Here is a 288358-nt window from a genome sequence, read left to right on the forward strand (position 1 = left end):
GAGATCATCGCTTATAATCTAGATATTTTTACTATTATATCGGGTTGATTTTTGAATGAAATAACTACTTTAAACCTAACATATGCTTAAAAGATAGTTAAAATATTTTGTAAAGTCAAGTAAGATCCAACTTTGTCATCCATAACCCTTTTTTTTTAATAATGCAAATGCAAAAAAAAAAAGTTATGCATAACCATAAACTTTGACTAGCTTTTAACGCTAGATCACCATCTGTCGAGGATAGAAGTATGTCAAAATCATACGAGACTTTGTCATGAGTGGATTGTATCCATCGTGCCAAGACATGCTCAATAAGAATCTATTTTTCTGGAGCTCTAAAGGCTAGCATGACATCATTATTTACATAAAGACCTAGAGTGTGGAAACCTAGAAATAAGCTAGCCCAACTTAAATGGGATATTATTACTTCTTTATACTCCAATATTCTTGACAATACATTATCTTTGTTTTATTCTAGATCATAATTCCTAATGAAGAATATGGTGCCTACCATGATAAACCCATCAATATATTGGTGATGGGTATAAAGTGGGTGGTAAAATCTTGTGCCATTATAAAAGGATAAGTAGGTAAGGTGAATCCAAACAGCAAAGAAAGCACAACTATGATTCATTTATAAGATTTGAATTCAATTGGAAGGCGTGGTTTTGAATGGTAGCAATGGTTCCCAGGAAAATAAGTGTTTTAATAAAAGACAAAGGGTTTGAACCTCCCACAAATATGTTTGTAGATAGTTCAAAATAACCTTGCAACACAAACCACCATATTGTGTCTTTACCTAAAGGACAAAATGAGCAACCATGTTGATGATGATGATGCCTCTAAGGATTGATAGATCTTCTTTGATGTTGACAGGTAGACTAATCACCTTGCTTTGATATTGATGTTGAAGACCTTCACCATGCAACAACCCATTATTAACCAAAATTGAAAGAGAACAAACTAAAAAAGAAAGAAAATAGTGACAAGAGAGAAGAGAAATTGAGAAAGCATGCATGGTACAAGATTGGGTACAATCTCCTGCTATGCATGGTTGAGCACCTCCCTCATGCATATATTTATAATATTCAATTAACCTTTTGTGCTCAAAGTACATTGCAAGCATTCTTTTTTAGTTCTTACTTTTTCTTTCCTAATGACTTGCTTTTGTACAAATAAATCAAACACACCCTATTCTAAATAACTTTGCAATAAAAAGTAATATTTAAAGCATTCTAATAAATGCATCCAAAATAAATCTATTGCACATGTGCGAATACATAGTCCTTGCACTTATAAGTGCATATAAAATTTAATGTTATCGATAATATTTTTCCATACTATGAAATTTATAAATTTTACACATTAAAATATACACTCCAAAACAATAATTCCACCTAACTCCATCTAATTATCTACTCACCACAATACAAAACACATTAGTATCCTTCCATCTATCTACCAAGCATAATGGGGCTAGTACCGCATGCGCATGTTCACATGATAAGTCATAGATTATACAGTAAATAGACAAAATCCACAATTATAAAAATAATCTAAATATAATTCGATATCATAAGGTGTTACCTTACAATATCATGAGTAGGTATACTCCATGTGATGGCACTCTCTATTCACCTGATAACTACAATCAAGTGTGAAAAAATACATGGGCAACATGCGCAACTAAGCTAGTGCACACTCAACTAGCTGACCACCTCCTGTGTTTTTGTAGTTTTTTAAAAAGAAAAAGCTATGATTTTATTTCTAGAATTTCTAGCATTGGAAAAAAGAGCTAATATTTATTGGCCTTGCAAGCATCACCCATGAAGACCAAAGAGACTCACACCATTGCCACACAAATGATAGGGTATCCCCTCTAAACCATAGAGAGCTTCACTTCATAAACTTGCAACCACATCAAGAACCTTTGAGAATTGAAGAGGCTAGCATTGGAAGATCTTCAAGGCCTCGTATTCCTTGGTGGCCTAGCACCCTAGTTGGGAGGAAAGAGACCATTGAAACTAGAGTGGACACCTTGAGACCAATCCTAACCATTGTGAAAACCATTCAATCTCACATAAACTAATTAATGACATTGACAAGCACTGCCTAAACTAGGGCTACATTAGCTAAGAGATTTGAAGAAATTGCCCATTCATATTGCTCGTCATAGAGGCCCTTACATTTTCCCTCAAGGTATTGATAGCTTGAATTTCTCAAGGATGTTCACACTCACAAATGCAATCCCATCCTAATACCACCCAAAGTGATAAGGCAACCTTGACTAGAGGAGAAGCAACCATATCTTGGACAAAAAAATTGTCAATCCACCTCCTAACACATCAAGGACACACCTCAAGGTGTTTCTTACATCAATACCATGATGAGCTACATTATAGCTTTAACATAGCCACATTCGAAGCCCTAACTGTTACCGTGTTTCCGACCACGTTACCGCAGCACAGAGGAGCGGAAACTGGGAAGAAGGAAAAAGAGTAAAAAGGGCGCAAGAGCAAAAAAGGCGCCTTGACTGACAACCAATCCCTGAAAATTTCAAATATTCGGACACGACCCTCAAAAGGCTTCGGTGTGGGGCCACGGCAATAAAAGAGGAAAGGTGCACCATCAAAATATGGGAGTGCCCCCAAATCTGTGTAAAAGAGTGTCAGGCTCGCTCCTATGCAAAGTGTATGCATTAGTGGGAATAGGGTAAATTAGAATGGTGGGAAATGGGAAAGAGGGCCTAGGCTACGGCCGGCCATGTAAAAGAGGAAAAGGGGATGACCGCCCGGAAGGGATTAAGGGTTTTGTATATAAAGTTGAAAAATGAATGAGAAGCTCATTCTTTTGGTGTGTGGCAAAAGGAGTCCTCTTCTTCTTCTCTTCTTCTCTCCTTCTTGCTTGTGTGTGCTCTTGAGAGAGGGAGTGTGAGAGTGTGAGGGAGTGAGTGTGTGTGAGGGTGAGGGATCAAGAGGGTGAAGCTCTTCACCATCTCCTCTCCTCTTCTTCTCTTCTCTTCCCTTCTCTTCTCTTGTGTGCGCGGCTATGGAGGATGGAGCTTGGAGATGGAGGAGGCTTGAGGGTGCTTGCGCTAGCATCTAGGATCGTGGAGCTACCAGAGTGCAAGAGAGAGGAGGGTACTCGATCGAGTATCAAGGTAAGCTCACTACACTCGTAGGATTGACGGCGCGTCAGCTAGGTGAGAGATAGCCATTAGAGCTCGCTTGAAACGCTTGAAAGAATAAGCGGTCCGAGGGTCTTGGCAGTTGAGTGAAAGCTCCCACATTTTGGTTCCATTGCTGGGACTAACGGATTCAAGCTTGAGCACTTGCGCGCCTCACATCGAGCATCGAAGTAGGGTATTCATCCCCGAAACGGAGCTTGAGATAGGTAGGAAGTTGGGTGCTTTTAATCTTCGGAACAAGTAAGTATTTTGGATATTTTGGTTGTTTGATGATTGGAAAGCATGGAGAATCTATTCCAGTTTTTTGTCTTCAATTTTTGTTGCATTTAGCGTAGGTTAGCGCTAGGAGATCGAATCGGAAATGGGTAGGGTTCACTGTTTCAAAACAAAGTAAAAACAGGGAAAAAAGTCATGCAAATGCGCAAAATGCTCGCTAGTGAGGACTAAGATTGATAAGAGAGGGATCAGGGGTATCAGCGCCACAGCTGGGATGGCATATAGGAACCGGAAGGCCAAAAGAGAACTCATTTGTGCCATTTCAGTGTGAGAGAAAGAGAGAGAGAGAGCTAGGAAGCCCCAGGCCGGGTGATTCAATCGCAGCACCGACGCACTCATCGACCCATTCAGGTATATGAATCCCTCCCTCAAACTCCCTAGATGGTATCTGGAGGTTTGTGCTTGTAATGGTTGAGTAAATCATAAGAATTGGCAAGATCGGCATCGCGCGGTTTCCATCGTGCCGTTTTCGGCCCGTCCGAGCTATTGCTTTTGGGCCGAGGTCCAGAATCGGCCTTCGGCCCCTTGCCATTCGGCCACTCGGCCAGAACCCTAGTCGGCACTCGGACTATCCGAGTCAACCCGTCCGAGAGACCCTCCTTGGATTGTCCGAGCCAGAACTTTTTGACCACATGGCACATTCGGCCTTGTGCCATTCGGCCCGACCGAGTGACCCGTCCGAATTCCACAATCGGAACTCGGCCACACCCGGGATTCGACCCTTGGCCAACTGCGGTTCGACCTGTCCGAATCTGTTAAACCCGCCATTCGGCCCGTCCGAGTAAAAATCATCTGAGCCAGATTTGGAGATTCGACCCTTGATCCCATGCCATTCGGCCCGTCCGAGTGACCCACTTGGACCCTGCAATTCGGACCACTTGGTCCGAATGCAGCTTATTGTCAAAATTGTCAGAAATTTGACCCGGCCGGCAAACACGCATTAGCACAACTTGTCAAAACCCTTTGGGCGTTTAGAACTTGATTCTGGCACCCGGGATAAGAGAAATTGTAGTACACAGCCGCTTAGCGGTGGGCGGTAGACAGTGAGGGATCCACGGACTAGAATGCAAGCCACTGAACCACGAAGACCCGATTGATCAGAAGTGAACAAGGAAACAAACAAGGAACCCTAAACCCTGACTAAACGGCCGAAAAATGGACCTACAAGCCTATCAGGCCAGAAACGAGCGAGAGTGAGTGGGGCGCCGAGGAATTGCTTGCTGCACTAACATTGAATTTTGCACTTGAAGTACACTTAAGGAAACTGAAAGCCTGATTGGGCACAAGTGCACAAGGAACAACACACTCACCGAGTGGCGGTAAATTGAGACTTGTATTCAGTAATTAAGGGAACTCACTCAGATAACTCGCTCAAGGAACCCACCAATAGGAGAGGACCCAAGAGGTAGACAGACATGCAAGGCGTAGAAGAGAACTAAGCGAGGAGCGCCAACAACAAGGACCTATCATGTCTAGTCAACCGGATCGACAGCGCAGCAAGGCGCAGGAATCCGACCATGACAGAGGAAGGCTCAGACCATCGGTTTACCGAGGAGCTCGACGTGAGCGCATTCCCAGATGCTATACAACAGATGGTGAGCAGTTACGATGCGCATGCCCGATACGAGCACCGTGGCAAAACGACAGATGCAATCATTGCAGACCTAGAGGAGGAGAGAAGGCTAGCTCGCAAAGCATTGCAAGGCATAGCCGAGTATAATAGGGATCAACAAGCCAGGAGCCTGAGGCAAAGCATGGAGCTGCATGAGGTGCAGCGAGTGCTAAACTTGGCTGGCCAGAACTGTACGGACCAGGAAAGAGCACTAGAGGGAGACCTGACACTGAGCGAGCTCCTCATGAAACGGCTGCTCGATAACACCGCAGTAGAGCAGAGTGTCACTGCACTAGCGACTCGCTGCTTGCAGGGTTAGGGGCAAACCAGGGCTCAAAGAGCCAGGCCAAAATACCAATTGTCGCCAAGCAACTCGACAAGTACCAGCCACATGATGATCCGTACAGCTTTGTCGAGCAGTTTGAGCAAGTCTGCGAAGCCAATGGCCTCAACGACCAGACTCAACGTTTGCAAGCATTCGGACTTTGCTTAAGCGATAAGGGTAGGACGTGGTATACAAGCCTGGATGCCATAGAACGAGCCAACTTCAATAACCTCAAGGATCTCTTCGTCAAGAGGTTTGCCGAGCCTGGATACTCCGACAACCTGCTAGTACGCTTGATGAACGTCAAACAGAAGGAGAAGGAGGGCATCCGCGACTATGTGACCCACGTGAGAAGCCTCTTTAAAAGAATCCCTTTAGGCGAGCGACCGACTGACAGGGCAGTATCGACTGTATTCATCAGCGGAATTCGAGATGGGGAGTTATATAGGGCACTGACAGGCAACTCAAGCTTGCAACGAGACATGGTGGCTAGGGTTTTTGAGGAAGCCATCAGAGTCGATGACCAGCTGAAAGAGCGGAGCTCCAGGAGCTCAAACCTAGAAGAAACCAACCCGCGGAGTTTAGAGAGAATGCCAGCCTCTAGTGAGCGGTCGAACCCATCACCCCAAGATAAGGGGAAAGCCACCGAGACAGACCAAGGCCTGGCGGAGGTCAGGATGGAATTAACCAAGATACAGGACATGCTGAGACGACCAACGCGCCCGCACATCCAGTGCGTGTATTGTGGAGGGAACCACTTGCCGGCTGAGTATCAAGACCCTAGGTCAAGAACTTGCGCCAACTGCGAGAGGTTCGGCCACGATGCCGCACAATGCAGGCTACCAAGAAGGTTTCCATACTCGCAACCCTATGCCTAGCCTTATCTAGCTAACAGGCCATAGCCATTCTTCGGAAGGGGAGCCCCATTGGCTCTACCCGCGCCTAACGATATGAAACCCACCGTCCCTAGAATGGACATAAATCCCACTGACATTCCTAGACCGCCTGGTCCTTATGTGACCCACCCACCAAGCGACGCTCCAGTTCATTACGTGGAGGAGCCAAATGATGAAGAGACCTACATTTACCCTTACGTCTCGCATGACGACGAGGGTAATGCGGTCCTCATGGATTATCGACCCGTGCCAGTGATGGCGTTGGGAAGAGGACGAGGTAGAGGCCTAGGAGGGCAGCCACAGGATCCAGTCACTTGTTGGACTTGCGGAAACCCCGATCATGTCTCATCGCGTTGCCCTAAAAGAGAGCAGCAAAACAAGGACAAGGCTGATCAAAAGTGCGCAGAGTGCGGAATCACCCATCTTTTCGTTGATTGCCCAAAGCGGAAGCCGTCCTCTAGCGCAGCTAATTTGCCATCCGTCCCATTAGGGTTGTTTGGTGTCGAAAACCCCGATGGGGAGGCCACACCTATTCCCTTACGAGTTATGACCCGAGCCCAAACCAAGCAGGCCGGCATCTCTCTGCCAGGACCTAGCAACCTGGACGCAGCCTCAATAGGGAAGAAAAGCCGCAGGCAAAAAAAGAAGAGGTCGGACGCTAAGGTCGCATTGAAGACCGAGAGTGCTACGACTTTAACTACGGGGAAGAAAGTCTCAGACATGGAGGTAGAGACTTCAACCCCTAAGACAGCCGAAAAGGGAAGCACTAAGATAGGGGAATACCCGCATCCCAAGCGACAATTGGAGGCCATAGAAAAGGTGAAGGAATGGGTGAGGGAGGCTCAACAGCACCTCAAAGATGCGGAACCCATCACGGAGAACGAGATCGATGATCTCTCCAGCATAAGCACGCCAAGGTCACCGCCTCCACCTAAGTCAGCCGAGGCTACTATGCCACAAACAGTGCCACTAAGACCAAGCCTGGACGCAACAGAGCCGCAGATCAGCCGCGACCGTTGGCCCGGACAGTCTAGGTTAAAGGAGGGACGAGTATTTAGCAATCTCCTGACCACACTAGTGACCACCCCTGTAACATTTGGCCTGGGAGATCTGCTTAAGCAGCACCCTGCCCTATGGCAAGACCTTAAGCAGCGGGTTGAGGGCTCACAAGAGCAGGTCACGGTAGACCCTCAAGACCAGGATGTAGAAACACAATTGCCCAGCCTCACGCTGCACTCTGTACCTAAATCTTTGCACGTAAATGCCTTTTGGGAAGGCTCTGAGATGCACGCAGTCCTGCCAGTCCTAGCCCTGGGTGATGCAACAAGGAAGGGAATCGTAGACACGGGAGCCGGGGTTAGTGTGCTTAGCCACGTGGTGCTGCAAACTTGGGGAAACCCACCTGTTGAAGCTGCTAGGTTTAACGTCACGCTAGCAAACGGTATGAGAGTGAAACTATTCGGGGTCCTGAAATATTGGCCAGTGAAGATCGCAGGAGTCCAGTTCTCCGTTGACTTTATAGTCATGAAGGGAGTGGACTACGATGTCCTATTAGGCCGACCCTGGATGCGCAATGCTAGAGTCATCGAAGATTGGGGTAACGGCTTGATCTTCCTTGGCAATAGAACTAACGCCATACGAATAGAAATGGACACCTGGAAGACCTCACCAGTCGACCTGGATGCCATCTCTGCTATGCTCAAAGGGAACACTCAGGTCAGGAAGCCCTATGAGTCCTTGACCAAGTATATCCCATACCCAGAGGATGAGCGGGATTGGATGCACATCCTCGCTACAATTGACCTGCCATTCTCTGACCAGGAGGCATATGAGCAGGCCATCAAAACGGTCGGCAAGGCAAATGGAACACTTCCTACGCCACTCTACATGATGGTAGCAAGCCCCCATGGAGGGCTTGAGCCTGTTACCTTCCAAGTGCCTTCCAACAAAAGGGAACTCCAGGGAATACTGGAGTACTTAACGGACCAGCTAGCAGGCAACACAGCCGCCAACTTCAAGCCGCTCCAGGACCTCTTGGAGGAGTCCGAGTGGAAGTGGACAAGGGTGCACGAGCTGAACCTCATGTATAACTGGGCCTTGGTCCCCGACCAGCGAGATGAGGCAGAGCAAGCCTTGGGAGACGATGAGCAGTCGAGCAATAAAGAATCCTGTGATGAATACGAAGACTGCCAATCCTTCGGTGATGAAAGCGAGGGTGAAGTGGATACCATAGAGTACGACACTAAAGGACGAGAAATTGAGCAGATACGGGCAGACGCCAAGCCGCAGAAGAGACAGGCCCTTAGAATGGACCAAGGAGTCATGTGTACAAAATGTGATTGTGCTTGGTTGGAATGCATAGGAGCTGTAGACCTTGAGCAAGCCGGCCTAGCCCAACCAGGAACGACATCACTGCTTAGAACCGAATCGCCATCTGAACTGCGGCCACCAGGGGAGACCACCTCTTCTAGTGAAAGTGGGGAGTTTAACTCTGAATCGGAAGTTACTTCTGATAGCGACCCCAGAAATCCCTAGGCCACCCATGACCAGACGTACCAAGGTGGACTTACCTGTCCACCTGAGGCGCAGACGGTTGCGGCAGGATGAGGCAAAGCGCCCCAAGGATACACGATCAGAGGAATAGAGAAAGCCACAAGACCTCCCTAAACGCTTCACTAAATTCAAAAAAGGGGATAGGGTAGTGGTTCTGCTAGGTGCCAAGCGCCAAGGGCAAACAAGCGAACCAATCAAAGGGCAAGCCAAGGTCAAGGAGGTAAACCTAGCCCTGGAAGGGGAAGTACCTCGACCGGTGTTCATTGCCGAGGACTTGACTACTGAAGAGGAGTTCAGTCTTGTCGCTCTTTTGCGGGAGTACATAGATGTATTTGCTTGGTCCTTAGATGAGCTACGAGGGGTAGATCTGAGTGTTGTGACTCACAACATACCCATGACGTCGGATGCAACGCCGGTCAAGCAGCGACCGTACCCCATGAATCCAAAGCACGCCCATGCTGTCAAGGAGGAAATCGACAAGCTGATGAGAGCTGGATTCATTTACGAAATTGAGCACACAGACTGGGTGTCACCCATAGTCATTGTGATGAAGAAAAATGGCAAGATTCGAGTGTGCGTCAATTACAAGAAGGTGAACGCTGCTACAAGGAGAGACAACTACCCCTTGCCGTACACCGAGCACATGCTTGAGAGGGTGGCAGGTAAGGAAGCCTACAGTTTCCTGGATGGCTTCTCGGGGTACAACCAGGTGCAAGTGCATCCTGCAGACAAGCACAAGACCGCCTTTGCCACTGAGTGGGGTGTCTTTGCGTACGTAGTCATGCCCTTTGGGTTAACCAATGCCCCCGCCACCTTTCAACGCCTTATGTGCACCATATTCAAGGACATGCTTCGCAAGGAGTTGGAGGTCTTTGTTGATGACCTGTGTGTCCATTCGGCGTGGATTGAACATCTAGACAAACTCCGCACGATCTTTGAACGGTGTCGCTTATATTGCCTCTCCCTGAACCCCTTGAAATGTCAGTTTTGGGTGAAGCACGGATGCATCTTAGGACATGTGGTGTCAAAGAACGGCATTGCCACGGACTTCTCGAAGGTCAGGGTTATCATTGACCTTCCACCCCCAAGTAATTACAAGGGAGTTCAATGCTTCTTAGGTCACACAGGATACTATCGGTGGTTTGTACTGAACTATGCGCTGATCGCTAGGCCATTGTATAAGCTACTAATCGTCTTCGAGTGGACCGAAGCATGTCAACGGGCATACGAACAATTGAAAAAGGCTCTAACGACGGCACCGATTCTACGAGCCCCGGACTAGACCACTACCTTCCACGTACACATTGACGCCTCTAAGTTTGCCGTAGGAGCAGTGTTGTGCCAACCGGGTGAGCATAACTTGGACTACCCAGTGAGCTTCGCTAGCAGGCAACTCACTGAGACGGAGATGAATTATTCAACAACAGAAAGGGAGGAACTAGCCATGGTGTTTGCTGTGAAGAAATTCCGGCACTATCTACTAGCCACACTTTTCATTTTCTTCGTGGACCATCAAGCCCTACTCTACTTGGTAAACAAACCTTGTGCTACAGGACGCATAGCTCGATGGCTCCTCTTGCTCCTAGAGTTTGATTTCTCCGTGGTGGTACGAAAGGGAAAACAGCATTACATGGCTGATCACATGTCCCGTATACCCACAGGAGAAGCAGCTGGACAAGGCATCATTGACAAGTTACCTGATGCCCACCTATTCCACCTGTCCAGAGAGAGAGACCTATTTAAGGCTGATCTGACGCCATACTAGGCAGATGACATAGTCCAAGTGCTCGAGCACAGACTACCTGAGCGACCTATAGAAAAGGCACGACTGAGGCACTTGATATTGAAGCTCCAGCCCTACCAGCTAATTGCAGGCCAACTCTATAGGTTGGGGCAAGACGGATTGCTGCGAAGGTGTGTGTGTGAACATGAGATGCATGATGTGCTCTCAGAAGCGCACAGTGGCATTACAGGTGGACACTTTAGCAGAGACACGACAGCACGGAAGGTGCTGCAGTCCCAACTATGGTGGCCCACACTTTTTCGCGACGCCAAGCGATTTGTCAAGCATTATGACGAGTGCCAACGGGCAAAAGTTTTGATTCGTAAGGATCAAATGGAGTTAACCCCAATTATTGCTCGCCAACCCTTCGAAAAATGGGGAATTGACTTCATAGGACCAATAAGCCCCGCAGCGCAGTACTCGCAAGCCAAGTACATCGTAGTGGCCACGGATTACCTCATGAAATGGGCAGAGGCAAGAGCAACGTGAAAAAACGATGCTAGAACAACTGTCAAGTTCTTATGGGAGCAAGTGATCTCGCGCTTCAGTTGCCCCATCGAACTGGTTAGCGACCAAGGCACACACTTCATCAACAAAGTGATAGCACATCTCCTATCCACCTTTCTTATCATCGCAAATCCTCGCCATACTACCCTCAGGCTAATGGCCAGGCTGAATCGACTAACAAGATTCTTATTAACATCCTGACTAAGGTGGTCTCAGTCTCGAGAAGCGACTAGGACAACAAGTTGATGGCAGCCTTGTGGGCCTATCGCACAGCTTATAAAACAGCCGTCGGTCAAACCCCCTTTAGGCTGACCTATGGGACTGAAGCAATTCTATCGGTAGAATTCTTTGTCCCTAGCCTGAGAATAGCACTCCAAGAACGATGGGAAGGGAAGGAAGCATGGACGCAATGCCTGATCGAGCTGGAACGCCTGTCAGAGACTCGTCTTCTAGCCATCCACGCGCTCATCTGTGAGAAGGCTCGACGAAAGATATGGTTTGACAAGGATGTCAAGCAGCGAGACTTCGAACAAGGAGATCTTGTTCTGCTATACTCAGTGAAAGGACACAAACAGAAGATGAAGTTCCGAGGACTAGGCCCTTTTAGAGTACGCATGATTGGTAGAATCGGGAATGTTGAGTTGGAGACACTTGACGGTGAAGGAGTAGGTTTTTTTAACGGCAGCCGCGTAAAGAAGTACTATCCTCCTTCCCATCCATTACATGAGCCACCCATGCTAGAAGCCCCGTTGAACGTCCGAATGGCAACTATAACCGATCTTACGGATCAGGACGAGGAAGCAGTAGCACCGACGTATCTACGAATCACAGTCACAGCAGGCGTGGTGTATTCTTTCGATGCCTTGATTGATGAAGGGGCTGACTACAACATCTTGATGCATGACCATTGGATACGCATCGGTCAACCGACGCTACAGCCCACTAATGCCAACCTTCTTCCATGTGTTGCCTAACACTAAAGAAGCCGGTAATGTGTCACTATTGGGTCGCACCTTCAAGAAGCTAACGCAATGTAATGTGGATTACAACCTAAACCGCATTCATCTTGCCATCGGCAGCACCTGTATAGTAACGACCTTCAGCAAGGGCTCTCATGATTCCTCCACCATCACGACGCCACCGGTAGAAACCCCTAGCACCACGCCCCAGACCCAATTTAAACGGGAGAAACCTGTGGCTTCGTGCCACGCACTCGACCCAAGGCCCAAACCCACCAAGAATGCTCACAAGGCCAAGGAGCCCAGACTTATGTGGGTGCCAAAACAGCAGGAACCGTATTTGGGTACACCACCCAAACGGGACACTAACCGCCAGAAACGTAAGCCATTCCGGCCTAGGAGGCAGTATAGACGCTATTGCCATAGACAAACAACCATGCTGTGATGGATTCCTAAGGATCTCTTGCGGACACAGGGATACTACGAGGGCAACCCCTGGATTTGGGTGCCTAAAAATGGCCGGCTAAAAAGCTCATCTAGAAGTGATATCGCCCTAGAAAGGAAGGCTTGCACATGGGGTAACCAGCACATAATCAGCACGCCATTACCAGCAACAGCTAGTAAGCCTCAACTCATCTATCGACCAAAGCAAACGAGACAAGCCTTAAACCTGCTTAATCCAGAGGGCTTAAAAATCCATATGACTGCTCACTCAGAACCCAGCCCAACCCCCAGGCCCCTAGAGCTTCCTGCAACACCTCAATGTGCTTCTGTATACAAAGCCCAACCTGTGGCACCGCGGAAGGAGTCACCACTGTCCAGTCTAGTTGCACCATCCCCACCAGCAGGTCTTAGACCCTCGTACACGGTTTGACCTTTCCTCTCCTTGGCTAACGACCTTGCCGCGACCTCTAGGGATGACTTAATAACCTGCATCAGGATGTCGGACGACACTTTCACCACATTCGCTAGAAGCTATGAGAGGCTAGACCTCGCCTCCTTGACAGAACCCTTGCTTTGCAGGTTCGTGCATTACCATGCACATGGGAGGAATACGAACTTATAACTACTAAATTCCCCAAGATCGCTGCAGAACTCATAGCTAACGATGAAATCTCAAAGGAGCAAGTGGAGCTCAGACGCCTAGTCACTTCATATCGAAAGCCTCCCCGCTCTGTTCCTGAACACGAGATGCACGAGCTCATGCAGATGGTAAGCTCGCCCTCCATGTTCTTACAGCAGTGGTTTGCTCTGCGAATCCAATGGGAGAAAAAAGGTTGCCGAATAATGACCAATGTTGAGCAACGCAGGGCAATTAAAACCATTGAATACGACCCCACTTATGTGGCACCCATCTCGTTTAGGGTTTTTGCCATCACCCGCAATCAGCAATTGGACGACCATGTGCTTGCCCACCCCTATATTGACCAACTCCTCACCAAAGAGGAATTACATGTTGCCAGCCGCCTTAATACTGGGGATCTCTTTCATGATGTCTTGACCTACATCTCCCAGGTCTCTATCCAACCGGCTGCCCTCGATTGTCATGCGCAAATGGAATACAACCCACGATTCTACACGTGGCTTCTTCACACGTAAATTCCTACCCCAACAGCACCAACGGCACCCTTTAACTCCCAATCCTAGGAAGGATTCTTCTCTCAGCTGGAAGAAAGGTGGTATGTACGTGCAAAAACTCGGTGAAAAGAAAAGTGGAAAATACGGTGGAGGGAATCAGATAGGAAATGAATAAAAAGGGGGGTATGGTGAAGTAAAAGTAGTGAAAGACATAAGCATTAGTATGGAAAAAAATGGCTTCCAAAAATTCAGTTAAGAGTTTAAAAACAGCAAAGTGCTATATGGAAAACACTAACGGAAGTTATGAATTGTGGTAGGAGCAGAAAATGTCGCAGTAAGACCGCGCCCATCGGCTCCCATTCACTGACGAGGAAAGGGAGCTATATTGCATCCAATTGGAAAACCGCGCCTTCGGCCAGCTGAAGTTCCGAACCATCCACAACATCGGAGTCGTGGTGGCGAAGGAGGAGGCAGCCAGAAGGGTGGTGGAACAGTGCAACCTAACAAAGTATATCGAAAAATTCTCACAGGAGCCTGATCACTTCAAATGCGTGGAATTCCTCAGGACATACAATTCGGACTAGGAAGCGGGCACTGTAACAATAGGCCGAGGAGAGGGCGCAAAGAAGGTACCGGTCCGATTGGACCCGGTCCTGGTGGAAAAAGCTTTGGGATTGGCACCTAGGACAGAAAGGCGGCAAAAAAGGGATGTTTACGCCTTGTTAAAAATGAAGAAGGAAGAGGTACTTACAAACGACAGCATAAGCATCCAAGACATCCCCGACACTGACGCCAGGCTGCAGGCCAAGTTGGTGCACATGCTCTTCTCTAACCAACGATACAACTCCTTAATGCATCGGATTAGTGTGCCCATGCTGGAGAATGTAGCAGTCCACACTCTAGATGAGGTGGATTGGAATGGCTACGTGCGGAAGACTATCGATCAAGCGGCCAAAGCACTAGCCCTGGGAAGTGCACCAACAGGAGCAGATTCTCCTGCTTCTAAGGTAACGGAAAGGAATAAAGCCTCCTCCAAGGCCTCTTTCATCGGCTACGGGGGAGTCTTAACTGCACTAATTCAGGAGGCAGTAAAGGCAGCACCACCGTCACCCCCAGCATCCCCACTAGCGCTGATGTGTTGAATTTCGTGGCGTGGATGCAATATTTTATCAACAAAGAAATGGGCCAGGGGCAGAGCACGGAAACCACAGCCATAGGACAGAAAAGGCCAGTCGCAGATGCAGAATCCAGGCAGGAACCCAAAAAGTAAAAAGTCGAAGCCTCCACCTCGCCTATTCATGCAACGATGATGCCACCGGCTGATTACGACGAATACGTTGCCGAGCTGCTCTCCCAGTTGGAGAGAGCGAAGGAGAAACGCAAAACAACTGTAGCTGAGTTGGCAGCCGAGAAGGAAACCATGGCCGCCTTCCAGTTGGACAAGATAAGAATGGTAGCCTTGCAGCAGCGCGAAATTGCAGAGCTGAAACAGGAACTGAAGGCTAGGGATGAGAGGGAGGAACATTGGAGGCAGTTACTTGAGAATGAGACGCAAGAGTTAGTAAACGTGCAAAGAGGACACAAGCTTCTCATAGGGCAGTACGAGGAGCTTGCTGCAAAAGCTGCTAAGGTGGATGCACTCAGGGAGGAGCTAAATGCTAGGGACGAAGAAAGGCAACAAGGCATGGAGGAGCAGGAGGAGGAGCTCAAGCGCCTAACAGATCAGCTGACCTATGAACGACAAGAACAAGAGAGGCTGGTCAGGGAACTAGAGGATTATGGACAAAAAATCATGATATTGACCTTGAGACAAGGGGAAGGCCTGGAAGTGATGAACAAGAGGGCAGAGGAGTGGGCCGTGCATAACGAGAGGAAGGTGAAGACATTGGCACGCCGCCTTGCTTTAACAGAAAAGGAGAAAATCATTGCGGAAAGTAAGGCAGAGGCAGCCCAAGTGGCCTTCAGCGCTCAACAGAAGATCTTCCTCGACACCATCTTAGACGCCACCCACACAACACAAGGAGAGTCACTGGAAGCAGTACAGAGGAAGCTTGGCATGGCGAGAAGAGCTCTACACGCTGGACTGCAGATGCCACCACTGCCGGCGGAGGTGAGGCTGAGTCTGGAGGAACAGCGAAAATACCTGATGAGAGCCGGCCTGACCCCCCAGGAAATAGATGCCCTTGGGTTCCAAGAAGAAGCAGTACTCGCAAAACGGCAGGGGGAAGAAGCTGAGCTGGAAATCGATGTGAATCGCTTCAAGGAAGATGTGGTCTCGCAACCCCCCTCGCCACAGGCCCAAGATCCACCACAAGCAGACCCAGGCAGAAAGAAAAGCCATCTCTAAAGAAAGGCGAAAAAAGCTGGTGGAGGAGGCCAGACAGAAGTTGAGAGCCAAACCGGCCGTGCTACCATCTGCGCCTCTCCCTCCGTGCCCAGATGATCTCCCGGCGGGATTCCATGCAGAACTGGTGGTGTGGGAGGTGCAGGAACTAGCAAAGGAGCCATTCTCCTTCAGTTTCCTCCTACCCAACAGTTTGCGGAGGGTCTTGCCCCTCAAAGTGATGGACGAGGTGATCGCGGTCAGTGGCCGGCTAGGGAAAAGATGGCTGGAAGAGCGGGAAAAGACCCCAACCTCTTGGGGCACCGAAGCGGACGACTACTAGCACGATAAAGTTTTTGAAATCCCCTACACTGTACAAAACTATAGGGACCAATCCCTGTGGAGGAGATGAGTATGCGACATAAGCATGCTCGCCTGGATGGCTTTTTGTAATACCCTGCCGTTTGAGTGGAACGACCCTACTTATATGGCGTACCCTCGAAGGGTAGGCGTAGATTTTGATGCCACCCTCCACGGGCGCTATGACTTCCCCGTCATTTATAACTCCACTGTAGCATCTTTCGACAACGCCCTTCTTTTTACCGCAGAAAGTCTAGATGAATCTATGATGTGCTTCCTTGCGGATTTTTCCTCATGTCCTGACCCCGCCTTCATAACCACCTGTAACTATCTTAGGCTACTTAGGCTACTCCTTAAGCAGGACTCGACTCCATAAGAGCGTGGCCTGCCTTCCCTATTCTTCGACCCTAATGCTATAGATAATTGTGCCATGGCTCGTCTCATGATGAGGGCTACCCTCCTCCCTTCTTTTTGCCTAGCCCTCCTAGAGGACATGAATGACAGCCAGTTCACTAGATGCAACCACCCCTTCCTCTCCACTACCTCCCTACATGTCCGCATGAATCTAAAGAATTACATGCAGAGTCGCCAATTTTTTAGCAAGTCTCTCCGCCCACCTTCTCCTCCTCATTCCGACTAAGATACTTGGGCCTATGTCTCATCTTCAAAAAAAAAAAAAAAGCACCTAGGGATCTCCCTAGCCCCCTCCCCCACTTCACGCCTAGGGCACATCAAGGGCAGGACTTTCAGACCTATCACCCTAAGGCTCGCACCGCACCACCAACGAAGCACAAGCTGGGTCCTCAAGTGTGGGACGTTACCAAGGGCTTGCCCAAGGTTAGACCCATCTCCCAGTTTCACTGCCACGAGCAAAACACACTGCACGACAAGCAGCACACCCCTTAGGGAGGGCATAATTGTTTTGCAGGTTATATCGACTCTCAGGGGCTGGCAACTCGCGGAAGACCATCACCCCTGGCACCCCTTAAGGACCCAAAGCGTGCCGGCCTCCAGCCACCCGCCTGATGCTGATGGCCACTATGATCGAACCAGCTCAAGGTGAGTCTGCCATTGGCATAGATCTTGGACATGTATCATCCAACGATCCATGCCCTACGCCTCAAGATCCACAGATAACTTATTGATTCCACCAGCCCGAAGACCTTCAGATCCAAGGCACAAATCTTCCATCAAAGCCACGAGGTTCAAGCCAAACCGAGTTTAAGGGATTTTTACCAAAATAAATTTCCCCACACCATCATTGCATTGCTTCAAACGCTTCTCCTACTCATAAGACGACCGGCTACAACCATGTGACAGATGCCGAGTGTCTCCATGGAGCTTACCATACGTCGGCCTCGCTCCGGGTCATCATCCCTAACCACCCACCTACCTGTTCTGCTTACCAACCGACCTAACGTGCCCCTTGTCCCACCGCAGTGCCATGGGACTGGCACTTGGCTAGGAGGGGGGTAATGTTACCATGTTTTCAACCACGTTACCGTAGCACAAAGGAGCGGAAACTGGGAAGAAGGAAAAAGAGTAAAAAAGGCACAAGAGCAAAAAAGGTGCCTTGACTGGCAACCAATCCCTAAAAATTTCAAATATTCGAACACGACCCTCAAAAGGCTTCGGTGTGGGGCCACGGCAATAAAAGAGGAAAAGTCGCACCATCAAAATATGGGAGTGCCCCCAAATCTGTGTAAAAGAGTGCCAGGCTTGCTCCTATGCAAAGTGTATGCATTAGTGGGAATAGGGTAAATTAGAATGGTGGGAAATGGGAAAGAGGGCCTAGGCTATGGCCGGCCATGTAAAAGAGGAAAAGGGGATGACCGCCCGAAAGGGATTTAGGGTTTTGTATATAAAGTTGAAAAATGAATGAGAAGCTCATTCTTTTGGTGTGTGGCAAAAGGAGTTCTCTTCTTCTTCTCTTCTTCTCTCCTTCTTACTTGTGTGTGCTCTTGAGAGAGGGAGTGTGAGAGTGTGAGGGAGTGAGTGTGTGTGAGGGTGAGGGATCAAGAGGGTAAAGCTCTTCACCATCTCCTCTTCTCTTCTTCTCTTCTCTTCCCTTTTCTTCTCTTGCGCGCGCGGCTATGGAGGATGGAGCTTGGAGATGGAGGAGGCTTGAGGATGCTTGCGCTAGCATCTAGGATCGTGGAGCTACCGGAGTGCAAGAGAGAGGAGGGTACTCGATCGAGCATCAAGGTAAGCTCATTACACTCGTAGGATCGACGGCGCGTCGGCTAGGTGAGAGATAGCCATTAGAGCTCACTTAAAACGCTTGAAAGAATAAGCGGTCCGAGGGTCTTGGCGGTTGAGTGAAAGCTCCCACACTAACTCAAGAAGAAGGATAGCGTGCTGATCTCACACATGTCTAACATATTAGGAATATATACTTAGTGCTCAAATACAACCCATAAATTTGAACTTGACCTATGAATTTGCTAAGCCCCCTTGAGAGGAGCTAGATGGAAGTTGCAACATACTTGATCCTAAACTGACTAGCTAGGTCGAGTTGCATGCTCAGTATTACTCACCTGAACATGACAAGGACAACTTGTAAAGCGATGGTACTTACCAATGACTATCAATTTTCTTGATAATTAAATGTATCAATCACATGTACAAAAGCCTATTTGAGCACCACAACATATTGTTTGACAATTGAAAGGACTAATAAATTGATTGTGCACAAGGAAACTCACACTATCCCTTGGATAAGTACATGAAAACAAAGGATTGTTTATGCATGGTTGTCAAAATAGTAATTGTAGTCAACTAAGTTAAACAAGTAAGCAACAAAAAAGAACCAAGAATGGAAGATCTTTACATCACCCCATCAACCCTAAACAATAATTGGATGACCCAGAACAAACAAATGATTTGCAAGATTCTTAGAAATTTTCTTTCCTTACCTTAAGCTAGAAGCCGGACAAGATCTAAACACAGGAGAGCTTATGTACAAACTATCTTGCATGATATTTGACTAAATGGATATACACTTAAAGAGAGTTGTTATGCTTTCACATCAATTACATGACTAACCTCTAGCCAATGGGCTTTAGATTGGGTTTTATGAAAATGATAAAGGCTCTCTTTTCTAATGCCTTAGTAGTATCTATGTCAAGGTTTAGGTTTCACACCATTTGAGTTGAAAGAGATCGATCAGGAAAGGATGCCCCATTGCCCCACTACTCTTTGTTATAATCATCAACCCTCTACTTAAAAACTTGGATATAGAAGTGCAACCCCATGCAACGAGTAATTAAAGGACTAGCCATACCCTTGGGATAGCACTTCATCACGCTATTCTTTAGGGATGACAACTCTAATACAATTCTTTAGTCGTATGTTAAATCCAACTAGGTTTTAAAAATCCCAAATGATGACTTACTCCCTCATACAAGTTGTTTTGAATGTTGTTTCCATAAAGATAAAGAAAGCCAATGCTAAGCACAAAGTAAAGTTTGTACAAACATACCTAGACTCTTATCTCAAGAGAACACAATGAGTGAAATGATAAGGACGGCAACCATGATGGGTCTCTAATACTCGCAACCATGTATATTTTTTAGCTCTTACTAATGAATGGCTTAGATGATTTGTAAGTATCAAGCCTATTCTCTCCCGATCTATTGGCTACGGAATGTTTTTTAAGATAATGATTCTACTTCATCTTACATGACGTATGTTGTTTATTTTTGTAATTCCAAATCTCCACTGTTCTAATTCATGCATGTTTGTCTTGATCCATGAAGCATTGGCCTTTGACAACACTTAGAGACGTTTATTTTGCTATATTAAACCTTTAGCTTAGACATATGCTTTAAGATGTATTCTTTTTGCTTCAATTTGACCTTTGTTTGTGAAACCATTTCTTCATTATCCGATAAGTGTGCAATAAAAGAAAGACAGAGTCTTTTCCAAAAACATCATCATCACACATGGAAAATATGATGCATGGAGGCTAGCATTATCATGAGGTGAAGCACAACGATAAAGTAAAGAAGCACTGAATAAAGAACGGCTCAAAAAACTGACGACTGTGTGGGTGCATGAGCGCATGTGTGCGTGTGAGAGTTTTATAAAAAGTGTGTCCAGCCTCCGACTCCAGAGCTTTATAAATAAAACACGAGGTATTAGCGTGGCAATACAGCGGACAGACTGACAGTGGTATTGGCAGCTGAACTGCTTGTCGTATCTTTTGCGAGCCATTCCTGACCGGCTTCACTGATAGAGTCATCCTCTTCTGCTTCAAGAGCGGCGCTTTCTCTATCAGATGCTGCCAATTGAAGAAGATGGGGAGAAACCGACCAACGGCAGGCATCAAGTATAGTTACCACTGCCTAAAGAATGCAATGCATGATGAAGTGATTAGTTCTTTACAAATACCAATCACAATATTGATAAGTTATTAGGTTCAAAATTTGGGATTCACCTTCATGGATGGTCTGTCCTCTGTCTCGAAGGATGCACAGTCTACAGCAAGTCTGACAATGTCATGATAAACTTGTTCTGGGTATTGGTCACCGAGCTGTGGGTCAACTATGTGCTTTAGACCTTCACTCATTAGTTTCCGTCTTACCTGTGGAGCAGAATGCAGTGATTGGAAATCCTTGCCTGAATAATCAACTAACAGAAGCTCGATGTATAAATCACAGAAACCCCTTTCCATACTGCATTATTGATAGGAAGTATGTCGCAGCTTCCTCATTAGTCCCATTGGGGTCTAACATCTCGTGAGTGTTGCGAGTGAGGTTGTTGAGAAGTTTCACCCGAAGGTCCTTGAAGGTGTTATGGTGGAGCATGACGTGGCTAATGGAGGACCGTACCTCAAGCATGTTGCAGTAGGGGCATTGTTGTGGTCTCCTTGGGTGGATCTTATCGTGAAGGGTCAACCCACCAGTGCACGCCAATAGTAGGTAGTGCTCGCTCTAAGGTTGGTGTGGTATAGATATCCCATAGCGCGTTCATATTTGTGCTCTAGGTACGACTTTGAGGGATTGATAGTTGTGTTGTTTGTCCCATTTGGTCCATACGTGGGATTGCACCGCTTTTAGTGGAGTGTCCGGTATGTATCGCTTTAGCCAATTGGGGGTTCTCATCACCTTCTCATCTCCCATGTTCACTTGCCTCATACTCCCTTTGGGGATGAGTTAAGAATCATCAATTCTTGATCAAGTCACTCGTCGCAATCTTGAGAATGAAAGTTTCATAGTTCTTGAGCCTAGCTCAAGTTTAGATGAGCATGATCCTGATTCTCATCAAGCGAATGATGTAATTGTGACAACTAGCAATCAAGATTTTGAGTCAAAATGCTAGCTTTTCACCTTTGGAGCAACTAAGGAATGCTTTTGGCCATATTGCTTGAAGACAAGTAGAACCAATGAGTTACTCTATGTGGCTAGTCACTTGTCCAAATCTTAAGAATGAACACGTCATAGTTTTTAAGCCTAGCTCAAAGTTAGAAGCCTTGCTTAAGTTTAGATGAGGATGATCCTAATTGTCGCCAAGAGAATGATGTAATTGCTATGAATGATGCCATTGAGTATACTACATCCATGGTAGATGTATGATCCTTTAACCTCTATGTTAGTTCTTTAACTTTTATGCCATGATCATAGAACTTAAGTTTCGCCAATATACATTAAATGATAAATCAATGTCTCAGTCATTTGTAGCTTTTGATGTTATATTTTTATACTGTAATATCTTAAGCTCAAATAACAAACATATCCATGTATATATGAGGTGATCTTCCCATTCCCACTCCACTTTTTTTAGAGTTCTCGTTCCATGAGTTGCACTCATTCTTGTTTCATTATAACTATGACATCCTCCCTTAGTTGCAAGGCAAAAATCACATTTAATTTGGTTTCTAAAGAACACTTCCATCAAAACCACCCGGGACTAGTAGTTCTAGGCTCATGAGAACATCTCAGCTCCTAAACAATCTTACATGGAAGCGTTTTGTCTTCTTTACCTCTCTTTTTACGACATTGAAGGGAAGATCTCAAGCCCACTTGCTATTGCTATTTCTTCTTCTTCAAACATCCCTCTTCTTGATGAAGCTTCATCATCCACTATGAGTTTGGTGATGCATCCCAAGGTGGGTAAAACCCCAACGTGGCTGAGCGTGATTGATGAACCCTCCTCTTCTATCTTCATCTTTCACAAAGGTGGAGAAGAAGTTTGCTGCCCCTGTCTTGTTATGCACATGATCACACATGCTTCAAGAAGCTCTTGAATTCAGCAGAGTCGCAACTAGGATCCATTGGCTCTCTCTCTCTCTCTCTCTCTCCCCCCTATGAAGAAGTTTGAATTAATGAATTGAAATATTGATGCATCCCAAGTGGGTAAAACCCCAATGCAGCTAAGCGTGATCGATGAACCCTCCTCTTCTATCTTTATCTTTCACTAAGGTGGAGAAGAAATTTGCTGCCTCTGTCTTGTTATGCACATGATCACACATGCTTCAAGAAGAGCTTCTTGAATTCGGCAAAGTCGTGACTAGAATCCATGGCTCTAACTAATTGGCCATAATAACAATCCTCAAACATGGCCCATAACTAGAAAGTGATTGGTGTGAAGTGGGTACATAAGACTAAGTACTTGGCTGATGGCACCTTGGAAAAGCACAATGCAGGACATTTTATGCTAGAAGTTTGATATGCCAGATTTGGGTATCCGCTAGTTCTTCCTCAGATTGGAGATCTAGCAGCTTTTACAAGGCATTTTTATCTCTTAGCACAGGTATATCTTCGAGCTTCTCTCGGAGTTTGGTATGGCTTCTTCCAAGCCAATTTCATGGGCCATGGACCCTGAAGGCTGAGTCCAAGCTTTGTATCACAGATGATGCCCCACTAGCTGCCACCTACTATCAGTGCCTTGTGAACTCCCTTATTTGGCTCATTCATACGACGCATCTTATGCTAGGAGCTTGATATGACAAATTTTGGTATCCTCCCCTCCTCAAAATGGAGACATATCAGCTTTCAAAGGGCATTTTTATCTCTCAATTTGATATGGCTTTTTGCAAACTGATTTCATGCCCCATGGGCCTTGAGTCCAAGCTTTCTATTGTAGGTGATCCCGTACCAGCTGCCACCCACTATTAGTAACTTGGTGACTCCCTTATCTGGCTCATTCATACGAGGCCCGATATTTCTTTTGTGGTGGCTCTATTGTTGTCTTTCATGAAGAGTCCGTTGCAAGCTCAGTTGAAAGCCACACTCAACATTTTGCAGTATTTGTAGGGATTGTGATTTTATGAGATCATTTATGGAGAGAGAGCCACTCTTGTAGGCTGAAGTGATTGTAATTGATTTGGAGATGTCGATACTCGACTTTTAACAATAGGTTTTGCTTTCTCCCTTGGATTTGGAGCTATCTCTTGGAGCAGCAAGAAGCGGCCTACCGTGGCTCTTTCATTGATGGAGGCTGAGTATTGCGCATTATGTTTGACCACACAGAAGTGTTGAGATTCAGCAATCACACTCACTGACAGCCTCTTTGTATGGAGCTTCAGGGCCAAGGACATGCAGGCTTACCTATCCCATATCACAGTGGTGCCTACTGCAGTTTCCTACTTTCCTATAAAGCATTGTACTTGCTTCCTTTTCTTAATGCAATGATAGTACTCTTTTCCTTTTAGTAAAGTGTCAGTGTCATTGTCCACACACAAGATTGTGTTTATGAGTTCAAGTCTCAATCTTGAAACCTAATTCACTTGTGTGACAATCAGTGTCTGAGTCTATGTCTACATGAGTCTTCTTCCCGTCTTTGAACCACCATAGCGATGCTCTAGATCCGTGTTTCTCAACATGGTATCAGAGCCCAGTCGGGCATGGCTCAGCTCGGATTAGCTCTCCTCTGCTCTCTCTCAGCAGCACCCTGTCAGATTGAGTCGCTTATATCTCACTCCACAGGTCAAATCTCTTGGAGCTTCCTTCTGGAAAAGTGTTCCCCAGCTCAAAAAGCTTCCTTGTATCACATCAATCCATGACATTTGGGTATCTAAAGCTCAGCATTGTGAAAATTCTCAGTCACTGCCATAGTCTTCAACTGTGAATTGTAGGACATACCCTCCATGGAGCCTTCATATCTCTCTCTGTAGAGCATATCTTCATGAACTCTCTTCTAGACATATCTTTCTCTACTTAGGGCACTCCCTCTTGGCACAAAAATCGTCCACATTGTTGATCAACCAGCACGGCATTGTCGAAATTCGTGTTTGTTGACAAAATCTGCGCCTGGTCTGTTCGTTTGCTCTGCGCGCATTGTAGATGCTGCGATCTTGACAAGGAGGATAGGGCTTTGAAAGAGCTTTAAGTAAGCTTCATTTCTATAAAAAAAAGTTTTCAAAATGATCAACTACAGCTCCTACAATCTGCAAAAAACCAAGCCCCTGTTTGAAACCCTAAATTGTCAGCCATAGCCAGTTTCATCAAAGCTCAAAAATCTCATCATTTTCTCTCTCCTGCTACTTGGAGCAACCCATTGCCACTCTGATCTACTGTCCCAGCACCAAATCAAGGAGGGGAAGGACCTGAGAAGATTGAAGAAGGATCGACGACCTCGAGCAAGGAAGATTCAAGCTCAACATCAAGTCTCTACATAGTGTGGTTTCACACTACCATTACTTGTGTCTTTTTACTCCCATGTCAAGTACGCATGCTATTTCTCAATCTTTTGATTTTACTTCCTCTTTTCCGCAAGATATCGGAGATACTCATGATGAAGGAACTATTTATACCAAGTACTAGTACATTATCCTTGAAGAGAATAGGTATTTCAAATTGCACTTAAGAAAAGGTAAACAAAAATTGCAAGACTCTATGGTGAGTGCTCCTTCTTCACCCCCATCCCACCCATTAGTTCTGTTGCACCTTCCTTTCAACCTACATTAAGTACACCACACATGTCTTCTCACATTACACTAGGGGGTCCTACACCCATAGGCACGCCTCTTAGGACCTCCTCATTTTCTCCGTTGAATGGTATCTCCACAATGGAGGTTCATCCTTCCGTCCCCATACTTTTGGGTTTTTGTGGGCTTGGGAATGCCACCTAGCCACCACAAAGTATGGATTAGTTGGTACGTCTTTTGGTCATTTTGTTGTGTCCCAATCATCTCTTGGATAGGGCTTACATGTCCTAGTAGTTCTATCTCCACTGACACTTTATGGAAACATTCATGTTCTAGTACCTCTACATCAATCGGCACCCATTGGACACTATCAGTCTATTTTTGCCTACACACCTTCCCCTCCTACTTATCCCCCTCCACCACCTCCTTCCTATTCCACTTATCAGATAGCTCATGGTTCTTGATCCTCATCAATCAAACATGAGTTGACTCCTAGAACCTAGGGGATCTCGTGTAGGGGTTGGAACTCGAACCTGATCCTGCACTTGTTCCATACAAGGTTATCCGCTCATGGAAGGCTAGAAATGCCTCCGCTATTGTTGAGCTAATGCAAGGTCTCTTACTTGAATTTCATTCTTAGCTTTAGCATTTTAACTTAGCATTCGAGTATTGGGCACACTTGATTGATTGCTATGTGGCTTGGGATAGGACATGTTGTATCAATTTGGATCATGGGCTCCAAAATTTTAAAATCATTGATTGGGATGACTTGAAAGTCAAGTTGGTTGAGTATTGGTATCTTCTTGTCGAGTTCCCTACCATGGGGGCTCTTAAGTCTTTGGATGATTAGGTCACATTGTTTCTCAACAAGCTGTTGAGGAAATGCTTCTATTTTGTGCAGCAGGTGATCTAACGTCCCACCATGCCCAAATTCTATGAAGTTGATTGTCAACTATTGCGATACGCTCGACTGTTCGATCGGTTTCATAGTTTGATCTCTATAGAGGAGACTTGTTACGTCTTCTCAAAAGGGGCAGTAAGGGAAGGGTAAACAAAATCAAAATGCTAATAAAATAAAAAACAAATTCAAAATTCAAATCAAAACCAAACTAGTAAGACCCAAAGAAACTCCCAGTCATCGCTAAAACTTGGGTGGTTGAATGTACCAAATATAAATCGGTATTGTCAACATTGTCAGAAGGTTGGCCATTTTGATAATAAGTGTTGATCAAAGGTAAGAGAGACATCACCAAAAGCTAAGAATTAGACCCTTGCTCCTTAGTCGACGGGCAATTCCAATAGGGGAGGTAGGGTGGTAGCAATTGTCAGTAGGGGTAGTGGTGAGGCCAGACCCACATTGCCATCGGTTAGCCATCACGGTTGACAATGTTCTCAATGTTAGAGGGCTTGTTTGATTGGTCTACAAAGGCCCACATTGTCTCCATAGAGACATTTGAGGATGCGAGTCTTGTCCATGTCTACGAGTTGCCTCCTAACGAGGTGACAACAAAGGCCCACTCATCATAGCCGAGTACTTTAACTACTCCTTGGATTGTAGACATTGGAGCTACTCATCATATGATCTCCATGACAGACATTTTCCTTTTTTGAGCCCTTGTAGTTGAGCGTGTCCGAGTTGGGAATAACTCCTCGGTCATGATTCAAGCTCATGGTTGTGTCAGTTTTTCCATAGACTAGGGTCTGGATCGCACTACACTGGATGATGTATAGTATGCCTCTTCGCTTGGGGGAACTTGTTATCTGTCTAGCAGCTTTTCTAGTTGGATCGAGTAGTCTTCTTCATAGTGACCACAGTTGAGGTCCTTGAATCTCTTATTGATAAGGCTTTGAGTTCCATTGCTTCCAAGCTTTAGCCGCTATATGAGAGTCTACGAGCATTAAGCATCTTTGGTGTTTTTGCTTAGGATATCTTGGATACAACTCTATTTATGAGTTGTCATGTCAATAGATGGTTGATGGCCTTTCCCACCTGAAGCTATTGCGAGATGTCTCTCAAGCTTATCAACCCGGGAAACAACACTGTATCCTATTCCCTTAGCAATCTTCACATAGAGTGAGGGTCCACTGTGCCTCTTAGATTGATTCATGTTGATCTTTGTGGGCTGACATCCACTACCACCTTGAACGGTGCATTATACTTTTTTTTGATTATGGATGATCATTCTTGTTACATGTAGGTGTGCTTTCTCAAGCATAAGTTCGATGCTTTCAAATACTTTTTTGCTTGGGTGTTGCTCGTGCATAACCAGACTTGTCATCGTGTAGGATGCATGAGGAGTAATAGCGGGGGTGAGTTCACCTCCCACGAGTTTTTTGAGTTTCTATAGGAGTATGGTATTTCTTGCTAGCTCACCTCTATCAACTTTCCCTCACAGAATGGAGCCGTAGCACATAGGAACCGGACCATCATCGTGAACATGGCACGCTCTATGCTGTTCGTAGCAGAGCTCCTTGAGCGCCTTTGGATCAAGGCTGTTAACACTTCGGTGTATATCCTCAACCGGTGGGTTGAGGCTGTAAACACTTTAGTGTACATCCTTAATCGGTGCCTGATTGCGGCTATTCCTCAAAGGACTTTGTATGAGGCATTCTTGGCTCTTGGCCCGTAGTTTCTCACTTCAAAATCTTTGGGAGTTATGCTTATATGCACATTCTTGATGACAAAATAGGCAACGTCACTCTTCGAGTTGATGTCTTGACTTTTGTAGGTTACTTCTCTGAAGCGAAAGCCTATTGTTTGTTCAATCCTCAAACAAATAAGGTGATTGTTAGGAGAGATCTAGTGTTTGATGAGAGGGACATTATGCAGTCTTCTATACTAGATTTTGTGTCCTTTCGTCACATTGTTCCTACTGAGATAGTGTCTTTTGAGTTGGGTCTACTACCCATTCCTGACCCATCCGGATATTCTTCATCTCCCAAGCCCCCTCGTGAGATCCGTTACCTTGCTGGTACTAGCAAACCGTGTGGGATTCGGGGATCCTTCCACCGGATTCCACTCTGGAGGGCCCTAGAAGATCTAACTTGCACCTCATGCTTCATTTGTGTTGCTATTTACAACTGATTATATAGCGCATTTTGAGCTAGAGAGTTGGTAAGTAGAAGGCTCTTTAGCACTCCCAATGGCGAGAGGCCATGGAAAAGGAGCTTGAGAGTATTGACCAAAATGAGACTTGGACCTTGGTGGATTCGTTTGAGCCACAAGAAAGTCATCGGGACAAAGTGGATTTTTAGGACTAAGCTAAAAGTTGATGGGACTTTGGACAAATTCAAGGCTTGCCTTGTGATGCAAGGGTTTTGCCAAAAGCAAGCTATTGACTATGAAGAGACCTTTGATCCTACAGCGTGGTTGACTTCATTTTGTGTGTTGATTGTGCTAGCCGCTCACTACGGTTGGCCGATCTATTAGACGGACATGAAAAGTACATTTTTGAACGTTATTTGGAGAAGGAAGTCTATGTGGAGCAGCCTCTTGGATTTCCTTTAGTTGACCGAAATGATGATGTCTTTCGCTTGTAGAAAGCTCTTTATAGGCTGTGAAGCAAGCCCCGTGGTCTTATTTTCAGAGGATGGATGAGTTTCTTTGGACTCATGGATACCATTCTACCCCCTATGACCTGAACTTATATATCCGTACTACTTTAGAGGGGGTCAGCTATATCTTATTATATGTAGATGATTTACTTATCATCGGCTCTGATTCTACTGCCATAGTAGAGATAAAGGTCCAATTTTGCTCTACTTTTAAGATTACACCTTGGTTTGTTGTCTTATTTTTTAGGGATGGAAGTAGTTCGATTTAAGGATAGTATTTTCGTATCCTAGCAAAAGTACGCTTTTCAGTTAGTGGAATAGTATTGCATGGATCAGACACGGCCTATGGCCATGCCTCTTGATCCCACTGTTCATCTTTATAAGAATACTCTCAGTTAAACCTTCGACGAGTACACCTATAGGTCTGTTGTAGAGATATTTTAGTACATCTAGAATGTCACATTGGATTACCTGTCTACATGTTTTGAGATATTTGTGGTATACCTATTTTTATGGCCTCACTTATGGATTTAGTTTATGTTTGTAGGGGTACACTGACTCTGACTAGGGGTAGTTGGTCGTGACGCCCGGCATTCCCATGGTGGCTACCTCTTTATCCTGGGTACGGCACCCATCTCTTGGGCCAACCGTCAGTAGGAGATGGTGGTGGCTTCTATGGTGGAGGCTTAGTATCGTCTTCTTTTTGATGGTATCATGAAGGCCATCTACTTGAGGAGCTTATGCATAGCACTATACTTTCCATGCGACTCTCCCACCGTTGTCTACTGCGACAACTAGAGTGCCATTACCCTTGCGGGCAATCCGATTATTATGCTACGAACGCGACATGTGGGGGTTCACTTCTACTTCATAAGAGAGTAGATTGAGCTAGGCACCATACACCTAGAGTATGTGCCTTTCTTCGACGACTATGTAGACATTGACCAAGGTTGTCAATGGACTGATATTGCAGTACATTCTACCCATGATCGGCTTGGGTACACCCTTCTCTCCTTCTTCAAATTGACGTGAAGAGGGTGCTTCTCTCTAGCTTTCTCTTCTAGTTTATTAAGAGAGAGCGGCTTTATTCTCTTGATAGTGACAATGTTGATGCTTACATAGTTTGTTTCAGAAATTATATTTATTATTTTGAACATTAGAACTTCATCCGCACTGTCAGGATAACATGATTGTAAAAGGACAACTTGGGCAAGTGAACCATGTCCTTACGAGGGCACTATCTAAGTGGCACAGTTGCATAGCATTTTGCATGAGCACGATTACATTTGCATTGCCTCTTGGATAACTCCAGTGCATTGGTATTATGTTTTATGAACATGTATCTGTGCCCATTTATTGCTTTTCGGTCTTTTTGAGTGGTTGACTCTAGATCCACTATATTCATGGCATTGCACATGGCAGTCTCCCTTCCTTGCTTTTCACACATTTCTTTCACCTCTTCACATACCCTCCATATTTTTTACACTCCACTAGCCTCTTCCTTCGTCCTAGATATCCAGTAGTGGTAGAGATAGTTTGTTTATTTTATGAAAGCCTTTGGGACTAGCTACTTGTCTCTTGTCCATTACTTAATGTGAGAAGAAGACTGTTGGGAATAAAGGCCTCATGCCTTTTAAATGTGCTCGGGTGTGAACACACCCTTAGCACTTGTACTTACACATGTATATCTATCTAAAAACCTAAAGGTACACACTCGTCATTGTACTTGAAAACGTGTTCACTCTCTACTCTGCTCTCTCTCACTCTCTTTGTCTCTCACTGCACGTAGCGACAGTCTGTCTCGAGCTTCGTGCCTAACTGTTCCCTACAAATTGGTATCAGAGCTACGGTTGAGGCGTTCCTGCCTCTTGGAGTTCAAGTAGGACAGACGAGCAAGTCGTGAGTTGTAGGCATCGTGGGTAGTCGCAAGCGAGCAGGACGTGACGTGCAGGTAGTGGGCAGTGGCAGACGGCAGTCAGTCGCAGCAAGACCAGACGATTGCTAGAGACCAGGCGACAGGCTGGAGACAGGCGACAGGGCCAGGCTCGAGCGAGGAGAGTGTGGCGGATTGGCGACCAGCTGATGGGTAACTGCTGCACGACTACTGCGTTGACTGGATGCGTCCAGTCGCAACGGACTGCTGTGCGATGGGACTGGAGGCGAGCATCAAAGCGACGGGGTTGGAGGCGTCACTCACGCACGACGGATATAGCGTGTCGGCTGCACGGACGACGGACGTCATGCAGCTGCACAGGTTACAGGCAGTCAATGCCCGTTTTTTTTTTTTTAAAGAAATAAAATTCTCTCTTTCAGTTTGATTTATTTTCCCCCTTTCTTGTGGGTGTTCATGTGAGCAAGCACAGAGCCCGAATCTATGCAAATTTTCCTCTTGAAATTTGGGGGTTTTCCCAAATTTGTGCTCGACACACATTGCAATGTTCTCTGGACTAGAAATTGTAGACATTGAATGCGCAAACCTCAGAAATTTTTTTTTGGGGATTCTCAAATGCAAGTGAGATTTTTCTTGGATGAGTCAATTTCATTTAAATCTGTGCAATCTTGGCCAGAAAATTTGGGGCTTTTCCCAGATTTGAGGGATGTGATGCAGGACAAACAAATTTGTCTCAGAAATTGCAGGAATTTGTGACATTTTGTCCTTGAGATTTGGGGCTTTTAATGTACGTGCGCAAATCGGGCTGAAATTTACCAAATTTCTCGACATTGATGCACATTGGACCCTGTGCAATTTGGGCTTTTGCAGTTTGGGCAAAATTTGTGCAACATTTGGTCATTTTATGTACATGCAGATTGTGAATTCCGCGCAATTTGGACATCAACACTTGGTAAAATTTGGGGGTTTTGCTGAAATTGCTCTATTTTGGCAAAACTGGCCTGTCCTATGCATGACAGAGGAAATTCATATGTGTGTTTGATGCTTTGAGCACAGAATTTTGGGGCTTTTGACCATTCATGTCAAATTTTATGCCTGTGGGTACATGTACAACAGAAATTGCAGCTGAAATTTTGGGATTCCTCATGTAATGTGATGTATATGCCCTTGCAACAGCTGTAATCAGTTGGATAATGCTGTAGCACATGATTTGGTGCTTCTGAAAATTTAATTACAGATCTGAAATCTGTGCTTTTGTGTGGTCATTTATTGTTGATTGGTACTTGTTTGTACCTTGGTCACTTGGGTGACAATTTGGGCCTGCATTTGCTGGTTTTTTGTTCACATTTGGGCTAAAAATCATGGCTGGCAGCAATGACAGCAGTAATCTGATGCACATAAAGAAGCTTGAAGGAGCACACAATTTTGTAGTTTGGCAAAAGCAGTGCTACAATATCCTGTTACAAAAGAAGCAGGCAAGGCTGATCAAAACCAAAGGGGCAAAGCCCGCGGACATGGATCAGGACGATTGGGATGAGTTAAATGAGCTTGCACGCTCAACCATAGAGCTATTGATTTCTGATGCCTTGCTCTTCAACATTAAAGGTTTGCATTCTGCATATGCTATATGGGCTAGACTGGAAGAACTGTATGCACAAAAGAGTGCTGCAAGCAAAGTGTATTGGCTGAAAAAGCTTATGGATTTGCATATGAAAGAGGGTACACCAATGTCTACTCACTTGAGTGAGTTTAACTCCATTTTCAGCTAGCTGGTTGCCTTGAAGTTCATGATTGATGAGGAACTTAAGGCTACTTTCTTGCTTTGCACTCTACCAGAGAGTTGGGATACATTTAGGATTGCTATGAGCAATTCTAATGTAATCCTTTTGTATGCTGATGTAGAGAGTGCTCTACTTATGGAAAAGATGAATCGGCAGAACAATACATCCAGTAAATCTTCCAATGCTTTGCATACTAGGGGTAGATCACAACAAAAGGACAAATATGATGGCAAGGGACGCAGTAAATCACGTGGCAAAGATTTTGAATGCCATCATTGTGGCAAGAAGGGTCACTTTAAACATGACTGCTACAAATGGAAGAAAGAGAAAGGAAAAGGCAAGAAGACAGATGATAGCAAGGAAGAGAAGGATAGTCAGCCTAAGAAGAGCAGTGTAAAAATTGAAGAGGTGAATGTAGTCACTCATGACAGTGACAGTGCGAGTGATGTACTCTGTCTCTTCACACTTTGGTGCACATGCTTTACTTGCAGATACAGATGATGACATGCATACCTAGATTCTTGATTCAGGTGCTTCCTTGCATGTCACTCCTCATCGTGAGTGGTTTTCCGCCTGTACAGGGGGTTGACATGGTGTTGTCCATCTTGGGGACAACTATACATGTGAGATTGCAGGTATTGGCAGTGTGCAATTACAGTTTCAGCATGGCTTTGTCTTTACACTACAGCATGTATGGCATGTACCTTAGCTCAAGAAGAGCTTGATTAGCACAAGGCAGCTAGATGATGATGGTTTTCATACCACCTCTGGTGATGGAAAATGGAAGATTTGTAAGGGATCTAGGGTTATTGCCAGATGTTGCAAGAGTGATACTTTGTATCCACTTCATGTATCTAGTGTGCGTGACCATGTTGTTGCCATGACCGAGCAGCCAAGCGTTTCTTTGTGGCATGGCCGGTTGGGACACATGAGTCAAACATGAATGAAAGTGCTTTCTCATTTGGGTTACTTGCCTTCTCTTTTCTTTCAGCTTGCAAACCAAGTGTTTTGATCCCTCAAGTGCAAAACCAATGGGCTGCTGTACATATACTTCCTCATGAAGTTCCCCATGTAAAAATGCAGTTTTAATATCCAAGTGATGCACAGTCCATCCATAACGAGCAGCCAAAGCAACCATAGACTTGATGGTCGTCATGCAGGAAGTAGGAGCAAATGTCTCCTCATAGTCAATGCCTTTCTTTTGTGCATAGCCTTTATCTACAAGCCTTGCCTTGTATTTGTCAATGGATCCATCTGCATTCCATTTTAGCTTGTAGACCCATTTTGTTCCAATGGCTTTCTTCCCAAATGACAAAGACACCAAATCCCATGTTTGATTCTTAGTGATAGAATCCAATTCAGCTTGCATTGCTGCCATCCAATGCACACTCTGTTGTGCATCCTCAAAACATTCAGGCTCCTCATCATCAAGGGTGTTTGCTGCCATAACGAACTCCATGTTATGTGCAGTATCATGCATACGAGCTTGCCTTCTAGTGCGACCAGCCATGGGTGCATCCAGATGACTATCTTTCATAGTCTGTAAATACCATCTAGGCATTTGTCTTGCCTCATGACTATGCATAAGCTCTTACTGAATTTCGGTTTCAGCACTTTACTGAATATTCAGATCAGCCAATGGCTGATTTTCTGCATTTTCCAAAGGAGCAGCTGGCTGAACATTGAGTTCACTTGCTGAAACTCCAGCTGAATCACCAAATGTAATGGGCAGCAGCCCTTCAAATACATCACGGGCAGCCTGATATGTGTCTAAACCAGCCAGGGACAATTATGATTTTTCATCAAATAGTACATCCCTAATGACAAACACCTTTTTAGAAACAGGATCATAGAGTCTGTAGCCTTTGCTCTCACTACTATATCCCACAAAAATGCATTTGATAGCCTTGTTATCCAACTTTTTTCTGAGTACCTATGGTATGCGTGCATATGCAAGGCACCCAAAGGTACGAAAGTGTCCAACAGAAGGTTTCTGGCTATTCCAAGCCTCAAAAGGTGTATTTTTCTTCAAAGCTTTGGTGGGACATTTGTTCAAAACATGGCAAGCACACATGATAGCTTCCATCCAAAAACAGTGTGGCAAGCTCTTTGCCTTTAGCATACATCTGGCCATCTCCATGAGTGACCAATTCTTCCTCTCTGCAATCCCATTTTGTTGTGGAGTATAAGTAGTAGTGTACTGATGGATAATGCTCTTCTGCTTCAAAAAAGAATTCAGTATAGAGGACATGTATTTCCCCCCTTGGTCCGAACGAAGAGTCTTAATTTTACAACCAGAATGGTTTTCAACATGTGTGATAAAAGCCAAGAATGCATCATATACTTTTAACTTTTTGACCAAAGAGTAGACTTAGCAAAATTGAGTAAAGTCATTAATAAAAGTCACAAAATAGTAACATTCTCCCAATGACTTTGTCTGCATAGGTCCATATATATTTGAATGTACTAAATGCAACTTGGCTGTTGCTCTAAAAGCAACATCATGGGGAAACGAAAAACAATGCATTCTTCCCAAAATACATCCTTCGCACAAGTGCTCAGGAGGTCTCTCCAATAGAGGTAATCCATCTAGCATCTGCGTACGTTGTAAGAGCATTAAGCTGCCAAAGTTTACATGCCCCATCCTAGCATGCCATAACTCTGCCTGTATCATAGCAGGAGTAAGAGTGGATGCCAAGTACGCTGTCTGAACAATTGAGAGAGCATCCAACTCGTATAACCCATGACATAAAGTGTTGTCAAGACCAAAGTCATGTGTTCTTTGTCTCTCACCATGTATCTGCCATCATCAAATGTGACCTGCAATCCACAACGTGCCAAAGAAAAAATAGAGAGCAAATTCTTCTTTATGCCTGGCACGAACAAAGCATCCTGTAGGCGGAGAATGGAGCCATCAATGGTTGTGAGCACAATCTCCTCGATACCTCTAACAAGGTATGATGCATTGTTGGCCCACTGTACAGACTTGCCAACTGGAGCTGCACCAACAGAAGCAAATAAATCTCTGTGAGATGTAATATGTCTAGAAGCATCACTATAAAAAAACCAAGTGCCTGCATCCTCAGTAGAGCTAAATACTCGATCAGCCCAAGAAGTGTCATAACTGCATGTGTAAAAGCAATAGTCCTTGTCTGCAACAAAGGACGCGGACTTAGTAGCAATGGAAGGAGCATAAATAGCAGACATTCCTGACTCCTTTTTCTTCTCCTTGGCAATGCGCTTTCTGCACTCAGTGATGTAGTTGCAAAGCTTCGCGGCGGTCTACTTTACCATTGGAGCTTGTATCTACGGATCTTTGTGGCCCTATGAGGAACGAGTCCTTGCGAGGGAGCTCTACTTCATGTTGATCGTAGATAACTACAGCAGGATGACATGGGCCTATTTTTTGGCATTGAAGTCAGAAGCTTTCTCCCACTTCAAGGATTGGCTTCTCTTTGAGGAGAACCGATCAGGCCGGAGATTGAAGACCTTACAATCCGATAAGGGTGGTGAATTTATTTCTAATGAGTTTGCTTGGTTTTGTGCAGATAAAGGTATTCACCAGGAGTTTGCTAATACCAACACTCCTCAAGAAAATGGCATTCTTGAACGGAAAAACCGCAGTGTGATTGAGATGGCGCGCACCATGATGGAGCATCGACAGACACCTTAGTTTCTGTGGGCCGAGGCTGTGGCTACTGCAGTCCACATCCTTAACCGATCCCCTACTTCGGCCGTTGATGGGATGACACCTTTTGAGGCTTACTTCGGGACTAAGCCCGATGTTTCTTATTTTAGGGTCTTTGGGTGTGATGCCTATGTTCACATTCCCAAGGCTCATCGTGATAAATTTAAAGCAGCTTCCCGAAGACAGGTATTTGTTGGCTACAGCTCCCAATCCCAAGGCTATCGTTTGTATGATCCTATTAAGCGGGATGTGTACACTAGTCGAGATGTGCGGTTTGTGGAGGTTCCGGCGATATCAGCGGGTGAGGAGCATCCCGTTCTTGGAGATCCAGGGGAGAGTTGGGCTCCCGCAACAGTTCCTTTGGAGCCCGTGTCTTTTGATTGCGATTCTGTTTTTGATACAGAGTCTACTGTTCCACCGGTCATCCCTAAGGAGTTACCACCGGTGGATATCCCAGAGTCTTCCGCTGATGGCGAGAGACGAGGAGAGGTCCGGCCTCCTCGTTGGGCCCGTGACACACTCCGTGATTCAGGGATCGAGGGGGTCCCTGAGGAGTGGGGACCGCAGGATGGTCCGCGGCGGTCACGGAGGCACTATGCACATTCTACGGAGCTTGTTTGCTCTAACTATTGTTTGATGACCCGTGTTATGCAGGATCGAGAGCCCACCTCCATGAAGGAGGCTTTACAGTCCGCACCATGGAAGAAAGCTATGGAAGCCGAGTTGGAGGCTATTGAGAGGAATGGGACTTGGTCACTCGTGCCACGCCCCCCGAATAAGAAGGTGATTGGCGTCAAATGGGTCTACAAGACCAAGTACCTTAGCGATGGTTCTTTGGACAAGCACAAGGCTCGCCTTATTGCTAAAGGTTTTGCACAGCGCCCAGGGATTGATTGTCATGATACTTTTGCCCCCACTGCTCGTATGGCGACTATTCGAGCTGTTCTTGCCTTGGCTGGCCATAGGAGATGGCTTGTCTATCAGTTGGATGTGAAGTCGGCCTTCCTCAATGGTGATTTGAAGGAGGAGATCTATGTCGAGCAACCTCCTGGCTTTGGATCTTCAGATGGGAAAGTCTACAGGTTGAAGAAGGCCTTGTATGGCCTCAAGCAGGCTCCGCGTGCATGGAACGAGAAGATTGATTCGTTCCTTCAGTCATAGTTGGGATATCGGCGTTCTAAGGCCGATCTGCAGCTTTATGTACACACTTCTGAGGATGGTTGTATGCTTTTTATGTTGTATGTTGATGATTTGATTGTCACTGGTGATCATGTACAGAAGGTCTAAGAGACAAAGGCAGCTTTACATCGGACGTTCGAGATGACGGACTTGGGTCTACTCCATTTCTTTTTGGGCCATGAGATTTATCAGTCTCAGAGGGGGATCTTTATCTCTCAGCAGAGATATGTACAGGAGCTCTTGGTTTCTTTTGCGATGGAGGATTGTCGGACTCTTTCTACTCCTATGGATCCGAACTGGAAGGCCACTTCCCATTCAGCTTCTCCCATGGCGGATGCTTTCCGCTATCGTCAGTTGATTGGATCATTGATTTGGCTCCTCAATACTCGTGTTGATCTTTGTTTTGCTGTTGGGCTCTTGGCAGGGTTTATGAGTGAACCTCAGCCGGTGCATTGGCAGGCTGCTTAGAGGATACTTCGGTATTTGAGGGGGACGTTTGATTTAGGGATTCATTATCCCGCAAGCACAGGTGGTTCAGATCTTGTTCTTCAGGTTGGAGAGACTCGGATTGGGCCGGTGATGTGGACCACAGGCGGTCTACTACAAGTTACTGTTTTACCTTGGGTGCAGGTGTTATCTCATGGAGTAGCAAGAAGCAGCCCACGGTAGCCCTTTCGTCTACTGAGGCGGAGTATCGGGCTGCGTCTTCCACCACATGTGAGGCTGTGTGGGTTCGGAGATTGTTGGAGGAGCTTGGCTGCCCCCAGACTCGTCCTACTTTGCTGCAATGCGACAATGAGGGTTGCGTTGCTTTGGCACGGAATCCTGTTTTTCATGCCCGGACGAAGCACATAGAGATCCAGTACCACTTCATCCGAGAGAAGCTTCTAGATGAGACCATCACCGTGGAGTACTGCAAGACGGAAGACAATCTTGCAGATTTGTTTACGAAGGCACTTCCCCAAGCTCTACTTTGGAGACATTCCAGATCCCTCAGGCTTCTGCCCCGCCCAGGCTCTGAGAGGGGGTGTTAGCAGTCAGATCCAGTCGGATAGGTGCAGTTGGACAGGTGCAGTCGGACTGCTACGTGGCACACGTGGCAGTCCGACCTGGCACAGCACAGTCAGCTGCATTTAATGCAGCCGACAGGCCTATTTTTGGCGCCTGTTTTCTGGCTATTTATAGCTGAGATTTCTGTAATCTGGATACACTTTTCTGCTCGTAGATTACAGACTGGTGGCTCGCGCAGATTCCGTCTCTGTTTGCAGATTTCTGATAGGAGACAGTGCAGACTGCAGCGGACTTCGAGGTGAACAGCAGGTTGCATCGTCGAGGTGGAGACACGAAGTCCAGCACATTGCGCCCGTGTATATATCTGCATATCTTTGTATACAGCACACTTTATACAACAGATTTTCATCTTCCACTGTCTCTTTCTCTCTCTTCTCTCTCTGCATTCTCTCTCTCTCAGTCCTACGCTTCCGCACCGCTGCACTCTGACAGTAGTGGCCTAGCTTCTTGCAATAATGGCATTTGCCCTTTTTGGCTTGTGTGCCCCCTTGTGTTTTACTTGCCTGTGATGTGCCAGAAGTCCCAAAACTCTGCGAAGCATTCTTTACTTGGCTGTCTTTGCCTTTTTGTCTAGCCATAAAAGCCTGCTCAGAGGCTATGGTATCCACACCACTATTTCTTCTTGTTTGCTCCTCCTTTAGAAGCAAACTGACTAACTGAAGAAAAGTGATTGACTGTTCGGAAATCCTCATGGTGAGGTTTAAGGCTGTATGAAAAGCCAAGTACGAAGGAGGTAATGAGTTCAAAGTGGTAGGTATCATTTGTGCATGCAAATAGTACTCATCAACATTCATGAGTTACTCATGCAAGTCTTGAATTTTGTTCAAGTGATCCCGAACAGAATCACCTTCATCCATTTTCAACGTCTCTAGCTCTTTCTTTAAGAAAGAGATGCGAGTCTCATCCTTGCCTGCAAACATCTGCTCCAAAGTTAGCCACGCTTCTCGTGAAGAAGCTGCTGAACGAATGTGGGGGATGATTGATTGCTGAACTGCCAATGCAATTAGTGACAAAGTCTGTGCATCCCGTATATCCCATGCTTTTTGAGCTGCGGATCTTTGTGGAAGTGGCTGAAGTGGAGCAGGCTGAGGTGCCCTTTGTGCATGTCCTCCTGGAGGAGGTGTAGCTGAAGCCACAACTCCAGGTCTAGCTTCTTCTTCACTGACATAATCCCAGAGATTTTTTGCCACAAGTACATTCTTTATCATGAAAGACCAAAGTGAATAGTTATTTCCATCCAATCTGTCCTCCTTGGATACATAGGTGAAGACATCTCCTCCCTGATTTGCCATGATAATCAATTACCAAAAGAAGCAAAAGAGCAATGTCGAAGCATGACTAAACTGGAAATCTGAAAATTTTCAAAAATTGCAGGAAATAACTTTTTGCAATTAGTATATAGAGGTGCACTCTATCAATACTGTCTTTAATGCACGCAGTCCAAGGTGCAATCAGTATTCAACAACACTGTATTAGCAAAATCCCTAAAATTTCTTGCCGCAGATTTGTTCAAAACAGTCTATCAATGACTGTAATTGCAGTACATGTGCCAATGTCCTAAAAATAAATAAAAGCCCCAAAATTTTTGATGAATGTGCCCATAAAATTGCATCCAATGTGTCCCAGACATGTATTCAGAATTCTGCACATGCTGTGTAGGAACCCCCTCTTCCAAAAATTTATTATGGAATAAAAGGATAAATTTTTTAAAAAAAAATTTTAACCTCAGAAATGGCGGGTTGACATGGGCACTTGGACAGGCGAGCTGGCGAGCGTTAGAGCTGTGACAAGCTGGCGTAGTGGTGAATGGGTCGCCCGAGCAAGCTTCTAGCTATAGAGTGTGGCGTAGCGGACTGATGATGTGATAACGGGCGGCTCAGAGGACGAGTTTGCAGAGGTGTTGCAGCTAGCAAGGCTGTTGACGGGCGGCACAGGAGACGTGACAGACGGGCGACGCAGGGGCTACGTTTGCCACAGACGAGCTGGAGAGGCGGGTAGCATTGGGGACATGAGAGACGGGCGGCGCTGGTGACTGACGGGTGTGACGTCTGACGGGTGGCACAACAGACGGGATTGGTGGACCGTTCTGCTGGTGCTTCAAATTGGATTGGCGAAGCAGCTGACATTACGTGCAGCATAGGGGTGGACAGGAGGTAGTTTGGCGTGTGGCGCAAGAAGCAAGTCGAGTTGCTGCAGGTTGTGGCGTATCTGATGGGGTAGAGTTGAACAGAGCAAGAAGTTCCCAAAGACTGAGTGGAGCTGAGGAGAACTTGAGCTTTCAGCTGAACAGAGCCAATGCTGCTCTGATACCAAATGTGAGAAGAAGGCAGGATCGAAGCTCAGCACAACAATAAGTAGACAGTATGAGAGTAAAGCACGACACCCAATGCAATAGATTGAAAGAGTGTAGTCTAAAAGTACAAGGTACAACCCTTAAACCTTAGGGTTGTAGGGGGTGTTCACACCCGAACACAGTAAGTGCTCGTAAGTGTGTGTCATAAGCATGTATGAAATGATACCATAAGTTTGGGGGAAAGAACCTCTCTTACCGGGAGTAAAAGGTGCCCTAGTGTCCTACTGATCACTGACACTCCTATGTGAGCATAGGTGTAAGTGAGGCGTGAGTGAAATACCCAACACTTAATTGATCGCCACCTCCCTTTTTGAAATAATCATTATTAATCCAAAAAGAAAAAAAGCTCATTGTGGTTCTAGTTGCCTTTGCAAGACTTGGTAGGCCACTGGGCAGTTGATGTGCACCTTTTGTTTGATGCCTTGGCCTCTTTGGGGTGACTACTTGGACTCCCTTGGTAAGATAATCATCCCCTTTGTAGTCTTGGTAGGCCACTTGTCTGATGCCTTGGCTGCTTTAGGGTGGGACAACTTGGGGTAAAACATATCAAAACCAAAAACACTCACCAATTTGGGTTGGGCTTTCTTTCTAGCTTAGTTTTTGGGCATGAGAGGGGGTGTTGAGCTAACATAAGCGTTACATACCGAATCAGCTACTTAAATAGCCCCAAAAATGCTTAATTAATTAAATTTCTAAATTGATGTGGGGTTTGAGAGGTTTAAAATGGTGCGTAGTATGAGGTCTTGAAACTTTCTATAAATAGGCTAGTTGCCCTCCATTCAACCTTAATCTCGTTTTTGTAGGTTTTAGGCCCTCTGGCTTTGCTGCCCACATCTCGTTGGCAAAGGACATCTCAGCCGAAGCTGCCCTTTGCTGTCTACATCAGATTGGCACCTATTTTCAGTCTTCACTTTGCAGTTTACACCCCTACCAGTTGTCACCTGCTGTTCCCTACCCTCATGGGGGACTATGATTCAGCTTGATGGCCGGTTTTTTTGGCATATACTGCAGCGAACTGCCTGGCGATTGCTCCTACACCTGTGTTTGGATCTTCCATTTTACGTCTAGCACTTTTCTCACTCCAGTTTGTTGCATTTTATTCTTGCTACTGCTGCCTAGGCTGCCTACACTCCACAGGTATTTGCGCTTGCTGTTTTCTCTTTCTCCTACTGCTTGTTTGCATTAGATCTGGCCTTCTTGGCTGCGTTTGCTGGTATTTGACTCTCGAAGGCTGCCTTTACTACATTTTGGGATCTGTCACAAGTACGATACACTCTCCTACTTAGGACCTTTGCCTTGGTCCTCCAGACACGAGAGTTTGGGGTACAATTTGTATTCTTATATGGTTTGTTTGCTGCGTGAGCATTGTATACTTAGTATTCAGTCATTCATTCAAATTCTCTATGCTCATTGTCTTTGAGTTATTCTAACCCTAACTATGTTGTTATGAGTTTATGCTTTTATACACTTTTAGTTTATGTTTCTACGTTAGGGTATTTCTTCATAATGAGGAAAAATGCAGCTATTACTACATGTAATGTATGGGAAAATGTATCTTGATATGGTTGGTAGTATGCAAATTCCCATGCATAATCACATTGCAATGGTTCAAGTATGCAAACAAGAATGTTTCCTAATGCATTTGGTGCTCCTAGCATGTCAGGTGCACATGGGGGGCTAGTCAACTAGATCCAATGTTACATATTAGTTATGTTGGAATTGCAGCAATGTGAAAGTATAAAGCATTGCAATGCTTAAGAAGGAAAAAGTTCTAGAATCTAGTGGAGATTTGAGGCAACTAAAGATAGAGTTAAAGTTTCCATGTGCTTCTTGGTGAAGCTTCAGTATTGTTGCACCTATGAAAGAATGCAATTGGATGGAGGAGGGTGACCTGACAAATCATCCTCAGTGATGCAAATTACCTTGATGTGTTTTAGTTAGAGTCGAGAAGGAAGGCCAGTTTCAAACAGAGAGCGGGATTGACTCCTAGTTCGAGCTCACATGAGAGGACACTGTGGCAGTCTTGGCAAAAGGTGAGGAATCCATATTCACGTATGTTTAGAGGCATTTTTGACAGGATGGTCTTGTGTGCTAATGTGAGACATTGTTGACAGTCACAAAGATCTATTATTCTTATCGATTTTGAAGGTTTCATACGATCGGCATCGACATTAGGTTCTCTCTAAGGCACCTTTGTGGTGGCTTGATCACCCATTGCTTGGATATCCATGGTCCTATTTTGGTGGTCTTTGTTGTATGGAATATGATGAGTCCTTATCATTGTATCATTATCTTATATTAGATCACCCATGATTTGAGAGAGGGTGTTAGTGGTCTAGTCAACTCATGTATGAGTCTTGGCTATGCCTGACATTATTAGGTAATTTAGGCATTTTATTGTGGCAATTATGAGGATTATTTAAGCATTTATTGTTGCTGATGGACCAACATCAAATGTTGGCCAACCTGTTGCCATTTATGGCACTATTTTGGCCTATATATTGTGGGGTTCCGTCCCCAGTGACTCATTCATCACCTGAGGTTCTATTGGAGAGAGGAAGCCGGTGCCAATGCCCACATAGCTAGTGACTCATTGTTGTAGGCGGCTGTCTCGTGTTTGGTATATGGATTCCATTTCTTGAGCATTCTTCTGAGTTCTCTTCTTTGCAGTGTTCTTTTGTGTTTTGTCTTTTCTCTCTTTTCGGTCTTGTGTTCAGCAGATTATTTCAGCATCTATTTATGCTTCCATTTCTGCATTCACTTCTAATAGGAGCAGGCTGAGGGAGTAGTCGGAGAGTGATGTCCATTGGAGACAGATTTTGAGAGCTGTACCCACCAGTCAGAACTAAGATGATACTGAAAATGGAAGGGCAGCAAGATGGAAACCAAAACATAGGTGCCTTGAGGGATGGAATTGGTAAATGCAGCAATGTACTGCCTAAAGAGGAGTGCAACCAGTCAGACGCAGCAGTAGAGAGCTAGGTGACAACTGATTGGAGGTAAATCTGATGCAAGGCAGCCTGCACTACTGTAAACGTAGGAGCAGTTGGAGGACAGCATGGTGGCTTGCAGCAGTCTGGGCACTAGGGAACAGGTCGCTAGCTGATGTGGCAGCAGATGGCAGATGTAAACCAGTCGCTTCGCTGATCTGAAAGTGCGGCAGGATTTGATGAAGATATGGTTGACTATCTAGGGAGAAGAACTGATGGTTGATATTTCTAAAATAGGGATGGAACTTCCGGCCTGTTTTAATGAGCTAATAAAGATGTAATATGTAATGCTTAATACCCCCTCTTAGGCCCAAAATTGGAACCAGAAAGGAGCTACAAGTGTAGCTCACCCTGTGTTCACCCCAAGACGTCCCACCCCAAAGCAACCAGGGCATTGGTCAAGAGGTGTACGTCGACTACCCAAGAACCTACCAAGACCATCGAGAAAGTGGTTATCTTATCTCGGGGGTCCAAAGGGCCACCCTAGAGAGGCCAGACATCAGACAAAGGTGTTGGGAGTAACTGTGTCCATGGGGGGAAATAAAGGGATGATTAGATCCAACATCACAAAATAGAAGACCATCCCAACCACTCATCTAGGGTGTTGATGACAAGTAAAGGGATCAAGAGGTATAGAGAAATGGTGGTAGGAGAACCACTAGTGGGGACAGCTCAAGATCTGCTTAGGAGTGCTCTATATAAAGATGAATGCTACACGATGAGAATGCACATATAGCAAGGTGCCACTTGGACAGTGTCCCTCAAGGAGAATTGTTCACTTGCCCAAGTGCTCTTTTACAAAGATAATGATCATGCAATGCAAAGGGTGAGTACATAGAAAGGGAGATCGATGTCGAAGACAAATGTTGAAACTTGTAGGTACCATGTGAAGGGTAGGAACCCCCTCTCAACCATGGATATCGATGCTCAAGGAGGAAGAGGAACGCAATGTTGGTCTTTGTATGGTGTAGGGAACCATGAAGAATGATGTGTGGAGATATGCTATGGTTTGCAAAAGAAAACATTGAGTACACGACCATGATTGAAACATAGAGAACTCAAACACAAATGCAAAACACAAATAGAGAAGAAGAAGAACTTTGAAGTGAAATTCGGATGCTGTAAACAAAGGAAAGTGTATATAAGATGCTGGAGAAGAGAGTTGTCCACCAACAGTCAGCTCTTGTGGAAGCGGGTTGTGTCAAGCTAAAAATTCATTAGCCTTAATTAGACAGCCCCAAAACTCGAGTCAATTGATGAATTTAAACCTTTTATTGAAAAGAAATGCAGTCCTAGAGAGTTTCAATGTCCCACATGTAAACCCTAATTTGGGAGGCCCCAAACTTTCTAAAAATAGACAGGCTGCCCTTCTACTTAGTCAATCTAGTTTTTGCAGACACCTTGGCTGCGGAGGATATCTTAGCTAGAGCTGTTCAAGACTGCTGTCCATCCATTGGTGCTTGTTCCTCAGCCTTCCCATGCAAATTCGGACTGTTTCAGCCATTGTCTACTGCTGTCCAGCCTAGGTGACCGGTATTGCATCTCTCCTTGCTGTCACTAGCTGCTAAGTGGCATCAACTGCTGGGTTTAGACCTGTTGGTTGCCGCCCTGCCCTTTGCGATTGCAGAAAATGCTGCGTTTTGGTCTGCGTTTTGGTCTACTGGCTGCCGCCCTGACTACGACGTCATCACAGAACTTGCATTTTGCTGATCAGGCTGTCACCAGCCTGCCATGTCATCACCAACTGCTGTATTTGCAGATTCTCTCTTTCCTTTACCTGTTTGACAGTGGTCTAGCTGCCTATTGTTGCATTTGCTGCTGCTAGACATTGATGGAGGTTGCCTTGCTAAAATTTGGGATCCATCGGAGTATGACACACTCTCAGCTCATACTCTTTGCCTTGGTCCTCGAGACACAGAAGTTATGGTATTTTTCAGATTCTTTCAGTTTCTTATTCACTGTATTCATTGTCTTTGAGTTACCCTAATCCTAATTGAGTTCTTTTATCAATTTGTGCAATTGTCGTACAATTGTGTTTTGAGTTTCCATGTTAGATGATTTCTCCATATGGTATCAAAGCTAGTTTCTCTTTAAAGAAACCCAGGCCTTGATCTAAAAGCTCTTCTCAGAAGCCAAGAGCCATAGTAGGTCAGATGACTTTGAAAACATCTACACTGACTCAGTTTCCAAAAGAGCGTGTTTCGAGAATTGAGTAGAAGTGGCATCCAATACCAACTCTGCAAGGTTCCAACACGGGGGGTGATCCTTTTGATTTCATTGGTGATATCACCGAGGAGGAGCTATAGTTGATCTTGGCTCACAGATCCAGGAAATCCGAAGAGTTACATTGATAAGCCTTCAAACAAAAGTTGCAAGAAGATATATTTGGTGCTTTTTTATTAGGTGTAGTACACAAATTTGATGATGTTGCAAGGTCGTCGAGACCTCCACTGGGGATGGGTTCCCCTGAGAGAGATCCAGAGTACATTCCATACTTTCAACCTACTTCTCCTACTTTGATGCAAGGTACATAAGTTGCTACTTTTGTCCCTTCGTTTATTTCTCTTTCTTTACTGCGTTTGTAGTGTGTCGGTAAAGACCAAATTGAAGCAAGAGTGCCTCGTGTGGAACATGGTAAATCTCCCATAGATGACCCACTTATGTATGTGAATACAAGAAAGGGGTGATTATAAAAAAGTTTGGTAGCTCTACTTTTTCCCTTCCTTCTTTTCATTATGCTTCTAATAGTCCGAATGAGTTTGATCCATCATCTTCTTTGCATACAACATCCTCATCTTCTTTTCAATTTCATTCACCTAATCAAAATCAATTCAATGTAACATCACAATTTACAAACCCACTCGTCCCACCCACTTCTTCCACTGCATCACCATTAGCTTTTATACCTTTCACTTTTGTATATTAGTCTCCTGATGGTTTTGCACACACTACATTGGGGGGTCCATCACATAGGCACAAATTTAGGACCTCTTCATCTCCAGTTTCGAGTAGTGTACATGTATCTTTGGGGAGGTTCAACCTCCATCTTTCACACCTTTGGGTTACGTCGAGCATGGGGTTCCTACCCCTCCTTACGTAGGTATCAATCATCTAGTACCACGGTTTTCCTTCGTGGCATTATCTAGTGGACCTACTAGTCATTTTGTTATACCCTACTTAACATTAGGACAAGATTTATGTACTCTTGTGCCTCCACCTCCATTGGCACCTTATGAAAACATTCATATTCTAGTGTCTCCACCATTGGCACCATATGGACACACAATTTATTTCTACGTATCCACCACCTCTTCCTACTTGTCCTCCTTCCTCTTGCCCTTATTCTTTTGACTTACTTCTCATTGATTTAGATTTTGCTGGCCATAGCAAAAATTAAGACCTAGCTTAGTTCTACATTTGTGCTGAAGGAGTTAGTGGAACAATATTGCATTGATCAAACATGGCATATGGCTATGCCTATTGATTCTATTGTCCACTTATCTAAGGATACTCTTGGTTAGCCCTTCGATGAGCACACCTATAGGTCTGTAGTAGGGAAGATTCTTTGGTTGATTCATACTAGGCTAGATTTCGCGCACTTAGCTAGTTTGCTTAGTCAGTATTTCACTACACCTAGGATGTCACATTGAATTGCATGTTTGTATGTTTTGAGATATCTTAGACGTGCTTATTTTTATGGCTTAACTTTTTGGTCATGGTTTGTGCTTGCAAGGCTGTACAAATTCTATTGGGCAGGAGATTTCGATACCTACCTTTCCCATGGCAGCTACCTGTTTTGTACCGGTGTGGCAAACTGGAGAAGGGAGGGGCCAGCCACAAACCACAAGCCACAATGTCCGCCTCAAGGGGTGAGAGTGTAGGGAAGGCCTGGAAGTGGGCTGAGCCACTAGTGGTTGGAAAGAACCACCAACAGTTAAGGTGCAGCCACCGGCTGTGGAAAAAAACTGCCAGCTGAGAAAAACAGTGCTGGTTGTGTCGCCAACTGACTGGCTGAGCCACCAGCAGTAGCCTGTGCAAACGCAAGGAGATAGGGAGGAACCGCCTATTGTAAACACAGATTAGCAGAAGGAAGAACCGCCAGCTGATTGGGCGGAATCGCCAGTCTGCAGCCAGCGCCGCCAAGAGCAACCACTTAAAAAATGTAGGCAGATTGTGTGTAGCTGCCGGCAGTAGAAGCTGAGCCACTGGCTGACAGGAAACAACCACCAGGATGCAGGGCGGAGCAGGCTAGGGGCAGAAGATAGCCGCCAGGAGTTGGGCGGAGTAGGCCAGTAGCAGAATAACAGCTGCCAGGAGCTGGGCGGAGGTTAGCTAGTTGCAAATGCAAGCTAGGCCGAGCCTCGGGCTGGTTTGGCTAAGCTGCAGGCTGCAAACGCAGCTTAGAAGAGTTTCCAAAAAAACAAAGAAAAGTTGATACAGCGAAAGAAGAAGAGTGGATGCTGAACCCGCCACCTGTCTTTGCCTTCACTGGAGTGGAGGATCTTCACTGCTAGGTGAGTAGATCCAGCTTTGATACCATGTTAGAAGATGATGTACTAGTGAAACAGTAGGGTTTGCAGGGAGGAACATGAAGTGAACTTGACAAACATGGAGAAGAGAAGAGAAGAGAGAAGAAACTTTGATAAATGGAATGATGAGTTCTGAATCATGAAGTGAATGTGATACAAGGGAACAAGGGTTCCGTAGCACAAGGAAGATGACGAAGACGGCCACGAAGCACGAACCGCAATGTCCTTCTGAAGGGGTGTGAGGGTAGTGGAGAGATTGGAGAGAAGAGGTGACAGACTAAATGACTTAGCCGTAAGGAATGAATGAGAGAGTGGTCTATAAATAGGCATAGTTAGTCTAGGATGGCGCCCCTTTTTGGGGCTGCAAACCCTAAACGCAAAACACAAAAACACAAAAACGCAAACTGTGGGTGAAGGGTTTCTCAACAAGTCTCCCTTGCTTGCTTCGCCTGCTTAGCTTGCCTAGCTAGCCTCGACCTATTCTTTTTTGCCTCTACCACATATCCCCCCATACTTCCAGTGTTCTTTGTCATCGATATTCTGTAGTGGTAGAGATAGTATTGTTTGGTGAGTGAAGGTCTTGGGGCTGAGCATCCCTATTCTCCCTTTGGGGCATTGTTACTCAATAGGCCGAAAATTCATTGGAAAACCCTCATTTAATACGAAATCTTTAAAAAAAACAAAACAAAAGCTCTCCACAAATTTTTTTTTCCATGTTTCCATTTGCCTTTGCAAGTCTTAGTAGGCCATTGGACAACCGATGTGCACCCTTTGTTCGATGCTTTGGCCTCTTTGAGGTGAACACTTACACTCCCTTGGTAAGATTACCGTTGTCTTTGTAGTCTTGGTAGGTCACTAGACAGCCGACTTGCACCATTTTCCCGATGCCATGGTTCCTTAGGGGTGGGATGCCTTGGGAAAGAAAAGAAAGAGGGCATGGGCTTGTTTGTAGTTCCTTTCTTGTTCCAGTTTTGGGCTTGAGAGAGGGTGTTGAGCTAAAAATTCATTACCCTTAATTAAACAGCCTCAAAACTCAAGTTGATTTTATTGAAAAGAAAGGCGATCCTAGAGACTTCAGAGTTTTTGTGTCTCACATGCAAACCCTAATTTGGGAGGCCCCAAACTTTCCATGAATAGACAGGCTTCCCTCCCACTCAAATTGATCTCATTTTTGTAGATTATAGGTGGTGAGGCTTCATTGTCCACACCCCATTTGTGGAGGATATATGAGCTAGAACTGTCCAAGAATGATGTCCATCCACTGGTGCTTGTTCCTCAGCCTTCCCATGCAGATTTGAACTTTTTCAGCCATCATCTACAGCTGTCTGGCTTGCACGACTCCTGCTGCAGTTGTCACCAGCTGCCACGTGGCAGCAACTGCTGTGTTTGGACCTGCTGGCTGCTGCCCTGCCCTCTATGACCACAACAATTACTGTGTCCACATCATCACAGACCTTGCATTTTACTGATCAGGCTGCAGTGTTATCACCAGCTGTTGGGTTTGCAGTTTTACTCTCTCCTTTGCCTATCGGACACTGATCTAGCAGCCTACTGCTGTGTTTGCTGTTGGAAGACATTGATAGAGACTGCCTTGCTACGATTTGGGATCCGTTGGAGTACGATACACTCTCTAGCTCATACACTCTGCCCCAATCCTCGATTCCTTCACTGCATAGTGTGTTTATGGATGAGTATTATTCAAATTCATTCAATTTCTTATTCGTTGTGTTCATTGTCTTTGAGTTACCCTAGCCCTAACTATGTTCTTTTATCAATTTGTGCTATTGTCGTACAATTGTGTTTTGAGTTTTTGTATTAGGGTATTCCTCCAGAGGCTGAGGGAGGTGTCGATGTATGTTGTCCACTTGAGATGGATCCCCAGAGTAGTAACCACCATTTGGAGCAAAGGTTGATGAAGAAAAGTGCTGAAACGGCAAATATGACCTGCTTTGCAGGTGCAAACACAAACTAGGCCAATGTTGAAAAGTTCTCCGGATGATGAACAACAGCAAGGCAGCCTGTAGGGATGAAAATGCAGCAGTCCATTGGGTCCTAATGATTTGGGAAACAATTGGGAACACTCGAATAGGTACTGTAGCAATCAAATAGAGGGCTAGAGTGATGGTGACATCAAGCTCAAATCAAACGAAGGTGTGGGAAGCCTTTGAATGATCACGGCAATAGTTGGAGATGATGAGGAATGAGTGGGCAGCAAGAGGAGGAACTAGCAGCCATGTGATGATGAGCTATAAATAAACTCTACAAAATAAGGGATAAGGTTGAGTGGTCGGTAGTTTGTCTATTTGTAGATGAGTGGGTTCTCCCACATTAGAGTTTGGCTTATGGAACATAGACATTCTCTAGGAAAGCATTCATTTAATGACACTTTTGGTAATAATCATGTTTTGGGGCTGTTTTAATGAGCTAATTAGTTTATAATGCAGCTTTAAGCTCAATACCCCTTCTCAGGCCCAAAATTGGAACCAGAAAGGGATTGCAAGCATAGCTCAAGGCCAGATTTATCCCAAGGCATCCCACCCCAAAGTAGCCAGGGGATCGCCAAAAGGGTGTGTGTTGGCTGCCGAATGGTCTACAAAGACTACATAGGCGATGGTTATCTTACCAAGGGAGCCTGAAGGGTCACCCTAGAGAGGTCAATGCATTGAACAAATGTTGCTCCTTGGCTGCCCAGTGGCCTACCAGGATCTGCAAAGATCGATGGAATCACTTGAACCTTTTTTTAAAGAAATTGTTTGTTTTGACCCTATTAAGCATTTGTGCTCTAGGGAGAGAAAAGGGATGGTCACATCCAACACATCACAAAACAAACAAGCTATGCCAACCACCCATGGGTGCTGGTGATAAAGTGTACAAAGTGGTAATGGAGGTATGGTGGTAAAGGAACCACTAATGAAAACAACTCAGGATTTGCGCAAGGGTGCTTTGCACAATTAGATGCAAAGAGTAATGCTACATGATGAGAATGCACATACAACAAAGTGCCACTTGGATAGTATCTCTCATGGGAAAAATTGTTCACTTGCCCAAGTGGCCTTTTACAAAGATAATGATGATCATGCAATGCAAAGGGAAGATACAATAGGGAGGGGAGGCGGATGTCAAAGACAAATGCCAAAACCTGTAGAGTACCATTGAAGGGTAGGAACCCCCTCTCAACCATGAATGTCAATGCCAAAGGAGGAAGAGGAACATGATGGTAGTCTTCATGTGGTGCTGAGAACCATGATGAAGAATGTAGTTTGATGATGAAGGTAGACTTGACACTCCTTAGTCAGAAGAGCCAAAGGAGAATCAACCATTTGGGGGCCTGGAACATGCCCGTATTCCATCTTGGGAGAGGGATCCAATGCTGACCAAGTGGTATAGGCAAGCTTGACTCTCAACCTCAGTGGAGAGGGCTCTATGCGAGTCGAGAATCACCAAGATAGTAGTCCACTATGCAAATGGATCTAATGGATGCAGAAGAAAGACCTGACACTCCCCAATTGAAAGAGCAGGAAAAGAATCAGCTAACTATTGAGGTAGTCGAGATGTACTTGTACTTGATATCAAGAGATGAGTTGATAAGTATCAAAGGTATGCTAGAAACTTAACCTTGGAAGATCGCTCCTATACCAGTCAAGAATGCAAAGGCACAACCACCAAGGTAGTAATCCACTTGAATGAAAAACAAATAAAGTAGGAGTGTAGTAAATGATGGCTAAATGATAAAAACACCTCAATTGAAAGGAAATAAATATAGATGCCAAGAGAAAAAAGGATGCCTAAGAGCCGATCTCAAGAGAGAAGATACTATCCTCGTCTCCATGTTGATGGAACCAAGGCAGAAATTAAAAAATCAAACCTTCAACCTAGGTTGTGTTAAGAATAATAGGTACGCTTTGATTGTTGAGTGCGCGGCTAGCGGAAGGGTGAAGATTTGTAGCAGAAGTGTGCAGGTGAGTGAGAGCGACAACGAGAGAGTACGATCTGATTTTGGGTGTATCAACAATGTGTTGGTACACAAAGAATAAAATGTATTTATACTTAGGGCTCATAAGGGTGCATTCACATGTACAACATAATAATATACGTGTACAATACACAGAGGTGAATAAAGGACCTTTACTAACCAACAACCTCCCACTTAAAGGTCTGAAGTGAACCTTTAACTAACTTCCACTAGTCGTATGCAATGCTCATGTTGAGCCTTGCTTAGACTTTTCCAGAAACTACAAAGCCCTCGGGCTGTTTCATGTAGATTTCCTCATCAATGTCACCATGCAGAAAAGCTGTTTTCACATCCATTTGGTATAGCTCTAAATCCAATATAGTAGTGAAAGCAAAAAGCACATGTAGAGTGGTCATCTTCACAACAGGTGGGAAGACCTCTTGGAAGTCAATCCCTTCCTTCTGTGCATACCTTTTGGCAGCTAGTATTGCCTTGTACTTGGGTTTCCCATCAACTGTCTCTACTTTGTAAACCCATTTGTTTGGAAGAGGCTTTTTTCCTTTGGGCAATGACACAAGATCCCAAGTATCATTAGCATACAAAGATTTAATCTCTTCTTGCATAGTTAGCTCCCGCTTATGTTAGAGATCATCGCCTGACCAGGACTGCAGAGTCCAGTTGGACTGCCACGTAGCAGTCCGACTGACTACAATCCAGTCGGCTGCATTCGGACCTGCCTGATTTTTCGCCCTGTTTCCTGGCTATTTAAAGCCGACCTGCCTGATTTTTCGCCCTGTTTCCTGGCTATTTAAAGCCGAGGTTTTAAGCAGTCTCCCGCACTTTTCTGCTCGCAGATTACAGATTGGTGGCACGCGCAGATTCCGTCTCTGTTCGCAGATTTCAGACAGGAGACAGTGCAGACTGCAGCAGACTTCGAGGTGAACAGCAGGTTGCATCGTCGAGGTGGAGACACGCAGTCCAGCGCACTGCGCCCGTGTATATATCTGCATATCTTTGTATACAGCACACTTTATATAGCAGATTTTCATCTTCCACTGTCTCTTTCTCTCTCTTCTCTCTCTGCGTTCTCTCTCTCTCAGTCCTACGCTTCCGCACCGCTGCACTCTGACAGGGTATTAGAGCAGTGTTGAAGGGCTGACTGAGTGCAGAACCAACCTGAAGAGGAGTTTCTATCGCGACACAAGGTTGCGTTTTCAGCGTTTGAGGGCAGGCAGGAGGGCTGCGCCTCGAAACAAGGCTGAAGCGAGCGTGGGCGCGCAGGAAAGGAGTCCAGGTGGTGGATTTGCTGCTGTTTGACGAGGAGGAAGTTTGAGTTTTCAGCTTTCAAGTGCAGGTTTTGCTTTTTCATCGTCTCCAGCGGATGAAGAAGTTTCAGGACGTGGAAGAGCCCTAGCAGGCTGAGTTATCACAGTCAGAGGGGGCTGCTTTTGCGTTTGTGAAGGCATTACAGGTGAAGATGTCTACCGAGATTGACTTGGAGTTCCAGACGATTATGGACCGGAAGGTGCCTGTCTTACCGGCTCTTCCCGTAGATCAGAAGCTTGATGGCTACAACTACCGCATCTGGCGCGTCATGATGTTGGCCATCCTTGAGTCCTATGATTTGGCAGAGATTGTACAGGAGGAGATCGACCGGCCCTCGGTGAGAGATGAGTCCAAACTCTCTTCCGATGCTCGTGCGGAGTTGGCCAAGGCTCAGTCTCACTGGGACAAACTGAATGCCAGGATTCGTTCCTTTCTTTTTCTATCTTGTACTACAACCGTGATAGCTCACATCGAGCACTTGACGGTGGCTCGGGAGATATGGCTGGAGCTTGATCAGATGTATAACCGGATGACCCTAATGAAGCGGGTTTCTTTGGAGGTTCAGATGCAGGTCTTGTCCGTGAATAAGTCTTCTTCGTTGCGGGAGCACATCAACAAGCTAAGACAGCTTCAGATGCAGGTTCAGAATGTGGGGAAGCCGATTTCCTCCGAAGACATGGCGATCACACTATTGTCCCAGTTGCCGCCACGATTCGGTACTTTCTACTCCGCCCTTATTGCTTCGGGGCGAGAGTCTACTCTTCGTTGGGAAGAGTTGGTTCCTATGGTCTTGGATTAAGAGGAACAGCTAAAGGGACAGAATGCTTCCAAGTCGGAGGCACTGACAGGTCAAGCCTCTCAGAAGAAGGGGAAGGACCAAAAGAAGAAGAAGGGGGATAACAAGTCAAAGAAGGACAAGGACAATGACAAAGAATCCACATGTCATATTTGTGGAAAGACTGGCCATTGGAAGAAGGATTGCCTTGACAAAGACAAGAAGGACACGAAGGATTTTGGAGCGGTGGCTACTGCATCTCTTTATCTAGCTGTCATTGAGGACTCTTCACCGAATGCTTCTGATGCTGCGATGACGGCTCCTCAGGCTCGAGAGTGGATCGTTGACAGTGGTGCCTCCCGGCACATGACTCCATCATCAGATGGTGTTGCCTAGTTGCGACCTTCGCGGGGGCAAGTTCTCATTGGAGATAGCTCTTCAGTGTCTATTGCAGGACAGGGTAAGATGCAGCTTATTCCAGATGGACGTGGTGGTATCCATACCTCCGAGGTCTTGCATGTACCAGGTTTAGGGTATCATCTTCTGTCAATTCATAAGATTTGCTCCCTTGGACTTTTGGTGGAGTTTGACAGTAATTCGGTACGAGTCCTTGATCGTGGGTCAAGGAAGGTTCTATCATCCGGATATGAGGAGAACGGCATCTATAAATTGAAGTCTTCCACCGCCCTCTCTACTCTTCTTCTTACCTCTCAGACACAGTCAGAGTTATGGCATGCTCGGTTTGGTCACCTCGACTATGATTATCTTCGGAGGGCGTCACGTGGACAGGTTGTTCGAGGGTTGCCGGATATAGTGGTGAGCTAGCAGCCATGTGTCTCTTGCATTCGTGGGAAGCAGCATAGGGATGCCATTCCCCACACAGCTTCGCGGCGGTCTACTTCACCGATGGAGCTTGTATCTACGGATCTATGTGGCCCTATGAGGAACGAGTCCTTGTGTGGGAGCTCGTACTTCATGCTGATCGTAGATGACTACAGTAGGATGACGTGGGCCTATTTCTTGGCATTGAAGTCAGAAGCTTTCTCCCACTTCAAGGATTGGCTTCTCTTTGAGGAGAACCGATCAGGCCGGAGATTGAAGACCTTGCGATCCGACAAGGGTGGTGAATTTGTTTCTAATGAGTTTGCTCGTTTTTGTGCAGATAAAGGTATTCACCAGGAGTTTGCTAATACCAACACTCCTCAAGAAAATGGCATTCTTGAACGGAAAAACCGCAGTGTGATTGAGATGGCGCGCACCATGATGGAGCACCGATAGACCCCTCAGGTTCTGTGGGCCGAGGCTGTGGCTACTGCAGTCCATATCCTTAATCGATCCCCCACTTCGGCCGTTGATGGGATGACACCTTTTGAGGCTTACTTTGGGACTAAGCCCGATGTTTCTTACTTTAGGGTCTTTGGGTGTGATGCCTATGTTCACATTCCCAAGGCTCACCGTGATAAATTTGAAGCAGCTTCCCGAAGACAGGTATTTGTTGGCTACAGCTCCTAGTCCCAAGGCTATCGATTGTATGATCCCGTCAAGCGGGATGTGTACACTAGTCGAGATGTGCGGTTTGTGGAGGTTTCGGCCATATCAACGGGTGAGGAGCATCCCGTTCTTGGAGATCCAGGGGAGAGTTGGGCTCCCGCTACAGTTCCTTTGGAGCCCGTGCCTTTTGATTCTGATTCGGTTTCTGACACAGAGTCTACTGTTCCACCGGTCACCCCCGAGGAGTTACCACGTGTGGATATCCCAGAGTCTTCAGTTGATGGAGAGCAACGAGGGGAGGTCCGGCCTCCTCCTCGTTGGGCCCGTGACACACTCCGTGATTCAGGGATCGAGGGGGTCCCTAAGGAGTGGGGACCGCAGGATGGTCCGCGGCCGTCACGGAGGCACCAGGCACATACTACGGAGCTTGTTTGCTCTAACTATTGTTTGATGACCCGTGTTATGCAGGATCGAGAGCCCACCTCCGTGAAGAAGGCTTTACAGTCCGCACCATGGAAGAAAGCTATGGAAGCTGAGTTGGAGGCTATTGACAGGAATGGCACTTGGTTACTCGTGCCACGCCCCCCGAATAAGAAGGTGCTTGGCGTCAAATGGGTCTTCAAGACCAAATACCTTAGCGATGGTTCTTTGGACAAGCACAAGGCTCACCTTGTTGCTAAAGGTTTTGCACAGCGCCCAGGGATTGATTGTCATGATACTTTTGCCCCAACTGCTCGTATGGCGACTATTCGAGCTGTTCTTGCCTTGGCTGGCCATAGGAGATGGCCTGTTTACCAGTTGGATGTGAAATCGGCCTTCCTCAATGGTGATTTGAAGGAGGAGATCTATGTTGAGCAGCCTCCTGGCTTTGGATCTTCAGATGGGAAAGTCTACAGGTTGAAGAAGGTCTTGTATGGTCTTAAGCAGGCTCCGCGTGCATGGAACGAGAAGATTGATTCGTTCCTTCAATCACAGTTGGGATATCGGTATTCTAAGGCCGATCGGCAGCTTTATGTTCACACTTCCGAGGATGGTTGTGTGCTTTTTGTGTTATATGTTGATGATTTGATTGTCACAGGTGATCATGCACAGAAGGTCCAAGAGACGAAGGCAGCTTTACATTGGACGTTCGAGATGACGGACTTGGGTCTACTCCATTTCTTTTTGGGCCATGAGATTTATCAGTCTCAGAGGGGGATCTTTATCTCTCAGCAAAGATATGTACAGGAGCTCTTGGTTTCTTTTGCGATGGAGGATTGTCGGACTCTTTCTACTCCTATGGATCCGAACTGGAAGGCTACTTCCCATTCAGCTTCTTCCATGGCGGATGCTTCCCGCTATCGTCAGTTGATTGGATCCTTGATTTGGCTTCTCAACACTCGTGTTGATCTTTGTTTTGCTGTTGGGCTCCTGGCAGGGTTCATGAGTGAATCTCAGACGATGCATTGGCAGGCTGCTCAGAGGATACTTCGGTATTTGCGGGGGACGTCTGATTTAGGGATTCATTATCCTGCAGGGACAGATGGTTCAGATCTTGTACTTGCAGGTTGGAGCGACTCGGATTGGGCCGGTGATGTGGACCACAGGCGGTCTCCTACAGGTTACTGTTTTACCTTAGGTGCAGGTGTTATCTCATGGAGTAGCACGAAGCAGCCCACGGTAGCCCTTTCGTCTACTGAGGCGGAGTATCGGGCTGCGTCTTCCACCACATGTGAGGCTGTGTGGCTTCGGAGATTGTTGGAGGAGGTTGGCTGCCCCCAGACTTGTTCTACTTTGCTTCAATGTGACAATGAGAGTTGCATTGCCTTGGCACGGAATCCTGTTTTTCATACCCGGACGAAGCACATAGAGATCCAGTACCACTTGATCAGAGAGAAGCTTCTGGATGAGACCATCACTGTGGAGTACTGCAAGACGGAGGACAATCTTGCAGATTTGTTTACGAAGGCCCTTCCCCAGGCTCTACTTCGGAGACATTCCAGATCCCTCAGGCTTCTGCCCCGCCCAGGCTCTGAGAGGGAGGGGGTGTTAGAGATCATCGCCTGAGCAGGACTGCATAGTCCAGTCGGACTGTATAGTCGGATTGACTGCAATCGAGTCGGCTGCATTTAATGCAGCCGACCTGCCTGATTTTTTGCCCTGTTTCCTGGCTATTTAAAGCCGAGGTTTTCAGCAGTCTCCCGCATTTTTCTGCTTGCAGATTACAGACTGGTGGCACGCGCAGATTTTGTCTCTGTTCGCAGATTTCAGACAAGAGACAGTGCAGATTGCAGCAGACTTCGAGGTGAACAGCAGGTTGCATCGTCGAGGTGGAGACACGCAGTCCAGCGCACTGCGCTCGTGTATATATCTGCATATCTTTGTATACAGCACACTTTATACAGCAGATCTTCATCTTCCACTGTCTCTTTCTCTCTCTTCTCTCTCTGCGTTCTCTCTCTCTCAGTCCTACACTTCCGCACCGCTGCACTCTGACAGCTTATTGCTGAATTTGCATGACTTGGCCTCTTTATATGTAAGAGGCTCACCCTCATCTATAAGCATCACATAGTGCAGAGGAGTCATACCTATGTGGCTACCTTCTTAAGCGTGTAGACCTACATACCCAATGATCTATATTTTCAGGAATCGGGTCTACATCTTTGGAGGCATGTTATTTTCAGCATTTATTGGTTGCTGTAAGCCATTTTCAGCATGCTGTTCATGCTGTACAGCACCTTCATTTTCATTTCGAGCACTTGCATTTTCATAATCAGCAACTCTATCTTGCTGTCCATGACCTCGTGTTTCTATTTGCTGTCCATCATCATCTGGATAAAAAATAACCGGTTGATCATCAGTTTCAGCCAATGGTATAGCATCATGAGGCTCATCATTTGAAGTAATAGGTGGCTGCAAATTCTGAAATTTGACATTTTTCATGTCTTCATTAGAGGCTAAAGTACTTTTCAGCAACTTTGCCTCATTAAACACAACATTATGACTGTGAACAATTTTCTTGGACTATGGTAACCACCCTCTATAGCCAAATTCACCCTCAACACCATAGGCCATGAAAATCCCTTTGATGGATTTCGGGTCAAGTTTACTCAGCTCATCTCTAACATGCACAAAAGCATCACAACCAAATATTCGTAAATGGTCATATAGGGCCGATTTGCTAGACCAAACCTCCTCAGGGATGCCATTATTTAAGGACCTGTTTGGAGAGCGGTTGCAAATGTGAACTGTGGTTTTAAGTGCCTCTCCCCAAAATTCATGAGGGAGATTAGCAGTGGATAGCATGCACCGCACTCTCTCACATAAAGTCCTATTGTATCTTTCAGCCACACCATTTGAAGAAGGGCTATAAGGAGCTGTAAGCTCCCTCTTGATTCCATGAAAGTCACAAAAAGACTTAAACTCAGTAGATGTGAACTCACCCCTATTATCAATTCTCAAGCATTTCAGCTTTCTACCTGTCTAAGTGGTCACAAATGCATGAAAAGTTTTAAATCTCCCCTAGCAACCAATGCAAGTAGCGTATGAAGGATGATTATCTTGACTATTTGAGAATATCTCATTAAAGTCTACTTCTTTCTTTTCTTGAATCCCTTGGCTACCAATCTTGCCTTGCACTTAGACAATGCTTTAGATAGAAGATAGTTTCAACTTATAGACCCATTTGCATGGAAATGCATGCTTGCACTTAGACAAAGGAACCAACTCCTAAGTAGCATACTTTACAAAAGAGTCTATCTTTGACTTCATAGCTTTCATCCACTTATGACCGTCATCCCTAGTTATATCGTCAATGTTGCAAGAAGGCTTCACACAATTTGTAACCATGACATAGTCAAGAGATGGTGTTATGAGAGACAATTGGAGCACAAAACAAGGGTGAAGCAGGCTAGAATGATGAAAGAAATATGCTCAGCTGGTTCAAAAAACTTAGAAAATAGGTCATGCAACATCTCTCTCTCTCTTCCCCTCCCCCGCCCGCGTAATGGCCAATTTATATTAGTTATGAAAAAATATAGGATAATAAGATTACAAAATGTAGGGTGGATCTAGGCCATCATATATGAACTAGATACAATGGATTTAACAAACACAAGAGGATGAGTGTGAAAGAGGTACCCTGGGACTAGATAGACACAGGCTTAAGATTGTTGATGAGATTTTGCCGCATGGGCTTGGGCCTTTGCTGCCAATGTCTCTAGTACACCATCTTCAAAGAGGTCTCCTAGCACCACAAAAGGATTGGGCCTCTAACGTTCAACTTATGAGGAGAAAGGTCCATTTGCAAGGTGGGAGGTAGAACTTGTATCCTTGTGATCCCATGGAGTGATGACTCGACTAATAGTATCAAAAGCCAGCTAGGCTGGAGGGTCATGGGCATGTTGTTATTGTGGTTGCTCTTTGAAGGGCTGCACATCCTTGGGAGAAGTAGAAACTCGAGTAGTTGGTGCATTCGAGGATTTGTCTTGGCGACATGAATAAGCATAGAGGTCCGGAGATGAAGGGTCAGCAGGTACTATAGGCACGGAAGTCTCCTTGGCTTTTCCTTTATTGTGTCACAGGCTTCCGTCCATCCTTGTGTCTCTAGATCTAAAGGAGGAGCTAATTGTTTGGGCTTAGATTGGGTGGGCTGAATAATTTGTTGCTTTGTAGACGGTGGGTGTGTTTTGGTCCTTATCCATGGGCTGGTCCACCAGATACTCTTTCAATCTCGATATTCTCCCAAGAAGTGACAGGGTTGACTATAGGAGAAATAGTGTCCAGCGAAAGCACCCCACTTGAGCCGAAACCAAAGAGGCCACATACCATTGCAATTGAGGCGCAACTAGTTGGGTGTCTTTTTGGCTGTATTCCAGAGCATGCACAACCGATTGCTGTTGGTTGCCTTCAGACTGGGGGGCACCAACACATGACCCATTGCAGCCATATCATCCTTGAGGAAGTAGCCAGACAATGCTCCACTTTCACCCATACTAGACATGCCTGCTTGAGTAGACATTGGAAATATGCCATTGATGCCACGAAACAATATGCACCAACTATTTATAAAAAAAGAGGGGCTGCTGATAGAGAAGAAAATCTCCCGATGAGGGAGAGGGAAGCACAACCTCATAGAAGCCATGTAGACCAAGCGAAAATCTCCTCCACACCATCAGTCTAAAGAAGAGATGTCAACAATTGATGGATCCTGGTTAGGACGAGAATCAGGTCGGTGAAGAAGAGAATGACATCTCACTCATGAAAGACAGAAAAGGAGTGAAGAACCTCCCAAGTATGCACCTATGTGTCGAAGATCTCTTCCTTTGTGTAGGTAGGAATAGCTCGATGATTATGCTCAACATACTCCTCCAAAGAGAATTAGTAAACTCTGACAATTGTTCCCAATTTGGCTCTTGCGAATCCTGCGAGGTAGAAGCCACATGAGCATACAAGCACAGCGGAGAATCACCCGTCTTAGGGGCCTTAGGGGCAACTGAAAATTCTTCATGCTTGCTGCGTCTGTTGACAGAAGGCTGAACATCATGACTCATGGGGCGATGAAGTCATCTCATTAGTGTTGGGCACCTTATCTTCTTCCACTGCCTCATCTTTGACATCCATGGTTGGATCTCAGGCCATGGGAGGTAAATCAGTGCAGCCCATGAGCAGGCATCAGCAGGCCTGTCGTAAAGGTGGGCCCTGAACAGAAGCAAGACAGCAAGGCCCTCCAAAGAGCAGGGCCGTGGGGTACAGCACAAGATCATAGGGCATCCAGGTAGGTGTCCAGCAGGTTGGGGGCGCAGGGCAGGCAGCACATGCCTGGTACAGGGCAGGGCAGTAGAACTAGTACAGGGCGGCCGCAGCTCTCTCTCTCTCTCCATCTCTCTCTCTTTTTTTTTTTCGTAAAAGGTAATTGTATTAATTACGAAAAAAATACAAGATTACTTGATTACAAGATACATGATGACACTAAGCCATCATGTGAAGAGGTTCTCTCACTCTTTCTCTCTCTAAGAGGAAGACCACCAATCATCACCCGCCAAAGAAAGACCTTGCATTTGAAAGGTGTCTTATTCAGCCAGCCCTCCATCAGCATTGTCTGCCACCATGACAGCGATTTCCGCAGTCCCCAAACAGTATTAGCTTTCTCACCCAGCCATTGGTGATCTTGAATGAGAAGATGATACACCTGATTAGTAGAGGCCTTTTCCAGACTCAACCGGCCTGCAAGGTCCCAGTCCTGCCAAGGGCGATCCACAGCCAGGGCAGGAAAGGGTTGCCTACCCTGAAGCTCCGACGAAAGCTTTTCCCATAAATCACGGTATCCGCGCGGGATCTTGAAGAGTCGCCTAGCAGTCCGAAACGATACGAGGACATTGCGAGTGGCAAGGGTAGCATCCGCAACCGACGTCACACCTAAACGGGCCATGCGGTTAAATCTTGGTTTGAGCTGATGTTTATCTTCCCATGAAAGGAGTCTCGATACTGTCAACAATTCCAGCCGAAAGGAGTTAGTCTGCAAGTGGTCCCCTACTGGGTGCCAACGGGCCTTTTGGAGCACCACTTTCCAAGAGCCGACCAAGTGCAGTAACAAAGAGGAAGAGGGACTGGAAAAACGAGAGTCAGCATTAAGGACATGCCACCAGGAGGCCCGAAGCCGTGTGTTACCATGGCGGAGCCCGCTGACCTCAAGAAAATAACGAGCTATGATGGTCCACGGGTGATGATTCACACACAGGCACGAAAAAGGGACCAACGGAGAGCTAGCATATGAGTTTCTGCATCCAAAATAGCTCCACCACCCATGCGCTTAGGGGTACATGTATGTGACCATGAAATCCACGAAATGCCTGCCTGCAGTGAATCCTTCTTCCATAGCATGAAACGGATGGGATGAGTGAGAGCCTTCAAAGTAGTAGGCGTCCATGGCAACAAAGGCAGGAAAAACGTTAGCATTGGTAGCATGATTGTCTGGGCCACTTTGAGGCGGACATGGAATGGCCACGCTTGCGACTTCCAATACATAAACTTCGCCGCCAGTTTTTGTGAAATCCACTCCAGCAGGTCTTTTGGCCATACATCCACCCCCAATGGGTATCCAAGATGCCTGACAATGGAGCCACGGGAAACCACCTGGCCTTGCCAGCCTAATGACTGTAAATCAGGCTCCGTACAACTGAGAATGGCTGACTTAAAGGCATTGATGCGAAGCCCAGAGGCCTGACCAAAGAGTGTCCAAACATCTAATGCCCTTCGAATGTTGTCCCTGTCCGCCTGCAAAATCATAAAGGTGCCATCAGCCAAAGATTTGCTAACGAAGTGCTGACCCAAAGGGAGAGACAGGCCTGCCAGCTGAGCAGAGGCTGCCATGGAGGATAACATTGAAAGGACCGGGTGAGTCGCCATGGCAAAGAAGAGAGGGCTCAAAGGACAACCCTGTCTGACTGAGCATGCAAGGACAAATGGCTCTGTAACCCCACCATTGAGCATAACTCTGGAGGAAGCCGCAGCACTAATGGTGTAGATCAATCGGGACATCCGGGTACCAAAGCCCATAGCAGACATGAGATCTGCAATGAAAGACCAGTCCACATAATCAAACCCCTTTTCCAAGTCCAATTGAATCAATACCACTTCCTGACCGGAGTGCCGCGCATAGTCAATAGCCATTTGCACATTTAAGATATTATGCAGAATGTTGCGGCCCTTAATGAAGCCATATTGGAGAGGATGCACAATAGCTGGAAGGTGCTTGTGTAGCCGATTCGCCAGCACTTTGGAGTAGATTTTATACATGGAGCCCATCAAAGAGATTGGTCTCCAGTGTTGCAGCTTTGACGGCAAAGGGACCTTTGGAATTAGTTTGATAAGGCCTTCTTTCCATGAGGAGGGCATGACCCCTGTTTCCCAAACCTGCTGAAACATGACCACCAATGGCTTCACCAACTGCGTGGCCGAGGTCTGAAAGAATTCATTAGTGAGACCATCCCAGCCAGGACTTTTATCCTTCGGCAGGTGCAACAAAACATCCATAACCTCCTCCTTGCAAATATCGGCCTCCAAAGTGGCTTGCATATCAACTGGAACCTGCTGGCGGACCAGATGATAGAAGACCGAGCGGGCATGCGTAACCTGGCTAGAAGGCGAGGGAGAAGAACCAAGAAGTTCCATAAAATAATTTCTGCACATAGTGACAATGGTCTGCGGATCAGTGACCATGCGACCTTCCGAATCCTGGAGTCTGGTCATATTTTCGCGAGCCGGAGACGCATGCAAGGCGCGAAAGAACTTATGAGACTGGCAGGCACTATCTTGCAATGTGTCAGTCAAGTTATGCAGCTTGGCCTGCTGATAAGATTTCAACTGAAACACTTGAATAAGATGGGCCAAACGCCTCTCCAGTGACAGCAGAAAATCATCATCTGGGGAATCCAGGAGCAAGGAACGGACCAAAGCCAGTAAGTCCTCTGCTGCATGTCGACGTCGGCGACAAAGCGAGGCATGATGGATCCCTTACTGCCGAGCAACCCGTTGCACATTAGAGAGCAGCCGTGCAAATGAAGGCAAGCCCTCAGAGGCGAAGTCCAATAAGAACCTCTCAATCAACTGCTGCATATAGCCCTGGAAAATTGAATGCTTCAAATAAGAGGAGTTGAAACGTAAAGGGAGCCTATCTAGCAATTGCACAAAAGGTGCAATAGATTGTGCCCGCATCTCAGGCTGGAGGGGGAAATGGTCCGACAACGCATATTGCTGCAAGACCTTCATTTCCAGCATCTCGGGAAGAAAATCATCCCCCTGCATGATATACATTCTGTCCAGCCGCGACCAGGTAGTTGCATATTGTGCGGAATGAAAAGTAAACCCCGAAAAAGAAGGGTGAAGCCACGACCAAAGATCTTGCTTGAGTACGTGCAAAGCAAAGGAACTCCACACCCGGCTTTCCGGCGTATCCATTACCGAATGCCCTGAAGTGGACTGAGAAGAGTCAACACACATATTGAAATCACCCATCAAAAACCCCCTTCGGCCAAGTGACATGGAGCCCTGCAAAGTGGACCAAAGATCCCGTCGGGATGCGGGATCATTCGGAGCATAGAGGCCCAACAACCATAAAATCTCTCCTTCAAATAAGACTTCGATTACCAGAAAGCGGCCCTGCACATCATTTTTAACAAGGACAGGCTGATATTTCTCATGGACAATCCTCAGCACGCCCGAATAGTGCGTAGCATGGGTCCCTGCATAAAACAGACGGAATCCATGACAATCCACAACTTTTCCTGCTTCACCGTGACTTTTGTGCTCAACTGCACACAATACATCCCACTGGTTCTCATGCAAGACGGTCCACATGGCATGTTTCTTATGGCGAGAGCAAATGCCTCGCACATTCCACGTGGCTATCTTCATGTATCCTCAAAGAAGGAAGTCAGGAACGAGGCGCCTGCTGCCTCGATTTCACCTTTTCCGCGAGAGCATCCAGGACACCCTCATCCAGAAAATCAGCCAATACTGTAAACGAATTCTGGCGACCTGCTTTAGAGGTAGAAGGGAAATCCACTGCCTTGGGAGAGGGGCGGGGATAACGCCGATCCCAGGGTGTAATAACATTACCTTTGGCATCAAACGCCAGCTTAGCAGGTGGGCCTTTGGGGCCGTCGGTATAGACTCTCCTTGGAGACTGATTACGAGGGGCAGACGGGGCCGTAGGACGCGCAGCCTGCTGTGAAGTGACCATTTCTTTCCTGCGCGTATACGTGCGCACTGAATCCTGGGAAGCAGTAGGCCCAGGATCCGCCAGGCCTGCATCCAACTTTTTACCTTTTTTGGGACGTGCCTCAATCCAGTCAGTGCGACGGGCATCCACACTCAGGACCTGTGGTTTGCCTTTATCCATGACATGAGGAGACTGAAGGGCTTCTTGGGGCGTGGCATCAAGCACCATGTCATCCTTGGGCAGCACAACCTGCGCATCCTCTGAAGACGGTTGCCTTTCAGGGCATTTGGCCATGAAATGCCCCAATTTACCACATGAAAAGCAGTGTCCCGCAAAGTTGCCCCATTTTAAGCGGAAATGCAAAGGATGCATGCCTGAACAATTAAGGCGAAGCCACGCGGGCCTTTTCCTAGCCGTGTCCCATAGCATGCATAAACGGTTTTGGTTCATCGCCCTGAGGCTTGGGGGAACCAGCACTGTTTCCACAACCGCCATCGCATCCTTCAACATGGGCCAATAGACCGCCGGACAATTTTCCACCTCCACCCACACCGGGCATTCTCGTTGAAGCAGACGCTGGAAGTCGGCCATGGGGCGCCATGGCACAACATGGACCAAGCGACGATCAAAGAACAGTGGCAACTTGGACAGGAGCTCAACTCGATGCGTTTCCGATTTCAACAGCACCTCATAAAAGCCGCGAGGTCCAAGGAAGATCTCCTCAACACACTCCCCTTGCAATAAATGGTGCATCCACTGGCGAATATGCGAAAGCACTGGGATCCTGCCAGTGAAGAAAAGTATAACTGCACGGTCATAAAACACCGAGAAGGATCGCAAGACTGATTTGGGGTCCACTGTGGCTTCCAGCACATCATCCTTTGCCGCATCAGAAAAAGATTCATTATTATGCTAGACATAGTCGCCAAGCAGAGTATTGGCAAAGTCCAGCAAATGCTCCCAGTCAATTTCCTGCGAATCCACAGGATCAGAGGCCACTTTCGCATAGGAACGTTCCGGAGGACCCATTGGCTCATCAGAAGTATACTTGGAGCGTTTGCCGGCAGGCGGCAGTTCAGAACCCGGAGGCAACTCCTCCGTGCATGGCACCATATCCTCCGGCTCCTCTGCATCTGAATCAGGGCCAAGGGCTGCCACCGTCCGGTCGAGAAAATCCATATCCAGGCCAGCCATATTGCTGTCTTCGCGTTCGCGCCCCCTCTCTCTCTCTCTTTCTCTCTCTGTGCAAGTCCCGCAGATTTGGCGGCCTCAGCCGTGGCCTATCCCAAGGGAGCTCTCTCGCAGTATACAGAGCAACGAGCACACTGGACGGGACACTGCCTCTCTGATGTCTGTGGGGCTTAGGGTTGACCGCAATTGGGCGCCTCTGCAGAAGGGAGCAAAACGACCAGGCGCACCCGCGAACAGAAGAGAGGTTGAAGGCAGAGGGGCGTTTGCAGTCGTGGCAACGCAAGTGGGCAGGAAGTCAGCGCAAGGAAACTCGTGATGTACCAGAAGGGCGCCGAGGAGTAGGACGAGCGAAACGACTACGAGACGGAAGGACGACAGCGCGCGAAACGATGACGAGGCGGAAGGACGACAGTTGGAACCCCAGCCACTAGGACGGACGACAGACGGGCGACGGCCTACGCCGTCTGCACACAGGGGAAACCGGGCAGCGGATGACGCTGAAGCTGCACAGGCCGCAGGACACGAGCGGGCGCCATCGACGAGCTCTCCTCTTGTAAAACTCTCCTCTTTCTCTCTCTCTCTCTCAATATTCTCTCTCTCTCTCTCTCTCTCTCTCTCTCTCTCTCTCTCTCTCTGTTTCTGTCTGTGCGCAAGACATAACAGCACGCCAGGTAGCATGCAGGTTAAGGGCGGCATGGTACAAGACTAGGTGAGAAAAGCCGCGGAAGATAGACTAACCCGAGGCTATGCAGCCCTCGGGTCAATGGAGAACCAATGTGCCCGCATACAGTTCCAGGAACCCCGGACAAAGCTCTGGCTTTTTGACACCTTGGTCACACCAGCCCTCCTGTACGGGGCTCCCATATGGGGGTCCAATCTCTACCACACGTGGAGGGCCCCACAGGATCAGCCACTGCCTAAGGAGGAGGCCACCTATGAGGGATGGGAGCAGATGGAGAGACCCTTAATACTTATGATCTCACGGATGATCCGAAGCAAGCCCTCCCTACCACACGAGATCATCCGCGCAGAGCTGGGGGCACCGCCCCTCGTGGCTGAGGCCCTCTTCCAGACCGTGACCTTCTTGCGCCGAATATGGGACCTGCCCCGGCACCGGTACCCCAGACTCGCCCTGAAGTCATCCAAACAGCTAGCAACACAAGGGGACACTGAGTGCTGGTATGCCCGAACAGAGACCTGGCTACGGCTCCATGGCCTGCACATGGACCACCTCCCCCCACTACAATACAGCCTAGACTGCCCACACCTGGAGCTCAGCCGAGAGGAGGTAAATCGCATCACCAGAATGGATATCATCCAGACAGACACCACCAGGACATGGGTGACCCCCACGTCGGAACTAGGAACCAAGAAGGCCTTCTACCGAGAACACTTCCTGCATATCTCACCGGACGGCTTCATCACCCGCCCAAGCTACATGGACACACACCTGTCTCACGGGGTCAAAAGTGCCATCGGACAGATCCGCACGTCCTCACACCAACTACGGGTCGAAACGGGCAGATACGGGGCCAACCCCCTCCCCCCCAGAAGACCGAATCTGTCAGCTCTGCCATCTCGAGCCAGAGACAGAGGAACACTACATTTGTAGATGCCCAGTGTACTACGAAATCCGGGGACGCTTCCACTGCCTATTCAGCGAAGGATTCGGACCACTCTCCAAGGTGATGGAATTCAAAGACCAGAGATGCCTGGGGCTCTTTCTACTGGAAATACGACGCCACAGAGACCACCTCCTACGAACCACGGAGCGAAGACAAGGAGCCACCAACCAACGCACACTCAACGACTTCTACCAAATACTAGCTACCCTCCCCACCACCGAGCCCCCACCAGCCCAACCGGCCTCCCGGCCCCAAGGGACCACCTTAGAAATAGCCACAGCGAGAGGTAAAGCCCGGCGCCCACGCCCCGCCGGCCCCCGTCCCCGCAGAAGACACTGGTTGAAGATACAAGGGATACTACGCCGCCATCGGAGGGCCCTGCCCCGCCGCTTAAGCCTCTCCATGCTAGACCGACCCATGCGGGACATCTTAGAATGAACACCCCAGGAGCAGTTCCACACCGCACTGGGAGTATCTCTAGATTGTATCTAGTCCAGATATCATTTTGTACCTACTCAATTTAGTTCAACATAGCATAAATGTTAGCTTCACTGGGACTTTTGAAATCTCCCAGACATTTGTATGCAACATTTTGGTCTCATAGGCCAACTTGGCCTGTTGTAGACGTTAATATAACTTTCTTTCTTTCTTTCTTTCTTTCTCTCTCTCTCTTTCTTTCATTAAGACAATTGAAATAAGTAGCAATATTTGCATCAGACCATCAGGTCAGCTAAGAAAATAGAACAGACACAAATCAAGCTGAAAGGCTAACACACAAATATCACACAGAAAGGATAGCTGGAGTGGAGCCAACAATATCCAGCCAAGGAGTAACAATGCCAGGAAGAACCAGATCAGCTGAAACCAAAGAGGAGATCTGCCATAACACTAAATCACGAATACGGGCCACATGACCATGGATGTGCGAGACAAAATAAAAAATAAAGGCATTCCGAGTATGCCAAATATGCCACAGAGCTATCCATTGAAGGAAATGGAAAAGGTAGGAATAATTCGATTGCAAGCCGGACATAGAAGGCATCCTTCCCATAATCCACGAACAGGTTGAAATCCGTTGTTGAGTAGCTAAGGACTACACACGGGAAACAAAACTCCAAATCTATTGATCAACGGGGCAAGAGACGAAGAGATGAAGCAATGTCTCATCTCATGTAGTGCAAAATACATAGCAAGCACGGGAGATCTTGCAAGCACGCAACACATCCCCAGTTGGAAGACCCCCTCTGCGTGAACACTTCACATTGATAAGGAACCTTAGACTTCCAAAGTTGGAGGAATCTTTCTTGCCACTTCTTTTTGTTGTCCCAAATATGCCATAATTTATTGGCCTTTCCAGTGACCCATCTCTTGGCCTCGACTCGACCATCTGATGATAGATTTGATTAGTTGACATTTTCTCAAAATCATCAGGAAGCACAAACTTCCAATCCTGCTAAGGAGACAATGGCTGTAGAGCAGGCAATGTATAGAACCTCAGAAGCTTCTTTTGTAAGGACGACCAAATGTCATACTAGCCACGAGGCACCCAAAAGTGCTGACAAATGCGCTGGAAAGAATAAAGACGGGACTGCCCAGGAATGACACCATCATGGATTGTTTGCAACCCCAAGCGAGCCATTCGATTAAACTTATCTCGCTGCAGTGTTTATCAGGCCAATCCAACAACTTGGAGGTAGCCAACACTTCTCCTTGTAGTGAATTATCCTCCTTACGAAGATTAGAAGGCCGCCACAAACTGCAAAATCTGCTGCTAGGATGCAATCAAATGAGAAAGGAGAAAAGATTGGGAGACCTTAATAGACCTCCTGGAGTTCAGCACATGCCACCAAGAAACTTGAATAATCGTGCGACCATGTGAGATACTAGTATTTTCGATGAAAAATTTTGCAATATCTGACCACGGATGACTCTGCACACAGTGTGCCTGCAAAAGTGCCAATCTCAAAGCAACCATGTGGAAATTAACATCCAATAAAGTTGCTCCCCCCATCCTTTTAGAAGTAGTCATATGCTGCCAAGAAATTCACACTTGTCCCAAACGTTTCCCTTTCTTTTTCCACAACATGAAGCGGATAGGTTGAACCAGTTTCAAAAGAGAGTTCTTAGTCCAAGGAAGTAAGGGCACAAAAAACGAGACCATACTGATCATAATCCATTGAGTAACTTTAAGTCTAACATGAAGAGGCCAGTCTTGAGATTTCTAGTACATGAACCGATTATGTATATGGAACGATATCCAATTAAGCAAGGCATGGGGAGCTACATCCACACCAATAGGATAACCTAAGTGTCGGGTAATATCTCCTTTAGAAATTACTACTCCTTGCCAACCCAAAGCTTGCAAATCACTTTCCGTACAAGAAATCAGGGTAGTTTTTTTTTAGCATTAATATGAAGCCCGAATGCTAAAGCAAAAAGATTCCGCGTAACCATTGCCCGATTAACATTAGCGCGATCAGCCTTAAGAAACATAAAGGAATCATCAGCCAAAGATTGACCCAAAAGTTGGGCACCATTGGAAAGAGACAAACCAATAATCTCGCCTTGATCAACTTATACATTGGGGACGTGCACTAACTGTCCCCACTCTTAGGTGATATAGGCTCTTCTCACTTCCATTGGGATTTCTTGAATATGTGGGGGCTGTGGCTCCTCTCCTCCATAAGTGCTTGTGGCTGTTACTTTGGATCCACTTGTTGAAGCTGTATCTTCCATAGGACATCTATTCTTGTAGTGTAGTCCCCGTATTTGAAACATCTACTCCTGTTGTTGAGGCTTGGGGTCTTCACCATGATGTAGTTGACCATGCTGACTTGTAAGATGTGCTTGGATTTGGTGTGTAGTGATTGTTTCCCCACCTTCCAAATGCTCCTCTTGGTACCAAGGCAGGCTGTGAAGTGGTTGGGGTTACTCTTGAGATCTGATTTCTAATCTCGGAGATGGGGCCTCTTGAGGGGTTTAGTCTTGCGGTCCAAGAGTTGGTGGTGAGATTGATATTGAATCTAGCTCGACTCCCTTGGGTGGTCCTTCTTCCTTTTAAATCTACTAATCTTTTAGCCATCCTCACGGCCTTTGCTCGATTTGCAGGTTCTTCTCTCTCTACATCTCTTCTGGCGCAATCTTGCATGCTTCATATGAATCTGTGCAATTTTGTATCTATGTCTATGTTTGGGAGTCGTAGCATGAATTATCTATACTTGATTTGCCTATACTTGTTAACATATTCCTTCGTCTTCCCTTGTGCTTGCTTGAGGTTTGTAGTTCCTCCTATGAGAAGATAGTGCAACCTTGCTCTTGCTCTAGTAGATACCAACTAGCGACATCCTCTTTAAGATTAATGGCTGCTACTTCTCCCTTTCTCTCCTTAGTGATCCTAGCATACTTTTAAGTATCCATCTACCTTTGCAATCCACTTCTTCAAAATCAGCCCATCTCTCTTCCCCTTGTACTTGGAGGGTTGGGGCATCTTGAACTTGACATAGTCATCTTTTAAACTTTAAGTATCTATCTGCCTTTGCAATCCACTTCTTCAAAATCAGCCCGTCTCTTTTCCCCTTGTACTTGGATTTCCACATTAAGTGCAATAGAGCCACATCACCTGACTAATGGTATCAACAAGAGAGGTCATGCGAGGACCAAATCCCATGGCAGACATTAGCTGCCGCAAGAAAGACCAGCTGACATGATCAAATGCCTTTTCAAGATCAAGCTGAAGCATAACAACTTGTTGGCGTGAGGCTTTGGCATAATCAATCCCTAGTTGATTATTCAAAATGTTATGCATTATATTCCATCCCTTAATGAAACCATATTGATGTGGATGAACCAAGTGTGGGAATATTTTTTGCAATCTATCGGCAATGATTTTTGAAAAGATTTTATACAAAGAACCCATAACAAAAATGGGTCTCCATTGTTTCAAGGAAGTCGGAGAAGGAACCTTAGGCAACAACCGAATCATAGCAATCTTCCAGTCTGAAGGCATCCTACTAGAATTCCAGACTTGCTGACACAGGTGAGTTAATGGGTCCTTAAGCTGCTCAACATGGGCAGAAAATAGTTCATTAGGAAACCCATCCTAGCCAGGGCTTTTCCTACGTGGTAAATGGGACAACACATCCTTCACTTTAGCCTCTAAGATAGCTTAACTTGATTATTAACCAAGTCACAAATGTATCAACGAGTAGAGTGAACAACATTAGAAAGAATCTCATGTGGACCCAACAAAGATTTATAATAGTCAACGCACAAGGCAAGTTCACTAACCATAACACCTTGCTCATCCAACAAATGCACAATATTTTCCTGAGTGTATTTTTAGTGTACGCAAGCAAAGAACTGATGAGAGTGGCATTTATTATAATGCAAAGCTTCTGCTCAGGCCAGTAATTTGTATTTACCATATTTCTCCTCCTGAAGAGATTGAACTCTACATTTCAACCATTCAAATGCATGTAACCATGTCATCAGTAGTATCCCTAGATTGATACAAAGACAATGAGTGAGCCAACAAATTTTGGGAATGCTACAATTCAGCTTGAAAAGAAGAAGCATGCTGAATACCATACTGTCGGGACAACGCACGTGCATTATCCCTAAAAACAGCCCATGCTTCCATACCTCGAGATAGGACCCTAGAGCTAAAAGAAGCAATCAATTGCTGGATACATTCCAAAAATTGATTTTGTAGCAGAAAAGATTGATTGAAATGTAGAGGCAAACGAGCAAGCAGAGCCTTAAAGGCATAAACCGGTCTACGAATCAAATCGAAAACCAAGAGATAGTAATCTAACAAGACATGTTGTCGCTCCACCCACATATCAATCACTGCAGGAAGAAAAGAATCGCTCAGACAAATGTAGATCCTATCAAGTGGCCCAAGTGTTTGGATGCTGAAGAGAACGATAAATATATCTAGACTATGAATGATGTATCCAAGACCACACGTCTTGTTTCAAAGACAGCTGCCAATACATCCCAAGCCTGCCGCTCAGGGCCATCCATGACCGAGTGTGGTGAAGTCGCCTAATCCGCAGATACACATGCATTAAAATCACCCATAACAAAACCTTGACGAGCCATGGGAAGGCAATGCAAGTCTTTCCAAAGCTGACGACGTTCCTGAGAAGTAGGAGCATACACGCCCACGAACCACAAGACCTCACCCTCATATGATTTCTAGCATCATAAATCTACTGCGAGCATCTTGAGAAACCAAGGATGGTTGCAAGGAAGGTCTAACAACCAACATAACTCCAGATTTATGTGAAACCTGACCACTAAAAATAATCCTTGTATACATAAGAAGAACTTGCCAAAGCATGTTGTTTGTGCTCCACAACACAAAAAACATCCCAATTACCAACTAACACAATTTTTCGCAACAGATATTGCTTATTGCTCGAAGAGATGCCTTTAATATTCCATAAAGCAAGTCTCATGATAAACCACGAGAGAAAACTACTGAATCACCACTTTCCCTTTCCCTTTAGTATGCGTAGCTTTAGCAGCCTGAAATCTCTCCATCTCACTACTACGAATCACATCTACAAGATCCACCCTCTGCAAAAACTAGCAATCGAAGCATGAGAAGGGAACAACTGTTGATGAGAATGGAAAACATCCCGAGGAGGCAAAAGCCTCCCATGTGCGTCAAAGCGCAAAGCGGAATCAAAAGCACTTTTATCATCCACACCACCTGCAGGTACATGCAAAGATTGAGGTTTCGTGTAAAAAACCCTACCTTTGCGTTGAAAATTCTGAGTAATAGGGTGAGAAGATGGGTGAGCAGGAGTCAAACGAGATTCTTGTCTAGCATTACGTCTAACCTCAGTGACTCAGGAATCATCTTGAGGAGGCAGATTTCGACCAACTGAATACGATACACGCTCAATACCAACTTGGGAAACATCCTTATATCCATCATCATGTCCATGTAGGGCAAGAGGCATAGGAGCAACATCTTGCTGCCGAGTGATCAACTGGGGATCATGCTCTTGCATATCCATATCAGGGTCCAAAGAATGTTGCAATACTTGAGGGTTTCCTTCGCATTTGGAAATAAAATGGCCCAATTGGCCACATTGAAAGTAGTGTCCAGCAAATGTGCCCCACTTAAGCTCAAAAACCAATGTCTGCAACCTAGGGACCTCAAAACGAATTTTGGTTGTCCGAGGTTTCCTTGTGTCCCTAAGCATACAAGCCCTGTTCCTATTACAGGAGGCTAAACGGGGCTCCACCAGCACCTCGCCAAGGGATCTCAAAACCAAAAGAAGAAGTCGCCAAAGATGTGCAGGAAAATTAACCACCTCCACCCATATGGGTATGCCTACCTAAGCACCTCTTAAAACTCAGCCATAGGTCTTCGTGGGATCGTATGTACTAGCTGATTGTCCATGAACAAAGGAATATGTTGCATACTGCGAGCACACACATCCGGAGTACGAAAAAGGACCTCAAAAAACCCCATGGGTCCATCATAAATCTCTTCCACGAGAGGGGCCTGCACTTGCCCTGAAACATCATCATGACACACATCACCACTCACAAGCATGGATTGCAGCCAAGCATGAATCCGAGAAATCAAAGGAATCCTTCTTGTAAAATAAAGGATGATTGCCCTCTCATGAAAGGCAGCGATTTGCTATAAAACCAGGTCAGTTCCCATGGCAGCAACCACATGATCCCCTTCCAGTAAAGAGCTCACTTTACCCTCATTGGCACGAATATAATCTGACATAAGATTATTGGCAGTGGCAAGCATAAACTGGAAAGACACATCAGTCTGTGAGCAAGAAACACGAACATCTTGCTGAGGGAAATTCGGAGCACACAAAACCGGTATATCAACCATCATCTTATGGCATTTTCCCATTTCATCCCCTTCCATCAACTGCCCAGAATCCTCAGCCAAAGAGTCACCATCCGACTCCACCAATTCTTTCTCATCCCCATGCCCAATATGCTGGTCAAGAAAAGCCACATCAATACCATTTGACGCCTGCATATTCGCCATATCAAAGCTCAACCTTGGAGTATTGTGCAAAATCTGTGTGTGTGTGTGTGTGTAGAGGCGGGTCTGCTCTCTTTGTCTGTGTGTAGGGGCAGGTTGCACGCGAGGATGTGCAGTCTGCAGTCTTTGCACGTCAATAATCTGTTGTCCTCCCAGGCATAGATCTGTCCTTGTTGATGTTTGTCTATTTGTCTGTTTCTCTTGCTGCCTTTTCCTAGCCTGTGCAGGGTCGCAGTCTGCAAATGCACCTTTAGATCCTGACAATTCAGGTGTACTCTCTCTCTCTCTCTCTCTCTCTTTCTCTCTCTGTGCAATTCCATGGCACGATGGTCAGGGGTTCTGTCTGCTGGGCGATTGCAGGTCTGATACAGTGTGCTGCTAGGGCAAGTCCTGCTGGTCACTGTTTCACCTACAGAAGTGCGCAGGCTGGATGCAGGGTAGGGCAGCAATGTTGGAGGTTGTGTGTGAGCCTGTTAGGAAGGTGCAGCGATGGCGCGATCACGATCAGGAGGGGCAGCTGCCACTCTCTCTCTCTCTCTCTCTCTCTCTCTCTCTCTCTCTCTGTGCAGGTTGCAGGTTGTTTGTGCAAGTCTAATTACAGGTCGTCAGTTCTGCCATGATTATAGGTCATTACTTCTACCATGATTGCAGGTCATCACTATAGTCTTGTGTGTGTGTGTGTATCACTCCCTCTATGGCAATATCTACTATGTTTGACGAATGGCTGTCACTTCTTGCAGCTCTCTCATGATGGTTTCATAGTGAGGCCGAGATACATGGATGCTTAACTTTCTCATGGACTCCGAGTTGCTATTGGTCAGATTTGCACCTCATCGCATCAGCTGATGATTGAGATAGGTCGATGGAGCCATGTTGCAGCCAATGAGAGGATGTGCCAGCTTTGTGGATGGGAGCTAGAAAAGGAGGAGCACTACATTTGTAGATGCATTGTATACTATAATATCTGAGGCCGCTATCATTGCCTCTTTAAGGAGGGATTTGGACCACTAAGATGGGTGATGGACTATGAGGACCAAAGATGTTTGGGCCATTTCTTATTGGAGCTCCAGTGGCGCAGAGCAGTATTGTTACGGGATAGGAGACGACCCTAGTCTCATCCACCCCTCTAGAGAGCAATTACAAACTTTTTCAGTGTGGCTGAACCTCTAGCCATTGCCACCCCAAACACTACATCTCCTATTGTTAGGCATCATCGAGGGACATCATCAGGCGGCATCACAGTTGATAGAGCTACAGTGTTATGTAGAGCACGATGCCCTAGAGTACCTACTCGGCAACATAGGCATGCCCATATGCATCATCTGCATCATGATTCCTCGTTACAGATGCAAATTGGCGCGTTGACTCAATCGGAGGTAGTTTTTAGAGTCTTGGTGGATTCCATAGACTGAGGGGGAGATACTCTACACTCTTTTTAATATTTTTAGACTTAGTTTTTCTAGCTTTTTCAGTTTTTCATACTTCTCATTCCAATCTACCATGTAGACCTACACATAAATTTTATCTCTTTTTCTTTGATGAGAGATGATGATACCAGTTGTATTGGTAAGGGTCTCATAGGCCATTCTAGCCTTTTAGAGGCGTTAATAGATCTTATCTTATCTATCTCGTGGAGATGGTTGAATTAATGAGGTGAAATATGTACAACAAGCCTTCTGTCCAGCCAAGGAGAATGAAAAATAGGTAGCAAATATTGATGAAGCCAAGAGGTGAGAAAATACAAAGCTCAAAGGACAAGAGAAGGGGATCATGAAGTGGGAACAATAGGGGTGGTGCAAACAACATCCAAACATGGAGCAACTACTTCTCTAAGTATCAAACCATCCTAAACCATAGAAGTAATCTGCCATAATAGCAATTCGTGCACACAACCTACATGACCAAGTGAAACCAACCTTCTTGAAATGGGTGGTGATAACCTGATTTAAGAGTTAATTACAACAATAAATAAATGCACATAAAATGAAATACACACTTTACCATAACATTCTTGGACAGTAGACTTCCTATTGGCCCCAAAATTGGCGCCCCTTGTGGTATTTCTTTAGCTTCATTCAATTGGAAGGAGTACAACTTGAGATTCTTCAATCTTCTCTTGCTAACCAATTGTTCTTGCTGTCATAAATGACCACCAAGCCTTTGGGTCATTTGCCCCTTGATTCACCCAGGACTTCTTCTCCAATTTGACCCTTGGCTAGCCAAATGCTGCCCCAAATCAATTTGGGATGGGCTGGCTCCTGAAATTCCTTGATAATCTTCAACTATCAGCTGCTGATTTCAGTCCCTTGAGCCTTCAATATCTGGCACGGATCCCAAGGTGTTTGCTAAACCCTAAATTTTGCTGTAAATTGCAGAAATTACAGATTAGCCCACCAAAAATGGCTGAGATCTCCTCCGAATGGCTAAGAATTGCTAAGAATGGCTGAGCATAGGCTTTAGGAGATGAGGGAATGCTGTAGAGAGAGAAAATTCTGAGATTTGTCACGAAGAACTGATCAAAATCAGCTGCTGCCCTGCTGTACCAGCCCCAAACGGATGCACCAACAACAATAGGAGCATTAGAGACTGTGATCTTCAGGAGAAAGTGTATCAGCAGCAATTGCTAGCTTCCCAAGGTCAAGAATATGCAATCTCCATCACCAAAATGGTCTCCAATGGTTGGGAAATGGCCCCAAAAGCTAGCAGCAACAGTTCAACACCTCTTTCCAATAGCTCCAAAATGAAAAAACGAGATTTGCCTCTCCTTTCAGCCCTATTTAGCCTTTCTCCCACTTGCATGGGAAAGTTTTGCCAAGTGGCAGCTTTCTTAATCCATTTTCAGCAAGTTACAGCCATTTAATTAATTTTTAGAATTAATTAATTCTGAAAATTAATTTAGCCCTTAATCCATGCCCAAAAAATTGACTTTGCGTATCCAAAAATTAATTGGCTAGGCCATTTGCAACCCAAAGTGGTCCCATGCATTAATTGACCCTTGGACAAGCATTAATCCATTAATTAATGCCTAGTCCCTAGTGTCACCACTGACACTTAATAGCCAATTAATGGTCCTAGGGGCAAACTGACATCAAAATTCACCTAGAATCTAACAAGTGTAACTTGTTACAACTTTTGCCTTTGACACCCATATTTTTCACAGGGTCTTTCGGCCTTCAACTATGGAAAAGTAGCTTGCACCTCACACGTGCATCTTTTAATTGCACATTTGATTAATCCTTTAATCAAATGTCAATTAAACATAATCAAAGCATCAAATTTTCATGTCCTTGTGACACCAAGGATGCTTGAGGTGCATTAAAATTGAAAGCATTATGAGTTCGCCAGATGCGCCAAAGACCAGTCCATCAAAATAAAAGAGACATGGATGGTGTGGCTATAACATGGCTATGGACGGCAATTTGCGCAAAACCCAAGAATGGGTAACCATCCCATTGACGAGTTGTAGAAGTTCATACAAGGGAAATGAAGTCCCAAACTTGTCTTGCAACCATGAAAGAGATGAAAAAATGAGTAGGGGTTTCATCACATGTAGTACATAGGATACATGTACCATAGGAGATCTTGGGACTATGTAGCATAGCACCCTTTGGGAAGACCACCAATAAGAAGCCTCCATATGAACACTTTCCCTAATAAGAAAAGCTTGGATTTCCATAGCTGAAGCAACCAATCACGCAACTTAGCTCTACTGTCCTAAATAGACCAAAATTTGTTTGCTTTCTTAGTGACCCATCTCTTAAACTCAACCATTTTATGGTAAATCTAATCAGCTGACCCTCTCTCTCTCTCTCACACACACACACATGCAGTGGGGGCAATTTTACTAATTATGAAGAATGTGCAAGAGTCACATGACTACTAAATGTCACCCAAAGTGGCTATAGTAATGGAACACACCAAGGAGCTAGATCATACGTGGTAAGAAGACCCGCATACTTAATGGTGCCCAACTGCCATTGAAGAAGGCCTTGCATGTGGCCGTGCAAAACTTGTAAATTTGGGGTTTTCAAAAACCTAGTCCTGAGTATAAAGCTTCAAGCAACTAAACGCCAAACTCAAAACAGGAGAGACCATATGCGTTAAGCAATCAAGCAAGCTAGAAACCTATGACAAGGGGTCTCTTTTGCTGCAGTAGAAAAAGAGGAGCCATTTGAAATGTTGTCTTGAGAGCTTCCCCACATGTGAGACCACCCACGAACATTCGCCAAATGAAGACTTTGCATTTAAAAGGGGTTGTATTGAGCCATCCCACCAACATTCGCCAAATGAAGACTTTGGATTTAAAAGGGGTTGTATTGAGCCATCCCAGATGTGTTGTCTTGAGAGTTCCACAACATGTGAGACCACCCACCAACATTTGCCAAATGAAGACTTTGCATTTAAAAGGGGCTGTATTGAGCCATCCCACCATCATTGTAGATTTCCACTCGATTAGTTGATTATTAATCTTCCAATCCTACTAGGGGCATTCCAAGTATAGGGAAAAAAAGGGTTGCCAAACAAGCAAAGAATCTGAAAATTTTACCCATAGATCACGATACCCCCTAGGCCTATGAAAGTTCCTTCATAGGGAATGGAATGACTGTAAAGTAGTGCTTCAGAGATCCAGAGCATCTGCAATAGAGATCAAGGCAAGTTTGGCCATCTTGTTCTAGGGGAGCTACTCGTTTTGCATCCCAAGACACAATTCTAGTAGTAGCCAAAATTTCAGGTAGCAAGGAATTGGTTGACAATCGATTTTCTAGAGGATGAGAAGAGGACTTCTTCAAGATGACTTGCCAAGAGTGGACAAAGTGAGTGAGCAATGGGGATGATTTCAATCATATGGGCTGATCAACATTAAGCACATGCCACTATGAGGCCTGAATTCGAGTGTTGCCATGTAAAATATCCACATCTTCTAGAAGAAATCTAGCAATGCCAATTGAAGGCTGCTTTCCACATTGAACAAAGTCCATTGGAGGGCTGTCATGTGTGTGTCTCCACATCTATAATTGCATGCCCCCCATTCATTTAGGTGTACATATATGATCCCATGAAATTCAAGTGTTGCTAAAATGTGATGGACCACATGACTTCCCGCAAGGCAAGGCAGCAATGGTAAGCAATATGAGATCATGGACAACATAATCATTTGGGCAACTTTGAGGCACATATTGAAAGGCCATGCTTGTGATTTCTAATAAACAAAGTTGTCCACAATATGAGTTGAAATCCAATGAAGAAGTTACTTGGTTAGGACATGTATATCCACATGATATCCCAAGTGTCTCGTAATGTTGAAGTCCCTTCGTCTCCGTGTAAATAGACTTATGGTGTGAACACACCCTTAATGTACCCTGACATATAAATACATTCTTTTTATTCTTTGTGTACCATCACAAATGGTACACCTATCTTTGCGTTCGCTCTCTCGAACTCTCAACTTTGCTCCTCACGCCTCTGTCTGTTACTTCACTGCGCACTCTCTCCCCTTCACTCAGGATTAGCTTTTGGCTGCTGAACCATCTGCTAGGAGAGATGTTCTTGCATATCCATGTTAGGATCCATAGAACATTGCAATACCTCAGGGATTCTATCACATTTTGAAATGAAATGTCCCAATTGGCCACATTTGAAACAGTGTCCAGCAAATGTGCCCCATTTCAGCTCATAAACCAAAGTTTGCAACCCCGGAATCTCCAAACGAACTTTGGTCAAGGTTTCGCTATCCCCAAAGCATGCAGGCCCTATTCCTATTGTGGGAGGCCAACCGAGGCTTCACCAACACCTCACCAAGAGATCTCAAAACCAAAGGAAGAAGTCGCCAAAGATGTGCAGGAAAATCAACCACCTTGACCCAAATTGGGCATGCCTGTCTAAGTACCTCTTGAAACTCCGCCATAGACCTCCATGGGACCATATGTACTAACTGACCATCCATGAACAAAGGGATACGTTGCATAATGTGAGCACACACTTTTGGGAAATGAAAAAGGACCTCAAAAAAACCCCTTGGTCTATCGTAAATCTCTTCCACGAGAGGGGCTTGCACTTGCCCTGAAGCATCATCATGACACACATCAACAGTGACAAGCATGGGCTACAACCAAACATGAATTCTAGTGATCAAAGAAGTCCTTCCCGTAAAGTAAAAGATGGCTGCCCTCTCATGAAAAGCAACAATTTGCTATAGGGCCAGATCAGTTCCCATAATAGCGACCACATGTTTCCCTTCCAGTAAAGAACTCACTTTACCCTCATTGGCATGAGCATAATCCGACATAAGATTATTGGCAGTGGCCAGCATAAACTGAAGAGACTCATCAGTCTGTGAACATGAAGCATGAACATTTTGCTAAGGCAAATTCAGGGCACACAAATACGATGTTTACCCACCTCATCCCCTTCCATTAACTGCCAAAATCTTCAGTTGAGGAGTCACCATCTGATTCTGCCAAATCTTTATCATCCCCATTCCCTATATGTTGGTCAAGAAAGACCATATCAATACCATTAGACACTTGCAAAAGCGCCATAACTGAACTTTATGCTTATTAAACGCTCTTTTTCCAACCCTGACTGTCTGTCACAGATCAGAATTGAATCTGTCACCTTCTACAGCCTGTTGTGCTTCAGGGTCTCTGTGCAGATCGAGAATCTATTGTATTGTCTATACAAGTCTTCTCACTCTCTCTCTCTCTCTCTCTCTCTCTCTCTCTCTCTCTGTCTTACCCAAAAGCAGAACAGGACGCCATGAACAGACCCATGCGCAGGGCAGATGGGGAGCCATGAACCGCAAGTCAGCCAGCCTTCAAGCCTGGGAACAGCCGCAGGGTCACAGGCGAGTTCCTTGTGCAGAAGACGTAGGTACCCAACACCAGGCATAGGACAGTTTGGCGATAGGGTGGGTAGTTGAAAGGGCACAAGGCCGGATGCATTTGATCCCTGTTCGTCCTCTATCTAACACGCAGAGCAGGGCGCAAGTCGCAGAGCAGGACTGATCGCAGAGCAGGTCGTGTTCGTAGGAGTGTTGGGGCAGGGCTCGAGCAGGAACGGGCCATTCTCCTCTCTTTTTTTTTTTCGTAAAAGGTAATTGTATTAATTACGAAAAAAGGGTACAAGTTTTCATGATTACAAGATACACGAGGGCTCTAAGCCAACGTGTGTAAGATCCCAGTACTAAGCCACACAAAAGTTACACAAGTCATGGCAAAGACCCAGAGGAAATTGCCATATGCCAGGTAAGCAAGTCCTCCCGAGGGAGTAAGTCCGAGTGCCGAATGAGATCTATCTGCCAATGCAAGAGACCTTTAAGCCGGGCAATGTGTTTCGGTACATTAGAGGCGGAATCAAAAAGAAAGGCATTCCGAGTGGTCCAATTGTGCCAGCATCCCCAGAATCTGAAAAAGTGAAACAAGATCTTCATATGGCCATTCTCCTCTCTCTCTCTCTCTCTCTCTCTCTCTCTCCCCCCAAGCTGTAAACTTTTCTTCTCCCTCCCTCCCCCCTTGGTGCCAAACATCAAGTCATCTTTTGCAACAATCCACTGCCACCAAAGCTTGGTGGAGCTTTAGGCCCTATATCCCATTAGTCTATTGGATCCAAGTTGCTTCCATATCAAAAATATATCGAAGGCAAAGTAGGGTGAGACAACAGTATGAGAAAGACAATTAGTGTTGTTCCCGCAAAAAGCTAAGCAGTGACAGTTTTGTAAAGATCTATCCAGATAGAAACTAATTCATAACTAGTGTCCATTTGTGCAATACCCCTTACTAATTGTTCTATTCCATGTAGTCATCCAACTCTTTTATGGAAACCTCACTCATTGTCCAATCAGCCTCAAACCAGTGCAGTCGCTCAAAGTTTTTCATCCCTTTTCCAAAGAAAGAAATCTATTAACACACCTTAGAACAAAGTGTCGCAAGGAAAAAAGGAGCTGCTGGCCCATATACAAAGATAGAGACTTTGATGTATTAGGGGGGACTAGAGTCATAATGAAGAGCATCAGGGAGGTGGTACCCCTTGAATGGAGGAATGATGCAGTGACGAATCAGACATGGCTAGGGTTCTTTACCAATGGAGAGATTCTTCTTGCATTGGTAGCCACTAGTGGAGAGAGAGTGTGTACTTTTCCAGTAGAGATGGATGGCGGACTTAGGCGAGAGGATCTAGATCTGTTAGAGTTCATAGGATGTTCTTGACAAAGGATTAGAGTTGTGGCTCATTGTGATAGGACTTGGTACTTAGATCCAAACCCTCAGACTTGTATGGAAGATGGATGGAGACATTGGGCATATAGGAGGAGGCCGCTACAGAGGCTTTAGTGGGATCCTAGGAGTGGGTATGGAGAGATCCATTTGCAGAGACGCCTCAAGATGTCCCCTTTGGCTATACCGCTAGGTTGGAGATGAGAATACAAATGAGCAGTGGGTATGGAGAGATCCATTTGCAGAGACGCCTCAAGATGTCCCCTTCTTTGGCTATACCACTAGGTTGGGGATGAGAATACAAATGAGCAGGACCAGAGTGGTGCCAACTGAGCACTGGACTATTAGGGTATATCACAACATTTCCTGGTAGACTGGTGGGATCCTAGGGAGTGGGTATGGAGAGATCCATTTGCAGAGACGCCTCAAGATGTCCCCTTCTTTGGCTATACCACTAGGTTGGGGATGAGAATACAAATGAGCAGTGGGTATGGAGAGATCCATTTGCAGAGATGCCTCAAGATGTCCCCTTCTTTGCCTATACCACTAGGTTGGGGATGAGAATACAAATGAGCAGGACCAGAGTGGTGCCAGCTGAGCACTGGACTATTCAGGGTATATCACAATTCCTAGTAGACTTCTGGAGGAGATTGGAGGACAGCTTTAGACCAAGAAAGATTTCACTCTTTCTTTGGTTACTAGCACATAGGATTTTAGTAGTTGGTACATGGATTGGCTATGGTAGAGACCCTATTCCTTGCACTAGATGTGGGGAGCATAGGGAGACTTAGAGGCATTGCTTATGGGATTGCCCACGGGCTTAGGAGGTTTGGAGGAGAGGCCTTAGGATGGTGTTTCATGGCACTATAGATTCTATGATTGCTACGTGGGGGACAGTTGCATGGGTCATTGACAGAGGCCCAGCTTGTGGGTATGAGGATGTATAGGGGTGTCAAGCTTATCTCATCTTGGGGCAGCTTGTGAGCAGGACGTTCATGTCAGATTTCTCACAGATAGTATGGGCTCAGGGGCATTGTCACAGATGGGAGCTCATAGGTAGCATTATTGCTTGGTACATATGGACAGCCAAATGTAGCCAGGCTATTGATTTTTTTGACATATCTACTGTAAAGACTCTCTAGGATCTGGACAAAGAATGTGCATACTCTTCATGGGAGATGGGAGAGAATACAGGGCAGCTTAGAGACGATGAGGAAGAGGAGAGATGCTTTTCTCAGGACATGGGATTCTGGCACCTTTTCTTCTTCTAGACCCACATGGTTTGGCATTATGGACCTCCTGACTCGCTATTTGCTCAAGCTTTGTAATAGACTTCCCCTTGTTACACATCAGCAAAAGTCTTGTTCTCAGTGCTTGGGTCAAAATACATCAGCACAAGTATTTTTCTCCAGGGTATGATGGAAAGGACTAAACACACCTTCCATTGACTGAAAAGAGCTTCCAAGAACTTTTTTTTCTGAGATGAAATGAATTGTGTAGTCAATGGCTCATGAAAAGCTTCTGTGTAACTGAGTTGTGTATGTAATCAGGTGGGAAAAATGTATCAAAAGGAAACTACACAAAATGATGCAGGAGTAATCTATCAACTTGAATGATGAGCATGCTGTTAATTGCCGTAAGTATAGTTCAAACAAAAGAAGGATACCTTCACTCTCATGACAACACATGTTCTACATTCTGGTCACAACCAAAATACACTAATACAACAACAGAAAATTTATAGTGAATACCCATTCCACAAGATTCTGTGCCTCCAGTCGTTTGCTATCAACAGCTTTCCGACCAGTAATAAGCTCTAATAGCACCATCCCGAAGCTATAAACATCACTTGCAGTAGTCAGATGCTCAGTGAGCAAGTATTGAGGATCAATATATCTGCAAGTGACCAATATAAATTTTAAATTGTAAGCACAGAAAAAACATCCTGATTGGAGAACATACATGTCTGTTGCATTTCACAAAGTGACTTTCACTTGCTAATTCGGGGAAATGGCATCCTGATTTGAGTTCATGTAAGTCTTTATCATTTCACAGTCTAACTTCACTTGGTAATTCTGTGTATGGCAATATCTTGAAAACTTGTGTATTAATATCCATATTTGAAACAAAGGTTGGAATTATAAAAGTATTACCCAACTGTTCCAGCAGGCCTGGTTGCAATGCCTGGTTCAAATTCTGGGGCAACTTTTGAGATTCCAAAGTCTGACAGTTTGGCAACCCAGTTATCGTCGAGGAGAATGTTGCTTGGCTTTACATCTCTGTGAATGACAGGAGGATCCTGCATACAATTTTAATACCAGTTCTTAGGCACTTTTCCCCACCAGAAAAAAAACAAAACCAAAAACCCCACCAAGATCAGACAAGCACACTACTGTACCGCAAAAGAATGTAGGTACTCTAATCCTTGGGCAACTCCAATTGCGATGTCAAGCCGTTTCAACCAATCCAGTCGGAGTCCACTTTGATTTTCTACACATTTGATAAAGATGTTCCTTGTTTCAAGGCATGTATTTGTGACGTACAGTGAATTTTGTGTTGAAACCTGTTTATCATGGAACTTACTGAACAGAACGGAGTGCAAATTCCCATTTGGCATGTATTCATAAAGAAGGATCTGCCCAGATGCACAACAATGTCTCTCTTTTTTTTTTTTGTAATTCAACAATCTCTCTCTCTCTCTCTCTCTCACACACACACACACACACAGTGAAGAAGCTTAAATTAAATAAGAATATTTGCATCAGGCCTTATAGCCAGCCAAGGAATTTCACAGCAATCGTAAGTGAAACCAAAAGGCTACCAGAACACAGCACACAAATATTATGTGGGGGGCACAACAGGAGTGAAGCGAACAATATGCAACCATGGAGCAGCCACTTCAGCGAGGACCAGGTCAACTGAAACCATGGAAGAAATCTGCCATAACAGTAATCCTCGAACACTGCCCACATGACCACGGATACCCAAGGCTGAATCAAAGATAAAGGCATTACGGTTGCGCCAAATGTGCTAGAGAGCAGCCCATCTCAGAAAATGGAAAAGGCAAGGATGATTTGGTGCGAAGTGGTCAAAGAAGGCATCTTGCCCATCACCCAAGAACGGATGACCATTTGCTGCTGTGTTACTTAGATCCAGGCCTGGTAAATAAAGCTCCAAATCTGTCTCACAATAGGGCAGGAGATGAAAAGATGAATTGGCGTCTCAACACATGTAGCGTAAAAGATACACTTGTGACAAAAGATCTTGTGAGCACGTAGCACATCCCAAGTGGGAAGAACCCCAATAAGAAGCCTCCATATGAAAAATTTTCATTGATTTCTTTTTTCTAGTAGAAAAAAATGTGGCTAATTATATTACTTAGAAGTCTTTACAATGAGGTACATGTGCTCAATAGTTTGGTTGGAGCTAAGACAAAGTCACAATAAAAGCATATACACAGGGCTCAAGCCTCATGTGCTCAACAATCTGGCTGGAGTTGAGACAAAGTCGCAAAAAAAGCATATATACAAGCTTCTCAAGGCAAATGAGGTAGAAATGAGTGCGTAAGAAATGATGTTGAGCTCCTTACAAGCTCGAGAGTTTCCCTACATTAATCCTAGTGGTTGTGGAGGGAGTGGATGATTGAGATCCAGAGCTCTACCAAAGTCACGTACGTGGAAAGACACTCATTGCCAAAAGCCATCAGACAACGTGCCTTCCAAATGTGCCACCTTGTGAGGCTCCCAATAATCTCCTAGACCTTTGAGTGCTCTGCTCTGGGCTCTAGTACCTAATGGTTGGGTGGTGTCTCCAAACAGACCATAGCCTTGGAACCTATCTCAATGTGGACAATAGTGTCATGCATCTCAGCCTCATATAGTAAGTGGCGACCTTGGCTAACTGCTTGGTGGAGAATACAACAAGCTCCTCTTAATGCCAACTACGTTGCCTTGCATGACTAGAGGTAGTGCTTTGGAATTTCTAGGCACTGCAATGGGTAGCGCTTGTAAACTCCATTGTGCTGCATTTGGGCCAACAAGCTCCCAATAGCCAAGCCTCCGTGTGCCAGTAGCCATAATAACTATGACACCCTCCGAGGCCGTTGTGATACTGTGTACCACCCAATGTTTGTTACGCAAGGGCACCCAATTCATGTCCTCCTCTATCAATACATGTTTGCTGATCTCTCTTGTGTGGGCCAAGAAGCACTGTGGCTTCTTGGTGACTGTTGTAGCCGGCCAAAGCTACTCTCCAAGGTCCTTGTCCACCTCATCTAAAGGTCCGCTCTCCCAAATCTAGAGGTGTCACTCTTGGAACTCCCTCCAGGGCATGTAGGGGTCTAGTATCTAGATCTTCCCCTTGAGTCTAATGACACGAATCCTCCTCCAAGGGATAGCTAGTAGCTCCTCCTACTGACCTTTGTCAAGGCTAACCTCCCACCATCTTGTAGTGTGAACAAAACCTTGTGGAAGGGATCACTTAATCTAACTACCACTTGTAGGAGGATGCCCACAGGTGAGAACCTAGCCACCCACACCTCTCCAAGCTGCACCGGCTCTCTAATGGGGGATCCAACCAATCCTGTGGGATCGTTGCCTTAAGCTCCCTCCTCTTGGCCTCAACTCCATGTTGGCAGCTAGACACCTGTTGTAAAACTCTTGATCAGCCAGCTTATAGACCTCTCACCATACCCTGGTAGTGCGAGTAGGGCTAGCCTCCCAGCCAACCCACTAGATATGAGGGTGCTCACCAATTTGGATCTTGTACCAATCTCTAAATTGAGAGTTTCAGACCACTGGCTGGCGGTCTATCTTCTCCTATTATACTAGAGGTCTTTGAACCAAGGCCTTGAGCTGGCTTTACCATATCTGTAGCAAACTATGGAGGAATGAGAATTAGGGTGGAGTGTTCTGAGTTGTTACGAAGATCCATCTCAAGGATGGCCTACACTCCCTACCGAGTCACAGCCTGTTGTCTTGGAGAACTTTCCATGTCTGCCCACCTGGTGTGGGTCCACGAACCACTAGCTTGTCTAGAAGGGCGAGACTCTGATACTCTGGGTCAATGATCCCTAGCCCCCCCTAAGAGTGATGCCGGATGATAGTTGCCCATGCCACCTTGGCATGGGAGTCCCTAGATCCGTGTTTGAGCCGGCCTAAAGAAAATTCCACACAAGGTGATGGAGCTATGCCACACAAGAAGAAAAACACTAGCAAGAAACAATGTACTAGGCTATCACTAGGAGAATGTGGTTGACTAGTAAGGCCTTGTCTACAAGGGAGAGGTGGACCGTGCTCCAATAGGTCAGCTTCCTTGTTATGGGATCAAGCACTAGAAGAAACTGTTGGATTGGGGTAATGTTGAGTCCCATTTGGAAACCAAGACATTGGATGGTTTGCCCTCTGCTCATACATGTGAATCCTAAGTGGATGCTCCACTCGATACTAGAATTGGAATCCTTGAGGAAATCAACTCACTTTTACCAATTGATTTTTGCACCCGCAGCTATGCAGAATACCTCCAATGCTAGTCTTATCCTCTCCAGCATTAGCTCATTGTCCTCTACATAGAGGGATGTGTCATCAATATCCTCCGAGTCCACCACCAGCTCTACATCCTCTCTTAGTGGGAGTCTAAGGCCTCCTAGGCCACTCACTCTTGAGCAGAAAAAATAGGATATTGCCTTCGCAAAGAGTAGGAAGAGGTATGGGGCTAGAGGGCAAGCCTGTCACACCAACCTCTCTAGCCGAAACTCATCCCCCTTCCTTCCGTCAATGAGTACCCTATTGGTGGCTGATTTGTATAGTGTAGATACAATGCTGATCCAGTCTTGGGGGTGCCCAACTGTGCCATAGTCACCTTGAAGAAGTCCCAATCTACCTTGTCATAGGCCTTCTCAAAGTCCAGTAGAAGCACAAACATCCCGACTATTGTGCTAAGCCCAGTCAGTAGCCTCAAAGAAGGCAAAGACATTGTCTAGGATGCTCCTATCTTAGACAAAACCTCTCTGTGTGTCATGGACGATGTTTGGGAGAATGAAGCTTATTGCCGATCATCTTGGCCAAGGCCTTATATGCCATTGACAACAAGGTGATTGGTCTCCACTAGGACAACTCCAAGCACTCTCCCCCTTTGGGGTGGAGACTGACTAGACCTATTGATAGGCTGCTCGGTGTAGACCCAAATTGAAGATAGGCTGAAATGCTTGAAGCAGGGGATCCTTTACCACCTCTTGGTATGTGGAGAAGAAGGCTGTAGACAACCCATCCTCTCCATGGCATTTCTGCACATCTTGTGTGGAATGCCTCAGCTAGTTCCTTCTCTGTGAAGGGATCAAGGAGCGCACATCTCATCTCCTTGGTCATAAGGGATGAGATACAATCCCAAACCTACTGTCTACATCAAAGTACATTATCTGATACTGCCTCCTACTGAAAGAGCTACTTGTAGAAGACCGTAGCAAGCTCCATCACCTCCTCCTTGCTAGATCGGCCTCTCCCATATTGGTCATGAAGGCTACGGATTTGATCTCGCGAGGTGTGGAGCTAATGTGCTTGGGAGAACTCTCTACACATTGTGTCCCTCTTCTATGCCCAAAATGTTGCTGAGGTGTGGAAGGAGAACTCCGAATGGCTATCCTCTAGGTCTATGAGTATTAGAGAGTGACATCTCCCGGACAGGCAGGATGACACGTGGCAGGCGGCCGGCCAATCGTAGTCGCCACATGGCAGGCAGTTAGACTGCACTAGTTGGCCAACAATCAACTGCATTAATTGCATTATGCGGGGCATTTTTTCCAGCCTATTTATAGGTTTTGTTTTCAGCAGCCTTTGCCAGTTGTGTTCCATAGATTTCAGGTTGCAGACCATGGAGACTACCCTCGGGGCTGACGGAGATTGAGATCTTTGAGGTGGAGACATACGTAGCTATTCTCTCTGCACCCATGTATAATTATGCATCCTTATACAACATTCTTCACTGTAGATTTTCTGCGTTTCGCTGTCTCTTTCTCTCTCTGTTCACTCTTTGTCTTGGTCATTCGCTTCCGCATTGCTTCACTCTAACATGGCATCAGAGCATTGAAGGATTGAACTAGGGTGGACTCATTTGAAGAAGAGATTTCAGCACGACACAAGGTTGAGTTTTCAGCGTTCAAGTGCGAGCAGGTGGGCTATAGAATAAGGATGAGGCGAGCATGGGCGTGTGAGAAAGAAGAGGATTTGCTGAAGATGTTGCTGGTTTTTGCTGTTAGAGAAGGAAGAAGGCTGTGTTTTGGGTCTTCAAGTGCAGATTTTACCTTTTCATCGCCTCAGACGGGTGAAGGAGCGGGATGAGTGAACCATAGCTGTAGCAAGATGGATTTTCACAGTCAGAGGGAGTTGCTCTTTGTGTTTTGTGCAGGCATTGTAGGTGACGATGTCTTCTAAGGCCGAGATAGAGTTTCAGGTGATCATGGATTGGAAGGTGTCCATCTTATCGGTTCTTCCATTAGATCAAAAGCTTGATGGTGAGAATTACCGCATCTAGTGGGTTATGATACTTGCCATTTTGGAGTCCTATGATTTGACGGAGCTTGTTATGGAGACTATTCATCGTCCTTCTTCATGAGACGAGTCTAGACTCTCTTCCAGTGATAAGGTAGAGTTGGCAAAGGCTCAGGCACATTGGGATAAACTTTATACTCTCATTTGCTTGTTTTTATTTCTCTGATGTACTACAACTCTTATCTCTCATGTTGAGCATTTGACGGTGGCCCAGGAGATATGGTTGGAGCTTGATTAGATGTACAATCGGATGACCGTCATGAAGCGAGTTTCTTTGGAGGTGCATGCTAATTGTGGATGATTACAACAGGATGACATTGGCTTATTTCTTGAAGATGAAGTTGGAGGCTTTCTTCAACTTTAAGGATTAGTTGCTTTTTGAGAAGAATCGATCGGGTCGGAAGCTGAAGACCTTACGATTGGATAAGGGCAGAGGTTTCTAATGAGTTTGCTTGTTTTTATGCAAATCGTGGTATTCACTAGCAATTTGCCAATACATACACTCCTCAGGAGAATAGCATCTTGGAGTGGAAGAATCATAGTGTGATTGAGATGGCCCATACCATGATGGAGCATCGTCAAACACCTCAGTGTCTATGGGCTGAGGCTATGGCTACTGCAGTTCACATCCTTAATTGTTCCCCTATTTCTGCTGCTGTTGGTATGACTCCATATGAGGTGCACTATGGGTCTAAGCAAGATGTTTCTTATTTCAGGGTTTTTGGGTATGATGCCTATGTTCACATCTTGAAGACACAATGTGACAAATTTGAAGCGGCTTCCAAAAGACAAGTGTTTGTGGGCTATGGCTCGCAGTCTCAAGGCTAACGATTGTATAATCCTATTAAGTTGAATGTCTATACGAGCCTTGACGTTCGGTTCGTGGAGGTTCCAGCCCCAGAGGGGGGTGAGGAACACCCTGTTCTTGGAGATCTCAGTGATAGTTGGGCCCCAGCAACTGTTCCTCTGGAGCTTTTGTCTCTTGAGGACTCTTCTTCGGATAAGAAGCTTAGTTCTCAACCACTGGATTCATTGATTGCTTCTTCGTTGGTGGATCTTCTAGAAACTTCAACAGATGGAGAGCAATGAGGCGAGATCTGGCCTTCTTCTTGTTGGGATTGTGACACTCTTCGTGATGCAGGGATTGAGGGGTTCCCTTAGAGTGGCAGCCGCAGATGGCCCACAACGCTCTTGGAGGAACCAAGCACACCACACTGAGCTTGTTTACACTAATTACTGTTTGATAATTCATGTCATGTAGGATGGGGAGCCGACTTCCGTGAAGGAGGCTTTATAGCATGATCATTGGCGGAACGTGATGGAGTCGATTGAGAGAAATGGCACTTGGTATCTTGTGCTGAAGCCTCCTCATAAGAAAATCATTGGCGTCAAATGGGTCTTCAAGACCAAGTGCCACAATGATGGCACATTGGACAAGCACAAGGCCCGCCTTGTTACTAAAGGTTTTGCTTAGAGCCCATGCATTGATTTCCATGATACTTTTGTCCCTACAGCTCGGATGGCTACTATTTGCGTAGTTCTTGCCTTGGCTAGCCACAGGAGATGACCAGTCTATTAGTTGGATGTGAAGTCTGCCTTCTTGAATGGAGACTTGAAGGAGGAGATCTATGTTGAGCAGCCTTTGGGCTTTGGTTCTTCTGATGGTAAGGTGTACAGGTTGTGGAAGGCTGTCTATGGCCTTAAGCAAGCTCCTTGTGCTTGGAATGAGAAGATTGACTTGTTCCTCCAGGAGAAGTTAGGGTATCGGCGTTCCAAAGCTGACCCCCAGCTATATGTACGCACCTCAGGTGGAGGTCGTGTGTTGTTTGTTCTTTATGTGGACGACTTGATTGTGACCAATGACCATACTCAGATGGTCGAGCAGATGAAGGCAACACTTCATGAGAAGTTCGAGATGACGGACATGGAACCTTTTCACTTCTTTCTAGGTCATGAGATCTATCAGACTCTGAGGGGGATCTTTATTTCCCCAAAGTGGTATGTATAGGAACTCTTGGCTAAGTGTGAGATGGAGGGATGCAAGTCTCTTACGACTCCTATGGACCCGAATTGGAAGGCTACGGGTCATTCCGATTCTCCCTTGGTGGATAGTACTCGTTGTAGGCAACTGATTGGTTTCTTGATCTGGCTTCTTAATACCTGTGTTGACTTATATTATGCTATAGGTGTGTTGGTCGAGTTCATGAGTGAACCCAAGATGGTGCATTGGCAAGCTACTCAGAGGATTTTGTGGTTTCTATGGGGGATTCTTGATTTTGGGATCTATTATCCTGTTGGTACAGGTGCTACAGACTTGGTCCTTACAAGTTGGAGTGATTCAGATTGGGTTGGTGATGTGGATTATCAGAGGTCCACACGTTATTATTTTACCTTGGGTCCTGGTGCTGTTTCATGGAGTAGCAAGAAGCAATCTACGGTTGCCCTCTCTTCGACTAAGGCTAAGTATCGGGTGGTGTCTTCTACTACATATGAGATAGTGTGGCTTTGCAGGCTTTTGGAGGAGCTTGGGTGCTCGTAGATAGGTCTTACTGTTCTACAGTGTGACAATGAGGGTTGCATTGCCTTGGCTAGGAATCGAGTGTTTCATGCTTGAACAAAGCATGTTGAGATGGAGTACTACTTCATTCAGGAGAAGATTCCGGATGAGACCATTTCCTTGGTCTATTGCAAGACAGAGGACAATCTTGCAGACTGTTTACCAAGGTGCTTTACCAAGCTTTACTTCGACGACATTCCAGATCCCTTAGCCTTTTGCCGTGTCCAGGATCTGAGAGGGGGTGTTAGAGAGTGACATCTCCCGGACAGGCAGGATGCCATGTGGCAGGCAATTGGACTGCACTAGTCGGCCAGTAGTTGGCTGCATTAATTGTAGCTGACCTGCATTATTTGGGGCAATTTTTTTCAGCCTATTTATAGGCTTTGTTTTTAGCAGCCTCTCTTAATTGTGTTCCATAGATTTTAGGCTGTAGACCGTGGAGACTACCCTTGGAGCTGATGGAGATTGAGATCTTCGAGGTGGAGACATATATGGATATCCTCTCTGCATGCACCGGTGTATAATTCTGCATCCTTATACAACATTCTTCATTGCAGATTTTTTGCGTTTCACTATCTCTTTCTCTCTCTCTCTTCTCTCTCTGTTCACTCTTTGTCTTGGTCATTTGCTTCCGCATTGCTTCACTCTAACAATGAGGGCCATCGGTGCTCACAACTCTTGCATGTGCAAAGTGGGATCTCTAGGCACCTCCTAGAGCAATCTCTGAATGGCTACTAGGTCTCGTTAAAGTGCCCTCTCCTCCTCCCAACACCGCTACCGAGCCTAGAGGGCTACCTCCTGACAAATCCTGCTTGACTCCCCTAGAACCTCTGCAATCTAGCCATTCCCTACCCACTCCTTGGTCCAAAGTCACTCAATTTGCCTCCTCACCTCCTCCCACCCATAGGTCGAATTTGGAATGTGGCAAGTGTGAGGAGGACCGGACAAGGGGGTCCCAACCAAGTGCCCTACTTGCCCTTCTCTAGAGCGCACCCCCCCCCCCCCCCCCCCCCCGCGCCCCCCGCCCCAAAACATAAAACTTGTCCTACCACTCCAAGAGGGTGCTACCCAACTGCCTATAACCCAAGGAAAATTGCAGTGAGCTGTCTTGCCTATAGAAGGCATTGTCCCTCCAAGCATCTTGGACTCCTATTGCAAGAAGCTGATCCTCTAGGGTCTCCAAATTATTGAAGTCTCCTCAAACAATCCAAGAGTTTGCCTCAAGAAGACCTATTGTGACCTCTGCCCAAAAAATTGGTACCTCCATAGGAGCATAGATATTGTGGACCCCAAGACAAGTGTCCCCCAAATCAAGTCTTATCCATAGGATGCTCCTTGGTACAATTGTCCCATGGTCTTGCACACAAGCTTGATGTAGTAATGGATGTAGGGGTGCCTAAAGTGTGGGTGACCGTGGCATATACAAAGAAAATCCCGAATTTCTTATATTTTGAGGTAGGAAGAAATCAATCTAGGTAATAGGTCATAATCATTGGACAGCTAGATAGTGCCTTAGATGCCATAATTTCAAGCACGAGGCTTCAAGTGCACACACAACAACAACCTTTTCCATCATGTGAGAGCCATCATGTCCCCTCGCCCCCTGCCGCCCTTGCGACACACCACTCCCCATCTCCACCCTCTGCCTTGACAACCCCTGTGCCCCCTCCAACCCACCAATAATCCACCCTACTAAAACAAGTACCCCTTCACACTTTGCAGCCACCACCCCACTATTGAATACTACTCACCCTGTTCCTTTAGCACCCCCCATTATTAGCCCTCACCCCACAAATAGTGGCGAGTCACACACACCTATATCCTCTCCCAGTTAGCACCCACGCAGCCCTTGCCACTCTAGAGCTAGCATTTTTGCCCCAACGATAGGCTATACCTTTCCACGACATGCCCAACTCCTAACACAAGATTTCTATCATTGTAGACCCTAGATGTACATGAGAGTTGCACATTATGGGGGGGTTTCTACTTCCTTTGGAGGTGAGAATCTTCATAATACGCAAGTTTGAGAGTGGGAAGGCACACATGCTAGCCCCTCCAAATGGGCTGAATTATTCCTTCCGACTGACTTTCCATTCTAGTGGATGGATGCATTTAGGAGCTACGAGCATGGAGAGCCCTTGCGAGCCTAAAGGAGAGGAGGAAAAGGTTCTCTTTCCACACCTCAGTTGCTTTTTGGGTGTGAACAAGAAACATTATGTGCAAAGGATTCTTCTAGGTGCACCAATCTCGCACCTCAAGGGACCAGATCTTTAGCCTATGTAATCACTACGAGAAGGTTTGATCATGTCCTTAGGAGGTAATGAGACATGTCATTGATTTCTATGGAAACTTTTCCAGTAGGAGACGGTCTCAACTTTGATGATTCCTTGTAGGCAGTAGGTGTGAGATTGCATCCCGTTTCTAGCAAGAGATTAGATGGGATGGTCAATTATTTTCCCTTTTACTAAGGTTGAGTGCTTTCATGCTTTCTTGGGCTAAAATGCCCAAGAGAGGATGGTTTATCTTGGGTTGATAGGAGAGGGTGGTTTGTGTGGGACTTTCGTCCCTTGAACTGAAATCCCCAAGAGAAGATGGTTTTGAAATCCCTAGGAGAGGGTGGTTCTGTCAAAAGATGACGTATCAGCGAGATAGTAGGGAGGAACACGGAGTGAACTCAGCAAACATGGAGAAGAGAAGAGAAGAGAGAAGAAACTGTGATGAATGGAATGATGAAGATCTGAATCATGGAGTGATTGTGATACAAGGGTCCCATAGCACAAGGAAGATGATGAAGACAACCATGAACCACGAACTGCAATGTTCTCCTGAAGGGGTGTGGGGTAGTGGAGAGGCTAAAGAGAAGATGTGACGACTGAATAAATTAGCCATAAGGAATGAATAAGAGAGTGGCCTATAAGTAGGCATAGTCAGTCTAGGATGGCACCTCTTTTTGGAGTTGCAAACCCTAAACGCAAAACGTAGAAACACAGAAATGCAAAAACGCAAATTGCAGGTGAGGGTGAAGGGTTTATCAACACCCCTTGTCATGCCCAAAAACGGAAACAAGAGAAGAGTGAGGTGAAGATGCAATGCTACATGCTGAAGAATGCTCATGTAACAAGTGCCACTTGGATAGTATCCCTCGTGGGAAAATTGTTCACTCGTCCAAGCGCCCTAGTACAAAGATGATGAAAACATTCAATGTATAGGAGGAATGTCGGACTTTATGTGGTGTTGAGAACCATAAAGATATGCCTGTACTCGATCTTGGGAGGTGGCTCCATGTTGACTAAGGGACGAAGAAGATCCACCTTGTAATCTGAGAATACCACCTGAAAGGAGGCCTTTGATGAGAATCAGGAGATAGGATGAGCTGTAGAACCCGAAACTCAACCTTGGGAGAGAAGCCACTAGCTTGGTGACTCCATGTTGGAAGGAATACGAAGGCCAAGCCACCAAGTCGCTGTTGAAGATCCAAGGGCCCTAATCTAGGTAGATCCTCTAGATCTTGGGTATGAGTAGAGGAAATAACTGCTCAAAGGAGAGCCACTCCTCGAAAGTGAAAGGTGGTGGTGTGTGAAAAACTTCATGGCACATAGGGCCCTTCTCTAAATCGGAAGGAGAAGTAGGAGCCCCCTCTGAAGCCGAAGAAGAACTGGAAGCCTTCTTTGAGGGCGAAGTAAGAAAATCCCCCTTAGAAATCCCAATCTGAGAGAGAAAGGGAATCCAACCACTCGTGGCTCATGGACTATGAAGCATCTGATGATGAAGAAAGTACCGCCGGTTGTGGCGAAGAAAGTATTTGGGGCTCAGAAGAAGAAGCCGGAAAGCATCCAGAAGGGGCCTCTCGAACCTGAGTAGAAGAGGGTGAGGAAGGAGGCTCAGGATGAGACAAGGGTGGGGAACAAGCCCGGGCTCTCAAGAGAGTGGACTGTGGAGGAGATGTGGGCCATGGAAGCCACTGTACCCGGAAGCGAGTGGGGAAAACCTCTACGCACTGGGGTGGTTTCTAGGAGGGCTTATCACCTCGTAAGGTCTTAGAGTCTCTGTGTGCTCGAAAGGACTTAGTACGCGTTAGTTGCGGCTTATTGCCTTGAGCATAATACATTGATAGCTGATGCAGAACGATCTTTGTGGCCCAGAAAGGAGAGGTGGCACAAGGAGTGCTTAGTGGAAGATGCATATATGTTGGGGTAAAAGGCCCTTGGGCCTGCCCGTGTACAGTGACCGCCCATATTCTTTATTCATATATATATGAAAGTGCAATAAGGCTGTCATAACATTGTTGACAGCACCTACATTATGTGTGCTCTTCTCTCCCGCGTCTCCTGCATTCCTTTCAACTGGTATCAAAGCAGGTCCTTCGCGAGTGCTTCCCGGCCTTCCCCGGCATCTACACGAGGTATGAGAGCTTACTTCTCACTCAGTTCTCAGCTATTCTTTGACATGAACAACAGGGTTTCATGAAGAGGTAGCCATAGCTTCCGTCATTGAAGCTTGTTCTCTTCACCTCTTGCTTGGACTTGTACTAAGCTTGTGTAGGCCTATTGTAGGCCTTCATTGGGCTCTTGCTTATCCCTTACCCACCCTGATTTGGCCCCTCAAGTACAGCAGCATGCTCACGTTTTATTTGCGTTTGTTTGCTAAAAAAACCCAGAAATCACTCTTTTTGTCATATCTTGGGCATTCAGAACCCGATTCAGGCAAGGTAAGAGTCTAAGTTGGAATTTTGGCATGCTCCGGACGCGATGGTGATATCGGATTTGCCAAATTCTGATAACAGAAAATTCTGCAACAGATTTCAGGTCTGAGACAGCATGTATTTGTATGCCTATGGCTTATGAGATGCTTCTATTGATGTCTATTGATATCGGATCACTTATGGATGTTATGCCTCTTATGTGAGATGCATTTGGAGCTGATTTAGCTCAGCCACCCATTGACTGTTTTGAACAGTTCCAAATCTGTCCAAAACAGGGCAGCCACCTGCTATTACTTCAATTTTATGCTTACAGGTCTTGGCATTTGATGCCCGATTATGCCCGATTGGTGTCTACATGTCTGGGAATGCATACCTATGAGTTGGCACTTGATTTGAGCTTGGTTTGAGCATTATTTTACTTAGTTTTGGACTGTTATTTGCTGCTCGAAACTTCAAGGCTGAAGCTATTTATGCTACAGTTGGGTTATGCCTATTGGTCACGGGTTGCTCTCGACTACTCGGTATGATGTATTTGGACTATGCCACATGTCTTGTTTATGCTCCGGAATGCTTTTGAGCTGAGATTAGAGCTCGATTTGGGTTTGACTGTCACTTCTTTGCAGCTGGCATTTCATCTATGACATGGTTTATGCCTAGGCTACCCAGTACGGGTTATGATGTCTTGGTGAATACTTTATGCTTTGGCTGTGGATGGCAGTTGTTTGAGCTCGTCTTGACATTCATTTGAGTATTCCCTTGAGTAATTGAACATTGACTTGGCTTTTTCCGTTGCGACCTTGTGTTAACTGTCAAAGGAACAAGGTGGAGAATCTGGAAAAGCTAAAGCAGAAGACAAAGGCCAAGGCAAAGTGAAACGGAAGACGAAGGCGCGCCAAGAAAAATCTAGAAACACAAGAAGTGCAGAAAAGCCCTAAATAAGGGAAAAAGGCGTACAAGGAAAAGCGCAAGTCAATACTTTTGTAAAAGCGCGCAAGCGCATCATGGTTTAATTTAAAGAGCGCCGGGCTCTCACCCGTGCAATTTGTAGAGGTAGATGGGCGGTGGAAAGGAAGCTAGGAAGATAGAAGGACAATGGGAAAAAGGGCCTAGGCCACGGCCGGCCATGGAAAAAAGGGGATAAGGGGATGACCGCCCAAAAGGGATTTAGGGTTTTGTATATAAAGTTGAAAAGTGAATGAGAAGCTCATTCTTGTGTGTGGCCAAAAGTGGCTTTCTTCTTTTTCGTTTTCTTTTTCTTCTTCTTCTTCTTCTTCTTCTTATTGCTTGCTTGAGCTTGTGCTTGAGAGAGGGAGTGTGAGAGGGTGAGGGAGTGAGTGTGTGAGGGTGAGGGACCGAGGAGGAGAAGCTCTCCATCTTCTCCTCTCTTCTTCTCTTCTCTTCTCTTCTCTTGTCTTGCTCGCGGCAATGGAGCTTGGAGCTTGGAGCTTGAGGATGGAGCTTGCTTGAAGCTTGCACTTGGATTGTGGAGCTACCGGAATGCGCGAGAGAGGAGGTAACTCGATCGGCATGGAGGTAAGCTCACTATACCCGTAGATATGGATGGCGTGTCGGCTATGTGAGAGGTAGCCATTAGTGCTCGGCTTGGAACGCTTGAAATAATAAGCGATCCGTGGGTCTTGGCGGTTAAGCGAAAGCTTCCACATTTTGGTTCCGTTGCCGGGACCAACAGATTCAAGCCTTGAGCACTTGGATTGTGGAGCTACCGGAGTGTGCGGGAGAGGAGGTAACTCGACCGGCATGGAGGTAAGCTCACTACACCCATAGATATGGATGGCGCGTCGGCTATGTGAGAGGTAGCCATTAGTGCTTGGCTTGAAACGCTTGAAATAATAAGCGGTCCGTGGGTCTTGGCGGTTAAGCGAAAGCTCCCACATTTTGGTTCCGTTGCCGGGACCAACAGATTCAAGCCTTGAGTACTTGCGCACTTTGAATCGAGTATCAAAGTAAGGGTTTTCCCCGAACCGGTGCTTGAGGTAGATAGGTAGGAAGCGAGGGAGTTTGAAGAGGTATTTGATCTCCTTAGCAAGTAGGTTTTTGGTTTTTTGGATTTGGAAAAGCATGTTGGAGTAGTGTATGTGATTGCTTTGTGATTTATATGCATTATGGTAGGAAAAAACAAAGAAAGAAAAAAAAAAACATTAGGGTTTTTGCTGTTTTAACAGGGCATGAGGGTTTGATTCGTTTGGCGATTTGCATTTTGGAGTTTATTGGCTATTTCAGGTATATACAACTCTTTCCCTCCATCCATAGCTTTGATCTGGAGGTGTGTATGATAGGCCATGACCTGAATCGTGTGATTTGAGCGATTTATCGTTGCGCCGGTCAAAGTCGCGCTGCGTTCGGCGGACGGGCTGAATTGGGCATTCGGCCCCTGCAATTCGGACCTGTTGGGCCGAATTTAGATTTTTTTAAATTTTAACCCGTAGACCCCGAGACTGACCGAGAGACCATATAGAGCCGAAACCAAATCCCAGATCTATCATTGGGCTGAAACTTAGAGCAACTAGTTCAAAATTTGGCTATAAACGGTCCTCCAAATTGCACATGGTGTTTACTGTAACGGCCCTGCGGGCCGGGGGGGACTCTCCCCCTCGGACCCCCGCAGAGGGGGCTCTACACCCTCCGCACCTCCCCCGAGTAGGTTGGAGAGAAAATGCACGCTGTGATAGGTCCTCCAAAATAGACCCTAGTGTAGTAATGGGCTCTACACGAGCATGGATTCTCACTTGCAAAAGAGCAACCAAAAGCCCGTATCCAAATAGAGACAAACAGAGACCCTAGAACCTCAATGGGCCAATCTAGCTAACAAGGGCAAAAAGGCCACACTGCAAAAACACACATGTGTTGCATTCGGACTGCATCTAGTCAAAGTGGAAAGCAACAACATCAAGCTACAACAGCGAGAATGACTAGATATGACAGTCCTGACGATAGATGCTCCTTGAATAGCACTACACTGACGATCCAAGACATCATGGAGAATCCACATCTAGTTGTGCAGTTGGAGACTCAAGGGCATTTGTCAAAAGGCTTAAATTTACAAGCCAAGACCCGGAAGACGAAGACATAGTACCACTTGCTTATCTTAGGGTCAAACTCACCGTGAAAAGAGAGCATACTATTGATTCTCTAATTGATAAAGGAGCAGATTTTAATATCTTGACCTATGAATCATGGACCCTACTAGGCCAACTAGAGCTCACACCGACTAATGCAACTCTTAGCCCTTACGGGGAACATCCACAAGCACTCATAGAGAAGAGTAAAATCCTTGCAACAATTGAAACTGAAAGCTTATCTATCCTATTTCATGTTCCTCCAAATAGTGCTAATTACGGGAAGGAAACTCTCCTAGGAAGACCCTTCAAAAGGGTGACCAAGTGTGAGGCCGACTATGTAGCACAAAGGATACACCTGACACTACCGGATGTGAGGATAGTCACAACCTTTAGCAAGGGAGACCTCATCGAACCTCGAGGGAAAGGCAAGGAAGGTGCTGACATAACAATCAAGACTGCTAACGAGAGCAAGGACTTGTTGAAAGAGTTGATATAAGCACAGGTTGAACGACGAGAACCAGTGAGTAAGGCCATGCCTGAAACAAGAAGGTCAGGAGACAATGCCAAGGACAGCCTTTGGACTGACAAATATTGTAGAAGACCCCAAAAGAAGCCCAAGCCTTATAGACGAAGACATCGATGGAGGGTCAGCACAACACCACGATGGATATCCAAAGCGTTGCTACGTGCTCAAGGGTATTACGATGGATTTGGGTGTCAAAACCCCCTGCTAAACCTTCTCTGTCGATTGAAGGCCAGATTGTATCAAGAGCAAAGAAGCGTAGGAGGAGATCTAAACGAAAGACCAAGTCTCAAGTCAAAAACATTGGAGTGACCGAGCCCCTCACGGTCAAAATCAAGAAACCAAACGGGACTAATCGGAGGGTAGATCCTCAACCTAGCGTGCTTGATAAGCAGATATTAGATATAATCGTTGAGGATACGCAAAAGCCACTAGTGCCCAAGGAGCCTTTGATTCCCCAAAAGGATAGCAGGCATCATAGGCACAACATTGCTCATGGCAAGGCTAAATGCTCAATAAAGCAAATTGTAAAATCATCTAACAACCATGAGAAAATCTTCCAGCCAGTGTCGGAGCCACTTAAAAGTCCCAAGTCTCTTATACCCTCTTTTCCTAAACGGACACAGGAAGCACAAGAGTCGTCAAGTGTGGCTACTCAATCCTAATCTCTACCTACATCTGAGCTTCCAAATGTCCAAGAGGCAGGACATGACACCACCCTCAGCTCTCAACCTAAGGATATGCCTGTGCAATCCACCGTGGCTACCTCAACTGATGCTCGATTTACACAAGTGAATGCTCTAAGGGCAACAAGAGACATGACCACTTCCAATCGACCTAAGGACTCGACACCGCAATCCACCAATAGTAGCAAGTCCATTGAACTAGCTGCTACTACTTCCAATCAGGGATCACAGCAGTCACAGCCCTTGGCCGTTGACAATGCCCCTTGCGGAACGTGTTCTTAGTAGTTTACCTATGGAGGAGGTGTCGTAATCAACTTCCTTGACAACTCCAGCACTTCTAAAGCGCCTAAAGCCTAGGCTGGAGGAGTTAAACAGAAGGAAATTGGCTGAAGAGCTAGCCTCTCCAAAAAGGGAGGCAGTTGTACCCTCACAACCTAGCGAGGCTATTCAGCAAGCCACGGTTATGTCCCATGAGGACACACTAGAGAAAGAGAATGCTGAGGCCCAACCAAGCACATCAACGGTTGACCTAGTCTAGGGTCCTGAGTCGTTGAGAGATGCACCTTCAATGACTAAGAAAAGAGGAGGAAACAGCAAAAACAACAGTAGTTACAAGTGGTTGTGGACCCCATGAACATTGAGACCAAGAGCATTGGAGAGCTGAGGAATGAAGCATCGAGTCCATCCACCAATGAACCCTTTGATGTCTCTCCTAATAGTGGTGAAACCTTAGACACATCCGTGTGCTCTGAAAAATCAAAGCAGTCGTTACCATCAACGGTTGCTTGCAACACTCAATCCACCGACAACAGAACTCGCATTGACCAATCAAGAGTGGATACAACGCTGTCACAACAGGGTGACAAATTTATACCAGTCACATCTAAGGAGAACCATGACGCAATAACAAGGCCTCAAGGGAAACATGGAAACCCCAAGAGCATAAGCAATCCTAGCGTTGACCAATCTTGCTCATCTAGGCCTGAGCCCCTAGCTATGCTAAAGCCTAGGGAAACTCCTAGAACCTTGCATGAGATAGCAACCGAGCAAGCCCTCGTTGAACATAGAAGTGTCGCAGAATGCTTAACTGAGTTGGATACTAAGCTCAAAGTGTTCGCGCGTGTCTATGTCCTGGTAGACATGGGTGTATTCCCTAAGGAGCAGCTTGAAGAATACTTGCCATTTCCCCTATCTTGGGAAGAGCAAGAATATCTTGATGAGCATTATGACATGCTTCTACATGAACGTATGCGACTCACCTCTGACGAGGAAGCCGACGAACTGCACTTAACTGTGACATTTAATGATGTGCTCTGCCAACCAAATCTCTTAGGGATAGAGCAACTAAAGCGACAATCAGAGGGTCGAAGTCAATTTGAAAAACGTTGGTTTGAAAACTGCGTTGCAATGGCCGAACTAGGAGTCCAGATTATGACAGAGTCTCAGAGGAGCGATTGGCCAAATGGCAGTCTCAAAGAGACCCAATCTATGTGGCGCCGACTTCCTTTCGAGTATTGACTGCCATTCGGGGTATGGACTTAGCCGGAACTAGCCAAGAGAACTCTCTGGCTGATAAGGTTCTCACTGAGGAGGAGCTACATGTTGCAAGTAGACTCGGACAAGATACCATGATACTTGACGTTGCAAAATACCTGATGTTATTAAGAAGGCTGCCGCGGGTATTGGATGCATGGCCACACTCCAGTACAATTTTGAGTTCTACAATTGGTTTTTATCCTCATGAGTGACATGGATTCGTAAATATGTATATAAATAAACAATGAATTTTGAGTTCTACACACACAAGCAATGATAGTTAAGCGCAGGAAGAAGAGTTGGGTTTGACAAGCTAAGCTTCTCAGGTCCTCCTCTCACTACATTTAGAAGTTGTGTGACCATTCCTGCCTCCAGGTGGAAGGCATGCAACCCTCATTACCGCCATAGGAAGCCCTGACCAACATCTCTGATGGTGTAGATAGGGTACTGTCCCTTTCTATACACCTTTTCCCCTTTCCGGTCTATCCTTCCGAGGATGAACCCTGCCCCACTCCATGACAACCAGTCCATGCAACTTAGCATAAGCAAAGATCTACTAATGGCTGGAGGCAAAACGAACATCATCATGGGGGCCATCCCTCTACAACAAACTTTGCATGCCTCACCTCTCCCCCTCTCATTATATGCGCTTGATAATCCACTATATAATCCCTTCCATGCGAATAGTTTTATCCTATCTCAAGGCCTAATTTGCAGGTCTCCCTACGGTAGCCGACATGGAGCACCCAGTGCAGCTGGCTTGCAAGGATACTATCTGCCATTGAAGGGAGTATGCAGCACAAGCTCCTCTGCTGGAATGCTACGTACCTAGCCTTAAAAGGTATGCAAAGAAACGAGGCCCCAATCGACACTGCCCCAGACGTAAGTCAAAAAATCCCAGGCCAAGGGAATCGAAGCTCAAGGGAGCACACCGGGCATGGCAACACCGGTCGTGCAGGCCCCCAACAGACGCTCGGGCAACAGGTGCTCGAAAGAGAAGAGGGCAGCTCGAGACAAGCAAGAATTTGACGCATTATTTAAAAGCATTCTGGAAACAGTTGCATCCAGGGACTACACCATCCGGATCCCGGCCGCCATCTTCCTTGCCCAGCCTCACAGGAGCCCCTCACCGGCACAGCCCCAGTTGCCCGACCACACGGACTCGCCCCGCCTCGTACAAATAGAGTCGCCCCTATGATATATAAGCTGCTTAACAAAGACCATCCTACCATAAATTTTTGTCTTTAAATGGTTAAAGAGGCAGGCTCCCCACCTGTATACACTTTTCTTACCTACTGTCAATATATGCCACATCTTTAACAAGCACCGGAATATGCATCACAGTCGGCATCATAGGATTTGGATAAAGTAATGTCTAGACATGATTGCATCTGTTTGTTGTACTTGATGCATGCGACTTGCATATACTCTCATGAAGTGACAAGTGGATGTAGGACGACGCACGACTTTGTGCGAACGTGTTTAATGCCCAAGTCACCGCAAGACCACCAACCTCACAAAGAGCCGCAACAAAGCCACGTTGCTGAAAGCAAAAATCACCCTTGCGAGTGCCCATGTCGCATGGCCCAAAGCATGATCTTAACCACTTTCTCTTTCTGGGTTATACTCTACGTTGGGCACTCATGACAGCCGTTACTCCAGTTGTACCAATATCACACGTTCCAAAGAGGGTTGCAGTATCTCAAGTGTATCTCCCCATCTCAACAACTGCTTCTCTAACAACGAGGTTAGGACACAATTATCACTATAATATCCATTTCCTGAGCCTTCAAAGCTTGACATTTCCCAACCCATTAAAAGGCTAATAGCCTCAACTCCCTCTTGCACTCTACCTTAATACCATTGCAATCAATTGTGGTAAGCACCACACGAATGGCCATGAAAAGTACACCGTCCTCATCAAGCAAGTCCAATAGCTCCTAGCTCTACTGAAAGTGCGGTGTCCCCGTATTCAATTATGCTACGTCGTGCAGTCACACCGCAAAGGATGTCTCATACACCTTCACGTGTACTTCTCAACATGGACAACTTTGCTTCATCCACATATTGTTACGAGAAACCAGCCCACAGTCTTCTAACTACGTAATATCTAAGTATGCACGAGCACTCATATAATATCTGCACCGAAATATATACAGAGTTTGGGTTCTCAAGTGCAGGACAATACTCTCAGCTTGCTTAGAGTTCGACCTATCTCCCAAGCTAATTGAACTGTGTTTTGTGCATAATAGAGAAGACTAGCACTACCCCTAGGGAGAGACCACCTATGAGAGGTTTTCACTTGCTGGTATTGAAGACTCCAACGAAAGTGTCGTTTGCTCTTCATCGACACCCAACTTTGAATTCTTATCCTTTATCATCCTACAAGCCCGCCAAGAATCGTCATGTGTAGAATCCCCAACAAAGCAACACTTGTGCTGGCCACCATCAGTGCAATCCCCAACAAAGAACAACCCTACCACCAGCCACGTAGGCCACCAACGTGTCCCCAACGACCTTCCTCCACACCACCACCAACACTCCTCCACAGCAACCACTGATGTCCCTTCCACCCACGTCTTCAGTGCATGCTAAAGCCTGCTACCTACGACGGTGAGTGCCATGGGACTGGCACTTGTCTAGGAGGGGGTAATGTTAACCGTCAGACGAACAAGGTGAAAAATCTGGAAAAGCTAAAGCAGAAGACAAAGGCCAAGGCAAAGTGAAACGAAAGATGAAGGCGCGCCAAGAAAAATCTAGAAACACAAGAAGCGCAGAAAAGTCCTAAAAAAGGAAAAAAGGCGCACAAGGAAAAGCACAAGTCAATATTTTTGTAAAAGAGCGCAAGCCCATCATGGTTTAATTTAAAGAGCCCCGGGCTCTCATCCGTGCAATTTGTAAAGGTAGATGGGCGGTGGAAAGGAAGCTAGGAAGATAGAAGGACAATGGAAAAAAGGGCCTAGGCCATGGCCGGCCATGTAAAAAAGGGAGATAAGGGGATGACCGCCCAAAAGGGATTTAGAGTTTTGTATATAAAGTTGAAAAGTGAACGAGAAGCTCATTCTTGTGTGTGGCCAAAAGTGGCTCTCTTCTTCTTCTTCTTGCTTGCTTGAGCTTGTGCTTGAGAGAGGGAGTGTGAGAGGGTGAGGGAGTGAGTGTGTGAGGGTGAGGAACCAAGGAGGAGAAGCTCTCCATCTTCTCCTCTCTTCTTCTCTTCTCTTGTCTTACTCGTGGCAATGGAGCTTGGAGCTTGGAGCTTGAGGATGGAGCTTGTACTTAGATCGTGGAGCTACCGGAGTGCGCGGGAGAGGAGGTAACTCGACTGGCATGGAGGTAAGCTCACTACACCCGTAGATATGGATGGCAAGTCGGCTATGTGAGAGGTAGCCATTAGTGCTCGGCTTGGAACGCTTGAAACAAGAAGCGGTCCGTGGGTCTTGACAGTTGAGCGAAAGCTCCCACACCTTGGATGCTATATGGGATTTAATGCTCTGATTATGGATCTTGGCTAGTACTTTGATGCACTTACAGGTATTGGGCAGTGAACTACTCCCTTGTTTTGGCAGTTGCCTATTGAGCTGTGATTGCTCGTTTGCATTTGATATTCGGGATACTTACTGATGAGTGGGCTTGGGATTTACAGTTATGGCCGTCTTGCTTCTGTGTTGTATGGCATCTATGGTATTTGGGCTACTATTGCCTGTATATGTCAGGGAGAAGTTGATCTTTATGGCCACCCGTATATGCATATGGTCTGTTGCTATGTATTTTATAGAGCCTCTTACCTGGATACTTTTACACAGATATTTGGGCTTTTATTGGAGCTTGATTCTTGCAGGTTTATTTGCCACCTGCCGTTCTTGGCTAGACATGTATGTCAGTACATGGTATGAGACACTGCAAAGTTATATATACTCCTATGTTTTGGGGATGCTTATGCATTTATGGCTCCGAGGCATGCTTATGCTTTTATGGCTGCGAGCTATAGTGGTTGGCTATGTCATGCTTTTGGTACAGGGGATATACACTTGGCTTTGCCAAATGGGTCTTCTCTTATGCTCCGTGATATCTTGCATATACCTACGCTTAGTAAGAGCTTGATCTTAGTCAGTCAGTTGCATGGTGCAAGATATTATGTCTCTCTTAGGGATACTTCATGAAAAATCCGTCGTAGTTGCTTGGTATTGGCCAGAGGTGCTAGATATGGCAGTGATTATATAGTGCATGTCTCTCATGTGGGAGATTCTATGGTTACAGTTATGCAGATACCACATGCATTGTTATGGCATTGTCGCCTAGGCCATGTACGACACACTGAGATGGATGCTTTATGTGATATGGGCTTATTACCTGCTCTTCCCCATGCTACTTGCCCTCATTGTACTCATGGTCTGTGCAGAGCCTCTTTGGCTTATGTCTATTGTGTGAGGCATGCTCCTCTAGATCTAGTCCATGTTGCAGTATATGGACCTATGCCTTCCCAGTTACTTAGTGAAGCGTCGTATTTTGTGACCTTCATAGATCATGCTACCCACCGTGTTTGGCCTTACCCTTTGGTATGGATTGAGGATGCTGTTACTATGCTTGACAGGTTTATGGATTCTGTTTGGTAGCAAGCCTAGATGCTTGCAGATGGATTATGAGAGTCATGCTATCTCTCCCAGCTTACGGATCTCTTGTCAGCAATATGGCATTGATTTCTTATGCCCACGGTATTACGGGATTGCTCATGACATGTGCCTGACTTTACAGGCAAAGGTTGCTTCTATGCTTACCACAGCTAGGTTGTCTTATGGCTTTTGGACTGAGGCCCTTATGACAGCAGTCTACTTGGTTAATCGGACGTCGTGTTTCTCTTTGGATGTTATTACTCCGCATGAGGCATGGAGTGGCATGAGACCCTCCTATGATCACTTGAGGATGTTTGGCTACCACGCATCTGTCAGTATGCCACATGAGCCTATGTCACGCAGATGTATACTCCTTGGTTATGGAGATGGTGAATTTACGGCTTATATGTTTTGGGATTCAGATGCCCAGTAGGTTCTATGCAACCGTCATGCTGTCTTTTATGAGACGCAGACACCTCTCAGGCCTCTTGATGCGCGTTCAGTGCGCTCTATGGCTGATTCTACAGCCGTATGTCAGTCTTCCGCTTTGTTGAGGCCGCAGATTGTCTTGAGACCCCGTTTGACTTGTGTCCGGGATGCTGGCCCTTTTTCGATGATTGACCTTGGAGAGTCTGTATGCTCTCCGCTGTCTTTTATGCGCTGCGCTGATGCTATGCGCTACTCTGATGCTTTATAGCCGTGCACTTGTGAGTTGTGTTGCTTGCTTCATGGGAAGCAGTCATGGATTGCTCTACTTGTCCAGAGCTATGGGATTGCTTATCTTTTGGATGTCCTGGACTCAGGGATGCTTGACTCTTCTTGTGAGGCGGTTCCCGCCACTTATTGCACAGCTCGCTTTCCGATTGGGCATTGGGTGAGATGTCATGATTCCTCACCCTGTCTCTTTTCTTTTGTTTTGTTTTTTCACTCCCTGGCCCATTGGCCTTTTAGTGGGAGGTTGTTGGGGTAAAAGGCCCTTGGGCCTGCCCGTGTACAGTGACCGCCCATATTCTTTATTCATATATATATATATATGAAAGTGCAATAAGGCTGCCATAACATTGTTGATAACACCTACATTGTGTGTGCTCTTCTCTCCCGCGTCTCCTGCATCCCTTTCAATATACTCCGGAGGGGTGGGGAGCAAAGGTCAATGTCGACAGTCTTTGGTGGGATGACTGTTCGTGCAACAGTAGTAGCACCTAGTAGAAGGACAATCTGTCGGTGGAGATCCCATGGTACCGGTGTGGCAAACTGGAGAAAAATGATATCTCCCAATGCGCAATGGTCAATCCGATAGGGTTTCCCTCTAGTTCCTTACCTCTTCTTACTCTTTGTACAAATGATGCCTCATTTCCTTCCCTCAAGAGTGAGTAGCTTGCAGAGCCTCAGGCTACCAGTTCATGCTAAGATAGAGCTGCAAGATTCAATCAACTTGCAGAAGTCAGTCAGTTTTTCTTACATACCCAAATTCTAGCACCAAGTGGAGAATCTACTTGGGTTTTAGATGAGTGAGTAGGTGTTAGATAAGTAGGTACCTCGGGTTCCAAGTGGGGCTTGACATCACGATAGCTTGCATTTGTCCTGGTGTTTGACTCCATCTGACAGAGGTAGACCTCTTGAATCATGGTCCACCTCTACTTGGTGAGTAGACCCCTAGTGACTGACCAGATTGTTTTGGCAATAGTTTGGTACATTGCCTCATGTTGGTGTTTTTCTTTGTCATGTGTAGCTTAGCTACGTTGCCTTGTGCAACAGTTCCTACGGTCCAACTCGGATGGATCTAAGGATTCCCATGCCAAGATAGCTTGGGAGACCATCATCAATCAAAGGGAAGCTTGGGGATCATTGATCTTGAGTATCAAAGTTAGGCCTTGTTGGGAAAGCTAGTAGTTCGAGGGCTCACTTGAGGTGGATAGACATGGAAAGTCCTCCAGGAGGGCTTTTAGGACTGTAGACCTCGGCTAGGAGACCGTCTTTGAGATAAATCTTCACTACAACATTGACTATGCTACCCAAATCTTCCTTCCTTTACAACTTGTGATGGGTCTGGTAGTGTCTGCACAAGACCCTAGAAGAACAGGCCTCAATATGCGAAGAGGAGACTGATAGACAGCCTGTAATTTGGAACCCATAGATCCGAGATCATGACAAGATGCAACTAGAGGAGCGCTCTCACATCTAGTGGACTGGTTGGGTGGCTGGCCCAACTGCTCTTTTAGGGTTCAGAGGGACATCTACAGGATTGTGGATTTGGAGATTCTATAGCGAGCAGCATGATGCCATAGAAGGGCAAAGGCTAGGAGGGAGATTATCCCCAGGATTGGCTAGCCCCCCTCCCCCCTTAGAGAGAGTCAATGCAGCCAAGAGAGGTGTGAGCAACACAGTTGCACAGCTTTGCCTGTGGGCATTCCTTTGTAGGTGGTAGGAAAACTTGCTGGTGCCCACCAAACACCTCAGTACAGACGGTGGTCGGTTAGTCCTCGACAAAAGACAACATGGTGTTGTTAGCAGGATTGTCAATTCATGTGAGTCTATGCATGCGTCATGGGCTGGACACATTTGTTAGTATTTTAGGCATTTTATTGGCATGGCATTTTATGCTAGATTGGTATTTTATGCCAGTCAACCAGCATTTAATGCTGGCTGACCAGCTGCTGGTTTGGCCTCTTTTGTGTATATTTTATTGGGCTCCTCCTCCTCCTCAGTTATATAGTCATCATCATTCTTTAGGTGGTCTTCTCATTGGAGAGAGGAGTTGGTGCTAGTGCCCACGTAGCTAGTGACTCACTGTTGTATGCGACTATCTCATGTTTGGTATATGGATTCCATTTCCCGAGCACATCTCTGAGTTCTCTTCTTTTGCAGTGTTCTTCTATTTTCTTTCTCTTTTGTCTTGTGTTCAGCAGTATATTTCAGCACTTGTCTATGCTTTCATTGTTGCACCACTTTTGACATGGTATCAGATTGTAGGATCTAGGCTCCTACTGTGTGTTTCTTTGCTCATTACAAGCCATCTACGCCCCTGCTGACCTGGCGACTGCTGCATGCTGCCATCAACCTGTCGGCCCCCCTCTGGGCCTGTGTTTTTGCGCCAATTGCTTGCATTTTCCTATTTGCTGCATTTAATGTAGGTCGCTACAGGTTGCCTGCATTTGATGTTGTTTACCCTACATTTTAATCAGCAACTGCTGTGTTTTCTGCATATCTTGCTCTTTGACGCTAGATGGCAGCATCTGCTCTCTACTGACAATGTTTGTTGGCTATTTTCAATTTTGTGCAGTTGATTTTTCGTGGTCAGCTTGTGAATACTATGTGTGAACTCTACTTTTGTGCAATCTGTGCTGTTTGGCTGGTTGTCTTCTCTCCCTATCTCCCTTCTCTTCTCTATCTTCTTTCCTTCTCCTCTCCAGATGGTTCCTCCTTGCACTTCTATTGATGATAAGTTACATGGACCTAACTATCTTACATGGAATGCTGTGATGAAAGCTTGGTTTGTGCAAAAGCGGATTTGGTACATTGTTTGTGGAGCTATTTCTCCACCTTAGCATCCTTTTCCTCTTCTAGACAATTTTGATGAGGACAACCATGAGGAACTCACACATATGTCCTCGATGCTGCTTGAGCATGAGGCATCTTTGTCTTTGCAGGGGAGACTTCTGTCTCATTATGGAGGTTCTAGTAAGGCCTTTACCCTTTCCAATGGGGGTGACAGGAAGAAAAAGTCAAAGGCCCAGTGTTATCATTGTGGTAAGAAGGGACACTTGCAGAAGGACTGCAAGGAGTTAGCAATCTCATGGAAGAAGAAGGAGAAGAAGAATAAGTGGGATGCGAACTCGTTTGACGATTCATCCTCTTCCTATGACTCCGACTATGATTCTTTGGACAAGGAGAAATCCAAGGCGCAGAAGGGATCCGCTTCTTCAGATTGTGGGAACGGCTTGACTACCCCTTCCTTTGCTGCTTTCTAGTCCAGGTGATGTGGTCATCCCTCACGACTCTCCAATGCTAGAGAGAGAGTGTGAGAGGGTGGTGAGATGGGGTTAACGAGCCTCATCTATACAAGTATACTGGTGCATAGGTTCCAGAGAGGGACGTCCATGACATATCGACTAAAGTTTGCCAAGTTCAAACTCTGGAGCTGGGATTGATATCTAGGTTCATGATGGGTTGGTCTTTGACAGAGAGTGGTCTTGGCTTCTAGTCTTGAGCTCATATGAGGGGACACTTTGGCGGTTTGGGAAAATCCATGGTCACATATACTCAGAGGGATTTTTGACAAGATGGTATTCTATACTATTGCGAGACATTGATGATGGACATAGAGATATTCTATGGTTCTTCTCTATTTTCAGAAGCTAGTATGATCGACATCGACATCAGGTGTTCTCTCCAAGGCACCTTGGTAGTGGCTTGATCACCCAATGCTTGGGTATCCATGGTTCTACTATAGTGGTTCTATGTTGTATGGACTGTGATGAGTCATTATCATTGTATTGTATTGGATTAGTAGGATTGTCAGCTCATGTGTGAGTCTATGCATGCCTAATGGTCTAGGTACATTTGTTAGTATTTTAGGCATTTTAATGGCTTGGCATTTTATGCCAGTTGTCCAGCATTTAATGCTAACTGACCAAATGTTGGTTATGGCCTACTTTGTGCTTGTTTATTGGGCTCCTCCTTCTCCTCAATTAAATAGTCATCATCATTCTTTAGTGTGCAGCCAATGACTCACTGTTGTACACGACTGTCTCGTGTTTAATATATGGATCCCATTTCTTGAGCACATCTTTGAGTTCTCTTCTTTTGCAGTGTTCTTCTGTTTTCTTTCTCTTCTATCTTGTGTTCAGCAGTTTATTTTTGCACTTGTCTATGCTTTCATTGTTGCACCACTTCTGACAGGCATGGCCTTCCCTAACTTCCCTTGGGGGAGGATCCGTGTCATTGGCCTCCAAGGAAAGTTATGGCAGCTGGATCTATACATACACTAGTCTAACACCAAGGAGTGAGACCTATGGATATGGGAGAGTTTGCCCCTAGAAGAGTTGTAGTGGGATTCATGAGAGTGGCTTTGGCTGGCCATAGTAGTCGCCAAGAAGCCCCAATGCTTCTTGGCTTATAGAGCCGAGATTGGTAGACATGTTTTGATGCAGGCTGATATGGACTAAGCACCCTCAAGTAGCAAACACTAGGCAAAGTAGAGCATCACAGGTGCTTTTTGCCAGATGTTCTGGTAACATGGTGGTTGAGGAGAGTGTCCTACTTGATTTGGCTTGTAGCACATGAGGGCCTGGCAGTTGAGATATGATTGTTTGCTGATTTTCAGATAGCTGCAGCTAGACTGTTGAGCTATGTGCTTCTTTCTCAGATTCTTTTGAGAAATATAATTAGCCACATCTTTTCTTTTTGCCAAGGAAAAAAAAAAACACTACTCCCAAGTCTCCTCTCCTAGAAAATTTTTGACAATAAGCTTAACAAAAGAAAAACTTCACTTTGGCAATCTGGATCAATGATCCCAAGCCCATGTCAAAACCTCAGTTGAAAGAACTACCTTCACTCTAGCTAGGCTCATGCCAGAAAGTTCAGAAAACACAAATATTCTCCAGCCACAAACAGCAGCATGGAAATACCTCTCAGATCTACCAGGCAGAGTTGTAAAGTGTATCGTAAGATGTATCTGCATAATGTTGGAGTGTCAGCTCAATCTGGGTATATGGATAACTGCCAGAGTAAACTGTTAGCTCAATCCAGAAAAAATATTTTTAGAGATGAGCTTTTTTCATGGTTGGAATCGTAGAAGTCATTGTAAAGTCAATATAAGGCAGTGCAAGTTGCATGGCAGGTAGTGGTGGAGCCAGCAAACTCATTTGTAACACCTGATCTTTTTGTTTCTGCAAAGTCTTTCAATTCTTTTATATCTTTATTTATAACAAGTCTCGGAAAGTAGTATGCAAAGTGTGCCAGAAGGAGACGACACCCAAAAATTCCTAGATTTGTGCTTCAGGCTGGAGTGACGATCTTCTTCATCCATTCCCCTTAAGAAGTTCCATTGTGGTGTAGGACTCTTAAGGAGAAACAATTTTTTCTCTGTCAGTCCATTTGTGAGGGCATCCAAGAGAGAATCCTGATATATGTGGTGTTATTAACAACAATTATTTTCATCCACTGAAAGTTTGCATTTGCTACAAGTTTGTGGGTTATATTCAAATGTTGTTTTGCAGCTATATGCAATTGGAAAGCTATCCAAGTCAGATAAGTCTCGTTGATCAGCACTCAGGAGTAACACCCAGCAGTGACTATACAAGCCACTCGTCACTGCTAATGTAAGTCAAGCCACTCATCACTGCTAATATAAGTCAAGAGATTGCAGTAGTCATGTGGCTGAACACACCACATAAGTTTCAAGAATCACATAGTTGAAACTCCCAATGGTTTGGCTACATAACTGACTACCAAAGCACATTTCTTTAAACCCATCCCTCATTGCCTCAAATCTAGCATGCTGCTCTTGTTACAGTTTCAATGGCTTGTGGCTCAAGAAGGGCAACGAAAATGTGATCTATTACAAACTGACTACTAAAGATGACCCAAACATCACAAACGTGAGTGCCATCATTGAGCTGGAGTGTGTCACGTGGACTTGGTCTAATGCATGGTTTTTTTGGAAAGCTTATGATGGAACTTAGGGAGACTGGCTGCATTAAATCGAATAGAAACTATTGTACTGTAATGATGCATGGCAATACAATGTCTATAAACCTGTCAAAGGGGAAACCAAGCTAATGCATATAGAAAGTAGTGTGGCCAGAGAAGGGTAAGCATCATTGCATATGTGAGGAGGTGGGCGAAAATCCCATCTGGTGTAAAACCTCCTGCACAGAAAGACTCCAGGACCAGTCATATGACTGGTTGTCGATTCATTGATTCTCCAGGGGTAGGGGAAAGAGGAAAACTATACCAAATCTTTAGCAAACCTTATTATCATAGCACCAGGAAGAGCCTTGCTCTGTGGAAGATGAGAAAGACTACAGTGTGACTCTAAGCATCTGAGGAGAGGATATACTTTTATTAGAACTTGGGACTCTAGCACCTTCTTCCACTTTGAGTCATGTATGCTCTGGCATTACAGCCCACTGGACTGGCTGTCTACTCAGCACCTGTATCGGACTTCATTTTTGGTGTAGCTCATAGTCCTAAACAGGCCTTATTTTGTACTTCGTATTTTGACCACAAGAAAGGAATCTCCTGAAGTGTTTGTAGTAGAAATTTGTTTTCTCAAGAAAGAAAACAAAGACCAGTGCTTGAGAAGAAGGACATTCATTACCTGATCTTCATGCTTAATAGTCTAAGGAAGTGAAAAGGGTCAGTTGTACTTCCCACCTGGAGGTAACAGAGTTAGTACCTGATGTGTGCTTGCCATTGAAAGTGTTTACCTTGAAAAACTAGAGAAGGCAAAGTATCACATGGATATTTCAGTTTAGAATCAAATAACCCAATCGTTCACTAAATAAAAACCCTCAATGAGCGCCAAAAACAATAATGATAGGGCAAGAATTCGAAGAGCAAAATGCATGAGCTCCCATATATACAGTAGACACATCATGGAACTCTTTTTTTTTTTGAAAGGATACATAAGTTTCAAAATTAAGATGAGACAGCATTCAGAAAGTGACCTAGTGATTGAAATCACACTTTTGTTTTAGAAGTGCTGAACTAATGAAGACTGTGAAGACATTTACAAAACTTCAGCACTGAAGTAGGAACCTGGATCCCATAGTCCTCACAAAAGCCCACAAGCCGTACAAGGTTTCGATGATGGAGCCTGCTTAAAAGCAAGACTTCATTGCGGAATCCTGAGCTGCTTTGAATAGATGAAGAATGTGCACGCTTGATGGCTATTTTCTTGCCATCCACCACTCCATAATATACTTTACCAAAGCCGCCATGCCCAATCTCATGGGTGCTACTAAAATTACCTGTGGCTTTTGAAAGATCATGCATGCTAAACCGTTGCACTCCATCTGGCCCTTCCCAAAGGTCTGTGTCAGAAATATGAAACGACTTAACAAAAAGTTCCAATACATTAAAATCAAAGCAGACTCTGATTTTTTTCTTGAGTAAAACAAACCTAGAGGCTCAAAAAAGTGTGATGATGAAAACTTTCTTTTGGAACTTCTGATCCACAAGAACCATAACCCAGACATAAATATGAGAAGGAACCCTGTTACTCCAACAAGGGACCCAACAAGTTTTTCATTTGTGCTTGATGATGAGGAGCCACCTTTAACACCATCCAGATTTAAGAAAGCTTTAGATGAATACGTTTCATGTCAATTATGCACACTTTTTCACACGATAATCATGATTTCTCCACATGAGAGCTTATGTGCTTAAAATAAGTCAGAAGAAGGCAGACACCTGTTTCTGCAAGTGTGCAAACACATGTTGTAGGATCCTCCAGTACTTGCACCTGGGACTCTTGGGGACAAGAAGGGCAGCCTCCTTTCAAATCCAAGGGGATCATTATCAGAGATGCTTCAATGTGAATAATAGCTGTGTTAAGTTTGTAGGAACCACTATTTTCTAAACCATGATCACTGCAAACTGCTCCACTAGAAGGAGTCAAGTTTCAACCTTACCATTCAGTACATGCTGAGTAAAGTCTTGGCAGTCGTAATATGTTTGGGTGCACTTTATCTTGTCATTTGAATCAGAGCCTTCAAAGCAATTTCCTGATTGATTGAAGCTGAAACGAAAATAGAATCCATATAACAACCACAGTTCTATTTCAGCAACATGGAATCAAATACGGTCTTCAAAAGGTGAATCCATCACTCGACTTCCAAAGAGGAAAGATGTTCTTAAGAAACCAAAAATGCAGAAACATAGTTTGAGAAACCCTTATTTCAAGTTACTTGAAAGGAAGCAATTCTTCTGCTTTCTAATCCCTATCTAGCTGGCCACACCACGTGTGAAAAAGCATGACAATTAAGCCCAAAGCCAAATACAAGACTACCAAAGCTTCTTAAGCATTTTCTTAAAATACATCCATGTAAAGTAAGATACAATACATTGAACAAAAAACATTCTCACTCTGAGCACTTCTTGGCCTCAGAATCACCTCATGAGCAAGCCAAACAACTCCTTTATAGTATTGTAATAGTCCTCATTGCAGGTTCTGCAGAGAAATATGCTCTACCGCTCTACCTTTGCTGGGGTAAGACTGGGATGCAGTCAAGGCTAGGCTACAACTAGAGCTATTTTAGGGTGGAGTTGAGACCTAATTGATTGGGTGTGAGTGCTGGTGAGTGGAGGAGATTCTTATTGTAGAAAGAGAGAGAATGTGCGAGGAGTGCCATGAGATAGTGCCAAGAATGCTGAGAGATGTGACAATGAGGGCCCAATGCAAAGGTGTGAAAACAGCCATGGACTATGACAATTGCTAGATAAAGAACAAGAACAAGAAAAAGAATACATAGAACATGAAAACACACCGCATGCATTGGTATCTATTATGCTTTATGCTGATGATATCATCTTGGTCTGAGAGTCACAGAGGTCTACAACATATCCATGCTCTACATGACTTCTGCACACAAAGGGATTGACCGTTGATCTTGGGAAAACCAATATCCTGATTTCACACATCAGCCCCTTGATGGTTTGGACATGGGATTACAATGACCACTTTTTGAGGACCACAGTTCATTGAGAGACCTGGATACCTAGACATATACATGCCACATGAGCTGCAAGTAGCCATCAGCCAGCTTAGGGTCTCTTCTCACCAGCTAGAGATCAGCTTGCGGCTATGAGGACACTCAGGGGAGCTTTTCTTTTCTCATCATTGGACAGCATCTGAGCAGGATCCCCACCCTAGACTACTCACAGACAGAGTGGACTCAGGGACATTGTCATAGATGGGAGCTGATTTCCAGCATTATAGCTTGGTACATATGGACTGCGAGATGTAGCCAGGTCATTGATCTTCAGGATATACCTACTGGGGAGTCTTTATCGAGGATTTGGACAGAGATAGTCCATACTCTCTGTGGGAGATGGGAGAGGTTGCAGGGCAGCTCTGAGAGGATAACGAAGAAAAGAGAGCCTTTCCCGAGGATTTGGGATTCAGACACCTTCTTTCACACTATCCCTCAGATGGTTTGGCACTTTAGCCCACCAGATTGGTTGTTTACACAACCATTGTATCTTTGATGTACTTAGTTACACTTCACAGAGTTTCTTGTACTTTGTATTTACCTTAGAGGCACTTTCTCCGAGGTGTTATTAATATTCTCTTTTCTTGGAAAACAAAAAAAGTCAGGGAGAGCAGGTCTGATCCCTTGAGCTGAGAGAATTCACGGACTCTACTCAGAGGGAAGGGGGCAGGGCACTGAGCAGCAAATGTAGACACAGTCTGGTGGAGATACCTTATACTCTTCAGAGGGGACACTGCTCTTAGAATAGTCATGGAAACCCCAAATTAGTGACACTTTGGCCTGTTCCTCGTTGAGACTTAGAGACTCCGCACATCATTACTCAAGTCAGGCACTGGAGGGGAGACAGTCACAACTCATTGACATACTGTCAGAGAGCATGCATTTGCCAAACAAAAAAATCAACGGCAGCATATACTTTGAAAGTTGATAATGCAACAAAAGAACTGATCGAATCACAAATGCAAATGGCCCAACAGGTTCTTGAAAGCATCCATCGGCTGATGGATCATTCCTAATATCAAAGGCTAGTGATTTGAAAGAACATGTCATGACTCCACCCACATATTGAGCACTACGAAAAGGAAAGAGTCACTTTGGAAAACATACATCCTATCCAAATATATCCCAAGTATTAGCATGCTGAAGTAAATCTAACCTTGGAAGGTTGGAACCAAGACCACATATCCGGTTTTAGTGAGGAAGCTGCCAAAGCATCTCAAGCTTGGTGCTTGAGACCATCCATCTTAAATGAGACAAAGTCGCCCACATTGAATGCTGGAAGTATTGAACAAGCCCATCACAAACCCTGGATAGGTCATTGGGAGACACAGTAGGCCTCCCAAAGTTGACGATCCCGAGCTGCATTGGGTGCATACACTCATAACCATAGGACCTCATTCTGAATCTCCATTATTGTACACCGCATGGGAACACCACACTTGAGCTTGTTTGTAAAAATCTTTGAGTGTATTTCACACTTGTATAGAGCAGCAAGTGTTCAAGTTGTACTCACTTTATTGCATAAGAACTCCTCTGTCTCTGTCTCCAGACTTTGCAGAGTTCTCCTCTTCCCCAAACTTCTTTGTCTCTGTCTCCAAACTTCTTTATCTCTGTCTCCAGACTCCTTTGTCTCCAAACTTCTCCTCTGCCTTCAGACTTCTCTTCCCCATTCATCTTGGACTTTGGATTTCTTGCCCTTGGACTTCTTTGTCTAGCTTCTTTGTAACATTGTCCTGTATCCTTCCAGACTCCCCTTTCCTCCTACACTACTATCCCCTCTTTGCTAGACCTTTCCTGGTCCTCTTGCATAAACAAGCAATGCCAAGGAGTTCGAAGGTGTATGCATTGATTGCAGAGCAAGCATATTGCTTTGAGAAACCCCCCCACACCTCATACGTGCACCGTCATGCGACAACTATCCCCTATAATTTGGTGACCACGGTGGGACATGGCTCTGCAATTTTCTAAGCATTGAAAGTCTAAAGTGTATGCCTACAACCCGCTTTGGCAAAATCTTCGAGGTAACTCCCATTTCCACTCCCGAAACTCCTCTTCAAGTTTTTAGCGGACGCCAAGCTCCGATAAGTTCTCCCATGTGCCAAAACATAAGTAAGTCCGAAATGACTAGCACGGGCATAGGAGCTGGCAGCAGCTCAGGGGCAGGGGCTGATGCCCTTGAGCCTCTCCACAAGGCACTAGGAAGAATAAATATAAAGATACCCACCTTTAAGGGGCTAGCCATTGAAGATCCTGAAGACCATGTCCATCAATTCTGTAGCTTATGTCAAAGTAGGGGGGTAGATAGGGAAGATGCATTTCTCATACTATTCCCCTCCACCCTAGAGGACACTGTGGACAAGTGGTATACCCAGTTTCTGGAAAACCACTGTGACTTAGGCATCCCTCAAGGATGAGTTCCTTAAGGCTTACCGTCTGGGAAATCGTGAGGATCGCATCATCCAAGAGCTCAACTCACTAAAGTACACTGATGAAGACATGGTTCCTGATCTCCTCACACAATCAAAAGTATTAGTAGCATGCCTTCTGACTTACCTGGAGACTTCATGGTACGGAAATGGGTTACAAGAGCATTTCTGCCAAGCACTCAATAAAAGATTCATGAAACTTTGGATGCAGCTGCCAACCTAGATGCGTTTCAACTGTTGGCAGTAAAGATCAAGAATGCATGGAAGCTCTCCTTACAATCAAGTACGTTTTTACCACCAGCATCGAATACTTCTAATAATGTTGTTGCACAATTAGCATGAGAGTTACAGGCCTTGAAAATTGAGAAAACACGAACAGAGAATCAACATGCGATGGAGCTCTTGAGGAAAGAGATCGAGGAACTCAAGAGAGCAGCTTCTTGCGTAATGGTTGCCGCTCCTTGGTGTACCCATTGTCAACAGCAAGGGCATGTGCCAAGTGAGTGCCCTCGGTGTAAATTCTGCAGCTTTTGTCACAAGATGGGCCATGAAGATCGTGAATGTTACTACCTGAAGGGACTCAAACCACTCCCTCAGGTAACTCTGCTAAGTCCACTTGCACTCCCTATCTTTCTCACCAAGTTACATCGCAAGTTTCTCATTTGTAGCAAGGCAATAGTTCTTATTACTTAGCATCTCACCCCACCTTTCCACCCTCAAATCCTCCTTTGTTGACCACTCCTCTTCCATCCACATATGTCCCCTCTTCCATACCACTCTCCACAAGACCTAGGGCCCTCTCAATCCCCTTGACCAATCCATATTGTGTTATAGGTGTAGAGAATACGGACATTATCAAAGTAGATGCACCCTCCCAGAAGGAACACCTCCATGCTGGTTTTGCCCAAGTTCTATTGATCTCTATACTCGAGACTATCCCAAAACCAAAATACACAAGCACCTCAAACCATGAACTTGATTGATATCACTCCCTCTACCAATTGTACACCTGCTCCCTTGGTGGTTGTTCTCACATGAGCACAAGCACAAGTAGAGGCCCTAAAAAATTCTTCCAATCTCGTAGAAATCTCCCCATATACTCCCTCCACTTCCTAAGAAAATCCACAAATTCCACCAAGAAATTTTGATAAGGTCCCCCCTAGGAAACTTTGAAGTACTAGCATCAGTAAATGAATTTGTAGCAAGAGAAAAATGCTTACTATCTTTCGTAGGGAAGGCTATTATCGAGGCACCAAGACAGCAAGAAGGCTACAATGTTATAGAAGAGGTTTTTTGGCAAACTCAAGAGCAGTTATGTCATCCATCTCCAATAATAAAGATGGCCAAGGCCCTTGATGATTAGCCATCAAGTGAAGCTTTGCTCCAGGAAATTTGCAATGGTAGGTGGCTTCATCTCTCTCTTCCCCAAGCTTGTGTTTTGAGTCCTCTAGTTCAGGAATACGTGCAGATTATTCTTGATCAAGAGTTTGGAATCTATCCCAAATTAGTACTCCAATAACTACTAGTATCAATTGTCACCTAGTGTTGGACATTCCTGACATGTTGACTCTCATAGCCCATGACTTTCGGTTGAAATTAAAGAGCATGCTATTAAAGGAGCAATAGTTTAGGGCTTACAATTACTCGACCCACCCCTTTTGGCATTCGCCTAGTAGATATTTGGGAAGTGCAAACCATGGGATTGGTTGAAGGGGTCCTAGTGCACATACAAGGTCTCCAATTTCGTTCCTTGTAGAGACATTCCAACCATGGAAGGATCGTATCCATTGCTAATTGGCTGCCCATGGTTACACATAGCTAGGCTGTGCAAAGATTGGGACACAGACGAGCTATGGATTAAGCATGCCAAGGGCTAACACCAACTGCAATTAGAGAAAGGGCCAGACTCTTCTTATATCATGGTACCCATTGTTGAAGCTGCCACACCCACTCGACCAATTAGCCTCCAATCCTTAGATGAGTCCACAATCTTACATTCGCTAGGGGCATTTTCATGCAATATGGCGCAAATAAGCGAGCTTCCCCTTGCCACTCCAAATGAAAAAAAGCAACCATTGCAAAACTTTGACAGAGGCTTAGCTATAACATCCCATCAAACTTCTAATGATTTTTCTAATACCAAATGTAATCATGGTAGAGACTCACAGCCCAACAGGGGCAAATCTAAGTCTCCTGGGCAATCACGTAGTAAGTCTTGTGGTCCTAAGTCCTCTCTTACTTATCATTATTGTGGACAGCAGGGTTACATAAGGTTGTAGTGCCATAAGATGTGCAATGATAGGTGCGAAAAAGGCAAAGGGAAGTACATGATAATGCCAAATCTTCTGATGATCGCAACTTTGTTTCCAAGTCCAATGTTAGGATAGAAGAGATAAATGCCTTGGGAGTACAACTCAAATGATAACATACTTTTTTCTTTATCACTTGATACTACTCAATTATTTGATGTTTAGTATGCTTATTCTCAATATTGGCTTCTTGATTCGGGGGCTTATTTCCATGTTACCCTACATCATGAATTTTATACCTATTGTACTATTATAGGTTTAGTCAAACTGGGTGATAATCATATGTGCGACATTGTTGGCATAGGTGATCTGAGATTGCACTTTGGTACTAGTGCCCTCCATTTGTGCTTCATGATGTATGTCATGCCTTGGCTTTGAGTAAAAGTCTTATTTCCACTAGGTAGTTGGATGATGACAGGTACCATGTCTCTTTTGGTGATTCTGCATGGAAAATTACACATGGCAACCTCATTTTTGCTAAAGAAACCAAGGTTGGCACCCTTTACTTATATCTAGCTATGTTGATCATGTTTTGGCATTGATTGATCTTCCACATGTATCTCTTTGGCATCATCGTCTTGGGCATATGCCACTTAAAGGAATGAAAATACTCACTTATTTGTAGTATCTCCCACCTCTTGACCACTCATGTTTGACTCTTATGAACATTGTTTATATGGCAGGTAGACTCATAACTTGCATAATAAGTCTGGTTCTATACGCGTAGGTGAGCCGTTAGCTCTTATACATTCAAATGTTTGTGGTTTCATACTCAAACACGCACACTAGGTGGTGCTAAGTTTTTTATCATGTTTATTGATGATTATTTGCATTAAGTTTGGGCCTATCCTATTAAGTAGAAGTTAGAGGTGTTAGCTAAATTTCAACGCTTTCTTACTATGCTTGAGAACTAGTTTGTGCATACACTGAAATGGGGGTGAATATGCTCTAAGGCAATTGAGTAGTTATGTGATGAGAGCGGTATTAAGCGTAGGCAATTGACCACCCTGTACATCCCATTCCAGAGTGGTGTTACAAAGCGCATGAATTGGACTATTCAGAAAAGAGTCCGTAGTATGCTTAGTTAGGCAAGCTTACCACAGTACTTTTGGACTGAGGAAGTTATTACTGCCATTCATTTGATTAATAGATCTCCACGTATTGCTCTTGGTGGTAGAGTTGCAGAGGAGGTATAGTCTGGTAAACCTCTCTTATATGCATATTTGCATATCTTTGGATGTGATGCTGTGTGCCATATTTCCAAAGACAAACACAATAAGCTGGATTAGAAGTCCGTTAAATGTATCTTTCTTGGATATGGTGATGCAAGTGATATGGGCTATCATGTTTGGGATCTACATGCTCGGAAGGTTATCCATAGCCATGATGTTGTGTTTCACGAGGATAAGATGTATAAGCAACCTAAGCAAGTGATTGAGATACGCAGGGTGATCTTTTAGGAGAATATAACCGAGCCAATCCCAATTAGATAGCCTGCAACAACTGCGGCTGATGATGTAGTGGCCCAAGATCCACGTGTTGTGCAAGATCATGATATTAGAGACAGAGAGGACAGGTAGTACAAGCCCCACAGCCAGTTTTAAGATGCTCAACTAGAGCCTCACATCCTCCTAATCGTTTTGAACCCTCTATGCATTATGTCATGGTGAGAAATGTTGGTGAGTCTCTCACTTATGAGAAGGCTAAACATAGAGGAGACAATCACTCTTGGGAAAGGGCTATACAGTTTGAGTATGACACACTACAAAAAAACCATACATGGGATTTGGTTTCTTTGTCCGATGCGAAACATTTATTGCCATGCAAGTGGATATATAAGTTGAGAAGTACCCTTGGTCACCCTAAGCTAGTATAGAAGGCCAAATTGATTACTAAGGGCTTTAGCAAAAAAAGGGAGTTGATTTTGATGAGATATTCTTTCATATGATCAAGATAACTACCGTATATATGGTATTATCCTTGGTTGCGCAGAAAGATCTGGACTTATACCAAATGGATGTGAAAACAACCTTCATGAAAACTTGCATGAGGACATTTATATGTAGTAGTCCAAGGGCTTTGAAAAAAGATAAGGAACACCTAGTGTGTAAATTGAGGAAGAGTCTTTATAGACCTAGGGAATAGTATCATAAGTTTGATGTCTTTATACATTCATAGGGTTATTCTCGTAGTGATATAGATCCATGTCTTCACACAAAGAAGACCCATGATGATAGTCTTATCATTTTGCTACTATATGTTGATGATATGCTGATTGTTGGAAGTGGTCATGATGAGCCAGATACTTTGAAGACTCAGCTCAAAAAGGGTATTGAGATGAAGAACATGGGGTATGTCTCTCACATACTTGATATGCGCATTACGCGTAATCGAAGGGACTTCTCTACTTATCATATAAGGAGTATATCCATAAAGTCCTTGAGCAGTTTCATATATAGAATAATAAGCCTATTACCTACTCATTACCTTCTCATGTAAAGGTAGGTCAGGCAAATTGTCCCTAGTCAGATGATGAGAGGATTTAGGTGGCCAAGATCATGTATGCATTCGCCATGGATAGCTTGATGTATGTCATGATAGCCACTAGACCTGACATAGCATTTATAGTGAAAGTTGTAGCTTATTATACGGCGACACTTGGCAGGCGACATTGGGATACCGTGAAGGGTATTATGAGAAACCTTAAGGACACTATAGATATGTGCATTTGTTATGCTAACTAAGATATTGCTATTATAGGCTACACAGACTTTGATTATGCACGACATATAGATAGTAAAAAGTCCATATCTAACTTTGTCTAAAGAACTCCTCTATTTATAATACGAGTATATTTATAAAGTCCTTGAGCAGTTTTATATGCAAGGTGGTAAGCCTATTAGCTGCTCATTGCCTTTTCATGTGAAGGTTAGTCAAGAAGATTATCCCCAGTCAAATAATGATAGGATCTAGGTAACCAAGTTCCCATATGTATCCACTGCGGATAGCTTGATGCATGCCATGATAGCCACTAGACCTAGCATAGAATTTGCAGTAGGAGTCGTAGTTTGTTATACAACGATACTTGGCACGTGACATTGAGATGCTATGAAGGGCATCATGAGATACCGTAAGACACTATAAATATGTGCATTTGTTATACTGGCCAAGATACTAGAGTTGTAAGCTACACAAACTCTGATTATGCAGGACACGTCGATAGAAGGAAGTCCATATCTAGCTTCATTTTTACTTTTGCTATATATGCTATTTCTTGGATATTCGAGGTGTAAAAATGCATAGCCTTGTAAGGCCGAGTACATTGCAACTATTGAAGCTATTGTGCTTATATGTACACATTATACTTTCTCACATTTTTCTAGTTTTCTCCATAGTCAAGTGCATTCGTTTTTAAGCGTGAGATTGTTGAGGATTAAAGACCGTTGCCTTGCCTAGCCACCTATTGTACTTATATATACACATTATACTTTGTCACATTTTTCTTGTTTTCTCCATACTCAAGTATATTCGTCTTTAAGTGTGAGATTGTTAGGGGTTAAAGACTGTTGCCTTGCCTAACCACCTATATTTTATTGTACTTACTATCCATACACTTATACACTACAAGTGACGTCTACCAATCACTGTCACTTTATTTTTTATTCTTTACATGACAATGGAATAAGGGAAGGCAAAACACACATTGTGATTGTTCAAGTTTTCATATGTTGTCTTGCTCTCTCTCTTGCTTGAATCTCCATAGCTTTTACTTCCACTCGTGCTTTTACTCCACCTTTTACTAGGCATCCCGAACTCATACTGTAAGGATGAAGGCTTCTCAAGCCTTCTCCTTCTCAACTACCATGCCTTAGAAATCCATGTATTGACTCTACTAGTCGTCTACTATCTAGAAGTTATTAAAGGCTCCTTCAACAATCTAGGAATCCATCTCATGCAAACCTACCACAATCTCCATCGAGAAGCCCGTGTGTGCACAGACCTCTATGGGTGCAGAGACATTGAGGATCCCAAGGCACGAGTCCCCAATGACTACTCTGACCCATAGGAATCACGCAGCCACAATCCTCCCATGGTCTTGCACACAAGCTAGAAAGCTTGGGCCAATCCAAGTACACACTCCACTCCTGTTGTAGAAGTAAGATGTCGATCTAACCTGCAAGACTTGGCTACTATGGCTATTCTCGTTGTTTCCAGGATTTTCTGGTTCCCCACAAATGAAATAACTGGCACATGCCGGATGTATGAACCTCTTGTCAGACAATCGGCTTCCTAGGACCTCTTGCCCCATCGCAGTATCCACAATCCCAAGATACGGAGAAGGATACTGAGGTGCAGGACATTTGCCCCATGCTGCCTGTTAAAATCTATCAATAGCATCCACTGTGGCAGACCCATGCTGCCTGTTATCAATGTCCATCCTGCACCTCGGCTACTGCTCCAGCAATAACTCAAGAGCGAACTCGCCAAGACCAAACTCTCCAAGCCACTAAGAGACATGCTCAGACACCTGGTCCCTCAAGACCTCCTCCACATGTGCCTTCATGGCCTAAGGGAGCTAGCAAATGTGCCCTGCCACTCTGCAACTTGTGGATGGCGAAGATTCCCACCTCCAAAGGAAGCAGGAACTCCCCCTGACCTGCAACTATCATGTAGGTCCACGGGCCACTGCAAACAAGGTCTTCTGGGAGAAGTTGGGTATGTCAGGGGAAGGCACAGCATGCTGAGGTTGAGGAGCTGGAGGCAGTGTGGGAGATGATGATGCTTGACTACTAATAGGTGGAAGATACTGGTGTGTGCGGCTCATTACTCCTTGTGGGTGGAGGCTGACGGTGGAGAGGGGGAGCAGGCGGGGGGCAGGTGTGGCAGCCAAGGAGGGTGGATATGTGGGAGTTGAGGGATACGTGGAGTGCTAAGAAGAAGCCTGAAGTGGAGGGGGCGAGTGGTGGGCAAAGAGGGTGATCTATTGAGTCGAGAGGTGGAGGTGGGAGTGGAGAAGGGATGGGCGGTCGGGGGAGTAGGCTATGCCGGGTGTGGGGGGGGTACCTACGCTCCCATGGTGGGGGGGGTTGCTGCTGCTACAGGGCGGCACTCGCTTTGCTACCTACCCTCAGTTGAGGGTGGCGTGTCTAAGTAGCCTGCTGAGGCTCTCCCTGCCTCCTTCCCTTGTGTCATTGTGTCATTGGACCATCGTAAAACCATCATCATCTGCATGCGTGGTTGCTCACTGTGTGGGTTTGGTCCCAAAGCTTATGCACTCGGAGGCCCGATGCCCAAAGCCATGGCAGTGAAGGCACTGACCGGGCTGTCCAGTCACAATGATTTACTATCTAAATGTGCACCTTCGTACCTCAATCTCTAAAACTTTGAGATTTTCTTGGTGCCTTTCGTTGCCACTCGTACTTTCTAGAACCCTGCATACATCACTACATCAGCAAAAGAGGGAGGGAGAACACACCCAAAGAGGCACCCATAATCCTTCACCAACAACTGGCGATACTCGATTGCTAGTCCCGGGAAGACAAGGTGACTGGGTATTGAGGGAATCTATAGTGAAGTGTGAAGCCCTCAACTCTGACGTTGGCCCTTTGGGGAGACGATCAGACAGTTGTCAACCAGCACCTGTGCCGCATTTGCGAGGTAAGTTGTCCCATGAAGATGCCTTGCTCCATCAGCACTGCCTCTGCTATCCGCGAGGTGGCAATGTGCAAGGTGGAATGAAGCCAATCGCAAAGCTATGTCCCGCATAGAAAATGTCCTACGACTTGTCCAAAGATCACAGTCTCCTCCAGTTCCATCTCTGTAGTGCGAACTGATTGGACCTATGCCTGAGTGAGGGTGACGTGCAATGTGTTTGCCTAGTGGGCATCTGTAGAGTGATCCGGCAGCACCGGCCCAGAGATTTTCATTGCAAGTTATCGTTTAAGCACTTTCAAGCTTGCTATTGATCGTCCAGGGTGAAAGCCCCTATACAGAGGAAGGGTGCGACTAGTAATAATCCTTGGATAGCTGAAGGCAAGGGGGAGAGGTGGCATAGAATTGTGGGAGGGACAGGCTAGGAGGGAGCAAGACAAGCTAGGGGGATGTGTTTGGGAGCAGCGCCTGTGAACAGGTAGGGGGGCATTGACCAAAAGGGGAAAGGGTGTGTGCTTGATACAGGCAAGGGCGGGGACAGCACAGAGGAGTGGCGGCTGGTGGGCATAGTCCCACGTGCAGCCTATGGGCAGGCAGGGGTAGGCATGAGGCAAGGCAGCGGGCATGGAGCAAGGTATGAGGTAGAGTTGACAGGCGATAGGCGTGGTGCATGCAGAACCAGCGTGAGCAGTGAGCGAAGGCAGGGATGGCGCCACAGACCAGGGGGAGGGAAGAAGGCGACGGCAGAAGAGGTGGCATGTGAGGGTGACTCCCTGGGTGAGGGGTGGCACTTGCAGCAAGTCGACAGGAGTTAGCTTGTCAGTCACACTCTGTACTTCTGGTAATAAGCCCGTGAGATCGTCATCAAGGAATATTTTTCGGCCTGTAAGTGTCTCCTTCTTGGAAAGAAATAATATATTCTTATCCATGTTAGCAAGTTTTAGGATTAATGCTTTTGTTTGGGTCATGCCTTTTCCTACTCTCTAAGTACTTCGTACAAGAATCTCAGATGCACCTAGCTTCTTAGACTATGAGAACAATGAAATGAATCCATATAGATGCTTCTTGTGACCCTAGGATTCTGGCACCTTTTTTCATACTGCCCCTCAGATGCTTTAGTATTATCTATACTATTAGTTAAGGGGAGGTTGGGGGCGGGTGCCACGTGGCAGCCCCCAACCTCCCCACAAAGAAACGCAGGGGCGGGTGCCACGCGTCCAGCACCCGCCCTCGCCACGAAAATCGCGCCCGCCCCAGCGCGAAGCGCCCGAGCGAGTCTAGGCGCCGAGCGCCTAGTAGCCCATTAGATTGATTTCTAACACACCATTGTATTTGTGATGTACTTAGCACTCTTTATAGGGTTTCTTGTACTTTGTATTTTAAATTGGAGGGATTTTCTTCAAGGTGTTATTCATAGAGTTTTCTTTATTTTGAAAGGAAAAAACAAACCAGCCATACAAAGGGCAATTGGCTCATATTTGAGTAGGCAAAGTTGACTCTTCCTTTGTATGAAGAGTAAGTAAAGGCTAAAGGTAATAGTTTGATTGCTTACGTTAGTGATGAGTGTGAGGGCACCATCGGGGCAGCACCAGAGAAATAATTGCATGTTATGGAGCTGCATAAACCGCCATAAACCCCTTCAAATTTTTAGGCTAAAAAACTATGCAAGTCAATATACAAAAACTAGTGATAAATATTAGGTAGGTAGCTTTTTCTTTTTTGCAATTCTATTTGACATCGCACAGACAAAGACAACGAAGTCAAATACATTCCCGTAAATTTTTTTTTCCTGAAACCACTGCTTATTAACTCATAAAGTCAAAAGTGTACAAGGTGAATAGAATTCATTATAAAGTCTACTAAATTTTTTTAGAAACTGTGGCAAAACACATCCATGACTGAAGCACGCATAACACAGCGTGGCAACAATCATACAATGATTGCTGTAGTGAAGTCTAAAGTACGTGTGAGGCTGAAATGACCAACCACCCATTAAAGCATGGTTTCTATGAGTCCAAATAGTCCATGGAGACCAATATCTAACCCAACGAAAGCAGAGGGAATAAGGAGAGATTCCTCTAGAAAATCTTCCAAACAGTTAGAAGAATTTCCCAAATCTTTGAGCTAGAATTTGAGCATATGATTGTCGGAAAAGACCAACCAAAATGCTCTAGTTTCTGGGAAAAATCAAAGTAGACGCTTAACAGTCTCATTCGCACATAACCATTGATGGCAGCAAGAGAAAGCAACATTATGCTTCACCAATTTTTGTTCTACAATGAACACTCCCAGAATGCATCTCCAAAAGAAAATTCATTGCTTCAAAGGCAAATTTTTTTTTTTCCAAATTTTACTGAGATAGGATTTCCACCAGCCCAATAATTTATCCAAGTGCCCACAAATCATTCCCATGCTTATCAGTCCAAGGTGAAATAAGGCTACAGCATAAGGCTGATTTTTCTCCAAATGGGTCTATGATACATACCAAGTGCATAAGCTTGACATGCAACCAAGAAAGATAATACCTGCCCCTCCTCATCAACCACATCATAAATGTTTCTAATTCCCAATTTTGGAAGATTGTTTTCTTTGACTAGCTCTTGAATTGCCAATGATTCTTTGAACAGACCACTCCAATGTATGATTTCTTTTTGCAAATAATTTCTGAGCAACCAAAGTCCTTAAGAGCATTAACTATTATTTGTACTGCATTAAATCTCAGTTTTGGTTTCCAATTACAACCCCAAAAAGTTTTATTGTATCATTTGGCATTTGTGATGTATGGTAGGACAAATCCCAAATTTTCCCTATAAATAGGGTTGGTCATTGTCACCACACAACTGTCACTCATTCACTCTTCATCAGCTCATTCACTTCTCAGCACTCTTCTTTGGTGTCCTCCACACCCTGAGATGGAGGACATCTCAGCTTGTGGAGGACTTTCATGTGATGTCTGCTGTTGGTACCCTACTTCTCCATCATTCAAGCTGTGTTTCCAGGGCATATCTGGCCGTCCAGCTGTCTTGACATCTGCTGCAAGCTGGCAACCTGTTTCACAGTGCTGGTGACCTGTTTTCGTGCAGTTCAGACCTGTGTTTTCAGCTTCAGGCTGCTGCTCAACAGTCATTCTCTCTCCTCCAGTGGTAACCACACTCACCAAAACCTGCATTTGCTGTGTGCAGGATGGATTTATCAAATATACTTGCATTTTGACTGCTGATCATTCCAGCCACACACCATCTTCTGGCAGCTGCCTACCGTCAGTTGACATGTGCGTTTGCATGGTAGACACTCCTAGTCAGCAGGCAACATGAACTTCAGAGGGTATGACCAGCTCATTGTCCTCCTACTGCTACGTTTGGTGGAGACTTGTTCTTGGCACCAGACGCTTTTGTGTTTTCTCTTCTCCAAATGGCTGGCCAACAGTCAACTTGAGAGCACCCATCATCTTGGAGAGATTTAAGTATGTACTTCATCACTGACAGCTCCCGAGGATTGCATTTTGCTCTCTTTGCTACTTCACTTCTGGTGTCTTCTTCGACTACCCTGGAGGACTGCATTCTGCTTCCTCCACAAAGCATTCATTCACAAGTGTTGCCACCTGACCAAACAAGGTAGTGCCGTCATAATTGAGCTTTGCTCACGTCAGTACCGGTCCTGGAGACACACCGAGCCTGAGGATCTCTGTCACTCCATTGTAGCAACATGATTCGATGTTCATGATTCATTACTTTATTCTTCTGTGTTTTAGAGTTTTGTGTCATAATGTTTTCCATACACACTTTGTGTTCACCCCACAAACACTAAAGTTTGTTTACAAGAATTACATGTAGAGGAGCCCTACTCGACCATTGGACATGAGACAGTACTTGCTTTCAATATTGTATTAAACTAGTTGAGTAACAATAGCCTAGAGTTTTCCCCTTGAAATGACTCAATATCACTTCCCAATGGCCCATAATCCAATGTCCATATGCCTGAATTTTCATATTGACACATAATCCAATGTCCATAATCCAATGTCCATATGCCTGAATTTTCATATTGACACATGGTTGCCAACATAATAGTCCAAGGCTATTTTGTTAAATGCCTCAAACAATGTAGTATACTTGCATTATAATATTTGCTTATTTCCGAGACTTAACCGTTTAAGAAAACATAAAGAACGCAAATATTATAGTTGTGAGCATACTAGATATCAAAACCCTTGCATTGAGTCCTTGATCTTATTTTTCTTAAGAGTTTCAATGGAAGAGTTGAGTGCTATCCTTCGAGCCATTCAAAGTCTTACAGAGGAGAATCAACATATTCATGAGCAACTTCTCACACTAAAAAGAGTTGGGAAGCCTAAAGAAATCAAGGAAACAAGCCCATCTACTTGAGGAAGACAAAGCCATAGCAATGAAAGGAGCCAATAAAGAAGCCCGGCTACTTTCAAGAGGCGTAGTGGAACAAGTGAAAGGTCCGATTCTACTTCAAGACAACGAAAGAGATTATGTCTCGGCGTTAGATACCATTAAACGCCACATCTCTAGTATCACCAACTACACTTGTGGCCAAATGAACGACCTAGGCCAACAATTGATACCAGATACCACCAAGTACCTGTGCAACATAGATATCACCAACTTCCACAAGCGGAGGGAGTCCACGGTTGATCAAGTGCAAACACTTCAATCTGAAGGCCAAGTGATCATAGTGAGGGCCAATTTGTGAGAGCCAATACTAGAGAACAAGTTGTTGATATCCTATCGAGTCCAGTTGTCTATACCTATGATCTCAGATTGGCCGCCACCCCCCCCCCCCCCTTTCAGTTGCTCCCTCCCTTTGCAACAACTTTCCTCCCCTTCGGTAGCACAACAGTGTGATTGGTAGGTTCTCAACAGGGACGCACAATGGAAACCTCTGGTTAGATGCCGGTGTATTCTGTAGGTTATTGTGATTGGGTATCCAGGGCAGTGCATGCATTGCCATGACTTTGGGCATCAACCAGCAGATTGCACATGCTTTGGAGTCAAGGCGGCTCCGCCGACAGGTCCGCAGGTAGTCACTGATGGTTTTACATAGGTCCAGAGACGACAGAGAGGGAGAGAGAAGGGGGGGGGGGGGGGCGCAATCAGCCCCTTAGACACAGTCACGGCAGCAGGGAGTAGGAGGGCGAGCGTCCGGCCCCCTAGCAGAGCACCCCGTAGCCCCCCTTGCTCGTTCCACCCGGTAGGACCACACGCCTCCACATACACTACCCATGGAGGCGTCATAGGCCACCCCACCTGAGATCTCACAGTCCCCACACCCATCCCTCCCCCCTCCCCATGGTTCACCCCCCCTCCCCCCCCCGCCCCCCAACCCCCCCAATACCCGCCTCGTACCTCCGACCACCCCACCGTCCCTCGATCTTCCTCCTCCCCACCATCTCCCACGTTGATCAGTCCCCCTAATCCTCACCCAGTACAAGTGACCCCCCGCCCATCCCCCCCCTTTCCACAGAAGGTGATGAGCCCCATATGCCTACATCCTCCACTCACCAGCAGTCTAGCCCCCCCTCCCCACACAGCCACCAGCTCATCTATCCCTGCTGCCCATCACACTTTCTTGAGACAGGCGCAACTGCTATCGTAGGAGTTCTTTCGCAATGGTCCGTGGTCCTACCTGAGAGTTACGGAGCGTGGAGAGTTTTCAATACCTTTGGAGGTGGGGATCTTTGTGGTATGCAAGTCAAGGAGCAGCAAGGTCCATTTACTAGCACCACATCGGATGGACCAAACTATGCTTTCATCCTTCAAACCTCTCACTCAGGAGACTAGATGATGACACAGATAGAGGAGGAGGTGAAGAGTCAGGTGGCATACCACATCTCCCAGTGGATGGGAGAAAGAGGACTAGTACTATTTTCCTAGCAGTGGCCAAGTTGCATGATGGACATTAACTGGTGGGCTGGTGCTGAGGTCCCACATCTGTGCATTATCTTTCGAGCCCCTCCACAGTGGAGAGCACCAATCGATGTGATCAAGTGGCCCCTGGCACAGGCGGCCCGTTTCTACCAGTGTACAAAATCACATCTCTCAGCCTGGCTAATAGATGCCCTAGTGGTACCACTTGGAGCATCTATCACCCCAATGGTCCGAGCCACCTAAGGACCACCATGGGGCAATGGAGTTCACTGTCCAGGCCTGTAGCAAAGCGTATCCGCATGCCCCATAGCTCTTCTTCATCAACAACTTCCACACCGAACAGATGCTTGTTCGGTTAGTCATAGGTTTTTCTATGAGTTTACATCTTGCATCCTGGAATGTGAATAGCCTCCACTACAGTGGGGCACGTGGTTCCAGGAAGTTGATCGTTCGGCAGGAGTTGCAGCCTCCCTTGCCAGACGGATCAACATCTTACTTCTCTAGGAGCACAAGCTCAACCTCACCCAGGCCCATTGGGTAGGGAAGGTACTCCCAGGCAGTTTACACACTTATTGGGAGTACGCCATAGGTGCCCACGGCAGGAGTGGAGGCGTATGCACCTCTATTGGCCCGAGCCTCACCACCTGTGCACATGATCACGGGACAATTGTGGCCAGGAGGGTTCTATGGATCAGATTGGATATTAGGGACTTGTGCCTTGGAGTCCTCAATGTCTATGCCCTTAAGTAGATCATCCGATACCTAGGGTTCCAGGTGGGACTCGATATCACTCCTACTCAGCAGTTTCTTCCAGTTCTTGACTCTATCAGGTGGAAGCTGACCTATTGGAGTACAGCTAGCCTTTCCTTAGTGGACTGAGCCCTGGTGGTCAACCAGGTCCTCCTACGGCTTGGTACATCGCCTTGTGTTGGTGCTTTTCCTCGTCTTGTGTAGCTCAACTTCTCTGTCTAGTGCAAAATTTTCTCTGGGCTAGGTCAAACGGTTCTAGGGATTCTCGGGCCAAGGTGGCATGGGCGATCATCATCTGGTATCGGTCTATGGGAGGGCTTGGGATCATAGATCCAGAGTTCTAGAGCTTGGCCCTTTTGGGCAAGCTAGTAATCGGCAGGCTCACACCACGAGGGCAAATCTAGAAGGTCCTACTTCAAGAGGGTCAGTGCAGACCGAGGCTTGGTGGTAATTGGAGACCATCCTTGAGATGGATCTTTACGATGGCCTAGATCATGCCCCCCAGATCCTCCTTCCTCCGTAGCCTACTTCATGTGTGGGAGGGCCTTCATAAGGCCCTAATTTTGAGCCCCTTGGGATGCCGGGAGGAGATAGACTGCCAGTCGGGAGTCTGGAACCCCAAGGTCAGAGATTGGGACGGGTTACAGATTGGTGAGTGCCCCCACATCCAGTGGGCTGGTTGGGAGGCCGGCCCTGCTCGTACCATCAGGACATAGCAGAAGGTGTATAGGATGGTGGACCAGGAGGTGTTGCAGCAGGCCTCAGGTTGTCAGAGAGGAGCTAAGCTGAGGAGAAGGGAGATTGACCCAACGATACCTCAAGAGTGGCTTGATCCCCCGATACGAGAGCTGGTAGAGCTTGGAGAGGTATGGGCCGCTAGATTTTTACTGGCAGGTATCCCCCTACAGGTGATAGGTAGAGTGGGCAGCGCCCCCTATGGGACTTTCTTCACCGTGCACAAGGGGGGGCGTTTGGTCCTTGACAGAGGGCAGCAGGATGAGGAGATCATTGTCCTTCCTTGGAGGAGGATTTGTGTGCTTGGTCTTCAGGGGAAGACCTAGTGTTTGGACCCTTATGTATTCTGGGAGGAGTTCTGGGAGTGGCACCTCTGGATATGGGAGAGCATGCCACTTGATGAGCTGGAGTGGGACCCTGGAGAGTGGCTATGTGTGACCACTGTGGTTGCCAAGAAGCCACCAAGGTTCTTGGAGTACACAACCAAGATTGGTAGACATGTACTGATGCAGGAGGATATGGACTGTGTGCCTTTGCATAGCAGATACTGGGCGGAGCACAGCATCACGAATGCCTTCCGTTGGACTTTTTGGGGCCGCCTATGGGACAGCTGGAGGTCGAGGAGGGTATGGTATTTCCTATGGCTTTTGGCACATGGAGGTCTAACGGTGGGGAGTTGGCTAGCACAGATGTAGTAGGATGGAGGGTGTAAATGCTGCCCACAACAGCTTTTGGAAACTCCAAAGCACTGCCTTTGGTCGTGTGAGGTGGCACAACTCGTGTGGAGAGGAGCATGTTGCATTCTCCGCCGTCTGGCACCCAGCCTTGGATGTAACTCGTGGGGAGCTTTCTGCTAGTAGGCAATTAGTGAGGGGCCATCACCTTTTGTATGAGACCGGGATGCAGGACACGGTTTTCATCATTGAGGCTGGGTCTTGTGCAGTTGTTGGATTGGAGGCTTTACCCAACTGCTAGGTACTGGAGTCCATAACAGATCGCTCAGAGGTATGGGAGATCGTAGGGAGTCTTACTAGATGGCACATTTGGAAGGTAGGCGGGGAGAGCCTTTCAGTATAGGCGACTTTAGCAAAGCTCTAGACTTCCATCATCCACTCCCTCTGCAGTCGGTGAGACTAGGTGCAAGGGGAGTTTTAGCAAGATGACATGGGCATATTTCTTGGCCTTAAAGTCTCAACAAGCATTCTCACATTTTGAGGATTGCATGATCTTTGAAGAGAACAGGTTTGTCTCCTAAGAGCTAACCCATTTTTGTGCAGATCATGGCATTCATAAAGAGTTTGCCAACACGAATGCCCCTCTAGAGAATGGCATATTGGAGTGGAAGAATCATTGTGTCGAGATGGTGCTGACTATGATGGAGCATTGGCAAACACCTCACTGTTTATGGGTTGAAGCAGAAGCCACTGCTTTCCACATCCTTAATTGATCCCCTACCTCAGGCATGGTTGGTATGACCCCTTTTGAGGCTTACTTTGGAAAAAATCCAAATGTCTCTTATTTCGGGTGTTCAGGTGTGATGCCTATGTTCACATCAAAGAAGAAGTGAGACAAGTTTGGGCCAGCTTCCAAGAAATAGGTGTTTGTTGGATATAGCTCGCAATCCCAAGGATACAGGCTTTATGATCCACTTCCCGAGAGGTGAACACGAGCTATGTTAAGTTTGTGGAGTTTCTAGTTGCAAAGAGGGGTATTGAGCATCCTGTTCTTGGAGATCCAGGTGATAGTTGGGCACCTCCTCTAGTGCCTTCAGAGCCTTTGCTTGTTGAGGCTCCACCCTTAGTGGAGGAGGAGATTGCTTCATCACCGGCTTCACCCATTGAGTTACCCCTGCTGGATATGCCAGAGACTTCGATAAAAGGAGAGCAGTGAGGGGAGTATCGGCCTCCTCCTCATTGGGCTTGAGACACACTCCGTGATTTAGGGATTGAGGGACTCCTTGAGGAGTGGCAGCCACAGGATGGTCCACGGCATTCTCAGAGGAACCATGCATATACCACTGAGCTTGTTTGTACTAACTATTGCCTAATGACTTGTGCCATGCAGGATAGAAAGCCCATCTTCGTGAAGGAGGCTTTGCAATCCTAGCATTGGAAGAAGGCTATGGAGTAGGAGTTGGATTTTATCGAGTGGAATGGTACTTGGGAGCTTGTGCCTAGGCCCGTTCATAAGAAGGTGATTGGTGTAAAATGGGTCTTCTAAACCAAATACCACACTGATGACACTTTGGATAAGCACAAGGCATGGCTCATTGCAAAGGGCTGCACACAATGGCCAAGGGCGGATTTCCATGATATCTTTGCACCTATAGTTTGGATGGCTACCGTTAGGGCCGAGCCAACCATAGGAGATGACCAATTTATCACCTTGATGTGAAGTTTGCCTTCCTAAATGACGATTTGAAGGAGGAGATCTATGTTGAGCAGGCTCCTGAATTTTCCTCATCAGATGGACAGGTGTACAAGTTCAAGAAGGCCCTTTATGGCCTTAAATCGGCTCCACGTGCTTAGAATGAAAAGATAGACTCGTTTCTCCGAGGGAACTTGGGGTATTAGCGTTTCTCTTCCAATCTCCAATTGTATCTACACCTCATTTAGAAGGCACGCCCTTGTTCGTGCCTTATGTGGATGATCTTATTTTGACAAGTGACCATGCCCAAAAGTTTAAGGAGACGAAGGATGCACTACACGAGGTGTTCGAGATGATGGATATGGGCCTTCTCCATTTCTTTTTAGGCCATGAGATTTATCAGACTTTGAGGGGATTTTTATCTCCTAGCAGTGGTATGTACATGAGATTTTGGCCAAACTTTGTGGTTGTAGGTGGGCCCCTCAAATGTGGTGCAAGTTGTTACTAACAATGTATCGAATTGTCGGCGCATGGGCCGTTTGCTTGAGACCGAGTTCCCTACAATTGTGTGGACTCCATGTGCAAGTTATTGTTTGGACTTGCTCATGGAGGACATTGGGAAGCTCAAGTGGGTGGTTTGGAAAGCTACATCCATTGTCACATTCTTCACGGTAAAGGTAAAGGTGCTTGCAATGTATTGTGAGCATAGCACACTAGAGTTAAAGAAGCCTTCTCCAACTCGCTTTGCTTACATGTGGTTATTGCTGGAGCGCCTTTATGAGGTGCAGTCTGCCTTGCGCCAGCAGATAGTGGTGTCCACTCTATGGAATGAGTGGGATGAGCATGAGACAGAGGAGGCCAAAGCCATGCAACGCTTGTGCCTTAATGAGAAATTTTGGCAAAAAGTCTGTGCCGTTGTCATTGTCGTGACTCCCTTTTATAGGGTGTTACGTATGAGTGATTGCGAGAGATCCACCATAGGCCTTCTCGTTTACTTCTTTAGAGCGGCATTGGTGGAGGCATGCGCTTGTACAGTGATCACAGAGATATAGCATGCACATGTTTTAGAGATAGCAAAGATGAGATGGGCATGGATGCATAAGCCCATCCATGGTTTTGCCACATTGGTACATCCGGCCTACAAGTTACCGGCGGTCATGGATGATAGAGAGTTCCATTCGGACCAGCTTGCTTATTTGACTCGTGTGGTCCCTGTGGATGACCACGATGCACTGCTGAAGGAGCTAGGATGCTATGCAGATTAGAGAGGGCATGTGGCTTTTTCTTCTCCCACTTGTTGGAGGAGAGAGTCACTTGTGAAGCCTTTATTTTGGTAGCAAAACTTTGGATACGCACTGGAGACCCTTTAGCCCTTAGCCATGAGGGTCCTTGCCCAGGATTGCTCTTCGGGTGCATGTGATAGAAACTGGAGTGCCTATTTTCTCATTCACACAAAGATTCGCAATCGGCTTAGCACACGATAGTTAGAGTAGCTAGTCTATTGCCGCACTAACTTACACATGATGAGGGCTATGATGAGCATGGATAATCCAAAGCAAGTAAAGTTTAAAGACTTAACCACCATAACATTTTAAATTTGTTGTTTTAACTTTTAAACTTTGAACTTTGAAGTTTATACTTTACAATTTAGACTTTAGCATTTACAATGATCAATCTTATGTGCATCACTGCATTGTGTACGTGAATGTTGATACATTCAAGTTGACGGGCGACACTCTTCCGAGTATACATAAGGAGGTGGAGGAGGAGGAGAAGATGATTTTTGCAGAGCTCTATAGAGAGCTTATAGGAGCAGATACTTATGACACTCGTAGTCAGCGTGCTCGTGGGCGAGGGGTTCGAGTAGGTGGTAGCGGGGGCATGGTCATTCGATGCCCTCCATCATCGAAGAGGGGTGCTTTGAGTGGCTTGCAGACATATGTAAGGTGAGGCTCTAGTAGCTCACATCTTGTGCCTCATGATGACATCCCCCCCTTGTCTACGCAGCCGCCACCTAGGGAGCCATCATTTGATGATGATGATAACCTCATCAATGAGGATCAGTATGAGTGTGTCTCATCATCGGATGCTGAGGACTCAGCTTCAGACTCTCTTGATGAGCACTCAGATGGTTCTGATGACGACGATGATGATGATGATAGTGATGCCTCATCATAGATTCATAGGTCTCTCTTTTTTTTGTATAAGCTATATCATAAACTAGACTGTAGTTGTATTGTATGTTTTGTGCAACCCATGTGACCACGATGGTCACCCTCATGTATTCATCTTATTCTGTGATGAAATGGCTATTTCCAATTTAAACATGCATTCTATGATCTATCATTGAATGATATATGGTTTTTGTTATTTAAAAAATCATCTTAAATTTTTTTCGTACTAATATCGTACCATACCTTATAAAGTCATAAGGTACCATTGAGTACCGTATTTTATCATACCGTACCGTGTCGTACCTTTCTATCTGACAACTATGCTTTGGGTGCAGGTGTTATCTCATGGAATAGCAAGAAGCAGCCCACAATTGCCCTTTCTTCCACAAAGGTGGAGTATAGAGCAGCATCTTCTACCAAATGTGAGTCACTGTGGCTTCAGAGGTTACTAGGAGAGCTTGGCTACCCTTAGACAGGTCCTACAACCCTTCATTGCAACATGAGAGTTGCATTTCTTTGGCACAAAACCCTGTGTTTCATGCTAGGTTGAAGCACATTGAGATATAGTACCATTTCATTCAAGAGAAGATCTTGGATGAGACTATTGATGTGGTTTACTGCAAGACAAAGGATAATCTAGCAGATTTGTTTGCAAAGGCGCTTCCCCAAGTTGTTCTCTAACAACACTCCAGATCCCTAAGCATTATGCTGCATCCAGAACCTGAGAGGGGGTGTTAGAGATTAGTCATCCCTTGGACTAGCATTCTCAGGATACAGTTGTAGTCAGTTCTCTCAAAGGGACTTACACATTTTTCCTATCAGATAGTGGGCATTTTCAGCAATCATAGTGTATGGGCACCTTATTAGGTAGGTGACTATGCCATGTGGCAGGCAGGCTGGTTATCGTCAATTATTTTATTCATTTATGATCAGGTTGGCAAGTTTTGCTGGCGGCCTGGATAAATTTATTTCTTTGGTTCATGCTATTTACACTCTAGTGGCAGCCTGCCCCCATCACTTTTCTTCCACGGTGTTAGTGAGAAAGATCTGGCTCAACGAGATACATCGACAGCCCTTGTACATCTGCCCTCTTCATTTCTGCATTCATTGACCGCAGATTTCTGTGTTCCTCTGTCTCTTTTCTCTCTCCTGTTCTCTCGTGTTCATTGTCTTTCAATCTTTCCCATACGCTTCTGCAGTCACTGCACTCTGACACCATCTCACTGAGGATGGATTTATTGTCAAACCACAGCATATGGACACACACCTCTCCCATTGTATGTGGGCAGCTATTGGACAAATACACACCTCCTGTAGCTGAGGATAGAGACAGCCAGATGGATAGATACCCCAACAGAAGATAGGATATGCGAGCTCTGTGAGATAGATAGCCTGAGACGGAGGAGCACTACATATGCTGAGGTATAGTATACTATGACATATGAGAGAGGTATCATTGCCTCTTCCGTGAGGGCTTCAGACCTCTCTGCTTTAATGTGTGAGCATGTGAACAAATCTTTGTGTGTGTGATGACCTAGGGTTTGGGTTTGGGGGAATCCCAAGGCTATAAAATAAACCCCTACCATTGTACTTTCAATCGTCTATCTATCACATCAGTCCATCTACTGTGGTGTATTTGCAAGCTCTCTCTCTCTGGTAATTGTATTAATTACGAAAAAAAGGTACAAGTTTACATGATTACAAGATACACGATGGCTCTAATCCATCGTGTGTAAAATATAAGACATCATAGTCAAGGTACAAAGGAAGCAGAGTGACTAAAGGGGGTAGAAGAAACTATGGTGTGCCAAGCAAGCAAATCTTGTCTAGGGAGAATATCTGTTATCTTAATCAAGTCAAGCTGCCAATGAAGAAGTCCTTTCAAGTGCTCTCTCTCTCTCTCTCTCTCTCTCTCTCTCTCTCTCTCTCTCTCTCGTAATGGGTAATTGTATGAATTATGAAAGTACAAGTACAAGATTGCAAGATTACAAGGTGCAGGATGGCTCTAGTCCATTATGCATAAGAGATACAAAGTCACGGGAAAGAAAGGGAGAAGATTCTTGTATGCCAAGGAACTAAATCATCTCTAATCAAGATATTAGCATGCTGTAGAAGGTCAAGCTGCCATCGGAGAAGTCCCTTAATCCTTAAGCTTTGCAACATGACACTGAATGCCTGAGGCAACATGAAAAATGAATGTATTCCGAGTGACCCAAATATGCCAGCAACCCCATAATGTGAAAAAGTGAAACAGGATCTTCATGAGGTTGTGGCAAACCGTGGTATGTAGCTTTACCAAAAACCCAATCAAACGGACGTATCTTGTGTCCACCATTGCAAACCAAATGTTCGAGAGAAGGACCCAAATCTTTAGAGAAAAAGGGCAAGAAATGAATCTGTGACAGGAAGACTCAACCATAGTGGTACAAAAGAAACAATTTCCATTAGAAATACCTCCACAATGAAGGGCTAACGCAAGGGGGAGACCCCCCACGAACATTCTCCAAATGAATAACTTGCATTTGAATGTTATCTTATTGATCCATCCCTCCATGATTTTCAATTTCTACCATGCTCTAGACTTGTGCAAGCCCCGAAGAGAATTGGCTTTGGTGGTCAACCACATGCAATCTCTAATCACGAGATGATAAATCTGATTAAGTGAAGAGGATTGAAGGGTCAAATGCCCTGCAAAATTTGAGTCCTTCAAAGGGCAATCGAAATCCAGAACAAGAAAGGGCTGCTGATCTTGCAAGAGATTGGAGACTTTGCCCTAGATATCATTGTAGCCACGAGGTACCTAGAAGAGTCTTTTGATGGTGCGAAAGGAGAAGAGGGTGTTCAGGGAAAGAGAGTGGCATCAGCCACCGAAGACAATCCAAGACATACCATGCGACCAAATTTAGGTCTCTTCTCTAACTTGCCTTCCCACAAAATAATAGGTGACACCACTAGAATTTGCATTGGTAATGAATTAGCCGCCTCCTTTGCCAGATGCCAATGGGCCTTGGAAAGGATAATTTTCCATGAAGACACCAAATGATTAAGAAGAGACAAGGGAGACATAGAAAAGTGAGCCTCAACATTAAGCACATGCCACCAAGAAACGTGAATCCTTGTATTGCCATGCCAAAGCCCTTAGTCCTCAAGGAGAGTGCGAGCAATAAGAGCCTAGGGTTGTTGACCAATACAAAGGGCCTAAAATAGTGACCAATGGAGGGCTATCATATGGGTCCCCACATCCAAAACTCTCTCTCTCTCTCTCTCTCTCTCTTTCATAATGGATGTTATATTTATAAAGTACTAAACGACAAAAGAGTTACAAAAGTCATGGCAAAGACGCAGAGGAAATTGCCATATGCCAGGGAAGTAAGTCCTCCCGAGGGAGTAAGTCAGAGTACCGAATGAGATCTATTTGCCAATGCAAGAGGCCTTTAAGCCTAGCAATATGTCCCTGAACATTATAGGCTGAATCAAAAAGAAAAGCATTCCGAATGGTCCAATTGTGCCAACAGCCCCAGTATCTAAGAAAGTGAAACAAGATCTTCATATGCGACTGTGCCGGTGTGGGGTATTTGGGCCGCACAAAAACCCAATTAAAAGGGCATAGCGAGAAACCAACCATTGCTCGCCAAACCGCTGACAAGAGTGACCAGATTTTCTTAGTGAGAGGGCAAGAAATAAATTGATGACGGGCCGATTCCACACTGGTGGTGCAAAAGAAACAATTGCCGTTGGAGATTCGACGCTTGGAAAGGGCTGAAGCAAGAGGAAGACCACCGATCATCACCCTCCAAAGAAAGACCTTGCATTTGAAAGGTGTCTTGTTCAACCAGCCCTCCATCACAGTTACCTTCCACCACGACTGAGATTTACGCAATCCCCATACAGTATTAGCTTTAGTAACCAGCCATTGATGATCTTTATCAGAAGATGATACACTTGGTTAGCTGAGGCCTTTTCCAAATTCAGGCGGCCTGCAAGGTCCCAGTCCTGCCATGGATGATCCGAAGCAAGGGCAAGAAAGGGTTGTCTGCTCTGGAGCACCATCAAAAGCTATCCCCATAAATCACGGTATCCACGAGGGATCCTGAAAAGCCTCCTGGCTGTACGAAACGATATCAACACATTGCGACTGGCAAGGGTGGCATCTGCAAAAACTGAAGTCAAGCCCAAACATGCCACGCGGTTAAATTTTGGTCTGAGCTCATGTTTGCCTTCCCAAGAAAGTAATTGCGAGACTGGCAATAGTTCCAGTTGAAAAGAGTTAGTAGCTAAGTGGTCCTCCGCTGGATGCCATTGAGCCTCCTAGAGAACCAATTTCTAGGAGCATACCAAATGAGCAAGCAGGGATGATGAAGGACTAGAAAACCGAGAGTTTGCATTAAGGACATGCCACCAGGAGCTCCGAATTTGAGTATTACCATGCACAAGCCTGTGATCCTCAAGAAAATAACAGGCTATAAAGACCCATGGGTGATGATTCAAGCACATGGCACGAAAAAGAGACCAGCATATGAGTTTTGGCATCCAAAATAGCCCCACCACCCATGCGTTTGGGGGTACATGCATGCGACCAAGAAATCCATGAAATGCCTGCATGCAAGGAGTCCTTCTTCCATAACATGAAACGAATGTACTGAGTAAGAGCATTCAATGTAGTAGTAGTCCAAGGCAGCAATGGCAAGGAATATGTGAGCATTGGCAACATAATTGTCTGAGCTTCTTTGAGGCAAACATGGAAGGGCCAAGCCTGTGACTTCCAATACAGAAACTTAGCTGTCAGTTTCTGTGAAATCCACTCTAGTAATTGCTTCGGCCAAACATCAACACCCAAAGGGTACCCAAGATGCCTGACAATGGAACCACGGGGAACAACCATTCCCTGCTAGTCCAGTGACTGCAAATCTGACTCCGTGCAACTGAGAATGGCTGATTTCAAAGCATTGATATGAAGACCAGAAGCATGACCAAAGAGAGTCCAAACATCTAATGCTTTGCGAAGATTATCCTTATCCACAGCAAAATCATAAAGCTGTCATCAGCCAAGGATTGACTAATGAAGTGTTGTTCAAAAGGAAGAGACAATCTAGCCAACTGAGTAGAAGCTGCCATGTGAGATAACATCGAAAGAACCGGATGAGTAGCAAGGGCAAAAAAGAGAGGACTCAAAGGGCAACCCTATCTCACAGAGCGTGTAAGGACAAATGGCTTGGTAACACCACCATTCAGCATAACTCGCGAAGAAGCCGCAACACTAATGGTGTAGATCAAACGAGACATCCGAGTACCAAAGCCCATAGTAGACATAAGTTTTTCAATGAAGGACCAGTCTAAATAATCAAAAGCCTTTTCCAGGTCCAATTGAATCAATACCACCTCTTGATTAGAGTGCCTTGCATAGTCAATAGCCATTTGCACATTCAAGACATTATGCAGAATGTTTCGGCCCTTAATGAAACCATATTGAAGAGGATGTACAATGGCAGGAAGATGCTTATGGAGCCGATTCGCCATTACTTTGGAAAAGATTTTATACATAGAACCCATCAAAGAAATCGGTCGCCAATGTTTCAACATAGACGGCGAAGGAACTTTTGGAAGCAGTTTGATAAGTCCTTTCCATGAGGAAGGCATGAACCCCATTTCCCAAACGTGCTGAAATATAGCCGTCAATGGTTTCACCAAACTGGTAGCAAAAACCTCAAAGAATTCATTGGTGAGACCATCCCAACCGGGACTTTTATCCTTGGCCAAGTGTAACAAAACATCCATAACCTCCACCTCACAAATATCTGTCTCCAAAGTAGTTTGCATGTCATGTGGAACCTGATTACGGACCAAATCATAGAAAACTGAGCGAGCATGAGTAATTTGGTCAGAAGGTGAAGGACTAGAACCAAGAAGGTCCTGAAAATAATTCCTACATATATTCACAATAGTTTGAGGATCAGTGACCATTTGACCTTCTGCATCCTGGAGTCTAGTCATATTTTCTCGAGCGGGAGATGCATGAAGAGCTCGAAAGAACTTATGAGTCTGACAAGCACTATCTTGCAAATTCTCTGTCAAATTTTGCAATTTGGCCTGTTGATAAGATTTCAACTGAAACTCTTTAAGAAGATCAGCCAAACGCATAGCCAATGGCAGTAGAAATACATCATCTGGAGTCTCCACTAGTAGAGAATGAACCAAAGCCAGTAATTCCTCCACTGCGTGTCGACGCCGCCGACAAAGAGAGGCATGATGGATCCCATACTGCCGAACAACCCGCTGCACATTAGAGAGCAATTGTTCAAAAGAAACATTGCCCTCAGAGGAGAAGTCCAATAAAAATCTATCAATCAATTGCTGCATGTAACCCTGAAAGATTGAATGCTTCAAATAAGACGAGTTGAAACGCAAAGGGAGTCTATCCAGAAATTGCTTAAAAGGTGCAATGGGTTGAACAAGCATCTCAAGCTGTAGAGGAAAATGGTCTGACAAGGCATATTGCTGCAACACTTTCATTTCCAGCATCTCAGAAAGAAAAGCATCATCCTGCATGATGTACATGCGGTCCAACCGCAACCATGTAGTTGTATACTGCGCAGAATGAAAAGTAAACCCTATAGAAGAAGGGTGTAGCCATGACCAGAGATCTTGCTTAAGTACGGCAAGAGAAAATGCATTCCACACACGGCTTTCCGGAGTATCCATCACCGAATGCTCTGATGTGAACTGTGAAGGATGAACACACATATTAAAATCCCCCATAAAAAGATCCATCTGCCAAGTGACAAGGAGGTCTGCAAAGTATTCCAAAGATCCTGGCGGTATAAAGGGTCATTTGGAGCATAGAGCCCAATTAACCATAAGATCTCTCCTTCAAATAAAACTTCAATCACCACAAAAGGACCATGTACATCATTTTTTATAAGAACAGGCTGATATTTCTCATGTACAATCATAAGCACACCAGAATAATGCATGGCATGTGTCCTTGCATAAAACAAGAAAAACCCATGGCAATCCACAACTTTTCCTGCTTTGTCGTGACTCTTGTGCTCAATAGCACACAAGACATTCCACTGATTCTCATGCAATAAACTCCACATGGCATGCTGCTTATTGTGAGAACAAATGCCTCACACATTCCACGTGGCTATCTTCATGTGTATTCAAAAAGAAGATCAAGAACGAGGCAAAGCTTGCCTCGATTTAACCTTTTCTGCTAGAATGTCAAGGACTCCCTCATCCAAAAAATCCGCTAACACGGCAAAAGAGTTCCGACGGGCAGATTTAGAGGTAGACGGTATATCCACTGACTTGGGGATGGAACGGGGATAACGACGATCCCATGGGGTAATCACATTACCTCTAGCATCAAAAGCCAACTTAGCAGGTGGGCCCTTCGGACCATCCGTATATACTTTCCTAGTGGGCTGATTGTGAGGAGCAGAAGAAACCATAGCATGAGTAGTGTGCTCTGAAGACAACATGTCTTTCCTGCGCATATAAGTACGCAAGGAATCTTGTAAAGCATTAGGCATAGTATCCGCCATGCTAGCATCAAACCTTTTACCTTTTTTGGCACGTACATCTACCCAGTCATTGTCACGGGAATCCAAGCCCGAAACATGTTGTTTGCCTTTATCCAAAACTTTAGATGGCTGGGTCGCATCGTGCGACGGAGCATCAGGCACCATATCTTCCATGGGAGGCAAAACATGCTCAGCATCTGAAGCCGGTTGCTTCGCTGGACATTCGGCCATAAAATGTCCCCACACGAAAAACAATGCCCTGCAAAGTTACCCAATTTCAAACGAAAGTGCAAAGGATGCATGCTAGAGCAATTAAGACATAACCAAGCAGGCCTTTTCCGAGCAGTATCCCATAACATACACAAACGGTTATGATTTTTGGCCCTTAGGCTCAGGGGGACCAAAACAGTGCCCACAATAGCCATGGCATCCTTTAATAGTGGCCAATAGACAGCCGGACAGTTTTCCACTTCAACCCACACCGGGCATTTGTGTTGAAGCAAGCGCTGAAAATCTGCCATTGGGCGCCATGGCACAACATGGACCAAATGGCGATCAAAGAACAATGGTAGTTTAGTCAGCAGATCGGCACGATTCTTCTCGGATTTCAACAGCACCTCATAAAAGCCTCGGGGCCCAACAAAAATCTCTTCAACACACTCCCCTTGTAGTAGACTTTGTAGCCACTGGCGAATATAGGAAAGCACTGGGATCCTACCAGTGAAGAAGAGTATAACAGTACGTTCATAAAACACTGAGAATGAGCACAAAACATTTTTAGGATCCACAGTGGCTTCCAGAACATCTTCAGTTTCAGAGTCTGAAAACGCTTCATGATTATGTTGAACATAATCACCAAGCAGAGTGTTGGCAAACTCCAACAAATGCTCCCAGTCAATATCCTGAGAATCCACAGAATCAGAAACAATCTGAGCATAAGAACATTCCCGATGATCCTGATGATCCATTGTATCTTCCGAAGTATGCTTGGTGCGTTTGCCCGCAGAGGCTGGAAGTCAGGACCAGGTGGCATCTCCTCTGTGCAAGGAACCATATCCTCTGGTTCCTCTGTTTCAAAATCCGGACCAAGGGCTGCCACCGTTTGGTCAATAAAATCCATGTCCAAACCAACCATGTTGTATCACCATTTTAAGAACTCTGTGTGTGTGTGTGTGTGTGTGTGTGTGTGTGTGTGTGTGTGTGTGTTTCTGTATAGAGGCGGGCCTTCTTTCTTTGTCTGTGCGTAGGGGCAGATTGCACGTGCAACAGCAGAATGTACTGTCTACAGTCTCTGCTCGTCAATAATCTGTTGCCTCCTGGGCACAGATCTGTCCTTGTAAAATGTCTATCTGTCTATCCCTGTTACTGTCATTTCCCGGCCTGTGCAGGGACGTATTTTGCAAGCACACCCTTTGATCCTGGCGATTCTGTGATACTCTGGTTAGGGCTTCCACGCTGCAGTGCAGCACGATTATAGGTAGGCAGTATACATGTCACGTTGCCGGGCCAGGTAGGCAGTGTGCAGGTCACGATGGCAGGCGCCAGGGGCCAGCACAGGTGACAGCGTTCTCGATTCCCTCTCTCTCTCTCGCTCTTTCTCTCTCTGCTGCCTCCTGGGCACAAATCTGTCCTTGTAAAATGTCTATCTGTCTATCCATGTTACTGTCATTTGCCGGTCTGTGCAGGGATGTATTCTGCAAGCACACCCTTTGATCCTGGCGATTCTGTGATACTCTGGTCAGGGCTTCCACGCTGCAGCGCAGCACGATTATAGGTAGGCAGTATGCACGTCACGTTGGCGGGCCAGGTAGGCAGTGTGCAGGTCACGATGGCAGGCGCCAGGGGCCAGCGTCCTCGATTCCCTCTCTCTCTCTCGTTCTTTCTCTCTGTTGCTTTCTCTGCCTGAGTCTTGCACATAGGGGCCGCGCAGAGTTCCGCAGGCCTGTGGACGTGATGCTGCGCGAGAAGGCAGGGGCGCGAGGTTGGGATCAATTCGCCGTGCAAGGAGGGTCACACAAGGTTGCCATCGCCACAGACGATCTCCGTCGCATCTCTCTCTCTTTTTTTTTTGTAAAAGGTAATTGTATTAATTAGAAAAAAAGGTACAAGTTTACATGATTACATGATTACAAAATACACGAGGGACCTAGGCCAACGTGTGTAAAATCCCAGTACTAAGCCACGAAAAAGTTACACAAATCATGGCAAAGACCCAGAGGAAATTGCCATATGCTAGGGAAGCAAGTCCTCCCGAGGGAGCAAGTCCGCATGCCGAATGAGATCTATCTGCCAATGCAAGAGACCTTTAAGCCGGGCAATGTGTCTCTGTACATTAGAGGCCGAATAAAAAAGAAAGGCATTCCGCGTGGTCCAAATGTGCCAGCATCCCCAGTATCTGAAAAAGTGGAATAAGATCTTCATATGCAACTGTGGCGGTGTGGGGTAGTTTGGGCGCACAAAAACCCAATCGAAAGGAGTTAGAGAGGACCCCACCACTGCGCGCCAAACTTGTGACAAGAGTGACCAGATCTTCTTGGCGAGCGGGCAAGAAAGAAATCGATGTCGGGCCGATTCCACAGTAGTGGTACAGAAGAAACAATTGCCATTCCAGATTCTACGCTTGGAAAGGGCCGAGGCAAGAGAAAGACCACCAATCATCACCCGCCAAAGAAAGACCTTGCATTTGAAAGGTGTCTTATTCAACCAGCCCTCCATCACAGTTGCTTTCCACCATGACTGAGATTTCCGCAATCCCCATACAGTATTAGCTTTCACACCCAGCCATTGATGATCTTTAATGAGAAGATGATACACCTGATTAGCAGAGGCGTTTTCCGGACTCAATCGGCCTGCAAGGTCCCAGTCCTTCCAAGGACAATCCACAGCCAGGGTAGGAAAGGGTTGCCTACCCCGAAGCACCGACAAAAGCTGCTCCCATAAATCACGGTATTCGCGGGGGATCCTGAAAAGTCTCCTGGCAGTAGGAAATGATGCGAAGACATTGCGAGTGGCAAGGGTAGCATCCGCAACTGAAGTCACACCCAAACGGGCCATGCGGTTAAATCTTGGTCTAAGCTCATGTTTGTCTTCCCATGAAAGTAATCTCGAGACTGCCAACAATTTCAGTTGAAAGGAGTTAGTATGCAAGCGGTCCCCCACTGGATGCCAACGCGCCTTTTGGAGCACCACTTTCCAGGAGCCGACCAAATGCAGTAACAGAGAGGAAGAGGGACTGGAAAATCGAGAGTCTGCATTAAGGACATGCCACCAGGAGCCCCGAAGTCGTGTATTACCATGGCGTAGCCCGCTGTCCTCAAGAAAATAACGGGCTATAATGGTCCACGGGTGATGATCCACACACATGGCGCAAAAAAGAGACCAACGAAGAGCCATCATATGAGTTTCAGCATCCAAAATAGCTCCACCACCCACGCGTTGAGGGGTACATGTATGTGACCATGAAATCCACGAAATACCTGCTTGCAATGAGTTCTTCTTCCATAACATGAAACGAATGGGGCGAGTGAGAGCCTTCAAAGTAGTAGGAATCCACGGCAGCAATGGTAAGAAATATGTGAGCATTGGCAGCATAATTGTCTGAGCCACTTTGAGGTGGACATGGGATGGCCACGCTTGCGTCTTCCAATACATAAACTTCGCTGCCGGTTTTTGTGAAATCCAGTCCAGTAGCTCCTTTGGCCGCACATCCACCCCCAATGGGTATCCAAGATGCCTGACAATGGATCCACGGGAAACAACCTGGCCCTGCCAGCCCAATGACTGTAAATTAGACTCCGTGCAACTGAGTATGGCTGATTTGAAGGCATTGATGCGAAGACCAGAAGCATGACCAAAGAGCGTCCAAACATCTAATGCCTTGCGAATGTTGTCCTTGTCCGCCCGCAAAATCATAAAGCTATCATCAGCCAGAGATTGGCTAATGAAGTGCTGTCCCAAAGGAAGAGACAATCCGGCCAGCTGAGCAGAAGCTGCCATTGAAGATAACATTGAAAGAACCAGGTGAGTCGCCAGGGCAAAGAAGAGAGGACTCAAAGAGCAACCCTGTCTGACCGAGCATGGAAGGACAAATGGCTCTGTAACCCCACCATTGAGCATAACTTGTGAAGAAGCTGCAACAGTAATGGTGTAGATCAATCGGGACATCCGAGTACCAAAGCCCATAGCAGACATGAGTTCTGCAATGAATGACCAGTCTAAATAGTCAAAAGCCTTTTCCAGATCCAATTGAATCAATACCACTTCCTGACTGGAGTGCCTTGCATAGTTAATAGCCATTTGCACGTTTAAGATATTATGCAGAATGTTGCGGCCCTTAATGAAACCATATTGGAGAGGATGCACAATAGCTGGAAGGTGCTTGTGAAGCTGATTTGCCAGCACTTTGGAGAAGATTTTATACATCGAACTCATCAAAGAAATTGGTCTCCAGTGTCGCAGCATTGACGGCGAAGGGGCCTTTGGAAGCAGTTTGATAAGGCCTTCTTTCCATGAGGAAGGCATGACCCCTGTTTCCCAAACCTGCTGAAACATAGCCGCCAATGGCTTCACCAGCTGGGTGGCTGAGTTCTCAAAGAATTCATTGGTGAGACCATCCCAACCAGGACTTTTATCCTTAGGCAGGTGTAACAAAACATCCATAGCCTCCTCCTCGCAAATATCTGCCTCCAAAGTAGCTTGCATATCAAGTGAAACCTGCTGGCAGACCAGATTATAGAAGACCGAGCGTGCATGCGTAACCTGGCTAGAAGGCGACGGAGAAGAACCAAGAAGATCCATAAAATAATTTCTACATATATTGACAATGGTCTGCGGATCAATGACCATGCAACCTTCTGAATCCTGGAGTCTAGTCATATTTTCTCGAGCAGGAGAAGCATGCAAGACGCAAAAGAACTTATGAGTCTGACAGGCACTATCTTGCAATGTGTCAGTCAAGTTATGCAGCTTGGCCTGCTGATAAGATTTCAACTGAAATACTTGACTAAGATGAGCCAAACGCATCACCAGTGACAGCAGAAATTCATCATCTGGGGTGTTCATCAGCAGAAGTGAACGGACCAAAGCCAGTAAGTCCTCTGCTGCATGTCGACGCCGCCGATAAATAGAGGCATGATGGATCCCATGCTGCCGAGCAACCCGCTGCACATTAGAGAGCAGCCGTGCAAAGGAAGCCAAGCCCTCAGAGGCGAAGTCCAATGAGAACCTCTCAATCAATTGCTGCATATAGCCCTGAAAGATTGGATGCTTCAAATAAGACGAGTTGAAACGTAAAGGGAGTCTATCCAGGAACTGCATAAAAGGTGCAATAGGTTGTGCAAGCATCTCAAGCTGGAGGGGGAAATGGTCTGATAATGCATATTGCTGCAAGACTTTCATTTCTAGCATGTCGGGAAGAAAATCATCCCCCTGCATGATATACATTCGGTCCAACCGCGACCAAGTAGTTGCATATTGTGCGGAATGAAAAGTAAACCCTGAAGAAGAAGGGTGGAGCCAAGACCAGAGATCTTGCTTAAGTACGTGAAGAGCGAAGGCATTCCACACCCGGCTTCCTGGAGCATCCATTACCGAATGCCTTGAAGTGGACTGAGAAGAGTCAACACACATATTGAAATCTCCCATAAAAAAACCCCTTTTGCCAAGTGACATGGAGCTTTGCAAAGTCGTCCAAAGATCCCGTCGGGATGCGGGGTCATTCGGAGCATAGAGGCCTAGCAACCATAAAATCTCTCCTTCAAATAAGACTTCGATTACCAGAAAGCGGCCCTGTACATCATTTTTAATAAGAATAGGTTGGTATTTCTCATGGACAATCATAAGCACGCCCGAATAGTGCATAGCATGTGTCCTTGCATAAAATAGGCGGAATCCATGGCAATCCACAACTTTTCCTGCTTCACCATGACTCTTGTGCTCAACCGCATACAAGACATCCCACTGGTTCTCATGCAAGATAGACCACATGGCGTGTTGCTTATGACGAGAGCAAATGCCTCGCACATTCCACGTGGCTATCTTCATATATCTTCAAAAAAAGAGAATCAGGAAGGAGGCACTTGTTGCCTCAATTTCACCTTTTCCGCGAGAGCGTCTAGGACACCCTCATCCAGAAAATCAGCTAACACTGCAAAAGAATTCCAGCGGCCCGCTTTAGAGGTAGATGGAATATCCACTGCCTTGGGAGTGGAACAGGGATAACGACGATCCCAGGGTGTAATCACATTACCTCTAGTATCAAATGCCAGCTTAGCAGGTGGGCCCTTTGAACCGTCTGTATAGACTTTCCTTGTAGACTGATTACGGGGGGCTGAAGGAGCCATAGTATGCGCAGCATCCTGCGAAGAGAACATTTCTTTCCTGCGCATATACGTGCGCAGGAAAACCTGTGAAGCATTAGGCCCAGAATCCGCTAGGCCTGCATCCAACTTTTTACCTTTTTTTGGACGTGCCTCGAGCCAATCATTGCTACGGGAATCCAAACCCAGGACCTGTTGTTTACCTTTATCCACAACATTAGGTGGCTGGGGGGCCTCCTGTTCCGGGGCATCAAGCACCATGTCATCCTTAGGCAGCATAACATGCGCATCATCTGAAGACGGTTGTCTCTTTGGGCATTCGGCCATAAAATGCCCCAATTTACCACATGAAAAGCAGTGTCCCAGCAAAGCTGCCCCATTTCAAGCGAAAGTGCAAAGAATGCATGCCAGAGCAATTGAGGCGAAGCCATGCAGGCCTTTTCCTGGCCGTGTCCCATAACATGCATAAACGGTTTCGATTCATAGCCCTTAGGCTTGGGGGAACCAGCACCGTTTCCACTACTGCCATCGCATCCTTTAACAATGGCCAATAGACTGCCGAACAATTTTCCACTTCCACCCATACCGGACATTCTCGTTGAAGCAGGCGCTGAAAGTCTGCCATAGGGTGCCATGGCATAGCATGGACCAAGCGGTGATCTAAGAATAATGGCAACTTGGACAGGAGCTCAGCCCGATGTGTCTCTGATTTCAGCAACACCTCATAAAAGCCGCGGGGTCCAAGAAAGATCTCCTCAACACACTCCCCTTGTAATAAATGGTGCGGCCACTAGCGAATATGGGAAAGCACTGGGATCCTGCCGGTGAAGAAAAGTATAACTGCACGGTCATAAAACACCGAAAAAGACCGCAAGACTGATTTCGGATCCACCGTGGCTTCCAGCACTTCATCAGTTCCCGAGTCAAAAAAAGCTTCATGATTATGTTGGAAATAATCGCCGAGCAGAGTATTGGCAAATTCCAGTAAATGCTCCCAGTCAATCTCCTGCGAATCCACAGGATCAAAGGCAACCTGCGCATAGGAACGTTCCTGAGGGCCCATTGTCTCGTCAGAAGTATGCTTGGAGCGTTTGCCCGCAGGCGGCAGGTCAGAACCAGAAGGCATCTCCTCCATGCACGGCACCATATCCTCCGGCTCCTCTATATCAGAATCAGGACCAAGGGCTGCCACTGTCCGGTCGATGAAATCCATATCCAGGCCAGCCATACTACTGTCCTCTCTCTTTGTCAGGGCGCGCAGCCAAGGGCAACGCCGCAGGTCCGCGGGGCAGGTCAGCCAGGTCACAGGTCAGCCGACATCTCAGGTTCTCTCTCTCTCTCTCTCTCTCAGTGTCTGTGTAAAGGCAGGGCTGCTCTGTCTCTGTGCGCAAGTCACAGAACCCAGGGGCGCAGGCTCAGGCTCGAACAGTGGATGCTGTCTCTCACTGAGAGGAAGAACAGATCTGTGCGCCCTGCAAGACACTGCCACAAACGAGTTGTTACCTGGGGCGACCACCACGGCAGCTGACTGGCGAGGGCAGCGTCTGACAGGCGAGGGCGGACAGGTCGAACAAGCGATGGCGTCTGACAGGCGAGGGCAGGTCTGATAGCGAACAGGACAGGGCAGGTCGACATGCAGGTCGGATGGCAGGTCCCGCGACAGGTCGGACAGGTCAGACGGATGGCAGGTCCTGCGGCAGGTCGACGTGCAGGTCGGATGGCAAGTCCCGCGACAGGTCGGACAGGCGGTGCAGCAACAGGGCAGGTCAACATGCAGAAGCCGGCGAGTCAGTCCGCGGTAGCAGAAGGGTCGCCGTCCATCTCCCCGCCATCGCTCTCTCTCTCTCTCTCCCGCATCTCTCTCTCTCTCTCTTTTTCGTAAAAGGTAATTGTATTAATTACGAAAAAAATACAAGATCTCTCTCTCTCTTTTTTTTTTTTCCGTAAAGGGTAATTGTATTAATTACGAAAAAAGTACAAGTTTACTTGATTACAAGATACATGATGGCACTAAGCCATTATGTGAAACAGTTCTAGTTCTAAGAGTTACAAGGTCATGGCAAAGATATAGAGGAAATTGCCATATGCCAAGGATGCAAGTCCTCCAGGGAAAGTAAGTCAGAATGCTGAAGAAGATCGATCCGCCAATACAAGAGCCCCTTAAGCCGAACAATATGCCGCTGAACATTACAGGCGGAATCAAAAAGAAAAGCATTTCGAATGGTCCAGTTGTGCCAACAGCCCCAATAGCGAAGAAAGTGAAACACTAGTTTCATATGTGGCTGTGCCGGTGTTGGGTATTTGGGCTGCACAAAGACCCAATCAACGGGCCTTAACGAGAAACCAACCACTGCTCTCCAAACGGCTGACAAGAACGACCATATTTTCTTAGCGATAGGGCAAGAAATAAAGCGGTGACGGGCAGATTCGACACTGGTGGTGCAAAAGAAACAATTGCCATTGGATATTCGTCGCTTGGAAAGAGCAGAAGCAAGCGGAAGACCCCCAATCATCACCCTCCAAAGAAAAACCTTATATTTGAAGGGTGTCTTGTTCAGCCGCCCTTCCATCACAGTTGCCCTCCACCATGACCGGGATTTACACAATCCCCATAGCGCATTAGCTTTAGTGACCAGCCAGTGATGATCTTTAATCAGGAGATGATAGACCTGGTTAGCGGAAGCTTTATCTAAACTCAGCCGGCCTTCAAAGTCCCAATCCTGCCAAGGACGATCCGAAGCAAGGGCGGGAAAGGGTTGTCTGCTCTGGAGCACCATCAGAAGTTGTTCCCATAAATGCCTGTATCCACGAGGAATCCTAAAGATTCTCCTGGCTGTACGAAATGATATTAGCACATTGCGACTGGCAAGGGTGGCATCCGCGACTGAAGTTAAGCCCAAACGTGCCATACGGTTGAATTGTGGTCGAAGCTCTTGTTTACCTTCCCATGAAAGTATCCGCGAGACTGCCAGCAATTCCAATTGAAACGAATTAGCAACCAAGCGATCCTCCGTTGGATGCCACTGAGCCTTCCGGAGGACCAGTTTCCAGGAACATACCAAATGGGTAAGCAGGGATGAAGAGGAACAAGCGAATCGGGAATCGGCATTAAGGACATGCCACCACGAACTCTGGATTTGGGTATTGCCATGCCGAAGCCCCTGCTCCTCAAGGAAATAATGGGCTATAACGACCCACGGATGATGATCTGAGCACATAGCACGGAAAAGAGACCAACGGAGGGCCAGCATGTGAGTTTGGGCATCCAAAATAGCTCCTCCACCCATGCGTTTGGGGGTGCACGCATGCGACCAAGAAATCTAGGAAATGCCTGCATGCAAGGAATCTTTCTTCCATAACATGAAACGAATAAACTGAGTCAGAGCATTCAGAGTAGTAGTCCAGGGCAGCAAGGGCAAGAAATATGTGAGCATCGGCAACATAATTGTCTGGGCTACTTTGAGGCGAACATGGAATGGCCAAGCCTGAGACTTCCAATACAGGAACTTAGCTGCCAGTTTCTGAGAAGTCCACTGAAGAAGCTGCTTTGGTGGAACATCAACACCCAAGGGGTAGCCAAGATGTCTGACAATGGAACCACGAGGCACAATGATACCCTGCCAATTCAATGACTGCAAATCCGACTCTGTGCAGCTGAGAATGGCTGATTTCAACGCATTGATGCGAAGGCCGGAAGCCTGAGCAAAGAGATCCCAAACATCCAATGCTTTGCGAAGGTTATCCTTATCCGCCCGCAGAATCATAAAACTGTCATCAGCCAAAGATTGACTAATGAAATGTTGTCCAGAAGGAAGCGACAATCCAGCCAACTGAGTGGAAGCGGCCATATGAGATAACATCGAAAGAACCGGATGGGTGGCAAGGGCAAAGAAGATCGGGCTCAATGGACACCCCTCTCCAAGAGACCGGGCAAGGGCAAATGGCGCGGTAACGCCTCCATTCAACATGACTCGCGAAGACGCCGCTGCACTGATGATGTAGATCAGTCTAGACATCCGATCACCAAAGCCCATAGCAGACATAAGCTCTGCAAATAAAAGACCAGTCCAAATAGTCGAAAGCCTTTTCCAGGTCCAATTGAATCAGTACGACCTCCTGATTAGAATGCTGTGCATAATCAATCGCCAGTTGCGCATTTAACACATTGTGTAGAATGTTTCGGCCCTTAATAAAACCATATTGAAGTGGATGCACAATGGCACGGAGATGCTTGTGGAGCCGATTCGCCATTACTTTGGAAAAGATTTTGTACATAGACCCCATTAAAGAAATTGGGCGCCAATGTTTCAACATAGACGGCGAAGGAACCTTCGGAAGCAATTTAATAAGTCCTTCTTTCCATGAGGAAGGCATAATCCCTGTTTCCCACACCTGCTGAAACAAAGCCGTTAATGGTTTCGCCAATTGGGTAGCAAAAACCTCAAAGAACTCATTGGTGAGACCATCCCAACCAGGACTTTTATCCTTGGGTAAGTGTAACAAAACATCTACAACCTCCGCCTCACAAATATCTGACTCCATAGTGGCTTGCATGTCTTGCGGAACCTGATTATGAACCAGGTCATAAAAGACTGAACGGGCCTGAGTAGTTTGGGCTGAAGGTGGCGAAGTGGAACCAAGAAGATCAATGAAATAATCCCTGCACATATGCACAATAGTCTGCGGATCAAGGACCAGTTGCCCGTCTGCATCCAGAAGTCTAGTCATATTCTCTCGAGCAGGAGAGGCATGGAGGGCTCGAAAGAATTTATGAGTCTGACACGCATTATCTTGCAAAGTCTCCGTCAGATGCTGCAGTTTGGCCTGTTGATACGATTTCAACTGAAATTCTTGAACAAGATGAGCCACACGCATTGCCAGTGCTAGTAAGAACGCATCATCTGGAGTATCCATCAGCAGAGAACGGACCAAAGCCAGCAAGTCCTGGGCGGCTTGCCGACGCTGTCGACAAAGAGAGGCATGATGGATTCCATACTGGCGAGCAACCCGCTAAACATTAGAGAGCAATCTTTCAAAGGAGGCAGTGCCCTGAGAAGAGAAGTCCAGTAAGAATCTATCAATCAATTGTTGCATATAACCCTGAAAGATTGCATGCTTCAAATAAGAGGAGTTAAAACGCAAAGGGAGCCGGTCTAGAAATCGCTTGAAAGGTGCAATGGGGTGTGCGAGCATCTCAAGCTGCAGAGGAAAATGGTCCGACAATGATATTGCTGCAAGACTTTCATTTCAAGCATCTCAGGGAGGAAATCATCGTTCTGCATGATGTATATGCGGTCCAGCCGCAACCAAGTTGTTGCATACTGAGCGGAATGGAAAGTAAACCCTGTAGAAGAGGGGTTCAGCCAGGACCAGAGATCTTGCTTAAGAACAGCAAGAGCCAACTCATGCCACCTACGGCTTTCCGGCGCATCCATCACCGAATGCTCCGAGGTGGACTGCGAAGAATCAACACACATATTGAAATCGCCCATGAAGAGGCCCCGTCTGCCAAGTGACAAAGAAGTCTGCAAAGTATGCCAAAGCTCCCGGCGCGATAAAGGATCATTCGGTGCATAGAGACCAAGTAACCATAAGATTTCTCAATCTAGTAAAATTTCAATCACCACAAAGCGCCTATGCACATCTTTTTTAATAAGAAGAGGTTGATATTTTTCGTGTACAATCATGAGCACACCAGAATAACGCATGGCATGTGTCCCTGCATAGAACAGACGAAAGCCATGACAGTCTACAACTTTTCCAGCTTCACCGTGACTCTTGTGTTCAACAGCACATAAGACATCCCACTGGTTCTCATGCAATAAAGTCCACATGGCATGTTGCTTATGGCAAGAACAGATTCCTCGCACATTCCAAGTGGCTACTTTCATGGTTTTTGTAAAAGAAAATCAGGTACGAGGCACGGCTTGCCTTGCTTTGACCTTGTCCGCGAGAATATCCAGGACTCCCTCATCCAAGAAATCAGCCAACACGGCAAAAGAGTTCTGCGGACCAGATTTGGAGGTAGACGGCATATCTGCTGGCTTGGGAATGGAGCGGGGATAACGATGATCCCACGGGGTAATGACATTGCCTCGGGTATCAAAAGTCAGCTTAGCTGGTGGACCCTTTGGACGATCCGAATACACTCTCCGAGGGGGCTGAGGACGGGGGGCAGAGGAAGCCATCGCAGGAGGAGAGTGCTCTGACGGCAATATTTCTTTCCTGCGCATATAAGTACGCATGGAATCTTGTGGCGCAGAAGGCACAGAATTCTCCATACCAGCAATCACCCTGTTACCTTTTTTTGTGCGTACTTCAACCCAGTCGGTGCCATGGGAGGCTAAAACCGAAACCTGTTGTTTACCTTTATCCAGAGCTTTGGGTGGATGAATAGCATCCTGCGATGGGACATCACAGACCATATCTTCCATGGGGAGCGCTACATGCCCCGCATCTGAAGGGTGTTGCTGTTGTGGGCATTCGGGCATGAAGTGCCCTAATTTGCCACAGGAAAAGCAGTGTCCTGCAAAAGTGCCCCATTTCAAACGAAAGTGTAAGGAATGCATGCCGGAGCAATTGAGACGTAACCACGCGGGCCTTTTCCTGGTAGTGTCCCATAACATACATAAGCGATTACGATTCACTGCCCTTAAACTTGGAGGGATCAGAACCGTGCCCACAGCAGCCATGGCTTCCTTCAACAACGGCCAATAAACAGCCGGGCAATTTTCCACTTCAACCCATACAGGGCACTCCCGTTGTAGCAGGCGCTGAAAATCTGCCATTGGGCGCCATGGTACAACATGGACCAAACGGCGATCAAGAAACAGAGGCAGTTTAGACAGAAGAGCAACACGGTGCGTCTCAGATTTTAACAACACCTCAAAAAAACCGCGGGGCCGCACAAAAATCTCTTCAACACATTCCCCTTGTAGCAGGCTGTGCAGCCACTGGCGAATACGGGAAATCTGGGGGATTCTACCAGTGAAGAAGAGTATCACCGCGCGATCATAGAATACTGAAAAGGAGCGCAAGACAGATTTGGGGTCAACAGTGGCTTCCAAAACATCTTCCGGTGCAGATTCAGAAAAGGCTTCCTGATTATGTTGAACATAATCACCAAGTAAAGTGTTTGCAAACTCTAGCAAATGCTCCCAGTCAACATCCTGAGAGTCTGCAGAGTCCGAAGCAACCTGCGCATAAGAACGATCCTGATGATCCATTGACGCCTCCGGAGTGTGCTTGGTGCGTTTGCCTGCAGGCTGAAAGTCAGGAGCAGTGGGCGTCTCTTCATTGCACGGAACCATATCATCGGGTTCCTCGGTATCAAAGTCCGGACCAAGCGCTGCCACCGTTTGGTCTATAAAATCCAAGTCCAAGCCGGCCATGGTGTATTGCTGCGTATACCGGTCAGAGGCTGAACGAAAATCTCACGGGAAGCAGGACTGCACCGGCCGTTCTACCTCTTCGCAGGCAGAGACGGGCTCGTTCCCGTTGCTGGCTCACGCTGTCGCGCGCTCTGTGTGGCAACCTGGGGGTGACTGGCTGCTGGCCCTTGGTGGCTCAGGGCGGGCAGCAGGCAGGGGGCGACGGAACGTCCTGGCAGAGGGCGAGCTAGGTTAGGTGAGGTCGATCCTGCGTAGGGTCGGATTGCAGGTCCCCAGCTTCACGCAGGGTCCAGTCGAGCCTGCACTGCCCTGGGGGAAGGGGCCAGGCGGCACAGAAATCGCAGGGCACGGTAGCGCAGCACCCAGGCAGGTCAAGGACATCACGCAGGGGGCGACGAAGGGCGACGGGGCAGGGGGCGACGAAGGGCGCGCAGGGGGTAGCGACGGGCGACAGGGCAGGGCGGCGCGCAGGGCAGCGCAAAGGGCGTTCGAATCAGGCGCACGTGCTCTCTCTCTCTCTCTCTCTCTCTCTCTCTCTCTCTCGCACCTGCAGGAGGCGACGGGCTGCCCTGGACGAACAGGAGAGGCAGAGAAATCGCTGCTGCAGTCAGGTCACGGACAGGTTCGCCGTTGCCATCGCCATCCTGTTGCGCGCCATCGCTTCTCACTCTCTCTCACTCTCTCTCTCTCTCTCTCTCTTTTTTTCGTAAATCTCTCTCTCTCTCTCTCTCTCTCTCTCTCTCTCTCGTGAAGAAGTTTGTATTAATGTATAGAAATATTTACATCACGCCTTTTGGCCAATCAAGCACAATCATAGGCTTTTTGAAATACATCCTTTAGGCCAACCACATAAATGACAAGAGTTGTCATGGAGCCAAAAGGCTAACAAAAGAGCAAAATGCATGAACAAAAACTCTCTCTCTAGCATAAACTGAAGAGACCCATCAGTTTGTAAGCATGAAGCATGAACATCTAGCTGAGACAAATTCGGGGCACATAAAACCGGTTCCTCAACCAACAACTTACGACATTTACCCCCATCAACTGCCTAGAGTCTTCAGCCGACAAATCACCATCTGATTCTGCCAAATCTTTGTCATTCCCATGCCCTATATCCTGGTCGAGGAAGGCCATATCAATACAATTTGACATCTGCAGATTCGCCATAATAGAACTTAGACTTATTACAAACTTTGTTCTCAACCCTGACTGGCTGATTCAGATCTGAACCGAGTTTGACTCCTTCTTCGGGTCCTGCGTGAATACTCTCTGCACAGGTCCAATATCTGCAAACAGTCAGTTCTGCACTGAAGTAGACTGTCGCTTGTAGCACGTCGTTAGTCCACAGGCCTTCTCTCTCTCTCTCTCTTTCTGTCTCTCTCTGTCTCTCTCTCTCTTTTTTTTCGTAATCTCTCTCTCTCTCTCTTCGTGAATAAGTGTATAGAATGTATGGAAATATTTACATCAGGCCTTCAGGCCAACCAAACAAAAAGGAAACAATTGTAATGACGCCATCAGGCTATCTGAACAACCTTCTACATGAGTAACAAAAAGAGATCACACGAAAAGGACAGCAGGAGTAGAGCAAACTATAGCCAGCTAGGAAGTAGCAATGTCAAGAAGAACTAGATCAGCTAATAACATAGAAGAGATCTGCCATAGCACTAAACCACGAACACGGGCCACATGACCATGGATGCCCGATACCGAATAAAAAATAAAGGCATTTTGAGTATGCCGAATATGCCACAAGGCTGTCCATCTAAGGGATTGGAAAAGACACGAATAGTCTGAATGCAAAGAAGACATAGAGGACATGTTTCCCATAATCCATGAATGAGCAAGTATCCGGTGCTGTCATCGAAGACCACACGCCGAAAATAAAACTCCAAATCTGTCGAGCAAAAGTGCAAGAGACAAAGAGATGAAGCAATGTCTCATCACATGTAGGGCAAAAGACGCAACAACCAGCAAAATTCTTTCGGGCATGCAATACATCCCCAGTTGGAAGAGCCCCAATGAGTAGCCTCCATATGAACACTTTACCTTGATACGGAAGCTTAGATTTCCAAAGTTGGATAAATCTTTCATGCCATTTCTTTTTGCTATCCTGAATATGCCATAATTTATTAACCTTCCCAGTGACCCATTTCTTGGCCTCCACCATCTACTGATATATCTAATTAGCTGACCTCTTGTCAAAATCATCAGGAAGCACAAATTTCCAGTCATGCCAAGGTTGCAATGGTTGTAATGTGGGCAAAGGAGAGAACCTCTAAAGTCTATCCTGTATGGATGATCAAATGTCACTATATCCGGGAGGCACCCAGAAGTACTGACGAATGCACCTGAAAGAATAAAGACGGGGCTGCCCAGGAATGACACTATCAAGGGCTGTTTGCAACCCCAAACGAGCCATCCGATTAAACCTCTCTCTCTGGAAATCTTTATCCAGCTAGTCCAACAATCTGGAGAAGGCAATACTTCTCCTTTGCAATGAATTCTCCTCCTCAGGAATATCTGGAGGGTGCCAGATTGCGAAGTGTAACATCTCATGCCAAGATGAAATCAAATGAGAAAGGAGAAAATATTGAGAGACCTTAACAGGCCTCGAGGAATTGAGTGCATGCCATGAGGAGGCATGAATAACCGTGCTGCCATGAGATATGCTAGTCTTTTCTATGGAAAATTTAGCAATATCTGACCAAGGGTGACTTTGTACACATAAGGCCTACGAAAGGGATAGCCTCAAAGCAACCATATGCAATTTAACATCCAACAAAGGTGCACCCCCCATCCTCTTCGGAGTAGTCACATGCTGTCACGATTCTTAGTCCAAGGAAGCAGTGGCAGAAAAAACGAAATCATACTGATCATAATGCATTGAGCAACTTTAAGTCTAACATGTAGAGGCCAGCCTTGGGATTTCTAGTACATGAACCTATCATGAATCCAGGAGCCCATCCAATCTAGCAAGGCACGAGGAGCTACCTCCACACCAATAGGATATCCCAAGTGTCTGGTTAAATTTCCCTTTGAGATGACAATACCATGCCAGCCCAAGGGTTGCAGATCATTCTCCGTACAGGAGAGTAGAGTAGATTTCTGGGTATTAATATGAAGACCCGATGCCAAAGAAAAAAGATTCCATGCCACCATTGTCCGATTAACATTAGTGCGATCAGCCTTGAGAAACATAAAAGAATTGTTTGCCAAAGATTGACCCACAAGTTGGGTACCATAGGGAAGAGATAAGCCAACTATCTCACCTTGATCAGCCAACTTATTCAACAATGATAGCATCGGGTGAGTGACCAAAGCAAACAATAGAGGGCTGAGAGGGCAGCCTTGCCGAAGAGACCGGAATAAGGCAATTTCCTCTGTGATCCCTCCATTAAGTATAATACGAGCCATAGCTCCTTGAGTAATGGTATCCATTAAAGAAATCATGAGAGGACCGAATCCCATTGTAGACATTAATTGTCGCAAAAAAGACTAGCTAACATGATCAAATGCCTTCTCAATATCAAGCTGAAGCATGATAGCTTGCTGGCTTGAATCTTTGGCATAATCAATTCCCAGTTGAACATTCAATATGTTGTACATTATATTCCAGCCTTTAATAAAACCGTATTGACGTGGATGACCCAGGTGTAGAAATACCTTTTGTAATCTGTTGGCAATGAGTTTGGAGAAGATTTTATACAAAGAACCCATAACAGAAATAGGTTTCCATTGTTTCAAAGAGGTTGGAGAGGGAACTTTGGGCAACAACCTAGTGATAGCAATCCTCTAGTCTGAAGGCATCATACCAAAGTTCTACACGTGTTGACATAGGCGAGTTAATGGGTCCTTAAGTTGCTCCACATAGGTTGAAAACAGCTCATTAGGCAGCCCATCCCAGCCAGGACTTTTCCTTCGAGGCAAGTGGGACAGCACTTCTTCCACTTCATCTTCTGAAATATCAGCCTCCATTAAATCCAACCATTCAGGTTTGACCTAAATACTAACCAATCCACAAATATATCGGTGAGCAAAGTGAACAGCATCAGAAAGAATCTCTTTTGGACCCAATAAGGATCTATAAAAGTCGACACTCATCCAAATGATGGAAACAGGATCAGTCACCATAACACCTTGCCCATCCATTAAACACACTATATTTTCCCGGGCATATTTCTGGTGTAGACGAGCAAAAAATTGATGGGATTGATAGTTATTGATGTGTAAAGCTTCGGCTTTGGCCAGAAATTTGTATTTTGCATATTCCTCTTCCTGAAGAGATTGAACCCTGCCTTTCAACCATTCAATGCATGTGAGCAAGTCATCATTGTAATCACCTGATTGACATAGTGACAATGAATGAGCCAATAAAGATTGGGCATGCTGCAAATTCAGCTCGTAATGAGGAAGCATGCTGAATACCATATTGTTTGGAAAATGCTCGGGCATTTTCCTTAAGAATAGTCCATGCATCCATCCCTCTAGATAGGACCCTTAAGCTAAAAGAAGAGATCAATTGCTGACCACCATCTGAAAGCTAATTTTGTTGCAGAAAAGATGCAAACGAGCAAGGAGAGCCTTAAATGCATGAATAGGTCTGTGGCTCACTTCCAAGACGAAAGGGTAATGATCTAACAAGACAGGCTGTCTTTCCACCCACATGTCAATGATTGCACGAAGAAAAGAATCACATTGGCAAATGTAGATCCTATCTAGTCTGGCCCAGGTATTTGGATGCTGAAAAGAACGATAAGTATATTCTGATTGTGATGGATATATCCAGGACCACATGTCTTGTTTCAAAGACAGAGCTGCTAGAGCATCCCAAGCCTGTCTCTTAGGAGCATCCATGACTGAATGCAGAGAAGTCGCATGATCCCCAGTTACACATGTATTAAAATCACCCATGACAAAGCCTTGTCAAGCCAGGGCAAAGGCAGTGCAAGTCATCCCAAAGATGATGATATTCCCTTACTGTAGAAGGAGCATACACACCCACCAACCATAACACCTCTCCCTCATAAAGTATTTCCAAAATAAAAAATCAGCCCCATGAGGGTCCTAAGAAACCAACGATGGTTATAAGAAAGATTTAATAGCCAACATAACTCCAGATTTATGTGGAGGTCGATCACTAAAAAAGACTGCATAATCCTTGTAAACATAAGAAGATGCAACCAAGGCGTGTTGTTTATGCTCCATAGCACAAAAAACATCCCAATTTCCAGCCAGCACAACTTTCCACAACCGATACTGCTTACTACCTGAAGAAATACCTTTTATATTTCACAAAGCAATTCTCATGATAAATCACAAATGAGACAAACTACTAAACCACCGCTTTTCCTTTCCCTTTTACATCAATGGCTTTAGCTGCCTCGAATCTCTCCATTTCACTTCGAATTACGTCTACAAGATTTGCCCTTTGTAAACCATCAATCGAAGCACGGGAAGGATATTGTTGTAATTCTGAATGGAAAACATCTCGAGGAGACACAAGCTGTGAAGGAAACTGCTAGGGTTTGCATTGAGGACACATAGAGTGTATGACCACGACAAAAACACAAAGAGACAAACACAGACACAGAGGGCGAAACTCAAACCCTAAACGCAAAACTCAAAACTCAAACACAAAAACTTAAGCACAAAAAAAAGAAGGGAGAGAGAGAACACAACTCTGAAGTGAATGAATGCTGTAAATGAATGTAAGAGTGTACAGTGTGCTCAAGGGTAGAGCAATGTCGGAGTGTGACATCCACCGAAGATGGATCCCAAGTCTGTGACCACCAGTTGGAGTGTAGGAGTGCTGAATAGTGAATGTCAGCAAGCTGATCACACCAAAACGCAGCAGTCTAGAGGCTGGAAACTGGTAAACACAGCAGTGTACCACCGCGATCGGAGGTTGGAAACTGTGTACAGTCTGCTGTAAACAGCAAGCTGAAACAATATCTGAGAGTGTCAAGGCCTGCAACGCTGAAAACGCAGGTTGGCTGACCCTGGAGATGATGGACAGCAGGCTGAACAACAGGCTGGAGCAGTCGCTAGCAGCTGAGAGCTGTCGCCTACAGCAATGGACATGCTGAAGATAATGTGGCTGCCGTTGATGATGGCTAGACAGCAGATAGAGATGGGTTGCAGGCTAGAAACTGGACACCAACAGTAGCAGAGGGTGTGTGGGCTGGTGTAACATGCAAACAAGGATGATAGCTAAATGGGGGCAGCCTGTCTATTTATAGATGTGGAAGGGCGCCCCAAAAATTAGGGTTTCCACTAAACTCTCTCGAACCACTCCCTGTTTTAGAGTTTCCACTGAACTCTCTCGAACCACTCCCCGTTTTAGGTTTTTACTCTAAAAGAGCATTTTTAGTGTGTGTTAGGGTTGTTTAAGAGGCTAATCAGCAAGTAATGCATATTTTAGCTCAACACAAGCCTCCCACGCGCATCAAAGCGCAAAGCAAGATTAAAAGACCTTTTATCCTCCATTGAAGGTGCACACAAAGATTGAGGTTTCATATAAAACTGCCTACCTCTGTGTTGAAAGGCCTTGAGTAATTGGATGCTGCAGTGGAGGGGTAGGAGTCGAACGAGAATCTTGTCTGGCCTTACGTCTAACCATAGTGACCCAAGAGTCCTCTTGTGAGGGGATAAGTTCCGCCCGACCAAGCACGCTCCACACCAACTTGGGAAACATCCTTCTTCCCATCATCATGGCCATGTTGGGGAAGCTATTGAAGATCAACTTCTAGTTGCTAAAGTATCTGCTAAGGATGGTCTTGCATATCCATGTCAGGATCCATAGAGCACTGCAATACCTCATGATTTTTGACGCATTCTAAAATGAAATGGCCCAATTGGCCACATCGGAAGCAGTGTCTAGCAAAAGTACCCCATTTCAACTCATAAACCAACGTTTGCAATCCTGGAACCTCAAAACAAATTTTGGTTGGGTGAGGTTTCCCTATATCCGAAAGCATACATGCCCTATTCCTATCGCGGGAATCTAGCCGAGGTTCCACCAAGACTTGACCAAGGGTTCTCAAAACCAAAGGGACGAATCTCCAAAGATGTGAAGGAAAATCAACCACCTCCACCCAAATTGGGCATGCCTGTCTTAGCACCTCCTGAAACTTGACAAGAGCCCGCACTTTCGAGGAACGAAAAAGAACCTCAAAGAACCCCCTCAGTCCATGGTAAATCTCTTCAACAAGAGGGGCTTGCATATGTGTTGGACCAAGTGAGCAATTGCGCAAGTCAGAGGAAACATGTCTGCAGGTGGGGGAGCACATCCGCAGGTCCACCATTGATTCTCTCTCTCTCTCTCTCTGTACTAGATAATTGTATTAATTATGAAAAAAATACAAGATTGCATGATTACATGATTACAAGATGTAGGCTGCCTCTAGGCCATTGTGCATAAACTCGCTTACAGAAGATCTAATAACTAAAAGAGTACAAAAGTCATGGCACAAGATCTAACTGCCAGTATAGAAGACCCTTGAGTTTGGTGGTGTGTCCCTGGATGCCTACAGTAGCAGAGTCAAAGATGAAAGCATTTCGAATGATCTAATTTTGCCAATAATCCCAAAATCTCTCTCTCTCTCTCTCTCTCTCTCTCTCTCTCTCTCTTTTTTTCGTAAAAGGTAATTGTATTAATTACGAAAAAAATACAATATTACTTGATTACAAGATACATGATGACAAGCCAGGCCATCATGTGAAGAGGTGCTAAGTACTACGAGTTACAATTTCATGGCAAAGATGCGGAGGAAATTGCCATATGCCAAGGACGGAAGTCCTCCGTAGAGAGCAAATCAGAACGATGGAGAAGAGCTAACTGCCAATACAAGAGGCCCTTAAGCCTCACAATATGCCCCTGAACATTATGGGCGGAGTCAAACAGAAAAGCATTCCGAATGGTCCAGTTATGCCAACAGCCCCAGTATCGAAGAAAGTGGTACATGAGCTTCATATGTGGCTGTGCGGGAGTAGGGTATTTGGGCTGGCCCAAAACCCAATCAAAGGGGCGCAGTGTGATCCCAACCACCCCTCGCCAAACGGCCGACAAAAACAACCAGACTTTCTTAGCGACGGGGCAATAAATAAATCGGTGGCGGGCAGATTCCATAGTAGTGGTGCAAAAGAAACAGGTGCCATTGGAGATTCGTCGCTTGGAAAGAGCCGAAGCAAGCGGAAGACCCCCAATCATCACTCTCCAAAGAAAGACTTTGTATTTAAAGGGTGTCTTGTTGACCCAGCCCTCCATCACAGTTGCCCTCCACCAAGACCGGGATTTACGCAATCCCCATAAAGCATTCGCTTTAGTAACTAGCCATTGATTGTCTTTAACCAGAAGATGATACACTTGATTAGCAGAAGCTTTGCTCAAATGCAGCCGGCCTTGTAGGTCCCAATCCTGCCAGGGATGATCCAAAGCAAGAGCAGGAAAGGGTTGTCTGCTCTGGAGCACCATCGAAAGCTGTTCCCATATAGGCCTATATCCACGAGGGATCCGGAAGAGCCTCCTAGCAGTACGAAACGATATAAGCACATTGCGACTGGCAAGGGTGGCATCCGCGACTGAAGACAAGCCCAAACGTGCCATCCGGTTGAATTGTGGTCTAAGCTCATGTTTACCTTCCCACGAAAGTAAACGCGAGACTGCCAGTACTTCCAATTGAAAAGAGTTAGTAGCCAAGCGATCCTCCGTTGGGTGCCACTGAGCCTTTTGAAGGACGTGTTTCCAGGAACACACCAAATGAGTAAGCAGTGATGACGAAGAACTGGAAAACCGCGAATCCGCATTAAGAACATGCCACCAAGAACCTTGGAGTTGGGTAGTGCCATGCCGAAGCCCATGGCCCTCGAGGAAATAACGGGCGATAGCGACCCATGGATGATGATCATCCGAGCACATGGCGCGGAAAAGGGACCAACGAAGTGCCTGCATGTGAGTTTGGGCATCTAAAATCGCTCCGCCACCCATGCGTTTGGGGGTGCACACATGCGACCACGAGATCCAGGAAATACCTGCATGCACTGAGTCCTTCTTCCATAGCATGAAGCGAATAGACTGAGTGAGAGCATTCAGAGTCGTGGGAGTCCAGGGCAACAATGGCAAGAAATATGTGAGCATTGGCAACATAATTATCTGGGCTACTTTGAGGCGAACATGAAAAGGCCAGGCCTGAGACTTCCAATACATAAACTTGGCCACCATTTTCTGAGAAATCCACTGCAGAAGCTGTTTTGGAGGAACATCGACACCCAAAGGGTATCCAAGATGCCTTACAATGGAACCTCGAGGAACAACCAGACCTTGCCAGTCCAAGGACTGCAAATCCGACTCCGTGTAGCTTAGAATGGCTGATTTGAGCGCATTGATACGAAGGCCTGACGCCTGACCAAAGAGACCCCAAACATCCATTGCTTTTCGAAGGTTATCCTTATCCGCCCGCAAAATCATAAAAGTATCATCCGCCAGTGATTGGCCAATGAAGTGTTGTCCTGTAGGAAGCGACAGTCCGGCCAACTGGGAAGAGGCGGCCATATGTGTTAACATGGAAAGAACTGGATGTGTCGCAAGGGCAAAGAATAAAGGGCTCAAAGGGCACCCCTGTCTGACAGAACGGGCAAGGACAAATTGTTCAATAACACCTCCGTTCAGCATGACTCGCGAAGACGCCGCAGCACTAATGGTGTAGATCAGACGAGACATCCGAGCACCAAAGCCCATAGCAGACATAAGGTCAGCAACGAAAGACCAGTCCAGATAGTCAAAAGCCTTTTCCAGGTCCAGTTGAATCAATACCACCTCTTGATTAGAATGGCGGGCATAATCAATGGCCAATTGGGCATTCAAAACATTATGTAGAATATTTCGGCCCTTAATGAAACCATACTGGAAAGGGTGCACAAGGGCAGGGAGATGCTTATGGAGCCGATTCGCCATTATTTTGGAAAAGATTTTGTACATTGAACCCATCAAAGAAATGGGGCGCCACTGAGTCAACTTAGATGGCGAAGGAACTTTTGGAAGCAGTTTAATAAGTTCTTGTTTCCATGAGGGAGGCATGATTCCCGTTTCCCACACCTGTTGAAACAAAGCCTGTAATGGTTTCGCCAATTGGGTAGCGAAAGCCTCAAAGAACTCATTGGTGAGACCGTCCCAACCCGGACTTTTATCTTTGGGCAAGTGTAATAAGACATCCATAACCTCTGCTTCACCAATATCTGACTCCAGAGTAGCTTGCATGTCCTGCGGAAGCTGATTGTGGACCAGGTCATAAAAAACCGAACGGGCCTGAGTAATTTGGGCTGAAGGTGGGGAAGCGGAACCCAGAAGGTCACGGAAATAATTCCTGCACATATGCACAATAGTCTGTGGATCCAGGATAAAATGGCCTTGTGCATCCTCGAGTTTGGTCATATTCTCTCGAGCAGGAGAGGCATGGAGAGCTCGAAAGAACTTATGTGTCTGACATGCACTATCTTGCAAAGTCTCTGTCAGATGTTGCAATTTGGCCTGCTGATACGATTTTAGCTGGAATTCTTTAATAAGATCGGCCACCCGCATGGCCAGTGCAAGCAGAAATGCATCATCCGGAGTGTCCACCAGCAGGGAGCGAACCAAAACCAGCAGGTCCTCCACTGCCCGTCGACGGCGCCGACAAAGAGAGGCATGATAGATCCCATATTGCCGAGCAACCCGCTGCACATTAGAGAGCAATCTTTCAAATGACGCAGTGCCCTGAGAGGAAAAGTCCAAGGAGAATCTGTCAAGCAATTGTTGCATATAGCCCTGAAAAATGGTATGCTTTAAGTAGGACGAGTTGAAACGCAAAGGGAGTCTCTCCAGAAATTGCTTGAAAGGGGCAATGGGTTGTGCAAGCAACTCGAACTGCAGAGGGAAGTGGTCCGACAAGACATATTGCTGCAACACTTTTATTTTGAGCATCTCAGGCAGAAAATCATCATTCTGCATGATATATATACGGTCCAGCCGCGACCATGTTGTGGCATACTGGGCCGAATGGAAAGTAAAGCCTGGAGAAGACGGGTGTAGCCAGGACCAAAGATCTTTCTTAAGAACAGCAAGAGCCAACTCTTGCCACATACAACTTTCCTGTGCATCCATGACCGAGTGCTCCGATGTAGACTGAGAAGAATCAACACACATATTGAAATCCCCCATGAAGAAGCCCCGTCTGCCAAGTGATAATGAAGTCTTCAAGGTCTGCCAAAGCTCTCGGCGAGAGAACGAATCATTCGGAGCATAGAGGCCAAGTAACCATAGGATTTCCCCTTCGAATAGGATTTCAATCACCAAGAAGCGGCCATGAACATCATTTTTAATAAGAACAGGCTGATATTTGGCATGTACAATCATGAGCACACCCGAATAATGCATAGCCTGTGTTCCTGCATAGAATAAACGAAAGCCATGGCAATCCACAACTTTACCGGCGTCACCGTGACTCTTGTGCTCAACAGCGCACAGGACGTCCCACTGATTCTCATACAATGCCGTCCACATGGCATGTTGCTTGTGGCGAGAACAAATCCCTCGCACATTCCACGTGGCCACTTTCATGTGTATACAAAACACAATCAGGTACGAGGCACAGCTTGCCTCGATTTGACTTTGTCGGCGAGAATGTCCAGGACTCCCTCATCCAAGAAATCCGCCAACACCGCAAAAGAGTTCTGAGGGCCGGATTTTGAAGAAGACGGCATATCTGCTTGCTTGGGGTTGGAACGTGGGTAACGACGATCCCACGGAGTAATGATGTTGCCCCTGGTATCAAAAGCCAGCTGTGCAGGTGGGCCCTTTAGACGATCCGAATACATTTTCCTGGCTGGTTGATGACGGGGAGCTGAAGAAACCATAACAGGGGCAGAGCGCTCAGAAGACATCATCTCCTTCCTGCGCATGTATGTTCGCATGGAATCTTGTGAGGTAGTAGGCACAGTACTCTCCATGCCAGCACCAATCCTGGTGCCTTTTTTGGCACGTACTTCAACCCAATCAGTGCCACGGGAATCCAGACCCGAAACCTGTTGTTTACCTTTGGCCAGAACTTGGGGCGGATGGATAGTATCCTGCGACGGAGCATCGCACACCATATCTTCCATGGGTGGAGCAACATGACCCGTATCTGAGACGTGTTGTTGCTCAGGGCATTCAGCCATAAAGTGTCCCAACTGTCCATAGGAAAAGCAATGGCCGGCAAAATTGCCCCATTTCAAACGAAAGTGTAGCGGATGCATGCCAGAGCAATTGAGGCGTAACCAAGCAGGCCGTTTCCTTGCAGTATCCCATAACATGCACAAGCGGTTGCGATTCACAGCCCTGAGACTGGGAGGGACCAGAACCGTGCCCACAGCGGCCATAGCATCCTTCAATAGCGGCCAATAAACAGCCGGACAATTTTCCACTTCTACCCACACAGGGCATTCACATTGCAGGAGGCGCTGGAAATCTGCCATCGGGCGCCATGGAACCACATGAACCAACCGACGATAAAAAAACAACGGCAGTTTAGACAGGAGAGCAGCACGGTGCGTCTCGGTTTTCAAGAGGACCTCAAAAAAACCTCGGGATCCAACAAAAATCTCCTCAACACATTCCCCTTGTAGCAGACTCTGCAGCCATTGGCGAATACGGGAAAGCAGCGGGATTCGACCAGTGAAGAAGAGTATCACCGCGCGATCATAAAATACCGAAAAGGAGCGTAGGACAGTTTTTGGGTCGACGGTTGCTTCCAGAACATCGTCTGGAGCAGAGTCAGAGAAGACTTCCTGATTATGTTGAACATATTCACCAAGCAGAGTGTTGGCAAATTCCAACAGATGCTCCCAGTCCATCTCCTGAGAGTCCACACAATCCGAAGTAACCTGCGCATAGGAACGATCCGGAGGAGCACCTATCTCTTCCGGTGCATGCTTGGTACGTTTACCCGCAGGCTGGATGTCAGGACCCGGGGGCAATTCTTCAGTGCACGGAACCATATCCTCCGGTTCCTCAGCATCCGAGTCCGGGCCAAGTGCTGCCACCGTTTGGTCTATGAAATCCAGATCCAAACCAGCCATCGTGTATGACGAGCTGATCCCGAAGAAGGGCTGACCGACAGTGTAGAGCGGGACGGCTCACTCTCTCTCCCTTCTGCCTCTCTCTCTCTGTGAACAGAGCCGGAGGCACGCTATCCCGGACGCTGCCTCTCTGACGATGGTCAGGTTCAGGTTTTTACAGGAGCTGGGCGCCTCTGCACAAAAGGAGGAACGCACGCAGGCGGAGCCTCGAACGGCAGCACAGGAGAGTGGCGGGAGGTGTACAGGATGGTGGACCAGGAGGTGTTGCAACAAGCAGTAGGGTGTCAGAGAGGAGCTGAGGAGAAAGGAGATTGACATAGTGATACCTCAGGAGTGGCTTGATCCCCCGATCCAAGAGCCGGTAGAGCCTGACAAGGTATGGGCCACTAGATTTCACCGGCAGGTATCCCCCTACAGGTGATAGGTAGAGTGGGCGGCGCCCCCTATGGGATTTTCTTCATCATGCAGGAGAGGGGGCATTTGTGGTCCTTGACAGAGGGCAATAGGATGAGGAGATCGTTGACCTTCCTTGGAAGAGGATTCATTTTGTTGGTCTTCAAGGGAAGACCTGGCGTCTGGACCCTTATGTGTTCTGGGAGGAGTTCCGAGAGTGGCGCCTCTGGATATGGGAGAGCAGGCCACTTGATGAGTTGGAGTGGGACCCTGGAGAGTAGCTATGGCCGGCCATTGCGGTCGCTAAGAAGCCACTGAGGTTCTTGGAGTACACAGCTAGGATTGGCATACATGTATTGATGCAGGAGGACATGGACTGGGCGCCTTTGCGTAGCAGATACTAGGTGGAGCACAGCACCACGGATGCCTTCTGTTGGACTTTTTGGCGCCACCTATGGGACAGCTAGAGGCCGAGGAGGGTATCATGTTTCCTATGGCTTTTGGCACATGGACGTCTGGCGATGGGGAGTTGGCTAGCCCACATGCAGCAGGATGGAGGGTGTAAACATTGCCCACAATAGCTTTTGGAAACTCCAAAGCACTGCCTTTGGTTGTGTGAGGCGGCATTGCTCATGTGGAGAGGAGCATGCCGCATTTCTCGCCGTCTGGCACCCAACCTTGAATGTATCTCGTGGGGAGCTTCCTGCTAGCCAGGGCTGTCACCTTTTATATGAGGCCAGGATGGAGGACACGATTTTCATCATGGAGGCTGGGTCTTGCATAGTGGTCAACTTGGAGGCCTTACCCAGCTGCCAAGTACTGGAGCCCACAGCAGACCACTCTGAGGTATGGGAGATCGTAGGGAGTCTTACTGGATGGCACATCTGGAAGGCACGCTGTTAGGTGGTTTTTGGTGGGGAGTGCCTTTCAGTATAGGCAACATGATCTGATAAGACAATACTGTAATCAATCCACAATTTGCAAAAGAGCAAATCTTGGTTCATGGCATCCAGCAAATACCATCTATCCAAACAAGCCTAATAATCAAGATGTGCATTATGATGATAAGCATAACCTCTTTAGCCAGCAAACTGTAAATCCCAAAGATTTAGAGCATCAATATCCCACATAGGAGCATTCCATTGAACTCTTTCAGAACACACACAACACAACATTCATTCACACACACACACACACACACACACACACACACGCACGCACGCATGCACATGTGCGCACGTGTGCACACACACACAAATTTTGTACATGTTTCCTTTTGTACATTGATATAATATAACTGTTCCTTTTTGTACTCGTTATAATATAATACATCTAATTCACTTTTTTTGTTTATTTGTATAATATAATACAGTTGATATACAGAAAAAGGTGTGCCTTTATAGAACAAAAAAACAGCATCACTTACAGATATCGAACTTTGAAGTTCTGCAAGCTGGGAACATTGCCATAAAAGTAATTGTTGTCCATACTTCTGGTATCACAAAAAAATTGTATCAAAATAATTCTCAATAGAGGCTTTAATTTCGAAAGTAAAAATTGTTCTTCGCAATAGAGATTAATATTGACAACTTGGGAAGCTCGGCCCTTGAGATGAAAACACCTACAACTGATTTAGAGAGAGGCAAATTTTCTTACATATTATATAAATGAGGGAGGTCTTGTATCCAAGATGGAAAATACTTAGTCAAGGAATTTCTGTGTAACCATCTGTGTAAATAAAATGAATTAAAGTTGAGCAAACATTCAAGGATGCAAATAATGCATAAATAATGATCTTGCTTCCAAGTTGGATTACTCTGACTAAAATTCCAAAGCACACAGTATACATCATTAATCCTCATGCTACTTTCAAAGTTGGATAAACTTTTCTCACAAATTCTTCAAGCTTCTTAAATTTCTCCAAGTGTCAGGTATACTTCCCGTCAAATCATTCCTATATAGGGAACTGAAAAATCCAAAAGGTAAATCAGATGATCTTGTATATCAGCACTATAAAGACTGGACTTGCTATTAATGTTTAAGTGTTATATATAATTGTGCTGGTTAAAAACTTCCAGGTGTGTTTGAAACATCTCTCATGATTTTTGGCAAAACATCTCTCATTTTCACTCCTAAATTGCTTTGCAGTTATAGTTGACAGTTAATAAATCCAGGCATGCAGTCCCCTATTTAAACACGAAAGTGCTCAGTTTAACAAATACTCTTCATGTTATGAGAATAAGTCATGTACACGACTTTCCTCCCTGAAATGCATCCTTAGCTGGGAAAAACAACAAAAAAACTTACAGGTTTTGCAAATCTATCAAATTTCCAAACTCAGGAGGAAGACCTCCATACAAATGGCAATCATGAAGATTCCTGAAATTAATTTTACAAGAGTAAGCCCAGGGGCATCCTAATACAAAGCATGCATACAGTGGACATTTGCAACCTGTTTCTCACCCCACCAAAAGCATATTAAACAACAGAAATATAAAAGTAAACAGCTCCATTATTCAGGCTTGACAAAACATACAGATATCTTAATTTGACAAGTTTGCTCCATTGTGGGGGTATCTTAGAATTGAAATTGTTTTTCCACAAGCTCCTGCAAATACTCTCTTGAAACATGTCATATCTGAGCTCACAATCATTATTTTACCTTTATTGAAATGTATGAATGGGAACAACACTATGTTAGGATACACTTACAGCTCTAGTAGATTGATCAGCTCACCCAACTCTTCAGGCAATGGTCCTGACATGGAATTATTACCAAGATACCTACATATACAAATTGTATCACCAAATGTAAATCTGGTTGTAAAGTGTTGGAGGCATGTCTGATCATGTAGCATCTTCTGATGAACAGAAAGGAATAATTCAAAGGAAATGACAGATGATGCCAATTTGAGCAGTTATTTTCATGAACAAACACGAACTAAGTCAATTTGACCTATGGTATTTTGATTTGAGGGAAAGCCATGTGGGTCTCTGTAAGAATGGAGGATGCACTTGTTGGTTTGTTGGTCATTTATGCCCCAAATGGCCAATGAGACAATAGATATTTTTGGAAGAGTCTCTACCACAAGTCAACAGTAGGGGGTGATTTTAATATGGTGGAGGCTCTAGAGGATAGGAGGGACAAATGCATATAAACTATTAGAGGAGGAGAGCAGGCTGCTTATGAGGAGCTCTTATTTCAAATCAAAGGTCAAGACCCATTGTTCATAGCAGAGTTTGGCAAGTCCACAGGCTCACTCTAGTTCTCTAGGAGAGACACGGCAACAAGAGCCAAGACCTTCTCTAGGATCAACAGATTCTATGTGGGTGACTAGGCCTACAATAGGAGTGGCCTGACAGGCATCATGTCTAGCACGACTCTCTAGGACCACTCATCAATTCAGCTACTTCTTTTTGAGAGAGTAGGAGGACCTCACTCTAGTGTCGGGATTCTAAAGTACTCGTTCGTTCTACAAGGACAATTTTAGAGAGACAGACACATAGCTTTGGAGATCTAGACCCTTCTCAACTAGACTAGCCACAAGTGACTTAGACAAGAGCCCACAAGAGATCAATTTCTTCTTCAGGGAGGAGGCCATGAGGAAGAGACAGGGCCTTCTAGAGAAGGAAAGGTCCACCAAAGCGCCATTGGCTGCCCTATAGAGGGAAAAGGAGAGATGGCCAAGGCACAAATGGACAGCTAAGTGGATGCAAATTTCTAGAACAAAGATTGACACCATGAAGGAAGCCAAATCAGAGTATAGGATTTGCATTAGAGTTTCCTTCAGACTTAGTTTGGTGACAGGGTTAATAGAGACTTTCCACACCACAAGGCCAAAACACTCTAGACAAGGTGTTCTAAGAATTGGAGGAGCTGATGGATCCATTGCACACATCCCTTTGTAGGCAAGATAGGTTGCTACATAGTACTACACAATTTGCTAGGGCCCACCACTAGGCCCCTCAACTATGAGAGGGACAGAGAGAATATAGCAGAGTACCAGGAGGGTGGTCATAGACAAAATGAGTAGATATCTCATGGCCAATTTTATAGAGGAGGATCCGGAGAAGGTACTTGTGGCCTTGCCCTTAGGCACAGGACAAGATGGACTAGATAAGTCCTTTCTGAGCTACTAGGATCTTATCAATGTAGGCCTTATCTCAGCTTTTTAGGAGATTATGGCATCAAGGGTTATGCTAGAGAGACTTTCCAAGGGGAACATTCACCTCATTCCCAAAGGCAGAGACAAATTGGAGATCACATAGTGGAGACCGATTACTTTGCTTGGGACTACCTATAAGATCCTTGTGAAGGTGATTAGTCTCAAATTAGCCCCATTGATGTCAAATATTATATATCCCACCCAGAAGGTTTTGTCTGAGAGCATAGCATCTTGGACAACATCTTCACTTTCTAGGAGTACACCTCATTGGCTCAATCCACCAGCAACAACCAGAATCTTATTATGCTTCTTCTTGACTTTGAGAAGGCAAATGACCATGTGGATTGGGAGTTCTTGGGGGGCACAATGATGAGGATGGGAGTTCTAGAGTAGTGGGCCAAGGGAATAGCGGCTCTTTACTCCTCAACCCATATGTAAGTTATGACCAATGGGGCAAGAGGAGATAGATTCAGCATTCATAGATCACTTAGACAGGGCTGTCCACTAGCCCTCTTTTTGTTCTTATTTCTAGTAGAAGCCATGAGCTCCTGCCTGAGAGATAGATCTAAAAGTATCAAAGGTATCAAGTTACCCATCCTTGAGTTTGAGGAGCTTCTTGATGTGGAGTTTGCTGATGACATAGCAGTCTATCCAGATGGGGATGAGAGTAACTTTAGGGCCTTTGTAATGGCCATGGACATATCTTGCAAATCAGAAAATGCCTTAATGAATTGGAACAAGTCCTATAAATTTTGGGTATGTGACACTAGGCAGCTGGAGTGGTGACTGCATGAGGATTTCGCATCAGTTCCCTGAGGGACTATTCTAAGATATATTGGATGCCATGTAGGGATTGACATTACCTCAGAGCAGCAATTAGCACCTCTCCTATTGAGCATCATATATAAGCCTCTTTATTACAGCTTGGTGAGACTCTCATTAGCAAGGAGAGTAGTGGTTGCCAACCAGGTTCTTCTTGCGACCATGTTGCACATCACTTCCTAGTGGGCATTCTCTAGGTCATGCATCAGAAATGTGAAGCACCTTATCAGGAATTTTATTTGGTCAGGAGGAGACAAGAGTCAGCCAGAGTGAAGGTGGCTTTGAAATGTCATCATACATCCTAGATCTAGAGGAGGATTAGGTCCCACAAACCCAAATATCCAAAGCAAAGCCATATTGGCTAAGCTCATTGATAGGGGTATGCTTCCAAGCGAGGAGCCCTAGAAGAAAGTTACAATAGAAATGCTTCATTCTATGACACCTACACATGGAGGACCATGGAATCCCATCATTCACTTGATTTTTTAGGAGATTAGAACCAAAGACTTAGGGAGGAGTTTTGAGATCAGATTCACAGCTGCCATTATTAGAGCATGGAGATCTATTGGCAAACTCTTCTCTCCAATCACTATTTGAGATCATAGTTAGGCCGCCACACTATTGGACAGATAGCATACTTATCATCAGGGAGATTCTCTCTACAGGTCACTGAATTAGTGGAGACTAGTTTTCATTCTAGAAACCACCACAAGAGACTCAAAGACAGAGAGTACATGGTCTCAAGGGATCCACATCTATGATCAAAGCCATGACAAACAGAGTTCCACTAGATTGGCAGATAGACACAGGCAGACATAGGCACTTCTGAAACATGGATCAGTCTCTTCTCTAGAGGGGACATTCTTCCAATGGTCATTGCGATTAGCAGAGAGAACACATTCACTTTTATGCTAGAGGAGGATGGCCACCTCTTGTGAGAGGACTTTGACTAGGCAACATTCATTAGATGCTCCAGATAGAGGATCAAAGTAGCGTCACACTTCGAGAGGATGTGGCACATTGATGCCAGCCACCTGCCTTGTAGATGGATGGAGTTATTGAGCTTATCAGAGGAGGCCTCTACACAAATTACAGTTGGATCCAAGAGAGTGGGTATGGAAGGATTTATCCTTGATAGGCCATGTGATGGGGCCTTTTTTGGCTACATTACTAGGATAGGGAGGAGGATACACATGAGCAGGATCAAATCACAGCCAGCAGCCGCCTCCCATTGGTAGAGAGGGAATCTCACGTGTTCTTATATTACTTTTGGAGGAGGCTACATGACAGATTTAGGCCTAGGATGATATCTCTCTTCCTATCGCTTACAACTCATAGGACCTTAGTGGTTGGCACCTTGCTTGGATATGCTAGACACCTAGTGTAGCGAGCCAAAGGAGACACAGAGACATTGCCTATGGAACTGCCCTAGACCTAGGAGGTATGGAGGAGAACCCTCAATATAATATTCCATGGCACAACAAAGACCTTGGTGGTGACCTAGGGGACTATAGCTTGGGAGACAGATAGGCCTAGGTCACAAATAGGCCCAACATGTGGCTATGAGGATGTTCAAGGGAGCTTTTCTTTTCTCATCATTGGAAAACATCTGAGCAAGATCTCCACCCTAGATTACTCGCAAGAACAATGGATCCAAGGGCACTATCATAGATGAGAGTTGATTGCCAAAATCATAGCTCAGTACATCTAGACCACAAGGTGCAGTTATGCCATTGACCTTCGGGATGTATCCACATCAGAGACTCTATCAAAAATTTGGATAGAGATTATCCACATTCTTTGTGGAAGGTGGGAGAGGATGTATGGTAGTGCTAAGAAGATGAGGAAGGGAAGAGAGACCTTGTGGAGACCTTGTGGATATGGAACTCCGGCACATCCTTCCATATTGCCCTCAAATAGTTTAGCACTATAGTCCATCGGATTGGTTGTTCACATAGCAGCCAATTTGAAACTTATGAAACGTTTCTTAAAGTATGAAACATTTTTTAGAGTAAAAAACGTGGGTGTTTTCTTTTTTGGGTGAGTTGGAACCCAAAACATGGTTTTTTTCACAAAAACTATTGGGCAATGTTAAACATGATGATGATGATGTATAAAGACTTGTGAGGGCTCAAGATTTTGAATGACAAACTGATTTTTTTGTGATTTTGTTTAGTTATTGGACTTTGTCAATCTAGCTTCTATTTTTCTTTTTTTTTTTGCAAGTAAAATGTGGCTGATTATATTACTAAAAAAGAATTGATTACAACGGAGTACTCATGCTTAATAGACAAGCTGGAGCTGATGAAAGTCACAAAAACATCATGTATACAAGCCTCTCAAGGTGGTGTGGGGGGGATGGGGGCAAGAAGCCATGGAGGGGGGGTGTATCGCCTTTTGGGGCTGCTTGCCTGCATCATGAAAAACAAATTGTGGCCTTCCCAAGTGCGCATGAAATGACATCGGAGCTCCTGATGAGCATGGACTTGCCCTGCACCTGATCCCGTCGGCTGCGGAGGGAGTGGATGATGGAGGTCTAGAGCTCTGCTAAGGTCGCCTGTACTGAAAGTCTCTCTCTGCCGAAAGCCTCCTGACACCGCACCTTCCAGATATGCCAGCCGGTAAGACTCCCTATGATCTCCCATACCTCAGAGCAGTTTGCTATGGGCACCAACACCTGGCGAATGGGTAGAGCCTCAAAACCGACCACTACGTATGACCCTACCTCGATAATGAATATTGTGTCTTGCATCCCGGCCTCATACAAAAGGTAACGGCCCTAACTGACCGCCCGCCAGCAGAAAGCTTCCTATGCGATACATCCAGGGCTGGGTGCTATACGGCAAAGGATGCGGCATGCTCCCCTCCACATGAGCTGCGCTGCCTCACACAGCCAAAGGCAGTGCTTTGGGGTTTCCAAAGGCTGTTGTGTGCAGCGCTTACAACCTCCCTCCTTTTGCATCTGGGCAAGCCAGCTTCCCACTGCCAAGCCTCCATGTGCCACCAGCCATAAAAAATATGATATCCTCCTCGGCCTCCAGCTATCCCATAGGCGGCGCCAGAAGGTCCGTCAGAAAGGCTTCGTGATACTGTGCTCCGCTCAGTGCCTGCTATGTGACGGCGCCCAATCCATATCCTCCTATATCAATATGTGTCTACTAATCCTAGCGGTGTACTCCAAGAACCTCAGTGGCTTCTTGGCAACCGCAGTGGTGGCTGGCCATAGCCACTCTCTTGGATCCCACTCTAGCTCATCAAGTCGCCTGCCCTCCCAGATCCAGAGGCGCCACTCCTTGAGCTCCTACCAGAAGAAAAACATGTCCAACCACCATGTCTTCCCCTGAAGGCCAATCACCCGAATCCTCTTCCATGAAGGACAATTGTCCCCTCATCCTGCTGCTCTCTGTCAAGAGCCAGATGCCCCCTCTCCTGTACGGTGAAGAAGGTCCCAGGTGGAGCGCCGCGCCCACTCTACCTGCCACCTATAGGGGGATTCTTGCTGGTGAAAACCTAGCGGCCCATACCTCTCCACGCTCTATCGGCTCTCGTATCGGGGGAGCAAGCACTACTAAGGTATTGCTGCGTCTATCTCCCTTCTCCTCAACTCCACTCCTCTCTGGCAGCCTAATACTCACTGCATCACCTCCTCCTCCACCATCCTATACACCTTCCACCATGTCCTGATGGTACGAGCCCGGGCTAGCCTCCCAACCAGCCCACTGGATGTGGGGGCACTCGCCAATTTGTGCTCCTTCTCGATCTCCGACCTGGGGGTTCCAAATCATCGGCTGACGGTCTATCTCCTCCTGGTAGCCAGGGGGGTTTTGGATTAGGGCCTTGCGGAGGCCCTGCCACACGTGGAGCAAGCTGTGTAGGAAAGGTGATCTGGGGGGGTGATCTAGGCTGACGTGAAGATCCATCTCAGGGACGGCCTCCACTCACTGCCAAGCCTCGGTCTACAATCTTGAAGACTCTCTTGCAGTAGGACCTTTCAGGTCTGCTCTCTTGGTGTGAGGCCGCGGACAACTAGCTTGCCCAAGAGGGCCATACTCTGATACTTTGGGTCTATGATCCCAAGCCCTACCTATGACCGATGCCCTATGATGGTCGCCCATACCATCTTGGCCCTGGAATCCCTGGAGCCGTCTGACTCGGACCAAAGGAAGTTTCACACTAGGCGGCGAAGCTGCACTATGCAGGATGAGAAGAAGCACCAACATGAGGCGATGTACTAGGCCGTCGCTAGGAGGACTTGGTTAACCACCAGGGCTCGGCCGGCTAGTGAGAGGCGAGCCACGCTCCAGTAGGTTAGCTTCCTCCGAATAGAATCGAGGACTAGAAGAAATTGTTGGGTGAGAGTGATGTCAAGTCCCACCTAGAACCCTAGGTACCGGACGGTTTGCCCTCTGCTTGCCCATTTAAATCCTAGGTGAACGCCCCACTCCGTGCTAGAGTCTGGGTATGTGAGAAAACCAGCCGACTTTCACCAGTTGATTTTCACTCCCGCTATAGAATAGAATACCTCAAGAGCCAGGCTCACTCTCTCTAGCATCAACTCATTGTCCTCTATGTAGAGTGTTGTATCATCTTCACACTCTGAGTCTAACAACTCACTAGAAGTCGAAGGCCATGTAATCCGCTCACACGTGACCTGAGGAAGTGAGACATCACCTCTGCAAAGAGTAGGAATATGTACGGGGCCAGGGGGCAGCCCTGTCGGACCGATCTCTCCAGCTGAAACTCCTCCCCTCGCCTACCACCTATGAGAACCCTGCAAGTGGCCGATCTGTAAAGTGCAGAGACCCCGTGAATCCAAGCCTGGGGGAAATCCAACCTCATCATGGTACTCTCTAGGAAATCCCAGTCCACCCTGTCATAAGCTTTCTCAAAATCCAAGAGAATTACGGCCAGTCTCTTCCCACTGTGTTGAGCCCACTTTGTCACCTCAAAGAAGGTGAATACATTTTCTAGGATACTCCTATCATGGACAAAACCTGTCTGTGTCATGGATGATGTCTTGAAGTATGGGGCATAGTCTCCTACCAATCATCTTTGCCGGTGCCTTATAGGTCACTAATAATAAGGTGATCGGTCTCCATTAGGAAAGCTCCAACCGGTCTCGCCCTTTGGGAAGAAGACTGATAAGGCCTGCCGAAAGACTCCTTGGCATCTGTCCTAGAGTAAAAATCTCCTAGAAGGCCATCAGTAGGGAGTCCTTCACCACTTCCTAATAGGTAGTGAAGAAGGCCTTAGAGAGGCAATCCTCTCCCAGGCATTTCTGCCCGTCCTGTATATGGAAAGCCTCCTCTAGTTCCTTCTCTGTGAAGGGGGCTAGGAGGGAGTGTCCCATCTCCTCTGTGATGAGGGACAGGATGTGATCCCGGACATGCTGTCTACATTGTTGTCCTCTAGCTGAGTCCGTCTCCTGCTAGAAAGGCATCTGTAGTAGTCTGTGGCAATCTCCATCACCTCGTTTGGGCTAGAACGAGTCCTCCATACTGATCTCAAAGGCTGCGTATTTGCTCTCTTGAGGTGCGAGGTTGGTGTACCTAGAAAAACTCCCTACACATCGTGTCCCCCTTTTGCGGCCAGAAAGCTGCTGAGATGTGGAAAGAGAACTCTGAGTGCCTGTTCTCTAGGCCAGCAATGGCTGCTCGCGTGCGCACCCCTTGTGCGTAGAGGGTGGGATCCCCTGGTACCTCTTGTTATAATCTCTGCGTGGCTGCAAGGTCCCACCGGAGTGCTCTCTCCTCCTCCCAACTCTGCTACCTAGCCTGTATGGATACCTCTAGGTAGATGCTACTCGACTCGTTCGGCTAGGACCTCTGCAACCTCCTCTACAATCTGGCCTCTCCTGCCCCACTCCTGGGCCCAAATTTGCTCTATTTGTCTTGTCACCTCCTTCCTCCTATAGATCAAGTCGGGGATCCGACAGGATCATGTGTCTAGGATTGATGCTGGGGGATCAAGTGCCAGGAGAACCGGGCAATGATCGGGACAACGTGGTGCCTGCCAACTGCCCACTCTAGCCTCCACAAGAGCCTCCCCACTCTCCCACATAAAACTTGTCCAACCGCTCCAGTAGGACTCCACCTAGCCGCCTGTATCTCCAAGAGAAGTACAACGACCTCTCCCTCCTGTGGAAGGCAGGGTCTCTCCAGGCATCGCGTGCTCCTACTGCCAGTAGATCTCCCATGCCTCCTCCTCCTCCCTAGCCATACCTTGGTAGTTTCTGACTTGCCTTGCTGGTCCTCCAAAGCCTCCAGGTTGTTGAAGTTTCCTCCAACGATCCAGAAATCCACCTCTGGGAGTCCATCCACGATCTCCACCTGAAACCTGCTGCATGCCCTAACCTCCGTAGAGGCATAGACATTGAGGACTCCAAGGCACGAGTCCCCAATATCCAATCTGATCCATAGAACCCTCCCTGCCACTATCGTCCCGTGGTCTCGTACACAGGCGGTGAGACTCAGGCCAATAGAGGTGCATACGCCTCCATTCCTACTGTGGGCACATATGGCGTGCTCCAAGTAAGTGTGCGAGCTGCCCGGGAGTACCTTCCCTACCCGCTGAGCCTGGGTGGGGTGAGCTTGTGCTCCTATAGAAGTAAGATGTTGATCCGTCCGGCAAGGGCAGGCTGCAGCTCCTGCCGAACAATCAACTTCCTGGAACTACGTGCCTCACTGTAGTGGAGACTATTCACATTTCAGGATGCAAGGTGTAAGCTCATGGGGAAACTTGTGACTGACCAAAGAACAGCTGTTCGGTGTGGAGGCTGCTGATGAGGAGGAAAAATGGGGCATGCAAATATGCTTTTCCACAGGTCTATATAGCGAACTCTAGCCCCCTATGGTGGCCGGACCATAGGGGTGAAAGATGCTCCAGGTAGTACTACCAATGCATCTATCAACCATGCTAAGAGTTGTGACTCTATACACTGGTAGAAACGGGCTACTTGTGTTAGGGGCCACTCGATCATATCCCTCGGAGTAGGGCTTGGAAGATAATGCTCAAGTGTGGGACCTCGACATCAGCCCACCAGTTAATGTCCATCATGCAACCAAGCCACTGTTGTGCAAACAGTACTAGTTCTTCTTCTTCCATCCACTTAGAGATGTGGTCCGCCACCTGACTCTTCAACTCCTCCTCTATCTGTGTCGTCGTCCACTCCCTTGAGTGAGAGGACTGAAGGAAAAAAGCGTAATTTGGTCCATCTGGTGGTGCTAGTAGATGGATCTTTCCCCTCCTTGACTTATGAACCACGAAGATCCCCATCTCTAGAGGTAGTGGGAACTCTCCGCGCTCCGCAACTCTCAGGTAGAACCATGGGCCACTGCGGAAGAACTCCTATGGCAACAACTGTGCTTGTCTTGGGAAAGTGTAACAGGCGGCAAGGGCAGATGAGCTAGTGGCTATGTGGGAGGGGGAAGACTGCTGGTGCGAGGAGCATGTAGGCATGTGTGGCTCATCACCTCCTGTGGGAGGGGGGGAGGTGGGTCTGGGGGGGATCACCTGAACCGAGTGCGGATCAAGGGGGTTCTCGACAGGGGAGGTGGTGGAAGGAAAGAGGATCGAGGGATGGTGGGATGGACAGAGGTACGTGGCGGATGTTGGGGGGGAGGGAGGGCGCGGCTGGTGGCCCTAGAAGGGAGAGGGCTGTGGGCCAGGGTCATTGGACGGGGAAATGGGATGTGGGTGTGGGGCTGTGGGATCTCAGGTGAGATAGTTTGTGGCGCGGATGGTGGATGTGGGGGACTGTGGTCCTACCAGGTGGGGCGAGCTGCGGAGTGCTCTGCCGAGTGGAGGTCGCTCGCCCCCCAACTCCCTATTGTCGAGGTTGCATCTGAGGAGCTGGCTGTGCCCCCCCTGCCGTCTCCCTCTCTATCATCTCTGGATCCGTGTGAAGCCATTAGCGTCCACATGCGGGCTTGTCGGCGGAGCCGCCTTGGCTCCGAAACGCGTACAAATTGCTGCCTGATGCCCAAAGTCGTGGCAGCACAGGCACTGCCTTGGTTGCCCAGTCACAATGACTTGTTGTCTAAAGGAGTGGCCTCTCGCCTCAATCTCTAGGAGCTTTGGTATACTCTTTGTGTCTTTCATGGCCACTCGTACCTTTGGGACTCTTGCAGCTATCACTGCATCCGCGAAGGAGGCAAGAAGAATTGTAACGAAGAACCGTCCAAAATCCTCCACTAACTAGTGGTACTCTATCGCCAGTTCGGGGAAAAGTAAGGTGACTGGATGTTTGAGAAATCTGTTATATTATGATTCATTCTCGATTTTGACATTTTGTTAGTTTGTTTTGAAATGAGAATCATGATGTTGCAACTTGACTCAATCCATATTGTAGATAGGCTATTTACATGTTTATTTCAATTTTCTTTGTATGATATATATGAATCATAATGTTTGAGTTCTAAACCATAGTATAGCTTGTCCAAAGACTAACTTTGACATAAGTGACAAATCAATAATGGATCATGGATATGTAACATATTATTCTCAATTGACTCTATTATCACTCAAGCTCAATTGGCCATTCTTTGTTTAAGAGAGAGTTCCATAGAGGTTTAGAACCTCTTTCCCTAGTCTAAACTATTAAAAATCCCTATATAAAAAAACTTGCATTTCTTATTTTATCCCCTCTTGAAAGAAACTTACGAAACATGTTTCTAACGTTTTGTTTCTAAATGTTTCTGACGTTTCTGGCTGCTATGGTTGTTCACACAACCATTGTATCTGTGATACACCTAGTTACTCTTTATAGAGTTCCTTGGACTTAGTATTTTAGCTCACATTTTTCTTTGAGGTGTTACTAATAAAATTTTATTTTCTTGAAAAAAAGAACTATATGAAACAAAGATATTGGACTTAGCAACTTTAAAACCCCTTTGAATCATGCACACAAAAAGCACTTAATACAAAGAGGGCACATGCTGTCTTAGTTCCTAGTTCTTAGAAGTAAGCCTAATTCTTGTTTTCTTTGAATGCCTTGAGGAAAATGTGTTTATGCACAGTCATGACAAAATGAATATGGGTGAAGTTTTTTCAATCCTTTATATAAATTTTACAAAAGCCTGCAAAAGTTGGGATGACCTTTGCCCACGCTCAAGTTTAAGCTGTTCATGGCTGATTTGAAGAATGTACATGGGAGTTATGTAAATAATGCTCTTGTACTCTTTTTGTCCTAGCAAGATGCATTTGCCCAAGCATGTTGGTCTTTGTCTTAGAGCTATGTTCCAAAGAAATATTGTTTAGAAAGGGTCTCTCTTCACAGCAAAAGGATTTGATTCATTAAGCATTATGTGTGCAGTATGGATTGAGAGAATTGATAACCCAAGGGCATGGAAAACCAATTTCGATCTAACAACTTTTTAAGAGTCGCTTCATTGCTTCTAGCCTGACATTGTCAAGATAGAGATGGTGCTTTGGCCCAATTGTCCCACAAGCCTTGTTAAATAAGGGTTTCCTTTTAAGGACTAGGACTTACACATAAAGACCAGCAGAAAAGTTATATCCCTAACATATCACGATACTCCAAGCAGCCATTTGTTGTGATTCTGATGGAGACACGGCTAAATGATGAGACCTGCTTGCAACTTCAGCTGGACAACCAGCAAATATGATGATGTGGTCAGCCAAAAATAGGCACAATTTGCATAGGAGTGAGCTTGGCAGTCGGAGTCTACATTTTAACTTGTATGTGTGATGTGGATTTCCAAATTTGAATTCAAAATCTTCAGGACTTCAGATTTTACATTGACACACTATTTTTGGCAATGGAGCCTTAAGTAGCACCAATATTTAATCTGACATTTTCTTGGTTCATGCTTTGCTGTCTTGTGATTGTTTTTAGCCCATAGGATTCAATAGCTGCTATTTTTTGTAGTTAGGCCTGTTTGACTCCTGCTTGGGTGACTCCTGAATCCTTCCTTGCTCTTTGACCTTCAGATCTTCACCTTTGATTTTTATCTAGCTCCTTGGCCGTTGACTTTGACCTTACCTTGCAAAAATTAATGCTCCCTTTTACCGTTTCTGTAAATCCCTAAAAAACAGAAGGTAGTTTAAAGCAGTTAATTTTCGTTAGATATTGTCATCTCTTGTAAAACTAATTGATTTGAAGGCAAGACATTCAATCTGACTGTTTGGCTTTCTGGCAACAATAAATCCAAACTGCTACATATTCCCATGCTAAGTATCCATTGTACTAGGCTGTTTTCCCCGAGACACCACATGGTGGGTTTGTGGAATCCTCTCTCTCTCAGAAACACTCTCTTTGATGTGCACACTGCACGTACTTGATGGGGATGCCATCTTGTATAAGTATTTATGGTTTCATGGCTTCTTGTTTCTATGTCTTTATTTCTGCATTCCTCCTCCTGCTTTTACATATTTTGACATGCTGGTGGGGTCATTTGAAATCATCTCTTTTTCAGGGGGACTATCTGAAATTTGGAATTACATTAAGAAGAGACAATTCTTCAAGATCATTTGTGCAAGTGGGCCAAATGTTCCTTGAGTGCTGTCTTCAGATTTATTGATACAAAGACATTTGTAGCTGGCCAATGGCCTTCCACTGCAACATCTGTGTATGCTTGGATGTATGGCTGCTGAAAAAGTTGTCTGGTGTGATTTGGTTGCTTTTAAAACTTAGCATGCATGAATTGGTTGAAATATTTTTTCTAGCTCCACTTTTGGGGCCTTTTCAGGAATTTTATGGGCCCTTATTTTGGTCGAAGCCCTGTCCAATGATGAGAAAAGAGTAGCTCCCCTAAACATCCTCATAGCCACATGCTGGGCCTCTATCTGTGACCCATGCTACAGGCCCCTAGGTAGCCACCATGGTCTCTGCTGTGCTGTGAAATACCATCCTGAGGGCTCTCCTCCAAACCTCATAGGCTTTAGGGCAGTCCCATTGGCAATGTCTCTATGTCTCCACTAGCTTGTCTCGCACATGCTACTAGGTCCCTGCCACATCCAAGCCACGTGCCAACTGCTAGGGTCCTATGAGCTACAAGCCATAGGAAGAGAGAGATCTTCCTAGGCCTGAAGCTATCATATAGTCTCCACCAAAAGTCACATAGGAACTCCTCTGTGATTCCCTCTCTGTGCCAATAGGGGGAGGCTACTGACTGTGTTCTGATCCTTCTCATCTGTATTCTTCTCCCCAACCTAGTAGTGTAGCCAAAGAAGGCAACATCACAAGGTCTATCAAGGAATCAAGGAACAGATCCCTCCACACCCACTCTCCTGGATCCCACTGTACTCTCTATAGAGGTATCCTTTGGTAAGCCCAATATCTCCATCCATCAACCAGACAAGTGGCTGGGTCTAGGTCAATGCGCCACCTCCTCTCGAAGTGAGCCACTATTCTGATCCTCTATCTGGAGCATCCAAGAATGATGTTTGGTCAAGGTCCTCTCGCTGGAGATGACCATCCTCATCAGTAAATGTCATGTCTCTACTAGTCACAAAGATTGCTAGAAGAACGTCCCCCCTAGAGAAGAGACCGTGAGAGGTCCCTGTATCTATCAGCCAATCTGGTGGAACTCCCTCTGTCACAGCCTTAATCATAACTTTAGGTCCCTTGAGACCCTATAGTCTCTATCTCTGAGCCTCCTATGGTAGCTCTTGGAATGCAAACCAATCTTCCACTGACACAGCAACTTGTAAAGAGAATCTCCCCCATGATAAGTATGTCCTCTATCCAAGAGTATAGCTAGAGTCTAATCTCAAAAGGTGATTAAAGAGAAGAGGCTGCCTTCTCTTTTCTTTGGCTGTAGTGGGGGTTAGCTGGTGAAGCCTTGGTAGTACAGATCGCCAGGCTTTGATAATAGCAGCCACAAATCTGACCTCAAAGCTCCTCCCTAATTCCTTGTTCTTGATGTCCTAAAAAATCCAATGGATACTAGGCTGCCATGGTCCTCCATGTCTAGGTGTCATACCCTATAGGCTCCCAATCAGAAGTTTCTTCCAGGCTCCTCACCTAGAAGCAAACCCCTAACAATGAGCTTAGCCATCAAGGCTTTGCTCCAGCTATCTGGGTCTATGATCCCCAACCTTCCCCTAGATCTTGGCTGTGTGATGACATCCAAAGCAACATTCACCCTAGCCGAAATCTCCTCTCCTTCTAATAAGGTGCGTTACGTAGCCAATGCATGACTTGGAGAATGCCCAACAGGAAGCGATATACCACATGGTTGCCAAAAGGACCTGGTTGATGACCACTACTCTCCCTGGTGAGAGTCTCGCTAAGCTCCAATAAAGAAGCTTCTGTCTTATGCTCAAGAGGAGAGGTGCAAGATGCTATTCTAAGGTAATGTCAATCCCCACATGGTATCCAAGTTATCTCATTGGGGTCCCACAAGGAACCACATGAAATCCTCATGTAGTCGTAACTCTGGCTGCCTAGTGTCACATACACAAAATCCATAGGACTTGTGCCAATTAATTAAGGCACCTACTACTCTACAAAATAACTCCATGGCTGATACAAAGGCCCTAAAGTTGCTCTCACTCATGTCTAGATAGATTGTTGTGTCATCCACAAACTCCACATCCAAAAGCTCATCAAACTCAAGGATGGGTAACTTGATGCCTGATGCCTGTAGATCTATCTCTCAAGAAGGAGCTCATCACCTCGGCTACCAATAAGAACAAGAAGGGGGCTAGTTGTGGGAAGCCTTGTCTAACTGATCTCTGAATGTTGAATCTGTCACCTTGTGCCCCACTAGTCATAACCTAGCTATGAGCTAAAGAGTAGAGAGCCGCTATTCCCCTGACCCACTGCTCTGAAAATCCCATCCTCAGCATTGTACCCTAGAAGAACTCCCAGTCGACACGGTCGTCTACCTTCTCAAAGTCAAGAAGTAATACAATAAGGTCCTAGTTCCTAGATCGAGCTAAACTTGTGGACTCCCAAAAAGTGAAGTTGTTGTCAAAGATAATGCGCTCATGAAAAAAACCTATCTGTGTGGGGTGGATAATATCTAGCATCAAGGAGGCTAATCTAAGACTGATCACCTTTGCAAGGATCTTATATAGGCAGTTCCAAGCAAAGTGATCGGTCTCTACTATGTGATCTCCAATCGATCTCCACTTCCTTTGGGAATGAGGTGAATCAATCCCTCGGAAAGTCTCTCTGACATGACCCGTGATGCCATGATTTCCTGGAAAGCTAAGATGAGGCCCATAGTAATAAGATCCCAATAGCTCAAAAAAGGACTTATCCAGTCTGGAAACTTGCCTGAGGGCAGTGCCAGATGCACCTTTTGCACCTCCTCTGTAAAATGGACCATCAAATATTTGCTCATCCTATCTATAATCACCTTTTTGTGATCTACCATACTATCTCACTATCTTTCTAATAGCCAGGGGGCCTAGTAGTAGACCCAAGCAAAGCTTTGTAGTACTAAGTAGCCACCTATCTCACCTCCAAAGGCCCTATGCAATGGATCCATCTGCTCTCCTGAGTCTCCTAACACACTGTCTAGAGTGTTTTGGCCCTATGGTGCAGAAGATATCTCTATTAACCCTGTCACCAAACTAAGTCCAAAAAGAAGCTCTCATGTGAAACCTATACTCTTATCTAGCTTCCTTCATAGCATCGATCTTTGCTCGAATGATGCGCATCCTCTAAGCTGTCCATTTGCACCCTAGCCGTCTCTCCTCTCCCCTTTGTAAGGCAATCAATGATGCTCTTGTAGATCTCTCCTTCTCTAAAAAGTCCTCTCTTCTCCTTGTGGCCTCCTCCCTAAAAAAGAAACTAATCTCCTATAAGCTCTCATCCAAATCGCTAGTTGCTTGTCCAACTAAGAAGGGTCTAGATCACTATATCTGTGTGACTAACTCTTTGAGGTCATCCTCATAAAACAAGTGCTTTGGAATCCTAATTCTAGAGTGTGAGATGAGGAGAGGATCGAAGCTTAGTTGAGCGTGCAGTAGACAATGTGGAGAGTGAAGCACGACACCCAATGCAATAGATTGAATGTATAAGATGAAAGTATAAGGTATAACCCTTAAACCTTAGGGTTGTAAGAGGGCATTCACACCCGAAGTGTGTGCAACACGATAAGTGCCCATATATGTGTAACATAGGCACATAAAATAAAGAGAATAAATCTAGGGAAAAAACCTATCGTACGGAGAGTAAAAAGTGCCCCAATGTCCTACTAATCACCGACACTTCTCTGTGAACGTAGGCGTAAGTGAAACCCAACAAACCCCCCTGGAGTGAAGAGTGATAAAAATACAAAGATCATCCACCACCAAAGGAGATCAAATTTAAAGCATCACAAAATGCTTCAAATTTGTCATGAGGAAGAGCTTTGGTGAAGATGTCTACCACATTACTATTGGTGGGACAATAGACAAGGATGATATCTCCTGCATATAGCCTCTCTCTGACAAAGTGATAATGTATCTCAATGTGTTTCATGCATGCATGAAACATTGGGTTCCGTGCCACTGCAATGGCACTTTGACTGTCAATGAACAAAGGAGTAGGCTCTGTGACAAATACATCCAGATCAACTAGCAAGCATCTAAGCCATACACATTCAACTATGGTAGTGAAAGCTACCTTATTTTTAGCTTCACATGATGATGTGGCAACAGTGGACTATTTCTTGCTAAGCCAAGATATGCAAGATAAGCCAAGAAAAAAACAATTGCCACTAGTGGAGTGACGTGAATCATAATCACCAGCCCAATCAGAATCATTGTAAGTATGTAAGTGTAGTGGTCTCCCCTTGGCATAAAGCAATCCAAGAGATCTAGTATCCTACAAGCAACAGAAAACATGCTTGATATCTTGCCAATGTGACATGCGTGGCTGATGCACATATCTGCTCAGGGCTGAAACTGCAACTGTATGTCCAGCCTAGCATTGCATAGGTAGATAAGGCATCCAACTACTGGAGCATATGTGTATATATCAAATAAATCACTGTCATCATGCAATGACAGCTTCAATCCAGGTTTCATTGGTGTACAGACTGGCTTGCAATCCTATAAGCCAAACCTCTCAATGAGTTTATCAATGTATCTTGACTATGATAAACCGATACCTCTAGCATCATGTATGAACTGAATGCCCAAGTAATAATGCAAAGACCCCAAGTCTGACATCTCAAAAGTTTGCTGCAAATTTTGTTTAAATGCTGAAATCTAATCAGCATGTGTCCCTGCAACCAAAAGGTCATCAACATATAGACAAATGATCAGCATTATACATACATAAAGAGTAGACTCTGATGAGTTCTTTATAAGCCCTTGGCTGAGTAAGAAGACATCAATCTTTGCATACCAAGCTCTAGGAGCCTGTCTCAAGCCATATAAAGCACCAAGTGTTCGGATCCCTCAATTGCAAAACCAATGGACTGCTCTACGTATACTTCTTCATGAAGTTCCCCATGTAAAAATGCAGTCTTTATATCTAAATGATGCACAGTCCATCTGCAATGGACAGCTAGATGGTGGTCATGCGGGAGATAGGAGCAAATGTCTCCTCATAGTCAATGCCTTTCTTCTATACATAGCCTTTGGCTACAAGCCTGGCTTTATATTTGTCAATGGATCCATCTACATTCCTTTTCAGCTTGTAGACCCATTTTGTTCCAATGGCTTTCTTCCCAATAGGCAAAGACACTAAATCCCATGTTTGATTCTTAATTATGGAATCAAACTCAGCTTGCATTGTTGCCATCCAATGCACACTATGTTGTGCATCTTCAAAACATTCAAGCTCCTCATCATCAATTGTATTTTCTACCATAACAAACTCCACGGTATGTGCAATATCATGCATACAAGCTTGCCTTCTAGTACAACTAGCCATGGGAGCATCCCAATGACTATCTTTCATAGTCATTGATTTTCTACACTTTACAATGGAGTAGCTGGCTGAACATTAAGCTCACTTGCTGAAACTCCAGCTGAATCACCAAATGAAATGGGCAGCAGCCCTTCAAATACATCACTGGCAATCTAATATGTGTCAAAACCAGCAAGGGATAATTCTGATTTTTCATCGAAAAGTACATCGCTAGGCAAATACATTTTTAGAGACAGGATCATATAGTCTGTATCGTTTTCTCTCACTGTTGTGTTCCACAAAAATACATTTGACACCCTTGTTATCTAACTTTTTTCTAAGTACCTTGGGAATGTGTGCATATGCAAGACACTAAAAGTACGAACGTGCCCAACAAAAGGTTTTTAGCTATTCCAAGCCTCAAAAGCCGTGACATTCTTTAATGCTTTGATGGGGCATCTGTTCAAAACATGGCAAGCACACATAGCTTCCATCCAAAAACTATATGGCAAGCTCTTTGCTTTCAGCATACATTTGGCTATCTCCATGAGTGACCGATTCATCCTCTCTGCAACCCCATTCTGCTGTGGAGTATAAGCAGTAGTGAACTAATGAATAATGCCCTTCTACTTCAAAAAAGAATTCAGCATAGAGAACATATATTCCCCCCCTCAGTTCGAACAGAGAGCCTTTACCCTATAGCCAGATTGGTTCTCAACAAGTGCTACAAAATCCAAAAATGCATCATACACTTATGACATTTTCACTAAATAATAGACCCAACAGAAGCGAGTAAAGTCATCAATAATAGTCACAAAATAGTAACATCCACCCAATGACTTTGTCTGCATAGGGTCACATACATCTAAGTGCTAACTATACCCTATTTGTGGCTCTCAAAGCAATATCATGAGGAAACGAAAACCGATGCATTTTTCCCAAAATACATCTCTTGTATAAGTGCTCAAGAGGTAATCCATCTAGCATATGTGTACATTGTAAGAGCATTAAGCTATCATAGTTCACATGCCTCATTCGAGCATGCCATAACTCCGCCTGTAATATAGCAGGAGTAAGAGTGGACACTAAATATGCTAACTGATCAACTAAAAGAGCATCCAACTCATATAACCCGTAACATAGAGTGCCAGTCAAGACCAAGTCATGTGTTCCTTATCTCGCACCATGTATTTGTCATCATCAAAGGTGACTTGCAAACCACATCATGCCAAAGAACAAATAGATAACAAATTCTTCTTTATGCCTGGCACAAACAAAGCATCCTGTAGGCAGAGAATAGAGCCATCAATGGCTATGAGCACAATCTTCCCAATACCTCTAACAAGGCATGATGTATTGTTGGCACACTGTACACACTTGCTAAGTGGAGTTGCACCAACAAAAGCAAACAAATCTTTACGAGATGTGATGTGCCTAGAAGCACCATTGTTAAAAAACCATGTGCCTACATCCTCAATAGAGCTAAATGCTCTATCAGCCCATGAAGAGTCATAACTGCATGTATAAAAACAATAGTCTCTATCTACAACAAAGAAGGCTGACTTAGTAGCAGTGGAAGGAGCATCAGAAACAAACATCCTTGACTTCTTTTTCTTCTCCTTGGCTATAATCTTTCTACACTCAGTGATGTAGTGGCTGGCTTCTTGCGATAATGGCATTTGCCCTTCTTGGCTTGCGTACTCCCTTGTTTTTTATTACCTTATGAAGTGCCTACATTTTCAAAGCTTTGCAGAGCATTCTTTGCTTGGCTATCCTTGCCCTTCTATCGTGCCATAAAAGCCAGCTTAGAGGCTGTAACATCCACACCACTGTTTCTTCTTGTCTGCTCCTCCTCTAAGAGGAAACTAACCAACTGAAGAAAAGTAATTGACTGTGGGGCAATCCTCATGGTGAGGTTCAAGGCTGTAAGAAAGGCCAAGTACGAGGGCGGCAATGAATTCAATGTAGTAGATATCAATTGTGCATCTGAGTAATACTCATCGACATTTATAAGCTACTCACGCAAGTCCTAAATTTTGTTTAGGTAATCCTGCATAGAATCACCCTCATCCATCATCAGTGTCTCAAGCTCTTTCTTTAAGAAAGAGATGCGGGTTTCATTCTTACCAGCAAACATTTGCTCCAAAGTCAGCCAGGCTTCTCATGAAGAAGCTGTAGACTAAATGTGAGGGATGATAGACCACTGAATTGCCAATGCAATCAGCGACAAAGCCTATGCATTCCGTGTATCCCATGCCTTTTGAGCTGTTGATCTTTGGGGAAGTGGTTGAAGTGGAGAAGGCTGAACAGATTGAGGTGCCCATTGTCCACGTCCTCCTGGAGGAGGAGTAGCAGGAGCCACAACTCTGGGCCTAACTTCTTCTCCGCTTAAATAGTCCCAAAGATTTTTCGCAATCAACACATTCTTCATCGTTACCATCCAACATGTCCTCCTTGGATACAGAGGTAAATACATCACCTCCCCGATTTGCCATGATAATCAATGCCAAGAAAAGAGCAAAAGAGCAATGTCCAAGCTGGACCAACCTAGAAATCTCAAAATTTCCAGAAATTATAGCAAATAGCTTGCTGCAATTAGCAAATTGAAGTATACTCTGTCAAAACTATCTATAATGCATGAAATCCAAGGTGCATTCAATGCTCAACAACACTGTAGAAGCAAAAGCCCCAAAATTTCACTCCCCAAAATGCTCAAAAATAGTCTATTTTAGATTGAAATTGTACTACATGTACCAATGTCTGCACAAAACTCAAAAACCCCAAAATTCTTAACTGATTTGCCAAGAAATTTCTGCAATAATTGTGTCCGAGACACATTTTGAGACTGATTGTACCCGCCCGGGCAAAAGCCCCTCCGAAGTTCAATGTGGAGGCCTATACTTATGGAGGCGGCCTGTTCTGGAGGCGCATTGAAGACAATTTGGCTAGTGGTGGTGCAAGAGACAGTCTGGCTAGTGGCACAAGAGTTGCAAACAAGGTGCAGCAGGGAGAAGGCGAAGTTCAAATAGGCGGTGCTAGCCGAGATGGGGTAGTAATAGTCAAGTTGGAGGCAGGCGATTGGTTGAGCTGGAGGCAAGTGACACAGTTGTGGTGCTTGGCCACAAGCGCATGCGGAGCTGGAGTTGTATGCGGCGTGGCGAGACAAGCGCTGCCAGGGCGTGGCAGGCGCAGGAAATGGACTAGGAAGGGGGTGGTGCAGGAGGCTGGGCAGGGGTGACGCAGGTGGAGCTAGAGGCGGTGCTGGTCAGCTAGAAAAGGCACTACTACTAGCGGGCAGCAGTTGTAGATTGCAAGTCGCTGGAATCGCTGCAATAGACTGAAAGTGTAAGATGAAAGTACAAGGTACAACCCTTAAACCTTACGGTTGGAAGAGGGTGTTCACACCCGAAGTGTGTGCAACACGATAAGTGCCTGTAAATGTGTAAAATAGGCACATAAAATAAAGAGAATAAATCTAAGGGAGAAAACCACTCGTATGGAGAGTAAAAAGTGCTCCAATGTCCTACTAATCACCGACACTCCTCTATGAGCATAGGCGTGAGTGAAACCCAACATAGAGTGGGGTCTTCTAACTCTCTCAATGAGAAGTAGTTGAATCGATGAGTGATTGGAGAGGGTTGTGCCAGGTATGATGCCCATAAGGCCACCCTTGTCACAAGCCCAATCATCCACATAAAAATCTGTCAATCCTAGAGAAAACCCTCACTCCCACTGCCCTGTCTCTCCTGGATAACTGGAGTGAACTTGTTGACCTGACAACTCTATTGTGCACCATGGGTCCTAGCCTCTGATCTAACATAGTAACTCCTCCCAAGCAGCCTGCTCTCCTCCTTTAATAACAATTTCTATGTATCTACCTCTCATGTCCTCAAAAGCCTCCACCATATTAAAGTCACCCCCACTATCTAATGATCCACCTGTGGTATAGACTGACTAAGGGTAGTTCAAAATTGTATCCTATCTCATTGGCCATTTGGTGCATAAATGACCAATAGACCAATATGTGACTCCTCCACTCTCACTGAGACCCACATAGCTCTCCCCGGAATCACAATACTCCAGCCTTGTACCTACTAGGTCCACTGCTCTACAACGCATATGCATACTCCAGCCTATATCTCTGTACCCCCCACAGCTACTGCCCAATAAGTGTGGCTCTAGCGTGGTAGCAGCTTCCTGCAACATCAGGATATTCTCTCTGCTGAGAGATGGTGTTGTTGTAAAATGAGAACATCAATTGCTCCTCCTACTAATGCTATGTGCGAATCCTTCCTAATGAGTCTCTAGCCCTGCCTAAAGTGTTGTCCTCTAAAGCCTCATACATTCCTCTAAGAGTATCCTCATAGAGTGCATCTCAACCTCTTAGACCGGTGTGGCTCTATAGCCCACGCATGTCTCTGTTGTCTCCTAGAATACACCCGCTCATGTGTCATCTTTGCTAGCTCTATTGCCAAGTGTAGTGGGGGGAAGATCTCGAAGTATGGGTCTGAGTCCTCTACCTCCTACTCACTCTCCTATGTCTCCTCACTCTCTCCACTCTGTTGGGTGTCGAGGACTTGTGCAGTGTCATGGAATCCACTTTGGGATCTCCGCTTGGTGAGGAGGTGCATCTGTAGCCTACTCCATCTCCTAGATTGCTGTTGGTAACACTACCTCTGTGGGTTGTGTCTCATCTATTTGTTGTACTGCTCTAATTTGTGGAGCTGCTATAGTTTGCGGTGCTTCTATAGACTACTGCTATGGAATCTCTAGCTCCTAAGATAACTAAGGGAGTGGTTGTGAAAGGCGTAGGAGGCCAAGGTGGCACCCTATGGGCTGGTGGTCGAAGGTCCTTGACCACTCTCCACTTTCCCTCCACTTGTCTCAACTATGGAACTCTCTACTCCTGCCCCTATCCCTCGTATGCGAGCTCTCACTATCACTCACACTGCCTCCTCCTCTGTCTAGCATTGCGCCATCTTTGGCACTCTACATCACTCCTTTGTGCCCTGGGTCTACCACCTCTCTCATCTCCGAAGGAGGTCTAGCACCATTGAGTCCTAGGGCACTCCGCTACAAGATGTTCAATCGTCCTGCTTGCCAAAACCTGATGGTCGGAGGAAGAAAACCCTGGTGAACAGAGGGAATCCTGATGGTCAAAGGGAGACAAGGTAAGGACTATATGGGAACAATAACTCAAACTGAAGGGCATCTATGTGGGCCTTCCGAGACTACGTCAGTAAAAGTTCTCTCTCTCTCTCTATATATATGACGTGGCCAAATGCACTACCAATCTCACAAAGATATGGCGTGAAGTACTCATCAAGGCCAGGAAAAGAGATGGTGATGGCAGTGCCATCTCCCAGGGATGGGTAGTCCTGACCCTTGATGCGTCTGTCAAAGTATGGCACTAAAGATCTAACATCAAGGGGGCTAGTAGCAAGTGTTGCCTCCATTTTCTCGGCGAGCCGAATTGGAGCTTGAAGCACCCCTTCCCCAAGGGTACCCCTTGTGCGACCCTAGCTAGGGGTGTCAATAAGAGCTAACTGGATGGAGTCCTTGAGAATGCGAATGGGCGGCAATCTTCAACCAATATGTATGCTAACCTCAAGGGTCATTACTTTGTCCCTATGTGCCAGATCTATGTCTGGAGCAAAGCAAATCAACGAGAGGGCATTGGCCAAGTGTGTGCAAGGGATCGCACTAGAGCCCCCTAGTAGCGGTGGGAAATCAACTACTATCTCAAGCAACGCACTAGCTCCATGTGATTGTGGTGTTGACGACCAGTGCCAAGCTTTGCTCTAGTGATTATGGCACCTAAGGGGGATGTGTTGAAGTAGGGGATATGGATGCAGCTTAAGCGAGGAGCTGGACGAAGGCTGCAAAGGCTGCTAATGTATCCTTGTATGTAGCGTGGGTGTGGCATGGATGAAAACGAGTGCCTAGGGGCAACACACAATTCTTTATGTTTGTCCTCACTTTTCCATGTAGCTCGTCAATTGACACTTAATTCCTTTTATCTTGCAAAAGTCTTCAAACTCCTTTGAGTTGAACTCACTATCACCACCTCTTTTGATTTTATTCACATGCTTTTCTATTTCATTTTCAACAAGTTGTGGACATTCTTTAAACTTACCAAAATCTTGAGTCTAATCATTGTTAACCCTAAGCCAAGAAGACGGAAGAATGAATGAAAAAGCGGGAAGAAGATGGAAAAAGAGCAAAGACACACAGGCGACCTCTAAAGCTAAGCTGGGGCCAAAAGCGTAATTTTAATTGAAAGGCGCCTCAAAAACTCTAAAAACTCTTGTAAAAGAGCACCAGGCTCCCTCCTGTGCCGCTTGTAAAAGAATAGACGGATAAAGGCTTAGGGCATGAAGCAAGAAGAGGGAATTAGAAAAAGGGACCTTGCCACAATGGCCGGTCATGTAAAAAGGGATGGGCCCAATGGGGTTTTTAGGGTTTGTATATATAAAGTTCAAAAAGTGAATAGAAGCTCATTCTTTGCTATGTGGCTAACAAGAGCTCTTCTCTTCTTCTCTTCTCCTTGCTTGTGTGTGCTCTTGAGAGAGGGAGTGTAAGAGTGTAAGAGAGTGAGTGTGTGGGAGTGAGGGATCACCATCTCCTCTTCTCTTCTTCTCTTATTTTCTCTTCTCTTCTCTTGTGCGCGTGGCTATGATGGATGGAGCTTGGAGATGGAGGAGGCTTGAGGATGCTTGAGCTAGCATCTAGGATCGTGGAGCTACCGGTGTGTGTGAGAGAGAAGGAAACTCATATCCGCATCAAGGTAAGCTCACTACACTCGTAGGATCGACGGCGCGTCGACTATGTGAGAGGTAGCCATTAGTGCTCACTTGGAACGCTTGAAGCAATAAGCGGTCCGTGGGTCTTGGCGGTTGAGCGAAAGCTCCTACATTTTGGTTCCGTTGCCAGGACCAACGGATTCAAGCTTGAGCGCTTGCGCGCCTCATATTGAGTATCAAAGTAAGGGATTCATCCCCGAAATGGAGCTTGAGATAGGTAGGAAAGTTGGGTATTTTGATCTTCAAAACAAGTAAGTATTTTGGGTTAGTTAGTTTGTTTGATGATTGGAAGACATGGAGAAATCATTTCAGTTTGTTGCTTTCGATTCTTGTTGCATTTAGTGTAGGATAGGATTAGGAAATCAAATCGGGAAAGGGTAAGGTTTACTATTGCAAAACAGGGCATAAATCGTGCAAAAAATGGCAAAAAGCTTGCTTGGGATGCTTAATGTCGGCAAGTGAGTGATTGGGAGCATCAAAATCTTACCCAGGAAGGGGTTTAAGAGCCAAGAGGCCAAGGAAGAGCTCATTTGCAACCATTGCAATGAGAGAGAGAGAGAGAGCCCCCGCAAAGATTCGATTCAATCTCGTCATCGGAGAGCCTACCGCTCACCCCAGGTATACCAATCACTTCCCTTGGTGCTTTAGTTGGCTTGGAGTGATTGCCTAAATCGTGAGATTTGATCGAAATCGTCGTCGCACGGCATTCATCATGCCGCGTTCGGTCTGTCCGAGCGGCCGTTGTTAGGTCAAGTCCCAGACTCGGCCCTTGGACCCTGCCATTCGGTCGGCTCGACCCGGAAACCCTAATCGGCCCTCGGCCCATAGTCCACTCGGCCCGTCCGAGCGACGGCACTCGGCCCTTTGACCAACTCGACACTCGGCCCGAAGTCCACTCGGCCCAGGACTCAACTAGGCCCTCGGCCCAACACCTGACTCGGCCCGTCCGAGTGACGACACTTGGACCTCGGCCCGTGAAAAATTTTTGTACTCGGACCAATGCAATTCGGCCCGTCTGAGTCACCCACTCGGCCTCTGCAATTCGGACTAGTTGGGTCGAGTGTGTATTTGCCTCAACTTTTGGCGCGCGGAATAGACAAAATCGTAAGGCGCAGCCGCTTAGTAGTTTGAGCGGGCTGTCACGAGACCTGGAAACCTAGAGACCTAGAGGCAACCCGTTGAGCCATAAAACCCTGATTGGACCCAAAAACAAGTAAGGTAACGTAACCGAAAAGCCCTAAATCCCATCAAGATGGCCGGAGAATTTATCGACAAAGCCTATCAGGCCCAAAACGAAGCGAGGGTGCATAAGACGCTTAGAGAATGTTTGTCGCACTCACCTGGAATTTCCGCACTTGAAGTGCACTTAAGGAAAACTGAAAGCCTGATTGAGCACAAGTGCACTAGAAAGAACACACGCACTAAGTGGAGAAGAATTGAGAAATGTGTAAATAAGTCAAGGAACTCACTTAGATAAGCTACTCAAGGAACCCACCAATAGGAGAGAACCCACATAAGGAGACACACGAAGTAGGACCAAGCAAGCGGCGCAAACGAAGTGGATTTGACAAACCTACTCAACCTAATCGATAGCTTGGTGGAGTGAGAACTCGACTATGGCAGAAGAAAATTTAGACCGAAGGTCTAACGAGGAACTCGACTTAAGCGTCTTCCTAGAGACTATTCAGCCCCTGGTCAGCAACTACGATGCGTACGCCGCCGGATAGCAGATGCTATCATCGCAGCCTTAGAAGAAGAGAGAAAGCTAGCCCACAAAGCATTGCAAAGCATACCCGCATACAATAGAGACCAACAGGCCAAGAGTCAAAGACAAAGCATGAAGTTGCAGGAGGTGTAGCAAGTGCTGACCCTAGCCGGCAGAAACCGAACGGATCACGAGAGAGCCCTAGAAGGAGACTTAACGCTGAGCGAGCTTCTTATGAAGCAATTGATAGACAACACCGCAGCAGAGCAAAGTGCTGCAGCATTGGCAACCTCACTACTCGCAGGATTAGGAGCAACCCAAGGCTCTAAGAGCCAGTCTAAAATCCCAATAGTCGCAAAGCAGCTCGACAAGTACCAACCCCATGACGATCCATACAGCTTTGTAGAGTAGTTCAAGCAAGTCTGTGAAGCCAACGGACTCAACAACCTGACTCAGTGCTCTCAAGCGTTTGGGCTCTGCTTAGGTCACAAGGGCAGGACTTGGTATACAAGCTTAGATGCCGCACAGTGAGCAAATTTCAATGGCGTCAAGAATCTCTTCATCAAGAGATTTGCCGAGCTTGGATACTCCGATAATCTGCTAGTACGACTGATGAATGTCAAGCAGAAAGAGAAGGAGGACATTCGCGATTACGTTACCCACGTGAGAAGCCTCTTCAAGAGAATCCCTACAAGCGAACGACCGACTGAAAGAGCAGTTTCAACTGTGTTCATCAGCGGAATTCGAAACGAGGAACTATATAAGGCTTTGGCAGCCAACTCGAGCTTACAGCGAGATGTGCTAGCTAGGGTTTTTGAGGAAGCCATCAGAGTTGATGATCAGCTGAAAGAGCGGAGATCCAGGAGCTCCAACTCAGAAGAATCCAACGTGCGAAGTTCAAAAAGAGCGTTGTTGAGAATCAGAGTTTGCAACAGTAGAATGTGTGCACAAGAGGGAGAAGAGAGCTCAAAGTACAAGAATGAAATCTTGCTTACTAAGTTGCTTAGAGTACAACTTGGGTACACTCTCTTACACTTGATAGTGACCCACAGGCTGTTTATATAGCCCTTGCCAGCTAGGGTTAGGGTTTCCCCTTGCCCTTAGGGCTATTCACACTAATCTCCCCTTATACTCCCTTGCTTACAGTGGGTTTCTATGCCCGTCTTCTAACACCCCCCCCAATGCCAGGGTGGCATTGGATTACAAGGCATGTAAGAGATTCCCCCCCTTTTTGGAATGCCTTTATAAATCAGGTTTACGAGGTTGTTTTAGGTAGATGATTTAAATAGTCAAAACAGTTGATCTTCAGATGAATTGGAGACATAGTTGGCCACCAATTCTTTGGGTATTTCAGGAGTGTTGGGGCATTTACTAGTGATATGCCCTGTCTTCTTGCATTTGTTACATTTCATCTTCTCGGGATACTTCTTCCAGCAGTTGTTTACAAGATGTCCTTTTTTCTTACAGAAAGAACATTTAGTGAGAACTGTATGAACCAATACTTGTTCACGGAAATTTGAAGTTGCCTGACTGTTGTTGCTTTCTTTGTGGTTCCTCTTTTCTTCATCCAAACAGGATTGAATGGTACTTGCCAAAGTAGGATCTGGAATGTTGGTGAGAGTGGTTACAAGAGTAGGAAACACCTGTTTTACAGCTTTTAGGAGAATAGCAATAGCATCTTCTTCATGTATTGGAGCTTGTACAGAAGCAAGCTGTGCCATAAGTTCCTTCATATGACAAATGAATTTTCCCAAATCTTCTCCTGAACGATATTTCAAGCTAAAGAATTCAATTTTAAGGAAGATTTTAGTATTTTTGCCAGTGGCTCCATAGAGCTTTTCAAGCTCATCCCATTTTTCTTTAGCAGTGTTTAGTTGATCAACATGATGAATCAGGGATTCATCTAAGTGTAGCATTATGATTGCTTGAGCATGTTGGTCATCCTCTATATCAATCATATTTGCAGAGTTTACAGGTCTACTGCCTTGAATAAGAGGCCAATATCCTCTCTCCATCATTTTGTATTTTATAAGTACCTGCCATGGATGGAAATCCTTACCATCAAACTTTTGAATTTGAGGACGGACATCAGCATATGTTATGGTCATTGGGAAGGTCTTACCACTTGTTAGGACAAGGGCAGTGTCTAGTCCCTTACAAACTTTTCACTGAATGCGGAAGCAAATTAGACAAAGTGAAGTCAAAGTTGCAATGAAGAGAAAGGCTGAAAATCATATAAGTGTAATATTTCAAAGTATGACTTTGGTGGTCCTTTCTTATGTGCAAGCTTCTTCCGAGGTTTAATAGTCTTTTTAGGTTTTAATGAAGTAAACCTAGACTAGACTTCAGGCTCCTCCTTGTGGTACGGCTTAGTGGATGAAGCTTGTGTTGGACACGGTTTGTCTATGATCTCAATGCTTTTGCTGATGATTCCGAGGAGAGTACGATGACACTCATGCTATTGATTTCACTGACCAATGTACTTGAGACAAAGTCACTCACGGTATGCACCACACTTCTTGTGCATGATGGTCTATGTGTTAATTTTACACATAACCTTACAACAATATATAAAGAGGAATAAAAAACTCATTGGGTTTTAATGAATGCCCAGCAAGTAATTAACCTGATGATTTATGATTAGTGTTAAAAAAACCACTATTGTCAAGCTTAGTGAAGTGCTTGAATGGAACCCGGCTCGAAGTCGGCTTCCCGATGCTTGGTGATGTCCATTGAGCATGCCCAAGAGCTTTAGAATTTGGAATAGGGTTCAGAGACTCTGCTTCAGTGATTAGAATCACTGTTAATGAAGCTCAAAGTGTAAAAATGACAAAATGTCAAGCTTGGAGCTTGTTGGCTATGGCTGCCACAAAATACACAGTTAGGGTTTGGCTTGTAGCAGCCAGCAGAGGTTGAATTTCTCAGAGCCCTCTTAGGGGTAGATGGCCCACTAGGGGGGGCTACAAAAGCCCTATGGTAGCCACCATTAATGCACCTTCTACAGCCCGCGTTTCAGCACGAGATAGTCGCCTGCCCAGAACTGCGCCGTTCTGACTCAGAACGTAATGCCGTCCTTCTGCGCGCCTTATTTCACGGTCTATGGTAATAGGCAGCTGCGCCCTGAGATGTGGAAGAGTTCCTCGGAAGTAACCAAGAGCTGATATGGCCTCCTTTGTCCTCCCCAAGTCCTCCAATGGAGGTAGGTTGCAGGCAGCTATGGAGGAAAGAAGGATAAGATGAGGAAAATGATAGCTCATGTGCACTTAGTGATAACTGATGCTGAGGGAAGCTGAGGAGATCAGAGATGGCTCTGATACCATGTTGAGAATCAGAGTTTGCAACAGTAGAATGTGTGCACAAAAGGGAGAAGAGAGCTCAAAGTACAAGAATGAAATCTTGCTTACTAAGTTGCTTAGAGTACAACTTGGGTACACTCTCTCACACTTGATAGTGACCCACAGGCTGTTTATATAGCCCTTGCCAGCTAGGATTAGGGTTTCCCCTTGCCCTTAGGGCTATTCACACTCATCTCCCCTTATACTCCCTTGCTTACGGTGGGTTTCTATGCCCGTCTTCTAACAAGCGTCAGCCTCTAGTGAACGACCAGCCCCATCATCCCAAGATAAGGGGAAAGCCACCGAGACGAACCAAGACTTGGTTTATGTCAAGATGGAGATAGTCAAGCTGCAAGACCTGTGGAGACGACCAACGTGCCCACACGTCCAATGTGTGTACTATGGCGGAAACCATTTTCCGGCCTAGTGTCAAGACCCTCGGTCGAGACCTTGCGCTAACTGCGGCAAGTTTGGTCACGACATCGTGCATTGCAGATTACCCAGAAGACTTCCGTACTCCCAACCATACGGTCAGCCTTACCTAGCGAACTGGCCGCAGCCACTCTTCGGAAGGGGAGCCCCATTGACCCTTCCTGCACCTAACGACATTAAGCCGGCTGTCCCTAGGGTGGACATAAATCCTACAGGCATACCTAGACCGCGTGGTTCCTATGTGACCCATCCGCCGAGTGACGCTCCAGTCCACTACATGGAAGAGCAAATGAGAAAGAGACTTGCTTATACCCTTATGTCTCTCACGACGATGAGGGCAACACAATTCTTATGGATTATCGACCAGTACCGGTGATGGTGTTGGGGAGAGGACGAGGTAAAGGCCTAGGAGAGTAGATGCAGGATCCAATCATCTCTTGGACTTGTGGTCACCCAGGTCATGTCTCATCACGTTGCCCCGAGAGAGAGCAGCAGAACAGAGACAGAGCTGACCTAAGGTGTGTTGAGTACAGAATCACCCATCTCTTCGTCGATTGCCCAAAGCGGAAACCCTCTTCAAGTTCAGCCAATGTACCATCTGTTCCATTGGGGCTGTTTGGTGTCGAGAACCTCGATAGGGAGGCCACATCCATCCCATTGCGGGTCATGACCCGTGCCCAGACGAAGCAGGCCGGCATATCACTACCAGGACCCAACAACCTCGATGCAGCCTCAATAGGGAAGAAGAGCCGCAGGCAAAGGAAGAAGAGGTCGGAAGCTAAGATCGCACTGAAAACTGAGAGTGCTACGACTCTGCCTGTTGGAAATAAGGTCACGGACACAAAGGCAGAAACTTCAGCCCCCAAGACGGCCGAAAAGGGAAGTGCCAAGGTAGGAGAATACCTGCATCTGAAGCGTCAACTCGAGGCCATAGAGAAAGTGAAGGACTGGATGAGAGGCCCAAGAGCACTTAAGGGATGCTGAGCCCATCCTAGAGGACGAGATTGATGATCTCCCCAGCGTAAGCACGGCGGTCTCACCTCCTCGACCAAAGTCAAGAGATGCAACCGTACCACAAGCAGCACCGCTTAGACCAAGCCTTGATGCTGCAGGCCCGCAAATCAATCACGGCTGTTGGCCAAGACAATCCGGTTTAGAAGAGAGACGAGAAGCCGACAGCCTTCTTACCACGCTAGTGACCACCCCTGTGACGTTAAGCCTGGGAGACCTGCTTAAGCAGCATGCCACCCTATGGCAAGATCTCAAGCAGTGGGTTGAGGGGTCACGAGAACAAGCTGCGGATCTGCACGATCACGATGCAGAAACACAAATACCGAGTCTGACGCTGCACTCTGTGCCAAAATCCTTGCACGTTAATGCCTTCTGGAAAGACACTGAGATGCATGCAGTGTTACCAGTCCTAGCCTTAGGCGACACAACGGGAAAGGCGATCGTAGACACGGGAGCCAGGGTTAGTGTGCTGAGCCACACAGTACTACAGACCTGGGGAAACCCACTGGTCGAGACCGCTCAGTTTAATGTCACATTAGCAAATGGCATGAGAGTGAAGCCATTCGGAGTACTTAAAAACTGGCCAATGAAAATCACAGGTGTCCAGTTCTTTATCAACTTTATAGTCATGAAGGGGGTGGACTACGATATCCTGTTAGGCTGACCCTGGATGTGCAATGCCAGAGTTATCGAAGATTGGGGTAACGGCTTGATCTTCCTAGGCAACAGAACGGAAGCTATGAGGGTAGAAATGGACACTTGGAAGACCTCACCAGTCGATTTGAACGCCATCTCCGCGATGCTCAAGGGTGACGCTCAAGTCAAGAAGTCTTATGGGGCCTTGACCAAGTATATCCCATGCCCAGAGGATGAGCAAGATTGGATGCATGTCCTTGCTACAGTCGACCTGCCGTTCTCGAATCATGAGGGATATGAGCAAGCCATCAAGATGAGGGGCAGGCCTGATGGCACAGCCGCCGCACCAGTTTGCATGATGGCAGGAACCCTTCATGGGAGATCTAAGCCAGTCACCTTCCAAGTGCCAAACAACAAAAGGGAGCTCCAAGAGTCTCTGGAATACTTAATGGACAAACTAGCTGACAACCCGGCAGCAAACTTCAAACCACTCCAAGATCTCTTAGGCGAATCCAAGTGGCAATGGACGAGGGTGCATGACTTGAATCTTACTTACAACTGGGCCCTAGTCCTTGATCCACGATACGAGATATACCAAGCCCTAGGAGACGATGAGCAGTCTAACGCAGAGGCCTTTGATAACGAGTATGAAGACTGCCATTCCTTCAGTGACGAAAGTGAGGGTGAGATAGACACAGTAGAATACGACACTGAGGGACATGAAATAGAACAAATACGGGCAGACTCCAAGCCACAGAAAAGGAGTGTCTACAGGATAGAGCCAGGAATCATGCGCATGGATTGTGATCGCGCTTGGTTGGAACATGTGGAGCCATAGACCTTGAGCAAGCAGGCCTAGCCCAACCGGGAGCGACACCAGTGCTTAGGACAAAGTCACCATCTGAACTGCGACCACCAGGAGAGACCACCTCTTCTAGCAAAGATAGCGAGTTTGACTCTGAGTTAGAGGTAAGCTCGAATAGCGACCCAAAAATACCTAGGCCGCCCAAGACCCGACGCACCAATGGAGACCTACCCGTCGACCTGAGGCGCAGACGATTGAAGCAGGAAAGGGCAAAACAACCCAGGGACACACGAACAGACGAACAGCGAAAACCGCAGGACCTTCCTAAAAGATTTACGAAATTCAAGAAAGAAGATAGGGTAGTGATCCTATTGGGTGCCAAACGGCAAGGGCAAACGAGCGAACCAATCGAGAGACCAGCCAGGGTCAAGGAGGTGAACTTAGCCTAGGAAGGGGAGACACCCCGACCAGCCTTCATTGCCGATGACTTGACTGAGGAAGAAGAAACGAGTCTTGTCGCTCTCTTGCGAGAGTACGTAGACGCATTTGCTTGGTCCTTGGAAGAGCTTAAAGGGATAGACCCGAGTATAGTGACTCATAATATACCCATGACACCAGACGCAGCGCTGGTGAAGCAACGACAGTACCCAATGAATCCAAAGCACGCTCATGCTGTCAAGAAAGAGATTGATAAGCTGATGAGAGCGGGATTCATTTCCGAAATTGAGCACACAGACTGGGTATCACCCATAGTCATCGTGATAAAGAAAAACGGAAAAATTAGAGTATGCGTCAATTACAAGAAGGTGAACGCTGCTACTAAAAGGGACAATTATCCATTGCCATACACCAAGCACATGCTTGAAAGAGTGGCGGGCAAGGAGGCCTACAGTTTTCTGGATGACTTCTCAAGATACAATTAGGTGCAAGTGCATCCTACCAACAGGCATAAGACTGCCTTCGCCACCGAGTTGGGCGTCTTTGCTTACATAGTCATGCCTTTCGAGTTGACTAATGCCCCTGCCACCTTCCAACATCTCATGTGCACCATATTTAAAGACATGCTTCGCAAGGAGTTGGAAGTCTTTCTCGATGACCTCTGCGTTTACTCGACCTGGATGGAATACTTAAACAAACTCCAAGCAGTTTTTGAGCAATGTCGCCTATATCGTCTCTCCTTGAACCCCTCGAAATGCCAGTTTTGGGTGAAGCATGGATGCATCCTCAGCCACGTGATGTCGAAGAATGGCATTGCCATTGACTTCTCGAAAGTCAGGGTTATTGTCGACCTTCCACCCCCAACCAACTACAAGGGAGTTCAATGCTTCTTAGGCCATACGGGATACTATCGGCGGTTTGTGCTGAATTACGCATTGATAGCCAGACCTTTATACAAGCTGCTGATTGTCTTTGAATGGACTGAAGCATGCCAACGAGCATATGAAGAGTTGAAGAAGGCTCTTAACCACAACACCAATTCTACGAGCCCCAGATTTGACCATTACCTTCCACATGTATATCGACGCTTCTAAATTTGTTGTGGGGCAATGTTGTGCCAACCTGGCGACGAGCACAACCTAGACTATCCAGTGAGCTTTACTAGCAGATAACTCACTAAGACGGAAATGAACTACTCAACGAAAAAAAGAGAGGGCTTGGCCATGGTGTTTGGTGTAAAGAAGTTCCAGCATTATCTATTGGCTACACCCTTTACCTTTTTTGTGGACCATCAAGCCTTGCTATATCTAGTGAATAAACCTTGCGCTACAGGACGCATAGCTCGGTGGCTTCTTCTGCTTTTGGAGTTTGACTTCTCCGTTGTTGTACAGAAGGAAAAACAGCACTACATGGCTGATCATATGTCACACATCCCCATAGGAGAAGCCACTGGAAAAGGCATTACCGATGAATTGCCAGACGCCCACCTCTTTAACCTCTCTAGTGAGAGATTTATTCAAGGCCGATCTAACGCCATATTGGGCAGATGACATAGTCCAAGTGCTTGAGCACAGATTACCTAAATGTCCGATAGAGAAGGCAAGGCTGAGGCGACTTATTCTCAAAATCCAACCCTACCAATTGATAGCAGGCCAGCTGTATCTCTTAGGGAAAGATGGATTGCTGCGCAAATGCGTGTGCGAGCATGAGATGTAGGACGTGCTCTTAGAGGCACACAACGGAATTGCTGGTGGACACTTTAGCGGAGACATGACGGCCTGCAAGGTGTTGCAATCTCAACTATGGTGGCCAACGTTGTTCCGTGATGCCGCACGATTTGTTGAGCATTGTGACGAGTGTCAACGGACGAAGGTCCCGATTCGCAAGGATTAAATGGAGTTGACCCCAATCATTGCACAATAACCCTTCGAAAAATGGGGAATTGGCTTCATAGGACCCATCAGCCCCGCTGCACAGTATTCGCAGGCCAAATACATCATTGTGGCCACAGACTACCTAACGAAGTGGACAGAGGCGAGAGCAACACGAAAGAACGATGCTCTAACGACTGCCAAGTTCTTATGGGAGTAGGTGATCTCACGATTTGGCTGCCCCATCGAACAAGTCATTGACCAGGGAACACACTTCATCAATGAAGTGATAGCGCATCTCCTATCCACTTTCCTAATTATCCATCGGAAATGCTCTCCATACTACCCTCAAGCAAACGGCCAGGCAGAATCCACAAATAAGATTCTTGTCAATGTCCTAACCAAGGTGGTCTCTGCCTCGCGCAGCGACTAGGATAACAAGGTGATGGCAGCCTTGTGAGCTTACTGCACGGCTGTCGGACAGACCCCCTTTAGATTGACCTACGGAACCGAAGTAATTCTCCATGTAGAATTCTTCGTGCCTAGCCTACGAATCACACTTCAGGAGCGGTGGAAAGGAAAGGAGGCATGGATGCAATGTCTAGTTGAACTCGAACGCCTCTCAGAGACTCGCCTTCTAGCCACTCATGCACTTATATGTGAGAAGGCACAATGCAAGAGCTGGTTTAACAAGCATGTCAAGCAACGCGACTTCGAACATGGCAACTTAGTGCTCCTATACTCAGTTAAGGGGCATAAGCAAAAATGAAGTTTAGGGGTCTTGGACCTTTCAAAGTCCGCGCAATCAGCCGAACCGGCAACGTCAAGCTCGAGACTCTAGACGGTGAGGGAATAGGGTTCTTCAATGGTAGTCGTGTCAAGAAGTACTATCCCCCCACACATCCTTTGCATGAGCCACCAATGTTGGAACCGCCTGTCAAAGTACGAGTAGCCACCATCACTGAAATCGATGATGAGAATGAGGAAACTGTAGAGCTTGCGTATCTGCACATCACAATCACTGCCAAGCAAACATGCGTCTTCAATGCCTTGATCAATGAGGGAGCGGACTTCAATGTCTTGACTCACGATCATTGGACCCAACTTGGCAAACCACCACTACAACCCACTAACGCCAAATTAAGCCCATATGGGGGCTGCTCATACGCACTTCTCAGCAAGTGCAGGGCCGCCGTTTCTATCGAGTCTGAGACTGTACCAATGATCTTCTACGTGTTGCCGGACGCCAAAGACGAGGCACGGAGACGCTGCTAGGGCGAACCTTCAAAAAGAAAACTCGTTGCAACGTTGATTATGAGTTGCAGCGCATTCACCTCGCCATAGTCAACATCCGCATTGTTACAGCTTTCACCAAGGGCTGCGCGATCTCACCCCAATCCGCACGGCCACCGGCAGAACTATTAGTAGCCAAATCTAAGGAGAAGGGTAGTGCTCAGCCACCACCCACCACCTCTCAAAAACTGCTGCTCATGGCAACAAAAGCTAAGGCCCAACAGCCTAGTTTTCAAAGGAGGCCTAAACAGCCGCAACCACCGCCTAGGAGTCGTTGCACACAACCTCATAAGACCCGAAGCTCTAAACCTAGGAAACCAAGGCGCAGTTACAAAAATCGGCGCATGATCAGGCAAAGGTGGGTCCCTAAGGCCCTCTTGCATGTGCAAGGCTACTATGAGGGGAATGCCTGGATATGGATCCCTAAAGCCCACACGGCCAAGGGCACCACTCATATGCCACCCCCAAGCTTGATCACCCCAAGCCCCATAGAACCTCAAAACCATAAACCGCAATGCTCCCCAGGCCCACATCCATCAAGCTCATCCACATGCATGCCCAAGAGAGTCGAACAAGCCTATCGGCCCGAACGACAAACATCGTCACATGAGCCATCGCCCGCTAGAGCCCATCCGACTACAATGATCCATTCTGAAGGTAGCAGTATATCAGAAGTAACTGCTACTTCCCCAGCCCTAAGCCAGGAAGTCCAACCGCAACCTCAAGAACACCCGCAACCACAACTATTCATTGTCAAAGGCTCTAGTGCTATCAAACCCCAACCACCAGCACATCTTAAACCCTCCTATGAGCGGAAATCATTTTTGACAATGGCCTCAGATCTAGCTGAAGATACGAGGGATGACGTGGCTGATTGCATTAGACGGATCGATGCCACTTTCAGAGAGCTAGCTCTGAGCTACGACCGCTTGGACTTAGGCCTGTTGCCCGAGCCTTTTGCAACCGAAGTTCATACGATGCCTTGTTCTTGGAAGATGTTTGAACTTGCCTTCGCAAAAGCAACTAACTCCGCTGTCGTATTGCTCAACAGCGAGATCTCTAAAGAGCAAGCCCTCAAACAACGCCTCATCACGTCATATGATCAGCGAACCACTTCTGCTATCACCGACCAAGAAATTAGAGAATTATCCAAACTTGTTGAGACTGAATCCCCGTTCTTGAGGCACTGGTACAATCTTAGGTTGCAATGGGAAGTAGAAGGGTGCCGAGTCATGACAAATGCTAAGCAGCGCCGCGCAATCAAAACAGTGGAGTACGACCCCACTTATGTCGCACCAACCTCGTACAGAGTGTTAACCACTCTTCGTGGCCGCCCCTTGGAATAGCACATCAAGGGACACCCTTACCTTGATCGCCTACTCACTCAGGAAGAGCTACTTATTGCTAGTTGCATCGCCTCAGGTGACTTTCTAACATATGTTCTCACTTACATTACACACGTGGGTACTCGACCTTTTGAAATAGACCGCGAAGCTTAGTTAGAGTACAACCCCAATTTCTACACTTGGTTTCTACACCGGTAACTAAGCCCATTGCAAAATGTCCTCGACCTCCAAAACCTTCAATCCTAGGAAGGATTCTTCTCAAGCTGGGAGGGGAGGGGGGCGAGGTGAATCAAATTAAAACCAAGGAAAATCAAGCAAAATGCATAAATACGTAAACAACAAGCGAGGTAGGAAAATGGCAAGAGAACTTTGAAATAAGGGGCAAAAAGGCGAGATGAATCAAATTAAAACCAAGGAAAATCAAGCAAAACGCATAAACACGTAAACAACGAGCAAGGTAGGAAAATGGCAAGAGAACTTTGAAATAAAGGGCAAAAAGGCGAGGTGAATCAAATTAAAACCAAGGAAAATCAAGCAAAACGCATAAACACGTAAACAACGAACGAGGTAGGAAAATGGCAAAAGAACTTTGAAATAAAGGGCAAACAGTTAAAGTCGGAAGGGAAGATTCTACATTGGATGGGATTTTAATGCTTTCATTCAGTAAACATATAGAGTCATTCTTTTTAACTATAACTTTTCTTGCAAATTGTTAATTTGGAAGCACTAATGGAAACTTGGGATTATGACAGGAACAAAAGATGTCGCAGCAAGATCGTACCCACAGACTTCCGTTCACGGAGGAGGAAAGAGCGCAATACCGCATCACTCTTGAAAGCCGCGCCTACAACGAGCTTAAGTTCCGAACCATTCACAACGTAGAGGGTGTCGGTGGCCAAGGAGGAAGCGGCTAAGAGAGTCATAGAACAATGCAACCTCACCAAGTACCTCGAGAAATTTGCGCAAGAACCTGACCATACGAAGTGTGTGGAGTTTCTTAGGACTTACGACCCTGACAATGAGTGCGGCACCGTTATGGTAAGAAGGGGAGAAAATACTAAACAGGTACAGGTTCACTTGAATCCAGCCCTGGTGGAGAAGGCGTTGGGACTAGAGCCAAAGATAGAGAAGAAGCAGAAGAGGGATGTGTACGCCATGCTGAAAATGAAAAAGGAGGATGTGCTAACTAATGACGGCATCAGCATCCAAGACATTTCTGATGCGGAAGCCAGACTGCAAGTGAAGTTAGTATATGTGCTCTTCTCCAACCAGCACTACAACGTCTTAATGCATCAAATCAGCATGCCTATGCTGGAGAACGTAGCGGCCTACACCTTGCATGAAGTCGACTGGAACGGTTATGTACGCAAAATCATCGAGACCAGGCGGCTAAAGCACTAGTGTTAGGAAGCATACCAGCAAGGGGAGTCCCTAGCTTCCAAGGCCACGGAAAAAAAGAAAGCTTCGTCCAAGGCCTCGTTTATTGCCTATGAAAGCATTTTGACTGCGCTCATCCACGAGGCAGTGAAGGAGACACAAGTTGCAGAAGAAGGGGAAGAAGAAACGCCTAACAGGTCACCCCCTCATCAAGACCAAGAGAGGTCCAGCGACAGGACCGAGACTGATAAGGAAGGGCAGGAACAAGAAGAACAATCGGGCAAAAAGCAGGCTAAGAAACCTACAAAGAAGACGACACAAAAGAAAAAGAAGCCGGATGAAGGCCGCAAGAAGAAGAAAGAGGATTTGGAAAAGGCAAAAAGAGAATCCCTCAAGGAGGCCGAGGAGAGAGAGAAGAAGAAGAAGAAACAGGAAGAAGAAAAAGCAAAGGAAGAAGTCAACAGGACTAAAAAGGTGTCAAAACAGGAGGCAGAGAAGAGAAAAAGGAAAGAACAGGAAGAAAAAGAGAAACTAGAGGAAGAGTACAGGAAAGCTGAAGAAGAAAGACAAAGAAGAGCTGCTGAGGAAGAAGAGGAACTAAGAAGGAAGGAGGAGGAGGACTTGGCCGAAGCCACACAACGGTCCATTGAGCAGCAGAGCAGGGCCGATGAACTAGGAGCCTGGAGCCCCCTGAGGGAAGAAGGGCCTAGTTCCCGCACGCAGGTACCAGAAGTCACGCCGCCCGCTGTCCTTGAAGGCAAAGGCAAGGCCCTTCTCCATCCTATCCCCACCCTCATGGTGCCCCCCACCGAACCAACCACCCTCATCCCTAGCATCCCTACCTGCATGGAGGTCTCCAACTTCGTGGCCTGGATGCAATATTTTATCAATAAAGAAATGGCCTAGGGAAAGAGCACGAAGACCACGGCCATGGGGCAAAAGAGACCAGCGCAGATACTGAGTCGAGATAGGACCAGAAGCGTCAGAGAGTGAAAGCCTCGACCACCCCAATCCACACAACAATGACGCCACTAGTCAATTACGACGAGTACGTCGTTGAGTTGCTCTCCCAATTGGAGAAGGTGAAGGAGGAAAAGAAGATGGCTCTAGCCGAGTTGGTGGCAGAAAAGGAGTCAGTAGCCGCTTTTCAGCTTGAAAAAATTCCGCACAATAGCCATGCAGCAATGACAGATCTTTGACCTCAAGTAGGAAGGCCAAGGAGGACATGGAAGAGAGCTACAAGCAACGGATCGAGGATGAGAATCAAGAATTGGTACAGATGCAAAGAGAGTATAAGCTCCTTCTGATGCAACATGGAGAATTGGAGGCGAAAACTACCAACATCGAGCAAATGATGGAGGAATTGAATGCCAAAGAAGAGGAGAGAAAGCAGGAGAAGGAGCAGCAGCAAAAGGAGATCGAGTCTATGACCAATCAGCTACACTTGGGAAGGAAAGAGCACGAGAACATGAGCAGGGAACTCAAAGTCCAAGAGCAGAAGCTCGTAACCCTGGTACAGAAGCAAGAAGAAAGCATGGAGGAAATGAACAAGAGAGCAGAGAAATGGGCAGCGCAGAACAAAAAAAGGGTGAAGACACCGGCATGGTGCCTTGCTTTGGTGGAGAAAGAAAAAATCCTCGCAGAAAGTAAAGCAGATGCCGCCCAGACAACCTTCAGTGCCCAGTAAAAGACCTTCATTAACACACTACTGGACACGACTCGCACAGAGGGAAAAGAGTCATTGGAGGTGGTACAAAAAAAATTGAGCATCGCACGCAGAGCCCTGCATGCAGGGCTACAGATGCCACCCCAACCTGCGAAGGTTAGGTTGAGCCTAGAAGAGCAATGGAAGTACTTGCTACTGGCCGACCTAACCCCCCAGGAAATGGATGCAATGGGCTTTAAAGAAGGAGCGCAACAAGAAGACCCGCAGGGGGGGACGCTGAGCTTGAATTCATTATGGGGAGATTCAGAGAAGAGGTAATCCCACAATCCCCCTCGCCGCGTGTCCAGGAATAGCAACAGGTTGATTCATCCACAGAGAGACAAGCCGCACTAAGGGAGAGACGGAGAAAGTTAGTTGAAGAAACCAGGAAGCAGCTAAGAGCCAAACCGGTCGTGCAGCCATCCGCACTTCTCCCACCGTGCCCTGATGACCTCCTTGTTGGATTCCACGAGGAGCTAGTGATTTGGGAGCGGCAGGAAAAAGAAAAAGACCCATTCACCTTCAACTTCCTCATGCCCAACAGCCTGCGGAGGGTCCTACCGATCAAGGTGATGGAGAAGGTGATCGCGACTGGCAGCCGACTGGGACAGAAATGGCTGGAAGAAAGGGAGAGGACCCCCACTCTGGGGAAAAATAAAGAAGAAGAGTTTTGGCAAAACAAGGGGTTTGAAGTGCCATATACTATACAGGGATACAACCGCCAATCCCTATGGAGGAGGCGAGTGTGCGACATTAGCATGCTCGCTTGGATGGCTTTTTGTAACACCCTGCCCTATGAGAGGAACCACCCCACGTTCATGGAGTATCCTCGTAGGGTAGGTGTGGATTTTGTTGCCACTCTCCATGGGCTTCATGATTTTCCTATCATCTACAACTCCAATGCTGCCTCCTTCGAATATGCCCTCCTCTTCGACTCAAGAAGCCTAAATGATTCCATGATGCGTTTTCTCGCGGACTTCTCTTCATGCCCCGATCCAGCCTTTATAACTACCTGTAATTATCTTAGGTTACTTAAGTTACTACTCAAGCAGGACCCGACCCCACAAGAACGTGGCCTGCCTCCCCTCTTTTTGGACCCTAACGCCATCGACAGCTGTGCCATGGCGCGTTTAATGATGAGGGCTAGCCTTCTCCACTCTTTTTTCCTAGCTCTTCTAGAGGATATGAACGACATCCAGTTCACTAGATGCAACCATCCTTTCCTCTCCACCACCTCCCTCCACATCTGCATGAATATCAAAGGATACATGCAAAGCCATCAATTTTTGAGCAAATCCATCCGACCCCCTTCTCCGCCTAAATCGGATGAGAAAAATTAGACACAGGCTGTCGTTCTACTAGTGTAATACTATTCTTTTTTTTTTAAAACGAGCAAGCATCCAAGGAAGAGCAAGAGGAACATCACGCATGGAATGGACAAAACAACTCACTTACAGAAGCACTTAGCACCACATGAAGCACAATTACTGCACCTAGGAGTCCTCACGTTAGGCATACCCAGTGGCTTCGGTCGACTGGCCCCGCTCCTAACCCTCTCGCCCTTTTTACTCTCCTACTTCACGCTTAGGGCACATCAAGGACAGGACATACCTAGGGGAATACCACTCGTCTATGGTTAGACCTGCCACCCTAAGCTCCTTGCACCACACCTCCCTTTACAAGAATGGGGTCCTCAAGTATGGGACATCACCCAGGCTAGCCTGTGGTTAGACCCAACTCCCCATTCCACCAACACAAGCACAATACACTACACAATAAGATCGACACCCCCCCCTTAGGTAGAGCACCGCACCTTTTCCTTCCAAGCATCACAAAGGCAACAAACCACCGATTTCGGAGGCCCCCGTCAACCACTTGCTATCCATTTGGCTTCTCAAACAAACCTTATCACCAAGCTTCCACGAGCACCCGAGTTTACACATGGCCCTACCCTTACACGACTACTTCGCCAACTGCCTCTAAACCCCAACAGCAGCCAAGAGTGCCATGGGACTGGCACCCATCTCAGAGGGGGATAATGTTAACCCCAAGCCAAGAAGGCAGAAGAATTAATGAAAAAGCGGGAAGAAGATGGAAAAAGAGCAAAGACACGTAAGTGGCCTCTAAAGCTAAGCTAGGGCCAAAGCGTAATTTTAAATGAAAGGCGCCTCAAAAACTCTAAAAACTCTTATAAAAGAGCGCCAGGCTCCCTCCTGTGCCAGTTGTAAAAGAATAGACGGATATAGGCTTAGGGCATAAAGCAAGAAGAGGGAATTAGAAAAAAGGACCTTGCCACAATGGCCGGTCATGTAAAAAGGGATGGGCACCCATGGGGTTTTTAGGGTTTGTATATATAAAGTTCAAAAAGTGAATAGAAGCTCATTCTTTGGTGCGTGGCTAACAAGAGCTTTTCTCTTCTTCTCTTTTTCTCTTCTCCTTGCTTGTGTGTGCTCTTGAGAAAGGGAGTGTGAGAGTGTGAGAGAGTGAGTGTGTGGGAGTGAGGGATCACCATCTCCTCTTCTCTTCTTCTCTTCTCTTCTCTTCTCTTCTCTTCTCTTGCGCGCGCAGCTATGGTGGATGGAGCTTGGAGATGGAGAAGACTTAAGGATGCTTGAGCTAGCATCTAGAATCGTGGAGCTACCGGTGTGTGTGAGAGAGAAGGCAACTCATATCGGCATCAAGGAGGCTTGGTCAGGATAGTTTTGGAAAGTTTAGGCATCATCGCCATGTACAGGAGCAGGTCATACAGCAAAGGGGCAGTTGCCAAGGCAGATGGGCAGCAATCTAGGCAAGACAAGCAGTTGGGCAGTAGGCATAATAGTTTTGCAAGTCAAACAGATGCCATATGGTAGCCTATCTACAGTCACCACATTTATTACAACAATCAATACATTTTCTGCTACAATCAGCCAATTTTTGACTAGCCAATCTGCATTCCTTTTGTTATTTTTTATATGCTATTTTATAGCAATTCTGCCCCCAGTAATCATCACTTTGTGATTCGTGTATTGAGATATTCTAGTTGTTCGTACTCTCATAACCCTTTGTACATATTCTATCCTCTATATTCAGCATTCATTCTCTGCAGTGTTCAGCACACACACACACACTCTCTTTTTTTTTCGTAAAAAACACACACACACTCTCTCTCTCTCTCTCTCCTTTTGTGTTCACTTCTTTCTTTCAGTCTGGTCATATGCTTCCACATCACTGCACTCTAACATAGTATCAAAGCAATGTATAGGGGGTTGATTGATCATGGGCAAACCTAAAGAGGAGATTTCAGCACAACATCAAGGTTGCATTTTCAACATTCGAGGGCGAGTGGGAGGGTTGTGTATCACTGTATCGCCGCTCTCATGAGTACACTACCAAGACCCGTGGACCGCTTATTGCTTCAAGCATTTCAAGCCGAGAGCGATGACTACCTCTCACATAGCCGTGCGCACTCTTCCACACACAAATGTAGTGAAGTTACCTTTGAATCTGATCAAGTTGCCTCCTCCCACAAATCTGCCGGTAGTTCCACAATCCAGAATATGCTCTCAAACAAGCTCCATATCTAAGCTCTAAGCTTCGACCTCCATAGCCATGCACACAAGAAAGGAGAAGAGAAGAAGATGAAGATGAAGTTGGAGAGGAGAAGAAGAGGTTCTCCACGGTCCCTCACCTTCTAGCACACACACTTGTTGAGAAACCCTTTGCAGTTTGCATTTTTGGCATTTCTGTGTTTTGCGTTTAGGGTTTGCAGCCCCAAAAAGGGGCGCCATCCTAGACTGACTGTGCCTATTTATAGGCCACTCTCTCATTCATTCCTCACAGCTGACTCATTCAGTCTGTCACCTCTTCTCTCCAACCTCTCTACTACCCTCACACCCCTTCAGGAGAACATTGCGGTTCGTGGTTCATGGCTGTCTTCATCATCTTCCTTGTGCTACGGCACCCTTGTTCCCTTGTATCACATTCACTCCATGATTCGGAACTTCATCATTCCATTCATCAGAGTTTCTTCTCTCTTCTCTTCTCTTCTCCATGTTTGCCAAGTTCACTCCGTGTTCCTCCCCACCAACCCTACTGTCTCGCTGGTACATCATCTTTTGGCATGGTATCAGAGCTAGATCTGCTCAAACAGCGGCAAAGATCCTCCACTCCAGTGAAGGCAAAGACAGGTGGCGGGTTTGGCATCCACTTCTCTTCTTCTTCCGCTACATCAAAATCTCACTTTTGCAGATTTCAGGTGTTTCAGCTTACTGCCCACACCCCATTCATGGAGGACATCTCAACCGAAGCTGTCCATTGCTGTCTCCATCAGTCAACGCTTGATTTCCAGCCCTCTTCATACGGTTTAGAGCTGATTCCAGCCAAGCGACTGTTGTTCCTGTGCAGACCTGCTGCCGTACAGCTTGCCACGTCATCACAGTCCTACTACCTACGTTTTTAGTCTCTCTCTCACTTGTTGCCTGCGTTTTTAGTATTTCTCTATCCTACAGGCTGTGCTGCCTACGTTTTTAGTCTCTCTCTCTCTTGTAGCCTGTCTTACTTGCGTTTTTAGTCTCTCTCTCTCCTCACCTGCGTTTTTCTACTGATTGCAACCTCTTACTGCTGGTCACATCCTCCTCCCACTGGCAACTCACTTCCAGCCCTTCCACTATCCTCCCACCCCTTGAGGCGGACATTGCGGTTCGTGCTTCACACTGCCCTCATATCCCTTGAGGGAGACATTGCGATTCGTGGTTCATGGTGGCTGACCTCTTCCTTCTTTAGCAAGGCACACTAGTATCCATGGCTTCTTTACCAATAGATGACCAGACTACTGGGTGCTCCTATTGTGGCATCACCGGACACACCAGCGATGCTTACCGACTTCGACCTTTGCTCCCCACCCCCCCGGAGTATATGCGTCTTCCACTAGGCACTTCTTGTGCCACCTCTCCTTTCTAGGCCATAGAGATCATTCTACATTGGCTATCAGAGTACTATGCTCGAGGCAATAAGACGCATCCAATGCGCACTAAGTTCTTTCAAGTACATGGAGGATCGATTGGCGCTACGACCTCCTGGAGATTGTCGCAACGCCAGTGACAGTCTTCTCTCACTTATTTTCAGGTACAGTGGCTTCCACGACCTACGGATCTGCAGTCCGCTCCATCGAGAGATAGTGATTGTTTGATACTGTCTCCTCGTCAGTCTGCTCCTTCGAGAGATAGTGACTGCTCCACTCCTTCCTCTTCTTCGGCTACCCACCTCAAAGGGGGAACCTACTCCACATGAAGTTCTTCACCCATCCTCTACTTTCTTAGGGTGATTGTCTTCAACTAGTCATCTCTTCTACTGATACCCAGGATCTTCAGGTACCACCTAGATCGGGACCTCGGAGATTTAGCCACGACTTGGTGACGAGGCCTTTGTATTCCTTCCAGCATGGATGCACAGAGCTAGTGGCTTCTCTCCCGAGGTTGAGTTTCGGGTTCTCCAGTTCACTCTGTCTATTGTTCTTTACTGTAGGTTACCTTTCCGGTGGAAATCTTGGATCTTAGAGATCCTCTACATCTTCTTCCTCCTCTTCTCTTCTTGCCTTGGTCACCTGGTTAGCATGGAGCCACCTCCCGAGATCGAGTACAGGCATATCCTTATGGTTCTTGGCACCACACAAAGTCCAACATTCCTCCTATGCATTGCATGTTTTCATCATCTTTGTACTAGGGCGCTTGGGCAAGTGAACAATTTTCCCACGAGGGACATTGTCCAAGTGGCACTTGCTGCATAAGCATTGCATCTCCACCTCACTCTTCTCTTGTTCCCCTTTTTGGGCCTGAGAGGGGGTGTTGAGAAACCCTTCACCCTTCACCTGCAGTTTGCATTTTTTGCATTTCTGTGTTTTGCATTTAGGGTTTGCAACCCCAAAAAGGGGCGCCATCCTAGACTGACTGTGCCTATTTATAGGCCACTCTCTCATTCATTCCTCACAGCTGACTCATTCAGTCCGTCACCTCTTCTATCCAGCCTCTCCACTACCCTCACACCCCTTCAGGAGGACATTGGAGTTCGTGGTTCGTGGCTGCCTTCATCATCTTCCTTGTGCTACGGCACCCTTGTTCCCTTGTATCACATTCACTCCATGATTCGGAACTTCATCATTCCATTCATCAGAGTTTCTTCTCTCTTCTCTTCTCTTCTCCATGTTTGCCGACTTCACTCCGTGTTCCTCCCCGCCAACCCTACTGTCTAGCTAGTACGTCATCTTTTGACAACACTCTCATACTCCCTCTCTCATGCACAAGAAGGAAGCAAGAGTAAGAAGCAAGAAGAGAATAAGTTTAGCCACACACCAAGAATTAGCTTTTCCATTCACTTTTTGATTTTTATACATGCCCTATCTCCTCCTTGGGCGACCATCCCTTTTTTGGTCTAGCCTTTGTCCATTCCTCCTCTCTTTTTTCCTCCTCCTTCCTATTAGCATTGGCTTTAGCCCGCGTCTCTCATTCTTTACAACTTGCACGGGAGAGAGCTCAGCGCTCTTTTACAAAATGAATTACAATGCGCTTGGAGCTCTTCTTGCTAAAATATTAACGTGCCCTTATTCTTGTGCGCTTCCTCCTACATTTAGAATTTTTCTTGCGCTTCATGTCTTCAGAGTTCACATTTGTCCTCCATCTTCCTCTTGCCTTGGACTATCTTCCACTTCCGACTTTCCAAATTTTTCCATCTTGGTCTTCCGAGGGTTAACATTACCCCCCTCCTAGTTGAGTGCTAATCCCATGGCACGTAATGGTACGGGCTGAAAATGTTGAGGGTCAATGTGGAATGGTTCGTGGTGCCTTTGGAGAGGTAGGTCATGTTGTGGACGCTTTGTGAAGCAGGTTTTGAAGGTTGCCGATGTTGAAGATAGATGGTTGGTTGAAGGCAGCCTCCATAGTTATTGGCTTGCCGTGCCGCCACACAATGTACCTGAAAAGAAGAAGAGTGCACTTCCTAGGGGGTTTTGTCTACCTTACTGTGCAATGCACTATGACAGTGATGGTGGAGCTAGGAGATGGGTCGTGAACCATAGGCAACAAGCCTAAGGTGTTGTCCCACACTTAAGGATAAAGGAAGGTGCTGTGAGTGACTTAGGGAGACAGGTCTATCAAAATATCTTGCCCTTGATATGCCCTAAGTTGTGAAGTGAGAAAGGGCTAGGGCAGTCCCTAGGTGCAATGATTATGATGCTCATAGAGTAGAGATGGACATATTTCATTTTTGTGTTTTCTTTTCCACTTCTTTCTTTTCTTTTCTTTTCTTTTCTTTTTCTTTTTCTCTTCTTTTTCTTTTCCTTTTTTTTTCTTTTCTTTTTTTTTTTAAACCTGATTACAAAGGGAGCACATTAAGTGGCATCCCATTCATGAGCAGGGGCCAACCTGCATGGAGCCTTAAGGAATTTTCTTAGAAAGGCCCTACTTTGCATACATCCCTTTAAGTTAACTCTTACATTGAGGGGAGTAGATAACAAAAATGGGTGGTTACACCCAGTGAACCTATTGTCACTCATATCCTCTAATAGGCTCATACAAAATGCTTGCAAGAGGGTGGCTCTCATCATAAGGTGGACCATTACATAGCTATCTATTTCTACATTAATATAAAAAAAAAGGGGCAGTAACCGCTCTTTCTCTGCACTAGGCTTTTGTTTTAGTAGTATTCGCAAAAGGCGGAGATAATTATAGGTGGTAATGAAAGAAGGATTTGGGTACGAGGAGTATTCTTTGAGGAAGCCTGCTATTGATGGGCGAAGTTCCCTTTTAATGAAGGTTAGACATTCTTTAAGAGACACAGCATTCACATTGTAGATCATAGGGAAGTCATACCTACCATGCACCTCCCAATTGAAATCAACTCCAATCCTCCGCGGGTAGGGCATGTAGGTAGGATTATCCTTCCATGTGGTAGGGTACTCCAGAAAGCTATCCAAGACTCTAAGTTAGAGGTCCAAATGTTTTTGCGCCACTTCAGTTGAGCCTTATACCTTCCACTTTCCTGGGCACCTCCACTGCCTTATCTTCCCAATAATCCCCAGGCTCATGTTGCCACCTCATGGAGTGTCTCATTCTTTCCTCCAACCATCTTCTCCCCAGCCTCGCCAAGAGCTTTATTGCGTCCTCCACCAGCCTTGGTGATAATACCCTATCCAGTGTTCAAGGGAAGATAAAGGCGAATTTGAAGGGACAGCTGCAATTTTTCCACTACTCCCACACTGCAAGTTCCTGGCCCCAGTTTATAGGGTCGTACTCCTCTCCTTGAGGGATGGCCACATGTGAAACTTGTAGTGGCTTGGCTTGGAGCTTTCTGCGTGCTAGTTCTACCTGCTCTCTTCGTTTGTGTCTCATTTTCACCATTCTTTCGGGTGGTATGGCTTCCTTCCCTTGCTCTTCTAGTTGTGCTTGTGGTTGCAAAGGGGAGCTTGGTTTATGTGGCTGCTCTTCTTCAATGTGGTCATGCTCAAAGTCTGGCCCTTCTTCATGGATTGGCTCTATCGGCTCTTGTAGAAGAGGTTGTGCTCGTTGCTTCGACTCCCCAACCCCTAGCAATTTGAGTTCTTGCATGGTTAATTCAACTGAGATCAAATGGGCTCATTGCTCCTCCACTTCTAAGTTGGTGCTAGGTTTGGGTGCCTTGGCATGGAGTCCATGTTGAAGCACTCCCCTTGCCATCTCTAATTTCCTTTTGACTTCCTCAAAGGTCTCTTCTTCTCTTAACTGTGTTACATTTAGCACTGTGTTTAAAAAGACTCTTTACTGCTCCAACATCTCCATCTCTACGACTACAGCTTTGCTCTCTGACATGAGGCATTTACTCTTTGAATGGGACAGTCGATAAGCTAAGTCTTTAATTCTATCCTCATTCTTGGCTGCCCATTCTTGCGCTTTCTCTTTCATCTACTCCAAACCTTGATTCTGGTATTGGGCAAAAGTGGCGATTACTTGCTCCTGCTTGCTCCATAATACATTCATTTGTTCTTTTTCTTGGCTTTGGCACTCTACTTGTTTCTTTAAGATTGCTTGCTTGTGGAGAGTTGCTTGAAGTTGGTTTTGTAGCCCTACCAACTTCTTCGTGGCCTCTTCATCTTGTTGTGTTTTTGCCGCATGCAGCTCTTTTTTCGCTTCCTCTCTTTGCCTTTTCAACTCCTCATTTTCCAACTCTAGGCGTCTATTTTCCCTGGAGTTGAAAGCGCACATTTCCTCTAGAGCCATTCAATTCTCCATTTCTTCATCATACAAATCCTTTAGGCTTTCTTCTCCTTGCCTTGCCTTTTACGGCCTCTTTTAATGCAATCATTTCTCTATTTATGATGGTCATTACTCTAATTTTTTCTAGCTTGTAGGTTGCAAAGGCATTCTTTTCTTCTTCCAACTCTGCAAGTGTGGACTTTTTCTCTTTAGTCATCTTGTCAAGTTGGCTCTGAAGTTCTTTTACCAACTCGTCGTATTCTTTCGTGTTGCGCATGGCTAAGGGCACCGAAGTAGCTGATACTTCCAAGTGGGGTATCTTCGGCCCTTGGCGCGATTCAACATCACCTGCTACTAGTCTTTTAGTTCCTGCAAGGGGGACTCCTTTGCTTGGTACAGGCACAAGTTTTTGCACTTTGCTTCTAGATACTACACCCAAGCCATGACATTGCTTTCATTAACTGCCCCTTCGATGGTTCCTTGCGTTGGGGTGATTGTCCAGGTGACCATGACTAGTGCGATTACATGTAGAGGGGCCTTTCCCTTGCCTTCTGCCACTGCCTCTTCCGCCACTGCACTTATGCTTGGCACATACTCACGTGTGGGGCTCATCATAGCTAACTCCTAAGATTAGGAGGATTGCTCCACTAATCTTCTAATAGCCAATGTTATCTGCTCCTCCTCCTCTTGTCTCACTCTTTCTTCCTCTTCCTCTTATTTCTTCTTGTGCTCTTCTTGAAGTCTCCTAGATTTCTCTTCCACCCTCTATAGTTCTCTGTTTTCTTCTGTGGTGGTGGACCGTGTTCCCCTGATAGGGATTTTCAATGTGATCTTTCTTCTTCCTCCTTGGCTTGACAGCTTTGAGCCTTGCTATTCACTGACTGTCATTTCACTTTAGGCTTCTTGTGCTGAGTGGTGCGGTGGTTTCTTTCTCCTAAGCAGCTTGTTCTGCTTTTTCTTGCTGATTTTTGTTGAATTCTTCCTCCCCCTGCCCTTCTGTTGAGAATGAAGCAGGAGGTCTCACTGGAGTGGGGGAGCAATGCTCCTCTTGGATCGATGATGGTTCAGGGATTTCCTCTACTATTTCTTCTCTTTCCACCTCCCCCAAGGCTTCCTAGATTATAGTTGTTAGTACCCCTCCAAACCCTATGGTTGATGCCTTGGACGTTGGTTTTTTTCTTTTTGACTCCGCTATTGTAGCCAAAGACTCTCCCCTTGCTACTACCCTTGGCGCTGTTGCTAGCACCTTTGTTGATGCCTGGATTGTTTTTCGGACGTAGGCATTCCAATTCACCTTGTCTAGTGCGTTTGCAGCAAGGCTCTCAAGCAATAGCACTCCTATTTTGTTCATGAGGGTATTATATCTTTGACTTGAGAAGAGGGCGTGGACCATCTTCGCTTGCAGTAGTCTGATTGTGGAACTGGGGATATCAGCCAAGCTAATTCCGTCGTTCGTGTAGACTTTCTTCTTGTCCATTCCTAGCATTCCGTAGACATCTCTCTTGGGCCTTTTCACCAGCTTGTCCACTAGTCCCAAGGCCTTCTCCACAATTTCTGGGCTAAGTTCAACTTCCACCTTTTTTGTGGGCTCAAATGTTTTAGCTCCACTCTTTGCCCCTGGGGATAAAGGTGAGGGTATTTCTTTCAATACCTCTCTTCAGGATGAGTGCCCTTTCCATAGTGCAGACATTTAGGCTTCTTTGAATTGGTGCTAGAGCTCGAAGAAGACTCCAAGTATTTAATGTGCTTCTTCTCCTTGTTCTTAGTCTTCTTGTCCTACGTGTTGCTCCCTCTTGAACCTACAATAAAAGCTTTAGTAAAGTTGGATCCACTAGCACCAACCTCCTTGAATCACTCTTCATCCTCCAAAACAAGTGGAGCTAGCTCTTCCCAGAGAAGAGTCTCCCAAACCCTAGAGGTAAGCAAACTAGTATAGAAGACATTATACTTTGGAGATGGCAATTGAGTAAGGAGAATCATTGCCATGTCCTTCGATGAGATCATCTGACCAAGGGATGCAAGCTCATCCCACATATCCTCCATCTTGTTAATGTGATCCAGCATAGAAGAGGAGTCATCGACAAAGAGCATCCGTAGTTTCTTCTCTAGGGTTATACGGTGGGCAAAGGTCTCTTGTATCCCAATGCTAGCCATTTTGTCACACAGATTCTTGATCTAGGTAATGAATGCTCTCTCTCCTTTAGCAAACTTCTATGCTGCTAGAGTTGGTTCTCCAAGTTCCGGATCCTTATTTCATTTTATATTTCATATTGGCTCTTCGATATGTTCCAAGCCTCTAATGCCTTGGTTGTATGTTGAAGCAATGTCAAAATGGTGTCAAAAGTACGTGTAACTAAGGCACACAATGCATCTACATTCCTTAGGTTCCAAGCTCATAGTAGATCAATTACCAATTGCTCAAAAGCACAGACCCCTCTCTTGTGCCCATGAGTCATCTATCAAGAAATGACTACTGTGAAAGTAAACCAAAGAGACAGTAAGGTCTGCAAGGAGAAACAAAAAGTGTATAAGGCAAACACTGAAAAAGAACAAACTCAGAAAACACAGAAGAAGAAGATGATGAAGCACTAAATCATACTAAGTGAACAAAGCTGATACAGCAGAGCCAAAGCTCAAAAGTTTTCTATAGGTGGAAACGCAGTCCTCCGGGGGGCAGTGAACTATCGAAGTAATCTAAAGATGAAGGAAAAATGTCAAGGGAGCAAAACGCGGTCCTCAGATGCCATCTGAGAGGAGGAAGATGATCACTAGCAACAATCGATCTCTGAAGTGTGCCAAAAAATAGGGTCACCGGCAAGAAGTGTGAACGCAGCTAGTAGAGGCCCAATACCTGCAAAATGTAGCCTCCAAAAGGGTGTGTAGTGTTTGATAAAGCCAATTTTAAGCCAAGGAGAGTGCCAGCTGCAAAATGCAGCCAACAAATTGATGATAGGTGAGCGAAACCACAGCCAAGGGAACGGGCTTGGAAGAATCAGCGGGGAAAGAAAACCCTGTTGAGCTTGACTCTAGTCCGACTTTGTGAAATGACTTGAGAGGTGTAGAATAAGTGGGTGAGTAGATACTACCTCCAAGTAGAGGAGAAAGAATCAGTGTGCAAAATGCAGATGGCTATAGCCAGAATGCTGACGCCAACTATGGAGGATGGTCGTTGGGTGAAGAAAAGATGTCACCACGTGATGGATGCTAACACTAGCAAGAGATGCCACCAAAATGCAAGCCTAGAGCTGATGGAAACAGGGCGCCTAATGATAGTGTGGTAGAGGAAGAAGGTGGAAATCGACCACAAACTACAATGTCCTCTAGAGGGGTGTGAGTAGTAGTAGTGAGATTGGAGAGAGATGATGGAGAGAGAATGTCAAAAGGAAAGAGTGTGGGGTGTGAATAAATGGGTGGATTCAATGCTATATATATAGGCATAAATTGTCTAGAGTGTCACCCACTAAAGTCTCTCAGGCGGCCTCCCAACTCTCTTCGAAGGCACCTAGAAAGCCTTTTTGGGAATGTAAATGGAAACCAAAAATTGAGATGGAGGGAAATGATACTAAATGATATGGTTTCTCAACACCCCCTCTTAGGCTCAAAAAGAAGCACAAAAGAGGAGCGAGAGAGAGAAGAATATCAACCCAAAAATCCTAGTATTCCACCTATAAGGTAATCTGTAGTGAAGAAGAGAGACATGATCAGCTGATAGTACCTAAAACTCAACCTCAAGAGAGAAGCCACAAGCTCTATTGCTCCATGCTAGAAGGCATATGCAGACCTAGCCACCAAGCCATGGCTAAAACATCCAAAGCCCTGAACTAGGAGGAACATGTAGATCTTGGATATCATTGGGAATAAAGGGGAGGAGAAACAATGGGTGAGATGGCATGGAGATGTCAACCACTCCAAGAAGGTAAAGGTTGTGTGAAGAACCATAGAATGAGTAGGGACCCCCTCTGAAGCTAAGGGAATGGGATCCCCCTCAAAAAAAGAAAGATAAATCCCCCCTTAATCCCTTGTTGAGTCTCCCTCAAAGAGATATAGGGAATCAAGAAACTCATGGATCACGGCTTCCAAAACATCTAAAGACAAAGGAAATGCCACAGGCAATCCCAAAGAAGGTATCTAGGGCTCCACTATAAGAGAGAATGGGACACTCCGAGAAGCGGCCTCTCAAACCTGAGTAGAAGAGGGAGTGGAGGGAGGGAGTATCACACAGAATCTCCTCAATACTTGCATTGGAGACACTATCTATGGAGCAAGACAAGAGAGGTGAGAAAATAGGAAGCTCCTAAGGAGATAGGGGTGGACAATAGTCATTGTCTCTCAGTGAAGTAGACTGCAAAGCCAAAGAAGAGGAAGGAATCGAGCAACCTCTCTCTCACAAAGGAGGAACATGTAGATCTTGGATATCATTGGGAATAAAGGGGAGGAGAAACAATGGGTGAGATGGCATGGAGATGTCAACCACTCCAAGAAGGTAAAGGTTGTGTGAAGAACCATAGAATGAGTAGGGACCCCCTCTGAAGCTAAGGGAATGGGATCCCCCTTAAAAAAAGAAAGATAAGTCCCCCCTGTAAAATATTATACGGCGCAGCGAACAGAATCTGAGAAAGAGATAGAGAGTACACAACAGATAAGAGGAGAATCAGTAAAATTCTTTAACTCCAAACAACTGATACAAAGATGGCTCTGTCCACCCGTGCGCTTCCACTAAATGAAGCTTAGATGGCGATCTAGACAGAAGATAGGTGAAGAGCTTAAGACTAGCTGGAACAACAACTCTGACTGGGTGAAAGATGAGTGTCAAATGGCTGCGAAGGGGTTTAGCTTTTATAGCCCGCGAAGGTCGTTAGGTCGGCCTGCTGACCGACCTACCATATGAGCCTCCACTAGTCGGCCAGGGAATATTCCCTTTACCATCGGGCCGGGGGCGCTTCCCCCGGATCCCCGCCAGGGGGGCCGCTGGCCCCCCTGGGACCCCCCAGCCAGGGGCCGCTTCCGCGGCCCCCGGACCCCACAATAGGGGCCCCTTTTAACTCCCTTACCACGCAACTCAATGCAATGTGCCTCGAGTTGCTACCAGCTTAACCACTCCATCTAACCCAAAGATTAGACCCACAACAGTCACCTTTTTGCCATCCGGTCACATAGACCTCATCTGATATACAAGTCAGGAACCAATGTCCGGGCTCACATTTGGCTTCTCCTCATAATGGGGGCCTTACAACTTTGAGCACCATGGATCATTGGTAGCACCTAATGAGGGTGGGGCATTGATCATATCTAACACCCCCCCTCCCATAGGTGAACTATCTCCTCGGCCCAATGCCGAGTCTCTGAAGATGAACTTGAAGCAAATCCTTCGTAAGTGCTTTGGTGAAGATATCTGCTCCATTCTCCTCTGTTGGACAGTAGACCAATTCCACTATCCCATCCTCCATCAAATCACGCACATAGTGATACTGGATCTCTATATGTTTGGTGCATGCATGAAACACTGGATTTTTGGCAATGGCGATGCAACTCTGATTGTCACATCTCAGCACAGTTGGTTCTTCATCCTGCACTCCCATATGCCATAGAATCCTTCTCAACCATACGGCCTCACATGCAGCAAAACAAGCTGCCTTGTACTCTGCTTCGGTAGAAGACAATGCCACTGTTGGTTGCTTCTTACTAATCCAAGAGAAAATTCCTGAGCCCAAAGAGAAACAATAACCAGAAACTGACTTCCTGGAATCAATGTCTCCTGCCCAATCTGAGTCACAGTTCCCCACAAGAGAAGTTCCGAAACTGTATGTGATACCATAGTCAAGAGTTTTCTTTAAGTATCTGAGCACCCGCATCCCAGCCTTCCAATGACTCTCATGAGGTTTGTTTGAGAACCTGCTCAAAACACCAACAGCAAAACTGATATCTGGTCTGGTGTTACACAAGTAGATCAGACTGCCGACCAACCTCCTATACCTCCCAATGTCTGCTAATGCTGATGTATCCTCGACAGATAACTTTGCATTCACCTCCATAGGTGTAGCTATCTCCTTGCACTCGGTCATGCCAAATGCCTTCAAGATCTCCCATGCATACTTCTTCTGAGAGATGAAGATCTTTCCTGGCTCTTGCCAGACTTCAATCCCCAAACAATAGTGCAGCAAGCCCAAGTCTGTCATTTCAAACTCAAAACTCAAAGCCTTTCGAGTTTGGTTGATCATATCTTCATAGTCACCTGTAATAAGAAGGTCGTCCACATATAGGACAATCACTACAGACTTTTTACCATCCCTGTAAACATACAAGTTAGCATCTGAGGCACATCTTTTGAAGTTTAGGTTTAAAAAGAACCTATCTATCCGCTGGTACCATGCTCTTGGGGCTTGTTTCAGCCCATACAATGCCTTCTTCAGTTTACACACTTTGTTCTCAGAATGGGGGGCCTCAAACCCTGGTGGCTGAGCCACGTACACCTCCTCCTTGAGGTCACCATTTAAGAACGCTGACTTAACATCCATTTGGTACACTTGCCACTTCTTGTGGGCAGCCACTGCAAGTACCGTGCGAATAGTGGTCATTCTGGCAGTTGGGGCAAATGACTCTTGAAAATCAAACCCTTCAACTTGTGAAAATCCTTGGGCAACCAGTCTAGCTTTGTACTTTTCTAAGGTACCATCAGCCTTGTACTTTACCTTCCAGATCCACTTGGTGCCAATAATCTTCCGCTTTGCTGGCCGATCCACTAGCTCCCAAGTGTCATTCTTCATTATGCTGTCATACTCCGCCTGCATAGCAGCCTTCCATGATGGATCTCCAAGTGCTTCTTCTAAGTCAGTTGGCTCCTTTACTTCTCTCATAATCTCAACCATCAAGGCCATGTTGACTATGTGAGCAGAAGCCCTCCTTTGCTCCTCTATTCTCTGAGACCTCCTTGGTCCGTCTGCCTTCTCCTCAACAGATGCAGGCATAGGATTATTGTGGTCATAGAGCTGCTTCACCCAGCGCGGCAATGGCTTTTCCGGTGGGGTGATGTCAGGTTGGTGAACTTTTTCCTCATCATCTGAAGATGATGCTTCCTCCTCCTTAAGGATAGGGATAGGTCTCAGGACAGGTTCATAGTGGACTACTTCTTCGCTTGATGATAAAGTGGAAGACCTTGCCTTCTCCTCCTCCACTGTATGCGGCTCCTCCTTGAACACCACATCACGGCTCGCGATGATCTTCTTTGCCTCTTGGTCATATAACTTGTAAGCCTTCTGCTCATCACTATAACCCAAGAAGATACATTTTCTGCTTTTTGGTTGTAACTTGTTTCTCTTCTCATCTGGAACATGTGCATAACATTCACATCCAAAAATTCTGAAATGTGAAACAGATGGTTTCTTACCAGTGTAAGCCTCATGAGGTGTTTTTCCCTTGAGAGCCTTTGTATAGCTCCGATTTAGAATGTAGACTGCAGTATTAACAGCTTCAGCCCAAAAATGGTTAGGCAATCCCTTGCCCTTTAGCATGCATCTTGCCATCTCCACAATGGTGCGATTCCTGCGTTCCACAATACCGTTCTGCTGAGGTGTGTGAGGCGTCGTCAATTGACGCTTGATCCCTTTGCTCTTGCAAAAGCCTTCAAACTCCTTTGAGTTGAACTCACCACCACCATCTGTTCTAAATTTCTTCACACTTTTCCCTGTTTCATTCTCAACAAGTATTAGCCATTCTTTAAACTTACCAAAAGCTTGAGCCTTATCACGAAGGAAGTACACCCACATCTTCCTACTGTAGTCGTCGACAATCAACAAAAAATAAGAAGATCCCCCCAAGGCCTGTGTAGGCATCTTACCACACAAGTCAGCATGCACCAACTCTAGAGGAGCATGTGCTCTATTCTTGCTTTCTTGTGGAAATGCCTTTCTCTGTTGCTTGCCCATCATACAAGCTTCACATGGTTCCTTCAATTCAGTTATTGTAGGTAGGTGAGCAACCATACCTTGCTTTTGCATCTCCTTCAATACTGCAAATCTGATGTGTCCAAACCTTTCATGCCAAAGCTTACTTGTGCCCACTCCAGCGGTGGCTGTAAGAGCACTTAGCTTATACAGGTTGTTCCTTCTTTCTCCTTTGCCAACAATTGTGCCAGCACTATCAATAATTTCTGCACCTGTCTTCTTGAACCTCACTTCATGACCAAGATCAGTTATGGCAGCAACTGATAAGAGATTTCTCCTGATTTCGGGAACATACAACACATTTGAAAGCTTTTTGACTTCACCATTTGCAGCAACAAAAGAAATAGTACATGTGCCCGCAGCAGGGCATTTAGCATCATTTCCAACCGTCACAGTGATGGATTCTTGTAGAGGCTGCATAGAACTGTATAGACCTTTCTTGTTGGTCATGTGACGGGAGGCCCCACTATCCAACACCCAAGAGTCAGTGGTAGATTCTTCTTGCGCCGAGGAGCACACTTCCTCAATGGTCGCCATGAATAATTCCAACTCTGCTTCAGCCGTATTGGCTGTCTCTTTCCCTTTAGTTTTAAGGGTACCATTCTTTTCATCTGCCTTCTTGACACGACAATCTGCAATTGCATGTCCTTTCTTCTTACAGTAGAAGAACTCTCCTTGAAACTTCTTCTTGCCGCCCTTTTTCTTTTTGTCACCATCATTTTTGGTGGAGGAAACACCTTTGCCTTTTGCATTGGCAGAGAATGCAGCATCTCCATTGTTGCTTCCTTCTCGGGCTTTCAGCCTCAACTCCTCCTCCATTAATAATGCACAAAACTCCTCAAAAGTCAAAGCTTGAGGTCTCACCTGAGTATTAAGGGCAGTTACTAGTCCATCAAACTTTTGTGGACAAATCCGAAGACACCTCCGAGCTAGCTCTTCGCTAGTCTTTTGTATCCCAGCGCCAGCCATCTGGTCGCGCAGATTCTTAATCCGAGTGATGAATGCTTCAACCGTCTCTCCTTCAGCAAACTTCTCCGCTGCTAGTTGATTCTCCAAGTTTTGAATCCTTGTTTGGTTTCGTGTTTCATACTGACTCCTTAGTACATTCCAAGCCTCTGACGCTTTGGTTGTATGCTGAATCAGAGTCAAAACACTATCAGAACAGCTTGTAACTAAGGCACACAATGCATCTGCATTCCTTCGTTTCCAAGCTCGTAGAAGATCTGCATTCGGAGGAATCATCACACTAGGATTTGATGGGTCGGGGGTAGGCTGTGGTTCTGCGTCAGTCCCCAGCACAGTCTCCAGAAGCTCATAAGAATCAAGGATAGTTGTAATTTTGAACTTCCACAGGGTGTAGTTTGTACCATCTAACCTGCCTTCGCTGAAGGTTGGTGGACGAATCCTCAGTGTTTGAATAGCCGGTACAGCAGCACCACCTCCTGCACCGCTTCCTGATGCGCCAGAACTGCTTCCCGGAGTCGACATCGTTTCTCTTTGCTGTTGAAGCCTTTGCCTCTTGCACGCTCTCCGATCTCTAGAGCCCCCTGGGCTCTGATACCATGTAAAATATTATACGGCGCAGCGAACAGAATCTGAGAAAGAGATAGAGAGTACACAACAGATAAGAGGAGAATCAGTAAAATTCTTTAACTCCAAACAACTGATACAAAGATGGCTCTGTCCACCCGTGCGCTTCCACTAAATGAAGCTTAGATGGCGATCTAGACAGAAGATAGGTGAAGAGCTTAAGACTAGCTGGAACAACAACTCTGACTGGGTGAAAGATGAGTGTCAAATGGCTGCGAAGGGGTTTAGCTTTTATAGCCCGCGAAGGTCGTTAGGTCGGCCTGCTGACCGACCTACCATATGAGCCTCCACTAGTCGGCCAGGGAATATTCCCTTTACCATCGGGCCGGGGGCGCTGCCCCCGGACCCCCGCTAGGGGGGCCGCTGGCCCCCCTGGGACCCCCCAGCCAGGGGCCGCTTCCGCGGCCCCCGGACCCCACAATAGGGGCCCCTTTTAACTCCCTTACCACGCAACTCAATGCAATGTGCCTCGAGTTGCTACCAACTTAACCACTCCATCTAACCCAAAGATTAGACCCACAACAGTCACCTTTTTGCCATCCGGTCACATAGACCTCATCTGATATACAAGTCAGGAACCAATGTCCGGGCTCACATTTGGCTTCTCCTCATAATGGGGGCCTTACAACTTTGAGCACCATGGATCATTGGTAGCATCTAATGAGGGTGGGGCATTGATCATATCTAACACCCCCTTAATCCCTTGTTGAGTCTCCCTCAAAGAGATATAGGGAATCAAGAAACTCATGGATCACGGCTTCCAAAACATATAAAGACAAAGGAAATGCCACAGGCAATCCTGAAGAAGGTATCTAGGGCTCCACTATAAGAGAGAATGGGACACTCCGAGAGGCGGCCTCTCAAACCTGAGTAGAAGAGGGAGTGGAGGGAGGGGGTATCACACAGAATCTCCTCAATACTTGCATTGGAGACACTATCTATGGAGCAAGACAAGAGAGGTGAGAAAATAGGAAGCTCCTAAGGAGATAGGGGTGGACAATAGTCATTGTCTCTCAGTGAAGTAGACTGCAAAGCCAAAGAAGAGGAAGGAGTCGAGCAACCTCTCTCTCACAAAGGAGCTGACTGAGGAGAAGAGGGTATCCAACAATCACTATCTCTCGGTGAAGCAGACTATAGAGCCGGTGGTTGGAAAAGCCACTGCACCCAAAAATGAGTGGGAAAAACCTCTATAGCGCATTGCAGTGGTCTCCAGGAGGTCATGGCAGCGAACGATGCTCCTTATGCCTGTAAGAACTTAGCGCGCATCGGATGAGTCTTATTGCCTTGAGCGTAATACTTTGATAGCGATGCAAAACAATCTTTGTGGGCCACAAGAGAGATGTGGCACAAAGAGTGGCTGGTGGTAGATGCATATACGCCGGTGGGGTGAGAAGCAAAGGTCCAAGTTGACAATCTTTGGTGGTATGACTGTTCTTGCCCTGGAGTAGGAGCACCCAGTAGATTTTCCATCTGTCAAGGGAGAAGGCATGGTATCAGAGTGTAAAAGGGAGGGTGGGAGGAAAAAGAAGAAAGGGTATCTCCCAATGATGCAGTGGAAACAAGGGGGAAAATCACAAGATGATGCCAAACCCACAATCTATCTTTGCCTTGTCAGATGCAGAGGATCTTTTGGCTCTCTGAGCACCTCTGACTCTAATACCATGTCAAGAAATGACTTGTGAAAGAAAACCAGAGAGACAGTAGGGTTTACTGGGAAGAAACACAGTGTGTATGGCAAACACTGAGAGAGAAGAAACTCAGAAAACACAGAAGAAGATGACAATGAAGCACAAAATCATGCTAAGTGAACAAAGCTAATACAGCGGAGCTGAAGCTCAAAAGATGACTGCACTGTCCTGTCTATCAAGCAGCAGCAACTGAAGGAAGCCTGCACTGTAGAGGGAGCAAAATGCAGTCCTCTGAGGCAATGAGATCCTCAGATGCCCTCTAAGAGGAGGGAGATGATCACCGACAATAGTCAATCTCCGAAGTGTGTCAGACAGCAGGGAAACCAGCAGGAAGTGTGAATGCAGCCAGTAGAGGCCCAGTAGCTTCAAAACACAGCCTCCAGAAATGTGGAGTGTCTAAGCTAGCATGAGATGTCATCATTTAGCCTAGATCTAGGCGGTAGTTCAGGGATCATTGACCAAGGCAGTCAATCACAGCTAAGAAAGAAAGCCCTGATAGTCGACACGCATTTTAAACTATGAATACATGGAAAGAAATAGATAAAGATGTAACATGACTGACTCTAAATGGCTTCTGAGAAGTGAAGGAAATGTAAAAATAAGAGGCAGTGGGTTTTTATGACCTAAATTGCCAACAGCGACAATTGGTCATCTTGAATAAATGGCAAAGGATTATATCTTAAAAGCTGGCTGAATGCACAAGAAGCCCTGAAAATGTCTTTAAGGAAACCAAAAGGATATGATTCATCAAATGGACTTAAGATTGCAGCTGCTGTAAAGCAGAAGCAATTTGAAATAGATTACTGCAAAATTATTAATGCTCCTGTGCTTTTTTTTCGAAGGATTGACGAAAATAGACGTCTTACAGATATTGCATCTTGGTGAGCTGCGCGATTTCTTTTGGAATGGTGCCTGACAAGTAATTATTATCAATCCTCCTGTAAAAGAAAGAGAAATATTTCATCAAAAGAGGAAAATCACAACACAATTTAACAACATAATAAATGCAAAACCAGGGGAGAGATTACCAGGGAGGCATACTCACAAATCAGTGAGGTTGGTTAGATTAAGAACAGCTACTGGAAATAAGTCTAGTTGGATATCATTAAAGGTGAGATTTCTGGGAGACATAAAAACAAAACACAGATTCAGGCAGAGATCCAGCTGATGTTCTCGGTTAATCAAGTATTGTATGTGCATGCAGGCTGCGTGGAATTATGATGAGTTACAGAGATTGGAGGTTGGATAAGAGTCCGAGGGGGGCAAGATCTCCTGTGATTTGGTTGCGAGTTTGGTTGACAGGCGAACTGCGATTGTTGTTCCTTGGATTGCTAAGATCAAGGTTATTCAGGCGCTGAAGATTGCTCAGCTCGGCTGGGATGGGTCCTGATATGCCTGTAGAAGACAAATTCCTGCAAAATCCATCCAAGGAAAAATAACAGGTAAAACAAACAACTCTCCATAGTCATTGATCATGGCCCCTGTGCTTTGTATTCTCCATAATCCGAACTATATCCCCTGCCCCTTTGTATGCTCTGTTTTCTCCATAAATAGGCCCTGCTCCTTTTTTTGTGCTATGTATTGTCCAGAATCCTTGATTATCACCATCCTCCTTTTTATGCTGTGTATGGGTACTATGCAGGAAATTGCAGCACAGAGAGAGAGAGAGAGTTACAATTTGGTGACACGACGGCTGCTGTCGCACTCGACACGTTCCCAGCCCTGACACGGATCACTCCCCCTCCAAGTGGAGAAGTTCACTTTCCAAGCTTCCATGGCAGCCAGTAAGGAGGCCCCTGAAAGAGAGAGGGATGAGAAACCAGGGCTGATCATTATAAAAAGAAGCCAATGGATTCTTAATTTTACCGTCGACAGAAAGAGCAGCCGCGCAGCATGGAAGCAGCTGGAGCTGCATGGCGATGCTGATCATGAGGAGGACTAGCAGTGCCATGAAAGGGAGCCTGCATGTCAGATCTCGCACTTCTGTCGAGATGAAACGAGAGAGAGCCAAGTAGGTACGTAAGCTGGCGAGCTTTCTCACAGGCGCAAATCAGACTTGCCTAGCAAAGACGTCAAGTCCACACACACCCCTCTCATGCAATCATAGGTCACCCTGAGTCAAAGTTTTCTTGTTTTTGAGAAGACTTGAACTTTCATCGCGCAAAGCAGTCTAGCGTTTCTTGGAACATTTATCATCTAATCAACATTTGAACTCAAGCATCCATGTATGTACACATGCTCTAACTATTTGGATTATGACCCCATTGACTTCCCTAACAATTTTATTACCTGCATTGTTTATCTATTTAACAATGGTAGTGAAATGATGTGTTAAGCCCAAGCTCATGCGTTTCATTCTTATAGACATAGGTGAATACACCTTATGTGATGTAAAAGGTGAATTATGGCTCCACTTGGCCAGTCACCAAGATCACTTGCCGAGTCAATGGTCAAGGGCCATAAGCATTTATGTAAGCCTCAGCATTCAATTCACATATAATGTAACCTAGATCATAGCAACATCACTTAAATAACAAACACGTACACTCTCATTGCTCTATGCTTGCATCCCGGGTAAATCACTATATGTATACCCTCTATATCACGTGCACTCAAGGCCTAGTTATAAATATCCTTATATGTAAAATTTTTCTCAATAAAACATAACCATTTTCTATTCAATATGTAAGTAACCTCTTTATATAGAATCCTTCTGTATGTAAAAAAAAATATGTAAAAATGGTATTTTAAAAATCCTTTATGTTGAACCCATGTGATACATACATATATATTATGACTGACCTCCCCGGGGTTGGCATTTGGCATGCCTTAGGAAGATCTGAGTATTCAACTTGATTTAGGATAAGTATTTTCAAACTTATGGATCACTATCCAATATTAACTTCCTTTTTACTTCCTCTAAACTTTGCATTATTTTTCTCATCATCATGATTTTTATTTAATAGTAAATTACATATATAATTTTGCTATTTATAATAATTATACTATATTTGCTTTGACTGTAGTTTTAAAGAAAGCATAACAAGGGATCACGGGTTTACCGGACTTTCATTTCAGTGGGGACACCACATGCACATAAGGTACTTCAATCTCAATTGTGGTGGCCAATGCTATTCCGCGATGCAACTAAGTTTATGAAACACTGTGATGAGTGCCAATGGACCAAAGTCCCTATTCATAAGGACAAAATGGAGTTGACCCCAGTGGTTGCACGCCAACCATTCGAGAAATGGAGAATTGACTTCATTGGTCCAACTTGAAGATTTAGCTACACAGGCTAACATAAACTCAACTACATGAAGATTGGTTCTTCATTATATTCAACCTTAAGGATTGACAACGGGGCTACATTTGTTGGCCTCTCATCAACATTTCCAAGATAGATTTGACTTGGAAGGGGACCTTAGTTTGTCATTGAGACTTTTGTAAAGAATTCTATAAGGGCGTCAAAGAAGGTTTCTGCTGCTAGCTTATTCTCGGCATTGATTTTTGCCTTTTCTCTTCTCACACACCTCTGGATTCATTTTAGTGCTTGCCTCTTGATCATGTCATTCATTAGGGGGTTTGCTCCACCTAGTTTGTATGTACTCAATAGAAGGGAATTAGAAGGGCTTCAATCTTTGGAGAGGACTCTTTTGTCAACATTTCTTCTACTTATTTATTTTCAATATCTATAAATTTAGCTTTTGTTCCACTATAGAGGGGAAGATATTTAGTTCTAAAGGTATCAAAATTCATTCTTCTAAAGACCATCATAGTGCCATTATCCTGATAATACCAACTTTGAAGGGTTTCAATAGCATAGGTTATGAAGAACACTCTATCTACTAGCTTCTAGTGGGTTACCAATTGGACAAACAGAAAGTTGTTAATACACAAGGCATCCCATGTATCTTGTTGTTGGGTATCCATGAGCAAATTCCAACTTTTTTCCTTCTTATTTTTGTGAATGTCAATAGGCCATGATTCCTGAAGCTTCTTGACAATCTCCCACTTGATGATGTTTGAAAATTCTTCGATGAAGACCAAATCTTTCATTGATACTCATTTTGTTTGTTTTGCTCTTTAGTTTTATGGAAAATAATTGGCTATAGTGATACAACTTTCTATAGCTTCAGAAGATAGTGGGATCAGTCTATCACATAGAGCTTGTATCAAGATAGTGATATATTTTTACCATTGAGGAATTCACTTCTTATAGAAATAGCTTTTTAATGAAGATCTTGAATTCTTCAATAGTAGAAGGAATTCTGCAATCTTCCATTGCTTTTCTTCATCTTCAATAAAGCCATTACCTCCATTTTCAGCCTCTGTTGGTACTTGTTGATGGCAGTTTTTTCCGGCTACTATGCACCAAAAACATGGAGCCCCAAGAGGAATACCAAGAAAATAGGGAAACTACTACAAGAAAATCTATCTTGTCGTACCAACAAGCATGTTCTTATACTTTAATTAACCACAAGAAGAAAAAGAATACCAAGAACAACCAATCTTCACACAACATCATATATTGAATCTCCCACGGACTTATCATAACAAATCTTTAACATATTTGTAATGAAGGAGACCTAGCTAGCCTAACTAAGGGAGAGAAGAGAGAGAAGGACTACGATAGAAGAAGAAGAGGAGAGAGAAAGACAGGAAGAAGAGAGAGAGATAAAGAAAGAGGAAGGAAGAAGGAGAAGCCATGAGAGTTGAAGAGAGGTGGAAGAGAGGTTTCTTGATAATTCCGTGATGCCTGAGGAAGCCCTCTTACACCTTTTATACAGTCAGTGTGCTTGGTATTTTCTCATGTGCTCAGTTCATTACAAACCATCAAGTCTCATGAAGTTTTTTCCTCAAAAACAAGGGAGGAACAGGGGGAGGCTACAAAGTACTACTCTGTGCATGATACAAGGGCAATAAGCAAGGGCATCCATGTCATGAAAACAAGGCCCTGGATGGAGTGGACAGTGTGCAATCCAAGATGGGTATGCTATAGAAGGTCAGTCATAACTTTGGGTAGAAGACTCTGAACGGGATGAGTGAGGTGTCGTTGTGAAGCCCACAAGATATATTTTCAGCCCATGTGGGTAAGGTGGGGCTAAAAATAATTCAAGATAAAAAATGTTGCAAAACAGATGGTTGTCCAGAGGTAGACATGTATGCTGTCCAAGACAAGACTGCTGTAGGAAAACAACCATGACTTCCCAAAGGAAGCTCCGATGGGGACAAATGAGGTGTCATTGCAGAGCCCTTAAGGTGTACTTTCAGCCTGTGTAGGTAAGGCGGGGCTGAGAATAGCTTATGATCAAAACTGGTGCAAAACATATGACTGTCCAGAAGCAAGTTGTAGACCAAATAGGGGCCAAGTGTGGTCAAGATCCAAGCAATGCAGCCTCCTTGAGGTGGGGAAACTCATCCAAAATAGAGGCCGGGCAGCAAGAAGCTTCCTCTAGAGGTAGGCCTTTCCATTTGATCAAGTACTCATGAATGGACCGAGTACAAAGTTGCTTTTCACGCTATCCTATGACCGTTTTAGGCACATACTGAATAAGGCCCTCTTCATCCATGGGAGGCAGTTCCTCCACATAATCTTTGGGGGTGCCTATGAATGCCTTCAATTGGCTCACATGTAATACATTATATATCTTAGTGTTAGGGGGGAGTTGGAGGCGGTGGGCCAAGTCTCCGACTTTCCTAAGGATTGTGTAGGGCCCGTAATAATGATGTGCCAACTTGTTGCAAGAGCTATCTTTAAGAGTAGCATAATGGGACTTGGGGACCTTGAGGAGTACCAATTCGCCTTCTTGGAAGTCAAGAGGGCACCTCTTTGCATCCGCATGGAGCTTCATGTGCTCTTGAGCCTTTTTGAGATTGACCTTGCATTGTTGAAGCAAGGCCTACATGTGGTTCAACTCTTCTTTCCCAAGGGGGTCAAGCTTCTCACACTGAAGACCATGGTGGGGAGGGGTGCCTGATAACCATACAATGCCTCAAAGGGGGATACTCCAATACTCGAATGAGTGGATTTTTTGTAAGCAAACTCTGCCAAATGAAGCCACATATCCCAAGCATTCTACACATCATGACAAGCATGTCTCAAGTAGGTCTCAAGCCACTTGTTAACCCGCTCGGTCTAACCATCTGTTTGGGGATGATAGGCTGTAGACGGAGCTAGTTTGGTCCCCATGGAGCTGAAAACTGTCTGCCAAAATTGACTCATAAATTTGGTATCCCGATCATGCACTATGACATGTGGAAATCCATGCAACCTAAATACATGCTCCATAAATTGAGTGGCAACTTGAGATGCTGTAAATTGAGATTTTGTAGGGATGAAATGGGCTACTTTAGTGAGGGGGTCAACTATCACATAGATGATGTTCCAGCCCTTCTTGGTTGTAGGCAACCCGATGATGAAGTCCACCGTAATGTGGGTCTATTTTCCCTCGAGTATAGGCAAAGGCTGCAATAATCCACTCGGTTTAAGAGTGCTGTCCTTATTTTGTTGACAATGCATACATCTAGACATGAAGCCTTTAACATCCTTCCATAAGCCTTTCCAATAGAAGCTTTTTGCAATGCGGTCATACATCTTAAACACACCTAAGTGACCAGCAATCGAAGAAGAATGCATCTCTTCAAGTATCCATTGAGTGTAAAAGGGGAGGCATGGGGAATCACAATACGGCCATGTGTCCAAATAAGACCATTATGGAGCTGATATTGGGAGTTGGCATCCATAACACCTTGCTGTAATTTTTGAAAAAGAGGGTTGAATTCAGCATCAAGCAAGTAAGCCTCTTGAAGTTCTTCTATCCAATAATGATGGAGTTTAGTGATAGATGAGACCTTACATGCCCACATGCGAGAGAGTGCATCAGCCACTACATTATCCTTGCCACGGGTGTGAGTAATCTCAAAGCCATAGTTTTGTAAGGTGGCTACCCATCTGCGTTGCTTGGGAGTTAAGTTGGGCTGAGTTAAGAAGTATTTGAGCACACGGTGGTCACTTTTCACTTTGAATTTTATGCCATACAAGTAGTGATGCCACTTTTTGATAGCATGAATGATTGCCAACATCTCCTGATCATAGATATGCAATTGTCTCTCTTTATTATCCAATTTGCGGCTCTCAAAGGCTATCACACCATGTTCTTGAAGCAAGATATCACCAATACCCCATCCACTAGCATCACACTGAATGGTAAATTCTTTCACTTGAGAAGTCAGGGCACACAAGAATGGGGGCTGAGGTAAGCAATTCCTTCAGCCTACTAAAAACTGCGATCAGCCAAGGCATCCCAAAAGAAGGCTTCTTTTTTTAGCCTATCAGTCAATGTGCTGCAATTGTAGCATAATGGCAAATAATTCTCTTATAAAAGGAGGAGAGACCAAGAAAACCACGCAATGAGGTAGTGTTAGTGGGGGTGGGCCAGTCCCGAACGCACTACACTTTCTTAGGGTCAACTTGGACGCCTTTCTCACTAACGATGTGTCCTAAGTACTCAACCTTAGTTTGCATAAAAATGCGCTTGCTTTCCTTGGTAAACAATCAATGCTCTCTTATTATATCAAAAACTTGCGTGACATGGTGTAAATGCTCATGCAGTGACTTGCTGTAAATGAGTATATCAATTGTTTTTAGTATAGAATTAGACTTTTTCCCTCCAAGCAGTCTATTGATTTTGGATTTTATTGTCAATTCCTCAAGCACGAGTTTCTTCATCCTACCATTGAGGCCCCCCATGTGTGCTTTTCCTTTACTATCATCCTTATGTGTTTGGTTTGATTCACCTTACCTCCCCCCCCCCCCCCTTTTGAATTGAGGAGAATCCTTCCTAGGATTAAAGGTTTAGAGGATGAAGGGCCTACATCACATAATCTTAGTGTTTTACAATTGCATGAGCCAAGCATAGAAATTTAGGTTATATTCTAAAGTACCATAGATGTCCATGTCCAAAGGGTGTATGCCTGCATGCATAATATAAGTGAGGACATCAAGCAAGAAGTCGGAGTCCATTCGGCTAGCGATGTGCAGCTCTTCCTCAGTGAGGATGCGATCTAAATAAGAATGTCCCTTAATGTGTTCTTCTAGGGGTCGCTTACGAAACGGTAGTCAACACCCTATAGGAAGTTGGAGCTACATATATTGGGTCGTATTCCAATGACTTGATTGCGCATTGCTACTCAGCGTTGGTCATGATTTGGCATTCTTCTAGTTCCCATTGCAACCAAAGAGTGTACATTGTCTCAAAAAGGAGGATTTTGCTATTGACAAGCTGTTGCAACCGTGCGATTTCTTGGTTTGTCGCCATGACTGCGGCTCTGTGATATGACATAATGAGTCATTGTGCGGTTGCTTGTTCTTTGGATATCCTAGTTGCAATTGACTCCACCTGCTTCGGAAGCCTTTACGAATACAAGTTCCGACTCTTCCCAGGAGCAAGGGAGTGTGCCTACTTCCGTTGTTGTAGGCTCTTCCAAGAGGCCTAGGTCTAGTCTATCATAGTTTTTAGCCAGTATCATGAAGGTAACATCCAAATGTCTTAGGCAAGCAATCAAGTCGTCACTCGTATTTTTAGCTAGGTCCGCAGCCAAGGTTAGAATCGAGCGCCACTTTATAAGAGGGTCTAAGGCTAGCAAGTGGTTGAGGTTTGACGGTAATAGAGATTTCAATAGCTACTAGTTGCTATTTGGTTTGCTCCTGGGGATATAGCTTAGTCTCATGTTCGATGGGTTTCAATGTAGCTGTGATTATCACACTACTAGATGTTTCTAAGATTTGGGGGGTACCATCGGTGCTAGATTTGGGCGGCTTTTTTTTAGCAGGCTGCGGTTTTGGGCGATAGATTGGCTTGGGCCTTGTTGATCTAGGTTTTGGAGGTTCTATGGACGTAGCGGCCCAATTCTCTTGTGGCCCGAGTGTCTCTGGCTTAGTGTTTCATGTGGTCCAGTTTGAGGGTGGCGTTTGAGTGGGGCTTTTGGTTGTGTTGGCTTTAGGTAGCCAAATCCAGGTGTTACCTTCATAGTAGCCTTGCGCTTGCAATAAGGTCTTAGGGACCCATCGCAACTTCACTGTGCGGTGTGTTTTATAGTTTCGTCTTGGCCTCCTAGGCTTCAGGTGTGGATCATTAGCCTCGCACAGTCATGGGTTTTTGGTTTTCGGTTGCAGTCCTTGATGTTTAGGTACCCATTTGAGCTGGAGTATATGGACTTCGACATTGGGTTGAGCTATTTGTTGGCATTGGGGCTTGGTGGATTGTGACGAGTCACGACCCCCCTCCATAGACTTGATGGTGGGTTTCTCTACCGGTGGCTTCACGAACTTGGAAGGAGTCACGCCACCCTTGCTAAAAGTTGTAACTATTCAGGCATTGCCTATGGCTAGGTGGATACATTGTGACTCGTAGTCGATAGTGCAATGAGCTCACTTCTTAAAGGTTCGTTGTCCTAATAGTGTTCTTTGCCTACATCGTTAGTGTTGGGCAACACATAGAAGTTCATCGGCATGCTTTCAGACTTGATAACAACCTTGCACTTTTCCAAAAGTGTGTAGGGTTGGCCTCCACAAGAGCTGAGCTTAGCATTAGTGGGCTGTTGCAACTGTGGTTTGCCAATTTGGGTCCAATGGTCATGGGTTAAGACATTAAAGTCAGCTCCCTCGTCGATCAATGCATTGATGGTGCATGTGTGCTTGGCAGTGACCATCATGCTTAGGTAAGCTGGTTCTACAACTTCCTCATCCTCATCGTCCATTTCAGTGATAGTGGCTATGTGTACTTGGACAGGGGGTGCTAGCATTAGTGGCTCATGCAATGGGTGTATGGGAGGGAAGTACTTCTTTATGCAGCTACCATTGAAGAAGCCTATGCCCTCACCTTCTAGGGTTTCGAACTCTACGTTGCCAGTTTGTGGCTGATGGTTCGAACCCTAAAGGGGCCTAGCCCTCAAAACTTCAGTTTCTAATTATGCCCTTTGACTGAGTATAGCAACACTAAGTCTCCCTGTTAAAAGTTGTGCTACTTGACATACTTATCAAACTAGTATTTGCATCTTGCCTTCTCACGTATTAGTGCATGGGTGGCTAGAAGTCGGGTTTCCGATAAGCGTTCGAGCTCAATTAAGCGTTCCATCCATGCCTCTTTCCCATCCTATCTCTCTTGAAGGGCTATCCTGAGGCCAAGTACGAAGAATTCAAAGGGTAGAATTGCCTCCGTACCATAGGTCAAAACCTAAAGGAGATCTATCCTACAGCCGTCTTGTAAGTTGTGCGGTAGGCCCACAAGGCCGCCATAAACTTGTTATCCCAATCACTGCGCAAAGTAGAGATAACCTTGGTCAGGACACTTACTAAGATTTTATTTGTGGAAGAGAGTTTAGGTGCTAATTCATGTACATACTAACTCTTAGGGTAGCCGTGAAAAGGGACCCATACTTGCTAGATAAGCTGAAAGAAAAGGCAAGCAAACTCATTAGCTAAGCACTTTCCATGCCCTTATCCACAAAATACTATACAAGAAAGGTTAGTATAGGAGTAGGGAGAAAAAGCAAGGAATGGATGATTTGGGGGACAAAGTAAAGATAAACGGATTGGATGTGGCAACCTAGGTTACTAGCATGAGCTCATGTGATGTTATAATTCACAATAGCTTGATCATTTTCCTAAGGGTAATAAGGCGAAGATTTTCAATGGATGATTAGGAAGGAGGACAAGAGGTGAGCTATCACTTCATTGATGGAGTGCCTTGGTCGCTGACTAGTTCGATGGGGCAGTCAAACCGTGAGATCACCTGCTTCCATAGGAACTTGGCAGTGGTCCTAGCGTTGTTTTCTCTCGTAGCTTGTGCTTCTACCCATTTCGTTAAATAGTCGGTGGCCACAATGATGTATTTGGCTTGTGAATACTGTGCCGTGGTACTAATGGGTCTGATGAAGTCAATCCCTCATTTCTCGAAGGGTTGTCATGCAATAATTAGGGTTAACTCCATCTGATCTTTACAAATAGGGACTTTAGTTTATTGGCACTCATCACAATGCTTCAAAAATCATGCTGCATCTCAAAAGAGAGTAGGCCACCATAGTTGGGATTGCAACACTTTGCGGGCTGTCGCATCTCCACTGAAATGTCCTCTTGCGATTTTGTCGTATGCCTCTGTCAGCACGTCATGCATCTCATGCTCACGCACGCATCTGTGCAGTAACTTGCCCCAGCTTGTAAGGTTGGCATGCTATCAATTGATAATAGGGTTGGATCTTCAGAATGAGCCACTTAAGTCAGGCGTTTTCTATTAATCGTTTCTATAGTCCGTGCTCAAGAACTTGAACTATGTCGTATGCCCATATGGCATCATGTCAGCTCTAAACAAATCCTTTTCACTGGATAAGCGGAATAGATGCGCGTCTGGCAGTTCATCCACAATGCCTTCTCCATCGGGTTCTCCTGTGGGGATGCAAGACATATGGTCAACCATGTAATGCTGCTTCCCTTTATGCACCACCATGGAGAATTCAAACTCCAAAAGCAGAAGTAGCCATCTATAGCGATTCATCTTGTAGCACATGATTTGTTAACAAGATACAACAAGGCTTGATGGTCAACAAAGAGGGTAAAAGGCATAGCCAGAAGATAATGTCAAAATTTCTTTACAGCAAACACCATGGCCAAGCCCTCTCTCTCCGTTGTTGAGTAATTCATTTCGGTCTCAGTGAGTTATCTGCTACCAAAGCTCACTGGGTAATCCAGGTTGTATTCACCAAGTTGGCACAACACCGTGCTCCTACGATGAATTTCAAAGCATCAATGTGCACATGGAACGTGAGTGCCCAATCTAGGGCTCGTAGAATTGGTGCCGTGGTTAGAGCCTTTTTAGTTCCTCATACATGCGTTGGCATTCCTTGGTCCATTCGAATATGATCAACAGCTTGTACAGAGGTCTGGCAATCAATGCATAGTTTAACACAAACCGTCGATAATATCTTGTATGTCCTAAGAAGCTCTGAATGCCCTTGTAATTAGTTGGGTGTGGAAGGTCGACAATGATCTTGATCTTTGAGAAATCTGTGACAATGTCATTTTTTGACACCACATGTCCTAGGATGCATCCATGCTTCACCCAAAACTGGCACTTCAAGGTATTCAACAAGAGACGGTATAGTCAACATCGTTCAAAGACCTCTAAGTGTTCTCTCCAAGTAGAGTGAACACACAAGTCATCCACAAGGACCTCTAACTCCTTCCTCAGCATGTCTTTGAATATTGTACACATTAGTTGTTGGAAGGTGGTGGCACATTAGTCAACCCAAAAGGCATGAATATGTAGGCAAAGACTCCCCATTCAGTGGCGAATGCGGTCTTATGCCTATCCTTAGGATGCACTTGCACCTGATTGAATCCAAAGAAACCGTCTAGAAAATTGTAGGCCTCTTTGCCAGCCACTCTCTTGAGCATGTGCTTGGTGTACAGTAGTGGGTAATTATCTCTCTTCGTAGTTGCGTTTACCTTCTTGTAATTGACACACACTCTAATCTTTTCATTCTTCTTTAACATGATGACTATGGGGAAAACCCAGTCCATGTGTTCAATTTTGTAGATGAATCCTACTCTCATTAGCTTACCAATTTCTTCCTTGATAGCGTGTGTGTACTTTGGATTTATGGGATACAGTCGTTGTTGAACGGTGTTGCGTTAGGTGTCATGGGTATGTTGTGAGTCACCACACTCAGGTCTACCCCTTTGAGCTCTTCTAGGGACCAAGCCAAGACGTCTATATACTCTTGCAAGAGAGTAATGAGACTTGCTTCATCTTGCTCAGCCAAGTCATCAGCTATAAAGATAGGTCATGGGGCTTCCCCTTCCCTGGCTAAATTGACCTCCTTTACCTTGGCAGTCCCTCGATTGGTTCACTTGCTTGCCCTGTCTTTTGGCTCCCAGCAATCACCACCTATCTCCCTTTTTGAATTTTGTGAATCGTTTTGGCAGGTCTTGTAGTTTTTGCTGCTCTTCTGTCTGTGTTTCTTTAGGCACCTTCCATCATTCCTCTCTTAGCCGTTAGCATCTTAGGTGGACGGGTAGGTCCCCCTTGGTGTGTCTAGTCTTGGGAGGTCAAGGTATTTTAAGATCACTATCTGAGCTGACTTCCGATTCAGAATTAAACTCTTCATCTTCACTAGAAGAGGGGCTCTCTCTGGGTAGTCATAGCTCAGAAAGTGAGTCCATTCGCAACAGTGGTACGTCACTCAATTGGGTTAAGCATGCCTGCTCGTAGTCGATTGCGCCTGTGTGGTCCAACCAAGTTCGATTGCAATCCTTGTGCTTGAATCCTTTCTCTACTCTAAGGGCATTCTACTTGTGTGGTCTGGGGTCCACTCGTATTTGTTCAATTATGCGTCCCCTAGTGTCGTATTCTATAATATCGATTTCTTAAACTGAAGGAACAACAGTCCTCGTATTCATCGTCAGAGCTATCTCTGTCCGATCGTGCATCATTCTCCAAGTTTTGATATATCTCTTCTTGCTGGTCTAGGATTAAATCCCAATTGTACCTCAAGTTTAAATCATGCACCTTGGACCATCGCCATTCAGGCTCATCTAAGAGATCTTGGAGTGGCTTAAGATTCGTTGTTGGATTGCCACCCAACTTGTTGGTCAAGTATCCTCGAATCTACAGGAGCTCTCGTCTATTGTTTGGGACTTGGAATGCAATAGGATTGGATCTTCCACATAGGCTTCCAATTATCATGCAAACTGGCATTGAAGGTGTGTCCTTGGGTTCGCCAATTGTCGTGATGGCTCCTTCATACTCCTCCATGTCTGAGAACGGCAGGTCGATGGTAGCAAGAACATGCATCCAATCTCGCTCATCCTCAGGGCACAGGATATACTTGGTAAGAGCCCCATAGGATCCCCTAATCTGGCCGTCATCCTTCAGCATGGTGGAGATGGCATCTAGGTCAATTGTGGCATAGTTTTCCAAGTGTCCATCTCTACTCTTACAGCCTCTGTTTGATTGCCTAAGAAGATGAGAACATTGTCCCAATCTTCTATGACTCTCGTGTTGCGCATCCAGGGTCAGGGCCTAGTAGGATGTCGTAGTCCACTCCCTTCATGACTATAAAGTCAATAGAGAATTGGATACTTGCGATCTTCACTGGCCAATTTTTCAACACTCCGAATGGTTTCACCTTCATTTCGTTAGCTAGTGTGACATTGAACCTAACAATCTCGACCGATGGGTTACCCCAAGTTTGGAGCACTGCATGGCTTAGCATACTTACTTCTACCCTCGTGTCTATGATTTCCTTTCTTGTGACATCCTCTAGAGCTAGGACTAGCAAGACTGCAATAATTTCCGTGCCTTCCCAAAAAGCATTCACGTGCAAGGATTTAGGCATGGAGTGTAGTGCCAGACTCAATATTTGTATTTTTGTGTCGTGCTCAGGCAAGTCTGTAGTAACTGGCTCATCTGATTCCTCAACCCATTGTTTCAGCTCCTGCTATAGCATTGGATGCTGCTTAAGTAGGTCACCTAAGCTTAGAGTCACAGGGGTGGTCACTAGTGTATTAAGAAGGTTGGTAACCACTTGCCTTTCTCCTAATTAAACGGTTCTTGGCCAATGGCCTTGATTGTTTTGCTGGCCCGAGGCGTTTAGACTTTGTCTAGGCGGCCCTATTTGTGGTGCCATTGGCTCCCTTGATTTTGGTCGTGGGAGAGAGACTGGCGCACTTATGCTTGAGAGATCATCGATCTCGTCTTCTAGTATGGGCTCACCATCTTTTAGGTGCTCCTAGGCCTCCTTCATCCACTCTTTCACCTTCTTGATGGCTTCAAGTTGGCACTTTGAGTTGGGGTACTCCTCGACCTTAGCACTTCCCTTTTCAGCCGTCTGTGGAGCCGACGTTTCTTTCTCTGCGTCAATGACTTTCCTTTAGGCAGTGTTGTGGCACTTTCGATTTTGAGGGTGACCTTAGCATGTGGTCTTTTATTCCTTCGTCTTTGACTCTTCTTTCCAATTGAGGTTGCGTCAAGGTTGCTAGGCCCTGGCAATGATATGCCAGCCTGCTTCGTCTACACGTGGGTCATGACATGCAATGGGATAGGCGTGGCCTCCCCATCGAGTTTCTTGACACTAAACAACCCCAATGGAACTGATGGCTTGTTTGCCGAACTAAAGGATGGTCTTTGTCTAGGGCAATTGACAAAGAGATAAGTGATCCCACACTCAATGCATCTCAAGTTAGCCTTATCTCTATTTGCTCGCTCCCTCTCGGGACAATGCGAAGAAATGTGTCCTAAGTGATCGCAAGTCCTTGGCTTGGGTCTGTGCTCCTAGGCCTCTACCTCTCCTTGAGCTCTCCCTATACCTAATGCCATCACCGATATTGGTTAGTAGACCATAAGGACTGTGTTGCCTTCCTCATCCTACGACACATATGGGTTTACATAAGGTTCATCACCGCTAAGCTCGTCGCCGCTAGGCTCGTCCACATAGTGGACTAGAGTATCACTCTGTGGGTGGGTCACGTAGGGTCCATGTGCTCTAGGGATACCTATAGGATTTATTTTCATCCTAGGGATGGATAGCTTAGCGTCATTAGGCACAAGGAGGGCCAATGGGGCTCCCCTTCCAAAGAAGTTCAGTGGCTTGTTTGCAAGGTAGGGTTGATCGTAAAGCTGTGGGTATGGGAGTCTTTGAGGTAGTCGGCAATGCATGGCGTCATGGCCAAGAACCTACCACAATTAGAGCAAGGTCATGACCTAGGGTCCTAACACTCGGTTGGCAAGTGATTTCTGCCACAATGCATGCATTGGACATGTGGGCGCATTGGTCGTCTCATCATCTCCTATAGTTTGGCTATGTCCATCCTAATCTCTGCTAGCTCTTGTCACGAATCAGTGCCCTTCCCTTTGTCTTGCACACTTGGGCTTGCTCTCTCACTCAGTGTTGAGGCCCTCTCAGAACTCTTGGCACTAGACTCTTCTCAATTCGAGCCTCTGGAGCTTCTTTCCTTGAGCTAGTCATCCACTCTAATAACTTCTTCAAAGACCCTTGCCAATGTTTCTCGTTGTTGTAAGCTCGAGTTGCCAGCTAAGGCTTTATAGAGCTCTTCACTTTGTATTCCATTGATGAATATCGTGGACACCACTCTTTCGGTTGGTCTCTCGCCCATAAGGATTCTCTTAAAGAGGCTCTTCACATGGGTCACATAGTCGCGAATATCCTCTTTCTCTCTCTGCTTGACGTTCATGAGTCTCACTAGCAGGTTATTAGAGTACCCAGGTTTGAAAAATCTCTTAATGAAGAGACTTTTCAAGCCATTGAAATTGGCACGCTCTGTAGCATCCAAACTCGTGTACCAGGTCTAGCCCTTGTCACTTAAGCATTGTCCGAAAGCTTGGGAGCATTGAGTAGGATCAGTGAGGCTGTTAGCCTCACAAACCCACTCGAACTGCTCCACAATTCTGTATGGATCATTGTTTACTAGGTATTTGTCTAGCTACGTTGCCACCATAGGAATTTTTTATTAGATCTTAGAGCCTTGGTTGACTCCTAACCCCGCTAGCAGCGATGTTGCTAATGCTACAACACTTTGCTTTGTTGTTGTGTTATTTAGTAGCCGCTTCGTCAAGAGCTCGCTCAATGTGAGATCCCCTTCTAGCACTCTCTCACTCTCTGACCTATTTCTACCTGCTAGGGCTAGCACTCTCTGGATCTCTCGCATTTCCATGCTCTGGTGACATAAGCTCCTAGTTTGCTGGTCCTGGTTGTATGCAGCTAGGCCTTGCAGATCCTTATGTGCCAGCTTTCTCTCCTCCTCGAGATATGCTATGATGTCCTCTACAGGTCTACCGTGGTGTTCTAGCCGAGTTTGAGTATCGTATTTGTTCACTAACTACTAGACAGCCTCAAGAAAAAATCCTAGGTCAAGTTCTTCATTGCTTCTACGGCCTGAGTTGCCCTCTTCCATGTCCAAGGCTGCTTGTTCTGCCAAGTTGTCGATCAAGTTGATAAGGTCGGGTAGATCCACTTTCACGATAGTGTCTATTCTTGCTGTGTCCGACTTTTTAGCTATGTTCTTTGCTTGGTCCTACTTTTGGGGATTTGATCACCCTTCTATGTCTTTGGGTCTTCTCTTATTGGTGGGTCCCTTCAAGTTCTTGTCTAGGTGAGTTCCTTGTTAATTACAACCAGTCCTCAACTTACCCTCACTCTGTGCATGTGTGCATGTGTGTGTTTTTTTCTATACACTATGCGAAATTAGGCTTTTAGCTCTTCTCAAGTGTGTTTTGAGGGCTGAAAATGAGAGTGAGTGAGAAAACAAAGTGTCTGGACAACTCTAGCAGTCTCGTCGTGGGTTTAGCATGATAGGCTTGTATGCTCAGTTTTCCTCATTGGTTCGTTATTAGGATTCTCCGCTATGCCCTCCGCTCAATCATGATTCGTTTGGGCTCCACGACTCTGCTTGATGTTGCTGATGGACCGAAACACTAAATGGTCAGCTAGTGTCGCCTCTATGCATCTGTCTCGCTAATTCATTTGTTCCATGTGCTGCCAGAAAGGCGTCTCAAGTGTCTATATGGTCTTTGGATGTTTTTACGGCCAGTGTCTAGGTGGTTTGGTCTAAATTTTTAAAAATTCTGGGAAAATCAGACTTGGCCCAACAGGTCCGAATTGCAGGGGTTTAGTGACTGATTCAGACGGACTAAGCGACCGAAGGTCGAGTACCTAATTTGGCCGAGTGGATGACTTGGACAGTCTGTGGGTCGAGTGCCGAATGTCTGAATGTCCGAGTCAAGTGGGCCGAATGGCCGAATTTCACACGGTCAAGTTTGAGGAGTGGGTCGAGTAGCCGAACACAAGAGGGCCAAGGGCCGATTCTGGGACTCGGCCCAAAATTGGTGTCACTCGGATTGGCCGAATGCGGCACATTTTTTTCGAAGTGACAAAAAATTCGTCGCATCGAGCAATTGTGGGCTTCACACTAGTTGAGCACTTCCAGATCCTACCTATGCATGAAGGAGAAGGTGTGGGTATACCTGTAGTGGGCAACAAAGTTGTCAACGACGCGATTGAAGCAGATCCACATAATGGAGCTCACTCACTCACACACACACACACACTCTCTCTCTCTCTCTCTCTCTCTCTCTCTCTCTCTCTCTCTCTCTCTCTCTCTCTCTCTCTCTCTCTCTCTCTCTCTCTCTCTCTCTCTCTCAACCTCAACCAGGGTTTCAAATGAGCTCCCCTTAGTCTTCTTGCTATTAAACCCCTCCCCCGCAAGGTTCTCGCCACTCATGTCCCCTCACTTGTTGACCTCAACCCCCTTCAACACTCCTTCTTTCCTTTTTTCCCTGATTTGTGCCCTATTTGGCCTATTTTGCAGTAGCAAACCCTATGCTTTTCCAACCGATCTCTTAACCTTAACCGACTCTAAATGCAACAAGAATCGAAAGCAAAGTATTGAACTAATTTCTCCTACTCAACTAACCATCAAAAACTAAAAATACTTACTTTGTAGCACTGATTAAAGACCCAAAACCTTATCTATCTCAAGCTCCAGTTCGGGGATGAAACCCTTACTTCGATGCTTGATTTAAAGTGCGCAAGCGCTCAAGCTTGAATTCGTTGGTCCCAGCAATGGAACCAAAATGTAGAGGCGATCAACCGCCAAGACCCACGGACCGCTTATTCTTTCAAGTGTTTCAAGCGAGCACTAATGGCTACCTCTCACATAGCCGACGCGCTATCCCTCTTTACGAGTGTAGTGAGCTTACCTTGATGCTCGATTGAGTTGTTTCGTGTCTCAAGCACTCTGATAGCTCCATGATTTGCGATGCACGCTCATGCATCCTCAAGCCTCTTCCTCTAAGCTCCATCCTCCATAGCCACGCGCGAGATGAGAGAAGAGAAGAGAAGATGAAGAAGAGAGGAGATGGTGGAGGGCTTCACCTTCAAGATCCCTCACCCTCACACACTCACTTTCTCACTCACTCACACTCCCTTCCTCAAGCACTCACAAGCAAGTGAGAGGAGAGAAGAGAAGAAGAGAAGAAGAAAAATCCACTTTGCCACACACTAAAGAATGAGCTCTTATTCACTTTTTGAACTTTATATACATGCCGTAAATTTCCATGGGCATCCATCCCCTTTTTGCATGGCCAGACGGGCCCTTTTTTCCATTGTCCTCCTATCTTCCTAGCTTTCTTCCTACCACCCATCTACCTTTACAATTTGCACGGGTGAGAGCCCGGCACTCTTAAAATAAATCATGATGCGCCTTGCGCTCTTTTACAAAAGCATTGACTTGCTCTTTCTCTTGTGCGTCTTTCTCCTTAATTTAGGACTTTTTTGTGCTTCTTGTGTTTCCATGTTTTGCTTGGCATGCCTTCGTCTTTTGGTTTAGATTTTTCAAATTTTCCACCTTGTTCGTGTTTGAGGGTTAACACCCCTTATTGATGTTCTCTTCAAGCTTGGAAATTTGCAACTCTCTACCTACTCTTGATGGACTACTATTATTCCTCTTTGTGTTTCTTGTTGTATGGAATGATTTTAAGTTTCTTTTGCAATTATTTATGAACAACATAAAATGGGTTTTAAAATTTATATACAAAATGAATCTAACTTAAGGAAGAAACCATTATTAAAAAATTGGATTATTTTAAAGAAAATTATATATGTCTAGCTCATGGGGTCGAATAGCTAGGTACGTGATACAATATACGACGTCTAAGATAATGTGACTTGTGCCTAGCCTACTAGCCACATGCATATTTTTCTATGTCAAAATCCTATCTAATAGAGGATGGTTCTTTATGACACATGACAATTTATACTTTTTGGTAGTGGCTAGTAGCTACCAATCAAATGGAAGTAGGACTCGTAATATTGGATCGTGCTTGGATGGCGTTATGGCCCTTCACACTTTAGGGTTGGAGACGTCAACGGTCACACAAGAAGAAGTCCAAATTCCAATCTCCACGAACTTAGCTAAAAGACCAAACTTCAAAGGCGATGGGGCTCTTTAATGCAGTCACATCCTGTCGGTGTGAATCACTACGTCAAATTTCGGTCGCTATGCCAACGCACAAGCGCTCATGCACCCCCACACAGTCGTCAGTTTTTTGAGCCGTTCTTTATTGAGTGCTTCTTTATGCCAATTACTTTATCGTTGTGCTTCACCTCATGATAATGCTAGCCTCCATGCATCATATTTTCCATGTGTGATGATGATGTTTTTGGAAAAGACTCTGTCTTTCTTTTATTGCACACTTATCGGATAATGAAGAAATGGTTTCACAAACAAAGGTCAAATTGAAGCAAAAAGAATACATCTTAAAGCATATGACTAAGCTAAAGTTTTAATATAGCAAAATAAACGTCTCTTAGTGTTGTCACATGCCAATGCTTCATGGATCAAGACAAACATGCACGAATTAAAATAGTGGGGATTTGGAATTACAAAAATAAACAACATATGTCATGTAAGATGAAGTAGAATCATTATCTTAAAAAACATTCCGTAGCCAATAGATCGGGAGAGAATAGGCTTGATACTTACAAATCATCTAAGCCATTCATTAGTAAGAGCTAAAAAATATACATGGTTGCGAGTATAAGAGACCCATCATGGTTGCTGTCCTTATCATTTCACTCATTGTGTTCTCTTGAGATAAGAGTCTAGGTATGTTTGTACAAACTTTACTTTGTGCTTAGCATTGGCTTTCTTTATCTTTATGGAAACAACATTCAAAACGACTTGTACGAGGGAGTAAATCATCCTTTGGGATTTTTAAAACCTAGTTGGATTTAACATACAACTAAAGAATTGTATTAGACTTGTCATCCCTAAAGAATTGGGTGATGAAGTGCTATCCTAATGGTATGGGTAGTTCTTTAATTACTCGTTGCATGGGGTTGCACTTCTATATCCCAATTTTTAATTAGAGGGTTGATGATTACCAAAGAGTAGAGGGGCAATGGGGCATCCTTTCCTGATTGATCTCTTTTAACTCAAATGGTGTGAAACCTAAACCTTGACATAGATACTACTAAGGCATTAGAAAAGAGAGCCTTTATCATTTTCATAAGCCCCAATCTAAAGCCCATTGGCTAGAGGTTTGTCATGTAGTTGATGTGAAAGCATAACAACTCTCTTCAAGTGTATATCCATTTAGTCAAATATCATGCAAGATAGGTTGTACATAAGCTCTCCTGTGTTTAGATCTTGTCATGCTTCTAGCTTAAGGTAAGGAAAAAAAATTTCTAAGAAACATGCAAATCATTTGTTTGTTTTCGATCATCCAATTATTGTTTAGGGTTGATGGGGTGATGTAAAGATCTTTTATATAGTGTGTGTGATCTTAATATGATTAAGATCTTTTTGAACCCTAGGTTTTGCTCCTCAAGCAATTAATATAAAGCCTCTTTGAGTTAGGTCAAAGAAAACCCCTTGTATGAACCCTCTTAAGAAAACCCTAAAGATATTTTTAAAACAAAAAATATCAAAAACAACAAAGGAACCTCAAATTGCAAGAGTAAGTTTACCGATGGCACTTATTAGCAAGATACCCTCCACATAGAATACTCTAATGGTGAGCCTATCCTAGGCTACATTTATGGTTATCATACTATTAAAGAATATATTGTATACGTTCAATACCCCCTATAATACCCTAATTACCATGTTATCACTAATCTTTCGTACGAAAGATTATTTTGTATGAAATACCAATAACGTTTCAAGAAATTAAATTATTGGTTTTAAGTAATAATATTTATTTAATTTGAACATTTTTTGAATTATGGATTTTATAATTATTTTTCACTTATTATTAATATTTATAATTTTTGAAAAATATTTTATTTTTGCTTATTAATCATTATTAACAATAAAAAATATTTAAAATATATTTTTAGATTATTGATTATTATTATCACTAAATATTAAAGCTTAGTAATGATTGAAGTCGACCAAGCCTTCATAGCTCCAAAGAGATCATTAAATACAATGGGAGCCTGGCCTTGTTTGATTGGAACGTGTTTTCCTGCATGTGCAAATGTCATTAGAGGTGGATCTTCTCTTGGTCCCAGCTTTTTATAAAAACACAAGAACCTTCTCCACTAGGAAGGTTTAGGAACATGTGGCTCCACAATGTGATTGAGTTTAGAAAGAAGATCATTCATTTTCTCTAGAGAATATGGGCTTTGACCCCTTCCTCCAAATCAGTTCGAGCCAACTCATATATTTCCTCCATGATCTTTGATGATGATGGTAATGACAATGGTATCCAATAAAACAACAAAAGCTTAATTTTGATTCAAACAAAGAAGAGACTTGAGAAAAATGATTAGAGAACTTATGAAAGGGTATTGGTAAGGCAAGGTAGTAAAATGATTTAATTATGGATCATTATTTATTATTTTTATGGTTATTAATTATTTTAATAATTATTATTTTTAAATCAATTTATTAATTTTCAACTTGGACTTTTTGATTGAGTAGCTCAAATCTCTTTAGCTTTTGCCAAGAAGACAAGCCACATTTTGATTTGTGCTAGGGCTCATAAGAGGGGTGCTATTTATACAATATAATTATTTCATACTTAAGTATTCTTTTGTAATAAAGAATTTTTCCACTAAACTTTTCTTTAATCTAACATGGTAGTCCATGTATTTGCTGACATGTCCCCATATTATATCCCATATTTTTGGGGGCTATCATATAATAGTCTCATATTACAGTATTATATGAACAATGTTTGTATTAATGCAACTTAGAGCTTATTGATTGGCCAATCATTGAGCATTTTGTCTAAAGAGGGATAGGGCGGTGGGCAAGGGAGGGTATTAATAGAGGTTAAAGAAGTTTCACAAGCTTGAAAGTCACCAATGGATTAATATATAACTACCCCTTTAAGTTAGGTCACGAAAGAACTCCTTGTCTAGACCCTCTTAAGGGATGTTAACCTCAAGGTGCAAAGAAGGATACAAAGCCCAAGTGTGAGAAATTATTTTTGAGAAGAGATCATTTTTGGGATTTCCTTGTATAGATTAAGGTATTGCTCCATAAAGTGCTATTGTGATTTGATCTCATCCATTACTTACAAATAAGAAAGCATTATATATGAATTAACATTTGGCAATAGTTGTATTTACTCCCATGCAAATTGTAAAATTTGTTGGAATTATGCTTGGAAGACCTGCAACGAATGAGAAGACTATAGGTAATCTTGATGCCAGGAGGCATATTTCACGGTGGATTCCGTGAGGTTTTACGGTGGATTCCGTAAACTTTGATGACCGGGGCTCATACACAAAGTGGATTCTTTGTGCAAGAAGTTGATGGGGACGCCTGTCCTTTTCGGGCGTTTCATTAATTTAGTGTGTACATGGGTGATTCCATAGCGGGTGATTCCGCAAAATGCATATTAAATTAATAAACGTTTATGAGTTTAGAGTGCGCACTCGTAATAAATTAAGGTTAGGATTTATTTCTAACCAGTTGATTTATTTATGTAGCTGAAGACTGCTAGGTATTCACTTTTGTCGGTTTAATTGTATTATTTTACTAACGATTGTGAATGCTTCAGTTGATGTGTAGAGATAGCAGCAGTGGCGGAGGAAAGCATTGGAGTCTAACGAGTATTCGACCTATGGATTATATTTTGATAGGCGCCACATCTATATTTTGTCATGTCTATTGAGGCATCGATTATTTATTATTATTTTGTATGCGCCTATGCGCACGGATATGTTATTTCTATTTGGACATTGTATTGGGCATGCCAGACTCTTTGGGCACCGTCCATTAGCTTTATTCCTATTTTTGTAAAAGCAAACTCAAAAACTAAAAGCTTGATATATTTTTGTAAATTGGGCTATTATTGAGCATGAAGATGGAATATACATAAAATACATGCTTTGTGAAGCACTCACACAAGGCATGGGGGGAGATTGAACCCAATTGGTCTCTTGCTCTTGTCGTTCATGCTTTTTACATTGTAATTTGTGCAAAAAGGTAGAGTTCATTGTTCTTGGGGACCTTCCGGGATTCACTACGTGAGCATATAGCGACCGATCTGCGCACCAGTGGTATCAGAGCGGAGCTGAGATCAAGAGCTTCCAATCGCTACCCATGTCGTGCGAAGGTGGAGCTCCTGGAACGATCTGGCTCTACGGTCAATCTCGTCGTGAACCGTCAATACAGGCACACTTCTGGCGATCAAGAACCCCTGTTTCCGTCATCAGATCGCGAAGGACCAGGCTATACAGGCGGAGGACCACTCCTACATCTCCTTCATCAAGTCGTCAAACAGAGAGAGATAAGCTCTATTGTTTTTATAATTCCTTCTTTCAAAAAGCTTAAGAATAAGCTTATAAGCTTGGTTAGAAGCTTTAAGCTTCACAAATCGATCTGCCTGGTCTCGGAGTATGTCCAAATTTTTCGCGCGGCGAAAAAAACGGACCCCCCCACGAATCTGCGCCGTTTTTCTGAAAGCTTCCCCCCTCCAAAGCTTAAGCAATTAAGCTTAATCTATTAAGCTTTAATCAAGTAAGACAAGTCACCTCTGGTCAACAACTCCAGGTCTCGCACCTCAGAAATCAAGTTCTGCAAGTAATCTGTGATCAAGTTCTGCAAGTTCACTAAGTCGGCTAAGTTCTGCAAGTCCGCAACTCTGCAAGTCACATAAGTCTGCAACTCTGCAAGTCAGACTAGTCAACTGGAGTCACAACTGACTTGTGCTCAAAACTCCTAGAAGGGCTGTTCCTGTGCAGAAACTCCGAACTGCAAAGTTGTTCGTTGGAAGGTATTCTACACATACGCAGGTTTGCTGAAGCATTTTCAACATACGAAGAAGGAAAAATCGCAGATTTTCTGAAGATTGAGAAAGAAATACCCAAAAACACATAAGCCTTGTAACCCCGAATTTGAGCTACGCTCATCCCGCTAACTTGATTTTGAGTGAGAAAGGTCTTTTGAGTTTTACAGGATGACGGAACCACATATGGATGATCTTATGGCTGAAGACGACCTACCTGAGCCTATGATGGAGCAAAAGCTGGACTTAATCATGATGCAATTGGAAGAAGAACGAAAGGCTAGGCAAGCATTGCAAGCACAATTGGCAAAATTACAAAGAGCGTCTACCGACAAAGAAGAACCTCAAGCTGAAGATTTGATCCGACGTACCATCGACGCCACTCTTGAAGCTCAAACCATTCACAAGGAATCAAAGATAAGTAAACGAAGTTTCAAATTTCGCACTTTCAATGGCATACGAGAAGGAAAGACTGTTCTAGCATTCATTAGTCAGTTTGATGACTATTTCCATGAGGAAACCTATGCAGAAAAAGATAAAATCAAGTGTGTTACTAATCATTTGGTAGACAGAGCATCACTTTGGTGGACTGTAGTACGCAAGAGCATAGAATGTCCTGCTACTTGGGAAGATTTCAAGAAGAAGTTCATGCAGAATTTCCTTCCACCGCAATTCCATGAGAAAGCTATCAAGCAATGGGATCTTCTCCAGCAACGGGATCGTGAGCCTATACCTCAGTATACAGAGCGTTTTTGGAATGCACTCCTCCAGCTACGCATGCTTGAAGACGTACCAGAGGTGACACATAAGCGGAAGTATATGTCTGGACTTCTTGGGCATTACTACGCTGAAGTTAACATGTTCAAGCCTGCTACTCTTGAAGACGCCATTTCACTAGCTCACGACACTGAAGATAAGCTACGCGGTAGAGACAGACGACCACAGCAATTCCAAGTCAATGGTAATTATGGATCTAAACAATTCAATTCCAATTTTAGAATATTTAATCCAGGTCGTTTCTCTTCATCATCTTTCCACAAGAATTGGGCTAAACCACCTGCATTACCATCCAATGTCAATCCAAATCCTAAGCCTATTCCACAGCCAAATCCAAATGTATCTAGACTTCCCGCCATTGCAAATAATCAGCAAATTGTCATTCAAAGAAGCCACCAGCTCATATCAACTATCTTGGAGCCATGGACGAAGACGAACATGAGGATATGCCTGACTTCACTGAAGATGAGGACGACACTACTACTACTTCCGATACTTTACCAGGTATGCCTACTCCACATTCATTATTGACTATGAAATGTTTGGTGCATGGAAAGGAAAAGACTATTTTGCATGATGACGGTAGTACTCATGATTTTATTTCAGCAAAATTGGTAAAGGAATTGAAATTACAGACTGTACCTACGCATTATCGCATAAAAGCTGCATTTTTAGGCACTAGGTATAATGGTACACAAGAAGTGCAAGACTTAGAGATTCAAATTGGTTCATACATTGAAAGAAGAAATTTCTTAGTTGTTCCATTATAGTCGAGTGCCATTATTTTAGGTAGGCATGCATCTAATGTTTTTCCACTGCTTTCGCATACTCAAGCTAAACGTGCATTACGCAAGAGTAGTAAATCCTATCTCATTTGGGTGAATGAATTGCAAGTAAAGGAAAGTCATATGCACCCTAGGCATAAGGAATTTCTTGCATATTTTAAGGACTGTTTTGCAGAAGACCTACCACCAGGTTTACCTCCTTCACGTCCAGAAGACCATAAGATAGATTTGATCCCTGGCACACAACCACCTTGCAAAGCACCATATAGGCATAACCAGATAGAGCAAAAAGAAATCTAGAGTCAAGTTGAGGAATTACTAAATAGAGGTTTAATTCGACCTAGCAGTTCTCCATTTGGTGCACCTGTATTGTTAGTCAAGAAAAAGAATAATACCTATCGTATGTGTATTGACTATCGAGCTTTAAACAAGATCACTGTAAAGAATAGGTATCCTATTCCTAGAGTTGATGACCTTATGGACAAACTGCAAGGATCTTCTATATTTAGTAAAATTGACCTTAAGTCTGGTTATCATCAGGTGAGGCTAGATAAGTCTGACATATTCAAGACTGCATTTAGAACACAGTTTGGTCATTACGAATTTTTGGTCATGCCATTCGGATTGACTAATGCACCTGCTACCTTTAGTAGAATGATGAACCGTATCTTTTTGAAATATCAGTATTGTGTAATTGTTTTCTTTGATGATATTTTGGTGTTTAGTCAAAATGAGAAAGAACATTATGAGCATTTGAGATTAGTTTTTCAATTATTGAAAGAAAATCAACTGTATGCAAATCCTGAAAAGAGTGAATTCTTTAAGACAGAAATTGAGTATTTAGGTCATATTGTATCATCTGATAGAATTAAAGTTGATCCTAAGAAAATTGATGCAATATTGAATTGGCATGTTCCTAAAAACGTGCATGAGTTACGCTCATTCCTTGGTCTTGCTAGTTTCTATAGGAAGTTTGTACGTAATTTTTCATTACTTGCTTTACCATTAACCAAAGTTCTCAAGAAAGTAATTGTTTATCAATGGACCGAAAATCAACAGAAATCCTTTGACTTACTGAAACATGCATTAACCAATGCCCATGTTCTACAGTTGCCTGACTTTAATAGACCATTCTTTCTAGTAGTGACCGATGCTAGTGGATCAGGAATATGAGCCGTACTTATGCAAGACAATCATCCTATAGCATATTCTAGCTGTAGGCTGAAACCCTCTGAGCTGAAATATTCCACATATGACAAAGAACTATTAGCAGTTGTACAAGCATTAAGACAGTGGAAACACTACTTAATGGGTTTAGAATTTATGATAAAGACCAATCAGCAATGTATTAGACACTTACTTAGCCAACCCCAAATCTTTGACCATCATATCAAATGGGCTTCATTTATTCAAAGTTTTCATCCTATCGTTCAATACCAACCTGGAAAAGAAAATGTAGTGGCTGATGCATTGAGTAGAAGACCTGCCATTCATAATATTTCTGTCATATCTTTTGATTCTTTGATTACTATGAAAGATACATATCACCAGGATATTACTTTTCATTCTGATTGGAACAAATTAGTTCAAAATAATTTCATTCCTGTTGATTCATTGTCATATAATGATGGATTTATGTTTTATGAAAAGAGACTGTGTGTTACAATTTCATTCCGATCTTTTGTTTTGAATGAAATTCATTGTCCCCCATATCAAGGTCATAGAGGTATCATATCTACATTACGTATGTTAACTGAAGATTTTTATTGGCGGCATATGGATGTTGATGTATCTAATTTTGTTTCTGAATGTTTGATTTGTCAAAGAGTTAAGAGACATCATGGTAAACAGTATGGATTACTTATGCCTTTGTCTTTTCCATCTAAACCTTGGAAACAAATTTCTATGGATTTTATTACTGGTTTACCAAATACTAAATCTAACCATGATATGATTTGGACAGTTGTAGATAGATTTAGTAAACAAGCATATTTCATTCCATGTAAGAAAACTTTAACAGCATCACAAGCAGCACAGTTGTTTTTGAAAACTGTTTTTACTAACCATGGATTGCCAAAAGTTATCATTTCATATCGTGATTCTAGATTTTGTAACAATTTTTGGATTACCCTGTTTGCTAACCTAGGCACAAAGATTGATTTCTCATCTGTATTTCATCTAGAAACTAATGGACAAACAGAAGCCACAAACAGCACCATTCTAGATCTTTTACGTACATATACTATCTCTAAACCTCAGACATGGGACACTCATTTGCATTTATTACAGTTTGCATATAACAATACACCTCACACATCTACAAAGAAAGCACCGTTTGAAGTCATTTATGGATATCGATTATCTACACCTGTTGCATCTTTGTCTAATAGAATTCAGAGTGCTGATGATATTGCTAGTATGCATAACAGTATTTTTGATGAGGTTAAGAATATGATTGCTAAAGCCCAGCAATCATATACCAAACAAGCTAACAAGAAAAGACAAGCCATGAATTTCAAAGTTGATGATTATGTTTGGGTGAGAATAGAAAAACATAGACTGCAAAGTGTAGATAGACATCCAGTTGTCAAATTAGCTCCTAGATTCTATGGACCATTTAGAATCATTTATAAAGTTAATGACAATGCATTCAAGTTAGAATTACCATCTCATTGGAAAATTCACAACACATTTCACATTAGTTTATTGAGACCATTTAGAGGCCAATTACCTGTCCACCCTGTTTATGAAAACCCACCTTTATTAGAGGAAGAGACTGAAATACTTGAACCAGAAGCTATCATAGACACTGATTTTATGACCACTAGAATTGGCCGAAGGTATTCTAGATATCTAGTTAAATTTTTGAACCATCCTGTAGAGGAAGCACAATGAATGCATGCTAGAGACTTAAATACTTTCCCCACTCTGTTAGCTCCACATTGAACTAATAGCAATTGAGGTCAATTGCTATCCCACCCTGGGGGTATGATGCCAGGAGGCATATTTCACGGTGGATTCCGTGCCACGGTGGATTCCGTGAGGTTTTACGGTGGATTCCGTAAACTTTGATGACCGGGGCTCATACACAAAGTGGATTCTTTGTGCAAGAAGTTGATGGGGACGCCTGTCCTTTTCGGGCGTTTCATTAATTTAGTGTGTACATGGGTGATTCCATAGCGGGTGATTCCGCAAAATGCATATTAAATTAATAAACGTTTATGAGTTTAGAGTGCGCACTCGTAATAAATTAAGGTTAGGATTTATTTCTAACCAGTTGATTTATTTATGTAGCTGAAGACTGCTAGGTATTCACTTTTGTCGATTTAATTGTATTATTTTACTAACGATTGTGAATGCTTCAGTTGATGTGTAGAGATAGCAGCAGTGGCGGAGGAAAGCATTGAAGTCTAGCGAGTATTCGACCTATGGATTATATTTTGATAAGCGCCACGCCTATATTTTGTCATGTCTATTGAGGCATCGATTATTTATTATTATTTTGTATGCGCCTATGCGCACGGATATGTTATTTCTATTTGGACATTGTATTGGGTGTGCTAGACTCTTTGGGCACCGTCCATTAGTTTTATTCCTATTTTTGTAAAAGCAAACTCAAAAGCTAAAAGCTTGATATATTTTTGTAAATTGGGCTATTATTGAGCATGAAGATGGAATATACATAAAATACATGCTTTGTGAAGCGCTCACACAAGGCATGGGGGGAGATTGAACCCAATTGGTCTCTTGCTCTTGTCGTTCATGCTTTTTACATTGTAATTTGTGCAAAAAGGTAGAGTTCATTGTTCTTGGGGACCTTCCGGGATTCACTACGTGAGCATACAGCGACCGATCTGTGCACCAAATCTCTAATCATTTTTCCCTAAACCGTGTCCACAAAAGGTTAACTATATGCAAAAATGGGAAGGATTGGTCAGAACTTAATTGGAAAATGATAAAGGGTGCCAACTTAAGTGGAAAAACCTACAATCAAATCCTATACATGTAATGTAAAAATTTGAATAGAAAGGTCATTCTTCTCGATGCAAATTTTGAGAGAAACCACTCCTCACTTTCAATCTGTGCACCATTGCTTGAGAGCACGGAGGAGAGAGTGTGAGAATGAGAACTTGAGTGAGGGACTTGGAGAGTGAAGCTCTTCTTGCTTTCCTTCTCTTCTTTCCCTTCTTCCCCTTTAGTTTCCATTGGAGAGAGAGAGAGAGAGAGAGAGAGAGAGAGAGAGAGAGAGAGAGTGTGTGTGTGTGTGTGTGTGTGTGTGTGTGTGTGTGTGTGTGTGTGTGTGAGGAGGACCAATTAAGAAGCTCTTCTCCATATATTTCTTTTTAAGTGTAGATGGGGAGTCAATATTCAATGAATATCAAGAGTCCTAAATTGGTCACAAAGCATAGCTACTATGAGTTGGATTATGCCATCTAAAAGATATGCTATTGTGCGAAATGAAAATCGAAGAATGCTTGCCAATTGTCTCCACCAAACAGCCAATGTGGGTAACCATATACAAGGACTCACCAATGAGGACTTCAAGGAGGAGGATGCAAGGGTTTTGTACACTAACTTCAAACGTATTAGAATTGAGTAGCATATTGGTTGTGTGAATTTGAGGACCTTTGTGCTCCTAGAGGAGCAAATTTTTATATCGAATAGACACTTATCCAAATCCATTTGATACCATGATGAGGACTCCATGCATCCATGTTTTGCATCTTGATTCATAATTTTGTGGGTAGAATAATAAGCATAAGTACCATCATAATTGAAGCTACTTTGAGGTGATGAAGGATAATTGGTTATAGTGTTTCATTTCCAAAGTTCTCAATCCAAGAAAAACAACATATTATATCAAGACAAGTAGCATAATGTACGAATACAAGCAACACAACAACATCCACATGACCTAGGTTGATCCGAATGGCAATTGGGTCAACTCCTACACATGACTAAGTCATGATTGCAAAGGCTTGAGTGGTAGGGGTTGATGGCATGCATTATTACATGATAGCCTAAGGCATGCAATCATAAGTGCACACAATGCATCTAATTGTGGCCGTTGGATTGTGCGTGCAATTAGCCTTTGAATTGCAACTCATTGCTTCAATACACAAGAAGTTTTAAACACTTTCCTATGCATGAAAAGGGGCTCATTTTCCTGTGGTGTTCAACACCATGAGTGTCTATTCACAAGGCAACACATACCTAGTTAGGTGTAGTTGGGGGCTGGGGCTAGCAACCCCCTACCCCCAACCTCCCTCAAAGAAGCTCATGAGGTTGTCATAACTCACAATATGGGAAGTAGAGTGGGAATTTATTTAAAGCTTCTTCTAATAGTACAAGGTAGATCTACAAACATTGTACAATAGTGATAATCATCATTCCCATGAGCATGATATTACTATGCAATTGCACCTTACGATTGCTAGCCAGATTTACAATTACCTTTTCGAGCAATAGTCGTACTATGATTGACTCAACCATCATCCTACGATTGTAATGAAACTAAGATATGGTGACTAGACTCCAAAGCTTGCAAATAAAACTACCATAAGATTGAAAGCACAATGATCCAAGCATGTGATTGTATTAATATGACTCACAAGTATAAACATGAACTTGCGAATGTGACTCAACCATAATAAGCCAATGCCATAAGGTGTTCCAAACCTTCACCATTCAACGACCAATTATTAACCAAAATTGAAAGAGAACTAATTGAATAAGAAAGAAAATAGTGATAAGAGAGAATATAAATTGAGAAAGCATGCACAACACAAGATTGGTACAATCTCCTCCCACGCATGGGTCGGCACACTCCCCATGCATGTATTTATAATATTTAATTAAGCTTTTGTGCTCAAAGTACATTGAAAGTATCTTTTTTGAGTTTTTGCTTTTTTTCATGTGCTCAAAGTACATTGAAGGCTTTTACAATCTTTTACCAAGTCTCATGTTATTTTGGGAGGAAACTAATCAATATCTTCCCTTCTTAAGGATCGAGTCTTCATCCTAAGCACCTCCTCATCATATAAACTATTTTCAGCAACCACTTGCTACACCATGTCCACACTTCCATACACAAGATTTGAAACAAAAGCCAAAGCTCAAGCTCTTGGACTATCTCTTTATTACTATTCTCAGATGTGATGTTCGCATAGTCTTCAAAGTTCATGAGCCATCAAATATGGGTAATATAACTTGCATAAGCTCTCTAATCTGAGGATTTATATAGATATACTCCTTCTACCCACTTGAGAAGATCTAACTTCCAAGATACTTGCACCAACCCGAACATAAAAATCCTCCTTCAAGATCAATAGTTCTAGCTCATGATAATTCCTCTCATTGAACCTTCAAAGACTAAGATTTTTCATATGTACCTATTTATGCAATGTGTCTTAGAGAACATGCCATTTAAATATGTACATTGTGCTAAATCCACCTTCTTATCTTTCCTCTTTTCCTATGTGTGTCTAGTAACAAACAAAGACTCTTGCTATCATGAATCTTAAGTTTGACATTTATGGTTTTATGGTTGATCTCTGATTTTTTGCTCTTTGGCTTGTTAGGGTTGGTGGTCATCTTGTTGGTCGGAGCTATCACTTGTTGTTAAGGTCTAGATAGAGTCTTTGATTTGAACTCCATATCCTTAGTAGTTTACACTAGGGATTCTTGTTAAAGGTAGTGATAGTTAGTAGCATTTAATGCAAGGGCTGCTAGTGGTCCATTAAGGAGCCGAGAGGTGTAGGAGTAGTAAAGACCATTGGCACAACACATGGACAGAGAGAATATCGCAACTAACAATAGGTTATATAAAGGGAGAGATCATTATTTGGTCACATTATTTGTTCGTCTCTCTAATTTCTCCGATATGTATTTGCCATGTGCTTATTGGGTCTTTCGACCAATCCTTTGACTGCTAGCATCCTAAGTGCTATGACAATAGCAGAGTCGTCTCTTTTATATGTCCTAAGTCACAACTTTCGGTAGCAGTACTGCCCTCATCTTTGAACCACTAGTTGTCTTGAGTCTATGAGATTTTGTTGTCCCTCCACTGATTGCTCTTGAGTATTTGGTTGCTATCATTTCCATCTCTATTGAGACTGATGTATTGGTTTCATATAGCAATATACATTTGGAGATTTCCTTGGTTGAGTATCTTGGTATTTGCTTTCATTGTCTAGGACTATGTCAAACTATGTACACTGGGTGCTAATTATAGAGTAGAATGTCAATATCCTGTCAATATCCACATGTGTTAGCTCTGAGTATGACTGCCCTCTCCCCGTGGTGGTGGTGCTTGGACCCAATTACAATTTTATAGGAGGTTGTTGTTTAACTTGCTTGGGTGGCTAGAGCATATGATTCCCCTGGTAATATCCTTAAACACGCAATAGAGCTTTAACACCCATCTTGGCCTTGTCGATCTCCTTGTTTTTTGTCTTCTTGAGTTGCTGGGCCTTTAGTAAGGGGGTTGTTTGGATTTGATCGACCTTCATTCTTCCTTACTTTTTGGCTTATCCTTGCTAATAGGGACAAGGAATTGGTTTGACAGCCTTTGATTGGCCTCAAAGTCAACTAGCATAAGTTCCATATTCCATGCCATGTAGTGAGGGTGCACCTTCTTATTAGCTGAGGTCCTCAAGAAAATTAGAACCTTAGGGGTGCTAGAGGGATAATCAAAGGCATATGAGATAGAGTGTGAGTTCAATATACTATTTTATTTCTCTCATGGAGTTATAATAATACATGCAAATGATTTCGAAAATAAATAAATGGATAAATTTGATACAAAAGGGGCGAGTTTATCATTACAAATCTTATAAATATGTGTGTTTCCACATATGCTATGAGTGTGTGTGAAATTTAACAGTCTTTTCATGTAGTGAATCCTAGAGAGTAACATTTACAAAGGTTTTGGCAAACACAATGAGCGTAAGTGTTATATTCTTCACGGTTTTGGCTTTCATTTGAGCTAGCACCCTCTTCTCAACAAGTGATTGCAGGTGATGTTACGGTTAGTAAAACCCCACTAACTTCATTATTACATAGCATGACATGCTAACATTAGAATTAACTTGTCACATCTCAATTGATGGGGATTGATTTAAATGTATCACATCCTATATCTGTTTAGAATGTGCTCAACCTACATGGATGAAGTGAGTGCTACATTGTACATCGAAGGTTCTTACTAACCGAAAGGTCCAATTTTGGTGTCAAAAGTAGTGTAGGAGTATGAGAGGAATACATTCAATGAAAATACAATTGATTGTGGTTTAGACCTAGGAAGGCTAGCTAGCCATTGCATTTGTTTCTCTTATTTCCTTTGAAAAATAGCTTTTAAGTTTTATCATTTCTTCGAAGAGAGGTGGCATACTTGTTTATTTACTGAATCGTATCTTTTCACTCTATAGTTTTGGTGCTTAATTTTCTTTTGTAGGCTAAAGGTGCCCTTACTATGGCCCATATGCTTACATTACATTACATTGTATACTAAATACATAGAACGATGTTTAGAGCTCCGCTCAACTCAATTGGAGTGTTCATTAAAAACTATTGAGTTTGAAAAAGAAACTCACGATATTTGGAGAGGAGGTTTTTTAATTCTAAAACCTAAAGTCATTTTAGTTATGATATAATTAAAAACCAGTAGAATTTAAGTAAAACTTGCGTGTTGCCAGGAGATAAGCTTCTTTTGAATTGACACTCTAGAAAACGTTTTGTATGGTACATACGGGCAATGGAGGTTGGGTGGACTCACATCCTGTCGTCGTGAATCACTACGGCAAATTTCGGTCGCTATGCTAAGTTGCGCAAAACGAGACTGCGATGTTTCGTCTGGATGCATTCATTATGAATGAATGGTACAAGCATCTGAGATGACGTGCTCTTGGATACACATCAATATTGTATGTCCCCCTCTATTCATTGCTGTGATTTTCACAGTAGTTGGTTTGCCTACATATTGGAAACTTTGTGCATTGCTTCAGCCTTCTCATATAATTCTTTTTAAAAGTGCCTCATAAAATATCTTTGTACTCTTAGTACTTGAAGTGCCCGAGGTCACTGAAGTTGCTTTACAAAGCACTAAATTGAAAACTACTTTCATTTTTCAAAGTTGATAAAATGCAGTTAAAATATTGGCACTTCTCATGTTTCAAACTCAAAAACCATAAGTATTGGTAATCTCAAAATGTAGCTACAATAGAGTTTATTTTAGATGAAGTCTAAGACACGTGTGTTATGGACAGCTACATTTTTTCAACGATCATTTGCAAAGCTGCAGCGATGCATTGGATGTTATGAACAACTTTGAAGATATCTCCAACTTTTTGTGCTCTAAGTCCACCATCTCCTTATGTTGACAGTCCCGAATATGCATGATGGCATCATGGTGCTCCTTCTTTGATGTTTCTACAAGCTCCATTGCTCTACCCAAATCCTTCGTTTGCTTTGTTCAAGCCCATGTAAAATGTGTGCATGTACTTGCACACCTTTCTCTCCACCCTAGAGTTTGTTGGTGTCTTCTCAAAGCCTTGATTTGACTCTAATGTCTCTCCATGTTGCTAATTCAAGGTGACTACTGTAGATCTTGTTGGAATTCCTACACCATTAGCAATCAAAATATGATATTGAATGTAGGAAAAATTTGGATCAATCAACACAATTATGTATCATTACTTGTATCCAATACGGAGGCTATTGGGTTGACGATTCTCTCCTACTACCCAAACAACTCTTCCATAAGGTCATAAATGTCCTTATCAAACTTGTTCTCTTTCATTCTCTCTTTATCAGTCATGGTCCAGTAGCTGTCCTTTCTAGATAGAATGTTCCTCTTCCAAATCGCTATCTCTTATAATACATGGACAAGCATTTGAATTTTTCATATGCCTACTCACAATCTACTGCCACCATTTTTGGCACAAATCCCTGTGATATGCATCTACTACTCCTCTATTGTCTTAATCTTTTGGCACACACATCTCATCGTAATGCTTTTTACAATGTAGCAAAGTGATTGTGCTACAAATGTCCTAACAATAGCATCCACTAGTGCACTTCTTTTGTTGTTTGGCATTGTCCTTGTTACCTTTCTTTCTTGTTCTTTAAGAATGATCTCATGCTACAAGTTTTGCTTGAGTTTTTGCTTTAGCTGGGCCATCATTCACTACACAATCACAAGGCATGCACGATGGAGTAATAGTGGAATCATTGGATAGACATGTTACAAAGCATTACAAAAGGGAGGCCAATCTTCCTTTGTAATCAGTGTCCAAGTACTACCGCCACATAATATACAACAAAAATACTCAAAACTGGCACATGTGGACATTGACATCACTCTCAACCATCAGTGTCTGGGTTGCAAAGCGAGACATAATCATAGTAAAGAGATCAAACACCAAGTGTACTCAAAGATCAACCCAAAATATATATTGCTAAAGTAAAAACAATACATCTATCAGATATAGAAAATGGTAACGACACAAAACTTTGGAAACAACTAGTGCATGATCATGAATACGATGCAACTACAAGATACAAGACCATGGCAAAACTACTACCAAATGTAGTGACTGTGGACAATACAAGAATGGCTCTATTGATAGAGAGTACTCGGGATGCCAGTCAAGAGAGACTAGCGAAAGGGACTCGGCAAGGATATGTCTGTCAAGCATGAGAACCCTTTGATCCTTGATCTTTAGGGCTATGTGTATGCTCGAACAACAACAACTCTACAACTACTCACTCCCTTCCTCATATAGCCCACTGCTTGCTATGACATTCTCTCTGTCCATGTACCATGCTAGGTAGTCTTTAGTACTTCTATACCCATTGGTTCATTAATATGTCGTTGACGGATTCTTACTTTAAAGTTCGCTTACTGCCTCCACCTTTAACACTGGCACCTACAATGGACTTGGACCCACAAGATTTACTTGCTAATGTTGCCTTCATCCCCTATGTCAAGCACATGATCATCCTAGATTTGGTCCAAGGATGAAGGTGGGGCAAGAAGGGCTGGAGGTCATAGGGAGGTAGTAAGGGGTGGGGTGGGTTGGGATTTGGTGGAGGCCAAGGGCAGGGTGTTGTCGGGCCAAAAGGCCTGTGGCAAAATGGTGAGAGTGGAGTGTACTATAAGTGGTGCTACTGCAACCACATATCCATACAAGTCCAGAGGGGAGCGTGAGAAATGTTGCGGTAGATGAACTCCACCACTGGCTTCTCCATGTAAATAGCTATGAGCTGAATTTGTTGTTCCAACTAGTCCTGTTTGAAGGCCGGACAAGGAAAGTTGGCGAGTCTAGACTCCCTTAAGTTCAAGTTTATACCTCGACTTGGCACTTAGAAGGGCATGGATCCGATGCTATTTCTTAAGAGAGAGGCCTTAGATTGGGTTAGGCAGGCATGAAGTTGGGTAATACTGGCTAACTACATGATATTGGAGGTGGGAACATAGGTGTTTCCAGAGAGTGGATCATCAAGGTTAGGATCACCAATGCCCTAATCCTTGATTGGGTCATCCAAATTCGGGGAATCCTCCTCCTAATTTGGGCAAGGTTCCTTCTTGACTTCGGCCTTGGGCCGGAGTCTGGCAATGCTTTGGGTTAGGGTGTGGGTTTGCTGGATGGGGAATGTTGGCCTTCTTCATGTCCCATGCTACTTTGGCCCACTATGTCTATGGGATGTGTTGTCAAAGAAGGTCGAATTCTGCCTTCCAATATCGATGCAAGTCTAGCACCACTTGTTGAAGCACCTAGATCCTCTCTTTTGCTTCAGCATTCTACTGCTCCAATGCTTGACAGTGCTCCATTATGAATTGCTAGTTGGGGTCAATGGAATTGGTGCCTACAAAGAAGTGAAAGAAGTTCAGAGCTAGGGGTTGGGGTGACACCTCTTCCTTGCTTAGGGGTTTGACAAGTTCCTCCATGGCCACCTATTTATCTTTACCAGTGGGCAAGGGATGCTTGGCTGTGTTTGCTTGTTCCCTTTGGACAACTAGTCTACAAGGATCTAGAGTGTGGATAGTCCGTCGGTCCGAGGGCGATAAGTTTGAACTTGGTAGTGAAGCTTGATGTTGAGTGGGAGTGGGAGGAAGTAGAGTTGATAGGTGCATTGTCAACGTTTTGGGTGGATAGGGTAGAGGTGTGATGGTCCTGGGGTGAGCAGGGGGAGCAATCTGTGCATCAGCGTTTGGCTCATTTGATTTATCGAATAGAGATGAAAGCTCGGAGTAGGAGTTGGTCATGGCACCCTAGAGCTCTTGTTGGAGCTCTAGGGAGAGCAAGGTCATGTCATCTAGGTTCTCTGCTTCTCCATCCACATAGGACTGAAGAAAGACATTCTTCCATCCACCAATAGCTGTGCTCTGCATCCGGAAATGCCATATGTGCATGCTAGCATGCATGCCCCTAGCTTTAGCAATACTCTCAGAGAGCGGTGAGCATTTTCTAGAGTTGCTTAGAGAGGGTGGTATTGGCTTGCTTGAGGTGATCCACATAGGCCATGAGGTCTTGATGCTGATACTACTATCTAATTAACAAGTAATTGATGAAGGTCAATGATCGATGGGCCATCTCCCAACTGAACTTAGGTGGGATCATCATGAGTTGTTGGGATAAGTTGGCAAGAAGGGGCGTGGCCATAGAGGAGGTGTTATCTGGGGACTGGTGAGCATAGAAGTGGAAGTGGGGGGCTCGGTGTCATATGTGGTCACCTCCTCCCGTGGTTGTGTCTGGCCCTTCAATTTAAGGAGGCAAGTTTAGTGGAGAGGCTAGTGGCAAAGGTGGATTTCTTGGGGGATTGGGGATATTGGGATTTGTGGCGATGGGTCTTGCTCGATGAGCTGTTTGGGTAGTGGTGCTAGCTAGCTAATTGTCTTTTGTGAAGACTTATTCTTTGATATGCTTCATGGTGGGTTACTCATCCTTTTTGAGCACTTAGTCTTCATCACTCTCCATGGGGTCCTTGGTAGGGTTTGAGGTGATCTTTGTTGCGACTTTTGTCTTAGGATGAGACCGGTGTTGGAGGGGTTTTTGTCAAAAGATCGAATCCACCGGGGATCAGAAGTAGAAGGACGTAGAGATAGGAAATGGAAGAGAAGATAGAGAATACCAAAGTGGTAAACACGACAAAAACAAATCACAATGAATTGATTCAATATGTATTGAAAGAACCTTGAATCTTTGCACTACTCAAAAGCAATCTCCAGGTATTAGTTCTCCTGGAGCTCCTTCGTAGACCAAAAACGTGGATCAGAAAAATCAGCTCTTTCTCTACTGTCCGGAACCCAAATCTGATGGCTCTATTGGCTCCGAAAGGGGGGTAAAACTCCAAGACACCTGATCACGGATCTTCCAGATCACTCCTTCTTCTTTCAGTTCAATCTACAGTTTTCAGCATGTTTACAACGATTGCAACGTGCGTGATTTCGTCAATCTGTCTTTTTTATGAAAAATCTCCTAATTGGCTAAAAAAGCAACGAGCTTTTTGCATGCTATCCTAATCTAGACGCTTTTTCTAACATTTTTAAATTTTTACAATAAATAACATTAAAAATAGACTAAAATTATCCAAAATCTAGTATTTTTGGATAATCCATGCAACTCACACTAGTACTAATGCTCAGATCACATTGACTCTCTAGATCAATAGAGAAGTCAGATGATTATGCATTCTATACTTTTTCACACTATGTCCTCTTAACATCACGACATCCACCCCCTCTGAACCTGCACATCCTCCGGTATATGCCAAAATCCTAGTTGTCACTAGATTCTGAGTCCTCCTCATCCTCTGCAACCATATCCTTTACTTCTTCATTTTCCATATCTTCCTGGCTAGCCCCTGTATCATGGCCACTATTTTTTTCCAATTCTGGCAACTCATAGGCAGTAGATTCCCACCTTTTGAATAATTTGATTCTTTTCCCTGCTACCAGAAGTTTTATGGCTGTCCCATCCAGCTCATTTAAAGCATAAGTAGCATTATCAAACACCTGTCTTACCACATAGGGTCCAAACCATCTTTTGGAAACTTTACGCATGGCACTATGCTGGTTATCTAAATTGCTATCATAAACCAATACCCAATCCCCATCTTGTATGGTTCTTGGTCTCAGTCTATGTCTTTTGTCAAACCATTTCTTATTCTGTATCCTTGCTACCCTTAACTTTGTAGTTGCTGCCTCTATGTCTTCTGACTTTCTTTCCAATTGTCTAATGCGTAAGGCCAACAACTCTTCTCTATTCAACTCCTCCTCCCAAGATAGCACACTCCATGTGACTGTCATCTCTTCTATCGGCATGATAGGTTTTTGGCCATACATCAATTTTGCAGGCATATATCCTGTAACATCACTATGAGTTGTTCTGTCAGCCCACAAAGCATAAGGGAGCAATCGTGGCCACTCTTTTATCTTCATGCTTTTGCCAATGCCTTCACAATAAGTGGATGATCTCTTTCACTTTTGCCATTTCCTTCAGGGTTATAGGCTGAAGTTAAAGCAAGCTTTATCCCCAACCGTGCAAAGAAATCATGAGCTTCATCTGCATCCAACTCACCTCTATCTGTTGTAACTTTTCCCACACAGCCATATCGACAAAAGATCTCTTCTAAGAGAAAAGTACATACGGCATTTGTCGTCTTAGTACGTAGAGCTCTCCCTTCCACTTGATTAGTCAAGTCTTCACGAGCAAGCACAAGATACCTCATTTGCCAAAGACCTATAGGCATTGTGACCAAATCCACCACCCACTTAAAATGAAGAGACAATGGATATGTGGGTTGCAATCCATCCTGATGTCTCACAGTTCAATACATTTGACATGTCGTACATGTTTCCATAAAGTGAGCAACATCCTTATACATACCCTGCCACCAATATCTGTCTTTGATCTTTGTAGAAGTACCCCAAACACCTCTATGACCAGCCCACAAGCTTTCATGAAATTCTTGCATTACTTTTACTTGTGAAGCTCTGTCACCCAAAACTCGCAATGGCATACCCTGTTTCTTTTTAGCATGCTTCCATAATTATCCATCTTTTAAGAAAAATCCATAGGCTTTCCTCTTGATCTTCTTAAACTCCTCATCTAACCATTCATCTCTCTTTGTTAATGTACTGAGATATCGACCAATTCTCAGCCACTCTCCTGCATATTTGTCTTCCAGAAACACTTCTGCACAAGATGCAAAACATCTAAAGTGTCTTCTCTTTGTTTTCTAAGCTTCTGTTAATGCTATAGCAATACCTAGCATTGCTAAATTCACTCTTGCAACATCATTTTCAGCCATAAGAAAGTCATCTTCTTCCTCCTCATCCATCATCCCATCTTCATTCTCATAGCGTGCTCGAGATAACATGTCTGCCACTCGGTTATCTCTTCCTGCAATATGCTAAAATTCAAGGTTCAAAGATTTTATGTATGCAATCCACCGGAGCATAGCAATGTCCGGGGTAGCACAACTAGTAATCATACCCAATACCGACAAACAATCAATCTCAATGACTACATGAGCACCCATAAAATACTCCTTATCACATTTAAGGGCAGTCACAATTTCCCATAATTCTCTTTTAACCTGTGGATATCTTCTCTGTCATTCAGTCAATACTTTAGCACCAAAGCGTATTGCATATCTTTGCCATTCCTCATCATCTTGCCCAATTGCCCATCCAATCCCGATTGGGCTTGTATCAACAGTAGTAATGATAGGCTTTCCATGTGAATAGTCAGCCTTTCTCAACGTAGGAGCAAATTTTAAGAGTTGCTTTAATTTCTTCATTGCTTTTTTATGCTTCCTTTCCCAATGAAATTTTTAACCTTTCCTTAGAAGCTGATAAAGAGCATCGACTATATGTGCAAAGTGAGGAATCCATATCAAATAGAACACACATGCACCCAAGAATCTACGCACCTTTGATACATTCGTGCATACATCTCGCATTCTATCAATCCCATCTATTTTTGCTGGTGATGGCCTTCGCCCATAAGGCCCACACATATGCCCAACAATCAAAACCTCCTCAACTCCAAAGACAGAATTTTGTCCAGAAAGAGTTAAATGCACCTCTTCTAGACGTGTCAAAATCCTCTCACAATCCACAATATGATCTGCAACAAACTGTCTACATCCATGAGCATCCATCTCTTCATTCTTTTCATCCACTACACACCCTTTGATTGGAACATCATCCAAGAATGGCATAGTCAATTGTGGTATAAAATCCCTGAGTATCCTATTCATAGCATTTGTCATGTGTGCCACTGAGTTTGTTGCACCCTGTGGGAGAGTACACATCCGTACTAACCCCAAAGGAGTCTTCATGGTTGTGATATCCCTGCTTCCAATTGCAAGCTGAAACTAATCATAACCCGAGTAAAGATCACCCAAAGAATAGATCGCTCTGCCTGCAAAAGCCTCTGCAAATTCATCAACCATAGGACCTGCACCCACATTTCTTATGGTCACTTTATTGACCGGTTGCATGTCTTGAATAAATCTCAAAGCCCCATTCTTTTTGGGCATAGTAAACCAACGATTTGAGTACGGGGCTAAAGAAGGCACCAAGATCTTCATGAAATCTTTTCATTTAGCAAATCCATCAGCTTTGGCAAGTAAGCTTTAGGCACTGGAATAGGCCTCAAGTTCCATGGTACATGTGGCACAGTAAATATGACCATAGGAGAGACAACATTTGGATCCACACAACCTATCTCACTTGGTTGAAATGCAAATGCCTTCCCATGTCTAGTCAGCATCTGCATAAAACAGTCTCTCTCAGCAGGCAAAAGAAACTCTTTTGCACCAACTTTCAATTCCTATAATGTTTCAAATGTAAACTGATGACCTATATCTTTAGGATCCTGTAAGCTTGGTTACCTTGACACTTTTTCATACATACCCTCACTCTCTGGTGGAAGTGGCAAAGCAATTAGTTTCATCTTTTTGTCAACTGTCTTATACTTTGTCTCCACAAGTGCTTTAGCCTATTGTAATCCTTCCTGCTGAGCAAACAATGCTATAACATCATACATATCCAAAGAACATACTGACAACACTCTGTTTTCAGCCTCATTTTCTACATGTATAATTGTTGAAATTTTAGCCATAGTGTCAGTAATATTCAGTCCATAAAAGATGCCTGAAATGCCATCATTTTCAACTAACAGCACCAATGATCTCAGTTTCTTAATAGCCCGTTTCATAGATATGCATTCAGCCCTACACATAGATTCCATAGGCTTAAACCAACATGAACTGTTTGCTGTAAACGGAGAATTACCAATACTAAATACATGCTTCATTTCATCAAGAGGCGAGTACACCCTTTGAACAACACTACTATAGCCCCGCGTTACAGCACTGCTTAATGAAAATCCAAGTCTTCGAATTCCCTTGCATTTGGAACCAAAGGAGACTCTCGAAGCGTATCACAATTTCTAGGATGATTAACACAAACAGTAAGAAATTGGATTGCTTTTCTCCCGTCCTTGCTTCTGACTCTTGCATAAGCAAAATCATCATCAAGCACCTTTGTTTCCATAAGCACACATGTAATATAGGGTTGTCCCAAAATCACTGCATATGAGGAATTATCTTGCACAAAGAAGTGTTGCTCTTCCTGTACATCACCAATTGTCACTTTTACATTAGGACATGCAGCATAGAGCTCCCCTAAAGAATTATTTGCAGCCCTCATATGCCAACCATGATCAGTGTCCACAGGCCATGCACCATTTTCATACAATCCCCACTCGATGACATTTATCTCAGACCCTGGTCAAGTAAAGCAACACAAGGAGTTTCACGCTCCCCTATTTTCACTACCGTTTCAGTGGTAGCTCTAGCCCAATGATTTCTTGTGTAGTGACTTCGAGGAATAAATCATGGAGTCTCTTCTCCATATTGTTGCATTTTCCTTACTCCACCATGCATATTGCTACAAGACAATGCATTTTCAGCCACTTTCTTCTCTTTTCCACATGCTATCCATTGATTAGTAGCATGCTGCATAGACAATCCTGTACTTACTTCATGCTCATATTCAGCCCGAATTCCCAACAAACCAGTTTCCTCTTCAAATTGCAGCGATACACTACTGGTATCACCAAGAAACTGACGTTTCCTTTTAATTATGTCAATGATCTCATCATGAAATTCTCGCTTGGCAATGCCAAGCACCTCTTCCAAGGTAAATTCCACCCGACTGTTTAAGATTCGTTATTCAAGAACCTTCTTAAGATCTGTGGCTGTCTCAATGTCAGACTGCAACTTATATCTTGATTGCTTGCCTTTATTTTTGCCCTCTTATTTGTTATCCTGTTTTTGCTCCTGACTGACCTCTTCCATAACATGCTCGGGAGGTGGCTGATTTGCAGCTTTAGGTTGATCCACACTTCTTCTTGTCATTCTTTTAGATGTCCCCGCAATATCTTCATCTCTTTTTCGTTTTTCTTCCACAAGTACATCCGTGTTTTGTACCTTTGCTAAATATGCATATACTGAATATGCATCTATCGGTGATTCCCAACCAGTTATGCCACGAATGTCTTGCCCTGCATGAGACATTTCACTATCAGTGACCTTTCTCTTTTCAGCTGCATGTAAAGCATGTGTCCATATTTCAGCCTTTGGACCAACCATCACTTGGCCATGCATTCTATCCAACTGTAGACCAAAAGTAGAAGCATGTACCGCCGCCGCATAAGCATTTCGGACAATCAAGTCTTCCAACAACTTCTGCATACTTCCCTTTCCAAAATTCAAAGCAAGAGGCAATCCCGTTTCTTGTGCATGGATCTTTCCATATTTCCAAAAGATAAGCTGTCATGCCAAGGCCTATTGATAGGTAGCAAAATCCTTTCTCTCATGCTGCAAATTGTCACACCACATACATCTTTTCCAGGCTTAGGGGCTGCTGTCCGTCCCCTTTCCTCTTGTCCTTTTTCATCCAATTTTGCAACCTTCAATTGAAGATCCCGTATCCCTTTGACCAATTCATCTAAGACATCTTCCCTAACAGAGGGAACAATAGCAGGTACAACCATAGGGTTAGCCACAGAAGTAGGCAGCTTACTGGATACATCAACTGTCTTGCCCGTAACAGTGGGCAAGATAGAGACATGTAATCTTTCTCTTATTCTATGCTTCTTCACAAGCACAGTAACAGCTTCCTTGACATGTCTCCACTTTGTTTTTAAACCTATCTCTGTAGTCTGATCCTCCAGCAAATCATCAAGCTTCTCTTGAAGCTCAGGATCAGTTTCCTATAGAAACAATTCAATTTTCTGACTTGCAAGAGCTTGCTGTTGTGCAAGATCCAACTGCTCAAATCTACTTTTATATTCTCTTAACAATTTTGTAGCCACAGACCCTTATTGGGTTGTATAACCCACTCCTGAAAAGTCTTGTGCGTAATCAAACTAGTGTCCTCAATGTAAAATTCTTCCCTGAGTGTCTTCTTGAAGGCTACCCAGTCTTTGCATCCTGCAAGTATAATTCAGTAATCCATACTTTCAACTCATGAACAAAGTATAATGAAGGAGACATGAGAGAGAGGAGAGGAGAGAGAGTGCAGAAAAGAGATAATGACTGCAAGAAGAGAGAGAAGAATTGTAGAGAGAAGAGAAAGAAAGAGAAAGAGGGTGACGAGGAGAGAGAAAGACTAGGAGTAAAGAGAGAAAGACAAGAAGAGGAGAGAGAAATGGCTGGCAGCCATGGAAGGACAGGGAAGAAAGTGAAGAAGGTGAAAGGACATATGTATATTTATCAAATGGTACCCTAACCAGGTCCTTATACACCTTAAATACCCCATCAGTGTAACCGGGTATTCGCATGTGCTATCCTCGTGTTAACCTCGTGTAAGACCCTCTAATCCCATTCTTTACATTCCATCCCGACCCGAAAGGTTTTTGCCCTCAAAAACAAAAAGAGGATGTATTGATATGGCTGGGTTGGGGGGGGGGGGAGGGGGGAGAAATCTTATGGAACAATGGCCTATGAGCATGTATGCAGTGTGAGCATGAGGGGAGAAGGTAACTCGGTACAAAGATAGGCACCAATTCCAAACAAGAAGGGCTGGACAACACCGGACAGCATGCTGTCTCGAACAGACATGTAGTGGAAAAGTAATCATAACTTGCCATGGGCAACTCCAAACGAGACATTCCGCATGTCAAAACGAAGCTCGTTGAGCACACTTTCAGCCAGGTAGATCATGCATGGGTGCAATTAATGCAAGCCCAAAACTGTTCGAAAACAGATGGCTGTCTACTGCAAAACATGCCCAAATCGAGTTGTCCTTCAGCCAAGGTTGCCACCTCAAGGTGAGGGGACTGCACCGAGAGAGTGCTGATGTAGATAGAGCTTTTCTTTAACCCCCAGGATCAAATGGATAACCTGCATGGTAAGCATCACCAGCATACAGGTCATCCATGCAAGCGTGGGTTTCTGCACTACCACCAGGGTCAAATGGAAAGTAGTTATCCTTTCCATGCATTGGGTTACCATCCACAAGTAAAGCTAGAATGGTTAGAACCACTAGCTATTGCATCGAGTTTGCCATAAGCATCATATGATTAAGCTTGGTCTACGCTTGGATATTTTCAACAACACACGGGGTTGCATAGGCTAAAAAGTTTACTGCATCAGCCCCTAAGTGCTGCATATTCATGGACCCTGCATTCTTAGTGATGTCCAAGCATTCAAACTGCAGGTCTGTGGACTGAAGGGGCTCCCGCATGGGGTCATGATCATCCAAATCCACATGCTGCCCATGATCTTCTTTCTTGAACTGAAGTTCTTGTTGTGGACCCATACCAAAATCGTCTTCAACAAGATCTTCTCCATCCTTTGCATCATAATACTCTAATATCAAGAGTATTTTGGCAGTCTTTGCCCTGCATGTGGCTTGATGATTATAAGATATTGGCTTAGCACATCGATAGCATAAGCCCGCAGCATGCAATTCCCGGATCGTATCACTAGTAAGGTGTCTAATGTGTTTAGCCTTAGATAGCAATTTACACACATACTCATCACCATCGGTCAGCTCAGTAATAGTTCTGACATGCTGCTCATAGTCATCTTGCTGCTCATGTACAACAGATGGCTGTCCATGTTCATGACCATAATGCTCATGTTGTCCATATGGATGGTCATACCAATGTGGTTGCTGCTCATAATGATATTCATGCTATCCATACTGCATATGTTGATAATAGCCCTGTTGCGCATCACACACATAACCGTCATAAGCATGCTGCCTTTGATCATTGATCCCACAGCATTGGTCATGCTGTCCATAATCTCTATGAGAATGCATGCCACAAAAATGTTCATGCTGCTGCCCAAATACATCTATTCGTTGTTGCCTACTACCAAAACCTTGGCCATATTGTTGCCCATAAACATGATGCCCAAGATTGCATGATGATTGTTCAACATGACTACAATGGTGTCCTTGCATCCTAGGCTGACTATAAATATGATGAGTGGAAAGTCCATGAGCATAGGTATTAGCATGATGATGGTCATAATCACTGGCTTGCTGCGCCTGCATTGCATAAGAATCTCCATATGCATGCTGCTGACCAATGCAGTATGAGCTACCATGTACATGTCCATGATCATGACTTGCATAAGAACTATGTTGCTGCATAAAGGAGTGCTTGTAAGCATAATCATGCTGTCCATAATAGCCATAATCATGCTGCCCATGATGGCCATACTACTGATCAAATCCATTGGAGTATGATCCACCCTCATGACAAGGTACATAGCCTAGGTGTTGCCCATAGTCGTATTGTACAATACTTTGGTTATCAAAATTGCCCATATGTGATTTAGCTTAGCACCGACAACTGACCTATATTGTTTGCCACATCAGAGCATCAAAAGATCCCTAGTGTTACCGCTGAAAATCAGATCTGCACATTGTTGTTTGCTATTGTATGCCGCTCACTCTATACATCACACTGTTCACACACTGTGTTAAAAGTTAATCAAACTTATCATCCAATGCTTTCTCCACTTAACATCTGCAAATCTGTTGGGTATCTCACACGCCTTACTTACGCCTACGCTCATATGGGAGTGTGCGGGTGATCACTAGGACACTGGGGCACTTTTTACTCTCGGTAGGAGAGGTTTTTTCCCCCAGATTATGTGTACTATTTTGTATGTGCTTGTGGTGCACACTTACGGGCACTTACTGTGTTCGGGTGTGAACAGCCCCTTATAACTCTAAGGTATAAGGGTTATCATTTGTACTTTCAGCTTACACTCTATTCAGTACTATTGCATTGGGTATCGTGCTCAACTCTGTCTCTCACTCTCACACTGTCTACTGCACTTCAGCTGCACCTCGATCCTCTCCCATCTGACATTTGGTATCAGAGCTGGTCAGCAGCTCTGTTCGGTT

The 288358-nt window shown here is 45.1% G+C and overlaps 1 protein-coding gene across 9 annotated transcripts; it reads right to left on the bottom strand.

Annotated features, from left to right (window-relative positions):
* Positions 1 to 658: 658 nt before the first annotated feature.
* Positions 659 to 241673, bottom strand: LOC148034744 (leucine-rich repeat receptor protein kinase HPCA1-like). Of its 9 annotated transcripts, none has more exons than XM_087679703.1 (22): positions 241395 to 241673; positions 241204 to 241324; positions 240758 to 240940; positions 240574 to 240648; positions 240395 to 240466; positions 178261 to 178332; positions 178085 to 178156; positions 177856 to 177927; positions 177443 to 177514; positions 177205 to 177276; positions 176975 to 177040; positions 130465 to 130527; positions 117446 to 117552; positions 117225 to 117308; positions 116935 to 117087; positions 116571 to 116845; positions 86152 to 86203; positions 85967 to 86058; positions 85722 to 85867; positions 85320 to 85464; positions 20798 to 20944; positions 20320 to 20705 (listed from the first exon to the last, which is right to left on the bottom strand). In XM_087679703.1, the coding sequence occupies exons 1-22, from the start codon at positions 241477 to 241479 to the stop codon at positions 20499 to 20501; spliced, it is 2433 nt and encodes an 810-aa protein (XP_087535829.1). In that variant the 5' UTR covers positions 241480 to 241673; the 3' UTR covers positions 20320 to 20498. The 9 variants fall into 9 exon arrangements, with proteins under 9 accessions (XP_087535833.1, XP_087535829.1, XP_087535828.1 ...); XM_087679702.1 differs by having other exon boundaries at positions 117225 to 117341; XM_087679707.1 differs by lacking the exons at positions 20320 to 20705; positions 20798 to 20944 and adding an exon at positions 659 to 915 and having other exon boundaries at positions 117225 to 117341.
* Between the last annotated feature and the right edge of the window lie 46685 nt (positions 241674 to 288358).

This window comes from Lygodium microphyllum, chromosome 6 (assembly GCF_053477565.2).
Source record: "Lygodium microphyllum isolate KBCC chromosome 6, Lygodium_microphyllum_v1.1.10, whole genome shotgun sequence".
Lineage (NCBI taxonomy): Eukaryota > Viridiplantae > Streptophyta > Polypodiopsida > Schizaeales > Lygodiaceae > Lygodium > Lygodium microphyllum.

Bases quoted from the DNA above. Each gene is read 5' to 3' on its own strand.
- LOC148034744 (XM_087679702.1), bottom strand. From the start codon at position 241,479: ATGGCACTGCTAGTCCTCCTCATGATCAGCATCGCCATGCAGCTCCAG. The intron at 241,325-241,394 runs GTAAAATTAAGA...TCTCTCTTTCAG, and splicing joins GGCTGCTCTTTCTGTCGACG to GGGCCTCCTTACTGGCTGCC. The intron at 240,649-240,757 runs GTAACTCATCAT...TATGTCTCCCAG, and splicing joins TTATCCAACCTCCAATCTCT to AAATCTCACCTTTAATGATA.